This window comes from Schistocerca piceifrons, chromosome 1, assembly GCF_021461385.2.
Source record: "Schistocerca piceifrons isolate TAMUIC-IGC-003096 chromosome 1, iqSchPice1.1, whole genome shotgun sequence".
NCBI classification, from domain to species: Eukaryota; Metazoa; Arthropoda; class Insecta; order Orthoptera; family Acrididae; genus Schistocerca; species Schistocerca piceifrons.
Window position 1 is genome coordinate 863,309,338 of NC_060138.1, and position 264,321 is coordinate 863,573,658.

Below are 264,321 nucleotides of genomic sequence, written 5' to 3' on the forward strand. Positions count from 1 at the left end.
ACGAATCCCTGCGGAAAAAACATTTTTTCTTTCCTTGTGCCGTGTCGCGGCGTCTGTTTCCTCTAATTCTGTAGCAATGTTCACTGTATCAGTTAAATTCTTCGGAAATTCTGCCCTTACACGGCGCGATGTCTCAGGTGGCAATCCTCACAGAAAAGTGTCTAAGGCTCTACTCTCCGCTTCTTGTAGAATATACTTATTGTCTTCATCACTGGCTGACAATTGGTAAGTGTTACTATTAACTTTTCATGTTCTAACCACAAAGTTTTCTATTGTTTCGTTGTGTCTTTGGGACATCGTGTTCAACTGCTCCCTATGAAAACGGCAACTCTTCTAGTTTTTAAACTTTTTGAGCAAACCTTGTTTCAGTTTTTCAAAAGCTAATGCGTTTCGTAACTCCTCGTGATATAGTACGTGCGCCTTCGTTTCCCCCATTAACGGTAACTTTGTCATTTGCAACATCTGTTCATCTGACTAAGAACCAAGTTTAGCGGCTGCTAACAGATCAACAAAAAATGCTTCTATATCCTTGCTTGCCTTGCCTGGGAAGGGAGTCAAACAAAGGTGGCTGCTGATGAATCTAGTACGAGAGGGATTGCACTAGATGTCGACCTATATTCGGATAATCAATTCAACAATTCATTATTGTCGAACCTCAATCGGGTTCCCTGAGTAAGTAGGCTCTGAATCGTCTCGTGGGTTCAAATTCCTTGTGTCTTACTATCTGTCATTGTAACGCATTCCTGTTTAACAAATGGCTATTCCCACAAATACACTTTCTACGACCACAAGAACATAGCTACATAATAAGTAATATTAGAAATTTGATTACAATTACGATCAAATTAACAAGAACATCTAACACCATGTGAAAAGAAATTCGTTAGTGTCAAATTTCTTGAAAGAATGAGAGCTTTACATCGGTTGTTTTTTACACCTTGAAAGAGTTACTTGACAAGGAAAAACATCTGGAACCAATGTGCACTCATCAATGTACTGAAATGCTGTCCGTTGGCTGCAGGTTGTCGTCTACTGTCTGTGGTCTATTCGCGGCCCATCACTGACGATGGCGTCATGAATTTCTTGTACCACAATTCCCTACCATGTACACTTCGAAATAGAGCCAAGGTTATCTGACACCAAATGCAGCATGTCGGGGGTTTAGTGACACTAGATATTGAGTGTCAGTGACAGAGGAGAGTAAAGGCCCTCTTTTTATCAGGGATGACGACATGAAAAGCGACACTTTGTGGGCGGGGGAATGGGCTCTTTCCTTGTCTCAGTGGGTGAGGTGTGAGAGAAACATTGGTGGTTCCACTAACAGTCATTTATTGAGACATAAGACCCTTTAAACAAAACAGAGTTATACAATGTGTTTTAACTCGCTCAGTTCCTCACCGCAGTGGAGCGGCAGCCATAGCACGCAAGTTCCGGTGACAGCTGATGCGGCGACGGCTCGTGTTGGAGTGACGCGCCGGCGGCGTATTCTTCAAAATGTTCAAATGTGTGTGATTTCCTAAGGGACCAAACTGTTGAAGTCATCGGTCCCTAGACTTACACACTACTTAAACTAACTTAAACTAAGAACAATCACACACACCCATGTCCGAGTGAGGACCCGAAACTCTGGCGAGAGCGTCCGCGCAATCCGTGACATGGCGCCTCTGACCGCACCGCGTATTCTTCCCTCAGTACCGTGACCGTGACCCACTGCGGTGCTCGTTGCGTTATTAACAAGTGGCTACAACGTGATGCGGAGTGCTCCGTCCCGGAATCGAAGCAGCGGCCCTCAGGTTCGGCGTCTTCTTGCGGAGTTGATCAACTTCCAGGTTCACAGGTGACCCATTTGGTGAGACCGCAACTCTTCGTCCTCACCAGCCACTCGGGTAAGTACTACACGAACTTATTTCTGGTAAAATCTGGGATGGCATTTTCTGCATTGACCTATTTGCACGGTACTGACATCTTATTCTGCCGAGCAGCGTAGCACCTAAGCGTTGTAGCGAAGTATGACGTTTGCTGACTAACCGTCGATCCGTCCGTTCAGGCGATGTTTCTTCATGTCATCTTTCTACCCTCAAAATACCTCCTCTTGTCCGTTTGTCAGGGATATTTATTCGGTGTTTTCGCCAACGTTGTGAAGGGCAGCGATGTATGCTTCTCACGTTGAGCAGAAACATGATCAATGTCGACACACGTGCTGGCTTTCATTGTTTTACCTCGATGCTGGCGTGGTCGGACGTTGCCCCATCGTCCTCCTCCGCATCGCCAGATATACGTCACGCACGTGAGTTAATATGCTGATATTTCCTGGACCATTGACCACTGTGCTGGTCGCTTCTCTCCTCGGGAGCATTGCCCGTCTGCTCGGTCATTGATCTGTTCAAGTGCTGACTGCTGCTGCACAAACTCCACTGGTCATTGGCCTTCTCACGTTGGGTAGAAACGCGACCAATGTCAACACACGTGCTGTTCTTCCTTGTTTGACTGCTGTTGTTTCCGAATATTGTGGCTGAATGTGTCAAAGTCTCTAAAATGTTCACTTAACCTACAATAAGTCTTTATGTATTTTTCTGCTTTGAGCAACCGTGAATAACACATAATTATTATACATCCTACACTTCTATATTTAGAGTGAGCTAACATAATCTCCTGCACATCACAAGTTGAACTGCTTAACGATACTGATTCAGGAGATGAATGTGGGAGTATCTACATTCTGCACAGGTTACAAGTATTATCCAAAACAAACAGTTTGACCTACCGATATATCTCCCCAACACCCTCAGACATCCACTATGTTATGAGCGACCTTTTTGCAAAGCTCCCTTTATATTTTGCCTTCTCCAAAGACCAATATGCTGACACTTCTGCTCACATGATCATGAGTCGCTTCTGGCCATATATTGAAAATTTGCTTGTAAATGTAGTCGTTCGTTATATACAGAATATACAGTTATTATTATTACTATTATTATTATTATTATGTCCTCTGCAATGCAATGTAATTAGCATTTGAACTTGCTGCAAAAATTCGAATTTGCCACGAGAATTAGAATTTCTAGCCGGTTTTTTTTAATTTCCTGCCGACTTTTGAATTTATCAGGGAGACTTACCATGGTTAGATATCTTGAGAAATGATCTATAATCGAACCTGCGGTCGTCGAACGGTGGCGCTGGCAGCAGTCCAAATACGCAGAGGTGTGTTGGTGCATGTCAGAGTACGGTGAAGCGAGTAAGTGTGCAGACGTTTTCAGACGTGCTAATGGTGACTGTGTGTTGAAAATGGCTCAACGAACACAATTGATGACGTTATGAGGGGTATAATACTAGGGCGACTTGAGGCTGGTCAAACAAGGCAGGTCATAGCATGGGCCCTCCGTGTGCCACAAAGTGTGATCTCAAGATTGTGGCAACGATTCCAGCAGACAGTAAACGTGTCCAGACGCTACAGTATTGGACGTCCACAGTGTTTAACACCACAAGAAGATCGATATCTCACCATCAGTGCACGCAGACGGTCACGGAGTACCGCTGGTAGCCTTGTTCGGGACCTTACCGAAGTCACTGGAACGGTTGTCTCCAGACACACAGTCTACAGGCGACTGAACAGACATGGTTTATTCACCTGGAGACCTGCAAGGTGCATTTCACTGACCCCTGGCCACAGGAGAGCCCATAAAGCCTGGTGTCAAGAACACAGTACATGGTCATTGGAACAGTGGTCCCAGGTTATGTTCACGGATGAGTCCAGATATAGTCTGAATCGTGATTTTTGCCGGGTTTTCATATGGCGTGAACCAGGAGCCAGATACCAAACCCCTAAATGTCCTTGAAAGACATGCGAGTGGCTCGAAGGTTTCGTAAGTAAAAGAACCCAGTCTGTTGTCCTCGACGGAGTGTGTTCATCAGATACAAGGGTATCGTTAGGTGTGCCCAGGGAAGTGCTATAGGACCGATATTAATTTCTATATACATAAATGATCTGGTGGGCAGGATGGGTAGCAATCTGCAGTTATTTGCTGATGGTGCTGTGGTGTACTGGATGGTGTTGTCATTGAGTGACTATAGGAGGATAAAAGATGACTTAGACAAAATTTCTAGTTGTTATGATGAGTGGGAGCTAGCTCCAAATGTAGAGAAAAGTAAGTTAATGTAGATGAGTAGGAAAAACAAACATGTAATATTCGAACATAGCTTGACACAGTCACATCGTTTAAATATCTTGGTGTAACGCTGCAAAGCCATATGAAGTGGAACAAGCATGTGAGAGTTGTGGCAGAGAAGACGAAAGGTCAACTTTTCTTTATTAGCAGAACGTAGGGAAAGTGTGGATCGTCTGTAAAGAAGATCTCACATTGGACGCTAGCGCAACCTATTCTTCGAGTGTTTAGGATTCACATGAGCAACACGAAAGAATTGTGGAGATGCTTTAGGGACTCAAATGGAAATCCCTTCTGGGATTGGCGCTTGAAGCTTGTAACACTTATTTTATTTTACAGTGTCTGTTTCTTCATACATGCATACCTATTTGTGCACATTAAATTTCTGCCGCACTATGACTCGAACCAACATCGCCAACTTATCGTCAGCAATCGCCTTAACCGCTTCCGCTATCCATGCAAGCCCCCTGGACTGTTCCGAACCTCCTCCACCATGTGTACGACCCACAAACCTCGCACATTAAGTGACTCCCATGACAGGGTTCAAATGGTTCATATCGCTCTGAGCACTACGGGACTCAACTGCTGTGGTCATCAGTCCCCTAGAACTTAGAACTACTTAAACTTAACTAACCTAAGGACATCACACACAGCCATGCTCGAGGCAGGATTCGAACCTGCGACCGTAGCAGTCGCACGGTTCTGGACTGCGCGCCTAGAACCGCGAGACCCCATGACAGGGAGAATGGGGTAGTTAGCTGAAGTGGTTGAGGGGACCATTTGTGATAAGTGGGAAATCCGGTTTCGAGTCCTGGTCTGGCACAAACTTTCGTGTGTCACGAATAGGTAGTACATCTGTACCTAAAACAGCTGAGATCAAAGAATTCGCAATCAACGAATAAATTTGGATCCTCAATAATGTTTGTTCCTTCACACATGCATACCTGAAGGAAACAACATTGTAAATTAAAATAAGTATTAGAACCCTGTAGCCTCATCCTTCCCGTTACGGGAATTATGTAATTGTGAACACTAGGGGATATACTTATATGGATATGGTGTCTGTTCTTTCGGACATGTACAGTTTATTCCTTGGTGGAAAATGCTGTTATGAGTTTTATGTTTATTCCATCCTGGTATAAGTAAGTTCAGTCTAGATCTTGTTACATAGTCATAGACAGAGCTGTCTGTGCAACAATTATCAATGTTACTTTTAATGTGAACAGATGATTGATAAATATGCTCATGCTGTGCAGTTACAATCCCCATGGTTATGAATAGATCTTTACAATGAGCTCAGCCACTGCATTTCGTCATTACTTTTATGGCCCTTTACAGCAGTTTGAAAATTGTGTTCATAATTTGCGCATTTGTTCTCCAGAAGAGAATGCTGTACCTAAGAATTGAATGCATACATGAATAGTATGTAACGAAAAGACACTGCTGATGCACAATGATGAAGTCCATAATATGCTGCTGGCATTCTGTTTGGAACCTGTTCACACCACTTCAAATCAGAATTAATATTCATTGCTAGAAATTTTCGTTAGTTAGACAGTCTGTAGCAGTGGCCTGCAAATTTAATTTAACAGTGTCTTTTTCCTTCTTCAAACTGGAATTCATGGCATTATGTTCAGTGTCTCCGCATTGCTTACTGACCAGTTGTTAAATTCTTCCAGGGTTTAACTGCTTGTTTTTTCAGTGACTATAATATTGGTTGTCTTCAGGAAAGAGAATTTTTCCCCATGACTAACACTACTGGGGAAGTCATTGATGTATATCAGGAACAGTATTGACCCTAACATGATACCACATGGAACTCCTATATTAATGTGGCTTGGTCCTGATAAGTGCTTTACTAAAAATTTAGATTTATTTTGGTTATGTGTTATCTCTAGTCTTCATGCCCTATCTGCGTGGTATGAATAGAACAAGTCATTAGCTACCTCTCTTATTCCTAATACTTCTAGCATAATTAGTAGATTCTTATGGTCAGTAGTACCAAAAATCTTAAAAGGATCTAAAAATATATCTGTGACACACTAATATTTTTCAGGAGCATCAATTTTGTGAATTTTACTATGGCTGATTTCGTTTTTTACCACTTCAGAAACCAAACTGTAATTCTCATATGTAATTTTATTTATTCAAGTAAGTCATTACATGTCTTTCATAACTGATTTTTTCTTACTTTTGAGGATGGTGACAGCAGGGAAATAGGCCAGCAATTTTCTTTAGTAGAGGTACAGCTCTTACCTGTTTCAAATACACTGAAAATTGCCTGATGAGAAGAATTCATTTCTTATGTTTGTTACGAGAGTTTATAAATTCTCTATGCATTGTTTCAGTGCACATATTGGTGCTTTATCTAAGCCTACTGATTGTTTATTGTATACATAAGACTGGAACATAGGACATTCACAGCTGAGAGGTATGATAATTAATTTAGAGAGATCCGCTTCAGTCAAAGTAATATTTGTTCAAACCACGACCGGTTTCGAGATTTTAAAATCCCATCTTCAGGAATATGAAACTGTAACATAAAAAGCAATATAATGTAAATATAATGCAAAATATTTGTAAAAAACCAAAAGAGCAGACTTCTGAAACAAGGCAAAATACTAACAATATTTCCTAATACATAACATGTGGACAAGCCAGTCAGTGCAAAAGCATGTTGGCAGAACTACAAAAACGAAAAAGGGGGAGCCCAATAATCAAACTGACCTAAAAATGTAACGTCCGTGCGGGTGTGACGAAATAAACAGAAGAAGAGAACACATACAGTACTCACACTGTCCACCACCAGGCGGCCACACAGTAGGAACGACAACCATTACTGTGTGGAGTGCCACACCAGATGTTTGCAATTGTGGTGTGGCGCAGGTGCTAATGGTGTACAAGCAAGTAAACTGATGTTATCAGCGATGTTATAGGAAATCTGGACTGACTGGCCTGAGCGCTTACAATATTTCATTTAAGGATATAATAGAATATGAAAGAGTTGTGGTACACCAACAAGCTAAATAACTCTCAAGCATGTGAGAATTTGTAACGTTTTTAGGCAACAGTACATAAGTAAAACGAATGAACAAGGGATAAAAACAGTGATAAAATGTAATGGTAATACAAATCATACAGAGTAAATCGTCACATTTATGATACATTATTGGTTTGAATAACAAAAATAAAAATTAGTGTATAAAAACCATTACAAATCTAAAATGTGGGTGTAGTAATGTAAGTATCGAAATAACACACAAAGCTGATTAGGTTGGGCGCTCCATGTACACAAAGGATTTTTTTTATACAGAAAGATGGCCAAATGGAGCAGCAAATAAATGAATGGGAAAAGGTAAGTCTGAACCTCACAGACTAGTAAAAATGTGTGTCTGAATAGGAACAGTGCAATGGCAGAAGGCCAAATGACTGAAGATGGGAGTCTATAGTAAAAGCTGTCATAAAAATAATAGTAAGTTAAACTATACCAAGTGAGTCATCACATATGTAGAACACATTATTGGCTCGTCTGAGGTATATAAAAATGTATAAATATAAAAACCAGCATATTTTTTTCCTCTTATGCTGTATCTATTGATTAAATATGTCTACTGTTTGCATCGAATATCCATTAGTATATGCTGTGTATCTAATAATTTTTAGTTCTTTTTCATAATCTCGTATGCTGAGCGGTACATGGTTGGCCCATTGCAACATAGCCCATAATGCCGCCATCTTATGCTTGTGTGGGAGGCTGGATGAACTCTGAATGATAAAATTAATAGTTACTTCCTTTCTATTAGCGACATAATTTTATTGACTTTTAAAGTAACAAGGACATCCAAATACAGCAAGGAGAAGTGTTGTGGCGTATATTCGGATGCATGTTTTTAGATCCTGTTAAAATTGCTGGGCATGTTCACTGGGACCATTGTACTAGAGCAGTACACCATCAGCATCATGTCAGTAACACACTATGTTGTGTGAAGATTTGGGTGGGACGCAAAGAACTGTATTCAATATGGCTAACGAAAATATTGGCGATTATATTTGCTAAATGGAAGGCTCTAGCCAGTCTGGAACCGCACACCGTGGAATTTGAATCCGCGCCAGACGTCATGGACGTCGAAGACCCGTAGAGATCTCTGCACCATCGCGCCATAAACCGTGGCGGCGCGCGCCTCCTGGTCCACACTTAAGTGTGAGGGCGAAACAGTGGAACACATGGTCCCAGCGGCCAATAGTGGCGCCCCCGATTGTGTATTTAAGCGCCTGCCACTCGCTCAGCCAGCGAATCTAATCGTTGCGTGCGTCTTGACATACCGCCTCGACAACAGACAACGAGTTTACCGTCCTTGTTTTCATTACTAGTGGACGTGTTGGATTCGTTTGGTTGTCTCTGTCACTCCTATGCTTCTTGCGTGTTGTCGTCGTAAGGTCTCTTTCGGTCGTCCGTCGTTGTTTCGTGTCCGTCCTTTCCGTTTGTTTGTTTGTTTGCGGGCCGCTCACCGTTTGGTCCCGCCATGTTTTCTCGGCCACCCCGCGATCGTTCCGGTCGCGGTTACAACAGCCAGCTTCTGGCTCTGAGCACTATGGGACTTAACATCTGATGTCATCAGTCCCCTAGAACTTAGTACTACTTAAACCTAACTAACCTAAGGACATCACACACACCCATGCCCGAGGCAGGATTCGAACCTGCGACCGCAGCAGTCGCGCGGTTCCGGACTGAGGCGCCTAGAACAGCTCGGTCACCAAGGCCGGCAGCCAGCTTCTCAGATTACCTGTAAACAACATTATTAAACTGGAAATAATATGACTCAGTACTAGCTTGAGAAGTGTTGTGATTTCATCAGTAACTTGGCAGTGAAGATAGGCACTATGTTCTAGATTATTCTCAATGATGAGGACCATTTCCTTACTTGGTATATTGGTATACATTTTAGTAATGCCTAAGCTAGCAAGATATGTGTCTTTCATAATGGCAACCTCATCTGGGTGGCCAATGAGCTCATCCCTGTTTTTTTATGATGACCATAGTAGAAAATTGGAAATATTTGCAGAGGAAACTATTCAACTCTTTAACTAGCCAATAATTCGGAGAATCAATGTGTTTTTTTCAAAATCCAATTTAAATTATGCTCAGAATTTAGAGAATTTCACATTTCCATTCGTTTCTCTGTACGCTTGATATCAGTTTTGGTTTGCTATTTCTTTTGAAAAAATCTTATGCTTTCATTTCTGATAAATATCTTTTGTAACTCTGAAATTTAGGGAATTTTTTCATACCCTGTTTTACTGTTATTATTTGGCAGGATTGGTCTGACAATCGAAGATCTTTTACAGTTACATCACATTTTTCCCTGTCCATATTTGTGGCCACCTCAGCAATTACTGAGTAGTCATTATAGTAACACCTGATGCACTATTGATGAACAGGGCCATGTCAAAACTCTGGAGGATATTTATGAGGGTGTTAATGCTTCATCTACGATATTTGTGTTTATATTTATGTTTCCAAACAAAATTGTTTTGACTTACATACTTTAGATTTTATATAGAAGTTCTGTTAATTTATCTGTCACTGGGAGATTGATACACATACAAAATAATTTATTTATTGGCTTTACGAAGCACCTGTTAGTTCAATAACTGATATTTCAAAGTGTTTGCCTTCACTTACTGTACTAAGGTCATGTCTTCATTGGAACTGTGTTCCTTTTTTTATATAAGTGCGTGATCCTCCACACTCTGAAGTAGTTCTGCAACAAGAATCTCACCTTTCATACAGTGATAAAACTATGTTTTGGATTTCTTTGCCTCTATGCCAGTGCTCAGACACAACTACTGTCCACCTCAGAGACAGGAGCTCAACTTCAAACTGTTTCATTTCACAGTTTTCATTTATTGTATGTTTTGATAACGCACTGTCAAGGCTATGAAATGTCTCATGTTGCTTTTCCCAATGGTTTCCTTTCTTTTTACTTATAGCAAGTGTGTTATTTGTTGTTTTAGAACCTATATTGTGAGTGACTCTTTTAGAACTTTTTGAACTACTGTTGAAACTCTCTAGGCAGGGGAAGCTATTGTTTGGATTTATCTTAAAAATATCTACTTCTCCCACATGTGACAACTGATACTTGACCATGTGTGGCCAAGATCTACCACCTATAATTTCATGAATCAGCTGTACCAACCTTCCGTTCCCTGTCCAGTATAGGCGTAGGACATGCCTAGTGAAACCCCATCTATTGGTAGTCCTGACAGGCATCAGAGCAACATGAGCAAAGTCAATTTGCCAGCAGTGCCAGCTCTAATTCCATAATAATTTGCCTCACTACTCCATTAAAGTGTGACGATTCATGACACAGAAATAACTCAACAAAGTATACATATATAGGCAGCAAAGTTACGCTAAATATTATAATCAATAAATACACAAATTCAAAAACATGTTTCCACTTATCTATAGTAGTGTACAAAATAATGTAAGAGCGAAAATACTTTGAATTTAGGATATATTTAAGAAGCCAATAAAGATGAAAAATGTGATAGAGATATTGTAGGTTACACTGTTCTTGACTGGTGGAACACATATGTTTTAAACAGAATTTATAACATAAAATTACTTACAACTAGTTACAAAACAATTATGAGATCAGAAATGACAAAAAAGATGAACAATATATTACACACATTGTAGTTTATACCGCTTATGCATCACAATCATGTTTAAATTAAGTATCCTGATATAATATTAATGGAACCTAGTTTTAAAATAATTGTGAGCTTAGCAGAAATGTTAATTTTCTTTCAGAAATTCATCAAACTGTATAAAAATATTTATTCATTAAGCACTCTTTGAGAATTTGTTTAAATTTGTGCAGCTGTTTATGAAGACATTAAATGTGTGATGAGAGTGCTTTTAACTGCTTCATACCAGAGTAATAAACCCCTTTTGGAAACAGATTAGGACCTTTCAGTTCAAGGTTCAGTTTTAGGTTGATGTGGTGTAGTTGTGACATTTGCTGTTACCTTTGCGGAGAAAAAGATATTATAGACGAAAATGAAGATAGAAAAAGATATACTGTGAAATGGTGGTAAGGATCACCATCCTTCGAAACACATACCTACAAGAACGCCTATGGTAGACAGCACTCATTATTCTAGTGTCTTATTTTTATGGAATGAAATTTTTTGGGAGACATTGTGAACAATGTGGAAGTCATAGGATACTCTTAGTAGTGCCAGTTGTGTTGACAGTTCGAGTGGCACATACTATTGCCCAACGAATTTATAGCAGTTCTGAAACGAATGCCATGAAGTGTTTCCTTCAGTTCACGAATTGAGTTGAACTCATGAGAGCTTAAGTCAGGGAAGTGCTGTAGGTGCTGTAGCATTTAGCAGCCCCATCATTCAAACAAATCAGTAACAGCTTGTACTGTATGTGCTTCAGCATTGTCCTGCAAAATGATGGACAGGTCCTGCAGAAAGTGTCATCACTTCAGTCTCTAAGCTGGTCATAGGCTGTGTTCCAAAAATGAACAAATTCAGAATTTTGAGGAAGTAATATGTGGACATTTGTGTCTATTTGCTTTAAAATTATTATGCATCAATTATAAATTTAATGATCTTTTGACTTTAATAAATGGACATTTTTGGAAATAAGGCACAGCCTAAAAGTCAAGCAATTAATGGACAAATCATAAAAGATGAATTAGAAGCAAAAATCGGAAGCCTAATTAAGCAATTGCATAAAGAGTTTACATGTTATCTTTAAAGTGACTAAGGGATCTATTGATTTAGAAGGTAGAACAATTGCAAATATAAATGATCCAGTAATGGTTAAGATTCTGTTATTAAATAATATTTAGAGAACGAATATGTTGCAATACATGGATACACAAGTATTTTAACGCAGTTGAATAATTATGTCAGAAATCTAATCAACTAATTACTTTACAAAAAGGAAATAGAAAAAGCTTTTGCAACTTATTTCTCAAAAACAGATTTATCTCTATTCTTAAGCAATGAAGTAACCTTAAAAAAATTGTATGATAAACAAATTATTGAATTTACTTTTATGACTGGAGACAAACAAAAAACATAATTTCGAGTATATGTTTATTTTTTAAAAAAGTTGTTATTGGTTTAAAAGTAAATAAAGAAGTATCTTTTAATGATTTTGATATTGCAGTAAGTGTTTACTATAATCTTTATGAAATAGCTCCTACTAATCAGTCAATGATAGTAAATAAATCAAGTTATCTAACTATAAGATTAAAAGATTCTGTTAAAACTGTTCAAATTGATGTAAAGATAATTATATTTGTTGAAATAATTTTAATCTTATTAAAATTTTAGTCTATGTACAGGGAAAACCATATCTACTGTTTGAAATGGAAGACAAAGAATTGAAGGACTTTGTACAGTATGTAAAACTGAAAAGTGCAAATTTTTTAAAAATTTTGTAGGAGAAGGTCTAAATATGCTCCTTGAGGATGTGCTTAGTTCTTCAGGATGTATTTGTGAAAAAATTATTAATGAATTACATAAACCAAAGAGAAAAAATTTAAAAGAAGAAACGTAATTATTTTGGAATAGATGATTTATGTCAAACTGATAAAATCGAAGTGGACTCTGGAAAATTAAAGGAATTTCGAAAATCAATAAAGAATATAAATATTTACTATTACAGATGTTTTTTTTTCAAAATTTTCTGGGGCTATTCCCTTTAAGGATATAACAGGTAAAAATATAGTCCATTGTTTCAAAAAATATTCATCACCAGAATACCAAGAAATATACAAACAAATCATGCCAAAGAATTTAAAATAAACATTTTGTAGAACTGATGAAAAATGTAACATTAATCATAATTGAACTTATAATGAATTAAAAGCTTCTGATGATGGACCATTTAACAGAACACTCAAAGAAAAAATGTGGACGAAAGTTGAAGGGAATTATATATGGGTTTACTTAGTTTCTAAATTAGTTGTCGAATATAATAACACAAAACATTCAACTATAAAAATGAAACCAACAAAAGTTAATGAAAGGAATTATAAACCCACTACCATTGTGTCGAATGAAAAAGTGAAATTTAAAAAAGTTGATAAAGTAGGAATAAGTAAGGAGAAAGAAATTTTTGAAAAGCATAAACTGGCAATCGGTCAAAAGAAATTATTGAAACTGAGTCAGTGATTCATTATAATCCAGTAACATATAAATTAAGAAATTTGAATGGTGATGGAAAATAAATTTTTGTGAGGTTCCATTCCAGAAAACAGAATATCCTAATGATTAACTTGTTGGAAAACTGTTGACAAAGGAACGTAATAAAGTTTAAGTCAACTGGTTAGGTTTCGATAATTCACGTAACTGTTGGGTGTATGAACATAATGTCATCTTTAAAAAGTTAGACCAATGTTTATCTGGATGCAAGTGCAGCTCATGGCTACAATTTAATTCCATATAAATTTAGACCTAGGTCTAACAGCAAAAAAATATTCTTTATTAATAAAAATTTTTATATGTAGATGTAGCAAACAGCACAATAAGAAAATTAACGCCTTCATTCTTCCTAGCCATATTTTATCGAAATGGCAATGAAGATATAGACTCTAAATTCCAAAATCAGTAAACAGATGAAAATGTGTATTATGTGTACAGTATCAAGGAAGAAGAAATTTGTATTGTTTATGAATACTTTGAAAAGCAATTTACCACGTTAAGTTAATTATTAAAATATCTGCTAACTCTTTCCATGTCTTTATCTTCCCATTAATTTTACACTACATTGATTCTATAACTTCTTTGAGTGTTTCTGTAAACACATTATTTTTTCTGTTAATGCCTATTCTTCAAAGATTTCAGAAACAACAGAAGCCAGTTTTTCTTTAGATAAATCATCTAACACAATCTGCAACTGTACAATAATTTCTTGTTCAATAATAATTGGATAGAACTCTATCGGATCTTTATTTTAACTATTTAATTAAATTGTTTCTCTATTACAATGAAATAGATCAACAAATTTCTTACTATATTCACAAAATAAAATAATATTTTAAATCATCAAAATGAATCTGATAAATTTCTTTCTCTTTAGTATCTTTATGTACCAGGACAACTAAAAATTTATCAACTATGTTTTTAACTGGTTTCTAATTATAACATTCTCAAGTGTGTAGAAAATACAAGTTTGTCATCATCTAAATGACCACTTTTAAAAGTCGACATAACAAATGTAATTTTCATTTAACTCCACCAACTTAAAATAATTTTTTCTGGGGTAATGTTTGGTAGTTGCAATATAAATTATTTCTTGCTTTTTCATGTCTACAGTGTAATTTACTGCATTTTTAAATGTGAACATTCTTTCTCTTTTTCTTCTCATTCTAGTTGTAGTCATTTTTCTTGTTCTTTTATTTTTAATTTATTTTCTATTCAGTGGCTAGTTGCTTAGCTTGAATAAGGTTCATACTCTTTTGTGTAGTTAAGATAATCAACTAACATATCCTCAATTTGTATATAATAGTCTTTAATTTCATCAGCTACTTTAGTTCTTAAATTCATTATTAGTTTTTTAAACTTTCTAGCATATAGTAAAATCCAGGTTCCTTTACATATATCATATTTTGTTATATTTTGTATTCCATTTTGAATACAAACATATTCTAAGGCAAGAGGATAGTCATGTTTTATTTCAGTATAATATAATTTATATGTGTTTAAAGATTCAATAAAATTCTTGTTAATTTGATTTAATGTTTCAGGGGTTGGCGTCATGGCCTCTGAAATAACAAGTTTAATAAAACATAAAATATCAATACTTATTAAAATATTTTTAATCAAACATTGCAACACAAATACCTTTAAACCAAGAGCCTCATTTTAATTGCTATTTATGCTTTTGAATTAATTTAAAAAAATATTCATCTTATGTGTTTCTGAACTAGTGAGAACTGCATTAGTGTCAGCTAAAGCAGACTTTTGCCTCAGCAAATAGCTCACTTCAGTCTGCGACTAGATGTTGCTGGAATAGCTGCCATTTATTAATAATAAAATTTACAGATTTATATTTTTTCAATAAAAATCAGTGACTAAAACTTTTTATATATATTCAAGACTATAATTATTTAAAATTATATGAATTGAGTTTTTCTTTGTTTTGTTGTACATTTTTCAATTTCTTTGGATTCAGGATTTATTAAAAACAATTAATTACAAACAATTTTTAAAAAATTATTAATGCTTTCAACAGTATTTTAAAAAATTATTAATCATAAATATATCTATTTTTTTCTTTTTATATTGTTGTCAAAAATCTCAAGCGTTTCTGCATGGATAGAAGGATTATTAGGTTTTTCTTCTGTTGATGTTAATTGTTCATGGAATTCTAGGGCTTTTATTTTTTCAAATTCTTTCATATATATCAAGTAAGTAATAACTATTTCTTCTAATTTTATGTAAAAATTTCTAATCTAACAGGTAATTTTTGTTTTTAAACTCATTCTTGTCATTTAAAAGAATCCACTTTTTAAAAATTAACTGGCGATATTTTCGAAATCTTATCTGTCATGTATTTATATTCTCATACCAATGGTTTATTGTATTTTATTTCTGTATAAGGGAGATTATAATTATTAAAACATTTAATTACTTTTTCTTAACAATTAACTCATTTTCAGTGGCAATTTTCTATAGCTAATTCGTCACTAAAATACGTGTTTTTAGTGTGAAATCTGGCCTATTCGATATAGTTTTTCCTTCTTTTTACTATCACTGTCAACTGTATTTTATAGATATGAATCTGTGTTTTCAGAACTGCTTGATAACTTTTTCTTCATTTATTATGCAACCATAATGAATAAAATATAATATTCATTTGTAATTAAATATTTTTTTCTTAAATAAAGGCACCCAAATGTCTTTTAACCAAGTTCCTAAATTTAATTGATAATTACGTTTTCAATGAATGCAAAACTATTTCAAATCCATCAGTTCTATAAATTACAAATTTTTCAAACATTATATTTTTATTTTTTTATGTATTCAATTAATTTATTTTTAAAGTAATATTTAATTTTTCCATAACTATACTTGAAACCTAATGCATTAAGTATATCTTTAATATTATATATGTTATTTTACAAATACATAACATGATTGCTAAAAACAATTTGATAGGAAGATATGGTAAATTATATCCTTCAATTTTCTAGAGTGTGGGACACCACTCACTGAAATTCCATAATTAATAAAGTTTAAAATATCATTTGTAGTTAAGAAATTTCTTCTTCAAAGAATGGATTAATTTTTTGAATTTTCATTTTTTTACAAATGTAATAAAAATCATTTCTAATAAATGGTGAACCTAAATAGCCTGAAAGTCAAAGGAATGAAAGATAGAGCGAGAGAATTAGGAGTTAGAGGTTACTCTAAAATGAGAAAACAACAAATTATTGAGTTCATTAATAATCAAGAAATGACTAACAATAACAACATTGAAGTGAAAAATGTCGCACTGAAGGAATTAAAAGTTATAGCAAAAGAACTAGGAATGAAAGGTTATTCTAAAATGAATAAAGAAAAAATTAGTGCATTGATTAATTTTAATTTTGGAATTTGACATTTTAAGGAATTATATAGAATGTATATGACAACAATCTAACATATAGATGTAAAATTGTTGAGTACTTAAAAATATTGATTGATATTGAGAATTGTGTGAAATTACATATAAGGACATTGTGAATTATCTGAAAAGTTGAAGCAAAAGAACTAGTAGTTAAAGGATATTCTAAAATGGAAAAAGGAAAACTAAGCACCATCATTAATTGCAATTTTGAACATGTACATGTTAAGGAATTACATAAGATGTGTTTGACAACACTTGAATTATACAGAAATAAAATTGTTGAGTATATTAAAAATAATGATTCATATTGTGAAATTGCATGGAAATACATATCAGTACATTATGAATTATCTGTAGGTTTTATTACTGAATTTCAAGATACTCTTAAATTTGATTGGGACCATGTGTAAACTTTAGGATAAAATTTATATGAAGATTTTATTAGAGAAATTCAAGATAAAATTAATTGAGGTCTTTTGTCAAGATATATAACATTATCTGAAGATTTTATATGAAAATTTCAAGACAAATTAAATTGGACTATAGTATCATATCATATTCAAGAGAAAATTTCAAGACAGATTATATTAGATTTAATAACAGAATTTCAAGATAAAATTGACTGGGATACAATTTCAAATCACAACATAACTAAAAATTTCATAAGAGAATTTCTAGGTAAATTAAACTGGAGTATTATATGATCCACATCTGCTTGTGAAAGAACTTGCTTATGATGAAAAAGCAATAGATTTAATACAAAACAATGATGACAGGTATATTAGTTTTGGTAAGAGAACAGAAAGTTTAAAAATGATATTTATTGACAAATTTGAATTTCAGGCTTCTTCTCTTGATAAACTTTCATCAAATTTGGAGAGAGATAAAATGAAAAACATTAGAAAATTTTTCTCACATGAGTTATTTAATTTAGTGGTCAGAAAAGATGTATATCCATTTGATTACTACATTCTTGGAAAAAAATTTGAAGAGACACTATTACCAGCAAACGAAGAATTTTACAGTAAACTGAATGACTGGGTAGTAAGTGATGAAGATTATAAACATTAAAAATTTATTTGGAAAAAATTAATATTAAAAATTTAGGTGAATACCATGATTTATATCTTAAAACTGATGTAATGTTATTGTCTGATGAATTTGTAAATTTTAGAAAAACTTGTATAAAAGCATATGATTTAGATCCAGCTGGTATTTTACAGCACCAGGATTACCTTGCGATGTAAAGTTGAAAATGACAAAAGTTAAGTTAGAATTATTATATGATTATGATATGATTTTATTTCTTGAAAAAGGAATAACAGGAGGAATAATGAAAGTAAACAATAAATACTTGATGTATTTCGATATCTAGCATATTTAGATGCAAGTAATTTATATGCGTATGGTGTGAGTCAGTATTTACCATGTGGTGCATTTGAATGTGGTAATCCAGATTACTATGATTCTACAAAAATTACTATAATGCTGAACAGTTCTCCAGTTGGATATATTTATGAAGTAGATTTAGAATATCCAAAAGAATTACATGACTTACATAAAGATTTACATTATCTCCTGAAAATAAAATTGTACTAAACAGAGCAAATTGTTAACTACTTCAGAAAACAAAAATACATATGAAGTTCATTATGCAAATCTTAAACAGTAATTATCATTAGGAATGAAAAGATCAAAAATACACAGAATTTTAAAATTTAAGCAATTAGATTGATTGGCGAAATATGTAGTTTTTAATACTAAATTTAGAACTAAAGAGCAAAATAAATTTGAAATGAATGTCTAAAGGCTGAGGAATAAATCAGTATTTGGTAAGACAATGGAAAATATACGAAACAGAGTAGTATCTGATGAAAAAAAATTTGATAAATTAATAGCTAAGCCAAACATTAAAGCAAGAACTATTTTTAATGAAAATCTTGCTGTTAATCATATGAATAAAACGAAAATCACATTTAATGAACCATTCTGTATTGGAATGAGTACACTTGATTTATCTAAAGAACTGATGTATGATTTTCACTACAGACTAACGAAAGTGAAATATGGAGAAAATATTGAATTGTGTTATCAAAATACTGACAGTTATATCTATAGTATATAAGCTGAAGATATGAAATGGATGACTGACAAATTTGATACTAGTGATCATCCTTAAAATAATATTTTTAGTATTCCACAAATTAGCAAGTAAGTTGTAGGAAAAATGAAAGATATATGCAATGGAAGAATTTTGTGGCCTGACAGCAGAAGTGTATGCTCATAAAGTTGGTGATAAAATAGAGAAAGAACCTAAAGGAGTTAAGAAATGCACAGTCGAAATTAGAATCAGGTTAGAAGATAATTAAGATTGTTTGTTTAACAATAGAAAACAATACAGAAGAATTAATTGGATTCAAATGATAACACAAAATAACACAGTTGTAATAAACAAGAAAGCATTTAGTCATCATGATGAGAGAAGATATAGTTTGGAAAATAAAATAGATATATTACCATATGGTCATTCCAAATTATAAAAAAAGCTAATAAAAATTTTTCTGTATAAATAGAGACTAATCAAGAAGCTGAACAATATAAGTGTTTCAAAAGAGATTAAAAAATTAAGTGAGTTAGAGATCCGTATTTTACATAATGTTACTGGATGTGACTATTTATATACTAGACATGGAGAAAAATTTTGTATTGAGCTTAATAATGAGTTTAAGATTATTTTACCAGATAATTAATTACTAATTGGTATTTTCAGTTAATTAGAAATGAACAGATGAAAATGAAATGTATAGCAATGAAGAAACTTAAAAATGGAAATAGTGAATTTCGTGATACTGAATTCATTCTGTGAAAATTTTATGAAAATTTAATTTTTCCTATAAAATTTTATGAGCTTCAAATGGACAATACCAAATGGCTAAAGCAGTGTGGTAACTGTCTAGAGAAAAAGAATATTTATGAATTTCATTAAGATAAGTATCAAAAAGCAGTATTTGTTGGGTTTCCAAAGAATGTGTATCGAGACATCAGAAAATTAAAGTTGCTTGTCAATGTGGTAGAATTGTAGGTAAAAAAACAGTGAAAGATCATGTACAATCGACAGTTCATAAAAATGTTATGGCTGCTCAAGCAGAAAGAATTAAAAAGGAATAGACTTCTTACTGTATAGGGTGGCAGTCAGACATGGAATATTTTGGGGGAACTGATTAAAAAATTTAGTTCAAAGGCCCAGTGAGATCTTTACAAGTTTTCTACCAGGACCTAGTTACGCCCAAGAGAGCCTAGAAACATCATCCAGCTCTGGTTCATTCGACAGCACAGATCTACAACCGTTTGTTTATGTACATGGAAAATTAGCATCATGGCAAATTAAAGGGCTTAATCTTCAAGTAAGTAAATAAATGCTTTCCAAGTGACAAAATATTCTTAAACAGTGCAATAGTAATATCATCCTAGCATTCAGCATCTCCTTATAATCACTTATTTGTAACAGAGTAACACATGTTAACTTATGTTGGTGGCCGGTCGTGAAAAGCAGAGCCAGAGGCTCTGCCTTCCAAAAAGACATCTGTTCTGCTCGAGATCTGGATTACTAGAGAGAGAGAGGCAACTGTGTTCCGCACTGCAGAACACTTCAGTGTCCACAAACGTGACTTGCATCCCACGCATGCTATTGGTTAAAACCAATGGTGTGAGTTTGCTAGCAGTTTCAGCAGAGATCTCAGGGCATCTCTTGTCAGCAGCTTTAACTGGATAGAACTGCCTTGGTTTTGAAAGACAGGCAACTTGTGTCACACAGGCACTAAGCTGTGGTCGTGTGGTTGAAGGTAGTTATGTACGGGCAAGAGCTCAAGTGTGTGTTGTTGTAAGTGATGTTAAATGGTCTTTTTTATGCTGCCACCCCAGAGGTCAGAGTACAACCATTAACCATTATTCACTTTGCCACATAATGAGTTTCCTGTTGCGACAATGTTTTTTTAGTTGTCTAAATTGTGGCCTATGGTCCAAGTGAACGCTTACTATAAGGAGAGACTGCATGGTGCAGACACGTGAACTGGCACAGCTGTCGCCTTGCGATAAGCCAGTCATGCTCCCAAACTCTACCACTTCCCTCCCTCTTCTTTGTGTGGTCTGTCATAAATTAAGTCTAATTTTCATTTGATTTGTAAGTCATTTATTGCATATTTTTGAATGACAGTATACTGAGAGTAATGTATGGAGTGTAAATATGAAGTTCATAGTATTAGGAGATGGATGGCCCAAGTCTATACCTCTTTGTATTATGTGAAAAGTTTAGATATATTTGAAGATTTTGGGGTGTTTAAAGGTACCCTCTCCCAACTACTGTATAAGTATTTGTCATTTGATGATATTAAGCTATTTGCATTATTCAGCTTGGTTGCAGAATTTTTGTATTGTACTGTATTTCACTTTAAGATCTCCTTTATTGACAATGATTTTGTTTTGCATTTCGAAAGAATGCATTTTTATCCAATCAAGTTTTTCTACAATGCTACTTTTTACGAGCATATGTCATGGAACGTTTAGTTTTGTTGTCATACCTAGAATATGGAGTCCCTCCTTGCGGTGTCTATTCTATTTGTCTTTTATTGTTCAATAGATTTTAATACTTTGGATTTTCATCTAACTTATGGAACTAATGCTTCACTACCTTGCAGATGAGCTAAGTCTACTGTCGTTTTGGAAGCATTTATTTCCCTGTTTTCTTTCAAGTTGCCTAAGATTAAAAATTGATTGTGAGTGTTTCATTCTCATGCCTCTGATCAGATTACAATTCTGAGGGGAGTTTGGAAGCAAGCAACCTCCAGCTGATGTAACGTGAAGTGGAAACACATTGCAATAAAGAAACGCTACGTTATGGGGTGTCTTCCCATGCACCACCATTTAGTTTGGTGGCACTTTGTACTTCCGAGCCTCCTCCGAAGTATAGTACAACCATACCACTTCTGTCTAGTCTGATACATCTTAAGAACCGACTACCAGCTCCTTTCCAAATTCTTAAATGGTTCCACCATTACATACCCACCACAGCCCTGTATTATAGATATGTTGTGCTACATCAATAATCCCATTACATAAGATTCCTCTTCAGTCGTGATGCACGATTTCGTGAGTTAGCGATTCCGCAACCCCATTATGCGCCATGTTCGTGCCCAGAGCCGGAGTGGTATGTTAGAAGAAAGTGAAGCACCCGAGTTATCTACACTCATGCTCATAAATTAAGGGTAATTGCAGAATGTCGAGCCACACAATGTGGCACTACATAAAACTGGCGCTAATAGCATAGGCACATAGGGAACACATGACACAGATCTGTAAGTCCACAGTATTGGTGATAAGTTGAGGAAACCATCCCAAAACACGTGCTACAAAACGCCACTGTTTCCTGCACACGTACCTCGACATCAATATGGGATATGATCACCATGCACATGTACACAGGCCGCACAACAGGTTGGCATTCTCTGGATCAGGTGGATGAGCAGCTGCTGGGGTCTCCCATTCTTGCACCAGTGCCTGTCGGTGCTCCTGAAGTGTACTAGGGGCGTGAAGACGTGCAGCGATACATCAACCGAGAGCATTCCAGACGTGCTCGATTGGGTTTAGGTCTGGAGAACAGGCAGGCTACTCCATTCGCCTGATACTTTCTGTTTCAAGGTACTCCTCGACGATGGCAGCTTGGTGGGGCCGTGTGTTATCATCTGTCAGGAGGAAGGTAGGACCCACTGCACCCCTGAAAAGGCGGACATACTGGTGCAAAATGACGTCCTGATACACCTGACCTGTTCCAGTTCCTCTGTCAAAGACATGCAGGGATGTACGTGCACCAATCATAATCCCAACCCACACCATCAAACCATGACCTCAATACAGGTCCCTTTCAAGGACATTGTGGGGTTGGTATCTGGTTCCTGGTTCACGCCAGATGAAAACCCAGTGAGAATCACTGTTCAGACTATATCTGGACTCATCCATGAACATAACCTGGGACCACTGTTCCATTGACCATGTACTGTGTTCTTGACAACAGGCTTTACAGGCTCTCCTGTGACCAGGGGTCAGTGGAATGCACCTTGCAGCTTTCCGGGCGAATAAACCCTGTCTGTTCAGTCGTCTGTAGACTGTGTGTCTGGAGACAACTGTTCCAATGGCTGGAGTAATGTCCCGAGCATGGCTACCTGCAGTACTCCGTGGCCGTCTGTGGGCACTGATGGTGAGATATAGGACTTCTTGTGGTGTTGTACACTGTGGACGTCCTGTGCTGTAGCACCTGGACACGTTTCCTGTCTGCAGGAATTGTTGCCACAATCTTGAGATCATACATTTGCGGAGGGCCCATGCTATGGTCTGCTGTGTTTGACCAGCCTTCAGTCGCCCTAGTATCCTACCCCTCATAACGTCATCAATATGTGTTCTTTGAGCCATTTTCAACACACAGTCACCATTAGCACAACTGAAAACGTCTTCACACTAACTCGCTGCACCGAACTCTGACATGTACCAATACACCTTTGCATGTGTGGACTGCTGCCAGCGCCATCGTGTGACGACCGCAGATCAAATGCACCACATGGTCATACCCGAGGTGATTTAAACCCGCAAACCGACAACCTGAGCGTTGTTTCACCATGTATCAGCGTTATCCTTAATTTATGAGCATGAGTGTAAGATACTCAGTAGAGAAAAGTCGAATGCGCCCCTGAAGTTGAGAAGAAGTGCACTACCCTCTCGCTGCAGAGCGATAAGCGAAATAGATTTGATGATAGGATAAAACTAAATAAGTTTTATCCAAGTAAGTGTAGAATTGTAGTTCACACCCCATGTGCGTCTTGCACATTTAAGAGTTCACCCAGACGAACACAAGTTTCGTTACTGTTCACCCTACTTCTTAAGAAGTAATCTAATGATGAAGTGAAGATGTTACAAGCGAGCACGGAAATCGGCACTGCTACCATTTGCATACAGTGCTCTGCTGTGTGTTTTATGAAGTAAGAGACACCCATTTGTTTATTCAAACAATCACAAAATGGTTCAAATGGCTCTGAGCACTATGGGACTTAACTTCTGAGGTCATCAGTCCCCTAGAACTTAGAACTACTTAAACCTAACTAACCTAAGGACATCACACACATCCATGCCCAAGACAGGTTTCGAACCTGCGACCGTAGCGGTCGCGCGGTTTCAGACTGTAGTGCCTAGAACCGCTCGGCCACTCCGGCCGGCAAACAATCAAACACATGATGTAATAACATTGAGGCACCCCCTGAAATAAGCACTAGATTATTGATGATTAACACCCATGATGTGACGTCATCACCCAAGCGCAGGAAATATAGTTACCAAGAGACTTCCGCCCTAATGAATAAAAGTGTTTATTGTACAGTGTCTCAGTAGTTCGCACCCCCCTTTTTTCGTAGCTCGCACTGTTACTCGTGGATTTTGGGAATTTTGTAGTAGTTAATCCCACGAGACAAAATCGCCGCTACGGGGACAGAGCACAGTTCCTCCCACGCCCATGCATTGCACTGGGTAACTACCATTGCTCTGAGTCGCTCGTCTATTCGTTCCAACATCAACCATTACTTTGTACCTCCCTCTTCCAGAGCTGTGTGCCTTCCACAGTGCAGTTACTGCCCACAGAGTGCCCAGCTGATTGGGTTATTCTTTCAGTTTTCGCTTTCATAAATTGATCGCCTACCTATCTCTTTCATCTGTGCATCATTGACAGATCACGACGAGGCTCGCCTTCATCTGCACGCTGGTTGGTGGCCAAAGCTTTTCACACATATTGCCTCCCCTCCCCCCTCTCGCCTTTCCTCATCCCTTGCGCATACCTCTCCGCTCTTTCCCCTCCCACAAGACGTGCCTTACGCCACAGATAATACCCCCTTCATCAACCTGCTAGAGAGGACGGCCATTTAAGTTTGTCGACGTCACATGCGTATCTCTCCTTCCCCACTGGACAAGCCATGTGCTCTTCTCCCATCAGTCAGAAGTCTGTTTACAAACAATGCGTGCGCACTGTCGCACATAACCACATTCTAGGTGTGAATCTTTTCGTATTTAATGAACTGATTATAAACTCACTGCATTCTTTCTTTTTTTAAGTGAAGTTTTATGAATAGGACGAGGATAATGTTAGCTGTTTTTTCACTATGGACACACATTTTAATTATCTTTTGTAGAGTTTTGCCAGTGTGTCTCCATGCCTACAACTTTGTTTTACAAGCTTATTTAATGCCATATGACAGTACCCTGACAATCCCAAAACTGTCAACTCTAAGAAAAGTTGATTGGACATATATTTTTCTTGAACTTTGTCATTTTAGAGGAGAAAATAAGGCTGTAACCAATCTTCGCTGTCAATTGATAGTCCAAAAAGTGTTGTTTTGGTCCTGTTCTTCAAAATTTCTTGTTATAATTTTAGTTATAGAGAAACGTTTGTTAGTAATTATTGTAACATGTATGCAGAATATTATGGTTGAGTGGCACTGTTGGGAAAAACGTTAAATCTGTGTGTGTCATGTTGAACACTAACTTATGAGAAATATTGATTACAGCTTTCCATTATGAGACCTACTGTATTTGTCGTGCAAACCAGAAACCATTTAGACCACAATGTGGTCACATTTCAACCTTGTTAATTCTTATTTGCCTTACTTTTAACTAATTAATTTATGTGTAAAACTAAGTGATGTATATGAGCAGTATTATCCCATGAGGTAATTTAAAATTGTTTTTAAATGAATTGGTGTGTGTTATCTTTTGCTTTTCTGAGATTTTCACTACTATTTGGTTGTATTGGCCATTTCGAATGATGTATCCAATCTGAGATAGTGACAGCACCTCAGATGCTCTGGCTACTTTATGTTACAATTTTCACAGTTGAAACTACTGAGTAATTTTGACCCAGGTGTAATATTTCACTGTCTTCTTCTCTTACTGTGTGTTCGTATGTATTCCAATATGACATGTTTTGAAGGACGATTGCTCTATGAAGTGATTTAAGGTACTTTAAAGTGAGAAGGTAGCATTTTGGCATTAGATATTCATGGGTTCTGATGTATAGCTTTTGTTATCCCCTAAATTCATCCATAATTCCAGTATTTTACAAGAAAACTTTTGTACATTGTATTTTAACATGAGTTAATGTGGTTAAAGATTTCATGTGATTTATGGAATATCATCCCTTCAGCTTGCTAACTGAATCCTCCATTCTACTGAAATGTGTTAATATTTTGTAGCCTGTGAAACTTTGTGCAACTATTGCCTGTAACTAATATGTGGAGGATATAGCACAATTTTACGTTTGTTATCACTCTTTTTAAATGTACTTCACCCAGTTCTTACCCAAGTCGGATGGTAATGATTGCATTAAGCTAACATATCATGTTTTTTACCCAAATACTTTGATTATCCTAGAACAGAATATTCTGTCATGTTGCTGTTGCATTTTATTTTTATATTAGTTCCACTATCTAGCAATGAGATTAATAGCTGCCAAATAATACAATCAGCGCCTGTAAATCATTAAAAGATTAGTGCTGATTCAGTTCGGCCACCATCTACTCCCTATGAGAACGAGTTTTTACTGCAAAGAGCAGATTAATAACAGATTACTTTTTCCTGAAACTAACAGAATCCATAATAGTTTATTCCTCTTTTGTGAAACTTTCTGGTATGACTTTAACATCGTATGCTTTAAGATCTGATGATATGGACTGTGATGATTTCAACTATTACAGGAGATATTGTTTTGTAGTTTGAATAGTTACTATTTTACTATTTTCTTAACTTATGAAATTTGACTATATGTTAGTCCCCTCCTACTTACAATAAATGAAATGCCCCCCCCCCCCCACATAGTATTAAGGCCCTTACTAGGGCAAATCATCTTTCTGGTGAGTGACTGACGCCGTTTTGTAAACAATGTTTGTCACCACTTCCCTGGAAGGGGCAAGGAATGTACAGGGTGGCAGCCAGTCAAGGAATATTTTAGGGGAATTGATTAAAAAATTTATTTCAAAGGCCCAGTGAAATCTTTACAAGGTTTCTCCCAGAGCAATTACGCTGTGCCTCTGTGACACAAGTTGCCTGTGGCTGTTCTGTCCAGTTAAACCTGCTGACAAGAGACACCCTGAGATGAAACTGCTAGCGAATTCACGCCATTGGTTTTAGTCAATAGCGTGCGTGGGATACAGGTCACGTGTGTGGACGCTGGAGTGTTCTGCGGTGCAGAACACATTTGCCTCTCTCTCCTGTAATCCAGACCTCAAGCAGAACAGACGTCATTTTGGAAAGCAGAGCCTCTGGCTCTGCTTTTCACGACTGGCCACCACCGTAAGCTAACATGAACCACTTCCTCTTCCATTGCCCATTTCAATTAGTTATTCTATCTCCTAGACTGGCCTAAACCTGGTAACTTCCGACCTAAGGCGCGCCCCTTGTACACCATACATTGAAGTATATCCTCTTTATTGTACCTAATTTCTTGTTTTGTCATTTAACGGCAGCCCTGGATGCTCACTCTCAAATCCTGACTACACGACCTCTTGCATACTGGCGCCACGAGGCATATGTTACAATATTCTCCCCCCTTCCCTGCCCGTATATATTAACATTGGTGACCAGAAGTGGGATCACATACTAACATTACATTCACAATAATTCATTTTATTTTCTTACAGTGACCCTGTATAAAAAATACTAAATTTTATTTTCGTATGCTCCCCCTTTATAAAAAAAATTTTAAATTTTATTTTCTTAAATTCAACTTTTGTATCAAAAAAATGAATTATTTTTGAAAATTGGTGAACATGATTCGAAAAAATATTCATTTTTTAAGTGAGTTAGACCTGAAGAACCCATTTTAATAGGATGATTCAGTAGGTTCTGGGTAAGTTTTTGTTTTCTAGTGAAAAGGAATAGTGAAAGGAGTAATTTTCAGTAGAACCTCCCAAAACATCCTACTCCTGTGTATCTCGCAAGGTGGTCATCTTGGCTCGCACCTATTATGTTGCATATTAAGCCAGGTTTCCACAGATATGAATTTCTCATACGTGCATCCCCCGAACACCACCGTTACATGCACAGCGTTAGCGTTTGCAGGGCTTCTTACGCTACTTTCAAGATGGTGGCAAGCGAAATCATTCATACTGGAGTTGTGCAGCTTTCAGCTGAAGGGCTATAGTGATGTTGATGAAGAGAAAACGGACCCACAGACGTTAGATATGGAAATGGGCATGTCGTAGGAGTCGTTTGGGAACACCAAATACGCTAATATTTGTTATCTTTCGAGGATGATGTTTCGTTCGAAAATCATTTTAGAATGAGTAAAATCAATTTTTTCCTTTTGAGCCATATTTATGGCTTTGTACAAACGCCTAATACTCTTATGCGAGATGCTGTGCAAGTTCGCATTAAATTAGAAGTTACACTGAAATATCTGGCAGTTGGAGTCCCTGCAGTACAAGTGTTGAATTCCGAAGACCACTACTTCTATATTTTTGTGTTATCTACATTACACTGAAAGTATACCGGAAAGTAACGTTTTTATCACAACAGTTCAACTTTAGTTTTGTTTTCAGCGTTACTTAAGTTTTGACCGGCGACGGGCTATAAATGTAGGTTTGTTTCAGCAGTATGGTAATTAATTTTTTAAGCAAAATTTATACTACTGTACAGATCAGTCATTACTCAATAACAGTGTCAATACAAAACTGTTATATTTATGTAGGATTTTAATGAGGGTCAAGAGTAGTTTTAAATCTCTAGAGCCACCAATAAATTTCTGTCTCACAGTAATAATTACACCCAAATACCAAAGCAAAAAATTACTATAGCTATACTGAAATAACAATTACTTTTACGGTACTGACAGTTCTGCAGCAGTACGAACCTCAGCAAGTTCACACTCTCAGTTCCAATACTTTTTAATCCATTTCACTACTTCAAATTATGGTGTGTTACTCTGTTACCAATAAGTGATTACAAGGAGTTGCTGAATGCTAGGATGATATTCCTATCGCTCTGTGTAAGAATTTGCCACTTGAAAAGTATTTATTTACTTAATGAAGATTAAGCCCTTTAATCTGGCATGATGCTAATTTTCCATGTAAATAAATAAACGATTCTAGATCTGTACTGTCGAATGAACCAGAGCTGGATGATGTTTCTTGGCTCTCTTGGGCCTAACTAGGTCCTTGCCACCATATCATGTCTGGCTCTCTCCTGACAACTGCAAGTGTCTGGAACTGGACTCCTATAGTACTTACATGCTTATTCCGGTACATGAGGAAAATTTAGACTGTTAATATGTAGGTCCCCCCCATGAACCATGGTGGGGAGGCTTGCATGCCTCAGCGATACAGATAGCCGTACCGTATGTGCAACCACAACGGAGGGGTATCTGTTGAGAGGCCAGACAGAGGTGTGGTTCCTGAAGAGGGGCAGCAGACTTTTCAGTAGTTGCAGGGTCAATTGTCTGGATGATTGACTGATCTAGCCTTGTAACACTAACCAAAATGGTCTTGCTGTGCTGGTACTGCAAACGGCTGGAAGCAACGGGAAACGACAGCCGTAATTTTTCATGAGGGCATTCACCTTTACTGTATAGTTAAAATGATGGCATCCTCTTGGGTAAAATATTCCGGAGGTAAAATATTCCCCCATTCAGATCTCCAGGAGGGCACTACTCAAGAGGACGTCCTTATCAGCAGAAATAAACCTGGCGTTCTACGGATCGGAGCTTGGAATGTCAGATCCCTTAATCAGTCAGGTATGTTACAAAATTTCAAAATGGAAATGGATAGGTTGAAGTTAGATATAGTGGGAATTAGTGAAGTTCGGTGGCAGGAGGAACAAGACTTTTGGTCAGGCGAATACAGGATTATAAATACAAAGTCAAACAGGGGTAATGCAGGAGTAGGTTTAATAATGAATAAAAAAATAGGAGTGCAGGTAAGCTACTACAAACAGCACAGTGAATGCATTATTGTGGCCAAAACAGACACAAAGCCCACTCCCACCACAGTAGTACAAGTTTATATGCCAACTAGATCCGCAGATGACGAAGAGATTGATGAAATGTCTGATGAGATAAAAGAAATTATACAGATAGTGAGATAAAAGAAATTATAAAGATAGCGAAGGGAGACGATAATTTAATAGTCGCAGGTGACTGAAATTCGATTGTAGGAAAAGGAAGAGAAGGAAACGTAGTAGGTGAATATGGAATGGGAGTAAGGAATGAAAGAGGAAGCCACCTGGTAGAATCTTGCACAGATCATAACTTAATCATAGCTAACACTTGGTTCAAGAATCATGAAAGAAGGTTGTATACATGGAAGAGGCCTGGAGATACTGGAAGGTTTCAGATAGATTATATAATGGTAAGACAGAGATTTAGGAACCAGGATTTCAATTGTAAGACATTTCCGGGGGTGGATGTGGACTCTGACCACAATCTATTGGTTATGAACTGTAGATTAAAACTGAAGAAACTGCAAAAAGGTGGGAATTTAAGGAGATAAGACCTGGATAAACTGACTAAATCAGAGGTTATAGAGAGTTACAGGGAGAGCATTAGGGAACGATTGACAAGAATGGAGGAAAGAAGTACAGTAGACGAAGAATGGGTAGCTTTGACGGATGCAATAGTGAAGGCGGCAAAGGATCAAGTACGTAAAAAGACGAGGGCTGGTAGAAATCCTTGGGTAACGGAAGAAATATTGAATTTAATTGATGAAAGGAGAAAATATAAAAATGCAGTAAATGAAGCAGGCAAAAAGGAATATAAACGTCTCAAAAATGATATCGACAAAATAGCTAAGCAGGGATGGCTAGAGGACAAATGTAAGTATGCAGAGGTATATATTACTAGGGATAAGATAGATACTGCCTACAGGAAAATTAGAGAGACCTTTGGAGCAAAGAGAACCACTTGCATGAATATCAAGAGCTCAGATGGAAACCCAGTTCTAAGCAAAGAAGGGAAAGCAGAAAGATGGAAGGAGTATATAGAGGGTCTATATAAGGGCGATGTACTTGAGGACAATATCATGGAAATGGAAGAGGATGTAGATGAAGATGAAACGGGAGATATGATACTACGTGAAGAATTTGACAGAGCACTGAAAGATCTAAGTCGACACAAGGCCCTGGGAGTAGACAACATTCCATTAGAACTACTGATAGCCTTGGGAGAACCAGTCCTCAACCATCTGGTGAGCAAGATGTATGAGACAGGCAAAATACCCTCAGACTTCAAGAAGAATATTATAATTTCAATCCTAAAGAAAACAGGTGTTGACAGATGTGAAAATTAACGAACTATCAGTTTAATAAGTCACAGCTGCAAAATACTAACACGAATTCTTTAGAAACGAATGGAAAAACTGGTAGAAGCCGACCTCGAAGAAGATGAGTTTGGTTCTGTAGAAATGTTGAAACACATGAGGCAATACTGACCCTACGACTTATCTTAGAAGATAGATTAAAGAAAGGCAATCCTACGTTTCTAGCATTTGTTGACTTAGAGAAAGCTTTTGACAATGTTGACTGGAATACTCTCTTTCAAATTCTGAAGGTGGCAGTGGTAAAATACAGGGAGCGAAAGTTTATTTACAATTTGTACATAAACCAGATGGCAGTTATACGAGTCGAGGGGCACGAAAGGGAAGCAGTGGTTGGGAAGGGAGTGAGGCAGGGTTGTAGCCTATCCCCGATGTTACTCACTCTCTGTATTGAACAAGCAATAAAGGAAACAAAAGAAAAATTCGGAGTAGGTATTAAAATCCATGGAAAAGAATGAGGTTCGCCGATGGCATTGTAATTCTGTCAGAGACAGCAAAAGACCTGGAAGAGCAGCTGAACGGAATGGACAGTGTCTTGAAAGGAGGATATAAGATGAACATTTTGCTTTTGCAAAACGAGAATAATGGAATGTAGTCGAATTAAATCAGGTGATGCTGAGGGAATTAGATTAACAAATGACACACTTAAAATAGTAAATGAGTTTTGCTATTTGGGGAGCAAAATAACTGATGATCGTCGAAGTAGAGAGAATATAAAATGTAGACTGGCAATGGTAAGGAAAGTGTTTCTGAAGAAGAGAAATTTGTTAACATCGAGTATAGATTTAAATGTCAGGAAGTCGTTTCTGAAAGTATTTGTATGGAGTGTAATCATGTATGGAAGTGAAACATGGACGATAAATAGTTTACACAAGAAGAGAATAGAAGCTTTCGAAATGTGGTGCTACAGAAGAGTGCTGAAGATTAGATGGGTAGACCACATAACTAATGAAGAGGTATTGAATAGAATTGGGGAGAAGAGAAATTTGTGGCACAACTTGACTAGAAGAAGGGATCGGTTACTAGGACATGTTCTGAGGCATCAAGGGATTGCCAATTTAATATTGGAAGGCAGCATGGGGTGTAAAATTCGTAGAGGGAGACGAAGAGATGAATACACTAAGCAGATTCAGGAGGATGTAAGTTGCAGTAGGTACTGGGAGATGAAGAAGCTTGCACAGGATAGAGTAGCATGGAGAGCTGCATCAAATCAGTCTCTGGACTGAAGACCACAAGTACAACAACAACAATATGAAGGTAATGCAAACTTTCTGCACTAGTGGCATAAGAGGGCGTTTTGATAACTCTGTTAAATTTCTGTGAAATAATAAAACATCTTAGTTGCACCTCCGTGGTAAGCTTGATTATTCCAAGGATTGTGTAAGAAATTTAGACACTGTACAGCGTATAGTTCATTGTTGACAGCCATCTGAATAGGTCAGTTGTCGACTGTGATTGAAAATGGAGAAAACAGAGTTTCTTGCTGCTATTACACATTTTAATTTGAAGGGTTGGACTGCCACATAAATCAAAACAGAATTGGACGAAGGTCACGTGTGCTCTGCATCATCATTGAAGAACATTTACTTTTCGATTAATTAATTTCGATGAAGTCAGACCAGCACAGAAGAGAAAGCATGCTTCAGCCGTCCAGTCGAGATCACCAAAAAGAAAACCATTGACAAAATATGGTAATGCCAGACCGCTGAATAAAATTTGTGAGATTGCTGGGACTGTAGATGTCTCCACTGAGCGAGTGCATAATATCCTACATGGAGAATTGGCTATGAAGAAGCTGTGTACGAGGTGGGTGCCACGATTGCTCACAGTCGCCAAAAGTGCGTCTTGCACAACATTTCAACACAATGACTGGCGAGGTTTACAGCTATTCGTAAGACCTTTTGCGCTGACTTGTGACTGTTGATGAATCCAGGAACCATCATTACGCACCAGAGTCAAAACGGTAGTCAAAACAATGAGCAAAGAATGATGAAAGTCCACCAAAGAAAGCAAAAATCATTTTTTCAGCTGGTAAGGCGATGGCCAATGTGTTTTTGGGATTCCCAAGGAATAATCCTCATAGATTACCTGGAAAAGGCAGAACCATAACTGGAGTCTATTATGTGTCATTGCTGTATCGTTGGAAACTTGCTTTGACTGAAAAAAGACTAAGGTTGGAACGCAAAAAGTGTTCTTTCACCAGGATCATGCACCATCTCACACATCAGCGATAACAATAGCGAAAGTTCACGAATTGGCATCCATTCAGTTCATCAGACTCAGCCCCAAGTGATTTCTCTCCGTCCTGTAACTTGAAACTTTTGACTTTTTGGGGAGAAATTTTCATCAAATGAGGAAGTGATAGTTGCAGCCAACGAGTATTTCGAAGAGTTTGACAGAAATTTTTTCTGGTGGGATGAAAAAGCTGGACAGTAGCTGGACGAAATGTATATTCCTCAAAGGAGACTATGTTGAGAAGCAAGGTGAGTTGTTTGTGAAACAAACTTTTTTCCTTGCTTTTTTGCCAGACTTATCAGACAATCTCGTATGTCAAATAAACTGATAACTAGGTCTGCACTGCCTACGTTAATCAATGTTGTTGTTGTGGTCTTCAGTCCTGAGACTGGTTTGATGCAGCTCTCCATGCTACTCTATCCTGTGCAAGCTTCTTCATCTCCCAGTACCTACTGCAACCTACATCCTTCTGAATCTGCTTAGTGTATTCATCTCTTGGTCTCCCTCTACGATTTTTACCCTCCACGCTGCCCTCCAATGCTAAATTTGTGATCCCTTAATGCCTCAAAACATGTCCTACCAACCGATCCCTTCTTCTAGTCAAGTTGTGCCACAAACTTCTCTTCTCCCCAATCCTATTCAATACCTCCTCATTAGTTACGTGATCTACCCACCTTATCTTCAGCATTCTTCTGTAGCACCACATTTCGAAAGCTTCTATTCTCTTCTTGTCCAAACTAGTTATCGTCCATGTTTCACTTCCATACATGGCTACACTCCATACAAATACTTTCAGAAACGACTTCCTGACACTTAAATCTATACTCGATGTTAACAAATTTCTCTTCTTCAGAAACGCTTTCCTTGCCATTGCCAGTCTACATTTTATATCCTCTCTACTTCGACCATCATCAGTTATTTTACTCCCTAAATAGCAAAACTCCTTTACTACTTTAAGTGTCTCATTTCCTAATCTAATTCCCTCAGCATCACCCGACTTAATTTGACTACATTCCATTATCCTCGTTTTGCTTTTGTTGATGTTCATCTTATATCCTCCTTTCAAGACACTGTCCATTCCGTTCAACTGCTCTTCCAAGTCCTTTGCTGTCTCTGACAAAATTACAATGTCATCGGCGAACCTCAAAGTTTTTACTTCTTCTCCATGAATTTTAATACCTACTCCGATTTTTTCTTTTGTTTCCTTTACTGCTTGCTCAATATAGAGATTGAATAACATCGGGGAGAGGCTACAACCCTGTCTCACTCCTTTCCCAACCACTGCTTCCCTTTCATGCCACTCGACTCGTATAACTGCCATCTGGTTTATGTACAAATTGTAAATAGCCTTTCGCTCCCTGTATTTTACCCCTGCCACCTTCAGAATTTGAAAGAGAGTATTCCAGTCAACATTGTCAAAAGCTTTCTCTAAGTCTACAAATGCTAGAAACGTAGGTTTGCCTTTTCTTAATCTTTCTTCTAAGATAAGTCGTAAGGTCAGTATTGCCTCACGTGTTCCAACATTTCTATGGAATCCAAACTGATCTTCCCCGAGGTCCGCTTCTACCAGTTTTTCCATTCGTCTATAAAGAATTCGCGTTAGTATTTTGCAGCTGTGACTTATTAAACTGATAGTTCGTTAATTTTCACATCTGTCAACACCTGCTTTCTTTGGGATTGGAATTATTATATTCTTCTTGAAGTCTGAGGGTATTTCGCCAGTCTCATACATCGTGCTCACCAGATGGTAGAGTTTTGTCAGGACTGGCTCTCCCGAGGCCATCAGTAGTTCCAATGGAATGTTGTCTACTCCCGGGGCCTTGTTTCGACTCAGGTCTTTCAGTGCTCTGTCAAACTCTTCACGCAGTATCTTATCTCCCATTTCGTCTTCATCTTCCTCCTCTTCCATTTCCATAATATTGTCCTCAAGTACATCGCCCTTGTATAAACCCTCTATATACTCCTTCCACCTTTCTGCCTTCCCTTCTTTGCTTAGAACTGGGTTGCCATCTGAGCTCTTGATATTCATGCAAGTGGTTCTCTTCTCTCCAAAGGTCTCTTTAATTTTCCTGTAGGCAGTATCTATCTTACCCCTAGTGAGACAAGCCTCTACATCCTTACATTTGTCCTCTAGCCATCCCTGCTTAGCCATTTTGCACTTCCTGTCGATGTCATTTTTGAGACGTTTGTATTCCTTTTTGCCTGCTTCATTTACTGCATTTTTATATTTTCTCCTTTCATCAATTAAATTCAATATTTCTTCTGTTACCCAAGGATTTCTATTAGCCCTCATCTTTTTACCTACTTGATCGTCTGCTGCCTTCACTACTTCATCCCTCAGAGCTGCCCATTCTTCTTCTACTGTATTTCTTTCCCCCATTCCTGTTAATTGTTCCCTTATGCTCTCCCTCAAACTCTCTACAACCTCTGGTTCTTTCAGTATATCCAGGTCCCATCTGCTTAACTTCCCACCTTTCTGCAGTTTCTTCAGTTTCAATCTGCAGTTCATAACCAATAGATTGTGGTCAGAATCCACATCTGCCCCAGGAAATGTCTTACAATTTAAAACCTGGTTCCTAAATCTCTGTCTTACCATTATATAATCTATCTGATACCTTTTAGTATCTCCAGGATTCTTCCAGGTATACAACCTTCTTTTATGATTCTTGAACCAAGTGTTAGCTATGATTAAGTCATGCTCTGTGCAAAATTCTACAAGGCGGCTTCCTCTTTCATTCCTTTCCCCCAATCCATATTCACCTACTATGTTTCCTTCTCTCCCTTTTCCTACTGACGAATTCCAGTCACCCATGACTATTAAATTTTCGTCTACCTTCACTACCTGAATAATTTCTTTTATCTCGTCATACATTTCATCTATTTCTTCATCATCTGCAGAGCTAGTTGGCATATAAACTTGTACTACTGTAGTAGGCATGGGCTTTGTATCTATCTTGGCCACAATAATGCGTTCACTATGCTGTTTGTAGTAGCTAACCCGCACTCCTATTTTTTTATTCATTGTTAAACCTGCTCCTGCATTACCCCTATTTGATTTTGTATTTATAACCCTGTAATCACCTGACCAAAAGTCTTGTTCCTCCTGCCACCGAACTTCACTAATTCCCACTATATCTAACTTTAACCTATCCATTTCCCTTTTTAAATTTTCTAACCTACCTGCCCGATTAAGGGATCTGACATTCCACGCTCCGATCCGTAGAACGCCAGTTTTCTTTTTCCTGATAACGACGTCCCCTTGAGTAGTCCCCGCCCGGAGATCCGAATGGGGGACTATTTTACCTACGTTAATCAAACACTACCTAAAACGCATATGTAAATAGTAGTTATTATAAATGCAAGGCCGTAAGACATTTTAATATTGGTTTGTATGCTGCATGAACAATACACTCTAGTAAACAGAAGCTACATACATGTTGCAACGCTCTACAAGAGTCGTACACTGATTCATAGCCAGAGGAACAAGATTCAATACACCTGGTAGTTTGATAGAAATAATAAGATGCTATGCTACTTGAAATCAATATGTATGTGTTCAGTAAAGATAAGAAAGACATTTGTACATATATGTCACTAGAACGTTCACTGTAGAAATAGTCTCTTATGGTTCATTTGAAATACTAAATATTTACCTGTAAGGAATATTTATTTACGCATTTTTCCAGTACTTTTGGAAAGATTGGCACAAGAAAGACGTGCCTTGATTACGAATTATTTGTAAATGCATAATGTGTCACGTCGCTATAAGGTAAAGATGGAAAGGTGACTTATTGTTAGTATTAATATTATTGGAAGCCATGTAAACAGTAACATTATACATGTAACCAGAGTATGAATGGTTACATTTGTTTGGGCACCTCGTTAGTTCTACGTAAATGCTCTGCTCAGATTTGAGCGTGTTTCTTTCTCCCCTTTATGTTTTTTCGGTTTTTCTTGTGTGGTTTTGGCTTAACAGCCTTGCGCAAATGAAAATACAATGTTTCCTGGACTACACAAGTTCTGGAACACTGAGAATGCCAAGGCTTTACGAAATCAGGACAGAGTCGTAAAAGAAAAATATTTTGTAGATTGTAAACTTGGGAATTAAAGCTGTGAGGATGGGTCGTGAGTCGTGCTTGGGTAGCTCAATTGGTAGAGCACTTGCCCGCGGAGGCAAAGGTCCCGAGTTCCAGTCTCGGTACGGTACACAGTTTTAATCTGCCAGGAAGTTTCATATCAGCGCACAATCCGCTGCAGAGCGAAAATCTCATTCTGGAAACAGCCCCCAAGCTGTGGCTAAGCCATGTCTCCACAATATCCTTTCTTCCAGGAGTGCTAGTTCTGCAGGTTCGCGGAAGAGCTTCTGTAAAGTTTGGAAAGCAGGAGACGAGGTACTGGCAAAATTGAAGCTGTGAGGACGGGTCGTGGGCCGTGCTTGGGTAATTCAGTTGGTAGAGTACTTGCCCGCGAAAGGCAAAGGTCACGCGTTCGAGTCTCGGTCCGGCACACAGTTTTAATCTGCCAAAAGTTTCAGATTGTAAACTTATTTCTGTACTGGAGTGTGGGTGTAATTTCTATCGAAGGATGCACACAATTTTTCTATAAACATTTCACCTGTATTTTGCTTTACAAGAACGCTGACATCCGTGGGGGTAACACGAAAGCGTGTATGTTACATAATATTACTGATAAAATGTGATGCAGTGAACTCGCAAGGGAAGATCACGATAGTTGTCACGGAGAGTAGGGAGAAAACTATTTATGTTTTGTTACTGACTAGAAAGAAAAACTTCTTATACAGTTTCAACTGCTATCCTGCAACGGTATTGACAGAAGCTGGAGGAATAGGTAGGAGGTTAGGTTAGGTTTCCTTCTCTGCAAAAGCTATCCACTTACGTATCGCTCTGCAAGCAGCGCAGTGGTCGCATGGGTTTGTGTTTGCTATTAGTTTAGCTTTGTGGTGTGGAAGCATGTCTACAGAGTTATTAACAGCTTCAGACAGCAATTGTGAAACATTTAGTAGAGTACTTTGGCATTGCGGAAGATGTACCTACAGGAGAAGTGCGAGTTATTTATGAACAAATAAAGCAACAGCTACAAAAGAGGATGCTGTAATAGCAGAGGTTACTACACTTTTAATAGATGAAGAGGAATCAGACGAAGAAATTGGCAATTAGGGATGAAACAATGTCTCCAGTGGTGGATTTCCAGGGAAGTAGCGGTTCATCTTATCAGCCATCACCTCCAAGAAAACGAACTAAGTTTCCAGAAAGATATCTGGCTGATGGGTAAAAGATATTCTCAAAACAACCAAGAGAAAAAGGTGGAAATGTTGATCCATACCGTCTGTGTTGCCCTAGATTAGCAACTGATATGACACCGCACCTGAAAGGTACAGCAGTGTTGACACAGAAAACAAAAATAAAGGGCAAGACTGTGTTACAAAACTTTGAAAAAAAGGCTAAAACGATCTCACTCGTCAGACCCAAACATTCTGCAGGATACGATAAATCGTGAATTATGTGATCATTTTATAGCAAAGAGACAGGAAAACACAATAATACGTGAGCGCATATTGAGAGTTCCGGCACTGAAAAAAAAAGGAACGAACTGACCTTCACAATTCACTGTAGTTCAAAGCTTCTATCCCGTAGACAAAGAAATTTAAATGCGAAAATAAAATTGTCTGTCGCAAAATAACCTACGAAGTTAGCAAGCAGTTGGTTGAAGGAGATTCCGATACTCAACAAAAAGCTTATCAATTCTTGAGAGACATCAGTTTTCCCATTGAGGAAAAAGTCTGTCACCAGACCATGTAACTAATTACGACCACCAATGATTTCATAAAGAGTTGCGATCTGGACGGACTCATGCAGTGAAGGGGAGCAAGCATGTCTTTGGTGCGGCTGGATCCATAGCGGCAAACGTATGCTCTTACGTGACAATACCTGGAACCATAGCGGCAACCGCACATTCTTATATGACAATGCTTGGGATTGTGATGGATGGTACGCTGCTACCCATTTGAACGTCCTTGTGTCGATGCCGACTGACCATTTTCCCGCATATATGAATAAAAATTTACTGAACAACAAGGCATTTGTTAGCAAGCCCGCTAATAAGAGGAAGAGGGATTTAAAAGTCTTCCAAGAACAAGTATGTGGCTGGATATGCAAGAGAAAACTAAAGCCCTTCTTTTAGTTGACTCCTGGACAGCCAACAGAGACGAAGTGTCGAATTCATGAAGAAGCTGATTCCAGCAAAGTGCACAAGCATTGTGGAACCTGCCGACCTTTCTCTCCTTCTCTCCATACAACAATTTTCTAAGGTTTATCACACAGAGAAATATGGTATGTTCTGACAATAACATTAACATATGGTGTAAAGACCAGTTCTTATGCCTTTAGTCGTTTGTGTATTTCCAGTTCTCAGTGGCACGATTCTCCAACTTAATCAAATTTGCGTTTTTTGTATGTGGTTACACGAAAGACTCTCCTGGTTTATTTCAAACACCCTTGGAGTACTGCTTTGAAGAGAACTGTGACCAACCGACCTTCATCAATTGTGAACACTGCGAGAACCGTCTATGCACTGACTATGCTGTTATTCCTGACTTGCATATTTTTGCCTCCAATAGTGTAGTCAAGTAAACTGTTAGAGCGTGTCGTCATATTAGTGGCTATTTGTCTCAAATAATCCATTTGTGAACTAAATCACTCATACTTAAAACAGTATTCTTATCAGAACTTTGATGACTGTTATCTCCAGTTATAATAGGCCATATCAGCTACTAATTTTATAGTGTATTAATATTTTATTGCTACATTAACTACGCTATGTACGAATATATTTTGCGCGACAACGTATTGTGACCTTCCCTTGTCAATTTCGAAAATGTTATTGTGTTAGTGAGTAAGCGACGAAAGAATTGGACACTGATGAACACATGGGGTGAAAAGTTAAGGCAAAGACAAACCAGCAAAGTGTTACAATATGCTGAAATGGAAAACCAGAAATAAAAAGCCGATGGTAGAACTATGAAGAATTTTGTGCTCACAAAAGATGAACTCAGCGATCAGTTAACACTTGTGGCATAGTGCAACAATATGAAGTTTTCTTATATGAGACGGGATGATTTTCCTCACACTTGCACACACTAAGAAACTCAGATGATCGATGCGCTACCGATGCAGTGACTCAGTGACGTGGTTTACAAAATTCTGCGTGCCTCATCCCTAATCTGATTGTCAACGTGTAGTACCGTACACACCGTCATTATTGATTTGAACTGTACATTCAAAATAATGAAAAATTGCCGACAGAGACCCTTACACAGTGTATGTTGTGGACATGAATTACAAGACTGATTTTGCCCCTAGAAAGTGGTTCATCACAAACATTGATGACTGAAATCATTGTGTACTGGACACTGAGCGATGCTTCATAGATGAAATATAAAGAAGGTCCTCCCACACTGAACACGGATCCTTTTATTGTATTTAATTTACTCTTTGTTTTTCTATTTATGTAAAAAATTTTACTCGTATATTAACAAAGATTTTCTTTCAGTACAACCTGTACAGATCATACATTATGTAGTAGTAATTCTGTTGTAAAACTGTTGCATATAACCTGATGACTATGGGCTGTATGTTGGCATCATGAGATACAACTAGAGATACGCTGACATGACCTCCCTGCTGTCTGGCTCTCAACCTCTGTCCGTATCCTGGCTACAGAAATGTACCCCCAAAACAACTGAAAATGACGCCAGCTCCTTGTCCTTGGGTCCATTTACTGCAGCACCATCCTACAACCGCCACCATCCACGTCTGACACTTGCTGTTGTGAAACATGAACTGTAATAGTATCTTACTGCACCTATCCTATGTATTATGTTTACTAGTATGGTGCTGTTTGCGAGAAACAGTAAAAAAATAACAAGGGCATAGCTGTAAATATTGGATGATAATTTTGCTGAACGCTACATTCTGACGAATTGTTTTGTCGAGAGCTTGTCCTCATGGAAATAGCACTGTAATCTATTCTGAACTGTTTTCACTACTCAGTGCTTCATAATATCTCTAACTCTGTATGGTATTAGTGTCTGATGGCCCCATCGCAGTTTTCTCAGGTTTTCCGTTGACTGTGCCCATATGGGTGAGGGGGGCAAATATTCACTTAATAGTCTTGAGCTTGGCAATAATTACACACTTTAACACTACGTCACGATACCTAATCCTTTATACAAAACCTTAAGCAATCTGTTACGATCAAACTGCGTTTGTTTCCAGCCACGTCAAGTGATTAAAATTACACGACATTTTGCCTAAGCACTTCTTGGCCATTGTCAAGTGGTATGACTGCCAGTAGGCTGCTGATACGCCCCTTGTATACACTAGCCGCCTGCTGTAACTTAACTGTAAATAAAGAAACGAACTGATCTTCACAATTCACTGCATTTCAAAGCTTCTATCTCGTAGGCAAAGAAATTTAAATGTGAGAATAAAATTGTCTGTCGCAAAATAACCTACGAAGTTAGCAAGCAGTTGGTTGATGGAGATTCCGATACTCAACAAAAAGCTTATCAGTTCTTGAGAGACATCAGTTATCTTATTGAGGAAAAACGTCTGGCACCAGATCATGTAACTAATGACGACTACCAACGATTTCATAAAAAGTTGCGATCTGGACGGTCTCATGCAGTGAAGGGGAGCAAGCATGTCTTTGGTGCGGCTGGACCCATAGCGGCAAACGTATGCTCTTACGTGTCAATGCCTGGATCCATAGCGGCAACCGCACACTCTTACGTGACAATGCTTGGGATTGTGATGGATGGTACACTGCTACCCATTTGAACGTCCTTGTATCGATGCCGACTGACCATTTTCCCGCATATATGAATAAAAATTTACTGAACATCAAGGCATTTGTTAGCAAACCCGCTAATAAGACGAAGAGGAATTTAAAAGTCTTCCAAGAACAAGTATGTGGCCGGATATGCAAGAGAAAACTAAAGCCCTTCTTTTAGTTGACTCCTGGACAGCCAACAGAGAAGTGTCGAATTCATGAAGAAGCTGATTCCAACAAAGTGCACAAGCATTGTGGACCCTGCCGACCTTTCTCTCCTTCTCTCCATACAACAATGTTCAGATATTTATCACAGAGAGAAATATGGTATGTTCTGACAATAACATTAACATATGGTATAAAGACCATTTCTTATGCCTTTAGTCGTTTGTGTATTTCCAGTGCTCAGTGGCACGATTCTCCAACTTAATCAAATTTGCGTTTTTTGTATGTGGTTACACGAAAGACTCTCCTGGTTTATTTCAAACACCCTTGGAGTACTGCTTTGAAGAGAACTGTGACCAACCGACCTTCATCAATTGTGAACACTGCGAGAACCGTCTATGCACTGACTATGCTGTTATTGCTGACTTGCATATTTTTGCCTCCAATAATGTAGTCAAGTAAGTAAACTCTGTTATAGAGTGTGTCGTCATATTAGTGGCTATTTGTCTCAAATAATTCATTTGTGAACTAAATCATTCATACTTGCACTATTCTTATCAGAACTTTGATGATGAAATCTCCAGTTATTATTGGCCATAGCAGCTACTAATTTTATAGTGTATTAATATTTTATTGCTACATTAACTGCGCTATGTACGAATATACAAGATGCGTCAAAAAATGTGTATATACTTTGAAGCGTCATAGAAAATTTATTTCCCGTTCTAAAATGTAAAATTTCTGGAAATGGAAAGCTTAAAGTCCAATTGGAAAAATAAAGTACTTTGCAAATGTGATTAATGTTCAAACTGGTGGCCTTCAGCAGCAATACATTTCTGCGTACGAGTCACCACTGATTCCGTACATCGCACCAAAGTGTCCAATGAGATTTCTGCGCACTCCGCCTGAATCTCATTCTAAAGTGTGTCCAGGTTACGTGGTTTACGTTTGTACACCTCATCTTTTACTGTGCCCCATAAGAAGAAATCCAATGGCGTGAGGTCTGGAAAGCGTGCAAGAAACTCGATTGGTCCCCTGCGTCCTATCCACTGTCCTGGCACATTGTGATCCAGGAATGCTCGTACGTACCTATGATAGTGCGGCGGGGCACCATCTTGTTGGAAATAAAACTCATCATTACCGTATAATGCACGATTGCCAGCGAATATGGAGTCAGCAAGCACTGTTAGGTGCGTTTCTCCAGAAACAGTACCTTCAAAGCGAAAAGGCCCAATGAGTCCCCTTGCAGACAAACCACACCACACATTTACACCAGGCAAATTCACAGCCTTTTCAACTGTAATGTGAGGATTAACTTCAGCACAGCACACACAATTGTGCCTATTGACAGTTCCCATGAGTTTGAATTGGGCTTCATCCGACCAATTTATGCTACCCATAAATCCCAGTTCACGTCTCACCATCTCCTGAACCCATTCACAAAATTCTAACCTTCGATCTGAATCGTCTTCACTTAGCTGTTGCACCAGCCTTGGAATGTACACACGAAACTTGCCTTTCTTCAAAATGCGTAGCACACTACTAGCACTTACATTACTCTCACGTCGCTCTTGCCTTGAAGTTTTTGAAGCGAACGCTGAAACAGTTCCAAGACCGTAGTTGTGGAATCATCATTCGTAGCTGTACGAGGTCGCCGTGATCGACCTTCATGCACATCACACACTTTTCCATGAATTTCGAATTTGTCTCGTAGACGTGTAATTGTTAACCTTAAAGGTGGTTCTGTACCATACTCACTTCTCCACTGTCTTCGAACCGCAGCTACATTCTCAAACTTCCAGTACCACATAATTATCTGCTTCCGCGCTTCAAAGATCAAACGCTCGTCCGCCATGTTGCAGTTACTTCCTTGCCACTGCTGCCACCTGTTGAAGAAACATAACATTACTTTCTCACAGATATATAACTTTGTAGAACGGGAAATAAATTGTCTATGACAGTTCAAAGTGTGTATACATTTCTTCGACGCACCCTGTATTTTGTGCGACAATGTATTGTGACCTTTCCTTGTCAATTTCGAAAGTGTTATTGTGTTAGTGAGTAAGCGACGAAAGAACTGGACGTGATGAACACAAGGGGTGAAAAGTTAAGGCAAAGACAAACTAGCAATGTGTTACAATATGCTGAAATGGAAAACCAAAAATAAAAACCCGATGGTAGAACTATGAAGAATTTTGTGCTCACAAAAATGAACTCAGCGAAACTTCCTGGCAGATTAAAACTGTGTGCCCGACCGAGAGTCGAACTCGAGACCTTTGCCTTTCGCAGACCAGTGCTCTACCATCTGAGCTGCCGAAGCACGACTCAAGCCTCAGCGATCAGTTAACACTTGTGGCATAGTGCAACAATATGAAGTTTTCTTATATGAGACGGGATGATTTTCCTCACACTTGCACACACTAAGAAACTCAGATGATCGATGCGCTACCGATGCAGCGACTCAGTGATGTGGTTTACAAAATTCTGCGTGCCTCATCCCTAATCTGATTGTCAACGTGTAGTACCATACACACCATCATTATTGATTTGAACTGTACATTCAAAATAATGAAAAATTTCCGACAGAGACTCTTACACAGTGTATGTTGTAGACATGAATTACAAGACTGATTTTGCCCCTAGAAAGTGGTTCATCATAAACATTGATGATTGAAATCATTGTGTACTGGACACTGAGCGATGCTTCATAGATGAAATATAAAAAAAAGGTCCTCCCACACTGAACACAGATCCTTTACTCTTTGTTTTTCTATTTATGTGAAAAATTTTACTCGTATATTAACAAAGATTTTCTTTCAGTACAACCTATACAGATCATACATTCCGTAGTAGTAATTCGGTTGTAAAACTGTTGCATGTAACCTGATGAGCCGGTCGGTGTGGCCGAACTGTTCTAGGCACTTCAGTCTGGAACCGCACGACCGCTACGGTCGCAGGTTCGAATCCTGCCTCGGGCATGGATGTATGTGATGTTCTTAGGTTAGTTAGGTTTAAGTAGTTCTAAGTTCTAGGGGACTGATGACCTCAGATGTTAAGTCCCGTAGTGCTCAGAGCCATTTTTTGTAACCTGATGACGATGGGCTGTATGTTGGCATCATGAGATACAACTAGAGATACGCTGACATGGCCTCCCTGCTGTCTGGCTCTCAACCTCTGTCCGTATCCTGGCTACAGAAATGTACCCCCAAAACAACTGAAAATGAAGCCAGCTCCTTGTCCTTGGGTCCATTGCCTGCAGCACCATCCTACAACCGCCACCATCCACTTCTGACACTTGCTGTTGTGAAACATGAACTGTAATAGTATCTTATTGCACCTATCCTATGTATTATGTGTTACTAGTATGGTGCTGTTTGCGAGAAACAGTAAAAAAATAACAAGGGCATAGCTGTACATATTTGATGATAATTTTGCTGAACTCTACATTCTGACGAATTGTTTTGTCGAGAGCTTGTCCTCATGGAAATAGCACTGTAATCTATTCTGAACTGTTTTCACTACTCAGTGCTTCATAATATCTCTAACTCTGTAGGGTATTAGTGTCTGATGGCCCCATCGCAGTTTTCTCAGGTTTTCCATTGACTACGCCCATATAGGGGAAGGGGGGGGGCAAATATCCACTTAATAGTCCTGAGCTTAGCAATAATTACACATTTTAACACTACATCACGATACCTAATCTTTTATTCAAAACTTTAAGCAATCTGTTATGATCAAACTGCGTACATGAATATCATGATAAGGAAATCAACACGCTGATTGAATAAAATTTTCTCATGTTTCCAGCCACGTCAAGTGATTAAAATTACACGACATTTTGCCTGAGCACTTCTTGGCCATTGTCAAGTGGTACGAATTCCAGTAGGCTGTTGGTACGCCCCTTGTATACACTAGCCGCCGGCTGTGACTTCACTGGTGCTAACAGCATCACCGTATATGAGCATACCTTGACTCGGTGTTCAATATGCCTGCATCAACAGCATGATTGTTGGAGTCCATGCCATGCTAAACTGCAGGCCACCATCTCTATTTGAGGTATTATCACAATTTCAGAAGCTGTTAGTGCGAACCACGATGGCTGTTTCATCAAATTTTACCCGATGTACATTTTTAAAGGATGCTCAGCTAAAGCAGACTTCTTGGAGTGGTGCAGACGATAAAACCTCTCAAGTACCTTCCTGCGTTGTTCCAAAGTGCAAATTGTTTGTCTGATGTAGGACTGGCCACACTCGTAACATACACTATGTGATCATAAGTATCCAGGCACCTAGCTGAAAATTACTTACAAGTTCGTGACGCCCTCCATCGGTAATGATGGAATTCAATATGGTGCTGACCCACCCATAGCCTTGAAGACAGCTTCCACTCTCGCAGGCATACATTCAATCATGTGCTGGAAGGTTTCTTGGGGAATGGCAGCCCATTCTTCACGGAGTGCTGCACTGAGGAGAGGTATCGATGTTGGTCGGTGAGGCCTGGCACGAGTCGGCGTTTCCAAGACAACCCAAACGTGTTCTATAGGATTCAGATCAGGACTCTGTGCAGGCCAGTCCATTACAGGGATGTTATTGTCGTGTAACCAGTCCAACACGGGCCGTGCATTATGAACACGTGCTCGATCATATTGAAAGACGCAATCGCCATCCCCGAATTGCTCTTCAACAGTGGGAACAAGGCGGTGCTTAAAACATCAATATAGGCCTGTGCTGTGATAGTGCCACGCGTAACAACAACGGTGCAAGCACCCTCCACGAGAAACTCGACAACGTTATAACACCATCGGCTCCGAATTTTTCTGTTGTCACTGCACACACTGGCAGATGACGTTCACCGGGCATTCACCATACCCACACCCTGCTATCTCATCGCCACATTGTGTACCGTGATTCGTCACTCCACACAACGTCCTTCCACTATTCAGTCGTCCAATGTTTACGCTCCTTACACTAAGCGAGGCGTCGTTTTGCATTAACCGGCGTGAAGTGTTCGACCACGAAATCCAAGTTTTCTCACCTCCCGCCTAACTGTCATAGTACTTGCAGTGGATCCTGATGTAGGTTGGAATTCCCATGTGATGGTCTGGATAGATGTCTGCCTGTTACACATTACAACCCTCTTCAACTGTCGTCAGTCACCGTCAGTCAACAAATGAGGTCAGCCTGTATGCTTTTGCACTGTGTGTGTCCCTTCATGTTTCCACTTCACTATCACATCGAAAACAGTGGACCTAGGGATGTTTAGTAGTGTGGAAATCTGGCATACAGATGTATGACACGAGTGACACCCAGTCACCTGACCTCGTTTGAAGTCCGTGAGTTCTGTGGAGCACCCCATTCTGCTCTCTCACGACGTCTAATGACTGCTGAGGTCACTGATATGGAGTACCTGGCAGAAGGTGGCAGCATAATGCACCTAATAGGAAAAACGTATGTTTTTGGGGGTCTCCGGATACTTTTGATCACATAGTGCATCTTGTAGACCCCAGGTGTTTTGAGGTCTGCTGCATTTTTAACTGGTCTCAGTACTTGCCAGATTTTTGTCGGAGGCCTATAGACCAGTTTGAACTTTTGTCTTTTCAACTGGCGGCTTATGTTGCCTGACACGGAGCCACAGAATGGCAAGAATGCAAGTTTTTTTCTTGCTCCTCTTCGGTGTCTTATTGTGATTCTTGCTTGAAATCACTCCATTTGTTTTATGAACACTATAGCCATTCTTCCCGAAGACATTGCACAGATAACTCGGCGTCTGATACTATTCCTGCATAATGCATGAATGTTTGTAAAACAGTGTGTTTCTGAGCCGAGTGATGATGGTTGATGGGATGCAAGTACACATCAGAGTGGGAGGCGTTTTCTATAGACACTGTGGCCAAGGCATCCATTTCGTTCATGATGTATGAGGACGTCAAGGAAGGGCAATGCATTGTCTTTTTCTACCTCTTTGGTGAATTGGATATTAACATTCATGCTGTTGAAGTGTTCCAAGAACTAGTCAAATTTCTCACGTCTGTGGGATCAAATGGCGAATGTGCCATCAACGTATCAAGAGAAACAAGTAAGATTTAATGGTGTCTTGTCTAAGGCAATGTCCGAAAGAACAGACAGCATATCCATATAAGTATATAGTTCTGACAATACCGGCCATGACCTTCCTCTTCTGTGCGGATGGACACATATTACCCGAAATATTACGGGACTTGGTAACAATGTCTTTCATGAGTAATGAGTGTGTTGTGTAGGGACACTACGAATGTAGTGTGCAGACATACAGGGTTATTACAAATGATTGAAGCGATTTCACAGCTCTACAACCTTATTATTTGAGATATTTTCACAATGCTTTGCACACACATACAAAAACTCAAAACGTTTTTTTGGGCATTCACAAATGTTCGATATGTGCCCCTTTAGTGATTCGGCAGACATCAAGCCGATAATCAAGTTCCTCCCACACTCGGCGCAGCATGTCCCCATCAATGATTCCGAAAGCATCGTTGATGCGAGCTCGCAGTTCTGGTACGTTTCTTGGTAGAGGAGGTTTAAACACTGAATCTTTCACATAACCCCACAGAAAAAAATCGAATGGGGTTAAGTCGGGAGAGTGTGGAGGCCATGACATGAATTGCTGATCATGAACTCCACCGCGACCGATCCATCGGTTTTCCAATCTCCTGTTTAAGAAATGCCGAACATCATGATGGAAGTGCGGCGGAGCACCATCCTGTTGAAAGATGAAGTCGGCGCTGTCGGTCTCCAGTTGCGGCATGAGCCAATTTTCCAGCATGTCCAGATACACGTGTCCTGTAACGTTTTTTTCGCAGAAGGAAAGGGGGCCGTAAACTTTAAACCGTGAGATTGCACAAAACACGTTAACTTTTGGTGAATTGCGAATTTGCTGCACGAATGCTTGAGGATTCTCTACCGCCCAGATTCGCACATTGTGTCTGTTCACTTCACCATTAAGAATAAATGTTGCTTCATTACTGAAAACAAACTTCGCACTGAACGCATCCTCTTCCATGAGCTGTTGCAACCGCGCCGAAAATTCAAAGCGTTTGACTTTGTCATCGGGTATCAGGGCTTGTAGCAATTGTAAACGGTAAGGCTTCTGCTTTAGCCTTTTCCGTAAGATTTTCCAAACCGTCGGCTGTGGTACGTTTAGCTCCTTGCTTGCTTTATTCGTCGACTTCCGCGGGCTACGCATGAAACTTGCCCGCACGCGTTCAACCGTTTCTTCGCTCACTGCAGGCCGACCCGTTGATTTCCCCTTACAGAGGCATCCAGAAGCTTTAAACTGCGCATACCATCGCCGAATGGAGTTAGCAGTTGGTGGATCTTTGTTGAACTTCGTCCTGAAGTGTCGTTGCACTGTTATGACTGACTGATGTGAGTGCCTTTCAAGCACGACATACGCTTTCTCGGCTCCTGTCGCCATTTTGTCTCACTGCGCTCTCGAGCGTTCTTGCGGCAGAAACCTGAAATGCGGTTTCAGCCGAACAAAACTTTATGAGTTTTTCTACGTATCTGTAGTGTGTCGTGACCATATGTCAATGAATGGAGCTACAGTGAATTTATGAAATCGCTTCAATCATTTGTAATAGCCCTGTATATGGTGAGAATGTGGGTCTCGCGGGAGGCGTGCACTCGGTGGCTCAGATGGATAGAGCATCTGCCATGCAAGCAGGAGATGCCGGGTTTGAGTCCCAGTTGGAGCATACATTTTCACCTGTTCCCGTTGATATATATCAATGCCCGTCAGCCGATGAAGGTATTAATATAAAATTCTAATTTCGTTCTAGAAGGCTGCAGGTCATCAATGGTGTCTGTTCTTTCGGACATGTCCGAAAGAACAGACACCATATCCATAGTAAGTATATATTTTCATGGGTTCATTATTCTCTTACTGTCATCATTGTGACACAACCTTGCTTCACGATCTTTTTTTATTTTCCTGTACTGAAACATTTAAGAAATTCACACCAATAAGATCAAGGTAGCATTAAAATGTCCTCCATCACTGTCGTTCTTAATCTAAGTAGAACTAGGGCATTGCCTTGGATCACGATAATGAGCTGCACATCAGGACAGTTTTGAGCATGTGGTGAAACGATTCTACCATTCCGTTGCTCGCTGGATGGTAGCTTGTAGTGCAGAGGAGGTTGCGGCCATACAATAGTGAAAGTTCATCGGAAAATTGCCTTTCAGATTGCCTCTGGTGATCTGTATTTATATCTTAGAGAACACAAAACCTGGAGAACGATGCATGCACTATTGCGCTCATGACTTATTCAGCATGTATAAATAATAGGTAATTATAATCCAATTATATTTCATCTAAAGGTACTACATCTAGTCCTCTGATTCTTTAAACAATGACATCTTTCATGTATTTTTCACCCTTTTAAATTGGTTGGAAGTGGTCGCATTGGTGACACAATGATCATGCGCCATCGTACTGATATCCGTTTTGAAACGAATAGAATTTAGTACAATTATAACGACTTCTAGCCACGTGGTAAAACGATCGACGATTGTGAGAAAATAACATTGTCCTGCAGAGCATGGTAGTGATGACACAATGATGTCCAAATGTATGTGCAAATACCTCGCTGACAGTGAACAATATCTGTGAAGACATGCGTGCTGGTATTATTATGCTCACATGTCACGCAGGTACGTGCCCATGCATGAAAATATTTTTGCACTCCTTGTCACATGACTTTGAAGGCAACTAACTTGGCTCTGGCTTGGATTCTGGGGATTATGCAGTGTATCGAAAATATCAGGACAATATTGCTCTGTTCTGTAAGGTCACTGTTTCCCTTTCACTATGTCACACCAAATTCCATCTGGCATATTCAGGGCTGTTCACAACTGAGCTGTTCACTGCTCCTCCATAAGATGGCACAGGGCGGGATCTTCTGCTGTATGAATGACATTTGCACTGGTCCAGTTTTTAACCTTCCCCTTCCTAATCGGCCTATTGGATTGTGATATAAATGACCATGAAAGCGTGTGCCAAATGAAATTTTGTAATGAGTAAGGCTGTCGTTACCAAAGGAAAACAATACCGGTTAGTAGGAGGAAAAGTGTACTACAGACCCTTCTGGAGGAAGAATCTATTGTATACCTAATCTAAATACTGATAATAATTTTGAAATGGGTGGAATTTAGTTAAATCACTCACGAATCACACAGAGAGGGGGGGGGGGGGGGGGGGAGGGAGGAAGGCACCATATAACATTTAATACAAAGTACTGATTTGCGAAAAAGGATAATTGAATGGTCGCCAGCCCACTACGGCAATGAATATACAAAATCCTAAGAAAAATGGCAAAGAAAATTAAGCAAATAGTCACTGGCGTAGCAACAGAAGGTATTCACGCTTTTCCTCAGCACTACAGTTCACAAGAAAATAAATGAATCAGAAAGTACTGAATTAGAAGTTACATTTTCTGGAACACTAAATTTAAAACTCTGTTACGTAAACAATGACTTTCAGTAACCTCAGTGTAAAGTAAAGTAAAATTTGGAAAAAGGCAAACAATTTACTTTTAATTATTGAATGATTGAATTGAATTTACTTTAAATAAGTGAGCAACTGATTTACATTTAACGTTAGGACAATAAAATACGTACCAAGCCACACTCAACGTTGCCGTTGAAAACGATCTGCCCTCAAACCACCAACCTGTAATACTATACATTGAGGAAACACTGCAGCACATGGAACAACGCAGGATGTTGGACTACGGGCGTGCGAATTGGACATTGTTCAAGGAAACGCTCGATAGCCACATCCCGCCCATACACGAAATTAACGAAACAGCACAAATCGACGAGGCAGGAGAAACCCTTAGTAACGCCGTCCAGGACGCAATGGCGCGCACCATACCTATTCCACCCATACACGAAATTAACGAAACAGCACAAATTGACGAGGCAGTAGAAACGCTCACTAACGCCGTCCAGGACGCAATGGCGCGCACCATACCTGATCGCACCTCACAACAACACAGTGCGGCCCCGTCCCAGGAAATCCTTGGCCTAATCTCCATGAGGCCTCAGGAGACAATGGCAGCGCACCAGGCGTCAGTACTTCAAACGGCACATTAACAGGCTACAGGGCATTATACAGGATAAAATACAAACACATAGAACACAACAGTGGAACCAAAACCTCGAAGGGCTAGACACCGCGCGGCCTGGCGTGTGGCAACTAGCCCAACACTTCACCAGGGAGAAAATATAAACCCCAACGCTTCAAGGGCCTGACGGACCTGCATACTCAGCGGAAGAGAAAGCAGAACTAATGGCCCGCACACTCGCAGCGTCATTCACACCGAACCTGGTACCATCAGATCCAGTGTTCACACTTGCTACTGACCAGGAGGTTACACGCATTTTAGCCCAACCATCGCGCGACGACATTCGACATGCTAGCACAGCCGAAGTCTCCTGGACTATAATGCATTCCGCTGCTAGGAAAGCCCCTGGTCATGATGGCATTCAAAACTGTGTCCTCCAGGAGTTCACGGATAAAGCTACAGAGTACCTAACACACATAACGAACGCCATACTAAAACACCAACACTTCCCCGCCTTTTGGAAGACGGCCCTGATGTTCAGCAAGCCGGGGAAAGACCACAGCCTCACACAAAATTACCGACCCATCAGCCTTCTGAGCTCGCTCAGTAAGAGTGCTGAGAAGGTGATTCTCAAACGCATCACTAGGCTCTGCATAACAAATGACATCCTGAGACCGGAGCAATTCGGCTTCAGGAATCACCACTCCACAACACAACAACTCTTACGGGTCGTTGAACATATAACACATGGCTACAACACAAACAAAGCAACAGGGGCCGTGATCCTGGACATCGAAAAGGCTTTCGACCGTCTATGGCACAACGGCCTCATTCGCAAACTCAGCGACGCGGGATTCCCCGACGGGCTGGTGCGTCTAATACACTCATACCTCACAGACAGGAGTTTCAACACTGACGTGCAGGGAAAACAATCAACACGACATGGTATACACGCGGGAGTACCCCAGGGAAGCATCCTAGGGCCCCTACTGTTTAACCTCTACATAAACCATCTCCCAACCACACACAACACAACGATGGCAATCTACGCGGATGACACAGCCATCCTCGCGCAAGATTGGAAACCATCAAACATTACGTCACGCTTACAGACTGCACTCAGAGTGGCTGAGGCTTGGTTGGAGAAATGGCGTGTTAGAGTAAACGTCGACAAGTGCGGAGCCGTTCTGTTCACTAGAAGACCGAAGCAACTGCGCAAACACCGATACTGCAGACCAATAACTCTACATGCTCGCCCAATACGTTTCCGTGAGAAAATCAAATACCTCGGTGTCTGGCTGGACCGGAAATTACTCTGGGGGGGACCACATACAACACGTGACCAACCGAGCAAGCGCGAGGCTCAAACAGCTCTACCCTATGCTCAACAGGGGTAGCACACTGAACAGAAGGGTGTCGAGGTCCATGTACATGACACTTATTCGACCCCTGATGACCTACGCAGCTCCTGTCTGGGGATACGCTGCGCCTACACACCTGCGCCGTCTGCAGCTCATACAAAACAAAGTACTCAAAATCATAAGCAATGCTCCACAATACACACGCATCGCGGACCTTCACCGGGAATACCGACTTGAGACTCTAACGGAGGTAATCCACAAACTCACCACAAGACTGTACAGAAACTCCAGACATTCGCAGAACCCGTTTATTCTGAATCTGGGGAACTACGACCACAACCATAGATGGAAACATAAAAGACCAAAAGACATACTTGTAAGGACCTAACATCTATGGCCAAGCACACGCAAACACAATGGTACAGGTGAACCCCTGTTAATCAGACGCCATTACTGGATAGCCAGCTGGAACACACTGCTGAATAACTGGCACCACGCAGGAAAGCCGTACCGTACACTGCATGCAGACAAGCTACCCCCCCCCCCTCCCCCCCCACCACAGTGAGATGATCTATGGCCGATCTCCCACTACTATATAACGGTCTTGATTGTTCCAGGAATGTAGCGGCTGCAGCAACTGGGATACATCGCCATCGCTTGCCACGGTGATGATGCATGATACCCATACTAACAAACCCAACCTTGCATGAACTATCACACCTAGTAAGTCACTACTGCTCTTACTACCCATCCCACTGTCGCAGAGGTTTTTTCCCAAGGCACGAGCCTTGGCACTTTTTTCCCTCTGCTCTTCAAATTGCTTCCCTCACTCGCGTTTCGTCCACTATCACCTGATGGACTGTGTTAATGCGTAATCTTACCGTTTTTTCCCAAGGCACGAGCCTTGGCACTTTTTTCCCTCTGCTCTTCAAATTGCTACCCTCACTCGCGTTTCGTCCACTATCACCTGATGGACTGTGTTTTAATGCGTAATATTACCCAGACACACGGATAACACCACAGCCCAGCATCCTGTGATCCACTTACTAGATAACTAACATGTTGACGGAGGTGACAGTAGAACTTTTGGTCTGGTCACTACGTTGTTGCGGCCGTGGAGGGGCCCCATCTCTATACCAAGCCAACAAAAGTCACTTTGTAACGTAGCACGTTATTACAAGATGACAGTTGCAGTAAGGCACGCAGCCGTTTGGTCCGGTGGCTGCAGGATGGCTACGTTGTTTTTTTTCCGCTTTGCTCACAGTGCAGTTGACGCTGCCTGCCGTGAGAACTGCATAGAGTAACATTCAGTCGGTACGAAATTTCATACCCTCTACGAATCTAAATAATGCATATTAGTTGCTATTCGATTTTGTTCAAATTTGGTACACAACCTTTTGTTATTAACAGGATGATTCTGTCAAAATTTCAGATTTTTGTTTATTATAGTTCCGGAGATAACGAAAATTACCTAAAAGCCCTAAAACCAAAGCTTGTTTTTTAAAACCCTGTTAGGAACAAATACAGATTGACTTGCATTATCGTGAGAAGCCATTACAAATTGATCAGTGCATAAAAACAATTAATTACAATTTTCTTTTCAAAACTTTAGTTACTTTACATTGTGTAATACAAAAATCGCTCGAAATTATTATTTGCTTATAATTTTTCTTTGTGAGTGCATGAGAATGATTGAGAGAGTGTATGTGGGACATACGTTAGAACTTAATATGTCATTCTATGTAAAACCTTGTAAAGCGAACCATGGGAAAGTTATGGTGCAACCGTGATTCAGATGACGTATGTCGGTGTGAGCTTGCTTTTGTATAAAAGGAGCCAGAATGAAAGTTAGAGGCGGAATAAGTTTATTTATCAATTTGGAGAATATTTTGAACTTCGCTTATTTTGATGAAACAATATACTAGAAATTGAAGTTTTAATGAACATTAATTACTATCACATTAGTGATTGGATAAGGCAAGTTTTGCTGCCAGATCTGGAAGGAACATTCTCATTGGTCGTTAGGTCAACAGCCAATCAGAATTAAGTTTTCCCGCGCGAATATAGTGAGTTAGGCAGAGACTAGAGGAGCTCGAGATAGTCGCTTGCTAACTGGCCTACGGATAACACCATGTTAGATATCTCCGTAAAAATAGTCTGTAAGATGAGGAACTAGTGAGTTCAATTCGGCTAGAACGTCTTGTGGTGAAATAAATAAAAAAAATTAAATTTATTGCTTTAGGCTTGAATGCGGACAAATTCAGTGCTGCGTGAAATATGCCTATAATATAATTAACCATTCCAATTAATTACATTTTGAATTCTACGTCATTGTTGATTTAATCAGAGTTATCACCTTAGACGTAGAATTAGTCCTTCTGCCACAGTATTAATTCATTAGTCGCCATCGGTGTTCTTCTCTTTTTGACCGTGTGTATCTTCCTGAGTCGGCATCGGTTCACTTCACGAAGACGGTGGAAACCAAGGAATACAATGCTACGTCACTTTAAATAATTCTCGTAAAACTTTGATACTTCTCACTATTTTTTATTCACAACACAATAAGACTTGCTGTGCTCGTCGCACAAACCATAATTACTAACTATATGGCTGCCTTTCCGCACACTCCAAAAATTACGTCCATCCTCCACAAGGCAACAATCGAAAGTGTCCCTTAGCTCCTTCTTGGAGTATGAAACAAAAGAGAATCCAATGTGAACATTACAAAGATTATAATCTACATGCCTCTCAATTTAATCTTTGGCGCAGCCTTTAAGGCATTGTATGTCTCTGCGTCGGAATGTGTCATTACAACTGCCCCCCTACTGTATACTGTCACTAGAAAATTTTATTTGGTTGACAGGATACAGTAGTCGACCTTGCAATTGATAGGTTTGGGGGTCTTTTATTTACAAACTTCATTTTGACTGTCTCATTTTCATGGCACTGTGAATTCTTTGGTATTACTGAGTGTGTGTCAGTTTTTTGGTATACTTATGCTAATATTTACAAACCTTAATCCTAATATACAAAGTTTTGGTTAATACTAAGAAAACGATATCATGTGGTAAAGTCCATATAATAAAATATAGAATGAATACAACGTTATTTACAAATGTTTCCTTCCTCATCAGAGGTGAAAATTAAGTCCTTGTATTTATTCTGGGGCGACGAGCTCTGTTCGCTAGCCCCAGTGTTGAATATGGGCGGGTGATACGCGCGCCAGATTGTTTGGTCGTCCGTTAGCGGGCGACGTTGGTTGAATGCGCGCGCCAGTGCACTGAATACACTCCGACGTGCGGGTACCGTCGAGACTTCCGAACATCAGCATGCGTGTGCTTTTTGTAGTTCCTTCCAGTCCTTAGACTGGATACGACGAGGTACATTGGAATATGTGCCCCGAAGAATACACCACACTATGTGCGAGGCGGAGGACGATCCCGTCGATGCAGCTCCAGGTAAGAAGCGTACCATGTCAAACTTGTTTGGCATTGTCCTTTCTTATTGTGACGCCATGGGTCGTTTGACGATACCAGCTTCAATTTTCGATGTCACTTGATTAAGCTCGCTGACACTTGCAACGTAGCACTACTTTGCACAATTTTAATTTCTACACACACCACTTTAACCGCGAGTATTGCGATCGAAACTTCCTTTTTCACTACACTTTTTTCTTCGCAATAACCCCTTTTACCTATTGTACCTAGATTCATTCCCCTCAATACTTCTGGTCAATGTACATAAGTATTCACAAAGTTGTAAGTCACGGGACTTGGCATGAAATACAAAATACATCACATGCAATGGAATAACATATAACACATACAATACACTGGTTACATTAATTACAGGAAAAAACTATCGACGAAAATTGAAAAATTTTTGACCACTCGTAGTGGCTTCTTCGTCTTGGATTTTACTGACACACACACACCACTTTTCATTTCTGTTAGAAGGAAAAAGTCCTTTGTTCTCATTCCTGAACTCGAGTGTAAGTTAAGGTTTACCTTACGTTACGTATTCTTCATACGCAACGACATGCGTCAGCATGCAGAGAATACACCTGTAGTCGCTCCACTGAAGCTTGGGAAGGGAATTTTCTACCTTCTACATATGGTAATGGCAACGACTACGTGTATGCTACGGTTTTTACGTATAAAATCTGAAAATGCACGAAATAATCATTTATATGTAGCATAACCCTAATATGTACAGTGTTTTGTGTTTAATCACGTTCTGGTGTGCTTGTAAATCATTACCTCTAATAAAACTTCCTACATTAACATGGACATATAAACATAAAATCTTGAAGTTCAGGGTGTAGCTACTATTAGTATGTACAGTGTTTCATAATAGCGGCACGCCCTTGTGTGCGTGTATCATCTTCAACTAAAGTGCACTTATAGGTGTCTTGTGTTATCATGGGAGAAATAATACAGACATTTTAATGCATCGGTTGTCATGAAAATCTATGTACACGAATAATCCGACTTTCATAGCTTCAGTGCGGCATAAATTCTGTATGACGTTTTTGATCATAATTCATTTTATAGACTATTCCTTTGCTTACAGGTCGTCGATCACACAACTTACCTTTTTCTCGTATAGCGGCGATATCATTTTAATTCTTTGTGACTGTAAATCGTGATATGTATGAAAGATATAATTTTGACATGATTATCATTTCATGTTTCAAGTGTGTAAAGTAATTCATACCTTGCTTCCGCATACATAAGTGAAGCATCGCTAATGTTGCACTGTGTATCAGGTTTTTCGTATTTTCTCGTAAACTCATAGAGTCTTACGGTTTTAATTAAGTTATTTCTTGACGTTGGGTATATATGTTTATACGAGGTTGTCTTAGAGTTTAATTTTCCTTATACACTTCTATGTTGTTTAGGTTCCGTACATGTACAGAGCTTCTTTCGCCTTTCACAGATTCTTACATACTTTTATATACACAAAAAATATCTACCACTATAATATACACTTTGCTGGTGGGGCCCTTTTTCGGTACCGTGCACCATTCCTTCAATATTCCAAAATAATTCAGGGTGTGCTGAGCGTCGTCCCCTCACACTAATAATACTTACAACTAAATATTTCTTCTTACATACATACCTTACGGTCCATTAATGCGCAATCATTCCATATTTTCCTCCTTTACACTTTTAGCTTTCGTACATGTACCCTCGTGTATAGCCTAGATATTCTACAAAGTTGTTTGCTGAGTGCTTTAGGTGTTTCCTAACGTTAATGTGTTTCTCTCTATATAAAGCCTAGGTATTTGTTTTGAGGGTGATTCAGTTCATTACTCACGCTGCATAGATTTGTTTATTATTTTCCAATTTTAAGGCTTGTGTCATTCTCTTCCTTAGTCACAAAAATTAACGCGTTAGCCTTGTTGTTCATTCTGAAAATCGCTCGCTACTGTGTAATGTAAATGTATGCATTATCTCTTTGCTTTCCTCTTTGTTGCTTTTTCCCTGTATATAATTGTGTGTTGTTCTCGTGTACATAGCCTTTCTTCCGGTTATATATCTGCATTATTTATTTTTTGTCTATTGGGCTATTTTCTTTCTCCTTCCGTACAAGCCAAGATTTTACTCAATATAATGTAATGTTACAATACCGTCCATGACCAGTATGTACTTGTATGTTCACTTTTATTACGTAGTACCAGCTTATGATTAAATTTTCTAAGCTACTATTTACAAGACTTGTGTACCCTTTTCTTTCTTGTTTTTGAATGACTTTCGTCACTGTGTCTCATAGTAAGCGTGGTCTCAAAACTTTTAAACGTTCCGCGCATCCGCGCTTATGTACCATGACTGGACTGCAAGCGCGGGGAAAACTGCATTGTTGGTGAACATTATTCGTGATAGCCGCCATTGTGTGATATGAGTCACGTGTCGTCTGGACTCGACCGCGCGTGCGCCTACGCGCTTTGTATACACTCAGCTGATCGGACAGGGAAGGGGGAAGATTTCTTCCCAGCTCGCTGCCTACAGCGCGGCCAATGCCCTCGTCTTGCCATGCCGCAATCGCGTGCTCGTCAGCTAAGCGTTGTATTGCAACTTTGACGCGTGGTTTGTTGCTCGTCTCAAGCGAACAAACTCTGACCTTCGCGCTAATTTGTCTTTGTTCCTCTCTCTTAAATAACTGAGTTAAACTACAAAAGTACTGTATGGTTTATTTTATAGTGTTAAGACTCACAGTAACACATGTTTCATTAGGTGTGGTTAACTATGCGTATTTTAAGCTGGCATATGCCCCCAGTTGGTTACTAGTTTCGATGTTTAATTGAAATTTGAGTTATGTTTTCTAAAAATGTCTCGGTATTCATAAATAAGATCTGCTAGTTCATTTTGTTGAGTTTCTGAAAGACAAGTGTATTTTCCTACCTTCTGGTGGGCGGCCTGTTCGTTAATTATTTCCGTTTCTAATTGCTCGGGGTAAGGAATATCTATCAATAACACTTGTGGGTAAACTAGTTTTACTTCAGCTTGTTTCTGTAATTGGCCATTACGCTCTTTTGTTGACTTTACAAGATTGACCTTCACACTACGACTGCCCACTCGGAAATAGCAAAGTCCACTGCCTATGTCGATGTTTAATTTATACTGCCGGAAAACTTCCATACCTAAAATACAATTGACTATTAATTTGTCAACGATTAAGAATGTACAGTTTATCGTGACATCGCTAATGGTAACAGGTATTTGCGTCTGCCACTTAATACTTTTTGACTTGTTACCTACAGCTGTCAAGATTTTACAATTTTCCGTTGGCAACACTGGTACTTTTAATGCTTTCGAAACTTCTTTAAATAAACTGTTAGAAATAACATTCGTAGATGCGCCTGTATCTAAAATTACGTTGGTAATTATAGTTCCTATCTTTGCTGTTATTACAGCCTGCACGAGGTCACTTAACCTTGTTCAGTGCTTCCATTTCTTCTTCACATAGATCTTCTTCTACGGTAACATCCTGATGATATCTTAAAAATAATTCTTTAAGATGTAATGTGTGCTTGTTTGTGCCCCCTGTTGTCAAATCGGTCGGCCGGTGGGGGCTCATTGCGAACGATTGTTGTTTACCGGGGGAAACAACGGCGTTGCTTCATTACTGTCCGTTATCTCTACGAAGTGTACTGAGTGGTTATTCCGTCGCCAATTAGTTTCCGGACCGCTGCGTGCAACATTTTCTTGCGACCGGCCGTCGCTATTTCTTCTTGGTCTGTCATTCCTATTACTGTAACTATCGTAGTTTTCATTTGTGTGCCGCCTTTCATCACGCGGACCTGACCAATCGTTCACGTGATTCTACCATTTCCATACCGGCGTGGACCGTATTCTGTATTATATTTCGGTCTTCACGTCTCTGTGGCGCCGAATTCCTCCGATTTCCGTAATTCCAGTTTCCATTACTTGGCCTTGTCGCATACGGATGCCAACTGTGTTGGTTTTGTCCACTGCCATTAAAATGATTCCCGTTACCGTTGTTTTTATTGGTTACGAAGTGTTCATTCCGATTACTTGTGCTCGGCTATTCTTCATATATTAGATCAATTGAGTCAAGCACGGAAAGAAAGTATTCATGGTCGTTCTCCGGTATGGTTACCAATTTTTCGCGTAAGTTCGCGGGTAGTCTGTTTTTCAGAATTTTGAGAACATCTACGTGCGGTATTGTATCGTTCCAATAGGGCGTCTTATTCAAATACTTTTCGAAATACTTTCTCAACCCGCCGTTTTTTAGGTTGAACGGTTGTGGGTTGAATACTTCACGTCGCAGTCTTTCTTGGGCCCCAGTAGACCAATATTTCTCCAAGAAAGCCCGTTCAGATTGTTCGTAGGTGATGCACTGTTCAGCCATGTCTGTGGCCCACAAAAGTGCGTCGCCTTGTGTGAAGCCTACTACATATCTAATCTTCTGTGCCTCAGTCCAGTTTCTTGGTAAGACATTTTTAGATGCTCTTATGAATACGACTGGATGAGTTTTTCTGGATTCTGTGGAGAAAACTGGAAACTGTCTGTGTTTCAACAGGCTCTCATCGACTAGAATCGTCGAAATGCAAGGCGACACGCCTACTGCTTGTTGCAGTACCGCGTTTGGCGAATAGCCATTGTTTGCCTGCGCCGGTGCGTGCACATACGCCGGACTGGGCGCGTGAAGTTGTGCGTTATTGACATCGTAATCTGGCACGAACGAATAAGTGTCAGGCTGCCTGTTGCTTGACGTAGGCAAATCATTTGAAACCTTCAGTCTACCCGCAATTTCCTTACATATTCTGTCCTCGACTACTTTGATTTCATTACCTAATTTTTCAAAAAGTTTTGTTTCCCGGTCAGTTATTGATTCATTTACATTAACGGTTTCTAAAGTTTCATTTATTTTGATAATGTCCGCCTTGATACGTCCAGTCTCCTGTTTCAGAAGACCAACTTCTTTGTTAACTTTATTAACTTGGTCAGGTATTTCTTCACATGCGGACTGTACTCTGGTTAAATTTAATTGAGTAGCCTGTACGTTTTCATGTATTTCTTTTTGTACCGTTTGTGTTTGATTGTGTGTTTCTACGATTTCTGACAGTTCCTGTTCCTGTTTGTTTGTAAGATCTGACAATTTCTTTTCTAAATCATTTGCCAATACATTGTATAAACTATTGACTGTTTTGATGACTTTGTCTTCGATCTTTTGATCGATTTCATTTGTGAATTTATTGAATCGTTGATCGAAATGTTTGTGCATATTTTCAAATTGCGTGTTTTCACTTGAAAACTGCTGTTGGAAACCAATTTCCATGTTTGACGATTTTGTGTTCGTTGCGTTGTGACTGATCTTTAAATCAGATAATTGCTCGCTCACGTTGGACGTCAGACTATATAATGCCTCAAGCGTAACTGACGAAGCTTGTGTGTTTGTATTTATGCCATTATTTGAAGCCATTGTTTCTCTACCACAGTCTGATTGAATCGAAACCGAGCAATGTTCACTGATTTCACGCGAAATATTTTCATCTGATCCGGTAATCGATGCTTCATCGACTGTGTACAAGGTTTCATTTGCAAGTGGTTCGTTATTGTTAATCCCTGTGGAGTGCAATTGAATTGTATTTACTTCTACATTATGTTGTACTGAAAAACTAATTGCGTCATCATTTACGTCACTATTGTCAGAATTGGTGACGTGTCCATGAATATTTGTCAAATTAAGATTCTCCGATTCCATTGTGAAGCTATTATTTTTATCTGTACTTTACTATCAATGTAAATCTTTAAATTCTCTCGCCGTTGAATTAATAAAAATATCTCGCGATTGCTATTTGTTGTGCGTCGGAAATTTCCAAGATGACGCACTACGTCTTCTAATTCTGCGATTGTTGAACACAAAAAAGTAATTATCAAAGTGTAATTGTGTGTTGCCACAAACACTACCAGGATTTTAATATGGAAATGTTCTGCTTTAAGTGGAGCTAAGCCAAGGTGCAGCCGCTGCATGCGTTTGCGCTTTCCTACCTTAATTCCGGCTGACCTGCGTCACTCACGATTACGTAAGTTTTGTAAATCCTTGTCCTTGTTCCCTCTGGTTATTGTGCCATCCGTTTATACAGTTAATATTGTTCCACCTTATTCGTCATTTTCCATGTGCGTCACGTAACAGAGAAACAGTAATTAGTACAAGTACATTTGTAGTACAACAATCAAGTACTTACTCTTTGTTCCACCAGCACTGTCGTGTCCGGTCGCCAGTATGGCGAAATAAATAAAAAAATTAAATTTATTGGTTTTTTTAAAAGAGGAAAAATTATGGACATGGAACTGTAACTTTAGAATTTTTGAAAGGCCTTTTTTTTTTTTTTTTTTTCCCAGACTGTATTGACCGGCTTGAATGCGGACAAATTCAGTGCTGCGTGAAATATGCCTGTAATATAATTTACCATTCCGATTAATTACATTTTGAATTCTACGTCATTGTTGATTTAATCAGAGTTCTCACCTTAGACGTAGAATTAGTCCTTCTGCCACAGTATTAATTCATTAGTCGTCATCGGTGTTCTTCTCTTTGTTGACCATGTGTATCTTCCTGAGTCGGCATCGGTTCACTTCACAAAGATGGTGGAAACCAAGGAATACAATGCTACGTCACTTTAAATAATTATCATTTGTGGGGATTTCAATGTTGATTCCCTGAAAGAGTGTAATAGGAAGAATGACCTTGTAGTATTACTCAGTTCTTTCAATTTGAGTTCCGTCATTGATTTTCCTACTTGGATAACAAAGAACAGCAGGACATTGATAGATAACTTGTTTATGGACCAAGATAAGTTTAAGGACATAAATGCTTATCCTGTTGAGAATGGTCTTTCAGATCATGGTGCACAGCTAGTTACAGTACATGACATAGCTCCATGCAGTATATGAAATCAGAATTTCAAAGCAGTGCGTTCAATTAACAATATAAATGTTGCAAACTTTAGGGAAAGCCGACAGCAGCTAGACTGGGATGAAGTCTATAAGGAACCCAATGCAAACTTGAAACATAACTTATTTCATGATACATTTTTAAGGGTATTTGAAAATTGTTTTCCCAAGAAAATAGTTAAACATAATTCCAAGAAAACATGTAAAAAACCTTGACTAACTAAAGGAATAAGAATATCTTGCAACGGTAAAAGAGAACTGTATCTAACAGCAAGAGCGAGTACTAACCCCGAAATTGTTCAATATTATAAAAACTATTGTGCGGTACTAAGAAAAGTTATTAAAAAGCCCAGAAGCACGTGTATCATGTCTGAGATCAGTAACTCTGATAAGAAATTAGAGCAATTTGGAATATTATTGAAAGGGAAACAGGGCAACCAAGAGCACAGGAAGACTTTAGTGCCACAAAACTGAATGACAAGTGTACTAACAAACAATCAGAAATTGAAAATATTTTCAATAATCATTTTTTAAATGTTGTGGAGAAAATAGGATCTAGATCTTCACTAGAAGAGGCAAGGCTACTAATAGAAGAGGCCATACCTGTGCAGTTTGAAACAACTGTATTTCCACCAACCTCTCCCTCTGAAATCAGTAAAATAATAAACTCACTGAAAAGTAAAAGCTCTTACGGAATTGATGGCATTTCCAGCAAAGTACTTAAAGCTTGTTCCCCACAGATAAGTAGGATTCTCAGCCATGTATGTAAGGAGCTCTTTGGAGCAGGGTGTTTTCCACAATAGACTGAAATATGCCATTGTAAAACCATTGCATAAACAGGGGGATACATCGGATGTCAACAACTATCGCTCAATCTCTCTTCTGACAGCTCTATCAAAAATTTTTGAGAAAGTAATGCATTCAAGAATAGCCTCGCATTTTTGTAAAAATAAAGTACTAACAAAATGTCAGTTTGGTTTTCAGAAAGGCTTTTCAACAGAAAATGCTATATACGCTTTCACTGATCAAATATGAAATGCTCTGAATAACCGGACATCACCCATTGGTATTTTTTGTGATCTCTCAAAGGCCTTTGATTGTGTAAATCATGGAATTCTTTTAGATAAGCTAAATGATTATGGTTGGGGGGGGGGCAGTGCACAAATGGTTTAATTCATACTTAACTGGAAGAATGCAGAAAGTTGAAATAAGTGGTTCATGTAATGTTAAAACAATAACTGATTCCTCAAACTGGGGGTGGGCTATCAAGTACGGGGTCTCACAGGGTTCGGTCTTAGGTCCTTTACTGTTCTTGATATACATTAATGACTTACCATTCCACATTGATGAAGATGCAAAGTTAGTTCTTTTTGCTGAAGATACAAGTATAGTAATAACATCCAAAAACCAAGAACTAAGTGATGTAATTGTAAATGATGTTTTTCACAAAATTATTAAGTGGTTCTCAGCAAACGGACTCTCTTTAAATTTTGATAAAACGCAGTATATACAGTTCCGTACAGTAAATGGCACAACTCCAGCAATAAATATAGACTTCGAACAGAAGTCTGTAGCTAAGGTAGAATTTTCAAAATTTTTAGGTGTGTCCATTGATGAGAGGTTAAACTGGAAGCAACACATTGATGGTCTGCGGAAACGTCTAAGTTCAGCTACGTATGCTATTAGGGTTATTGCAAATTTTGGTGATAGGAATCTCAGTAAATTAGATTACTATGCCTACTTTCATTCACTGCTTTTGTATGGCATCATATTCTGGGGTAATTCATCGTTGAGTAGAATAGTATTTATTGCTCAAAAACGTGTAATCAGAATAATTGCTGGAGCTCACCCACAGTCATCCTGCTGACATCTATTTAAGGATCTAAAGGATCTAGGGATCCTCACAGTAACCTCACAGTATATATATTCACTTATGAAATTTATTGTTAATAATCCAACCCAGTTCAAAAGTAATAGCAGTGTGCATAGCTTTAACACCAGGAGAAAGGATGATCTTCACTATGCAGGGTTAAATCTGACTTTGGCACAGAAAGGGGTAAATTATGCTGCCACAAAAGTCTTTGGTCACCTACCAAACAGCATCAAAAGCCTGACAGATAGCCAACCAACATTAAAAAATAAATTAAAAGAATTTCTGGATGACAACTCCTTCTACTCATAGGCTGAATTTGTAGATATAAATTAAGGGAGGGGGGAAAAAACTTAAACATTAGTGTCATGCAATATTTTGTGTAATGTAATATCTTGTACAGACATCTTTTATTAACCTGACACGTTCCACATCATTACGAAGTGTCGTATTCATGATCTATGGAACAAGTATTAATCTAATCTAATATAATCTAATCGTAATACTTAGATACTTCTCACTATTTTTTATTCACAACACAATAAGACTTGCTAACTATATGGCTGCCTTTCCGCACACTCCAAAAATTACGTCTATCCTCCACAAGGCATCAATCGAAAGTGTCCCTTAGCTCCTTCTTGAAGTATGAAACAAAAGAGAATTAAATGTGAACATTACAAAGATTATAATCTACATGCTACTCAATTTAATCTTTGTGCGCAGCCTTTAAGGTATTGTATGTCTCTGCGTCGGCAGTCTCGTGACTGAAGCGACTGAAGTTACGAACATTTTAATGAAAGTTTGGTGTTTCTAAATTAAATAGTTTGAAAGCTATGAGCGAGTGAACTTTCAGGTCATAGTAACAATTCCATGTGGCATATTTCGTGCTCTGTATGGAGTACTTTGCCGAGCACTTCTTACTAAGAAGACCACTGAAACGACCGAATGTTTAACTTCCGAAGAGTGATGGGTCTGTGAATGTTAAGACCGTGAAAATTAGTCCAGTCGGGATTGCAAAAATTCTGGCTGCTCTTCGAGTGAAAATTTGTTGTACAGACAGTAAGTTTTGAAGGATAAAGTTTACCATATTAAATACGGACTTGATAGCTATTTCATGTGTTTCCATATGAAAAAAAAATCAGATTCAATATAATTTTTAAATGCTTTCTGCAAGTAGACTGCATCTTCCGAACGCCCGATTTTTTTAAATATGAGCTTGCAGGAACTGACTTTCAACTCGAGTTACGCCGCCTCTGTGTGGTAGGTATTAGGTAGTGGTTTCATCAACGCTGCTTTACACTGCCTAGCACGTATCTGCTACTACAGAGCGAAGGGACGTCGGAAGGAAGGAATATCGAGGTAGATGGACTTTCGAATTCAGAGAAAGAACGAAGATGACCGATCCCGCCCCGCCGCAACTCGCTAAGCTAAATACAGAATAAATGAAAATTTGCACCCTTAATTTGTGCTGTATCTGTGGTTATCACTTTTACTAGTGAAATTTTACGTTATTTTAAGTGAGTTAAGTTAATATTCAAAATTGCTAAGCAGTTAAGCGTCTTTTACGCAATACGAGAATGAAGTTACTGAGGCAGAAAAATTTAGACTGAAACTGGTCATTAGCAAACAACCAAAACTGGCAGTAAATAGTTAATAAGTTTCATATTTTTATGACACTCCGTGATTGCATGGAAAGGAAAGGGACCATGCTTGATAGTAAATGTCTGAGGACAATGACAACACAGGTGCCCTGCAATTTTAACTACTGAAGATTATTATTCAAGAAAGATAGTCATTAAAGTTTATTGAGAAAATGCAGTTGGATAATGCCTGTACAATACTAGTCATACTCTGTTAGTCAACAGTCTTACAATATTGTAGCTGTGCAGACAATGAACAATGTATCTGACGACATTGCTAAGATGCTGCTGGTGCTATTGGTCGAGCACCACGAGTCGTCCCCAGAGCCACAGATAATTATGGGGCAGGCAGTAATAAGAATTGCAGCTTCCTCCACCTGTCCACTCTCAATACTCGTTAGTTAAAGAAGTAGGTGCGCCTACATTGCCGCAATCATCACTGTACACCATGTTTGCAGGAGAACCCAACTAACACTAGCCATTCTTTCAAGACTCACGCTGCTATTTACCCTCTGCTCGCAGCGCAGCAGAGACTCCCCATACACAAAGATAAACAACACTACAGTTACTGCCATTTTGTCGTTGATATTGATATATTTAAGCAAAATTCCCTTGACGATTACCCAGCAATTTACAATATACATTACAATTACATTCAATTATCCATGATCACAAATAAATATACTATTACATCCATTACATATTAAATATAATTTCTGTAATGAAGCTTACAGATTCAGAAATAGCAGTATATTACAAGCTATCAACAGATATTAAACGGCGAAAATTTTTGGATCGTGTAGAAGATTTCTGCATTTTCGGTGCTACAAGATACAAGGTAGGCAATCTGCAACCAGGTTGTCTTTTTCTGATATATGTGATTCACATCAGTTGTGAACTGTGCGATATACTCGATCTACCTGCACTGATATGGTGAACTGATGTCTGTCTCACTGAAAACTAACTACTAACGGCTTGTGGTCTGTAAAAACTGCGAAGTGTTTCCCTTCGACAGATGGGCGGAAATGCTTGATAGATAAGTAAACAGCACTCCATTTTTGCTACTGGTGATTCGGGTTCTTAGAGAAAAATCGAGTGGCTGCCATTTGCCTTCAACTTTTTGTTGCAGAGCAGTTCCCACTCTGCTGTTTGGCTCGCATCTGCTTTAAGCCCCAAAGAGGCACTCCATCCTGGCTGTCCCAGGAGCGTTGCCTATGATAGACGTCCATTTGGGTCACTGAAAGCTGCTTTGGTATTTGGAGTCCACAGTATTTTACGATTTCCTGTCATATTTCTGCCAGTGGATACCGCTGTGAGTGGCTCTTGGATGGCAGCTAGTTTACACGAGTGACACTAGTAATCCTTAAGGACGCCTAGGATTTTTTGAAACTCCTTGTAAGTTGTAGGAAGGTGCATCTGTTGTACTGCTTCGACTCACTTGGGCAGTGGTGACAGGCCTGCCACTGAGATCAAGATCCCGGGAATTTAACCTGAAGTTTTTCCAATGCATGCTTTGTTACATTAATAATTATGCCACACTCTTGAAGATGGGGGAAAAGCTGCCATAGGTGTGCAACATGCTGTTTCACTGAAGTCATCCACATAGCAAAATACAAATGGTGAGTCCTGAAGCACCTTACACATGAACCGTTGCTAAGTTTGGGCAGCATTTCTGAGGCCAAGTGGCATAAAATTGTATTCAAACACGTCTAGTTGTGTGATCTCTGATATTCTGTTTGTGACAGATGGAGCCAAGGAAATCTGGGAAAACGCCCTGGCACAGTCTTTCATACTGAATATTTTGGCATTGCTAATGGCTCTACTAAAATCAGTTACATTGGGCATTTGGTAGTGGTCTGGAACTGTTGCGTCACTAAGAACTCTATAGCCTCCACAGACTTTTCTTATGAACCATGTGGACTGGAAAGGCCTACATACTATTGGATCTGATCACAATACCTGCTTTCAGAAGTCTTTGGAAATTGGTTTGCACCATAAGTAGCTTCTCAGGAGGCAGACGCCATTAGCAGAATGCAATGGGTGGATATTGTGTCATGCAGATGTGGTATTGAGTATTGTCTGAGCATATCCTTCTGGCCAGATGGGTTTGGTGAGTGCTGGAAAGTCTTGAAGCAGATTACGAAAAAGGTGTGCCTCAGATAATGCCATGATATTGCCGAAAGAACTCAAATCGTTACATCATGGTTTTTTATGTAATGTGCAAATGTCTGCCCCACATTAATATGAGTTTAGAATCGCATCAATACACTCTTGTGAAGATAATATGATAGAGGTGCCGGACGTTTTCATGCAGAAAGCCACGAGCACATTGCAATGCACTTGTCCCAATGGAGAAGTTGCAGTAGGCAATGTCTTTTTTTGGGTACTGGCACTGATCTGCAGCTGTCCAGATGAGACACAAGTCGACAGTTATGTAAAACATCCACTGCTGGCACCATCTTTGAAGTTTGGGTAGTTGAAGGGCTGAGTTGGGCAGACTTGCCGAAACACCTATGATAACAGCACCATTGTTCCAGCGAGTTTTATCCATTCTATCAAACTATGACTTCATAGCTACTGTTGGTGTGTAGCTACTTACACACTGTGGTGCTAGCTCCTCTATGGTAGGTCTTGTCGATGAATGTTGCAGGTGCAAATTATTCATGCTTCTTCCAGGATCAGTGATGTCAGCTTCCACAATTATGCCCATTTCAGAGTCTTTGTCATGGCTGTTGTTGATTCTTGCGCATGTGGAAACTTTACTGAAGCTCTTTGCAAAGGCGCCTGTCTTCTCTGTTAAGACTTGCAATGGCAAGTCTGTTTGCACCACAATGACAGCGCAGATTTTCTCTGAAAGTTTACAAAGCCAATACACATAAAGATGCTTCAGGCAGAAGTTCAGGTGCTGCTAATGTCTGCAGAGCTTTGAGCACTTCTGACTGAATCTTGTCATGCATATTTTCGTCTACAACTTTTTTTGGTAATTACAACTCTTGTGACAGTATGTGACGCCTCGATAACTTCTAAATCCAGATGTGAAACCATACTATTAAATCTTCCAGTGTTATTGGACACCCAACGTTTTTGAAATATGCATCCAACCTACATAAACCAGAACTGAGGTTGCATCACCCAGAATGCAGAATGCTTAACATTTCCATGTCGTACATATGTGCAGCCACCTTCTTTATTTTCATGTATCATTCCATTTTGTTGCGAATTAATAGTTGTGGATTGTGATTTTGGTTTGAGTTGTAAGTATTGTTCGTTCTTGATTATGGCTTCTGATGCTTGTGTTAATGAATCCATTATTTCCAACGATACATTCACACTGTTATTCTTTGCCTTGTTTTTTAGGGGTTATGACTGTAGGGACCCATATATTACATTTTATCCACATACAATGATTTCTTCTTCCTGGCTCTACAGCCCTTGATGGGCCTACACGTGCTGTAAAGCATCGTTCCATTCATTTCTGTCCAATGTTTTGGATCTCTATCCTCTGACACCAATAACTGTTAGATCTTCTCGTATGTCATCCAAATATCAAGTCTTGGTCTTCCACTGCTTCTTCATCCCAGCAGGTTTTGTAGCAGCGCTATTTTTATTGGAGTCTCATGTTCCATACGAATAACATGAGCAATCCACTTCAGGAAGTTATTTTAATGAGCTTTATATAGATTGTTCAAAATTACATCGTCTACTCCATAATTCACCTCCATTAGTTTGCCCCATAGGTCTTGCTTAACACCTTCCATTCAAAACATCCTACTAGCTCTTCACACTGTGCAATACTTCCTCGCTTATTTAACAAATAACGTTAGTAAACAACTGCAAGCACGCTGACTGTGACTAATATAAAACATGCCGCCTATTGTAGATCGGGATATGTTAGTTCCGTACAAAAGTCAAAAAATAAAAGGAAAAGTGTTCGATATGTAACAAATTCTGTGTGTGTTATGACAGTACATGTATGCTGTATTATATTATCCCAAAAGTAGTTGCCAAAAAAAACCTGGGAACAGGAAAATGTTACAATCAGGCATCTCATCCAGCAAGTACTTCGACTTTTTTGTGGGAAATGGTGATCTCTGATACAACATGCCACTGCAACAAACGCGTTGTAAAAGGTGTAATGTGCTTATATTGTAAAACAGTTTTTCATTATTCATGTGTTAATGTCAATCCTAAAAGGAAACTATGGTTCTGCAATAGCTGTTTCAAAGGCGACTCAGGCCAAAATACTCATATGAGAAACACCAAAGACGAAGTTATCAATGCTCTGCTGGAAGAGTTTTCAGTTATGAAACATGACGTACACAAACTATTTGAAAAAGAAGCAAATAGGCTTAGCGATTTACCTTACGATACTTCGTGTTGATAACAGTTCTGTTGTTTGCGTTTGTAGAAAGTGCGGGAAAAACACAAACAGTGGTGTTACCTGTAGCAAGTGCGAAACAAAACATCAGTCTAAAACTCCCGACCATGTTCCAAAACTTTACATTTTAGGCTATAGCCACAGCCGCGGTGTTGTCTTACGAATAAATAAAACTTTAGATGTGAAATCGAAGAGCTTTGTAAAGCCTAGGGCGCCCCTCTCAGGAATAAGAAAACTAGTTTTTTCTGAAAAGATGAAAATCTGTCTTCGAAAGATTTTATAGTCCTCTTTGGTGGGTCTAATGACATTTACCAAAATGATACATCTAAAGACTGCTGCAAATTACAGAAGTGTTTATCTGAGCTAAGTCATACAAATGTTATCCTCGTAAATATACCACAAAGGTACGACTTGATGCCCTTGTCGTGAATAAACAAGGAAATTAATGTTGCCAATGAACTTTTTTCCAGGATATGCAAGCACCATAGAAATGTTTTTAATGTTAAAATTAATACCATTGGACGCAGATTCTACACTACTCATGGACTGCACTTAAATGGCCTTGGAAAGCAAATGGTACATTAAAGCTAATGGAAATTATTAAGAGGCTGCAACACTTACCAACAACGTCATCAGGGGTACCTGTATCATCACCAAAGAAAGTATATTGAGGAATGACTAATGCAGAATCAGATACGGTAACAGAAAATGCAGCATAAGTACCTAAAGCAGCAATACTAACAGCAGTAGAATCAACAGCAGCGTCAGAAGAACCACCATCAGTAACAGCAGAAGTAACTCCTCCAGCATTAGAACTAGCTCCTACAGCAGCAGCACCATCTCCCACACTAGCAGTAGAAGAACCAACTCCTTTACCAGTCATAGCAGAAACTACTTCTCCACCAGCAGAAACTAAACCAACTTCTCCACCAGCAGAAACAGAACCAGCTCCTCCTCCATCATCTTCAGTGGTAGAAGAAGCAAATAGATCAGTCACAGTAAATAAAGTATCGTCTTTGTCTCATGATGAAGTGGTCCCAAATGGTTTGGGAAAACATGTTCTTACAAAACTTGTTGACAGTGAACTTCCAACCGTGTTTCAAGCAGGCCCAAAAAATTACCAAAGACAAATGAAGATTTTTTATGGATTATTCCAAGGAAGCCCAACCGCCACCTAACATAGATTCCACAGCTGGAAAAACAATTAAATGTTCTCCACTGCCCCATAAAACTGTACTCCTCCCTTTCTTCACTTAAATGTCAGGTCTTGGAAAAATAAAGCTGATGAGCTTGGTATACTATGAAAAAGTAACAAAAAATGATTTTATGTATAAACGAACATTGGTTAAAGGAAGAAGATATATAACTGTATGTATCATCAGGTTTCAAAGTAGCTACATACTACTGCAGACCCAGTGAATCTTATGGGGGTTCATCCATATATGTTAACAATGATCTAGACTTAAAGTTTTCTGTTCTTGAAGTTAGTGACTTTTGTATTAAAGGTGTTTTTGAAGCAGCTGCTTTGATTATACCTAGTATACAGCTCATAACTGTATCTTTATATTATACTCCTGAAAGTAATGTAGAACAATTTATAGAATGTTTAGAAAAACTTGCAATCAGTATTCAAAATATTAGTTTTTGGGATCTAAAAATAGACATTAAGGAAAATGAGAGCCAGAAATGTTAATTTAGTATATATGTTAAGATCCTGTAATCTCTTTTGTACTAATTGAAAGAGCCTTCATGGAAATATGATCTCGCGATCTTAGGAGATTTAACTAGCCATTTGAATGCTTTGAACATTTCACTACAAGGTAAAGATCTGCTAATTACTCATTTCATAGATCGAATACGAGCTTTTAAAATGAAATTGACACTTTGGGTGAGTCAGCTGGAAACAGGAAATCTAGCTCATTTTCCTAAATTATCATCCATGCAAGATGTACACATAGGCTGTGATCGTTATTCACATAGTTTAGTTGCCCTTAAGGAAGAATTTGATCAACGCTTTCAAGATCTGACAGCACTAGACAGTGATTTTGATCTGTTCTCCTCTCCATATTCAGCGAATATTGAAGAGATTCGTCCTGAGCTGCAACTGGAAATTATTGACCTGCAGTGTGACAGAGAATACAGAGACAAATTTCAGAACAAGAAAAACATTTTGGAATTCTACAGACACTTCCCTTAGGATAGAATTCCTCGTTTGCACAAACTGGCAGCTACAATAATATCAATGTTCGGTTCCACGTTTGTTTGTGAACAACTGTTCTCTGCAATGAAATGTAACAAGACGCGCCTGAGAAATGCATTGACTGATCGAAATTTAAACTACGTGCTGTGCCTACAATACACAAGAACAATTACTCTAAACATAGACGCAATTGTAAACGGCAAAAAGTACAAGATAACCGAGAATCCCACACTTCAGTAACACCTTTTATTGTGTAACAGTTCACAAATTAATACGAATGTAAAGGCATACACAAAGCTAATAAAATTATGTGGCATGTGTACATTCTCCTTTATTTGTTTCATTTGTCACAGTAATAATTCGTGAGCGATATCCCTGCAGGTGGCCGCGGATTTACATTGACTGGCGGCAGCTGTTGTGTGCCCCACGTGACTCTCCCCACTCTCTGCTCTGGTCCAGTAGTGGGGGTAGCGTACTCACGCTGCTCCGTGTTTGCGCCTTGCTGCTCACAGCTTGCTCCGTGAGCACATATGTTGTGAAGCCCTATTTTATGGGGTAACTCCCCCAGAGCCAAAAAAAATTCACTTGGCAGAGAAAAGCAATTAGACATCTTTATGGAATCACTGACTACAAGGCCTCATGTAGACCTTATTTTAAAGACTTAAAAATTACCACAGCCCCCTCTCTTTACATATATTGTTGCCTATTAAACATAAAATGAAACATAAACCACTACATTGTAAGGAAAACTGTTCATCAGCACAATACTCGACAAACAAATATGATTGATATACCCACAACCAGGCTTAAGAAAACCCAATCTAGCTATGAATACATAGGCATAAAATTATTCAACACTCTATCCATACAGGCTCAACTGGTTTCACTGGATATTTTCAAAAATAAAACCAAAGTGTGGATGAAGGAAAATACCTTTTATAGTATAGAAGAATTTCAGAGTAGTTGTAAAGATGACTTAATTTATTGATAAAATAAGGCTTACTGTCATATTAGGAGGTTGTTGGCAACACTGCGCCGACGCGGACACTTCGAGTATTTGCTGCAATAAATAATTATAAAAAGCTATTTTTAAACGTTTACAACTGTTATTTATATAATATACGTGTTGTTAAATTAGTGGAAGTGTTAGTGAAGTATAAAATAAGATTAAACGGGGTTGAGAAGCGTATTTTTCTTCTCGCGCCTGTAGCACGAATCCTAGGCCTAATTTCACGTGCGCGAATCGTAAGTAAACAGTGACTTAAACTTACATGTAATCACCACTCTTTCAATTTATTTGTATATGCCTGAATAGTTTCTAGGGTCCTTTGTTAACGTTTTAGTCAGTACTTAAATCAGTTTATACGATTTCTGTTTTTACCATGAGTGAGAAGTGTGTGACTTGCCGTAGGATCGTTAGTTCTGGGCTGTGGTGTGATGGGTGTTGTAGTTTCTTTCATTGGGGCGAATGTAATGGCGTGGGAAATGGGGACATAAATGAGGCTCACCAGTGGTATTGTAGGATCTGCAGTAGAGATAGGAAAATACTGGAACAGGAAGGGAAAATTGCAGCTCTTCAAGCTGACCTAGACAAGGCAAGGGAGGATCTGGACTGGTTAAAGAGGGAGAAGGGCGAACAGAGGTGGGAAGTCATAAATCTTGAAAATAGATTTGGCTTGTTGCCTCAGTCAGAATCAGATGAGCCTCATGTAGCTGAAGCTGTAGAAAGGGCACAACAAGATTTCAAGGACTTGACAAAGGTAGGGAAATTTGTAAAGAGAAAGAAAGTTCTGTTGTTAGGTAGTTCCCATGGTAGAGGTGTTGGCCAACTACTGCAGGAAAATCTAGGTCGAGAGTACTAGGTCACAAACTTTTACAAGCCTAGTGCAGATCTGGGTCAGGCAACAGAAGATGTAGGTTCTTTATGCAAGGATTTCATGAAGGAGGATGCCTTGGTTATAGTGGGTGGTCCAGGAAATAGCATTGACAGAGACTCTGAGTGTCCATAGAGAGTGGCCTGCTGAAGATAGCATCAGCAACGAAGCATATGAGTGTGGGTTTTGTGACACCATGATCGGCCTCATTTGAACTCTTCCGTCGGGAGCATGAACTTGGAGTTGGAGTGGCTGCTTAGGACGGATATAGGGTCCCATATTGGTTTGATTTCTGTGGATACTATCGATAGGTGAGACTACACTAGGCATGACCTTCACGTCAATAGGAAAGGGTAGGGAAAACTGTCTGGGTTGATTACAGAAAACTTAAGGGTGGACAATGTCACAAGTGGTAAAACACCAGTGGTCACGGGTGTCAGAGGGATGGATGCCTTTTTAGGATAGGGAAGGGGGAAAGAAAACAAGTTTTAAGAGAGATTGGCAGACACACCCAGTTTGAGAAAACAGATGAACAGGAATCAGATTTTAGCATACAGCCTCCATTTAAACAATGTTTAACAGAAAGTAATCAGAAACTGCCAGTTCATCTTCGCCAAAGCAGTTATAATCCCATTAGTATGCAGTATCAGTTATCTTTATTAAACCAGAACATTCTGGGACTCAGAAATAAAGTTGATGAACTACTCATTTGTATAGATGAAATGAATTCATCTAACCAAATTGACATAATCTGCCTCTCTGAACGTCAAGTGATCACTGGTATAGATATGTTAGACATTTCAGGATTTAAGCTAGCTTCCTACTTCTGCAGAGTAGATATGGATGGAGGAGGAGTTGCCACAATTATTAAAAACCGCCATAAATTCAAGAACATTGATATTTATAAATTCTGTTTAGAGCAGCATCTAGAAGCATGTGCAACAGAAGAAGAGTTCCATAACAGATCCTATGTAATAGTAACTATTTACCGAGCACCTGCAGGAAATTATAATCTATTCATAAATCATCTAGAAACTCTTTTGGGTTATTTAACAGGAAGAAACAAAGAAATTATGATTGCTGGTGACTTTAATACAGATTTTCTAATTCAATCTTCCGGTAAACATTTACTGCAGTTAGTAATGTTGTCTTTCAATCTAACTCACACTGTAAACTTTCCAACTAGGATCACTAAAACCTCAAGGACAGCCATTGATAACATTTTTATAGACAAATCAAAGGAACAAAATCTTATCATAAAACCTGTAACGAATGGACTATCAGATCATGACATGCAGGTCCTTGTTTTAGATGTAAATTCTAAGCAGATTATTAAGACTGCTAAATTTGAGTACAGGAGAGTAGTCAATCAACCAAAAATTGAGTGTTTTAGAAAACTGCTCAAAGATATGAACTGGAAGGATGTTTATAGTGCTCATGACATGAATGAAAAATATAACACATCATGAACAATGTCAGTACCATGTTTGAAAACTGTTTTCCTCTAAAAGTTACTCAAATTAAACAGAAGTCTATAATGAAACCATGGATTACACTAGGAATAAAGACTTCCTGTAAGACAAAAAGGAAAATGCATCTGTCGACCAAGAATAGCTCCAATGCTGATGATTTAGCTAAATACAAGGAATACTGTAAAATATTAAAAAAGGTCATTCAGACATCTAAACAAATGCACTATGAGAAGAAGATAGCAACGTCAGGGAACAAAATAAAAACAATATGGGATATAGTGAAAGAGGAGACTGGTAGAACCAGAAAGGAACAGGAGCAAATAGCATTAAGGATAGATGACATGTTAGTAACCGATGGGCATAGTGTGGCAAATCTATTTAACAAGTACTTTATATCTGTTACTGATAGAATAGGATTGTCAGGATCAGTAAATAGTGCCCTTGAATATCTGAAACTAGCCTTTACAAATAGCTTTAGGTACATGAATATGTCCCTCACTTCACCAAAAGAAATAACTTCCATAATAAAATCTTTAAAAACAAAGCATTCCAGTGGTTACGATGAAATATCAACAAAGTTAATTAAGGCATGATCTTGTGAGTTTAGTACAATTCTAAGTTACTTGTGTAACCAGTCAATTATAACCGGGACATTTGCTGACTGGCTAAAATATGCAGATGTTAAGCCTCTATTCAAGTAAGGGAATAAAGAGATACCGTTAAACTACAGACCGATTTCACTTTTGCCAGCATTCTCAAAAAATTTAGAAAAAGTAATGTACAGGCAGCTTCTCAACCATCTGACCACAAATAACATATTATCAAGAATACAGTTTGGATTTCTGAAGGGTTCTGATATCGAGAAGGCTATTTACACCTACAGTGAAAATGTACTTAAGTCATTAAATAACAAGTTACAAGCAGCAGGTATTTTCTGTGATTTGTCAAAGTTATTTGACTGTGTGAACCACAACATCCTTTTAAATAAATTAGATTTCTATGGTGTCACGGGCAGTGCTGCAAAATGGTTCAAGTCATACCTCGCTAACAGGAAACAAAGAGTGTCAGTGCAAGGCACTAGTGAATTAAGTCATCAGTCATCATCAGAATGGTAAGAAATTACATGTGGTGTCCCACAAGGATCCATCTTAAGGCCATTGCATTTTCTTGTATACATTAATGATCTCTCATCAGTTACACTTCCAGAAGCAGAGTTCGTTTTGTTTGCAGATTACACAAGTATTGCAATAAATAGTATGTCGAGTGTAGTTCTTGAAAGATCTGCTAATGATATTTTCATGTATATGAATAAATGGTTTAAAGCCAACTCACTGACATTAAACTTCGAAAAGACTAACTATATGCAGTTCAGAATCTGTAAGAGGTTTCCACCCAGCATATGCATAAAGTATGAAGAAGAGCAGATAGAAGAGCTTGACAGTCTTAAATTCCTGGGTTAACAACTTGATAATAAATTCAGTTGGGAGGAGCACACCACAGAACTGCAGAAACGCCTTAACAAATCTGTATTTGCAATTCGGGTGTTAGCAGACATAGTCGACATAAAAATGAAAAAACTTGCATACTTTGCCTACTTCCATTCCATAATGTCATATGGTATAATATTTTGGGGTAACTCTTCAAGTCAAACAAAAGTTTTCAGAATCCAAAAGCATGTCATATGTATTATTTGCGGAGTAAATTCACGGACGTCCTATAGAAACTTCTTCAAAGAATTGGGTATACTAACTACTGCCTCTCAGTATCTTTACTCCTTAATGAAATTTGTCCAAAATAATATATCTCGTTTTCCAACAAACAGCTCAGTTCATACATACAATACCAGGAACAAAAATGGTCTGCACAAGGACTTAAAAGCACTTACTTTAGTTCAAAAAGGGGTCCACTACTCAGGAAGACTCATCTTCAATAACTTGCCAGCAAACATAAAAAATTTAGTTACAAATAAAGATCAGTTTAAAAGGAGCCTGAAAGACCTACTAGTGGCCAACTCCTTCTGCTCCATTGACGAATTTTTTAATAGAAACAAATGATGTATTGTACATATTCATACTCTTAGTATTGTTATTTCAGCATTAAACAATTGACATGTTCCACATCCAGGAGGATCTCCTCAGCACGGATCTATGGAACGAAAAACTCATCTAATCTAATCTAATCTCGTGTATAGATATGGGTGTAGAGGCAGCTATAAGCTAATAGGATACAACACTGCTATATATTTTACCATGTAATATTTTGTGATATGAAACATAATGTACAAATAGCTGTAATTCTTCTGACAACATAGATTGCATGTTAATGCTGATAAAATAAGTCTTACTGTTATGTTTAGATATGAGTGTAGAGGCAGTTATAAGCTAATAGGGTACAACACTGCTATATTTTTACCATGTAATATCTTTCTATGTAAAATATAAAGTAAAAACAGCTGTAATACTTCTGACGACATCGATGGCATGTTAATGCTGAAAGATGGATAAAAAATAAATAAAGATACTTTTGTATAATCAACGATTCATTTATTAATAAAGTATTCCCGTGTTTAAGCTGTGTCAAATGATTAACTGCCATGAGCTTTCTGCAGAAATCTCATCTACCATTTTCAAGTGGTTGACTGTTGTGAGAATGCCGCTGCCATGCCTATATAGCCGCCCCACCACCAGTGACACCACTGGTGCCAGGTCCCACACTGCATGTGGCAATGTTTTGGTGGCACTACCACTGCGTCTGCTTCCGCTCCCCAATCACAGGATCCCAGGCCGTACTCAGCTGCAATTCACCGTCTTTATTGAGGGTGTTGTCATGTAGTTTGAACTCTATTGCTTCATTTGTAGCGCTATTCCAGAAAGTGTTGGTCTGTCTAATATTTATCCACTTGACAATGGCAGAGGAGAGCTTTACCGAAAACTTGTGAGCAGTTAACCACTTGACATGGCTTGTGACCCAAAGTATTTTATCTGGATATCGCTGTGAGAGAGTGCATTCGTACTTAGCGATTGATTCGCTCAGTTATTGTGGCCATACTTTAAATGGTCAGAAATGTAACATTGCACTCTTCAAAAAAACGAAGAAACGTAGTATTCTATGACTGAAATATCAGTGAGTCACAACTAGAATCAGTCAGTTCACACAAACAGACCTCACTTCATTGGTATTACTACTAGGACAATATAGACTACAGAGGAGGTTTCTAACAAAACACTCATATGGCTCAGCCTATAATATTGTTCAAGTGTGTGAAATCCATACCACCTAGGACTATTAGAGGATATATAACGTACTGGTGCATAAAGAATACCACATGAACGGTGAGGGGTTTGTTTGACCTATGGGCGAACGTCACGCAGTTGCTGAAGAACTTGAACGTTTAGATGCCTGAAGACAAGTGCCAACTATTTGTGAAAGTCTACTTACTAACTTTCAAGAACCAACTTCAAATGAGAAATCTATGAATATATTATATCCATTCACATATTGCTTCTTTAGAAAATGCGAAGAAAAGATTAGACTAACATAAACACACACGCGCGCATTTAAGCAGTGATTTGTATCGCGCTCAATACACAAATGGAAACGAAGAAGCCTAATATGTTATAGAAAATAAGTACGCTCCGCCAAGTACTGTAGAGGCGTTTACAGGTAGGTATGGGCAGAGTTTCCTCCATGTAAGTATAATTTTTAATTGTTTCTTGATCTTGTGTTTTTGTTTATTATAAATATTGGAATGGCGACGCTATCGTAACTTTGCCTCCTATAAAAATCTCTGATTGAGAGTGTTTTAACCATCGGATTCTGGATACTGAAAGCCACTTGAGATCTTACTTGTTACGAAGCATTCGTAATGTGCGTGAATAATGATAGAAATGAACGATTTTAAATATTCTACTACATTTCACTTTTTTCATGAAGTGGCAGTTAATTCTATATTTGATTATAGGCTACCAATTATAGGTTTGTGAAATGGAAAAAAATGGGTATCTATCGTCATCTTTGGATCACTTAATTAAGTTAATCTTGCCGAATCCAGAATCTTTGTTAGAAGTAACTTTGGTTGTGTCAGAATTTGAGCATGGTGGTTGTGTTGTGTATGATGGGGGCGTGATCAAATATTTAATTTAGAACATTATCTAGTATTTTTTTCCAAATTGAGTTTTGTAATTGTGTGCAGTAAAATGCCGTCTATCGATGATATAAAAAATGAATATCCTATACATTGGCTTGTGTGGAATAATGACTACAAGGAATTGGACAGAGTACTGTCAAAAGATGCGGTTAGTAGTGTTTGGAGGGCGTATTATTGCTTCTATCGTCTCGTATTTTAGAGCTGATGTCAATGCAGTGTGATACTCTGATTGTGAGTGTTGTTTGTCATCCTGTACCTTAGATGTTTCTCATTTATTCATTGATGACAGCCGTGAATAATAAGCGAATAAATGATTATACCTTGGCATTTTCGTAATAGTATTTTGATGAGCAATTTCAAACCAGAACGGGTTGTCATGTTCACTTTTGCTTTTGGTGCGAGTGAAGAAGCCTGTGAAGTTATGGGATGAAGCCCCGCAAATGACACTACGTGTGTGTTCGTCACTAGAATTTTGACTTAGTTGTAACGTAATGAAATACGATTCTATTCTGCATAATATTAAATGGATCATTAGACTGTGATATGTTTAGAACTTCGTTCGCTGACAGAGCTACTTGGTAGTAGACAAAAGCACCGTTTCAAATTGCGCTTACATTAAAAAATGTCATTGCTGGTCGTTTCATTCTATTCTCATTCGGTGAAAGATTATTAGCACTGTTAACACCCGAATCGAGTGACGCGCGCTCCAGTTTCTAATCCCTCTCGACATTTTTCGCCCATACACTTTGTGATGTTGCTAGTTGCTGTCTAGCACATTTTGCTTTCGTAGATTATCTCCTACTGTTGTTGAGGAAAAGTACAATAGATATTTATTCAGCTTACCGTCATTTTGATGGCTCTCTTGTGGTCAGCATTGTTTATACTTGGAAAACTAAGATTTACAGAATTAAAAGCAAAAGCGTAGCTTTACACATGGATTGATTTTTTATCAGATACCTACATGTAAATCACAATTACTATATGTCAAGCCAAATAAGTTAAGAATGTAATTAACTCCCTTAGAAGCAAATACTCTCGTCAAGTTGATAATAAGTAAAGAACTAAAAATCTTGTTCTTCACCTGTAAGCAGTCCATCTCTATCACAGGGGATATGCCAGACAGACAGACTGACATGTGCTGTTGCCAGACTGCTTTAAAGGAAGATAGTAATAGGTATTAATAGCTGCCAGCCTCACTAATTACCTCCTCCATGAAGATACTCAAAAGGATTCTGTACACAAGAACCAGAACACACTTCTCTCAAAATAAGATACCCTCAAATTGGACTTAAAAAGGAGCTAACCATGTTGTTGTTGTTGTTGTTGTGGTTGTTGTGGTTGTGGTCTTCAGTGCTGAGACTGGTTTGATGCAGCTCTCTATGCTACTCTATCCTGTGCAAGCTTCTTCATCTCCCAGTACCTACTGCAGCCTACATCCTTCTGAATCTGTTTAGTGTATTCGTCTCTTGGTCTCCCTCTACGATTTTTACCCTCCACACTGCCCTCCAATACTAAATTGGTGATCCCTCGATGTCTCAGAACATGTCCTACCAACCGATCCCTTCCTCTAGTCAAGTTGTGCCACAAGCGGAAATACGGAAGCGTCCGATCCCACCCGTCTGCTTTGACCCATGACGTCACAAATATGGTGGAAACAAAAACAAACACACACACTTTCCACAAGAAGCCTAATGACACTAACGGGACAAGCGCGGGAAATGGGGTGTTTTGGGTGGGGGGCAAACTAAATATAAACAAATTTAGACGCCTTGCATAGCTACAACGTGTAAGTGAAGACAGCCATGCATGAATACCCATCCACCTCCCCAGAGGTCGTAACCCCTGCAACCCATAGAAGATAAAGATGCTTCAGTAGCTAATTAGTGTTTTTTGTCTTTAAAAAAAAAAAAAAAAAATCTCATGGGATAGAACGAACAGATCAGAAAGATAAATATAATAAACTAAAACAGAAATTCGAGGAAACAGATAATTAAAATAAGTAATAAGTGTTTTTAAATTTAAAAAAAAAATCTCACGAGATGGAACGAACAGATCAGAAAAGTAAATAAAATAAGATAAAACGGAACTGGAGACAGCCACACTCAAACCAAACTCCGCGCCGTCATGACGTCACACACGACAACACCCTTACGTCACGGGTCAAAGCCGACGCGTTGGATCGGACGCTTCTGTCGACCCCCACAAGCTCCTCTTCTCCCCGATTCTGTTCAATACCTCCTCATTAGTTATGTGATCTATCCATCTAATCTTCAGCATTCTTCTGTAGCACCATAATCCGAAAGCTTCTATTCTCTTCTTGTCTAAACTATTTATTGTCCATGTTTCACTTCCATACATGGCTACACTCCATACAAATACTTTCAGAAAGAACTTGCTGACATTTAAATCTGTACTCGATGTTAACAAATTTGTCTTCTTCACAAACGCTTTCTTTGCCATTGCCAGTATACATTTTATATCCTCTCTACTTCGACCATCATCAGTTATTTTGCTCCCCAAATAGCAAAACTCCTTTACTACTTCAAGTGTCTCATTTCCTAATCTAAGTCCCTCAGCATCACCCGATTTAAGTCGACTACTTCCATTATCCTCGTTTTGCTTTTGTTGATGTTCATCTTATACCCTCCTTTCAAGACACTATCAATTCCGTTCAACTGCTCTTCCAAGTCCTTTGCTGTCTCTGACAGAATTACGATGTCATCGGCGGACCTCAAAGTTTATATTTCTTCTCCATGTATTTTAATACCTACTCCGAACTTTTATTGAATAATATCGGGGATAGGCTACAAGCCTGTCTCACTCCCTTCCCAAACACTGCTTCCCTTTCATGCCCCTTGACTCATAACTGCCATTTGGTTTCTGTACAAATTGTAAATAGCCTTTCGCTCCCTGTATTTTATCCCTGCCACCATCAGAATTTGAAAGAGAGTATTCCAATCAACATTGTCAAAAGCTTTCTCTAAGTCTACAAATGCTAAATACGTAGGCTTGCCTTTCCTTAATCTTTCTTCTAAGGTAAGTCGTAGGGTCAGTATTGCCTCACATGTTCCAACATTTCTACAGAATCCAAACTGATCTTCCCTGCGGTCGGCTTCTATCAGTTTTTCCATTCGTCTGTGAATTTGCATTAGTATTTTGCAGCTGTGACTTATTATACTGATAGTTCGGTAATTTTCACATCTGTCGACACCTGCTTTCTTTGGGATTGGAATTATAATATTTTTCTTGAAGCCTGGGGGTATTTCGCCTGTCTCATACGTCTTGCTCACCAGATGGTAGAGTTTTGTCAGGACTGGCTCTCCCAAAGCTGTCAGTAGTTCTAATGGAATGTTGTCTACTCCAAGGGCCTTGTTTCGACTCAGGTGTTTCAGTGCTCTGTCAAACTCTTTACGCAGTATCATATCTCCCATTTCATCTTCATCTGCATCCTCTTCCATGTTCATAATATTGACCTCAAGTACATCGCCCGTGGATAGTCCCTCTATATACTCCTTCCACCTTTCTGCTTTCCCCTCTTTGCTTAGAACTGGGTTTCCATCTGAGCTCTTGATATTCATGCAAGTGGTTCTCTTTTCTCCAAAGGTCTCTTTAATTTTCCTGTAGGCAGTATCTATCTTACCCCTAGTGGGATAAGCCTCTACATCCTTACATTTGTCCCCTAGCCATCCCTGCTTAGCCATTTTGCACTTCCTGTTAATTTCGTTTTTGAGACATTTGTATTCCTTTTTGCCTGCTTCATTTACTGCATTTTTATATGTTCTCCTTTCATCAATTACATTCAATATTTCTTCTGTTACCCAAAGGTTTCTACTAGCTCTCGTCGTTTTACGTATTTGATCCTCTGCTGCCTTCACTATTTCATCCCTCAAAGCTACCCATTCTTCTTCTATTGCATTTCTTTCCCCCATTCCTGTCAATTGTTCCCTTATGCTCTCCCTGAAACCCTGTACGATCTCTGGTTCTTTCAGTTTATCCAGGTCCCACCTCCTTAAATTCCCAACTATTTGCAACTTCTTCAGTTTTAATCTACAGTTCATAACCAATAGATTGTGGTCAGAGTCCACGTCTGCCCCTGGATATGTCTTACAATTTAAAACCTGTTTCCTAAATCTCTGTCTTACCATTATGTAATGTATCTGATATCTTCTAGTATCTCCAGGGTTCTTCCATATATACAACCTTCTTTCATGATTCTTGAACCAAGTGTTAGCAATGATTAAGTTATGCTCTGCGCAGAATTCTACCAGGTGGCTTCCTCTTTCATTTCTTAGCCCCAATCCATATTCACCTACTATGTTTCCTTCTCTCCCTTTTCCTACTCTCGAATTCCAGTCACCCATGACTATTAAACTTTTGTCTCCCTTCACTACCTGAATAATTTCTTTTATCTCATCATACATTTCATCAATTTCTTCATCACCTGCAGAACTAGTTGGCATATAAACTTGTACTACTGTAGTAGGCATGGGCTTCGTGTCTATATTGGCCACAATAATGCATTCACTATGCTGTTTGTAGTAGCTTACCTGCACTCCTATTTTTTTATTCATTATTAAACCTACTCCTGCATTACCCCTATTTGATTCTGTATTTATAACCCTGTATTCCCTTGACCAAAAGTCTTGTTCTTCCTGCCACCGAACTTCACTAATTGCCACTATATCTAACTTTAACCTATCCATTTCCCTTTTTAAATTTTCTAACCTACCTGCCCGATTAAGGGATCTGACATTCCACACTCCGATCCGTAGAACGCCAGTTTTCTTTCTCCTGATAACGATGTCCTCTTGAGTAGTCCCCACCCGGAGATCTGAATGGGGGACTATTTTACCTCTGGAATATTTTACCCAAGCGGATGCCATCATCATCATTTAACCATAACAGTACAGCTGCATGCCCTCGGGAAAAATTATGGCCGTAGTTTCCCCTTGGTTTCAGCCGCTCGCAGTACCATAACAGCAAGGCCATTTTGGTTAGTGTTACAAGGCCAGATCAGTCAATCATCCAGACTATTGCCCCTGCAACTACTGAAAAGGCTGCTGCCGATCTTCAGGAACCACACGTTTGTCTAGCCTCTCAACAGGTACCCCTCCATTGTGAATGCACCTACGGTACGGCTATCTGTGTCGTTGAGGCACGCAAGCCTCTCCACCAGCAGCAAGATCCATGGTTCATGGGGGGGGGGGGGGGCTAACCATAGAACATGTGACTTTTAAACTCACAAATCAGATTGTGCAAAATTTAAATGACAAAAATATTGCAAAGTGTTTTCCTAGAGAAGCGTAAATGTTCCTGTATCGTTGATCTGGTTTTAGTTCTGTCAAAATAAAAGGCTGCAAAGTGTTGCATTAAGAAACTTGGGTGGTGTACACGATGAAAGAGCTTCAGAACTGGAAATAATTACTACAGTTATACTGCTGCAGGTTCAATTTTGTGTCCATTCTTGTTATAAATAAATGATCTTATGTCATATAGCCAAGAAACAGAACTAGGCCTAGTTCTCTTTGCTCATGCCGCAAGTATTATAATCAAGCCGAGTGGAGTAAGTTCAACAACGCAAATATTAATTTTTTTTAATTAATAAGTGGTTCTCTGTAAGTGAACTGTCACTGAATTTAAACAAAACACAACACATTCAATTCAGTATTATATTAATGCTGAAGGGTAAATCAGCAAATGAAACAGAATTTTCTATATTGTTATATGCTTATATTCATAAGAACCGAAGGTAGAAGTCACATGTTAATGCATAAGCTCTGCAGGTTTTCTGTTATAGGTAATAATAATAATATCAGATTTTTGAGATGAAAATGTCAAAAGGCTTACCTGTGTTACCTATTTTTTTTTGTTGTATAGAATCTTTCTGGGGGTGTAATCATTAGGGAAGAAAGTGTTTGTTGACGAGAATGTGTAATGTGGATAATTTGTGGTGTCCCTCTAGAACCTCTTGCAGATATTTCTTGTAACAGTTGTGCTACTGACAACCACAGAACAGTACACCTACATACTTCTACAGTTTGTCAACAATCATTCTGAGTTTGGAAGTAACGGTGTGGTATTCATACGGTTGCATACCTAACTCAGTTCTGTGCCATACTAAGGCTGATTGATGGATAGCATAAGTCATTTCCCATTAGTAGTATATCAGTGAATAAGTCTGTGACCACCCACGCCACGAGGTAAGGAAATAAATATATAACAAAATTAATTCCAAACAAAAACCGAAATCATATCAGCTTGACAACCTTTCTACTCAGTAGATAGATTTCCAAGGTGTGTGTGTGTGTGTGTGTGTGTGTGTGTGTGTGTGTGTGTGTGTTTTGATTCATATGACACCATCATGAGAAGTCACAGTTATGATCCATGGAACCTGCAGATACTTGACTTCTTTTGCGTATGTTAAAAAATATGTAATCATCTATGATAATTTCTGGTGCAGTGCGATAAAGAGAAGAGAGACACGAGAGGACGAACACCACTGATGTTAGCTGTTACACTTGGCCACCTAGAATCTGCACGTGTCCTACTGCAGCACACCACCAATGTCAACACAGAAAATTGTGATGGATGGACTGGTAAGTTTACATCATTAATAAATTAATTGAATTATTCTATCTGTTGCATGTACTGTGATATATAGTATAAAATGAGCTTTTCATAGTCTCAGGCAAGTAATAGTGGGAATTTGGTGTCTATATGTAAGTTGTTTATCTTAGTAAGTACAATTTTTACCTCTGTGAATCTTAGCATGAACCTCCTTGGTTGGTTGTTCAAAAGACACAACTGTTTTAGTTTTTCATCCTTTCCCTGTTTCAGATAGGTTCCTTTCATTTTTAAGTGAAAGATTTCTTCTGGATGAACGAGTCACATTTAACTAATTTGTGACTAAGAGATTGCTGCTCATAAGTACAGTAGCAGATAGTTTTTACCCTACTGTTGCGTTTATGTTACTGTGCTATTGTCTAATGTTTCTTACATCCACACCATTTTCCAAGTTATGCTTACAGTCAAGTTTATAAATAATTTAGGATGAAAGACGACCAGTTACCAAATAACAGAAGCATTGCGTCGTTGAAAGCACACAAGAGAGGATGACAGTTGGTTAGTTTTTGGACAGATCCATTAATGAGTTAGATAACACAAGTGCGTGCACCTCTGCAGAGGAGGTGGAGACTGTTGGCTAGAGGGTTAGTGGAGGATTGATGTTAGGAGGATTACGGGAGTGAAGTGTGTTTTCCAAGGGTAACTCCCATCTGTGTAGTTCATAAAAGGTGGTGCTGGGGGGGGGGGGATGGCAGAGTGGGGGGAGGCAGTGGAGGAATCCAGATACCTAAGGACAACTCCCATCTGCATAGATCAGAAAACCTGGTGTTACGAGGAAGGCGCCAGATGGGTGCAGCCATCTGAATTTGCCCCCCCCCCCCCCCAGCACCATCTGTTCTGAATTATGCAGATGGGAGTTGCCTTTGCAAAACATTCATCGTTCCCATAATTCTCCTGGCCTCAGTCTCTGCTAACCATTTGCAACCAACACCCTGTACCCAACAGTCCGCTTCCCCCCTCCCCCTCCTCTTTGCCATTAACACACGCCATTCTATACCTTCTGTGTGTGCGGGGGGGGGGGGGGGGGGGGCAGGTGTTGTAGTTGACATTGGGCATTTATGACTGGGGATCATTTTTCTAACACGCGAATTATTTGCTATATGACTTAATTTTGTCCCCATTACAGGATGTCAAACAGTCTGTTCTGGACGAAACATGGCATTGCGACATGAGACACACACATTGAACCCAGCCTATGGTATATATTTGTGTATATACTCTGCAAGCCACTGTAAAGTCCATAATGGAAGGTACTGCATATCAATTTTAGTTATATTTCGCCCTATTTCATTCACTTGTGGAGCAAGGGGAAAATAACCTTCATTTGCTTCTGAGTGGTATCTAATCACCATTGTGTTGTTCACAGGATGCCTGTACAAAATATATGATGGAGGTGGTAATCTTCCTTAAACAGTTTTCTTAAATACTTTTTCCACCAAATTTACCCTACAGGATTTTGTGAGGAGGAAGTCAACTTTCTTGCAAAGATTTCCGTATATTTTCTGGGCAGCTACTGTATGTTAAACTTTGGTGTGGTGGTGGTGGTGGTGGTGGTGGTGGTGGTGGTGGTGGTGGTAAGTTCTTGTGGGACCAAAATACTGAGGTCATTGGTCCCTCTTTAGTATGGGCTGTACCTATCTGTTGTATATCATGTACACACACACACACACACACACACACACACACACACACACACACACCTCTGGATTAGTTTGAAAGTCAGCTATCATGCCAAAAGTGTTAAGAGACTACAGATGCTGGAACAGTACTCTTAGAATTGTTAAATCTTGTACGGCATTTCCTTTGCAGGTACATCACACCTTCCCCTCCCCCTCTCTGCCCCCCAAATCCTGGCAATGATTTTAATTTTTATTCGTTGATCTTCCCTATGATTTTCAAATGATATGTCGGGCACTAAAACGTTACCACATTTTCCAGTCGGGTATTTTGTATGTTTATAAGTATTTAATTATAGATACATAATTGATCATTATTTTGGCAAGCCGTCACAAATTAGCTTGGGTCGAACACTCAAAGAAATTAAATTCATGGGCTGAGGAAGACTTTTTTTCTTGAAATTGTAGGATTGATATTGAAATCCATTGTGTTTCTCAGCTGTATGAAAGTCCATGTGGAAATTATCTTTCCTACCAGCAAAAGGAGATAAGGTAGTCATAAGAATTCTGACATATGAAAGCTGCATATTTTGGTATGCGACTGTATGCTTGTTACCTAAAACTGTGGATGAATGTTACATTCAAGTAATTTGTTAAACGGTTGGGTACAAAAGTGGTTGCTTGTAGAGGTACTTTGGATGTGAACACATTTGCTCATGGAATAAATACAACAGCAAAAAAAGCAAAATTTCACAATTTAATTGCATATAGTGATTTTCTTAAAGTTCCACTAAATTCTAAAAGGAATATACTGCTTTGTTGGATTTCTTTTAGATAGACCTGGTACTGTACATTCCAGAAGCCACACAGGCCTAAATGTCTAGTAACTTCTGCTGCAGAGTGAAAGATTTATTTAGTTTACTTATAATAAACATGTATGTTGTCTAAAGATACAGATTATAAGGTGAAGCATGCACAGCTGTCTGTATGGCTGAATGTAGTCAAAGACAGTGGTCAGCCTCTACCACTGCCCCCCCCCCCCCTTTCCCCCGATCTTGGCTAGTTGGCATGGGAAAGGGAAATTGAGAAGGACTAACACACATACATTTTTTTTTATTACACTACAAATCCGTGTTGAGGAACAGGTACACACAATTAAAATGAGGGATAGTCCATATCAGTTCAGGCAGGTTAGGGAAAAGTCTTACCTTCATAGTCTTGGATGTTATTGAATTTAGCATGTAGGTAATGAAAACATTTTTTTTCTTTTATTCTCCAAAAAAAATTCTGCTCCAAGATGCAGCCCTTCAAGGATGACATTGCAAACACCATTTTGAAGATGCAGATTTTGGAAAAAAATTTAAAATGCTGTATCTGTGGAACAGTTTTAGATATTTTGTTGTTTTTTTTCTATTTGATAGATAATTGCTTTATGATTACAAAGAAATCCTCCATTTTGACTTATCTTCCAAAATTCTTTTACTATAGCATTCCGAACTTTTTTATAATTTATAGATTTTTTTTTTTTTTTTTCAAAAATACCAATTCATAAAATTTTGTTTTTTTTTTTTTCTTTCTTTCTTGTTGATTAGTACTATATAGTTCTACATTCCCTGAAAAGGTGAGCTTCCACCTTTAGGTTGAACAGATTTTATAAACACCCAATTGAAATTTTTGCCATACATTAAAACCTGTTTTATTATCATATAACAGACTCATAAAAATCAAAACCAAGCCTAATTTAACATGATTTTAGTTTTCAAAGATGAGTAAGAGACTCATGCTTCAAGAATTTTAAATGGTTCCAAAATGTATCTGAAAGATCCAGAGACTTAATGGTTTCAATTTATACAGCTTCTGTGCACTCTGTTTTGTACTAAGATTAGCCAGTCAATGAACTAAAAATGTTTTCCCTTGCTTCAGTATCTTCCTTTGATATAGAATGATACCTTCCTGTTGAACCAATAGGAACTGGAGCACTTACAGTCTTCAGAACATTGTGAAAGGAAGTGAGCACTGATTGTGTTGTTGCTGTCCTTCAGCTGGAAACCTATATCCAGCACCTGCTCCATGTGGTAGCATAAAGTTCACTATGATTTCATTTAACTCATAACGGGTGTCTGTAATCTCTATAGTCCACCAGTCACAGTCATACACACCTCACAAACATCCCCCATCTCAGGTTGTGAATCTGAATGTTATCCTGCTGTTTCTGAGGTGTTGGCCAAACGAACGAAACTTCTTCTTTCTTGCTCTTTAAAGTGCATGCAGTATGAGTTTGTCCATCACTTTGATTTCAACAATGTCTCTTCTGAATTCCTTTCACAACAGTAGTTTGTTTGGACCATTTTTTCTTTTCTCTGCTCACGGACTTCTTCGATTTCCTCTTTGGACAAAACAGTGAGGGCTGTGGATGTGTAAGATTTTATTACCCTCATAAAATCCTCAGCATTCTGAATCACAGCTGTATTTGATCTGGAAAGATTATGCTTTGTTGCATGGTGCTTCAGCAGGCTGCCTACACCATCACAAGGCCACTTCCCATGACCAGTAGCACTGTATACCCTGTCAATTGGCACAAGTGACTTACTCAGTTCAAACAGCTGGTAACGATTTTTAAAATGACTAGGAACACTATCAGAAATAATGATGATCGCCCCTGTTTGCAGTTGAAGAATTATGCGCATTGCTAGCAAAGCATGTGCTAAGTCATGTCCTGTGTCACCCCTTGTAACTGCAACACTTGTGGTCTTGTATTGAAAATTTCACTCCTGTAAAAATTGTAACTTGGTCATTAATCCAATGATACCTTTTTACTACTTATAGGAGAATTACAGACCAGTTGTCAGCAAAATCACAGTGAAGCACTAAACATAGTTCTTCAGCCTGTATACACCCTTTCACTTCTGCAATGTGTTGTAATTTCTTCAGATGCTGGTGTGTTACTGCTTTCACTGACCATTTACCAAGTTCATCAATGAAACTGTCAAAAGCAACAGTTTTCTTAATTAACTTATTGTCTTCCCATGTTGCATATGTATTTTCTGCATAGATATCTGCTATTTTTTCCAGGCCAAGTGTCTCCTTTTCCAGGACAGTTACCACAGTCTTGAAACAATCAAGTTTCTCACTTTGTCACAGACTACTAATGACTTCATACACCCAACCAAAGTGTCATATGTCACATGCTCCAGTAAGTTCTTCAAAGTTACCACACAAAGTTCCAAATTTACACAGTACACACACAAAAGGACAACTCTAGGTGGATGAGGAACTACCCACTTAGGTCATAGTGCATAAAATTTTGATCTTCCGATGTGTGAAGTTAGTTGCTCTTATAAATTGCAAAAGTTTCTTTAATACTGCGAGTCACGTACCTCTTCACTTTCACAATTTTTTGACCTTCAACTGTTACAGTTATAGTTTATTTTTTGTTGGCACTCTGGCAAGAACAGTCCCGTTTGTCTTCCAGATAAAATGACTGCACTATTTGAACTTGAGCTGCTTCTACAGGATGACCGTAAAAGAGATCTGGTTTTCCAAAGACTCCTTATACAGATGTCACATTTTTTTATCTATCTACCATGTGCTATGATACTGATAGAACGTGGTTCAAAATTGTTCTTTCAAAATGTCTCTGGAATAATAGTTAAAACTTGCACCTTTTCACTGTGAGATGCATAATATTCAACAGCTGATATGATATGTGTGAAAAATTCCTGGCCAGAGGTGCAAGACTGTTTTGGTTCATTTTCTTCTGAAGATGAAATTTCTACTTTGAAGAGAGTGGTCAGTTTTGCTGTAGTGTATTCATCCATAGCTTTAGTAATGTCTTTGCGCTTTCTGGATGCATAGAGCTTATGACTCAACTACACTGACCACAGTTTCTTAACCTACCTCTGTAGTTGACTTATTCAGGATATTTAACTCTTCCTCTATTAATGCAAAATCTGCATCACCTGCACCATAGGAGGTGTCACCTTGTTCAGATGCTATCATTGCTGTTATTCTGTCAAAACGTTTAGAACACAAAAAGTTCTCACTGGAAACAACTTCACTTTGAAACAAGAATCTTCAAATGAGAACACTCATTCCCAACCTGAACAAAGTCTGTATTTTTTGTTTTGTTTTCTATGTCACTCTCTTATGGATATGCAGATAGTCAGCACACTTCACACTCCTGTGGCTCCAGTCAGAAGACATTTCAAACAGTCCTTTTCACAAAACACGCTGCAACTGTGTCAACTCGCAAATTCCTCGCAAAAACACAGAACTCACTGCATGGTCTCAGATTTCTTAGAAGCCTCTTCAGTAAACAAATTAGCACTGGACAACTACAATACAGAAACCTGCAATGAACAGCCATGACAAAAAGCCAACAAGAAACAACAATAAAATGTAAGAAATATCTGCAACAATGAAAGTGAAAAGAAATAACTGCAACAAAGACAATAGAAATAAACATTGTAACAAAGAAATTAGTAAAAAACAACTTTAGTGAAGACGTACATTACTCGTGAAAGTTAAAAAAAAAAAGATTTTTAAAAACAAAACCTGTCCCACGGTCGAGGGTAAGTCGTATGATGGAAATGAGTGACAATGTGTTGATACCTGGTGAGGTACCATATGGTCCATAGTTCTCAGTGTGCTTCCTGGAAGTCTGGGCTTGTGCTTGATGTTCAGCGTGTTTGCTACAAAGTGTGCAAGCATCGCCTATTTTTTCCTGCACATCGTAAATGTCATGAAGGTTGCAGATGTTGCCCCTGGTCACCATAGCAGTCCTCTTCCCCACCAGTGTGTCAAGTGCAATGGCACACCCCGGATGCCTCAATGATGTAGGAGTTTTCGTCGTCCTGGGGGTGGGGGGATCTGGATCTACCTCCATTGGCTTGGGATGCGAGTCATGATGACCTGTGTGTGGCTTTGAGAGATATTGGGTTGGCGTGATTGCAGGTGGTGGGAAAAGCACCTCATCCCGGGAATCTGGAACAAAACAAGATGTTTGAGTGTCCCTCAGAGGTTCCAATCGATGTCTTGCTTGGACTTGATAGATTTGTCAGTGGTTGCGATCTCCTCCTAGCAGCTGGGCTTCGACCATCACTTGCGTGATCAAGGGGATGAAGAAGGTGGGCTGCCCCTGCAGATTACATTGTTTGTATGTCGACAACAACACCGGATCATGTGGAGAAAACTGAGGCCATCTATTAGTCTTTGATGGTGAGGCACTGTTCTGGGGGTACAGCAGGGATACTTGTGATCTGCTTTAGTGGCCATGCAGTTTTTTGTTGGTGAGGATCCATCCTGAGGAGATGCACCACAGAACGAAAGGAAAAATGTCAAGTCATTCTCAGTGGAGAGGTGTTGAGTTAATTTTTCCATTTGGGTCTCGAAGATGCATACCAAGTTTGGTTTTACCATTTAGGGCAGGGTCAAATGGACCTAAGTGGATTAATTTGATTCCATTAGAGGTGCAGAATTCCTGGAACTCTGCTGCATTGGAGCTCTTGTCAATGATCAAGGCTTCAGGGAGTGCTTCCAAGGCTAACAAACGTGGCAGCACCTGAATCATTTTTAACAATATTGTGGACAGTGTGCAAAACACTAAAGGAAATCAACTGCCCACATTCACAACCAAGAGCCACATAGAGCCAAGGGAAGGACCTGCAAAATCCAAATGTGGGTGGGACCAAGGAGTTGTCGTGGTGGGCCATGGAAAATAATGCTGGCTGCAGGGGGGGGGGGGGGTGGGGGGTGTGCCGCCCAATCATTTTGACATGTGGAGCACTCCCTCACCAGCTTGGCTACATCTTCATCTATACCCTGCCAGTGGACAGTAAACATGTTGCCCGGAAAGGCACTTCATCAGTCTCTCTCCCCAATGGCTGTTAAGCTCGTGCTGCCTATTCCAGCATGCTTCTAGATCCAGGTATGTCATGAGTTTCTTGACCATGTGCCGTCCCTGTGTTGTATATTGCAAGGCTTCCAGGAGGACAGGGTCATTTGCTGTGTGTTGTCTTATGAAGTGCCTATCAATGGGAAGATTGGAAGTGATATCCGCAGCCTCACCTTCCGAATAAAAACATATTCCTTATCATCATCAAACTCTTTGAGTCTTGACAGACAGGCAGTTGTGATAAGAGGTCCACATTAGCATGGGCAGCATTAGGGTGATAATGGATATCATAGGCATATCCTGAGAGGAAAAGGCCCACAGTTGCAGCATTCATGCCAGTATTGCTGCTGATGACTTGAAGATCGGCAGTAGAGGTTTATTATCTGTGATGAGAGTGAAATGGTGGCCACAGGTATAATCATGGAAGGTTGAGACCAGGAGGGTTACAGGAATGTAGGATAAATTGCCAGGAGAGTTTCCACCTATGCAGTTCAGAGAAGCTGGTGTTGGTAGGAAGGATCCAGATGGCACAGGCTGTGAAGCAGTCATTAAAATGAAGAATCATGTGATGGGCAGCACATGCAACTGGGTGGTCCAGCTGTTTCTTGACCACAGTGTGTCAATTGCCATTAATGTCGGCAGACAGCTGGTTGGTTGTCATGACCACATTAAACGAAGCACAGTGGTTGCAGCTTAGGTCCTAGAAGGCATCGTGTACAGACAAATCCAGGATATGGCAATGGGCACACACATGGCGCTATCCTTTGCCAGTCTGTTCAAGGGCCATCTATAGGAACCCTTCCTAAACATCCAAAATCCCTTGTCTGATTCAGATTCATTGATGACATCTTTGTGATCTGGATTGAAGGTGAGGTCACCATATCCACATTCCTCCAGAACCTCAAGATCATCACCTCCTTTTGCCTTACCTGGTCCTCCTCAACCCAACAAGCCACCTTCCTCGATATTGACCTCTGCCTCAAAGATGGCTGAATCAGTTCCTCCATCCATATCAAACCTACCAACCACCAGCAATACCTCCACTTCGACAGCTTCCATCCATTCCATGTAAAGAAGTCCCTTCCACACAGCCTAGCCACCTGTGGCCGTCACATCTGTAGTGACAAGCAGACAAGGGCCTCGCTGATGCTTTCACAGACTGTAATTACCCTCCCAATCTTGTACAGAAAACAAATCTCCTGTGCTTTATCTCTCCAGACATCCACCACCTCCCAAAATCCCACTGTCCAGCCACAGAGGAGCATACCCCTCATGACTCAGCAGCACACAGGACTGGAGCAACTGAATGACATTCTCCGCCAGCATTTCAACTACTCCACGTTGTACTCTGAAATGGGGAATGTCATACCAACTATCCTCCTCCTCCCTCCTCCTCCCCCCCCCCCCCCCCCCCTCTCGCAGTAGTATTGTGCCACCCACCGAACCTACACAATATCGTCGCCCATCCCTGCACAACCCCCAGTCTTAACACCTTGCCTCATGGCTTATATCCATATAATAGGCCCAGACTTTTCCCATATGTCCTCCCACCACCACCACCACCACCACCACAACCACAACCTGCTGCAGTCCAGTCACAAGCATCACATGTCCTATGAATAGCAGGGCTATCTGTGAAGAATGAAGAAACCAGTTGTGATTTACAAGCTAAGCTGCAACCAATGTACTTCGTTCTGTGTGTGCATGACAACCAACAAACTGTGTGCATGAATGGCCACCCTTCTGTTCCATGAGTGCAGCCACAGACTTTTTACTTCTCTCCTTTCCCATCCCCAATCTGCCTACTGTCTAACCTCCTGACTGCACCTAGCTGCCCTACCCCTCTCTACACCTCGTCCCTATATACTCTCACAAATAGCACTTTACCATCTGCCATCTGTATCATGCTCTCCCTCCCCTCCCCACCCCCCCAGCTTCCTCCTTACCCCCACCACCCAGATTGCTTCTCCCATCATTTGCAGTAGCTCATCAGCCAGAAACAGTGGTCATGTGTGTGTGAGCTGCATTGTGTATGTCGTATATGTCAGAAGAAGCCGTCCTGTGGGAAGAATAGGCCCGAGGTATTCCTGCGTGTTGTGAGAGGTGACTAAAAGGAGTCTCACATGTTTCAGCCTTTATGTGATGGTCCCCTGTAGGGTTTGTCCTCCATATTTCCAAATTTTCGTGAAGGGTGAGCCAGTTGGGGAAGGGCACCTTACATGGTGCATTGTGTCCATAGTGCGTTGAGATCGTTAGCCTACTTTCTCGTCACCGCATTGCAGTCCTGCTCATTCTCCATCTCTTGGGCGAGGATACATTCCTGGGTGCAATTTCCGCCATGAACTATGCAGTGTCGCTTTCTGTGCCTCCGACGACTGTGGACTTCCTTGCACCTGATATCCAGCATGGTAGCCAGTCCGTTGTGGTGGGGCTGCCATGTACCCTGTTGGTTGTAGCCCCCTGACAACACAGGTATCGCTCTGCTGATGCCTGCTCTGTAACTCCCCATGTATGCCAAGAAGTAGATGCTTATCTCCCTGGGGCATCAGGACTCCCGGCAATGGCCACCCTGCCAGGTGGCCCTTGCTGCGGCTGGGTGGCACCCGTGGGGAGGGCCCTTGGTCAGAGTGGGTGGTGTCAGGGCGGATGACATGCGATGAAGTGTGGCACTTCTTCTCTTGCTGGTGGCCAGCTGCCAGCAGTCTCTAAGCTTTCGAGGGCTCACTTCAGTGTGCAGAAGTATGACCCCACATCGTTCCCCTCCCTGGCCACACCATGGAGGAGCGATAGGCTAAGGATGGCAGCGAGATACTTATTCGCCCTGGTACCTAGTTTGTATGAGAGCTGATGGGGAGTCTTTCATGACGATGAAGCTCAGTTCTTTGAAGAGCATTTAGGGGACAAGTTTGGGGAGGTGCAGGTCTTGTCCAAAATGCGCTCTGGGGCAGATTTGATAAAAACAGCATCTCTGCCACCCAGTCACGAGCATTACTTGCTTGTGACAGGTTGGGGGATGTTTCTGTTACCATCACACCCCAAAGAGCTTAAATATGGTCCAGGGCATTATATTCCACAGGGACCTTCTTTTGCAGTCTGATGACGAGCTGCGTGCCAGTTTGGAGCAGCGAGGTGCTCATTTCGTCCGACGTGTTCATCAGTGTCCGAGAGATAATCAGGTAGCCACTGTTGCCTTCATCTTGGCCTTCGAGGGGGTTATGTTGCCTGAGAAGGTCGAGGTGATGGTCTATCACTGTGAAGTCAAGCCCTATATCCCTCCCCCGATGCGGTGCTTTAAGTGCTGGAAGTTCGGCCATATGTCTTCCCGCTGTACTTCCAGCCTCACATGTCGAGATTGCGGACACCCATCACATCCCAATACTCCATATGCTCTGCCGCCCGTCTGTGTCAACTGCGAAGAGCATCATTCACCTTGCTCGCCAGACTGCAGGATTTTACAGAAAGAGAGGAAAATCATGGAATGTAAGTGCTTGGACCAACTGATCTACACTCAGGCTAAGTAAAAATAAAAGAGGCTCCATCCTGTGCGTATGACATCAACCTACGCCACCACTATGACAACGGTTCTACCATCTCCCATTTCGCCGCATGCTGTTGGCTCTCAGAGCTATCAAACTCCACTTTCCCCTTGATGCTGGGGGGTACTTAGCTCCCTGTTGCTCCTGCACCATCTACTTCGGGAGCAACACTCTTCCCCTCAACCATCAGGGACATCAGTCCCCACTTCTCAGCCAGAGAAGTGTAAGTCTTCTTCGGCTCCTCTTGCCAGGAAGGGGTCCCTTGGGTCACTCCTTTCCCAGGGTCTGACCAGTGGAAAAGTGGACACCAGCCAGTGGCTGAAGCACCCACAGGGAGCTGGTCATAGGGCTTCACAGTCCTCCTCTGTCCCTGAGACTGACCCAGTGAAGCCCTCCCAGCCCGAACCACCGAAGGACCAGCGAGAGACACCAAAAAAGAAGGCACCCAAGAATCCAGACCTTGCAGGGGCACCCATACCACTGCTCCCTACAAGCTCTGTATCTGAGGATGAGGTTGAGATTCTGGCGTCTGCTGAGGACCTGGATCTCGCCAGGCCCCCACACACAATGGATATCGATCACGTAGGTACTCAGTCGGTGGCAGCAGGTGACGCAGCGGCGTAATCTGCTTCCTCGGTCCCTTCATGCCTTTTTCGGTGCGGGCAATGTCATTCTCCAGTGGAATTGCAGTGGTTTTTTCCACCACCTTGCTGAGCTTCGACAACTTATCAACCTTCACCCTTTCTTTTGCATTACTCTCCAGGAAACTTGGTTTCCAGCGATGCAAACCCCTGCCCTCCATGGCTATCGAGGTTATTAAAAGGATTGGGCAGCTTATGAGAGGGTATCTGGTGGAGTCTGTGTCTATGTCCTTAACTCTGTTTACAGTGAGTGTGTCCCTCTTCAAACACCTTTAGAGGCTGTCGCTGTTTGGGTGTGAGCGCCTCAGGCTGTTACTGTCTGCAGTCTCTATCTTCCACTGGATGGTGATGTTCCGCAGCACGCATTGGCTGCACTGATAGCCCAACTGCCGCCACCTTTTCTCTTACTGGGCGACTTTAACACCCATAACCCTTTGTGGGATGTATTGGTGGCAACAGGCCGAGGCACTGCCATTGAGCAAGTGTTGGCACAGCTCGACCTTTCTCTTTTAAATAATGGTGCCTCCAAGCATTCCAGTGTGGCACGTGGCCCGTACTCAGCCATCGAATTTTCAGTCTGCAGCCCTGGCCTTCTACCTTTGTCCAGTGGGGTATGCATGATGACTTGTGCGGTAGTGACCACTTTCCGATCCTTCTGTCACGGCCCCAGGGTCACTCTCCTGGGCACCTCCCCAGATGGACCAAGGCTGATTGGGACTCGTTTGCCTCCATTGCCACTGTTGAGCCTCTTTCTCATGATGCCATTGATGTGGTATTTCACACGATAACCACAGGCATCGTTTCTGCAGCGGAATCTGCAATTCCCTGTTCTTCTGGGTCACCTTGGCGGAGGACTGTGCCTTGGTGGTCACCGGAGATCGCCGAGACGATTAGAGATCGCAGCTCCAACATCATAAGTGGCACCCATCACTGGACCACCTCCTTACCTTTAATCGGCTTCGTGCCTGAGCCCGACCGACGCCTTATTCGCCAACGGAAGCAGTAGTACTGGGAAATGTATGTCTCCACCATTGGCATCCGTACCTCTCCATCGCAAGTTTGGGCCAAGATTAGGCGACTCTATGGATATCAGACCCCTGTCAGCATACCTGGGCTTTCCCTGAATGGAGATGTCTGTACTGAATCAGACACAATGCAGAACTCTTAGCAGAGCACTATGCTCAGAGTTCTGCTTCGATGAATTACCCACTGGCCTTCCGCTCCCTGAAAGAGTGGTTGGAATGTCGGAGCCTTTCATTCCATACACACCACCCCAAATCATACAGTGCTCCATTCAGTGAGTGGGAATTCCAAAGTGTCCTAGCCGCTTGCCCTGATACGGCTCCCGGACTGGATTACATCCACTATCAGATGCTCAAACACATCTCGGTGGACTGCCAGCGACACCTCCTAGACATTTTTTACTGTATCTGGGTTGAGGGAGACTTCCCATCTCAGTGGTGGGAAAACATTACCATACAAGTGCTGAAGCCTGGCAAGAACCCACTGGAGGTGGACAGCTACTGCCCCATTAGCCTCACCAACATTCTGTGCAAGTTGCTCAAATGCATGGTGAGCTGGAGCTTGATTTCTCTACTTGAGTGTCGGGGCCTTCTGGCTCCGTCTCAGGGTGGGTTCCGTAAGGGCCGCTCTGCCACCGATAATCTGGTCTGCCTGGAGTCTGCCATCTGTGCGGCATTTGCTTGCCTTCAGCATCTGCTTGCCGTCTTTGTTTTTTACATGCGGAAGGCATATGATACAACAAGGCGACATCACATCCTCACCATGCTTCATGAGTGGGGTCTTAGGGTCCCGTTACTGATTTTTATTCAAAATTTTCTGTCACTTTGTTCCTTCCGCATGCAAGTTGGTCCCTCCCATAGTTCCTCCCGAGTCCAAGAGAATGGGGTCCTGCAAGGCTCTGTCTTGAGTGTCTCCCTGTTTTCAGTTGCTGTCAATGGACTAGCTGCGGCTGTGGGAACATCTGTATCAGCTTCTTTGTTTGCTGGTGGCTTTTGCCTGTGGTTCATTCCATGTCAGTTCAACCAGGGGCTCCAGCTCATAGTCTCAGATTTGACTGAAATTAAGTACACTAAATCTACCTTGTGTGGAACACTCGTGTACAAAGTATTAGTTTCTCCTGTCAATTAGTTCCAGAATTATGACTTGTGAAAGAAGGTGGCATGACCCGGAAATTGCAACCCACATCTGGCAATCTATCTTCAGACCCAACTTCAGGTCTTAATAACTTTGGAACAATTCCACACGGTCCAGTGAAATTTTTACAACCCAGTAACATCCACTTAGAGAACACGCTTCATGAATCAAAACACCAACAACATATTTCTGAGGGAAAATAAAAAATTCCAAAATTAATAATAAAAATGTAATATGTTAAAAGGTACATATTGTAGGTGCCCTCTATGCCAAATATAATTCACTCAAAAAGGGTATAAATTTTTTGTGGTAAGCTTAATGTGGCCTAAACACACACAGAACTCATCATGTCCATATCAGTCACAAAAACTGAGTTACATGCACACGAAAATACAAAAATTTGAAAAATTACCTGAAAAACATGGATTTTCCAAGTGTGGTAGCACAAAAGGGACAAGTGGTAATCCAAGCCAAATTTCACACACTGCATAAGTAGACCATAATGATATATATCTCAAAATTTCAGCTTGTTATTGCAAGACATTTGTGTACAATGGAAGTTGACAGATGTAGTTGGTGATGTGGCCATTGTTCCGCAACACAATTTTGTGAAAACATATCGTAAACTGTTCTGCCTCTTCTTATCCTCTCCCACAACTGTTTAATCACTAAGCAACAACATATAGACAGATTAACACAACCTATCATTAATGTTTACTGCACGTTCTAACAACCCTACCACAACAAAGGTAAAAAATTAATTATGATTGTAGTGTTGCTCACGCTGCTAAATATTGCATTTTTGGGCAACAACAAAGTGATATTATGTGACACGTGTCATTAAAGCACAGTTAATAAAGTAATTTCTTCAAATAATGGATAAACTAGGCACTCATCTTTTCGTGTTTCCCATGCTGGTCTCGTGAACTCATGGCTCAATCGTCGAAAATCTAGGTAGTGATGATTCCAAGCTCAGATGCAAAGAGGCCTAGGTGTTGTTCTGCGATATTCAAAAGTTTTATAGATGTGTTTCATAAACCATTCTTGAAGATTAAACTTTTGCAAGTTAGGACAATGGTGATGTAAAAAAGTAATCAGCACTCCGAATTTAAGTTACACTTCTTTTTTATTTCTTTTGTTGCAACTTCACTTCACTGTATAAAACATACTTGAAAATATCTTCCTCACTGTTAAAGTTCACATTTCTTAAACTGACTACAACTTGCGTCTTTTCAACATGACGACCAAGACTTGACTCCCTAATAACCGCTTACGTGCCCAAAAATCAGAGTTACAAGTATGTCAAAGATCATAGTGATAAAAGAAAGAATACACATAAGAATAATATCATTGCAATATAAACATATCAATGTATCAAAGTACCTTTACATTAGTGAAATCAAATCTGAATGTTGTCACAGAAATATGTTAACTAGTTTACAGAAACAAAGTAGAATATTGCTGGTATCGAGAGGTTGAGGTGAGGTGCCGTAATGGTTACGTAATTCAAGTAACATTACAACCTTAACTACTAAAAACCAGTCGATTGTGCTTCGAACAGAAGTTCTCCCACACTTTAGCTACTGTACTCTGTACATTTAGTGGCAAATTGTACTATCTAGCTACTGTACTCTGTACATTTAGTGGCAAATTGTACTATCTTCCTGACACTGTGGTAGGAACTGGAACTGTCATAAGATTATGTTCAAAAGGAATCCAACACCTGTCTGCCAAACGTGGCCAATGAAATGATCTTGCTGGTCCTGCTGGTGCCATGAAGTTCACAGACACATCACCTTCTGCTTCGCAGCGCTTTGCAACACATCCTAAGTACCATTTGTCATCATAAACAGCAATAACATAGCAACCTGGTTGTATGTTGCTGCCTTTGTTTCTGAATCCTTAGTCAGACGCACCGTGAAGACACATGTTGTGCATGACACACACATCACCTGATTCACCTCTGTAGTAAATCGCAAATGGCTGGAGAGTTGCTTGACTGTTGTCCCAATGATATCCTTGGATGGCATCTTGAACTATGAATGCATAATTTTCAGAAAAGTCTAGTATTACTATAATTTCATCTTGTTTCAAATTATCCTTACAAAACTGGAGATAAGCTGATTGTGCTGTTGCTGTGAAGCTGTGTGTGGTCAGTTTGTCCATTTTTTGACAACACGTTTCAACAAAATCTTCCACTGTACTTTGCTTTGTTTCAAGACTTGTGCAATCCATGTGTGTCCATTGTTTATAAGAAACAAGTTCATCATCCACAAGGAGTTCACCATACAGTTTGTTATTCATGTGTTCTGCAAGATTTGCCTTACCAGGACACTTTTCACACCTGTGTACCATGCACTGGTAGGAACTGATGCCACACACTAGCAGCTTCATTGCACCTTTGTAATCCAGACCAGAATCCTTTATAGCAGCAAACATCAGCTTAGCATTTTGATGGGTCTCACATACACAAACATTGTGTGTGCCCCTTGCACTTACAGGCACAACCCATTTTGGCCGAAGAGTGAAAAAATATGATAAACCTACTTTGGTATTGGGATACTTTTCCTTGAATTCTACATATAGTTCTGATATGTTGCATAGCAACAGTCTGATTTGCATCTGTACACATACATTTCCCATTTTCACTGTTACGTAGTCTTTTTTTCCAGGCATTATTCAGCTGTAGTCATTATTTTCATAAAACTCCGACACTAGCACCTTTATTTCTGAACTCAATTGCTTACCCTGAGCCTGCTGAAGTTGTGGAAGCACTCCTTGGGTTGCTTTTATTTCCCTAGCTTGCTTTAACATATATGTAGAAACATTGAATTCCTTTGCAGTGTAGTCAATAGACCAGCTGGAAGGTGCAAGGGTAAGAATACCTACTTTTTTCTGGCGTGTGGATATGACACATTTTTCTTTCAAATCGTGCACAATTTTGTCCAAATCAGAGCATTTCTGACATGATTTCTGTTCCTTTGGAGCAGATAGTTCTTCCTCTTCCACCATTAGTGTGTCAGCTATTTTTTGTTTTAATTCGATTTGAGCTTCTTGTAGTTTTCGTCTACCATAGCTGGGCCTGTCTCTTTTCTCAACTTTGTGTGTCTTCATGGGAGACAAACTAGGAGCAGTCACTGAAGTATTTAATTGCTCATCCGCTGTGGTTGTAGGTGGCTGATACTCTTCGTCACTGTCACGTAAATTATCAGAATATTCTTCATTTTTTTAGCAGTGTAACACACCTGGAACCTAACCTTTGTCCTGGTTTCATGTTAAGTCCCATGCACTGATTCACTTTCAATCTGATTTTATATCAATTTCTCTGAGGCAACCCTTCACTGTCTTCTTATGAATTCGAAATGGATCAAAACAACCTCTTTGTAGGAGAGAATACTTATCCAGAAACACTTTCATATGATGATAACAAACACTTAAGTTTCCTGGAACTGTACTTCTTGTGCCCACAGGGTATATCCCGGATCTCCATAGCAACAAATCTTGGTCTGATTCATCCAGATCATACAGTACAAAGTGAATGCCACATTTTGTTCCATATGTTGTTTTACGACATTCAGATGCTTGTGCTCTACCAATACTGCAACTTGTTTGAACAAAAGCACCACTAGTACACTCTTCTGCCTCCATACTGACTTTCCATAACAGTACTGACCAGTCTGAACTAGAATCTTAAAAACATGAGTAACCTGTAATTGTTGCTTGTTTCCTTTGTTGTTCCTGCCTAACAATGACTCATTCTGTCCCTGAAAATTACCATTGTTTAACTTTCTGTTGCCTAATGGTTCGCAACAATTGCTGCAGCTTTATCTGGAACAAGCTGTCTGCATCATCACTATTACTTGCTAAATCGTGTTAAAAGAAACGTAACCAAATTCATCTCTGTCAACTTTTATTGTACACAAATGCCCTGAAATAACAAGTTGAAATTTTGCCACATATTATATTATGGTCTACTTATGCAGTGTTTGAAATTTGGCTTGGGTATCACTTGTCCCTTTTGTGCCACCACACTTGGAAAATCCATGTTTTTCAGGTAATTTTTCAAATTTTTGTATTTTTGTGTGCATGTAACTCAGTTTTTGTGACTAATATGGGCAAGATGAGTTCTGTGTGTGTTTAGGCCACATTAAGCTTACCACAAAAAAATTTATACCCTTTTTGAGTGAATTATATTTGGCATAGAGGGCACCTACAATATGTACCTTTTAACATATTATATTTTTATTATTAATTTTGGAATTTTTTATTTTCCCTCAGAAATATGTTGTCGGTGTTTTGATTCATGAAGTGTGTTCTCTAAGTGGATGTTACTGGGTTGTAAAACTTTCACTGGACCATGTGGAATTGTTCCAAAGTTATTAAGATCTGAAGTTGGGTCTGAAGATAGATTGCCAGATGCAGATTGCAATTTTCGGCACGCCGCCGCCTTTCACGAGCCATATTTCTGGAAGTAATTGGCAGGGAAACTTAAAATTTTGTACATGAGTGTTCCACACTTGGTAGCATTGGTGTGCTAAATTTCAGCCAAATCTGAGACTATCAGCTGGAACATTTCCTCAAATTGATTGACTTGACATGGAATGACCCCTGTACTATAGCTCTACTGGCATTGCGGTTGCTGAACGGCAACTACAGGGCACTATCTGCAGGCTGCAGTCTTGGGCCTTCATACACGGCTTCCAGTTCTAGGCTGCCAGGACTTGTGACATGCATTTCTGCCAGTGTCGCACTGTTCATCCTGAGCCACAGCTTTATCTTGACGGCGAATATCTTGCCATGGTGGAGACGCATCGGTTTTTGGGCTGGCTTTTTGATACCCAATTGACTTGGCACCCTCATATTCGGCAGCTTAAACAAACGTGCTGGCACCATTGTAACACTCTTCGTTGCTTGAGTCACACCAGCTGGGGTGCCGATTCGTCTACCCTTCTACGACTGTATCAGGCATTGATTCAGTCTCATCTCAATTATGGGAGCCTGGCTTATGGTTTGGCTTCACCTACCATGTTGTGGTTGCTTGACCCCATACTTCCGACTCGCAACTGTGGCTTTGCACCAACGACTACTAGCCACTTATGCTGCACGTGTTTGTAGCTTTCCCGAGCATCCAAATTACCATCTCCTGTTCCCCAACTGGGTCGTCCATCTTCCCAAATGGCGGCCCCGGTCAGGGTGTCCGATTGTGGTTCATGTCTGGTCTCTTCTCTCTGGGCTTGAGTTTTCCCCTCTCCCACCTCTTTTCTGGGCCCATATGCATATATCCCTGTGGTGTGTGCCTGAAGGACTCAGTCCCTCTTGAGGCCCTCCGCCGATGCTTTCTTTCCATCCTTGCCGCGTTTCCCGGCTCTGCCTACGGGTTGGTGGTTGCTGGTCGCGTTGGTTATGCCTTTATTCTTGGGGAACAATCTGAACAAAGCTCATTGCTTGATGACAGCAGTGTTTTCACTGCAGAGCTTGTAGCCATCTCTCATGCCCTAGAGTATATCCGCTCCTGCTTAGGTGAGTCCTTCATTATCTGTAGTGACTCCCTGAGCGGTGTACGAGCTATCGACCTGTGTTTTCATTGCTCTCATCTGGTGATGACTATCCAGGAGTCCATCCATACTCTTGCATGTTGCGGCCACTCCGTGATGTTTGTGTGGACCCCGGGTCATGTTGGCATCCCGGGTAATGAACATGTTGACAGGCTGGCCAAACAGGCTATCAGTTAACTGGCTCTGTAGATTGGCCTACTGGAATGTGATCTCCAGTCGCTATTGTGGCAAAAAGTCCTTGGTACCTGGGGTGATGAATGGCACACCCTGTCTTCACCCAACAAACTTTGGGTCATCAAGGAGACTACAGGTGTGTGGTGATCTTCCATGCGAGCCCCTCGCAAGGTCTCAGTTATTCTCTGCCGGCTACGCATTGGCCACACCTGGCTGACGCACAGTAGTTTATTGTGCCGCAAGACCCCACCTCTATGTTGCTGCAGATCAGCGTTGACAGTGGTCTGCATCTTGTTGGACTGTCTGCTTTTAAGTGCGCTCAGGCAGACTTTTGCGTTGCCTGATACGCTCCCTGGTCTTTTAGCGGATGACGCTGCAATGGCAGGCTTAGTTTTGAGTTTTATTCGAGCAGGGGGCTTTTATCGCTCAATCTGAGGGTTTGTCTGTCTTGTGTGTTGTGTCTGGTCTTTGGCCTACGTTTTTAGAATGGTGTTTTTAATGTGTCTCTTGGTGGTTGGCTTTACGTTTTTTTGTTTCCATGTTCGTCCAACCACTGTAAATTTCTGTGTGCTTTTAATTCCTTTTTTTTCTTTGTCTGTGTCTTTCTTGTTCTGTGTCGTCCCTTGTCATCTCTGTTGCTTGTTTTTATTCCTTGTGGGTATTTCATGGTACGGGAAAAAGGGACCTATGGCCTTTGTAGTCTGGTCCTTTCGACCCCATAAACCAACCATCAGAAGGAGGCCTTCTGGTAAAAAGTTTGTGTGTTAATAGTCTTTCTGTTGTGCCTGTCTGTGACTCAACTTCTCCGCTGTATTGTGAGTAGCAGTCTTATCTTTTTCATAATATTGTCAGTATTACTACTACTACTACTACTACTACTACTCACTCACTTATGCCAATTTTTAAAAATATGTTTCGTGTACTTCATATTAACCTTGCATAGATGTTCTACACAGTTAAAATTATGCACAACTTTGTGTTGTGTAAATTATATTTTCACATACCAGACTACACTACACTACACTACTCTGCACTGCTTTCCATCAGCACTAGGTTCAGGCAGCCATTTATGTAATTGGACAACACTTTTTTCTCTCTGCAGTAGTGATTAACACATGCTGTGTTCTCTGCAGCTTTATACTCAAGAGCACAGATATTGGCCAGAGCTATCTGACCTACACATCATGTTGCATAGGAGACTGTCATAGCATGAGGTACTCTGCATTGTTTATGAAAGGATGGGTGTAAAGTGCACAGTAATAACTGTCAGTGAGAACAACACACTAGAAGATCAGTTTGTGTCCAGAGAATAGATTACTACTCATTGAGTATACGAGACATTGAGAACAGGCAGGCACAGTGAAAAGTATTATTATGAGTTGTGTTTTCAAATTACATTGTCAGAGAGCTGGTAGCAGCTAAAGCTCACAGACTTTTAAGCCTTGCACTTATAAATTTCCGACTGCTGAGTATGTTCAGGCACAGAGAAGTAAAGCAGCCGGCACCTATGCAGAAAGTCAGGAGGCACGTTGGAGAATGCTAAGAAAATGTATTCTGTAGGACCATTCAAGGATAGAGTAATCTGAAAAAATGTATGGGGAAGTTTGTGAATAGTGTGCCTCAGAGAGGTAGTTTAGAGGTTGAGATACAGATATACAAGGGAAATGCTATCTTTAAATGCATATGTTGCTGTACTTTGTATTTATATTAACTTTTTTACTTTTAGAAAGAGATTTCTTCGGGATTAAGATATTTATTATGCTCAGTAGAACCTAGTCTGTCATTTCTGCATCTCATAGTAGCTATGTTGGATGACTTCTACATGTAGACAATTTAATGTAGGAGTACATTTTTCTGGGGCTGAGTTTGGAAGCAGGGGAATCGGGTTTGAAAAAGGCTGCCTCAACTATTGTTCTGCACATTTCCCTTTGGCCGTATGTGTATGTATGCATTGAAGACTGGTTCTCCTGAGAACAAATAGCTTCTTCATGATAATATAACACTGGTAAATATGATAAAACTCAAGTTCGTTATAGACTTCACATAAGAAGGGTTTGGTTGAATGTTACAACAGTGTAGACAACTTTCAGCTCTTTTATGTGCCATCTTTCAGTTTGGATCAGCTGCTGGGAAAAAACCTGGGCAGATGTGCAAAGAATATTAGTTTTACTTTTCTGTAGATCAAATTGTAACCATTTGTACCAACTTTACAGTATACCTCACTTCCACATGATGAACGCATCTTTTGAGCCTTGCATTTGCAAGACGTTTTATTTGACTTCCACATTTGAGAATATTTAATTTAAACAATAGTATTCTATCAGAGCTTGCAGGGCGAGTATTATATGTGAATTTATATTTTTAATTTTTTTCTTTTTTTCTTTTTTTTTTTGGGGGGGGGGGGGGGGGGGGGGGAGTAAGCAAGCTTCACCGAGTAAATGCATTACTGCAGCACAGGAAATGAGGGATGTAGCTGGGGCAAGCTCTTCCTTCCTGATGCAGAACGACCACCGTACTTGTGTTTTATGCTTTATTATGAGCATATACAAAGTAGAGGAATGAGTGTAGGGGGAACAGATGCAGGAATTCTGAATTACTGCTGTTCATGGCAAGGTCCTAGTGGAGGTGGTTTGCTGTTGCCGTCCTCTGACTTGTTCGGAAGTGTAGAGCGTGTATCTGTGTTGGGTGGATGACTGTGACAAGTGCTTGTACAGTGTAGTGTTGGGTTTACGTTGGTATGGATGAAACTGAAAATTGTGAATTTGTAATTTACTTTTATTGTTTGTTATCTGACTTTGAACTGGAAATTAAAACATTGTTGAAAGATTTGGAATCTCTGGGACTGATACCTTGCCTGTACCAACATCGGTAACAGACAAAATTCCTCAATTCTCAGAACTGATTAACTGTCTATATACATAACTAGCTGTTCCCAGCCAGTCATTGCTGTGGGTCAGTTTGATGACATGGAAAAGAAAGAAAAGAGAAAGCACGTGTGTATGGGAATTGGACATTCATCCTCATCTCCTCCCCACCCACACCCCCCTCTGTCTCTGTCCATCTCTTCCTCCCTCTCTCTCTCTTTCCATCATTGTCCCTTTGTCTGTCCATCTTCTCCTCCCCATTTCTCTGTCCATCTTCTCCTCCCCCTTTCTTTGCCCATCTTCTCCTCCCTCCTCTCCCTCTATCTCCTACTAACTCGTCTTCCTCCGTCTCCTCCTATCTCTTCTATCTCCTCCCCACTCTGCCTCCCCTTTTCTCTGTCCATCTTCTCTTCCCCCCTATCGATGTCCATTTCCTCCCCCCCCCCCCCATACCTCTCTCCATCTCATCCTGCCCCTTCTCTCTATCCATTTCTTTCTTTAAACTTTGTATGTCCATTTCCTCCCACCCTTCCCCCCCATCTCTTGTTCCCCCTCTCCTAATCTTGACCCTTGTTTATTGTTATGGCAAATTCAGATTCTGTGTTAGTATTATAATCCTAAGCTGGTGAGTCATTAATACTACTTTCATGTTTGCCAATGTGTGCCCATACATTTATTTACAGCAACATGTGAAAATTTGAAGTGAATCAGTAGAGTAATTTTTAAGATTTTTAGTAAAAATGTTTCCTCTTGTTCTTCTGAGTATTATGTAAAAATTGGTTGTCTTCAGTCAAGAACTTACTGAGATTTTCGGTAGTAAAGTTTCCCCCATATATCATATATATTAAAAATTGAGTCTATAATAATGTGCATGTATTCTAGTGCCACATAGCATCAAAACTTTGAAGCAGTTGGTGAAGAACTCTCGGAGGTTTAAGAGTTTGAAGAAATGAAAATTTTATGTTTTTGTTTATATACACTCCTGGAAATGGAAAAAAGAACACATTGACACCGGTGTGTCAGACCCACCATACTTGCTCCGGACACTGCGAGAGGGCTGTACAAGCAATGATCACACGCAAGGCACAGCGGACACACCAGGAACCGCGGTGTTGGCCGTCGAATGGCGCTAGCTGCGCAGCTTTTGTGTACCGCCGCCGTCAGTGTCAGCCAGTTTGCCGTGGCATACGGAGCTCCATCGCAGTCTTTAACACTGGTAGCATGCCGCGACAGCGTGGACGTGAACCGTATGTGCAGTTGACGGACTTTGAGCGAGGGCGTATAGTGGGCATGCGGGAGGCCGGGTGGATGTACCGCCGAATTGCTCAACACGTGGGGCGTGAGGTCTCCATAGTACATCGATGTTGTCGCCAGTGGTCGGCGGAAGGTGCACGTGCCCGTCGACCTGGGACCGGACCGCAGCGACGCACGGATGCACGCCAAGACCGTAGGATCCTACGCAGTGCCGTAGGGGACCGCACCGCCACTTCCCAGCAAATTAGGGACACTGTTGCTCCTGGGGTATCAGCGAGGACCATTCGCAACCGTCTCCATGAAGCTGGGCTACGGTCCCGCACACCGTTAGGCCGTCTTCCGCTCACGCCCCCAACATTGTGCAGCCCGCCTCCAGTGGTGTCGCGACAGGCGTGAATGGAGGGACGAATGGAGACGTGTCGTCTTCAGCGATGAGAGTCGCTTCTGCCTTGGTGCCAATGATGGTCGTATGCGTGTTTGGCGCCGTGCAGGTGAGCGCCACAATCAGGACTGCATACGACCGAGGCACACAGGGCCAACACCCGGCATCATGGTGTGGGGAGCGATCTCCTACACTGGCCGTACACCACTGGTGATCGTCGAGGGGACACTGAATAGTGCACGGTACATCCAAACCGTCATCGAACCCATCGTTCTACCATTCCTAGACCGGCAAGGGAACTTGCTGTTCCAACAGGACAATGCACGTCCGCATGTATCCCGTGCCACCCAACGTGCTCTAGAAGGTTTAAGTCAACTACCCTGGCCAGCAAGATCTCCGGATCTGTCCCCCATTGAGCATGTTTGGGACTGGATGAAGCGTCGTCTCACGCGGTCTGCACGTCCAGCATGAACGCTGGTCCAACTGAGGCGCCAGGTGGAAATGGCATGGCAAGCCGTTCCACAGGACTACATCCAGCATCTCTACGATCGTCTCCATGGGAGAATAGCAGCCTGCATTGCTGCGAAAGGTGGATATACACTGTACTAGTGCCGACATTGTGCATGCTCTGTTGCCTGTGTCTATGTGCCTGTGGTTCTGTCAGTGTGATCATGTGATGTATCTGACCCCAGGAATGTGTCAATAAAGTTTCCCCTTCCTGGGACAATGAATTCACGGTGTTCTTATTTCAATTTCCAGGAGTGTAGATGTAAATATTTGTTTGTTCAAAATCTTAAACCTCTGAAGGTTCCTCGCCACTTCCTTTGAAATTTTGATACAGCATTGCATTTGAATAAAAGTGTGCTTTTATATACCTACAGGAGCATCATATATATGTTTATATATTTCATTTTTATTTATTTTATTTATAACATATATATTTATAAACTATATGGTACTCCATGCACATATTCGAATGAAACGGTATCAAAATTTGAAAGGAATCAATGAATAACTTTTGGAGATTTAAGATTCTGAACAAAAGAACATGAGGTTCTTGCTGACAACATATCTCCTTTATTATATTGTGAATTATATATATAATAAATTATATATATAATAAAAACCTTCAGAGGAAGATTCTGAAGAAACAAATATTTACATCTATACAAACAAAAACATAAAATTTTCATTTGTTCAAAATCTTAAATCTCTGAGAGTTCTTCACCAATTAAGTTTATATACCATATGGGGCTCCAGTAGGTATTTAAAAACATGCTCGCATTTGAATGCAGTGTTGTCAGAATTTCAAAGCAATCAGTGAATAACTTTTGGAGAGGTATAATTTTGAAGAAATCAACATTTACATTTTTATTTATATATAGGATGCGTTAAGTTTGTACAGAACTGTGTGTGCATGAGTCCAACTCTCAAATGGACAATTTTTTTAGGGCAGTACATATTTACTTACAGAACAAGAGGTAACACAAGCTCTCATTAGAATGACAGGAGAGTTAATAAATGAATCAGATCATTCAGATGGTAGGTGGAATTTGCTGCCACTGGCTCAGAGCCCACCAAGATTGTACAGTACTCTTAAATACACAGAGAAAGCGTACAACCGAGACCCATCCATTAGCTCTCCAACATACAGATTGCACAAATATATAACTGAATTAACAGCATTGTTTTGCCTCATTATAAATTCCCAAATGTTCGTCGACATTATCAAAAATACAAAATTGTTAAGGCTTTCGTGGCCACTTGTTAACAAACTGCCTATTGGCTTCTGTCTCGGGTTCTTCGGCCGACGTTCATCTAATGATTTTTCTGACGTTTCGCCAGCACGAGTGGCTGGCATTGTCAAAGCTTCACCCTCCATTGCCAGGGGTGAACTGGAGCCGAGCTCGCAGCCGCAGACTATATGTACCTGGCGCGTTTGTTTAGAGAAGCTGTAGAAATACAAAAAACACGCGAACAGTTTTAGCAAGAAAGAGGAAAGCCTTAAGGTAAATGGATCCTGGCTTCCCGTACTGCAGCAAACGACCGTCGCAGGTAGCAAGAGGAGAACCGCACCGGAAATGACCGCGGAGAAGCCCTCGGACATTGGCGCGCCAGGTACATATAGTCTGCGGCCGCGAGCTCGGCTCCAGTTCACCACTGGCAATGGAGGGTGAAGCTTTGACAATGCCAGCCACTCGTGCTGGCGAAACGTCAGAAAAATCATTAGATGAACGTCGGCCGAAGAACCCGAGACAGAAGCCAATAGGCAGTTTATTATCAAAAATGATAGGTACTGACAAAGTTATGAAAGTGCCTAATGAATATCCACCAAGTTTGCTCAACACTTTTCTTCATAATTTGCCAGATTACTCCATTATACATTGAACACAAATTACATAATTGTATAGTGGCAAATTTGGTGAAAAGATCAGTGGAGTTGTCACATGTCCGCCTTTGTCCCTGGCTGTAGCTAGTTTCATCGTGGAGAATTTTTGATGGTCATGCCTTAAACGTTGCTCATCTTCACCCATCCTGTTCTGTCACCATGTTGATACCTTTTTGAGTAGGCCACATTTAAAGGGAACATTGCATGTAAACAGCATACTTCCCAACTAAGTTTACTACGGAAATAAGAGAAGGAAAGCTGACCTCTTTAGATATTATTGTTGACCACAGTCTAGCCGGCCGCGGTGGCCATGCGGTTCTAGGCGCTGTAGTCCGGAACCACGCAACTGCTACGGTCGCAGGTTCGAATCCTGCCTCGGGCATGGATGTGTGTGATGTCCTTAGGTTAGTTAGGTTTAAGTAGTTCTGAGTTCTAGGGGACTGATGACCTCAGATGTTAAGTCCCATAGTGCTCAGAGCCATTTTGAACCACAGTCTACTTGACCACTCATTCTTTTGTAAGCTAACCAGCACAGACTAATGCTTCAGTGGTTACAGTGTCCATTGCCCTGTCCAAAAGACACTCTGATATATAGAGCTGAAAGCATATCGGATGAGACACTGAAATAAACCATCTAACTTGAGTGTTCAGACAAAATGGCTGTCGGGGACATGCCAGCCCTCTGTAAAATAAATCTCACAGCCAGTCAGTTAACACAAGTAGTTCAGCATAAAACCTAATTTTTGTTCTGTGAAGCAGTGTCGAGTAAAATTTGGTAAGTCTTAAACGGATGTGGGATTAAAACTGGTCTTTGGTTACCTAAGAAAAGCTGAGAGATGGTGTGCTCTGTGAAAGAGAGTTATGATCTCAATGCCGGAGGTGTTCACAATGTTCCAGGCAAATTCCAGCTATGTGAGATAGTCAGCTTGAAACATTTGTCAGTGCTGTAATGAACATTAATGGCATCTCGAGTTCAGAAATCTAGAAAAATCTGCTGTTGCTGAACATGACTTAATATATTAGGAAAAAGATCTCTTTTGAGCAAACATGGATTCCAGTCCACTATTCAAACTTCTTGGAATCAATCATATAAGAGGCTATTTAAATTAGAGTAGGTGTCAACATTAATAGAGCTATGAGAACACATACAGCATTGTGTAGAAGTGGACATTTTACATTGGGAGATTGTGTAGGAGTATGCCTTGTATTATACATCATAAGAGAAACAGACTTAATCTCTGGATGCAGTGGGAACTGCATCATTTGGAGCCACATGATTCTGTTACTTGTTCAGCAGTTAGTTGCTTTACTCATAAGGCAATAGTGGATATTGTTAAGAGGTCATATCTTGGATTGGTGTGATAAGTGCACTGAGAACATTTGATGCAACAAATCTCTCATGGAAACAGTCATGGTTATAATAGTGCTTATTGTTATAAATCACACACTAAGCTCTGAAAAATATGGCATTCAGTAACAATGGCTACTACAGCCCTATTACATATCCCATTATCTGATGATAAGATTGATAGGTTTTTTGTATAAAAGATTATTAGTGCAAAGTTTCTTGAGGAAGGAGGTGAGCACTCAAGAAGATGTTTGCAGTTAGCCTCTGTGCTGAGGATGGAGAGCTGACGTAATGAATGAACAGGGTGTATACGACCCGGGACAACCGGGAGATCCAGATAAAACCCAGGAATCTTTTCATCCGGGAGAAAACTGAGAAAACTCGGGAATTTTTTATAATTATGGGTATTTTTCATTGTTTTTGTTTTCAGTTAAATTTTTGTAATTTTGACTGGTAAGAACCGATACTCTAACAAAGGATATTACTGTATCCCACTACTGCAGAATAATAATGCAGCAATAAAACATGAACGAGAGAAAAAACGAAAATAAAACTTAGGTTGCAAAGGAAATGCGCCATATACAGCAACAAAACATAGTGCTCATACAATCATCTACCAACAGCAGAATGTGTCAAAGGCTTTAGGGAGACTATGCAATGCTTCATAATAACAAACTGCCTCCAATGAGCATGATGTCACAACTGTTCACATTAGATTCGTTTTAGTCGTTACGAGCGGGATCATGCACATGCGCAGTTGAATAGTACTGTATCCCGCTTCTAGAGCTACAGAAATGTGGCTGTTGGCTATGTAAGCAGTCGCAGCAAGCAGCTAAATGCTACCGGGAAAAATTTTACTGGAGTGCCCAAGCTGCCAGACTCATGCATGCACAGCAGGCCCAGACCTGGGGGGAGGGGGGGGGGGGCAATTCATATTCTTGAGGGGGGAAAAAACTTTGTTTCACAATGTGCCTAGCATCCAACGAACTTTAGTGTATCGATTATTCATATGACTTTGAATCGCATTCCTGTCGGTTTTTGAACACATTCTAAGTTGATTTCTGAATGAATCATAAGTTGATTTGTGAAAGCGTGCATAGTGTACATGATGTCTGTCAGGGAATCCTCGTCGTATGTAGAAACAAACTTTCTTACAGACGAAAGGGGCTATACGAGCTGAGCGGAGTAAGGCCGAACGGATGAATGTCAACCGCTGTGTGATTGTGTGGTTGACTGGGTTTGCGAATGATGAGCGTTTTTATAATTACTAGTGAAATCCGTAGATTCAGACTACCAGAGTGGAAATAAATGAATAACAGGTAAGAAAGATTACACATTACATTCTCGGTGTATCCAAGGAAATGAAATTTTGACAGAAAATTCTTGGCCAGATCGCTATACTAGTAAGGGCCACTTGTACAGTCCCCGGCTAGCAGCTGCTTTAAGTTCTATTCTGGAAGTAACAAGGAAAACGTGTTGTACGAACATGTAACAACGCTTAACCAGATAATAATTGCGGGACAACTAAACCAGTGATTCTGGCAGAGGTAGTGAAGTTAACCGGCGAATAAGCTTTGACATTGGCAGGAATAGTTACAGAATTAGTGATAACGAGACTGTTTGTTTGAACGAAGAAGGGGAACAAACAGGGATATCACACAAATAATGGAACAATATGGTGATTCAAAGTTTGTATAAAAATTTCCTACTACTTCTTTTTGATCTCATGATTGAGTAACTGGATCATATGAATGAAGTGTGAAACTGTTTCCTAACGTAAAGTGTTTTGCTTGTAGTAGGCCTAATAGGCATTTGATATTGGTACTTTGTGAATTATATTCTGTCGTTATAAAAATGACCGTTTGTGCCAAAACAGTCTCGTTTATTTGGTGTATGTTGCAATTGTTGCAGTATTAGAAAGGCCTACCGACAGTGACAAAATAGACATAATCAGATCAAGAAACCACATCAGTCTTGGGTCCTTTTATTTTAACAGCTTTTTCAGTATTAGACAACAACATTTTGATTTTTCATGTAGCAAAACGTTTGACGAACTTTGATGAGGTAAGAGATTCTTTCCCAGAAAGGAAAGGACGCCTTGTAAAGCTGTAGCAAGATTAGAGAGAAAAAAATGTAGGAGCTAAGGATTGAAGAAATGTGTATTGTCTTGCTTGTCTCATGTCTTTACTGGTTTTATGTATCCCATATTTAATTTTATGTCACACAAAGCAGCAAGTTGTTAGCTGACAGGGAACAGGGAATAAAGAGTGCAAAGTGCAAATTTTCTGAAGAGGTTTTTTTTTTTTTTAAAAAAAAGGAGACAGAGGGGGGGGGGGGGGGGGACACAGGATGTCAAACTGGCCGACTGTGAGCAGGAGAGGCACCACAAGACATTTTAATTTCGACTGTCCTGAATATAGTTTGATGGCATCCAATACAAAATATGTCCTGTGGGGCCTCTGCATCTTAGCTGCATTACGCTGTAAAATTGTAAAATTTTTGGCTGAATTATGCTACCTTATGTAAATACTGCACTGCACTTTGGCGCAAACAGCTTTTCTTACATTTCCTAGAACACATGTTTTATGCATCAGACTCTTCAGAAACAATACCAGAGAAGGAAAGTTGCTACTCAGCATATAGCGGAGATGCTGATTCACAATAGGCACAATAAAAAGATTCACACAGTTAAAGCTTTCGGCAATTAAGGCCTTTGTGTATGCACACACACACGCACACACACACACACACACACACACACACACACACACACACACACACACACACACACATGCAACTTGCAGCTGAGACCACACTGCGAGCAGCAGCACCAGTGCATGATGGGAGTGGCGACTGGGTGGGGATAAGGAGGAGGTTGGGGCAGGGCGGGGAGGGGGAGGGATAGTATGGTGGGAGTGGCGGTCAGTGAAGTGTTGCAGTTTAGATGGAGGGCAGGAGAGAAGGTGCGGAGGGGGGAGTGGGGTACGTAGCGGAAAGGAGAGAAATAAAATAAGTTAAAAGACTGGGTGTGGCGGTGAAATGACGGGTGTGTAGTGCTGTAATGGGAACAGGGAGGGGGTTGGATGGGTGAGGACAGTGACTAACGAAGGTTGAGGCCAGGAGGGTTACGGGAATGTAGGATGTATTGCAGGGAAAGTTCCCACCTGCGCAATTGAGAAAATCTGGTGTTGGTGGGAAGGATCCATATGGCACAGGCTGTGAAGCAGTCACTAAGATGAGGGATATCATGTTTGGCAGTGTGTTCAGCAACAGGGTGGTCCACTTGTTTCTTGGCCACAGTTTGTCGGTGGCCGTTCATGCGGGCAGACAGCTTGTTGGTTGTCATGCCTACATAGAATGCATCACAGAGGTTGCAGCTTAGCTTGTAAATCACTTGACTGGTTTCACAGGTAGGCCTACCTTTGATGGGATAGTGACCGGACTGGAGTAGGTGGTGGTAGGAGGATGTATGGGACAGGTCTTGCATCTAGGTCTATTACAGGGGTATGAGCCATGAGTTAAGGGATTGGAGGTTGTGAAGGATGGACGAGTATATTGTGTAGGTTCGGTGGACGGTGGAATACCACGGTAGAAGGGGTGGGAAGGATAGTGGGCAGGACATTTCTCATTTCAGGTCATGACAAGAGGTAATCGAAACCCTGGCGAAGAATGTAATTCAGTTGCTCCAGTTCCAGATGGTACTGAGTTAAAAGTTACTGTACATCAAAGATCTTTCGAAAACATGTTGTTTTCCCATGTTTCATTTTCTAAAGTGCCGGGAAATTCTACGCCCGTGTATAAAACCATAACCATTCAAAGGACTGATAAGCTAAACAGTTCACAGAGAACATATACTCTCAGTTAACAGGGAAAAAGTATGTTTTCACCTGGGAGAAAGTGTGTTTTTAATCAGGAAATCTGGGAATTTTTTTCCTTGTCTGCGTATACATCCTGAATGAACCACTGCTCTCTCACGATGGCAAGCATATGAGTCTCAATCAGTAATGCTGTATTAAGGCATGTGCCTGGCTATGTAGTGCTCATTTTTCTTATGATTTAAGGTTTGGTCTCTGGTGTGTACTGCATACAGGTAACAGTTAGTTCCACTGCACACTGAAAAAATTAAGTTCCATGTAAGATAGTTGTAACAGAAATGAATTTCTTGATTGGGAGTAAGTTCAAAAACAAATTTCAAAGAATGCACAGCCCAAAAATCATTATAGTGCAATTACACTGTAGCACTGGGGCCCAGGAAGAGTGCTAGTGTCTCCTGGACAGCATAGTGGAGCGATGCCGATTTGGCTGTGGTTCCAACAGATGGGGCACTGTAGGCGACTGCCGTGAGTGTCCTGGAGAGGAGCTGCAATCGCAACTAACTGCTGGAAGTTGGGCCACAGCTTATTATACTGTGGTGGAGAAATATCCACGTGCTCTTGAGAAACATGGCTCGCAGACGCGAGCTAGTCCTTAATAGCAGTGCTGCCATTGTTGCCACATGTGCTGCCTGTGGACGATGGTAGCAGTCCCTGGAGGTGCATGCTAGTATGAAGTCTGTTAAGAGGGTGTTTATTACCAGCACACACTATGTACTGGTGAGATGCATAAACCATCTCCATAGGGTGAGTGCCTGCAGGGCAAGGTCCGGCAACTCGCAGGGGCATACATGTTGTGCTGGAAACATGTGGCCAGGTATGCAAGAGTCGAGCCCTGCATATACTACTATTTCTAATGCACTGTAATACATGAGAGTATCACACACAATACTCTGTTAGTCTTATTGTTGAACTTCAAGGAAGGAGCGTCAGTAGGAAATCCAGTTTTTTATTTTGTGAGGCACTTGCAGTTCTAAATGATAAGTTGAGGATGGTTGTAATGTCTTTGACCTATAAAAACATTTGATAGGTGGACAGTGCTTTACTTCTGCATACCTTAGGTCAGAACGTAATTCGAGAAAAGCTCGCAAATTGGTTCATTTCGTATGTAACAAATTGGAGCCATATGGTTGCCCTTCAGTGCCATGAAACGAAATATATCTGCTCTTACATTGTTTATGGAAAATTGGCAGTACATCAGGTTTTGATTCTAGTTCCACTGCTTTCCTTAATACATGTTAATGATTTGCCACTAAGTGTGATTTTTAGGAACGACACAAATTAATGTAATTTTGAAAGGTGTGGATTACAATTACTCCCTTTGAAATTCGAAGGGTATTAGGGGTGAAATACAGAGCCCGAAAGGCTATTTGACATTGTACAGAAACCGGCCGGCTGTTATAACGAGTCAAGGGGCATGAAAGGGAAGCAGTGGTTGAGAAGGAAGTGAGACAGAGTTGTAGCCTATCCCCAATGTTATTCAATCTGTACATTGAGGAAGCAGTAAAAGAAACCAAAGAAAACTTATGAGTAGCAATTAAAGTCCAGGGAGAAGAAATAAAAACCTTGAGGTTTGCCAGTGACATTAATTCTCTGAGACAGCAAAGGACTTGGAAGAGCAGTTGAACAGAATAAACAGTGTCTTGAAAGGAGGATATAAGACAGCCATCAGCAAAAGCAAAACAAGGATAATGAAATGTAATCAAATTAAATCAGACGGTGCCGAGGGAATGAGACAAAGTAGTAGATGATTTTTGCCATTTGATTAGCAAACTAACTGATAATGGACAAAATAGAGAGGATATAAAATGTTGACTGGCAATGGTAAGAAGAGCATTTCTTCAGAAATTTGTTAACATCGAGTATAGATTTAAGTATCAGGAAGTCTTTTCTGAAAGCATTTGTATGGAGTGTAGTCATGGATGTGAATCATGGATGGTAAACAGTGTAGACATGAAGAGAACATAAGCTTTTGAAATGTGGTCCTTCAGAAGGATACTGAAGATTAGATGTATAGATCATGTAACTAATGAGGAAGTACTGAACAGAATTGAGGAGCAAAGAAATTTGTGACACAACCTGACTAGAAGAACGGATTGGTTGGGGGGACATATTCTGAGACATCGAGGAATCATGAATTTAGTATTGGAGGGAAATGTGTGGGGTAAAAATTGTAGAGGGAGACCAACTCCCATAAAACCGAAATTTCATTATCACATAGTGTACAGATAACAATGAAACTTGTTACTTATGTTTCGTAGTACTGAGGATAGATGAAAAAAAACTTTTTAACATATGACATTTGGAATCTTGTGCAAGGACTAAATGCATCTATCTTCACTGTAAAAATAATCTCTGCTGTCACTGACACTGAAATGCAAAAGCTTATGTACTTTGCTCATTTTCAATCTGTTTTCTCCTATGATATCGTATTTTGGGCGGTGAACATCTTAGCTCAAGAAACAGTGCTCAGAATCTCAGGACTCCATGCAAGTCACTGTGAAAATATCTCTGAATTCTAACTGTGCTTTATCTGTATGTATACTTCTTCACGGGATTCACAGTTAATAATATAGATCATTCTGTAAGAAACTGCAGCATTCACTCTCTGAACACTAGCCAGAAAATAGATTTGCTCTTGGCATCCTTTCTTTAATTATTGTTCAGAACAATGTGGACTAATCTGCTCTTTCCATTTGTTTTCACCAATTTTCCAGCAAAACTGAATGAATTGGGTAACAAACCCCTTGATTTTCAAAAGTTGGAAGGCTGCCATGTGTTATTTATTTGCACATTCCAAAACTGTTTCTTCATTTCTCAGCATTTAGCAGTGACCTTTGCTAACATATAGTTTCTTTGGCACAAATTGTGGAATAGCTGTTGTGCTCAAATAATGCTCACAACTGAGAGCTGAGTGAAACCTGAAGTATTTAACGAGCTGTGGAACATGTAGCGAAAAGACAGATTGGACGTCATAGGAGGGTGAGTGTTCATTGCAACTGACAATAATATTATGTCTATTGAGATCGAAATTGTGCTCAACTGTGATATTATCTGGAGGCAAGTAACCATCCTAAGTGAAATCATGTCAATCATTGTGTGTTTTTTGCCACTGGATTCCTCCATAACAGCTGTAGCTCAGTAGCACAGAAATGCCCCACTCAAGCAATGTTAGTTGGATGTGACTTGAACCTACCACGTATAGACCAGGATGTATATGGAATCATTGCATGTGGCACAGACTGAGTCTTGTGAAGTAATTCTGAACATGTTCCGCAGCTAGTACGACAACCCATACTCAATGGAAATATTTCAGACCTTTTAGCTACAAACAGGCCTAATCTTATCAACATAGTTACTATTAGTGATCATGACGTCACATAGTGACAATGGCTACTAAACTTAATAAGTCCATCAAGAAAGGTAGGAGAGTTTCTATGCTAGAAAGAGCAGATAAACAGTTGTTAGCAGATTATTATGTAGAGAATGTATGGACATAACTTAATCCCAAAATGGTGACCATAGAGGAATTACTTCAGAAGTTTAAACTGATTGTAAATCTTCCTTTGGAAAAGAATGTGTGTGGAGTAAGAGGATTAAGGACAGGAAAGACCCTCAAAAGTTTAACAAAAAAATGCTGAGGAAACCAATTGTTGGCCCTCACGAGGGGGAGCGGATGCAAAAATGTCAACAAGCAAAAATAGTAGAATTTTGGGCCTCCAAACAAAGATCTACAAGAGAATCATATAACAACTTCTGCTGTCATACTTTAGCGAAAGATCATGCCAAGAACAGCGAGTTGAAGGCTTCTATTCAGTCATGCATTCACCAACGTGATGTGGCAATAGAAGACAGCTAAAGGAAATCTTAAGTTTTAAACTCCGCATTTAAAAAATCTTCAAGCAAGTGGATCATACGGACATACCATTGTTTGACTGCCACACAGACTTGCGTATGGAGGACATAGAACTAGGCATTCTTGGTGCTGAGAAGCAGCTGACAGATTTGAAAACAAATAAGTCAAGAGTTCCTTGGAATCCCAGTTTGGCTTTACAGAAAGTATGCTCATTATCATGGATGGCAAGTGTTCATCGGAGATAAGAGTATCATCAGGACTGCCCCATAGAAGTGTGATAGGTGGAGATAACATTTTTATGGAACCATTCCATGGTCCCATTGTCACAGATGGTAGGTTTTCATTTGACTGTCCCTTATAGTACTTCACTACATTCTGAATGATACTTTTAAATGAAAGTGGTTCTTTCCAGTCTTGCATTGGTGCCAACAAATTATAATCATAGTTGAAAAATTCAACTCAAGCTCAACTCTAGATGACCTTAAAAAAAGTGATTATGAATATATAAATCCATAGCAACTGGAATACCAAGACATAAAATGAACACTTATTTCTGTAAACATTAAAATTTGGATACTACAATCTCCTAGAATATTTAATTTCCATCATGAGAAAGCATGTATAATCTGAACACTGTCATTGAGTTGGCTGACTGACTTGATAGTTACATAGTTACCTCTATGAATATTTTCACTTGTACGTGTTACTGCTTCTTTTTATAGTTTTAATTTTGAATCATCAACACACTAAACCTGTTTTGATTTATCTTAAAAAATATGCATGAGACAAGGAGGAATGATCTTTTTCAGAAGTTTGTCGTGAAAACAGTGAATTGAAAGAAGGAGAATGAAAATTACAAGTGAACACTGTGTGACAAGTGTATTAGTGTGTCACAGAGTTTCTGATGAAATTTTAGATGCGTTTAGAAACAATTGCCAACTCAACATCACCAAAATTTTCTTCTGAAACCTCAGAAGTAAACTGCATTTAGAGGGTAACATCAATCAGATTTGAAACTGCCAATAGTTCTTTCATACAACCATTATATGAAATTTATGATTCTGTTATGTTCCCTGCAATCTCGGCCCATTATGAAAAGGTAGTTCAACGCTCATGACAGCATTACTAAGGAACAAACAAAATGTGCAATATTCACATCTCACATTATACACATTCTTCTTCCTTTGATTGTTTGCATCACATTCTTCTACTATAAAGTGGAATGTGATTTAAGTCACTATTTTAATTGGGTTTGCTGAAGGGCAGGTTGTATTCATCCTTAGGATCCTTATTGTACTAGATGACTTGCTCCTCACATTGAGGCAGCTTGAGTGTCCAGTTAAAGTTACTGCTGCCATGAGAAACAAACCACAGGGTCGGCTCTTCAAGTAATTAGCCCATACTTGGGATCAGTGTGTCTGATTTGGGCAACTTCACATGTCAAATTTCAGGGTTTAAAGTAGCAACACATACATCCAAAGTGTGTCTCAAAAGTCATGAAATACTTCTCTTTTTTTTAAAATAACTTATCATCAATATCTGTACAAATGGTCAATATTCTTCGAAGTACTTTCCACAAGCATCTACATATTTTTTTCCACACACTCTCCTATGCCTGATATGCCTCCTGGAAGGCTTTGAAGAGAATCTCTTTTAAATTGGAGGTCACAGCTGCATGGATAGCCTCAGTGCTGTCAAACTGGGATCCGTTGATTATGTTCTTGATCTTAGAGAACAAAAAGAAGTCTGCCAGAGTGAGTTCAGTGCTGTAGGATGGCTGCGGCACCATTATCAATTTATGCTTTGCCAGGAACTCTCAGATGCAGTGAGACACATTGCTGGGTGCATTGCCATGACAGTAGCTAAGTTTCTGCAGCTTTTTTTAAACATCAAGTTTTGGCAGAAACTGGTCACAAAACATTTTGGAAAGTTCTGTCATGACATTGTGTCGAAACAGTTGTGCACAAAATCACCAGTCCCGACTGACCGAGGGTGAGTTACAAATCTGAGGGTTCACCCCACCACCCCCTCACCATCACCACCTGACTTGGATAACTGTTAACATAACACTAGATTGCTACGTAGCAGTAAATTGATTTTAATTGAAGAACACATTGTGTTGTTGAAGGATATGTTCCTGCAGCCAAACGCTTTTTATTATTGTTATAATAAGCAAACAAGTTGATGGGAGAATTGTTCGTTATTATGATAAAGATAAAATAAAGATAATCTGTGATAGTTTTATCGAACGAGAATAAAAAGTTAAAATGTTTTAGTGAGGCTGTCCTGATTCTTTTAGATTCCAAAATTACTGAAAAAATCACACATCCTCAAACTGCTCATAAGAAAACGAGTTCCAATAATCAAACTAAAGACCAGAGCTCTACTGGCTAAAATGATATTTGTTTAACTGCTAACTTTCACCAGAAATGTAAGCCACTTCAACTACGGAACTGAATTTAATTAAAATTTGTGAGACAGATCAATCCAATTTCAGACCAATTGGATATGTACATTGATAAAATAAACACAAATTATATATAAACATTGTATTCATCATATTGCACTTGTATGTCAGGAGTGTAGGAGCTCACCAGTAAGTTGTAGGAGTTAAATTTTTGATCTTCACTAATCTTCATATGTACTTTGTAAAATTTATAACATAGTTATACATATTCTAGACTAGCTGACAAACCTGGGATTGTCCAGGTATTTATTGATAGCTGTGGTCGAGACTTCGTACATTTGGAATTTATTTTTGACTTACAAAGCTTCTCTATATCTGACGATTGGAGAAGTGTGATTGGGGACATGGACGAAGAACTTGTGTGCTTCATAGCACTGGAGAGAACTATGTGCAGCTGGCCATGTGAAAAGCAGCTAACAGTAAGGTCCAAGACTATAACATGCAGCATCTCTGTTTGTTCACGGTCACTTCACAACATAGGCTAATTGGGAATTATACACATTTAAAGTGAAATGGTGTATGGTTAGAAATAAGCAGGATTTGCCCACATGTGCCTGTTCGCATAAAAATTTCCACTTGTGTGTTGTTAACGCATGACACTCTCGATCAGAGTTACGTCACATATCCTTTTTGGAAGGAGTTTCCAAAGAATGATTTAAAACCTGATGTTTTTGAGCCGCAGCGTGTCTTGCCTCATGATCTTCATTCTATTCTTGAGACTGCATAGTCCTCAGTCTATTAGCCATTCTGGTGTATTCAGAAAGCCTCGACTGTTTGTAGGCATTTTGATTTGTAAACAAAAGAAAGTCAAAATGTAATGAGTGATTAGTCAGATCACAAAGCAAAACTAAATAAATTCCTATTTCTCAGTAAAGAATGCAAATAAGACCTATCAAAACATGCAAAGCAATGTTGTTCAGTATTTAATACCTATGAACTAACAGCTTAATACCTGTGAACTAACAGCATCATCTGTTGAGTCTTTGGTGTACTGTACCACAATGATTAAACATTTGAACTACTAAACTGAGCAGACAATTTTCGATAACATTTTAAATTATGAATTTATTTATTTGTGTGTGTGTGTGTGTGTGTGTGTGTGTGTGTGTGTTTTCTGACTGATGAAATAAAGCCTAAACGTTGCCTCAAGCTGTGCTCAAGTTACCAGTAAAAATCCCATGATCATTCATCTAGTGGTTTTTTATATCAGCGTGTTAAAAACACACACAGTAGTTTTGGCGAAACTTTTAAATCATGTCATCTTTTGTTTTTTTTCCATAATCGGATTTTGATTGAATAAAGCCCATTCGTTGCCCCAAGCTACATTAAAATTACCAGTGAAAACCCTATGAAAATTCGTTACTGACATGTATTCATTTAGTTAAGTATGATATGGTAAATACTGGTGTTAATAAATTTTAATTGACCTTGTGGTTGTGTTGATGGCTTACAATCTATAAATAACTTAAAAATGCATCAAATACTTGCAACGATTGAACATGAACATTGTCGATGACTGTAGCCTCTGATGTCCTTAGGCTGGTAGTGAGAAATTTTACTTTGACATAACTTCTTAATTATGTAGCAGTATTATAATAGGAGGTACAGTTTGTATGCAGTTCACTGGAATTTCGTTCTCGGTAGGAATATAGCTTGAAACTGTTTTTGTAAGTTGTTATTGCTTTTGGGACATCACGTGATGTTCAATTACTCATGACTCCAGCTCAGTGTTTTAATATGCCATCTGCAGATTGATTTTGCCATAGTCTCAGTTCAATAAGAGTTAATTATTGCTGTTCCACAGTGGTTTCAGCAAAAATTTGATTCTCACCATGTTTGACATTTATGTTACTGGTTTCAAGTACTTTGTAAGAGGAGGATTCTTATGACTTTTATCATATACTGAAATCTTGATTCCTGAGTGAACATTTTCAGTACACTTTATAATGTTATCCAGTATGTCTAAAGGATGGCAAGGAGAAACAAAATGCCCAAGGTTGTTGCCTGTATAAAAAATGTGCCATCTTTATAGTTGTCCAAGAAGCAGTGGCCACTGGTGACCCCGAGATGCTACAGTTAGTCCTAGAAAGAAGAGACTTCCAACGATACTCAAGTCGAGTTGGTGGTATACCTGAACTGCTACAGAAACTGAAAGAGGTATGTTGGATTAACATTTATTTAATATAAAGCTCCTACTTCTGCGCAAGGCTTGTAATAATGAAATGCAACTGAAATTTGAAAATGTGCAAATTATGCTTAACAAGTTAGAGTTGGTAGATTTTTTATTCCATGGATCAATAGTGAAAAGGTCCTCAAGAATGTAGACAATGTCGTGCTCTCACAGTCTGTCTATAGTATTTGCATGTCATATTATACCTGCTGCATTTCATTCCGATAAGAATGATCACCTTCAGAAAAATTGTACCTTTTCGTTCTCACTTCCCAGACCATTACATATTTTGAATGTTTACACAGATCTTAAGTATTGTTACATATATTTTAAGTAACAACATGCTTACAAAATACTGTCCTTCTTGTGCCATGAGAAGGATTTCTAAATTAATTTATATTATGAGATTTCAGGTTCAAAAAATTCTATTTTGTCTGTAATATGCCCTCATAGGGTATCTAGTCTTACCAATCTTAGAAGGAGCCAGCCATTTAATTTCCATATCCCCTTTGTTACTTGAGACCATAACAAACCACATTTCCAAAGTAAAAAAGAAGATTGACTAATCTGGTCCCTCTTTCTACATTGCAAGAAGGTATTTGTCAGGTTAAGAAACATATTCTGAACTGAAACACAAAAAGCTTGGCAAATCGAATGTTCATAAACATATCTCTGAAACTTATTGAGAGGACAGTCATTATGATCAGACAATGACAATAAAACCATTACATTTAAGAAATGAAATAAACTAAGCTCATTTCATTTCCCCCTGTCGTGCATGTATTAGTATTCTGTCTGTGCAATATCCTTCTTTCTGTTTTTCTACTGCACTCTCTTTCATTTGACCAGTTTTTTTCTGTACCTTCTTTTCTAGATTATCCAATTCTGCTGTCTTATTTTTTTTCACTCCTGTATTTCTTTATAGTTATAGTCCTCAGTGTGTGTCAATGATGACAACTCCTCTTTCTGTTTTCACCTCCGTTATTACAGTTGCTCATATTTTGTGATTTTCGAATTTAACTGTTGACCTTGAGTGTTGATATCCTTTTAAAGAAAACCAAAATGTAGCTTTTGTAGGCTGTTTATTCTCTTTACACATATTTAACTGTACTGCCCAAATTTGTGTGACACTTAACTGTCAAACTGGAATTCAGGAAATTTCAGTATACAAAAAAAAAAAAAAGTGGTAGGGAAGGAATTTTGTGTATGTTTCTATGGTAATGCCTCATTGTTGTTGCAGCTCTGTAGATGACTATTGTTTTACCTGCAGCCATTAGCACTTGACAGTTGAAAGCTGGCAATAGCACTAATAGTTGTCAGTTATCTTCTTATGCCACTCAAACATCACCAGAGATGTGCAAGCATGGCTGATCACCAAAGACACCTGCTAAACACAGAAGGTGTTACAGCAATATTTTGAAGGCAGAGAAGCATGTGAGAAGAGCCAAGAATGGGAAAGAGCATCCTCTGAAAGAGTAATGACAAAATTCTTTGCAGGCATTGACACTTTCCCAACCAAGTCTTGCCATGTTTGTAAATGCCAAATGTTTCCACATCATTTATCTAAAGTAGGAAATAAACTACATCAAAGAAACATTTGATTTTCCTTTGAATGAAGATCGAAATCATTTACAGAAAATGAGGTGCAGATTGAAAAGTTAATGTCCAGTGTTTAATTTATAAATTTAGAATTTTAAAGAGTACTAGATGATACTTGTATGGTGCATAAAGCAGACTGCGCCGTCTAGTGTTGTGTGGCCTTGACATATTTTTATCATTTATGCTTGAAGATGTAAAAATGTTACAACAATTTTTTATCTCAAAAATGTGTCAATAGAGAACCCTTCAAATATCAGAAAAGAGAATGTGTGTGGTACAAAAAAAAAAGTCTCTCTTAAAAGTGCTGTTGTCATCATTGGTCTTGTTCACTCACTTTTCTGACTAATGGACGATGCACAATTTTGAGCATAATTCCGATGTATTTAAAGCATTTCTCTAATCTGTTTTATTTCTTGCTTTTGTACAAATAATTTCATAAAACATTTAACCTTATTCAAAAGTTTTTTGAAGTGTTATGATGAAGACAAAAATATAGCTCAATTACGTTGTATTCATTGTGTATTACACATCACCTTTGTTTCCATTATTGGAAAAAAAGAGACATTTACATTGAACCCATTGAATCTAATTTCTTAAAGAAAAAATAACATTGCAGTTAAACATTGCTTAAAGTTTCTCTAAAGAATGCATTGGTATAACAGCAGAGTTATTGTCAGAGACATTATGCCACTGACCCATCAACACTTTGCTATACTTTGAAAATAGCAACTTGGATTCTGTATGAGAACATGGAAACTGAACTACCTTCAATGCAACAGTAGCAAATTGTGGGTTATATATTGACAGCAAACATTGGCAAAGCTCACACTGCAGAGACCTTCCATCTCAGGTATAGATAAGTCTGACATGTCATCACTGATAGTCCAATTATCTTCCTACTGTCGAAACAAGAACCCAGGGCTGAGACCACAAGACTTTCATGGCTTTGTGACCATAATAGCAGGCATCCTGGATTGAAGGTGCAGCCTGATATGATTCACTGTTTCCTTCACCACAGTCTGAAGTATTCGTCACTTCATGTCTTTGAGAGATAGCCAATCTCATCACCAAAAATTCCTTCTCCGACACTAATGCGTCCATCTCCAGGCTGTTTAAACTTGTAATAGAGTTAAGTTTTCTTTGCCGATGTCACATAGCTTGCTACTTTCGCACTGTAAGTTGTACCAAAAAGATGTGTTTTTGAGAATTCTTTAATGTGATTCATCAGTTTAACTGCTTATGTTCATAGCATGCAACTATACATGTGAAAACTGTGAAATGCTTCTCCTAGTGTCACAAATACGTAAATGAACATGAAAGTCAGCATATATAAACCAATCACATCATATGTCACACTAACATGTTGCAGATGATACAACAGAACATTGAGAATTTTTATTTACTTGTTTACTCAGATCTTTTTACTTTCATGAAATGAAGTTTGTGGTGCCAACCTGATCAGTTCTGGCTCTAGGTTAGGTTAAAAGGTAATAATTTGGTTGTTTGTTGGTGAAATCAGTGAACGTGGTTGCATTAGAAGCTGTCATACTATTCGTACAGTATGATATAAATTATTCCCTCTGTCATGTTTGTGTTTGCATGACGTCATGTATCCTGAGGTGTGATGAGCAATCTGAGCAGACACTATATTTATTTACATATCTGCAAACATAAAGTGCTGTATTGATGGTTTTATATTTATAATTGCATACTGCAAAAATATGAAATTCATCTGAGACACCAAATTGAAAATGTCTCCAAACTGTGTTTTTGATACGACTAGTTGTGCATAAGTGTCGGGATATGTGACTCTGCCAGATAAAACTGTTAACACTTATCGTGCGGCTGCCGTAATATTACGTCGTGGGCGGAAACGGAGAAAATGCAGCTGCCGTAATATTACGTCCTGCCGCATTCCACATTGTTTTAGTGTTTCAAACGCTTTGTTAGCGTTCACGCTACAACCTGTAGATCCTGTAATGCTTGTAGTTCATCATATTAGCGCTAGATCGCAGCACCTAGTGAGGTAATGCGATATATCCGTATAGATTTCCGAACGAATTCACGTGTGTTTTTCACGCGTATGTTACGTGTTCTGTGGTGTCCTGTCGATTGTTTACCGTTGATTTTGGCGCTAGTATTTTGGTTTTAGCTTGTTTATCTTCTTTTTACTCACAATGGTGAGTGATGAGGGTGCAAAACTTCGCAAAATGATTGAAGAAGTACTTGCTGAACCTACTGATGATGATTTTTTGGATTTCGATAGTGATAGTGATCACGAAATGCCGGAAAATAACGATAGTCCAGGTAAGTCTAACATCTTACTAAATCGATGCAGAACAAGACAGTTCATGTTGCGATTTGTTCTGTTACGTTCTGTATTATTTCAGACACAGATTTGTCATCGGATGAAGGTGAGCCTCTGCCTGTGTTCCCCCCCCACTCATCATCAAAAGAGGCCAAGATTGAGTGACATTTCACAGGATGACTGGACTATAGTGGATCAAACACCAAACATTTTGTTATTTACAGGGTCTCATGGTGTGCTAAATAATGTAGGACTCGGTCAGTATAGTGAATATTTAGATTTTTTTTCTCATTTTATAAATGACAGGGTTATTTCAATTAAACAAACCTATATGCTAGACAAAAGCTGGCCACACTGAGAGCACAAAACAAATTAGGGCCCAATTCTAGATTCAGGCAGTGGAGGACGCTAACAATTGCTGAAACAAAGACGTTTCTGGCTATTATTCTCCACATGTCAATCAGTGAGAGGCCAAGTATGGCCAGTCACTGGTGTAGTGATCCAGTGGTTAGCTGCAATTTTTGCCCCAATATTATGCCAAGGGACAGATTTCTAAATATTTTGTCTATGTTCCACATAAATGACAATTCAAAGCAAAAAAAGAAAGGTGAAGTAGACTTTGATGCCCTTCATAAGGTCAGGCCTCATCTGGATGATTTGGTAAGGAATTTCAAAGAAAGTTATCAGCCAGGTGAAGCGCTAACCATTGATGAAGGTATGTGTCCTTTCAGAGGGCATGTAGGTTTCAGAATTTATATGGCTAATAAGCCAAGCAAATATGGCATGAAGCTATACATTCTTGCAGAATCCAAATATGGGTACATATACAACTTTGAAGTTTACCATGGAAAGGACAATAAACTGGACAACACTGCTTCTGCAGTGGTAAAGCGATTGCTCGGCTCACTCCAAGGTAAGGGCCACACTGTATATGTTGACAGATTTTACACCAGTGTTCAGCTAGCCAAAGAACTGGCTAGAGCCAACACTGGTCTTGTAGGGACTGTAATGCCAAACAGAAAAGGATTGCCCAAGGCTCTCAAAGAGGGTAAACTCAAAAAGGGTGAACAATTATTTCGCCGCAAGAACGATGTGCTAGCATTGCAATGGAAAGACAAGAGGGATTTGTGGATCATAAGTACCAGGCACACATCCTCAATGTTGCCTGTTGCTACAAGAGAAGGCAATGAGAAGTTGAAACCAGTGGCAGTGCTGGATTACAACAAACATAAAGCTGGTGTAGACCTTTTTGATCAGCGTCTTTCATATGGAGCACTTGATCACAAAACAGTGAAATGGTGGAGAAAGCTTGCCTTCCACTGTATAATTATGGCAGTTTCCAATGGTTGTATTTTGCACAATTGCATCAATGAGAAGAAACTGAGCACTCCTAAGTTTATACAGGAGGTCGGCACTGCGTTAGTGTTGCAGAGAGGAGAGAGAATTGAGGATTCTCATGGATCTGCAACGATTGCTCGATTGTCACAGAAACATTTTCCGAACCGTGTGGAAATGGCAGAAGGGAAGAAGAAAGCACAAAGACATTGTGTAGTGTGTAGTGGAAAACAAAAGAACATTACTGGGAAAGCTGGGAGGAAAGATACTTCTTATGAGTGCAGTGATTGTAATGTAGGTTTGTGTGTCACACCGTGCTTCAAGCTTTATCACACTGTGTTTCACTATGCAAAATAGCTATGTGTATGTAGCTATGCTTTATGTGCAAATGGTATAACAAATGTCTTTTCAGTGTCAAATGATCACTTTCCAAAATTTATTTCTTCTTTAAATTGAATAAAGTAGTAAAAATAAATTTTTGACAAAAATTTATTTTCGCAAAATCTAGGAGAAATCCGCATCACTTCTTGGAAACAGTATATGCCCCATACACATGACTGTTAACCCATGTAAAGTTGAAACCTTAAAGTTTTAAACCATACCTGTAGTTTTTATGTATCTCTAACTAAACGTCCTTGACAGCTATTGAAAGTCTGTTGAAAATAGAAAAAATCAGCCAGCACACAGGGACTGGCATGCAGTTAAGGGCTTAGCATGCTAAGTGTTAACAGAATGGAGATCGTTGGCATAGGTTATTTTTGTTTGCTATGTCAAAGGCATAGTTCTTTGCATGGGAAAGGAGTGGTCATTTTAAGGTTATCCAAAAAGCTTGGTCTTGGGAACAGAGGTCAAGATTCAATTCCAATGTTAAATAATTATCTGTTGGGGCAGATCCAGGATAAGGTAGTGGGGGAAGGGGTTTACAGATTGTAACAATCTCTCTTACCCCCCCCCCCCCCCCCCCCAAAAAAAAAAAAAAAAAAAAAAAAAAAAACCACTCTGAATGTGCTACCGACATCTAGAATTTTAATTATAACAGCCATTTCTTTACGTTAGTACTTAATACATTGTTTACAATTGAGAGAAATACATCATCTCAACAGCAGTCAATCAAAAATTTTAGAGCTACATGTACCATACAGTTGAATTAAGAACAATAATAGCAACAAGCTTTTACAACTCTGAAAATTGTGGGAATTTTGCAGATTACTTGCAAATGATACACATGAAGTGCATGTCTGTCATGGTGCCTTATATTGATTTTGTTGACAGCATTGACAACAATGATGACAAAAGACGAATGTCTTCCAATGATGAACTTAAATGTATATATATAAAAAAAAGAATTATACCAAACTAAGTGTTTGTCCTGATCATAGTCCTTTTCTGACATTTTGTACAGTATAATTATAACAGGAAATCATCAGTCAATTTTGTACCAAGTTCCCAATGACAATCCATGCAACTCATAAAATCAAGATTCGGCAGTAAATGATATTACCAACAGAAATGTAAACCACTTTCCACAGCACACAATTGGAATTAACTCCTGCCGGGTAAGAATTACTCCTGCAATTAACTCCTGCCGGGTAGTGCACTGGCTTCACTCTACCCTAGAACTCTACTGACAAGGTTCACCATTAGCTGGCTGCAAAGACTTACAAAACATGTAAGATGTGTCGTGGCAGCAGATATGGTCATCTTGTGAACTGTTGCCATTTTCTAACAAAGTTCTCTACAGGGAGTCAGGCTGGCAGCCCATACATTTGGGAAAGTCCTCAGGCAAGCAGCTGATAAAGATCCTGTGTTGAACATGGCTAGTAATATTATAGAATTTCTTGTTGCTGTTGAGACATTGGGTTCTAATTTTACAGTATCCTCCAAAAGTTAGTACAAAATTTCAAAATTGTTACATGCAATAATATAAATGCTTCCAGTAAAATCTTTGTGGTGAAGGCAGGAGGAGAGGGGGTTATCATGACCCTGCCCCTCAGGCTTGGATCTGCACCTGCTATTAGTTAACAATATTCGTAAACTGCTGCCTCCAGATTCATGACAATTTTACAAGAGGTGGGAAAAAAGGCAAATTTTGTGACATTTCATGAAAACTGCCAATTTAACGCTATTATTCACATCATCGTTTATGCCAAATTTTGATGTGTGTATCCATGAGTAATTTACTTCTTGTAAATGGAACACATGCTGAAAAGTGCAATTATCTTTATTTGCGTGGAGCTATTCTGTAAATTTGTCAATACTTGTTCTTGTCATAGACTTCCCTGCTCCAAAGCAGATATATTGTAGTTCTACTTTTATAACCTGTCTATATCTATGTGCAGGAGATATCTCATAAACAAAACTATCTTCTCCATTTCCTTTTCCTCAGGCTGTTACATTTTCCCTTTCTTCCCATCATCACACTTCCCCTCAAAATAGGTCTTTTTATGCAAGAACTGAATTACAAAAATTGCTCTGGTCTTAATGATATCCTATGTTTTTTCCTGTTTTTCTGTAAAGTTTATTATTTATTTATTTGTATGGAACTTATTACAATTTCTTTGTTTTTTCTAGGCGCCTGACTTCTATGTTGAAATGAAATGGGAATTCACTAGCTGGGGTAAGTAAAACTCTTATTTTCCACTCTTATTTCAATGTTCTTAAAGATTGTTCCTTCACTTGGGCTACTTGACTTGGTCTTAAGTTCTTCAGCACTGTTAGTAAATCCTATCCAACATGTGGTGTTTCTGTTTTAAGGGCAGTAGGCCATGGTGTAAGGTATGTTACATTGCTTAACATTTCATCTCCTAATGTACAAGCCATTCTCAGTGGCTATGAAGGTATCTGTATAGCCTCTGAGGATGCCTGCAACATTATGGGATGGAATGTTAGGCAGTGATGTTAGGCAGTGAAACTAGCCTTCATGCATGGCATAATGCCCATAAAACACAAATCACTATGAATGTAAATACTGGCCATGAAACCTTTTTCGTACGATTCATTTGACATTGTTTGTGGGGTTGGTTTAGCTGTTCTGCAGTAAGTGGTGTACTCATGAATTAAAGCCAGTACTTTTGTTGCACTTAAAAACCAATTATTTCGTTCTTCCTTCAAACTTACACTTAATTTGTGTTTATCATATGTATTTGCATGCTCCTTAAGTGGTTTAGTTAGTAATTGCTTGTTGTTGGTTAAATTGAATCTTTATTTTAAGAAATTATTTGAACCTCTGAGAAGCTGACCTGTGTTTTACAGAACATACTCAGTAGTTGCTTAGAGAGACAAGAGATACAAATTGAATCTCTGTGCTGGTTAAAAAAAATTGTAGTAACACTGGCCAGTTTGAAGTTAGTTTTTTTGTTGATGGTAATTTCCTGCTTAAGTGAGTGGTGGAGAGTAGGTGTGACTGATGGGGATAGGAACCACAGCAGACTGTGGTTACAATGGTAATCATCTTCTATGGAACAGTGTCATCACAGTTTTCACATTAAAGGCCCCTGGTTTTAAAAGCTCAAAATTGTTTATTTGACTTTAGTCTAATTTTGAAGAGTGTTTTGATTGGTTTTCAGAGAAAGGGCAATGAGCGATGAAGATATCAGACATTGCACTGAGTTGTGTAGAAACCAGCATACCACCTGAAAAGTTTTGATAGAATATTAACAGATATATCAGGATCTACATCTACATCTACATACATAATCCGCAATCCACCATATGGTGCGTGGTGGAGGGCACCTCGTACGACAACTGGTATCTTGTCTCCCTGTTCCACTCCCAAACAGAATGAGGGAAAAATGACTGCCTATATGCCTCTGTACGAGCCCTAATCTCTCTTATTTTATCTTTGTGGTCTTTCCGCGGAATGTAAGTTGGTGCCAGTAAAATTGTACTGCAGTCAGCCTCAAATGCTGGTTCTCTAAATTTCCTCAGTAGCGATTCACGAAAAGAACACCTCCTTTCCTCTAGAGACTCCCACCCGCGTTCCTGAAGCATTTCTGTAACACTCGTGTGATGATCAAACCTACCAATAACAAACCTAGCAGCCCGCCTCTGAATTGCTTCTATGTCCTCCCTCTGTCCGACCTGATAGGGATCCCAAATGCTCGAGCAGTCCTCAAGAATAGGTCGTATTAGTGTTTTATAAGCGGTCTCCTTTACAGATGTACCACATCTTCCCAAAATTCTACCAATGAACTGAAGACGACTATCCGCCTTCCCCACAACTGCCATTGCGTGCTTGTCCCACTTCATATCTCTCTGCAATGTTACTCCCAAATATTTAATTGACATGACTGTGTCAAGTGCTACACTACTAATGGAGTATTCAAACATTACAGGATTCTTTTTCCTATTCATCTGCATTAATTTACATTTATCTATATTTAGAGTTAGCTGCCATTCTTTACACCAATCACAAATCCTGTCCAAGTCATCTTGTATCCTCCTACAGTCACTCAACGATGACACCTTCCCGTACACCACAGCATCATCAGCAAACAGCCACACATTGCTATCCACCCTATCCAAAAGATCATTTATGTAGATAGAAAACAACAGCGGACCTACCACACTTCCCTGGGGCACTCCGGATGATACCATCACCTCCGATGAACACTCACCATCAAGGACAACGTACTGGGTTCTATTACTTAAGAAGTCTTCGAGCCACTCACATACTTGGGAACCAATCCCATATGCTCGTACCTTAGTTAGGAGTCTGTAGTGGGGCACCGAGTCAAACGCTTTCTGGAAGTCAAGGAATATGGCATCCATCTGATACCCTTCATCCATGGCTCGTAAGATATCATGTGAAAAAATGGCAAGTAACGTTTCGCAGGAGCGATGCTTTCTAAAGCCGTGCTGATGCATGGACAGCAACTTCTCTGTCTCAAGGAAATTCATTATATTCGAACTGAGAATATGTTCGAGAATCCTGCAATAAACCGATGGTAAGGATATTGGTCTGTAATTTTGAGGATCCGTCCTTCTACCCTTCTTATATACAGGCGTTACCTGTGCTTTTTTCCAGTCGCTCGGGACTTTACGTTGGGCAAGAGATTCGCGATAAATGCAAGCTAAGTAAGGAGCCAATGCAGTAGAGTACTCTCTGTAAAACTGAATTGAAATCCCATCAGGACCTGGCGATTCATTTATTTTCAACCCATTCAGCTGCTTCACAGCCCCAGGGATGTCTATCACTATGTCCTCCATACGGGAATCTGTACGAGACTCAAACGGCGGTATGTTTGTACGATCCTCCTGTGTGAAAGATTTCTCAAATGCTCAATTTAAAATTTCAGCTTTCGTTTTGCTGTCTTCCGTTGCCAGGCCAGACTGATCAGTGAGTGAGTGGATGGAAGCCTTCGACCCGCTTACTGATTTTATGTACGGCCAGAATTTCCTTGGGTTTTCAGCAAGATCTTTTGCTAAGGTATGACGGTGGTAGTGGTTGAATGCTTCGTGCATCGCTCATTTTACAGCAGCACGAATCTCTACTAACTTTTGCCTGTCTCCATTCTCCCGATCTTTCTTGTACCGCGAGTGCAACTGCTTTTGCTTCCCGAGCATTCCCCGAATTGCGCTGTTAAACCACCGTGGGTCTTTTCCACCCGTAACCCACTTTTTCGGCACATACTTGTCCAATGCGTGATTTACAATGTGTTTAAAATTTGCCCATAATTCTTCCACTTCCATCGTACCAGAAGTAAATGAAGTCAATTCATTTACTAAGAGGGATGCTAACAACTGCTTATCTGCTCTTTCTAGTAAGAATACTCTCCTAGCGTTCTTGACCGACTTTTTAACTTTCGTAACCATAGTCGTAATGACAACATCATGATCACTAATCCCTGTCTCAACACTGACACCGTTGATGAGGTCTGGTCTGTTTGTGGCTACCAGATCTAAAATATTTCCATTACACGTTGGCTGTCGATTTAGCTGCTCAAGACAGTTTTCGGATAATGTGTTCAAAAGTAATTCACATGCCGGCTTGTCTGTACCACCTGTAATGAATCCATAGACATCCCAGTCTATACTAGGTAGGTTGAAGTCGCCTCCGAATGACATATACCTGATTCCTCAGTGGACACATATTGCCCAATGCGGTTTCCGAAAGCATCGTTCTGCAGTTGACCATCTTTTTGCTCTCTCCACTTAAATCATAACAATTTTCTCAGAAAACTCCAAATGGTAGCAATAGTTTTTGACCTGGAGAGGGCATACGATACCTGTTCAAGGACAGGCATCCTCCGCACACTGTTCTCTTGGGGCTTTTGATGTCGACTACCCCTTTTTATTCGTGAATTTATGACAGAGTACACATTTAAGGTGTGGGTGAACACTACTCTCTCCCGTACTTTCTCCCAAGAAAATGGGGTGCCCCAGGGCTCCGTGCTTAGTGTTGTACTGTTTGCCATCACCATAAATCCAATTATGGATTGTCTCCTTCCCAGCTTCTCGGGCTCCCTTTTTGTCTAACATTTTGCAGTCTGTTACTGCTCTCAGCGGACCAGCCTTCTTGAACAACATCTTTAAAAATGTCTCAATCACCTCCACTCATGGAGAATCGAAACCGGCTTCCGCTTTTCTGCCAGTAAGACCGTCTGTGTAAGTTTTTGGCATTGTACAGAGTTTCCTCTGCCTTCCCTACATCAAGGCGCTGTCGACCTTCCATTTGCGGATGTCGCTAAATTCTTGGGCCTTGTGTATCACAGTAAACTGTGCTGGTCTTCCCACATTTCATATCTTTTGGCTTGCTGTCTGCGACCCCTAAACGCCCTCTGTGTTCTGAGTGGTACCTCCTGGGGAGTGGACTGACTGGTCCTCCTCCTGCCTATATCGTGCCTTAGTGTGCTCAAAATTGGACTATGGAAGCATAGTTTACTCCTCTTCACGACCGTCTATTCTTCGGCATTTCGACTAGCCCCATCAACAGCCTTTACGCTGAGACTGCTGAGCCTATGCTGTCCAATCAGCAAGCTGTCCTACTGAGTTGTTACGCTAGTCGTCTGTCTTCCCTGCCTACTCATCCGACCCACACCCTTTTTTTCGATGCCTCCTTGGATTTAGGGTATGCAGGCCGCCTTTCCTCTCTACAGTCACCAGGAGTCCACTTCCGCCAACTGCTATGTTCTCTTTCGTTCCACTTTCGTAAAACTTTGTGGACAAATGGGGGTACGGTGCCACCTAGGCTCTGTCGCCGGACCAGCCTGCTCTGTGACCTTTGTCAGCTTCCCAACGGTAGTTAACCCCCTCCCCCCCCCCCCCCCCAATAGTTTATATTCGGTCATTTGCTGCTCTATGCGCACAAATGGAGGATGCCACATTTATTTGCACTGATGGGCTCAAAAACCACATTTGGTGTTGGGAGTGCCTATATTGTTGGCAACACCCCTAATAGATTTTGGCTTCCCGACCAGTGTTCAGTTTTTACTGCGGAGCTTTAAGCTGTTCTCCAGGCTACCTAATACATCCTTCGCCATAAGCAGCTACAGTATATTATATGCTCGGATTTGCTCAGCTCTCTCCTCAACCTCCAAGCTCTTTATCCCGTCCACCCTCTGGTCCACCGTATTCAGGACTTGCTCCACTTGGGAGGCATCTGTGGCATTCCTCTGGATCCCAGGGCATGTTGGAATCCGTGGAAACGAGGCAGCCGATATAGCGGCCAAGGCTGCAGTCTCTCTTCCTCGGCCCACTGTTCGCATGGTTCCCATAGCCAACGTACATAGCGTTTTATGTCGCCATATTGCTCTTTTATGGCATACACAGTGGTCTACGCTACCCGATAATAAATTACGGGATGTAAAACCTCTTCCCTGTGCTTTGACCTCTTCCTCCCAGCCTTGTCGTTGGGAGGAGGTAATTTTAGCTAAACTTCGGATAGAGCACTGTCTTTTTAGCCATCGACATTTTTTTAAGTGGCGATCCTCCCCCGCTCTGTCCCCACTGCTCTCAACTGTGGGTGGTGTAAAGCTTTTTGAGTAGAGTGTGAGGGATTGTAAATAAGTGTTCTTGTCAGAGCCGTAGCAAAGTGGTCTAGTGCAACACTTGCCAATTCACTGAGTTGAGTTCCATTCTTGCTTCTCGCTGCTTTCTTCTTCTTCTTCGTCTTTTAATGAGATATGTTTTTGCTGATTCGGATTTTGACTATTTTCCAACATATAATGGTGGTCTCTTTAGTTGTGAACGGCATCTCAACACATGCCTGTGGTGATTTTTTAATAAAAAGTATTGTATTTTTGGAAAACAGAAATGCTAGAAGAATTATCACAAGTAAAGTGTATCATGAAAATATCAAAACTGCAACTTTAGATGAAGATTTAAAAAAAAAATTTCACCAACACTTTTCATTACACTTTTTCAGTTAAAAAGGCATGATCACCAAAAGTCCTGTTTGGAGGTCCTGTAGCAATAGCTATGAGTCAAACAATTGCAGAGCAGGTTATTGAAATTATTCATATTAATTTCAAACAATGGAAAGTCCATGTTAGAACATCAACAATTACGTGAAGGATAAATTGCTACTGACCATGAAGATGACGCATGAGTTGCAGATAGACACAATGAAAATACTGTTACCCATTTTGATTTTGGCCAAAGTCTAAATCAGAAGGTGGGAAAACACACACACACACACACACACACACACACACACACACACACACATATTCTCCCAAGGAAGCACACCTCACACACACGACAGTTATATCTCTGGCTGTTTAGGCTAGACATAAACTGAAACATGTAAAACGGGAGCAACAATCCATAGTGGAGTGCAGAAGGGGGAGGGGGATAGCAGGATATGGGTGAGGGAAGAGGAAACAGTGCTGCCTGGCAGAGCATGCAGGGTTTAGAGGTGGCAGATGGGGATACTGGTGCAGTGTGGGAGGCTGTTGGGGAGGGTGGGAAGGGAAAAAAGGGAGCAGAAAGGAGAGAAGCAGAGAAGGGGAAAGGATTGATGGCTGCATTGATGGAGAACAGTGTGCACTGAGAGTGAGGGAATGTGAGTTGGGAGGAGGTGATGGCACAGAAGGGAGATGTGGAACTAGGTTAGGGGTGTGGAGACAGTAAGTTACCATAGGTTGAGGCAGAGATAATTTTGGGAGTGGAGAATGTGTTGTGTAAGGATAACTTCCATCTGTTCCATTAAGAAAAGCTGGTGGTGAAGGGGAGAATCCAGAAAGTCTGGGTTGTGAAACAGCCATTAAAATAAAGCATGCTATGTCCAGCTACATATTGTGCAACAGGATGGTCCAATTTGCTCTTGGCTACAGTTTAGCAATGGCCATTTGTCATGGTGGATAGCAAGTTAGTAGTCTACCAGTAGGAAAATCTGAGCAGTGATTCAAGCAGAGCTGGTATGTGACATGGCTGCTTTCACAGGTGGCCCAGACATGGGGTAGGCTAAGCCTGTGACAGGACTGGAATAGGAAGTGTTGGGTGGATGGATTGTGCAGGCCTTGCACCTGGGGCTTCCACAGGGATATGATTATTGTGGGAAGGGGTTGGGCGTGGAAGTGGTATAAAGATGTGCTGGGATGTTGTGGAGATTGGTTGGATGATGGAACACTACTTCCAGAGGGGTATGAAGGATCTTGGGTAGGCTGTCCCTAATTTCAGGGCATCTTGATAGCTAATCAAAGCCCTGGGGAAGAATGTGGTTCAGTTGCTACAGTCCAGAGTGGTATTGGGTGATTTTTTTGGGGGGGGTGGGGGGGGGGGGTTGCACTCATTTTGTAGATGGTTCTTGGGAGTGGTAGGAGGATTTGGGGTGTGTGAGGATATGGCACAGGGAATGTTCCATGGGGATAGTGACGGTGGAGCCATCAGAGAGGATGTGGTCATTGTCCAGGAAAATTCTCGGAAACAACATTAAAATAATAACAAATTCCTTCTATTTTGGAGTGGCCAAGCATATTTGACATTTTATGATGAGATATTCATTAATTTGGAAGTCGAAGAAATTTACTACAGCGATCATTTCACCCAATGTACTCCTTTTGTTCAACCTTGTGATGTATATTTCTGTTGTAAAGTCAGAAGTCTGATTAAAAGACTACAAAGTGCTCCCGAATTGCTACAAAAAGTGAGAATTATCATCAGGAGAAGATGCAGTTAAAATACATTGAGTTGTGTAGCATCAGTTCTGTGGTCATCTTTTCACCTCATTGATTCAGTATGCTTGGTATGCATCAAAATTGACAGAGAAAATACCTTCATTTAAAAACTTGCATGAAGTTTGCTTTCCACCTAAATACTTTGGAATAAACATTGTAACTAAAAGAAATAGTTTCATAAAATGTGCATGGTGTGAACACTATGTATGTTTCAAATGTTTTTCTTCAATCTTTATCACCATAAAAATATTATGTAACTTTTAATAATAAATAAAAAGCAGATAATTAACTGCTACAATTTTCACAATGTTTACTTTCATTTAAAACTTTGCCCAGTTATGTAAATTGACTTTTTAAATATATTAATTAATTAAGTATTGTAACGAAATTGAATATACTAATTTTACATATATAAACTGAGTGCTCTAAATACATTTAAATTTTTTAAGTTACAGACTAACAGTGCAAGAATTAATATAAAATAGGGGGGGGGGGGAGGAGGAAGCAACCACAATTGAACACAAGCCTGTGAATTGACATTCGATGCTCTTGACCATTGTTGCACCACAGCACTAACAGAAACATTGTTGCTTAAAATCCCTTACATTGTACTTGAATATCTTCAGAGAGCGTTTTCTCTTTTCCTGTGACCCACTGAAGTGAGATACTCTTTTGGAAGGGTTGTCTGCCTGGTTCTATCCACAGTTTGAACCAAATTGGTGAGATCTGCCCCAAGCCCTCCCCTTGTTAGTAAAACATTTTTATGATATTTCTGTGTGTGTATGTGAAGGATAACAAACTGAAACCTTGCCTAAATAACCCCTACGTGTATTCCACAAATACTGTACTTCACTGAGTAGCTGCTTCCTTTGTGTAGTGCACCCCCTGACCTATGAAGCAGCTTTTGTAGTATATATTAATGGAGATACAAGTGGCACTGTGTTCACCAGTTATATTACTCAGCACCGACTATCAACACAAGTATTGGTTTTGTTTAAAATTAGTTCATTTCAATGAGTACTTGAATAAAAAAGTTTTTTTTTTTTTTTGCAGTACCACTGGTATCTCGGATGTGCCCAAGTGATACCTATAAAGTGTATAAACAAGGCTCAAATGTACGGATTGATACTACTCTTCTTGGATTTGACCAGACTAACTGGCAGAGAGGAAATAGGAGCTATATATTTAAAGGACAAAGTAAGTTGTCCACATTTGACTTATGACAATAGTTTATGCATTTTGTAGCTTTGTTAAATGTAGTAATTGTGTAATAAATTTGTTGTTGAACTTGTTAATTTTACTGCATTATATAATAATGTTTTGGTTTCAATAAAACTTAGTTTTTCTGCTTAGAAGACTAAATGTCACTTCTTTTTTTTAATTTGTTTAGAACCAGCTACACATCGTGCTCTTATGTTTCATTAATACTTGCTACATCATTACTGGCTGAAGTTAAAAGAAAAAAGTACAGTGTTGTGAATGAGCAGGTTATCAAGGAGTTGGATTTTTATTCCACTCTCTGTCTCCATACAACTTTATTTCTTACAGCTCTGTTATCTGTAAAAGAATTTGTAGATATTTCCACAAGCTTCTGATTATGTTATCATCATTGACAAGAATCCAGCTAAATAGGAGTTTACTGAAAATATTTCACGTCTGCAAACTAATCCCATTTTACATGTGATCTCATTCGTTTTGTTCTGTAAAAGGGAAAGCAGGGAGAAAATGTCCAATAAGTAGTGACTTATCTTTGTTATGGTAATGCAATGAATAGAAATATAACACTTTTCACACATCATGTTTTTCTTCTACTTGGACTTCCTGATCAGTTATTTCAGTTGCTGAAAAAAGGGAAGTATAAAATGAATAGCTAAATTGTTGACATGTATTTGGATGCTGGATAGACTTACTGTATGTGTTATTTCTTAATTTCAACAGACATAGCAACTCCCACAGTGATCCGCTGTGATAGAAGCTATATTTTCAAACTGCAGACAGCTGAAACAGGTGATGAGAATTTCGGCCAAATACATTTTTCTTTTATTTTTGCATTGAGTTGCTTCTTGTACTCTTTGTAGCACTCTAGCTGTAAAGCACTTTCCTGCAGAAGTTGTTGAAATGTCTTAGAAAGTAAATTTAATTCAGTTTGGTTCTCTGGCACTGGAAGTTTAATTTCAAGTATTAATCCCTGTAGATTGTATGGAATTTCAAGATGTGATCAAAGTTTTGGTTCATTACAGGTATTACCAAAGTAGCCTCATCAAACGTAAATGTTTGCTTGATTTTCCTTGCATTTCTCATTTGTGCTTCTTTGGTGGTTTGATGGGCATGTTTCAATGAAGTACATGTGATATTCGTTTGTTCTTTTAACTGTGAAATGGTTTGTAATGCAGACTGAAGTATCACCAGTCTCTGCATACAAGAAACAAATTGTAAGAAGAATTTTTAAAAATTACATTTAACACATCAGAAGTTTAGGTCTGTTCATGTATTGGGTTTCTGTAATCACTGTTGAAAAGTGTTGTATTTTGTGTGTTCTTTGCAGGTAATTAATTGGTTCTGATTCTGTCCAAGTTGACCATTGTTTTGGATATGGCTTTTCTTCCATTTCTTATTGAGTATAATTTTTACACAAAATCTTTGTTGGTCATTTACTCGGTCATTGCCCAGGGTTTCAAGTAGTTTTTAAATCTAAAAGACAAAATACATTTTGAAGTGCATGAAACTGCAGGTTTGCACAGGTGTTTAAGTTGTTTTATACAGTAAAGATAATTCGATGAAATGTTCAGGAACTAAAAGCCATGAAAGAAAGTAAATGTTGACACATGATGTAAATAGATATTGCTTATGATTTTTGAGAGTTTCAGCATATTAAATCTGTGTTGATGAATTTATTTTCATTTGTATCTTCAAAAACTGGAAATTACGGGAGCAAAGATTTCATAAGTATTTTCTTTAGATTTTATTTGTCCTCAAACTTACATATAACTGTTTTCATATACTAAATGCAGTTTGCTGAACTGTATCTATTGTGGGATTGAAAAAGAGGAAGGGGATGCAGTACACATTGGTTCTAGTGACATTAATTCTACAGGTACATCATGACTGGCTGAAATTAGCATTATAACTCTATAAATTTGGCTCTCTGAGCAACATCAATTCAGTCTGCTTTCAGTTCAGCCTTCTCTATTCTAGTTATTGATGAGGAGACCGGAGATCCTGTACATGGTGTCAGATTGTGCGTGTGCGTGTGTGTGTGTGTGTGTGTGTGTGTGTGTGTGTGTGTGTGTGTGTGTGTGTTCAGTTGTTCCCAGAGTGGTCTTCTTCTCAAGCATAGAATTAGTGAATTTTTCAAAGATATAACTCTACTACAAACAAGTGTAGGTAGTGGAATTCATTAGGAAGTAGTAGTATTTTCAGTTCCTTTAGTGGAGGTCCAATAATATCTCAGCCTTCATCAAATTTCCTTGTTTACCTTTTGTTTTCATATTAGTATAATGTTTACAATTTAACATTATCACTGTTGCATAGAGTAAAAATGTTGCATTAATGTAATTTATAGGCTGCCCCTTTTATGAAGAGTGGTTGTATTCGTATATTTGCAGAATGTTGCATCATTGAAATGTATGATAAACTTCTCTTCATTGTGTTGTATTAGCTTTCCTATGATTCAGTGCAGAAATTGTTGATATCTACAATAATCAATTTTTGCTTGTATAACTGCTTGTATCAAATTATTAAAGTTACGTTTGTGTGTGTGTGTGTGTGTGTGTGTGTGTGTGTGTGTGTAGACTAATACCCCAAATTGAAGAAAATCCATGTTACTCTAAGGCTCATATGCAAGGATCAGTCGGTGCCCAGTGAACCACTGGCATGAATGTAATTTGAGACACTTTTAGGGAGAAAGGGATTGAACTCTCCAACATTATTATCAAAATATATAATAGTGATGTGATGTGGTCCTTTGTAAGGTTTAATTGCTCTTAAAATCTCATTCTACATATCTAGACATGTTTGGTTTGGTTTTTAGTTGGCTTAAGCCTTTGTAAGAAGGAAGATGTATGCTCTGACATCTTGGTTAATGGGAATATGTTCAGATGATTTTCCCCTCCCTCATAATAAAATAATAGTTTTCCCTTTCATGTTTTTCCTTATATTCTATCCACACAATTATAAATAGTGTTCCACATTTTGATAAGGTCCTTTTTACACCCTAGAACTAATATTTCTGCCACTCACTGTTAGATAATAGGATATATTTTGACATTTGTTATGGGCATAAATTAAGGCATGTACAGTAATAAATGATTTTTTAAAAATCGTTGCACCATGGAATTACTAAGCAAAATGATGATGTGTATGGACAAATAGTTCTGAGATGGACTTTTTCTGTTTGACTGGTTAGGTCAGCAATTAGGTGCTTCTTATGTACAGCACTAAAGAAGTACTATGCTGCTAGACAATGAGTTGAGTGTGCATACCTTGTAAAATTTACTTCGATGATTTGTTCTGAATATTGAAAGTAGCATAGTTTTTGGTGCTACAATGCTTCAACTGTGTGTTAAATACATGTGATATTGGATTGCACATATTTCATAGTGGTAGGAGCAAGTTTATGTTTGAGAGTTTACACTGACTTTACAGTGCTGCAAAACTGATATTTGTGCCCCTTGATTCTAATCCGCAAGTAAGCAAATGCAAAACAATAGGATATAAAGTTCAATTGATTTAGTCCATCGTCAAGTTAAACCTGATGAAAAAAATTTTGCAATGATATATTTGTTTTGTGAGATACTTTTGCGTATGCTACCGCTAATTACATAAATCCATCATTTGTCTCTAATACATTAAGTTTCTTGATGAAATGTTAAGTGTTTTTTCTGTGCTATGTACAGTGTAATTACTTGCAGTGCTGCGAAAAAGGATATGCAAAAATATGCGGTATTTATAAAGTAGGTCTTCGATTATCCTCAACCCTTCCAGATTCAACTACAGATTTCCTTTTTGCTATGATGATATGAAGTGTTCCTTGAATCATACATAAATTTAGTATCTAATTTATTCCCAGGTATTCAGAATCTTGATTCCTTGTTAGGCATTAAGAGGAGGAGAAAGACAAATTACTATTGATCGTGGAAGAGTAGTTATAACATGTTGGACTTAAATAACTCTATCAGTATTGGAGTTTACATTACCTTTATTTACAACATTTCACACACACACACACACACACACACACTCTTCTGTATTCCATCTCCTTCACTCTTTTTCATCTCCTCCTCCTCCTATGGTTCCTGAAAAATAGATGTCAAACTTCATAGCTTCTTGTGCACTAGTGCAAACAAAGTGATCACAGGCTCTGTCTTTGAATATTTTATCAGGTGATTCTGCTGTTATGATGGAAGTGGATCATGAGACAAAACAAGTCTATGTTGAGCAGATGCGTATGATATCTCCAGAAGAACTTCAGTTCCTACAACCGTCAGAAGAAGCAATTTCGTCACGTCTTACAACACCTATTGTTACAACTTATATAGATACGGATAAAATTAGTTTTGAAAGGTAGGTGATAGTAATGCACACTATCAGATAATAACTTTTATTATCAGTAAATGTTAATACAAGATCAACAGATAGAATAGATATTGCAGGAAATGCCAGTAAAAGAACATCAAATGTTTCAAACTGCCGCCTCATCTGGCTGCTCGAGTCCCGAGGTCACCTAAGCCGCTCCCAGTGCGGATTCAGGTGTTACCATTCCACTCTTGACAACTTAATTCACTGGAGATGGCGATACAGGAGTCCTTCTTATTCACTGGAGATGGTGATACAGGAGTCCTTCTTATGCTGAAACCATTTAGTTTGTGTGTATTTTGACCTTGAAAAGGCGTATGACACTACTTGGAGGTACAACGTCCTTTGCCAACTTCAAGAATGGGAACTACGTGGACGCCTACTGCTTCTGATCCAATCCTTTCTCGAGGACCGGAGTTTTCGTTATCACATTGGCGATGCCATGTCTGATTGCTTTGTTCAGGAGAATGGTGTGCCCCAGGGCAGTGTCCTCAGTGTACAATTGTTTGCCATCGCTATCAATGGCATTTCCTCTGCAGTCATAAACCCTGTCAGATGCTGCTTGTTTGTGAATGACTTTGCAATCTTTACTCTTCCTCTGATCTTATGGCGATGATGAGGCAGCTACAGCTGACCATTAGGAGGCTGGAAACTTGGGCCCAGACAACTGGTTTTCAGTTTTCACCTGAGAAGACTATGTGTGTCAATTTTAATCATGCTCGTTGGAGTTTTAACCAACCAGAGCTTACAATGGGAGACCGTATTTTACATTTTCAAGACACTGTGCGCTTTTTGGGTTTATTATTTGACTCGAAATTAACATGGCTCACACACCTGAAAGACCTACGAACAAAGGGCTTCCAGTTGTTGAACATAAGGCAGAAAAACATGGGGAGCTTATAGATTCCGGCTCTTGCAGTTTTATAGGGCATTTGTTCAATCACACCTAGACTATGGCAGCATGGTCTATGGATCGGCCTGACCTCCTACATCAGGATGTTAGATGCTGTCCACCATGAGGGCATTTGGATATCGACTGGAGCCTTTCGGACCAGCCCAGTTCAGAGTCTGTGTCAAAGGCTGGTGAACCACCCCCTGGATTCGGCAACATATCCTTTTGGCTTAACAGGCACTGAAAATCTCAGCGTCACATCAGTCATTGGCATTAGTTCAGTGGTCCAACCCACCTTCAAATGTCTGTTCAGGAATCGGCCCCAAGCGACCCAGCCATTTGATATACGTGCTACGTACTGTCTCAAGGATCTGGATCTCATGGGCATGAAAATACACACCCAGGGATGGCATGCACTGCTGCCTTGGTGTCTTCAGAGGCCCAAAGTGATTTTAAGCTTGACACAGTACACGAAAAGTTGTACTCCAGATGTGGTTTTTACAACTTTGTTTTCGTCTGTTTTAAGTATGTACCACAGTTTTATCATTGTTTATACAAATGGATCCCAGCAGGAGAATGCTCTCGGTTGTTCTGTGGTTTTCCCTGTTGGGATTTTTAAAGTGCGTCTTCCAGAACAATTTACAAATTATGATGCGGAGTTGCATGGCATTCTGCCGGCACTGGAGAAGGTTCACAGACATCACCGTACGAGTTTCTTGTCTGTTCCGACTCTCTTAGTGCACTGCAAACACTTCACCAAATGTATCTGATAGATCCACTGATTCAGCTCATCCATGACTCCTTACAGTGGCTCCAACGCTGTGGCAAGGAGGTGATCTTTTGCTGGGTACCTGGCCACGTTGGGATATAGGGTAACGACGTGGCTGACAAAGCTGCCAAGGAGGCACGTTGGGATGGTGCTGTCCATCAGTGTCCCATCCCGTTGCAATCTCATTTTCTGACAGACGCATCGTGCGTCAGTGGGAGACTTATTGGTTGCAGGTGTCAGACACAAACTGTGGTCGCTCAAGTTGACCACAAACGCTTGGTGGACTTCCGTGTCAGCCTCGCCACCGGAAGGAGGTTTTGCTTACCAGACTGCGCATTGGGCATAGCCCTTTCACACATGGCTTCCTTCTCTGGCAGGAGGATCCACCATTCTATGAAATTTGTGGCGTGCCGCTTTCAGTTCAGCATATTGTGGCTACATGTGTCCTGTATACTTATATTAGGGCAGCCCTCGGTCTCGCTGGAGATCTGCCCACCATCCTTGCAGATACTGATACCAGTGGTAACAGAGTGGTGAAATTTTGTGAACTGTCAGGCCTCATTCCTAAACTGGTAAGGAAGGGCAGCAGACTGTAGTACATTATAAACTGCTCCGCAAGTGGGGACAGACCCATGAGATTTCATGTTGACTTTTCGTCAGAACGCTGATGGCCATGATGTTGAGCACTCCCTCAACCCAAATAATCATAACCATCATTCTGTGGATGACTGCTTTCTTTCTGATGTTCTTAGGTCCTGTTGGAATTTATCTTATTAACACGCTAAGGCACTTCTAATAGATTTTGGCCAGATTATGTTGTTTTATGTACTTTAACAACTATTTTAATGTGCAGGATTGAATTAATAACCATTTAATTATTGCTCATTCTTTGATTATTATTGTTCATCTGCGATTGGAGGATGCAAGTATTTGTTAGCGAAAATAAAGGAAATTTTTGCAATACATCGTAGAGTGCTGGTGGAGAAAATTGTGCATCTTAGTTGTTCATATTTCCTCTGTTTAATACTGTTTAACTTAAAATCTGTTCTCAGGAATAAGTCAGGTATTTGGGGATGGCGATCTGACAAAAGTGAACCAATCAATGGGCACGAATGCAAGGTCTTTGGAGCTAGCAATGTAGAACTCGTTACCAAAACTCGGACAGAACACCTTACAGAAACAGATAAAGCAAAAGCGAGATCGCCAAAGACACCATTGCAGTCATTCCTTGGAATAGCGGAAGTGGAAGAAAAACAAGTGGTACCAGAAGCAAATAATGTAAGTAGCCCCATGAGATTTATGTAAAGACATTATCTTATAAAACTACTACATAAATTTAAAAAAATTAAATGTAGAAAGAAGGAATAGATAATTCATGATTGTCTTGTAGCTGAGGATGACTCTTGCTTGTCTCTTGTATTTAATGTTGTTTTTCTTTATAACCGACATTTAGGCATCTTCAGTGGTCTACAAAGGAAACAGCTTATAATAATTATTTGCTTAATTATTTTGTTTTGAATTGTGTGATTTACTGTTGCCATGTTTTTCTTCATTCATTGCGCTGGTTGTGTTTAATTGAATGAAGATACCACAAAAGAAATAATGGAAGGAGTGACTGTAGCCATTCAGAGTGTTGAGTAGTCAACGAGTATATAAAAAAGACTGAAAAATTTGTAAAATGACGTTTCTTGCCTAACACCTATTCAGCCACCAGACAACTTATAATTAGACACATGTACTAAGTAAACAAAAGACTCTAAGGCTAGGCATATACTGGGCTGTAGTGCAGCACAGTGAAGGAGAGGCAGTTTGGCTAAAATAAGGCAGGGTAGCAGAGTGCAAGTCAGGTACGGCAGCTACAGTAGTCATAATTCCCTACTGGAACCTGGTGGTGGTGGCGGTACTGTTCCTTTGTTGGTGCAATAAATTAAAAATGATTGACTACAAATAAACCTTCTAAATCAGCAGGGCTTAAAACAAAAGTCAACTGTACTAACAGCAACATTTGATGTGAATCACAGATTTACTGCATTTGATATAGGGCTAATGACTGTTTATTGATGGGAATGTAAATGTAAATACATTGTTAGATGCAAATAGAAGGAGTGGAACAGCTGAATTGTCTGTCCAGATCAAATAAACTACTAAGGGGTAATAATGCTGTGTGTTCTAAAGGTGGTTGAAGTATTTCCGTTGCTTGAAAATCTGATGTGACCTGCAGTGGCCAAGTTTCTGGTAATTGTGGCAACAAAGTGTTCATTACAGACAGGTGTAACCACTACAAACAGTAGAAACTGCCAACAATCCAAATGCACATTGGTTTGGAATATTCAGGAAACTTCTTGAAATTAGTCGGTAAATGATGTGGTAAAGTTTGGATATGTAGTTCACAACTACACATCAGTAAATATGCTGTTGTAGGAAGGTGACAGAGGCACTGAAGAGTGACAAAAAAAACCTAAAAACTAACTTTATCCATTGCAGCAAAAATGCAAGTCAGAACTGCAATGTAAGCTTTTATAATAAGAAACAGCTGTAAAATTTACTTGTAATGTCAGGCTCAAATTTCACCAAAGGCTGGTACTATGTTTATTTTGTTGGCTGGTACTAATTTATTTTTAAGGTAATTTTCTGTAGCAGTACTTCACTTATTTCTTCAGCTATCCTCTCACACACTGAATTTTTAAGAGTTTTGTCCGTACAATTGGGATAAGACATGTGGTACAGAAGACGATTTCCGCACAATAGTTCTATCAAATCTTCTGAAATCATAACAGTCAGTTGTAGAATGAATTCACTGTACAGCACGTTGCCACTGCCACAAGCTCTATGCAGGAGTTGAAGTAGGTGGCAGGCATGCTTGACAGTGCATGCTGCTCCTATTAAAAAGCACATGACACAGAAAACAGCTTGCCCTACCTATATTGACTGCGTCCCAGTACACAACCAGCCTAAAAGTAGTAACTGAAAAGGGAATGTTGCCCAGTCAGTGTGAGTCAGTTGACATACAATAAGCAGTCATAGCACCATCTAACAGGTATCTTGCCACATGCATCAGTAGTTGTGTATGGCACATAGAGTGGAGTTGGAGGTTTGGGAGCGGGAGGGGGGGGGGGGGGGGGGAGATAGGTGGCTCAGGAGAGAAATATGTGGTTGGAGACTAATGAATTGAAGTCAGAGGCATGAGAAAAGGTATAGAGATCAGAATAGAATGGGGGCTAGTTGATATTGATGCCATGAGGAATGCGGGATTGAAGGATGTGTTGTAAGGACAATTTCCATCTCTCTAATTCAGAGGTGCTGATATTGAGAGAGGGGATTGAGATTTTGAAGCAGGCACTGAAACTGAGCTTTTGGTGCTCCAAAACTTTGTTCTGCAGTTTCCTAGCCCAATGCCTCAAATAACTTTTCACGTGTCTTTTTACAGTCATCTCACATCAATTTTTCTATTTTCCTCTGATATGTTTCTCACTTTTTCCTGTTCACATTGACATCCCAGCTTTATCTCTGTTGTTAGTCTACAGTGTTTTCCTCCCGATATCACTTGCTGATGTCTTTTGCATTTTTTCCCCTCCTTATAGCTAAATCCCATTACTAACTGACCCCTTCACTAAAAACCACCCCACATCATGATTCTGAAATACTCTCTTTATCCATGGAATCCCCTCTCAATGTCCTAACGATAAAGATTCCATTCTTCAGATGTCAGCCTCTTTCTTTAACAACATCTTGCAAGTCTTCAGTTCATTCCAGTCCCTGTCCTCATAAACCTAATACTAGAAAAACAAATTTTCATAGTACAGACATCCCTGACCTGACTCTGCTCTCTTCTTAAGATATACTTCCTGTTATGTGTCTCAAATACTTACCAACAATGTAAGGAAGAGATAGATTTCTACCTACCAGAAAGATGACGTATTAAGTTGCAGCAGGCGCAACTAAAAGACAGTTACACATTAACTTTGGCCACACCTTGCATCAGAAAAGGAAACACATGTTCATTTACACAAGCAAGCACACCTTAAGCACATATGATCGCCTTCTCCGGCAGTTCAGACCCTAATGCTTCATGTAAAATGGAAGCAGCAATCTGGAGAGGTTGGGGAAGGGAAAGGGATAGCAGTGTACAGTTGGTGGGAAAGAAGAGCGCCATATGGAGGAGTGTGCAGGGACTATACTAGGAACAGGTGCAATGATTGGAGGCTGTTGGGGGTGGGAGGGGGGGGGGGGGCTGGCAAGGAGGCAGGGATGGAGAGAAAGGACAGGAATGAGTGAAGATGGGCAGGTGCATTGGCAGTAGGCTGCACACAAAAAGTGGGAGAGACAAGCAGAGGTAGGAGGTGATAGGATAGAGGGGGTGGAAACGGGGACAGAATGTCACTGTAGCTTTAGGCCAGGATAATTTCAGAAGCAGAGAATGTGTTGTTGTAAGGATAACTCACATCTGCTCGGTTCAAGGAACCTGGTGGCAGTGGAGGAGGAGCCAGATGTAGTGTAGCAGCCGTTGAAATCAAGGATGTTATTTTCAGCTGCATGGTGTGCTACACGGTGATCTACTTCTCTCGTTTTTTGACTACCAACTAGCTGTCCACCATGACGATTATCCACTGCTAAACTGTGGCAAAGATGAAAGTAGATCATCTTGTGGCACGACACGCAGCATGAACAAACATGCTTTATTTCAATGGCTGCTTCACTGCCCAAGCTATCTGGATCCTCCTTTCCACCACCAGCTTTCCTGAACAATGCAGATCTGAGTTATCCTTACCAACACATTCTGTGCTCCTGAAATAATCCCGGCTTCAACCTACGGTTGACATACTGTCCCCACACCCTCCACCCAACAGTTTCTATCCCCTCTGTCCTATCATCTCCTTCCTATTCTTGACTCACACCCTCTTTGTGTGCTGCCCTCTGTCAGTGCAACTGCCCATATTTCTCCACCCCTCTTATTTTTTGCTCTGTTTCCCCCCTCCCTGCCCCATAGCCTCCTGACACCATGTCTGTTGGCAGTCTAGTCCCTGCATATTCCTCCAGACAGTGCTCTTCTCTCCCTCAATCCATACACTGCTGTCCCTTCCCCTTCCTTGCCCTCTTCAAATTGCTGCTTCCATTCTACAGGACAGTTGCATTCTGGTCAGAGCTGCCACAGATGGCAGTTGTGTGTGCATAAGGTGTGCTTGCTTGTTTGAATGAACGTGTGTTCCTTTCCTGACAAAGGCCGTGGCCAGAAGTTAATGTGTAAGTGTCTTTTAGTTGTGCATGTCTGAAACTTAATGTGTCATCGTTACGGAAAGTAGCAGTCTATATTTTCCTTCCATTGTTTGAATTTCCATTGTTCAAATACTTACACCCCATTTTCCAAATTGAAGTCCTTGCTGTATGATTGGAAGAGCACTGCAAACACTATCTCCAAAAGGATATCTGTTGTACTTCTACCTTAGAAAAACACTACCCACAAAGGCCTATCATGTCCTTAGCCAAATCTCTGTCAGCCTCCGTTTGTCCTCTGAACCTGGCTTGCTGACATCTGCCACGCCCCCCAAAACTCACTCCCAGTTTCACACAAAATTCAAACCTCAGACAAGCCCAGAACACTGTTGACAGCCTATCCACTTCAGTCCCATGGAATATTAAGTCCCTACAAAGGGTCTCACCTGCAGCTCAACAAGTAAGTTGAATCATTCTCGGCCTTTTTGTTACTAACATGTTTGACCAAAACTGCTGAAATCTAACACTAAACATTGCCTTTCCCATTGCATAGCTCTGTGCAATGGTGAACCTCCTACACTTCTGCCGAACCAGCCTTAGGTTGCTGTTCAAGAATTCTGTACCTTTGACTTGATATCACCTTTCTTTCCCAGGTCCCTTTCCAAGATCACAAACCTCTTGGCAGAAGAAAGAGCTGCATCCATCGTCATAAAACAGATTCTTATTTGATCATCTTCCAGTGGATAAAGGCTCCATCACCTGATGGAAGGTATCTGTCAACTTGACTGAATCTTACATTTACAAGCCCTGCCAAAGTGACCCCATAGCAAAAGTCCAGCATTACCTCAAATCCCTTTTCAAACTTCCTCCCCAAGGGCCCAGGGGTTAGAATAGGCCTGAGGTATTCCTGCCTGTCAAAGAGGTGACTAAAAGGAGTCATACATGTTTCGGCCTTATGTGATGGTCCCCTGTCCATGAACCATGGACCTTGCCGTTGGTGGGGAGGCTTGTGTGCCTCAGCGATACAGATAGCCATACCGTAGGTGCAACCACAACGGAGGGGTATCTGTTGAGAGGCCAGACAAATGTGTGGTTCCTGAAGAGGGGCAGCAGCCTTTTCAGTAGTTGCAAGGGCAACAGTCTGGATGATTGACTGATCTGGCCTTGTAACAATAACCAAAACGGCCTTGCTGTGCTGGTACTGCGAACGGCTGAAAGCAAGGGGAAACTACAGCCGTAATTTTTCCCGAGGGCATGCAGCTTTATTGTATGATTACATGATGATGGCGTCCTCTTGGGTAAAATATTCCGGAGGTAAAATAGTCCCCCATTCGGATCTCCGGGCGGGGACTACTCAAGAGGATGTCGTTATCAGGAGAAAGAAAACTGGCGTTCTACGGATCGGAGCGTGGAATGTCAGATCCCTTAATCGGGCAGGTAGGTTAGAAAATTTAAAAAGGGAAATGGATAGGTTGAAGTTAGATATAGTTGGAATTAGTGAAGTTCGGTGGCAGGAGGAACAAGACTTCTGGTCAGGTGACTACAGGGTTATAAACACAAAATCAAATAGGGGTAATGCAGGAGTAGGTTTAATAATGAATAGGAAAATAGGAATGCGGGTAAGCTACTACAAACAGCATAGTGAACGCATTATTGTGGCCAAGATAGACACAAAGCCCACGCCTACTACAGTAGTACAAGTTTATATGCCAACTAGCTCTGCAGATGATGAAGAAATTGAAGAAATGTATGATGAAATAAAAGAAATTATTCAGATTGTGAAGGGAGACGAAAATTTAATAGTCATGGGTGATTGGAATTCGAGTGTAGGAAAAGGGAGAGAAGGAAACATAGTAGGTGAATATGGATTGGGGGACAGAAATGAAAGAGGAAGCTGCCTGGTCGAATTTTGCACAGAGCACAACATAATCATAACTAACACTTGGTTTAAGAATCATGAAAGAAGGTTGTATACATGGAAGAACCCTGGAGATACTAAAAGGTTTCAGATAGATTATATAATGGTAAGACAGATTTAGGAACCAGGTTTTAAATTGTAAGACATTTCCAGGGGCAGATGTGGACTCTGACCACAATCTATTGGTTATGACCTGTAGATTAAAACTGAAGAAACTGCAAAAAGGTGGGAATTTAAGGAGATAGGACCTGGATAAACTAAAAGAACCAGAGGTTGTACAGAGATTCAGGGAGAGCATAAGGGAGCAATTGACAGGAATGGGGGAAATAAATACAGTAGAAGAAGAATGGGTAGCTTTGAGGGATGAAGTAGTGAAGGCAGCAGAGGATCAAGTAGGTAAAAAGACGAGGGCTGCTAGAAATCCTTGGGTAACAGAAGAAATATTGAACTTAATTGATGAAAGGAGAAAATATAAAAATGCAGTAAGTGAAACAGGCAAAAAGGAATACAAACGTCTCAAAAATGAGATCGACAGGAAGTGCAAAATGGCTAAGCAGGGATGGCTAGAGGACAAATGTAAGGATGTAGATGCCTATCTCACTAGGGGTAAGATAGATACCGCCTACAGGAAAATTAAAGAGACCTTTGGAGATAAGAGAACAACTTGTATGAATATCAAGAGCTCAGATGGAAACCCATTTCTAAGCAAAGAAGGGAAAGCAGAAAGGTGGAAGGAGTATATAGAGGGTCTATACAAGGGCGATGTACTTGAGGACAATATTATGGAAATGGAAGAGGATGTAGATGAAGATGAAATGGGAGATATGATACTGCGTGAAGAGTTTGACAGAGCACTGAAAGACCTGAGTCGAAACAAGGCCCCCGGAGTAGACAATATTCCATTGGAAATACTGACGGCCGTGGGAGAGCCAGTCCTGACAAAACTCTACCATCTGGTGAGCAAGATGTATGAAACAGGCGAAATACCCTCAGACTTCAAGAAGAATATAATAATTCCAATCCCAAAGAAAGCAGGTGTTGACAGATGTGAAAATTACCGAACTATCAGCTTAATAAGTCACAGCTGCAAAATACTAACACGAATTCTTTACAGACGAATGGAAAAACTAGTAGAAGCCAACCTCGGGGAAGATCAGTTTGGATTTCATAGAAACACTGGAACACGTGAGGCAATACTGACCTTACGACTTATCTTAGAAGAAAGATTAAGGAAAGGCAAACCTACGTTTCTAGCATTTTTAGACTTAGAGAAAGCTTTTGACAATGTTGACTGGAATACTCTCTTTCAAATTCTAAAGGTGGCAGGGGTAAAATACAGGGAGCGAAAGGCTATTTACAATTTGTACAGAAACCAGATGGCAGTTATAAGAGTTAAGGGACATGAAAGGGAAGCAGTGGTTGGGAAGGGAGTAAGACAGGGTTGTAGCCTCTCCCCGATGTTGTTCAATCTGTATATTGAGCAAGCAGTAAAGGAAACAAAAGAAAAATTCGGAGTAGGTATTAAAATTCATGGAGAAGAAATAAAAACTTTGAGGTTCGCCAATGACATTGTAATTCTGTCAGAGACAGCAAAGGACTTGCAAGAGCAGTTGAATGGAATGGACAGTGTCTTGAAAGGAGGATATAAGATGAACATCAACAAAAGCGAAACAAGGATAATGGAATGTAGTCAAATTAAGTCGGGTGATGCTGAGGGAATTAGATTAGGAAATGAGGCACTTAAAGTAGTAAAGGAGTTTTGCTATTTGGGGAGCAAAATAACTGATGATGGTCGAAGTAGAGAGGATATAAAATGTAGGCTGGCAATGGCAAGGAAAGCGTTTCTGAAGAAGAGAAATTTGTTAACATCCAGTATTGATTTAAGTGTCAGGAAGTTGTTTCTGAAAGTATTTGTGTGGAGTGTAGTTATGTATGGAAGTGAAACATGGACGATAAATAGTTTGGACAAGAAGAGAATAGAAGCTTTCGAAATGTGGTGCTACAGAAGAATGCTGAAGATTAGATGGGAGAAGAGAAGTTTGTGCCACAACTTGACCAGAAGAAGGGATCGGTTGGTAGGACATGTTCTGAGGCATCAAGGGATCACCAATTTAGTATTGGAGGGCAGCATAGAGGGTAAAAATCATAGAGGGAGACCAAGAGATGAATACACTAAGCAGATTCAGAAGGATGTAAGTTGCAGTAGGTACTGGGAGATGAAAAACCTGCACAGGATAGAGTAGCATGGAGAGCTGCATCAAACCAGTCTCAGTACTGAAGACCACAACAACAACAACAACAACAACTTTCTAAATTTTCCCGAAGAGCAAGCCAATTGGGGAATGGCGCTTTACATGGTGCATTGTGTCCATTGTGCACGGAGATCTTTAGCCCACTTTCTCGTCACCGCATTGCAGTCCCGCTCATTCTCCATCTCTTGGGCGAGGACACCGTCCTGGGTGCATTTTCCACCATGCACTATGCAGTATCGCTTTGTGCGTTGACGATGACCATGGACTTCTTAGCACCTCACATCCAGCATGGTAGCTGGTCCATTGTGGTGGGGCTACCACGTACACTGTTTGTTGTAGCCCCATGACAACACAGGGGTTGCTCTGATGATGATTGCACCGTTAACTCCCCACGTGTGCCGTGGAGTAAATGCTCATCTCCCTGGGGCATCGGGACTACTGGCAATGGCAATCCTACTAGGTGGCCCTTGCTGAACTGGGGGGCACCCATGGGGAGGGCCCCTGGTCAGAGTGGGTGGCATCAGGGCGGATGACACACCATGAAGTGTAGTATGTCATCTCTTGCTGGTGGTCCGCCGCCAGTAGTCTCTAAGTGGGCAAAGTCTAACTTCAATGCTAAGAAATATGACCCCAAATTGTTGTACAGGTGGTGACTCAGTAGCAGCAGGGGCCCCGGAGGCGTAATCTGCCTCCCCAGTCCCTTCACGCCTTTCCCATCCATGGCCCATACCATCCTTCAGTGGAACTGCAGCGGTTTCTTCCACCATCTAGCTGAGCTCCGCCAACTTACCAGCCTTCATCCTTTCCTTTGCATTGCTCTGCAGGAAACTTGGTTTCCAGCAATGCGAACCCCCACCCTCCGTGGCTATCGGGGCTATTTTAAGAACCGGGCAGCTTATGAAAGGGTGTCTGGTGGCGTCTGCATATATGTCCTTAACTCTCTTCACAGCGAGTTTCTACCTCTACAAACAGCTTTAGAGGCTGTCGCTGTTCGGGTGTGGACGCCACAGGCTCTTACCGTCTGCAGTATTTACCTTCCACCGGATGGTGCTGTCGCGCAGCATGTCCTGGCTGCTCTGATAGCCCAACTGCTGCCACCTTTCTTGTTGCTGGGCGATTTCAATGCCCAAAACCCTCTATGGGGTGGGACTGTCTCCGATGACCGCGGTCGTGCCGTGGAGCATTTGTTGGCTCAGCTCGACCTTAGCCTCTTGAACACCGGTGCTCCCACGCATTTCAGTGTGGCCCATGGCTCGTTCTCGGCCATCGATCTCTCTCTTTGCAGCCCCGGACTTGTCCCATCCCTCCACTGGAGAGTGCATCCTGACCTGTGTGGTAGTGACCATTTTCCCATCTATTTGTCACTGCCCCAGTGTCATTCTTCTGGGCGCCTGCCCCGCTGGGCTCTCCACAGGGCTGACTGGCCGGCTTTTACTTCCGCTGCAACCATTGAGCCTCCCCCACAGGGTGACATTGACGAGGTGGTCCGTCTCTTAACCACGTCAATCATTTCGGCGGCCGAGGCTGCCATCCCCCGCTCTTCTGGACTCCCTCGGAGGAAGGCTGTACCCTGGTGGTCGCCGGAGATTGCCGAGGCTATTCGCGACCATAGGCGGGCCCTCCAGCATCATAGGTGGCACCCGTCTCTCGAGACCCTCATCGCCTTTAAGAGGCTCCGTTGTCTTATTACACGGCGTAAGCAGGAGTGCTGGGAGCGGTATGTCTCATCCTTGGGCTCCTGTGTCTCCCCCTCGCTCGTGTGGTCCCGGATACGGCGGATTTATGGACACCAGACCCCTATGGGTGTCCCTGGGATCTCCTTGGACGGCGCTGTCTGCACTGACGCTGCCGCCATTGCTGAACACCTTGCCGCGCACTTTGCTCAGAGCTCTGCGACTGCAACTTATCCCCCCGCCTTTCGCTCTCTCTAGGAGCGAGCCAAGCAGACGCCGTTATCGTTCCACACGCGTCGTTCTGAAAAATACAATGCTCCTTTCAGCGAGAGGGAATTCCTCACTGCCCTCGCCGATTGCCCTGATACAGCACCAGGACCGGACTGCATCCATGCGCAGATGCTGAAGCATCTCTCCAGGGACTGCCAGAGACACATCCTCACCATCTTTAACCGCATTTGGAGCGAGGGCGTGTTCCCGTCGCAATGGCGAGAGGGTCTTATTGTCCCCATCTTGCAGCCCGGTGCGGACCCACTGGCGGTGGACAGCTATCGTCCCATTACCCTCACCAACGTTTTGTGCAAATTGCTCGAACGTATGGTGGGGCGGCGTTTGTGTTGGGTCCTTGAGTCGCGCGGTCTCCTCGCTCCATCCCAGGGTGGCTTCCGTCGGGGCTGGTCTGCCACGGACAATTTGGTGCAGCTGGAATCTGCTATTCGTACGGCCTTTGCCCGCCGTCAGCATCTCGTTGCTGTATTTTTCGATCTGCAGAAGGCGTATGACACCACATGGAGGCATCACATCCTCGCCACGTTGCATGAGTGGGGTCTTTGTGGTCGGCTCCCGGCTTTTCTTCAAACATTTTTATTGGGCCGCTCTTTCCGGGTGCAAGTCGGTGCCGCCTCTAGTTCATCTTATATACAGGAAAATGGGGTCCCTCAGGGCTCGGTGTTGAGCGTCTCCTTATTTCTAGTGGCCATTAATGGTCTGGCTGCAGCCGTGGGGTCGTCGGTGTCTCCTTCTTTGTATGCCGATGACTTCTACATCTCATTTAGCTCCACGACTACGGGAGTCGCCGAACGCAGGCTGCAAGTCGCCATTCGCAAGGCAGCATCATGGGCTCTGACTCATGGTTTTCAGTTCTCTGTAGCCAAGACTCGAGTTATGCACTTCTGCAGGCGTCGGACGGTCCACCCTCATCCTGAACTTTACCTCGACGGCCACCTGCTTTGAGTGGTGGACACTTGCCGCTTCTTGGGACTCGTGTTTGATGCCCGGCTCACATGGGTTCCTCATATTACTCAGCTAAAGCAAAAATGCTGGCGGCACCTCAATGCCCTCCGCTGCCATAGCCACACGTCTTGGGGTGCAGATCGCTACACGCTGCTGCGATTGTACAGAGCCCTTGTGCAGTCCCGGCTTGATTATGGGAGCCTGGCCTATGGGTCTGCATCACCCTCAGTGTTGAAGTTGTTAGACCCCATACACCACTGTGGGGTTCGGCTTGCAACTGGCGCTTTCTGTACGAGCCCCGTGGATAGTCTACTGGTGGAGGCCGGGGTTCCCCCGTTGCGGATTCGCCGCCATCGACTGCTTGCCGACTATGCTGTCCACGTGCATTGCTCGCCTGGCCATCCCAATCATCGCCTGCTTTTCCCTGCCGTGGTCCTCCATCTGCCCGAACGGCGACCTAGGTCTGGGCTTTCCATAGCTGTCCGCGTCCAGTCCCTGCTGTCGGAACTGGGCTCATTCCCTCTTCTGCCTCCCTTCCGGGTCCGTGCACCTACGCCTCCCTGGTGTTTGCCCCGGCCGTCCGTCCGTCTGGACTTGGCACAGGGACCCAAGGACTCGGTTCCGCCTGTGGCCCTCCGTCGCCGTTTTCTTGCGCTCCTCGCCTCATTTCCGGGCTGTGAGCCTGTCTACACTGATGGTTCCCTGGTTGATGGTCGCACTGCCTACGCTTTTGCTCATGCTGCCCATGTTGAACAGCGCTCCTTGCCGGCTGGCTGCAGTATTTTTACTGCAGAGCTGGTGGCCATATTGCGCGCTCTTGAGCATATGCGTTCCTGCTCAGGTACGTCCATCGTCATCTGCAGTGACTCCCTGAGCAGCCTCCAGGCCATCGACCGCTGCTATACCTCTTCTCCTCTGGTGTCCTCTATTCAGGAGTCTGTTTCCGCCATTACCCGCTCTGGTCGTTCGGTGGTCTTTATTTGGACGCCAGGTCACGTTGGCATCCCAGGGAACGAACGTGTCGACAGGCTGGCCAAAGGGGCGATCGACGCCCCAGCTTTGGAAATCGGCCTCACGGCTCGCGATCAGCAGCTGGTGTTGCGCCGTAAGGTGCTTGGGATGTGGACTGCTGAGTGGCGTGGCATGACATCCCCGAATAAACTGCGGGCTGTTAAGGAGACGACCGATGTGTGGCGCTCCTCCCTGCGGGCTTCTCGCAGGGACTCTGTTATCCTGTGTCGGCTCCGCATCGACCATACATACCTGACGCACGGCCATCTTTTGCGTCAGGAGGATCCCCCCCTGTGTCGGTGTGGGTCCCGGCTGACGGTCGCCCACATTTTATTGGAGTGTCCCCGACTGCGCACCCTCCGGCAGTCTTTTAATCTCCCGGGCACTTTGCCTTTGGTTTTAAGCGACAATGCCTCCATGGCTGATGACGTTTTAAATTTTATCCGTGGAAGTCCTTTTTATGGTTCCATTTAGGGAGGTCCTGCTCCTTTCCCTTTGTGTGTCTCTTGCCCTCGAGTCTCTCATATTTGGTTGCAGATTTTAGTGTGTAATCGGTTGGTTGACTCTTTCCCTTTTTTGTTGTCGTGGTCAGTCAACCAGTCTCCGGCCATCTTCTTTTCTTCTGTTTCCTTTTGTCTGGTGTTCATCTGTACTCTTCGTGTCTGTAGTGTTCGTTGCCGCTTTTGTGTTCTTTTAGGGCCTGGGGGGGAGTCTCCTTCCCCTTGGGGTTTTACCTGCTTTGTGCATTTATGTCTTGCCTGTTTTTGGAATGGGGGACTGATGACCTTAGCTGTTTAGTCCCCCTTAAACATCCCAACAACCACCACCACCATGGGAGGAACGCCAGACTAAGGATGGCAGTGAAGCTTATTCGCCCTGGTAGCTCATATGTATGAGAGTTAACAGGGAATCTTTCATGTCCATAAAGCCTCAGTTTTTTGTGAAGGATTTGGAGGACAAGTTTGGGGAGGTGGAGGGCTTGTCCAAAATGTGCTCTGGGTCACTCTTGATAAAAACAGCATCCTCTGCCGAGTCACAGGCATTAATCGCTTGTGACAAGTTTGGGGATGTTTCTGTTACCATCACGCCCCATAAGCGCTTAAATTGGTCCAGGATATTATATTCCACAGGGACCTTCTTTTGCAATCAGATGACGAGCTGCGTGCCAATTTAGTGCAGTGAGGTGTTCATTTCATCTGGCGGGTCCATTGGGGTCTGAGGGATAATCAGATTGCCACCGGTGCCTTCATCTTGGCTTCGAGGGTGACACATTGTCAGAGAAGGTCAAGGTGATGGCCTACCGCTGTTACGTTGAGCCATATATCCCTCCCCTGATACGGTGCTTTAAGTGCTGGAAGTTCGGCCATATGTCTTTCTGCTGTACTTCCAGTGTCACATGACGAGATTGCGTATGTCCATCACATCCCAATACTCTGTGTGCCCCATCTCCCATCTGTGTCAGATGTGGAGTGCATCATTCACCTTGCTCGCTAGACTGCAGGATGTTACAAAAAGAGAGGAAGATCATGGAATATAAGACCCTGGACCGACTGACCTACACTGAAGCTAAGAGAAAATTTTAGCGCCTACATCCTGTGGCTATGACCACTATTACGGCAACTGTGGTCTAGGGGTAGCATCTTTGATTCATAACCAAAACGTCTTTGGTCCCGGGTTTGATCCCCGCCACTGCCTAAATTTTTATAAATAATCAGCATTGGCGGCCGAAGACTTCGGCATAAGAAGCCACCCTCATTCTGCCAACAGCCTTGTCAAAGAGGGCGGAGGAGCAGATAGAGGTTCAGGGCATTCACTTGTCCTAGGGGTGGGAAATTGCCCCTAAAGGCGGAAGAATCAGCAATGATCAACGACATGAGGATGCAGAAGGCAATGGAAACCACTGCATTAAAGTCACTGAAATATGGTATCCCGGTTGAGACACAAAGTTGAAATATGCTCACTATTTTTTATTTACTTAAATTTGGCATATTTCGTGGCAGTACCTTTTCCATTAGATGTTTACAAGGCAATATTGGTCTTGGCTTCAGTTGTCTAGTGAAAGTATGATTCCACAATTGCAGTTTTGTCGGCTGCAGAAATGACCTGGTTCAATGTGTTTGCCTCATTTTTGGTGCTTCAAATACCATTTCTTCGAATGTAGTTTCTTGTTAAAGTTTATATAAAAAAATAGTAACATAATTCAAAATTATTTATGACGGCGACCTGCACATTGTTCTACCGTCAACACACACCAAGAGTTAACTGCCGACTGACTACGGTCAAAAACAGCTCCAGCGCCAAAGACATTTTACACAACACACAAGCTTCCACTTGTAATCAGTCTCTTTGCTATTCTTTGACACATTTACTAATAGTAATCAACATGCTTTCACTCTCAAAAATATAAGTAAATTAAGATATAATAAGGCAAATTATAATAAAAACATTCTGACAAAAAATATAAGAAAACATTCACAATTTGGTATCGACAAATCTGGTAAAAAAATAACACATCTCCCAGATCCATTACAACACGTAATGAGTATCCACAGGACATGTGGCCTGTAATTGAAGAAGTGTCATGATGATCTCTCCATTGGCAAAAGATTCCGGAATAGTCCCCCATTCGGATCTCCTGGAGGGGACTGCCAAGGGGGAGGTTACCATGAGAAAAAGATTGAATAATCTACGAAAGGATAACGTTCTACGAGTCGGGGCGTGGAATGTCAGAAACTTGAACTTGGTAGGGAAACTAGAAAATCTGAAAAGGGAAATGCAAAGGCTCAATCTAGATATAGTAGGGGTCAGTGAAGTGAAGTGGAAGGAAGACAAGGATTTCTGGTCAGATGAGTATCAGGTAATATCAACAGCAGCAGAAAATGGTATAACAGGTGTAGAATTCGTTATGAATAGGAAGGTAGGGCAGAGGGTGTGTTACTGTGAACAGTTCAGTGACCGGGTTGTTCTAATCAGAATCGACAGCAGACCAACACCGACAACAATAGTTCAGGTATACATACCAACGTCGCAGCCTGAAGATGAACAGATAGAGAAAGTGTATGAGGATATTGAAAGGGTAATGCAGTGTGTAAAGGGGGACGAAAATCTAATAGTCATTGGCGACTGGAATGCAGTTGTAGGGGAAGGAGTAGAAGAAAAGGTTACAGGAGAATATGGGCTTGGGACAAGGAATGAAAGAGGAGAAAGACTAATTGAGTTCTGTAACAAGTTTCAGCTAGTAATAGCGAATACCCTGTACAAGAATCACAAGAGGAGGAGTTATACTTGGAAAAGGCCGGGAGATACGGGAAGATTTCAATTGGATTACTTCATGGTCAGACAGAGATTCCGAAATCAGATACTGGATTGTAAGGCGTACCCAGGAGCAGATATAGACTCAGATCACAATATAGTAGTGATGAAGAGTAGGCTGAAGTTCAAGACATTAGTCAGGAAGAATCAATACACAAAGAAGTGGGATAATGAAGTACTAAGGAATGACGAGATACGTTTGAAGTTCTCTAGTGCAGTAGGCAGTACAGTTGAAGAGGAATGGACATCTCTAAAAAGGGCCATGACAGAAGTTGGGAAGGAAAACATAGGTACAAAGAAGGTAGCTGTGAAGAAGCCATGGGTAACAGAAGAAATACTTCAGTTGATTGATGAAAGGAGGAAGTACAAACATGTTCCGGGAAAATCAGGAATACAGAAATACAAGTCGCTGAGGAATGAAATAAATAGGAAGTGCAGGGAAGCTAAGACGAAATGGCTGCAGGAAAAGTGTGAAGACATCGAAAAAGATATGATTGTCGGAAGGACAGACTCAGCGTACAGGAAAGTCAAAACAACCTTTGGTGACATTAAAAGCAACAGTGGTAACATTAAGAGTGCAACGGGAATTCCACTGTTAAATGCAGAGGAGAGAGCAGATAGGTGGAAAGAATACATTGAAAGCCTCTATGAGGATGAAGATTTGTCTGATGTGATAGAAAAAGAAACAGGAGTCGATTTAGAAGAGATAGGGGATCCAGTATTAGAATCGGAATTTAAAAGAGCTTTGGAGGACTTACGGTCAAATAAGACAGAAGGGATAGATAACATTCCATCAGAATATCTAAAATCATTGGGGGAAGTGGCAACAAAACGACTATTCACGTTGGTGTGTAGAATATATGAGTCTGGCGATATACCATCTGACTTTCGGAAAAGCATCATCCACACAATTCCGAAGACGGCAAGAGTTGACAAGTGCGAATTATCGCACAATCAGCTTAACAGCTCATGCATCGAAGCTGCTTACAAGAATAATATACAGAAGAATGGAAAAGAAAATTGAGAATGCGCTAGGTGACGATCAGTTTGGCTTTAGGAAAAGTAAAGGGACGAGAGAGGCAATTCTGACGTTACAGCTAATAATGGAAGCAAGGCTAAAGAAAAATCAACACACTTTCATAGGATTTGTTGACCTGGAAAAAGCGTTCGACAATATAAAATGGTGCAAGCTGTTCGAGATTCTGAAAAAAGTAGGGGTAAGCTATAGGGAGAGACGGGTCATATAGAATGTGTGCAACAACCAAGAGGGAATAATAAGAGTGGACGATCAAGAACGAAGTGCTCGTATTAAGAAGGGTGTAAGACAAGGCTGTAGCCTTTCGCCCCTACTCCTCAATCTGTACATCGAGGAAGCAATGATGGAAATAAAAGAAAGGTTCAGGAGTGGAATTAAAATACAAGGTGAAAGGATATCAATGATACGATTCGCTGATGACATTGCTATCCTGAGTGAAAGTGAAGAAGAATTAAATGATCTGCTGAACGGAATGAACAGTCTAATGAGTACACAGTATGGTTTGAGAGTAAATCGGAGAAAGACGAAGGTAATGAGAAGTAGTAGAAATGAGAACAGCGAGAAACTTTAACATCAGGATTGATGGTCACGAAGTCAATGAAGTTAAGGAATTCTGCTACCTAGGCAATAAAATAACCAATGACGGACGGAGCAAGGAGGACATCAAAAGCAGACTTGCTATGGCAAAAAAGGCATTTCTGGCCAAGAGAAGTCTACTAATATCAAATACTGGCCTTAATTTGAGGAAGAAATTTCTGAGGATGTACGTCTGGAGTACAGCATTGTATGGTAGTGAAACATGGACTGTGGGAAAACCGGAACAGAAGAGAATCGAAGCATTTGAAATGTGGTGCTATAGACGAATGTTGAAAATTAGGTGGACTGATAAGGTAAGGAATGAGGAGGTTCTACGCAGAATCGGAGAGGAAAGGAATATGTGGAAAACACTGATAAGGAGAAGGGACAGGATGATAGGACATCTGCTAAGACATGAGGGAATGACTTCCATGGTACTAGAGGGAGCTGTAGAGGGCAAAAACTGTAGAGGAAGACAGAGATTGGAATACGTCAAGCAAATAATTGAGGACGTAGGTTGCAAGTGCTACTCTGAGATGAAGAGGTTAGCACAGGAAAGGAATTCGTGACGGGCTGCATCAAACCAGTCAGTAGACTGGTGACAAAAAGAGGCATCTCTATGAGAACAATTGTCACCCCATCAGTTCCTCGCATTCCTGTTGCCTCACAGTACCAGAAGACTACACCTGCCCCCTTGACAGTGGAGGCACTTCCTTCCTGTTGCTCCCACACCACCTACTTCAGGAGCAACACCCTCCAACCATCGGCGATATCAGTTGCCACTTCTGATCCAGAGATGCATAAGTCTTCTTCGGCTCCTCTCACAAGGTAAGGGACCCTTGGGTCACTCCCTTCCTAGGTTTCTGCTAGTGGGAAAGATGACACCCACCAGTGCAGAAGAGCCCAAAAGCAGCTGGTCATAGGGCTTCATGCTCATCCTCAGTCCCGGAGACTGAATCAGTGAAGTCCTCTCAGCCAGGGAAACCCAAGGAGCAGCGAGAGAAATCCAAAAAGAAGGTCCCCAAGACCTATGGAATTGTGGTGGCACCCACACCACTGCTACCTAAAAGCTATGCGTCTGCAGATGAGGTGGAGATTCTGGCATACACTGAGGACCTAGATCTCGCCGGACCCTCAAACACAACTGATATAGACTGCTTAAGTAAAGAGTCAGTGGCAGCCGGTGACCCTGAGACATGAACTGCCTCGTTGAATGTTCAATGCCTTCCCAATCTGACAATGACGTCATCTGCCAGTGGAATTGCAGCAGTTTTTTCCACCGCCTGACTGAGCTATGGAAACTTTTAAGCTGTACACCTGCTTTTAGCATAGCCCTCCAGGAAACATGGTTCCTGGCAATGCGGACCCCTGCCCTCTGCAGCTATAAGGGATACTACAGTAACTGTAGTGACTATAATCGAGTGTCAGGTGGAGTTTACCTTTATGTCCTAAACTCAGTCTGTAGTGAAACTGTGTCCCTTCACCCTCTTGAAGCTGTGGCTGTCAGAATAAGGACGACACAGGAAATAACTGTGTGCAATGTATATCTTCCTCCAGATGGTGCAGTACCCCTGAATGTATCAGCTGCACTGATTGATCAACTCCCTAAACCTTTCCTACTTCTGGGAGATTTTAATGCCCAGAACCCCGTGCGGGGTGGCACCGTGCTTACTGGCTGAGGCAGAGATGTTGAAACTTTACTGTCTCAGTTCCACCTCTGCCTCTTAAATATTGGGGCTGCCACACATTTCAGTGTGGCTCATGGTAGTTACTTGGCCATTGATTTATCAATTTGCAGCCCAGGACTTCTCCCATCTATCCACTGGAGAGCACATGACATGTGTGGTAGTGACCACTTCCCCATCTTCCTGTCACTGCCCTGGCGTCAGGCACACAGACCCCTGCCTAGATGGGCTTTAAACAAGGCTGACTGGGGAACTTTCACACGGTAACATTGATGTGATGGTTGAGCAGGTGACTACAACAATCGTTTCTGTGGCAGAAAACACAATCTCTCGCTCTTTACAGTGCCTCTGGCGAAAGGCAGTCCCTTGGTGGTCCCCGGAAGTCACCGAAGCAATTAAGGAGCGTCGTCGGAGAGCTCTACAGCGGCATAAGCAGCACCCTTGCATGGAGCACCTCATAGCTTTTAAACGGCTCCGTGCCCGCGTTCGCAAACTTATCAGACGATGGAAGCAGGAGTGTTGGGAGAGATATGTTTCGACCATTGGGTGCCATACATCACCTTCCCAAGTCTGGACAAAGATCAAATATGTTTTCGGGTACCAGACCCCAACAGGTGCTCCCGGTGTTAACATGCTTGAACATCTGTGTCAGAAAATTACCCCCCGGCCTTTCGCGGCTGGAAGGGAAACTCTACTCGTTCACTACACACCACAGTGAACCCTATAAAGCCCTATTTACACAGTGGGAGTTCCTCAGTGCCCTTGCACATTGCCCCGACACAGATCCTGGGCCAGATCGGATCCACAGTCAGATGATTGAACATCTCTCGTCTTACTACAAGCGACATCTCTTCGTCATCTTCAATGGGATCTAGTGTAATGGTGTCTTTCATCACAATGGCAGAAGAGTACCACCATTCCAGTGCTCAAACCTGGTAAAAACCCACTTGATGTGGATAGCTATCGGCCCATCAGCCTCACCAGTGTTTTTTGTAAGCTGCTGGAATGTATGGTGTGTCAGCGGTTGGGTTGGGTCCTGGAGTCAATGTTGCCTACTGGCTCCATGTCTGGGTGGCTTCCGCCTGGGTCGCTCCACCACCGATGATCTTGTGTCCATCAGTTTGTCAACACACGGTGTCGGCTTTTTTGATTTACAAAAAGCATATGACATGACCTGGCGACATCGTATCCTTGCCACATTGTACAAGTGAGGTCTTTGAGGCCCACTTCCAATTTTTATCCAAAATTTCCTGTTGGTTTGTACTTTTCGTGCCCAAGTTGGTGCCTCCCATAGTTCCCCCCATAGTGCCCCCCATGTCCAGGAAAATTGGGTCCTGCAGGGCTCTGTATTGAGTGTCTTTCTATTTTTAGTGGCCATCAATGGTCTGTCAGCAGCTATAGGGTCGTCTGTCTTACCTTCTCTGTATTCAGACGACTTCCGCATTTCGTACTGCTCCACCAGTACTGTTGTTGCTGAGCGGTGCCTACAGGGAGCCATACACAAGGTACAGTCATGGGCTCTAGCCCATGGTTTCCAGTTTTTGGCCGCAAAGTCGTGTGTTATGAACGTCTGTCAGCATTATACCATTCATCCCGAACCAGAACTTTATATTAATGACAATCCACTCACTGTAGTGGAGACATCTCAGTTCCTACTGGTTTTCGACGCCTGATTGACTTGGCTTCCTCACCTTTGTCAGCTTAAGCGGAAGTACTGGCAACACCTCAATGCCCTCTGCTGCCTGAGCAACGAAAACTGGAGTGCAGATTGCCCTACGTTGCTGCAGCTCTACAGAGCCCTTGTTCAATCCTGCCTAGACCATGGGAGTCTGGTTTATGGTGCAGAGGTGCCCTCAGCGTTGCGTTTACTCGGCCCAGTGCACTACTGTGGCGTTCGCCTAGAGACAGGAGCTTTTAGGACGAGTCCGGTGACCAGCATCCTTGTGGAGGCCAGAGTCTCTCCATTGCAGGTTAGGCATGCACACCTGCTGGCCAGTCACGTTGCACACGTTTGTAGTTCTCCTGCGCATATCCAAATCACTGTCTCCTTTTCCCACCCACGGCGGTTCGTCTCCCACATCGGCGGCCCAGGTCAGGGCTGCCAATTGCATTTGGTGTCCGATCCTTTCTTTCTGAACTGGAGTCCTTGCCTTTACCATCTTTACTTGAGGTCCGTTCACATAGAGCGCCATGGTGTACATCTAGGCCGCGGCTTCGCCTGGACCTTTCACATGGCCCTAAGGACTCGGTTAACCCTGGGGCTCTCCGCTGCCACTTCCTCTTGATTCTTGACATGTACCAAGGCCAAAAAGTAGTTTACACTGATGGCTTGATGGCTGATGGTCATGTTGACTTCGAGTATATCCATGGAGGACATATTGAACAGCATTCCTTGCCCGATTGCCGCAGTCTTATCACTGCCAAGCTGTTGGCTATATCTCCTGCTCATGAGCAGACTTGTTCATGCCCTGGGGAGTCGTTTCTTCTGTGTACTGACTCCTTGAGCAGCCTACAAGCTATCGACCAGTACTACCCTTGTCATTCTTTGGTAGAGACCATCCAGGAGTCCATATATGACCTGGAATGGTCCAGTCGTTCATTGGTGTTTGTCTGGACCCCAGGTCATGTTGGAATCATGGGCAACAAACTTGCCGACAGGCTGACCAAACAGGCTACACGGAAACCACGTATGGAGATCGGCTTCTCTGCAACTGACCTGCATTCAGTATCACGCTGGAAGGTTTTTCAGCTTTGGGAGATGGAATGGCTTAACCCCAGCACACACAACAAACTGCGTGCTATTGAGGAGACAACGAATGTGTGGCAGTCCTCAATGCAGGCCTCTTGCAGGGACTCTGTGGTTCTATGACAGCTCTGCATTGGCCACGCTTGGGTGACACACGGCTACCTCCTGCGCCGTGATGACCCACCTCAGTGTCGTTGCAGCACCTGGCTGATAGTGGCCCATCTCTTGGTGAGCTGCGAAGGACTCATCAGCTACCGGACTCGTTGCCACTAATTTTATCTGACAATGCCTCATCGTCTGATTTAGTTTCATGTTTTATTTGTGAGGATGGGTTTTATCCTTTGATCTAAGTTTTAGTGCATGTCCTTTGTCCCTCTGTGTCCTCCACTCTATTGCTTTTAGGGTGGAGGTTTTAATGTGTTGCAGGGTGGCTGGCTTCTCCTTTTTATTGTCATGGTCAGCCAGCCATGGTAATCTGTTTTGTTGTTTTAATCTCTTCTACCTGTTTCTTATATTTCTTCTCTCCTTTTGTGTATTTAAGTGTTTGTTGCTCTTCCGTTGTTGTTGTGGTTTTTCTTTTCTCTCTGTTTTGTGTTGTCAGTCTCACTTGTTTTATTCTTACCCTTGTGGCATTGTTTTATTCGGAACAAGGGACCGATGACCTACCAGTTTGGTCCCTCCCCCCCCCCCCCCCTTTCTTTTAAACCAACCAACCTCTCTCTCTCTCTCTCTCTCTCTCTCTCTCTCTCTCTCTCTCTTCGCAACACCAAGGCCCTTCTCAAACTTGTAAGCCCATTCCAGAATTTCTACGCTGAATCTATCTTACCTTTTTGCCTCCTCTCCACACCTTTCAAACACACCTTTTACATCCTTACAAAATCCATAAACTGGACTGTTCGGGACACCTTATTGAAGAAAATAATTGTAGAAAGTAACTGTGCTCCCATGAAAAGAATCTCAATTCTTCTTGACCCACGCCGCCAACTCATTTTATGCTGCCAAACATCCAATATCAAGGAAATGAACAATTTGCTTCATTACTTCTCAAACATCTGCACCATATTACCAGTTGGATCCTTGTCTGTCAGTGTTGACACCACCTCCAATACACCAAAATCCCCCTATGCACATAACCTAACCACAGTCAAGCACTGCCTCTCTCAGTACCCTTCTGACTCAAAATTCACCACTTCATTTGTTATATACCTGACCTAAACTAATCCTTAGAGTTATACAAACAGATCTGTGGCATGGGGTATCAAATGATATTTTCATATGCCAACCTGTTTAAGGGCCATCTAGATTGAACCTTCCTAACCACTTAATAACCTAATCTTGGTAAAATTCATTAATGTTATTTCTGTGCTCTGGACCCAGGGCCAAGACACCCTTTTCTCATTCCCCCACAGCCTTAACACCTTCTCTTGCATCTGTTTCACAGTATTTCTTTGCTCAGTGTGCTGGGATGGCTAATGCAATTCAATAATAACAGTAGATTTCTGCAACCAGGACAAGGATCATTGCCATACCGAAACATAGTAAGCCAGCTTGCAATGCCAAGAACTTTAATCTTTTATCTCTTTTGTGATATCTTTATAAAATCCTTGAATAGTGTAGCTAAATCATTTCAGCCTTGCCATTGAGCCACATTTGATCCCATGATGAGCTCTATTTAGGCCAAATAAAAATTGTACAGCCCAAATCCTCAATCTGACACAGAGTATTGAGGATAGTTTTGAGTGGGGTTCGGTTACAGGAGCAGTGTAAGTGGATATTGTGTTGCACAGACTATATCAATTAAGGAGAAACTATGACATGACCAGCTTCATAGGAACTCTTTTTCAGAACCATAGATTGTGTGTGTCGAACTAGATGGCAAGAAAAGTAAGACAAAAGGCTTCATCTATGCTGATGATATGGCACTAATATCTCAAGCCAAAGGTTTTGAAACAGTAGGGAGGCATCTAACAGTTTCACACTTTTCATCTATGAAACAAAGATTTCAACAGAAAAATTAGTCATATAGGATGTCATGGAGCTGGATCTCTGTTATAATCTAAAATATCTGGTGCTCACACTGGACCCTGTGCTGACATTAAGGAAGCACTGCCTAAACACAAAATAAAAAGTATTCACCCACAATGTCATCATCAGGAAGCTCACAAGTAGCGGATGGGGTGTCCAACTGACAGTATTCAGGACATCGGCACTTTCATTATGTTACCCTGCTGCTGATTACACTTGCCCTGTTTGGTACAGTTCTGTTCACACCAGGCATGTGGATGTTGCCCCTCAATGAGACATATAGAACATCAGGATGCTTGAGAGCAACACCTACCTTCAAACTTTCCAGCCTGGCAGGGATAGCCCCAGTAGATATAAGGCAGAAAGCTGCTGCAAACACTGTGAGAGGCAAAGTGGAACCAAACTCTGCTCATCTGTTTCATGGACACAGCCTTCTCTGAGCAGCGTGAAATCTAGGGGACCTTTCTAAAAACTTCCATCAATGATAGTGCATCACCGTCAGTGGCATGACAAAACCTGTGGACAAACAGGAATGCAGATATCACATCATGGATCCTACCTTCAGAGTCCACGGAGAGTGTCTTTCATTGTTGGAAAAAGCCAAAAGTCACTAGGAGCCAGGTCAGGTGAGTAGCGAGCATGAGGAATCACTTCAAAGTTATCACGAAGAATCTGTTCCGTAACGTTAGCTCGATGTGCGGGTGCGTTGTCTTGGTGAAACAGCACACGTGCAGCCCTTCCCGGACGTTTTTGTTGCAGTGCAGGAAGGAATTTGTTCTTCAAAACATTTTCGTAGGATGCACCAGTTACCGTAGTGCCCTTTGGAACGCAATGGGTAAGGATTACGCCCTCGCTGTCCCAGAACATGGACACCATCATTTTTTCAGCACTGGCGGTTACCCTAAATTTTTTTGGTGGTGGTGAATCTGTGTGCTTCCATTGAGCTGACTGGCGTTTTGTTTCTGGATTGAAAAATGGCATCCACGTCTCATCCATTGTCACAACCGACGAAAAGGAAGTCCCATTCATGCTGTCGTTGCGTGTCAACATTGCTTCACAACATGCCACATGGGCAGCCATGTGGTCGTCTGTCAGCATTCGTGGCACCCACCTGGATGACACTTTTCGCATTTTCAGGTCGTCATGCAGGGTTGTGTGCACAGAACCCACAGAAATGCCAACTCTGGAGGCGATCTGTTCAACAGTCATTCGGCGATCCCCCGAAACAATTCTCTCCACTTTCTCGATCATGTCGTCAGACCGGCTTGTGCAAATCCGAGGTTGTTTCGGTTTGTTGTCACACGATGTTATGCCTTCATTAAACTGTCGCACCCACGAACGTACTTTCGACACATCCATAACTCCATCACCACATGTCTCCTTCAACTGTCGATGAATTTCAATTGGTTTCACACCACGCAAATTCAGAAAACGAATGATTGCACGCTGTTCAAGTAAGGAAAACGTCACCATTTTAAGTATTCAAAACAGTTCTCATTCTCACCGCTGGCGGTAAAATTCCATCTGCTGTACGGTGCTGCCATCTCTGGGACGTATTGACAATGAACGCGGCCTCATTTGAAACAATGCGCATGTTTCTATCTCTTTCCAGTCCGGAGAAAAAAAATCGGAGGCCTTACAACTTGAATGCACCTCGTATTTAGAATTTTTAATCTGTTGATATATAACTATTATTGTATGCCACTAACTGCCTCACATTGTATGCATATTTCCTTTGCGTGTATTAATTTTATGTATTTAGTCTGTTTTTTCTCTTTTCTCTGCTTTGTATTCAGCACTTTTGATATGAATAAATAAAGTGTGCTAACCCCCTGAACATTGAACTCCACCTGTCCAGTGGCTCCACAGAAACCTTTGTCCCACACCATGCCCACCAAGTGTCACGTAGTATTTCCTCTTAAATAATTGCCAACCCTTCCATGCTAAAAAGTCTTTCTCATATGGTGTGGTCATCCATGGCATGGACAATACATTTACTGAGACGAGCAACCTTTGGCCAATATGTTGAAGGTCTTTAAATAGTGCCTTACCATACAGGCAGTAAACTATAAACCAAGTCCACCAAAATATCTTCCGTGCCATATTCTCACATGCCCTAACTATCCAACCACTCTCGTGAGCCAGTTACAAAGGAGCACATCTCTCATTACCCAATATCATTTTGGACTGGAACAACAAAGCCACCTACTGTGCCAGGACTTCGACTACCTTTCGTTGTGCCTTGAAATAAGGAACAACCATCCCAACTTTCTCAAATTGCTGTTGTGTCACCCATGTAACCTACGAAATACCCTTCTCCATCCTTGTATAACACTGAATTCGCACCATTTGTTACATACAAACTTTTCCATAACCTCTGCATAGCCTGTTATGTGGGCTTACGTAACCATCCACCAGCTGTTCCCCCAAAAGAATCATCACTATGGCCGAGACCAAAGTTAAGCAACATGCAGAATATGCTCCTGAGCACTATATGCTCACCTCAAAAGCTACTTCACATGTGGTGAGATCTGGATCCCTCTCAAGTACCAGCTTATGTGAATTATCAGGGTGGTAACTGTTCTTACTTACACACTATGCAATCTTGGAATCCTTCTGACATCAATCTTTTTCTTGTACCTCATACCATTCTTTACCACTGTTCATACACTTTCCACTACTCTGCTTTAATCTACACCCACACTTTTCCGTCATTGGTTTCCCTAGTCCCGTGTACCCCGTCCTCTGTATACCTTGACCCACTTCTCCAATTCATTGGATGCTTCAGGCAACTTCTCGTGCTGTACCAAGACAGAATCTCTGGTGCCACATAACTACCACATTTCTTTGCTGCCTGTCTCTCCCATTCATCACCCTCCCCTCCCTGAAATTGGTCAATTGGCTGGGAGACAGTGCAGGTGTATGTGTCTGGGTATGTGTGCTCACGTATGTGCAGGTATTTCTGAAGGAGGAGATTGAAACCTCAGCAATATTGTTTGTATTATCTTCTTTTTGGCTATCTTGCATTACTTGTAACCCACCCAAGAATTTCAAATATGATGCTGGTATCACGAAAGAGTTGTTGTGTCAGAAGAGTGTGTAACCTACTCAGAAATATGAGCCTGCAGATTTACTCATTACTTGAATTCAAACCAATCTATCAAAGATAGTTTGGAGCCTGGTTGCATTTTGGTTTGAGCCCAGACAAAAATAATATTTAAGTGTATCATTTGCAGCATCTGAGAGAATCATTATATGAGTGATTTTTTTAAAAAAGTTTCAGTATCTTTCAGTGCAAGGTGCATCCTTACCACGGTATTATTTTTATTTAGACCAGATGCTCCAGTCTGAGAACAGGTGTACTTCTGTAACATTCTTCCATACATAGCTTTCAGTGTAGTGGTACAGGAATGGACAGACCTCATTTTATCCGTTTTTCACTTCACCTTCATGATACTAGCACACCATGGAATGCCTAGAATTTGTGTCATAAATGCAGAAAAGATTAACTCACAGCTGACATAGATAGAATGTTTCCTGCACTGGGAGGTTTGGCAGAGGAGAGTTTTGCATGGAGTTGAAAGTTAGTCCAACCGTGTCATCCCTGCCCGTGCATTCTTGCTTAGTTATATTAATGAATTTATAAAATGTCCTGCTGCGCCATTTGTGAATATCCAGTTCAAGTTGTGTAGCTCTTTTACTACTGCAGTTCTTGCCTCATGTTTGCCAGATATATCAATTTGGGGATGACTGAAAGGGAAATTGTAAATTTCATGAAAATGTTTCCTATAGAAGTCTGTTTCACATTTACTTCTGGGTACTTTATAAGGAATATTGCCTGCATAGTTTTCAGATCCAAGTGCGTATCTAGGTATTTCATTTCCTTCCCAGCATAATGAGTGTCTTTGATTGGGAAAGATGCGATGTGGCTATCTATCAAATTTATTACATTTTCTGAAATTTTGGTTGTGCATGGATTTGTCCTACCCATGTCCCGTGAAATTTGATCGTTAACTAGTAACTGGCAAATACGAAAAACACATTTCTGTGATACAGCATGAAGACTGAGAAAAGCATGTTTGCAGACACAAACTCTTCTACTACAGACAATGGCATGGTAAACAAAGGAATGTTGTTTGTTGATGCTATCCATGTTATTGACGACATTTCGTGGCCTTCTTTTCGTAAAGTCACCTGCCATAATTAACCCTAGTAGATAAATATCCTGACTATTTTTTTCCATGTTTAAAAAGTTTGAAAGCATCTCAGTGCAATCATCCTCACTGATATGTTGGAAACATTCCATTCGGCACCTGTAATTTATTAAGTAATCGCAAAGCATGTAGTACATTCTATGGAATTTAATTACACTTAATTTGTTGAATGGTTAACTATCAATACTGATACCTTACCAGCAATCAGCACTGGCAGATTTTCCAAAAACTGCTTTCCCACTATAGTCATTATATGGCAACCTGTAAACTCTGACTCCTTGATTCCCTTCTTCTTGTGTTCACTTTCATTTCGCTTTCATTTGGGAGACATCTTGAAAGATGGCATTCTATAACTTACAACAACAATCAACAATAACCATGACTCATCACTAAGTTGGCACCAAGTTAGTGTTTTGTTACACTTTCTGCACCTGCCTGGTACAAGCCAACACTACGTAGTTTGAAGGTGGCGTAGTGCAAGCTCATTGGCAGGACGCAACATGCGGCGGAGAAAGGAACTAATTCACTGACTTGATTACTTTCTCCTCAGCATATAACAAATTGAACTCGTGTTATTCCCACAGGAAGAAGCCAAACATAGTTCATTTCGTAACAGTAAGGTGCGGCTTGGTCTGTTTAATACATGTATGTAAAAAAAGTGAAAATCGCTAAAAAGTGTCTTAGTTCTTTTCCCCACTGACCGATTTCATTAAATGTAAGTACCTCTGCCAATAACAGCAGGACATAAAGGATGTATTCAAATTCAATGTAAGCATATCACAGCTTTGTATTTCAATCTTGTCCAGTTTTTATAGGTATCAACTTTTATCGCTTAAACCTCTCTATACTGATTACGCATTCGCCAATGCACAGTGAGTACTATGTGCTTAAGTCGGCATTGTGCCTTTTGTATTTAATACCGATGCAATTTCTGTGTTTCATCATCAATGTGAGGGTCCAAGGGATACAGTAAACCTGCAGTTGTGCATCGGAATCTAAAACTGGTGACACAGGAAAGGCTCAAAGCATGGACAGTAAGAAGACTGTCTTCTTGTACTTAAGTCGGCATTGTGTCTTTGTATTCAATTCCGATGCTATTTCAGAGTTTCATCGTCAAAGTGAAGGTCCAAGGGATACAGTAAACATGAAGTGAAGCATTGGAATCTAAAACTGGTCTCACAGGAAAGGCTCAAAACATAGACGGTAAGAAGACTCAGTCTTCTTGTACTTAAGTCGGCATTGTGCCTTTTGTATTTAATACCGATGCAATTTTTGTGTTTCATCTTCAAAGTGAAGGTCCAAGGGATACAGTAAACCTGAAGTGAAGCATCAAAATCTAAAACTGGTCTCACAGGAAAGGCTCAAAACAAAGACGGTAAGAAGACTCAGTCTTCTGGTACTTCAGTCGGCATTGTGCCTTATGTATTTAATTCCGATGCAATTTCAGTGTTGCATTGTCAATGTGAAAATCCGAGGTATACAGTAAACCTCAAGAGAAGCATCGGAATCTAAAACTGGTCTCACAGGAAAGACTCAAAGCATAGAGGGTGAGAAGACGAAGTCTTCTTGTACTTAAGTTGGCATTGTGTCTTTTGTATTTAATTCCGATGCAATTTCTGTGTTTCATAGTCAATGTGAAGGTCCAAGGGATACAGTAAAACTGCAGTTGTGCATCGGAATCTAAAACTGGTGATACAGGATAGGCTCACAACATAGACACTAAGAAAAGTCAGTCTTCTTGTACTTAAGTCGGCATTGTGTCTTTTCTATTTAATTCCGATGCAATTTTTGTGTTTCATCGTCAAAGTGAAGGTCCAAGGGATACAGTAAACCTGAAGTGAAGCATCGGAATCTAAAACTGGTCTCACAGGATCAAAACATAGACGGTAAGATGACTCAGTCTTCTTGTACTTAATTCTGCATTGTGCCTTTTGTATTTGATTCCGATGCACATGACTCCCTATGTGTCAATAGTTGAGGGGTAGCTTGTCCAATACAGAGCTATAAACTCTGTGAGAATTTCATCAGTGAAAGACTGCTAGATTGTAACAAAAGAAACAAACAGAGAAATGGTAGAGGGTCTGAACATACCAGAAAGTATAAATTATTAAACATGGCTTCATTTTTAGCATGCAGATATAGAAACTGTCTGAGCCAGCACAGTAAAACTGAATGTCAGGCTTTGCGTTTCTCACTGGTTTTAGAAAAAGTTAGCACTGTAAATGTTACAGAGATGTAGTTTAAAAAAATCCTACACTTCAGGCGTTACAGATTTTTTTTAACATAAGGAAATCATTTATGACAGAAAAAGCAAGAGGTTCCTCCCCCTGCCCCCCACCCCCCACCCACCTCCCCCTTCTCCTTGTTTGAGGAGAAAATATTTTGTTATTGTAAGAGGGTGGTGTAAAAAACATTGACTTTTAGGATAAGCTGGTGAAGTAACAAGTTATATGTTATATAGTGGTATAACTGTATAACTATGATTTGTTAGTATGAGCACTAACAAGTTTTTAGTCAGTAACAGAACTGCCCCCTGCGGGTCCAGGGCTAATTATAGGCCCGAGGTATTCCTGCCTGTCGTAAGAGGCTACTAAAAGGAGTCTCAAACGTTTCGGCCTGTGTGTGTTGCAAATTTCTGTTGCTAGTGCGTGCCATTTGGGGAAGGATACCTTATGTGGTGTTTTTTGTTTGTCCATCATGCGCGAAGATCTTGCATGCCACTTTTGTCATGTAGCGGGCTTTGCACCCAACTTCTTACAGGTTGCCTACTTCTTGTCTCCTGCACTGTCCCATCCTTTGTGCCAAGATAAGGTATCTCTATGGGTATCAGATCCCTGTCAGCGTACCTGGGCTTTCCCTGAATGGAGCAGTTTGTACTGAATCAGACACGATTGCAGAGAATTATGCTCAGAGTTCTGCTGCTATGACTTACCCACTGGCCTTCTGCTCCCTGAAACAGCAGTTGGAACATTGGAGCGGTTCATTCCATATGCACAACCCCGAATCATACAATGCTCCATTCAGTGAGTGGAAATTCCAAAGTTCCCTAGCCGCTTGCCCTGATACGGCTTCTGAGCCAGATCGCATCCACTATCAAATGCTCAAACACCTCTTGGTGGCCTGCCAGCGACGCCTCCTAGACCTTTTGAACCGTATGTGGGTTGAGGGTGAGTTCCCATCTCAATGGCAGAAAGCATTATCATATCAGTGCTGAAGCCTGGCAAGAACTCACTGGAGGTAGGCAGCTACCACCCCATTTGCATCACCAACGTTCTGTGAAATTTGCTCGAACGCATGGTGAGCTGGAGGTTGAGTTGGCTACTTGACCGATAATCTGGTCTGCCATCCGTATGGCATTTGCCTGCCGTCAGCATCTGGTTGCCGTCTTTTTTGACATACGGAAGGCATACGATACAACATGGCAACATCACATCCTCACCACACTTCATGGGTAGGGTTTTAGGGGCCCGCTCCCGATTTTTATTCAAAATTTTCTGTTGCTTTGTTCCTTCTGCATGCAAGTTTGTCCCTCCCATAGTTCCACTCGAGTCCAGGAGAATGAGGTCCTGCAAGGCTCTGTCTTGAGTGTCTCCCTATTTTTGGTTGCTATCAATGGGCTAGCTGCGGCTGTGGGAACATCCGTATCAGCTTCTTTGTATGCTGATGACTTTTGCCTGTACTATAGCTCCACTGGTATTGCGGTTGCTGAATGGCAACTACAGGGCACTATCCGCAGGGCGCAGTCTTGGGCCATCACGCACGGCTTCCAGTTCTCGGTCGCCAAGACTTGCGTCATGCATTGCTGCTGGCATCGCACTGTTCACCCTGAGCCGCAGCTTTATCTTGACGGCGAACCTCTTGCCGTGGTGGAGACCCATCGGTTTTTGGGCTTGCTATTTGCTACCCGGTTCACTTGGCTCCCTCATATTTTACAACTTCAACAAACCTGCTGGTGTCATCTTAATGCTCTTCATTGCTTGAGTCACCCCAGCTGGGATGCCAATCGGTCTACCCTTCTCCAACTGTATCATGCGTTGACTCAGTCCCGTCTTGATTATGGGAGCCTGGCTTATGGTTTGGCTTCACCTACCATGTTGTGGTTGCTTGACCCCATACTTCCGACTCGCAACTGTGGCTTTCCGCTTAAGCCCTGTAAACAGAATACTTGTGGAGGCCGGTGGCCCTCCATTGCGGATCTGGCACCAATGACTGCTGGCTACTTATGCTGCACGTGTTTGTAGCTTGCCCGGGCATCCAAATGCCTTCAGCATTGCCGTTGCTTGACCCCCATCCTTCACTGCGGGATCCGACTCGCAACTGGGGCTTTCTGCACGAGCCCTGTCGACAGTCTACTTGTGGAGGCTTGTGTCCCTCCGTTGCGGATCCGGCGCCAACGACTGCTGGCCCCTTAAGCTGCGCATGTTTGTAATTGCCCGGGCATCCCAATTACCATCTCCTGTTCACGAACTCAGTCGTCCATCTTCCGGAACGGCGGCCCTGTTCAGGGTGTCCGATTGCGGTTCGTGTCCGGTCTCTTCTCTCTGGACTTGAGTTTTTCCCTCTCCCACCTCTTTTCCAGGCCCATATGCGCATACCCCCTTGGTGTGTGCCCCGCCCATACCTTCAACTGGATTTAGCACAGGGCCCGAAAGACTCAGTCCCTCCTGAGGCCCTCCGCTGATGCTTTCTTTCCATCCTTGCTGCGTTTCCTGGCTCTATCGTAGTCTATACCGACGGTTCAATGGTTGCTGGTTGAGTTGGTTATGCCATTACTCTTGGGAAACACTCTGAACAACACTCATTGCTGGATGGCTGCAGTGTATTCACTGCAGAGCTTGTAGCCATCTCTCGCGCCCTGGAGTATATCCGCTCCTGCTCAGGTGAGTCCTTTGTTAACTGTAGTGACTCCCTGAGTGGTTTATGAGCTATCGACCAGTGTTTTCCACACTTGTCTGGCTATCCAGGAGTCCATCCATACTCTTGCCTGTTGCGGCCTCTCTGTGGTTTTTGTGTGGACCGCAAGTCATGTCGGCATTCCGGGTAATGAATGTGTTGACATGCTGGCCAAACAGGCTATCAGTGGACCAGCACTGGAGATTGGCCTTCCGGAATGACATCTCCAGTCAGTATTGCGGCAAAAAGTCCTTGGTACTTGGGGTGATGAATGGCGCACCCTGCCTTTCCCCAACAAACTTCAGGTCATCAAGGAGAATACAGGTTTGTGGCGCTTCCTCTTGCCATCCTCTCGGAAGGACTCAATTTTTCTCTACTGGCTACGCATTGGCCCTCCTGGCTGACACACGGTCATTTATTGCAGTGCGAAAACCCACCTCTATGTTGCTGTGGATCAGCATTGACAGTGGTCCACATCTTGTTGGCCTATCCGCTTTTAACTGCACTCATGCAGACGTTTTCACTGCCTGATACGCTCCCTGCTGCAATGGCAGGCTTAGTTTTGAGTTTTCTTCAAGCAGGGGGCTTTTATCGCGCGATCTAAGGGGTAGTTTTTTTGCTTTTTTGGGCCTATGGTTTTCTTTTTTCCACCCACCCCTCCCATGATTGGCCAGCCACTGTAACACACTGTGTGCTTTTAATTCTTTTCTGGTCTTTGTCTGTCTTCCTTGTTCTTTGTTGTCCCTTGTCCTCTCCATTGCTTGTTTTTCTTCCTTATGGGTGTTTCATGTTAATGGAAAAAGGTACCAATGGCCTTTCTAGTCTGGTCCCTTCAAACCCCAGAAATCAACCAACGAGTAACAGAACTAAAGAACTAACCAGTTAGTCACTGCTTCTGCCCTCGCCAGCCCATCATATCTTTTTTGTGTATTATTGTCTTTACTTTCCATGTTATGACCTTACTTAGATGATGATGTGGTGTTCTTATATTCGTTAATCAAATAACAAAACTTATTTGCATGTGATAAAAATAGAGGCAATTTTCACCATGTTGTGTTGCTTGCATACAGGGTGACAATTATTGAACTGTAGGGAAAAAAAAGAAAAGAAAAAAAAAGCGGAAATTAGTTATGAACTACTACATGTACATACATTATTCAACATGTAAAGGTCACTAAAGATATTCAGTTTAGGTTATGACATGTTCGATATGCCTGCCATCATTGACAATGATGTGGTGCTGATGAATAGCGATATTCTGCTTGACCCACTGAAGTGTCAGAATGTCAGTTCTGTTGATGAGCTCCTGAATGGCTGTTTGCAGCTCAACATTGGTGCTGGGTTTATTGCTGTACACCTTGTATTTAATATAGCCCCACAAAAAGGAGTTGCATGTGTTCAGGTCCAGACAATATGGTGGCCAATCGAGGCCCATGCCAGTGGTCTCTGAGTACCCCAGAGCCGGAATGCGGTCCCCAGAGCACTCTTCCAGGACATCAAACACACTCCTGCTTCAGTGGGGTCAATCTCTTTCATGCCCGAATCACATCTTGTCAAAATCAATGTCACTTTGGGTGATGGGGATGAAATCATCTTCCAAAACCTTCATGTACCTTTCAGTAGACACCGTGCCATCCAGGAGAACTCACCCGTTGAGGGTGAAGAGACTACTTGATTGCAGAATGCGGATTCTCTGTCACCCAAACGCACCAACTTTGATTGTTGGCAAACACATCCAAGTGAAAATGGGCTTTGTCGCTAAACCAAACCATGCATACACATACTAATTCCCATCATGCCCTGTGGCCAACTGTGCAGTTTAAACATTATAATGCAAACTGTTCAGAAGTCATGACAGTTTTATTTCATATAGTTTAGGAATTGTGACCCTGTAATTTCCAATCAATTTTGTTTGGAAATGAGACACTGGAACAATAAATAAAGCACTTGTAGGTACTAATGTGATGATTTAATGGGTGTCACAAAATAATTTCCCATTTTAGAATGATAAGCAGGTAGTAATTCTTCACAATTGATAAAATTACTCATGTAGTTTAGATCTAACTTATGTTTTGCTGCATATAATCTGCCAGTGACTGTATTTACTTAACTTCGTTTTCCAGGAGGAATACTGTCATGTGGGGAACCCATGTAACATAAGCCCTGAGGAGTACTTCGACAGTGAAGATCTTCATGGAAGGGATATAGGACGTCCTAAAGAAATAAACACAAAAATACAAAAGTTCAAAGTAAGTGCATGAAAAGTCATCTCAACTATTGCACTTTCTCTTCATAAAAACAACCTGATTTGCTGCACAGGAGAAATTAATAACCAACTGCTTCACTTTCGTTTGCTCTTTATATGTAAATGTAATAGGGTCGATTGGTTGTTTTGCTTGCATTAATTTGTTTCATTATGCAGTATGCACCATATCCCGATTTGAATGTTTCACTATAGACCGTGGCTTCGCTTTGATGTACTTAAAAACGTGCAGTATTAAATGTGATGTGTTACTACAGCGAAAGGAACCTGTGACCAATGGAGACAGTGCCACAAGTTCCTCCAAAAAATCTTGACACAACATACACACACAAATGTCATACTAACTAATGTAAATCCACCCAATGATGGAGGTTTAAGCCTTTGAAATGCGTCTTGGAGATAAGTAAAACGGAGACTGGTAACAGTAAACTTGTTTCATTTAATGTCAATAACAGTCACGGTAAAGCCTAACCTAAAATGTTCGCATTTAAAGTTAATGTGCAGTATTGTTGCATCCTTTTTGTAGAAATTGTATGTAACACACATTAATTATCAATCAAAATGATTTCTGTATTAGTTTCAACAGAAGAAATGTTTCAATATTATTTATTGCAATTTTAAAATTTTGTGGATGATATGTTTAAAGGTCAAAAGTTATTGACATATAGGGAACTTTGTCAAAACTCTCATCTTCATTTTGTACATTAGACAGAGTTTGTTAATGAACAGCAGCAGCAACTGTACTTTTCTAGTTGCCCATAGCCCAGTCTTGTTTCATTCCCAGTAAAAATAAGAAAACTTGTCAGTTTGGTAGATAGATTCTAAATTTCAGTTTGTAGTTTCTGTATTTGTGGAAATTTTGTTGCAACAAAATAATAAAGAAGGGTTCATATTTTTAGCTGCTGGCTGTATGAAAGAAATCAGTAACTGCTTTGTAAACATTTGATGACAGTCATATCCTTATTCATCACCACATTTTATTTGGTAGCAGCAGCAGCACTGTGACAAACACAAACTGATAATTAAACTATCTAGATCTCTCTTTCAGACTTGTTCATGAAGACAGAATTAGAAACATCTTTGTATTTGTTGACACACACAGCCTGTGACTTCTTCACATTTTTGGATTAACAGAAGGAAAGTTTGTTAAAAGGCTTGCCCCTCTATGAGGATGTTGGTGACTTCTGCTGACATGAAAACAAACTCATCCAGTTGTAACACACCTGGGGGTACAAATGGTGGTGGGGGGGGGGGGGGGGGTGGGGGTGTCTCTCTAACTGTTTTTGCTTGCCGCTTCTTGCGCCCTATCCGCACCACGTACCTGATAATCCCGCAACGGTCGTACTGTTCTGCTCCACACTGCTGCTGGCTTGCCTGAAATTACGTATCTAAATATGCAAGCGGGTTTAAGGGAGCCATTCAACGTTAAGCACAACACTGTCCTATGTCTGGTATGAACATCTATATTCTTAGTCGATATGAAAATCACAGGTTGCACTATTTACACTCTATAAGTCATAAGTGACTATGCCAATTAAGTACTTGGTGATTATCTGTCCACAATATCACTTGGACGAGCATACGCGCAACTGGCACGAAGCGGGTGATTGTTGATGATGCGGAAGCGAACGATCAAACGAAAGTTCTTATGCTCATCACGCATAGACAGATATCTGGTACCAGTCCTCCTTGACACTAGTAATAATATAACACTGTTCATAAAGTTAATTTTTCAGTTTTCGGTTCTCACTTGTACGAGCGTGCCCGTAACCGTCGCGGTGCGGCTGATTGTTGATGATGCAAAAACGCGATGACTGAACGCACGTTCTCACGCTCACTACAAGACACTGGCACTTGAATACTCTCTTTTGTGGTAAACTATATTGCTGATCGACATTAGTTCATTCTGAGCGGCCGAACACAGCGCGGATTATTGATGTACAGTGCGACACGCAACGAAAGATACACAAATACGTTATCAGTGGCACTGCTCATTTTTAATTACATCATTACGCACTTCCCTCTGAATCACTTTCATATTTCATCACTTTACTGTAATAGCACTTGCTGTAACACTTGAACTTCCATAGTAACAAAGCCTCTCGCATGCAGAACTACCACAACACAACATAACAGTTCAGTGTCCCATGCTCAACTCTGCAAACACACTGCCTGCAAAGATACTCCGCAACTAAGCCAGCAATATGACAATACGCTTACACAGTTTGTTATGGTGAAATGGAGAGAGATGGTGCAGTGGCACTCTGATCTTGCATTCAGGATGGTGACGATCCAAATATGTGCTTAGCCATCCTGATTTCAATTTTCCGAGATTTTGATAAATCACCCCAGGCAAATGCTGTTATAGTTGTTTTGAAATGTAGGAGGTGAGCGGATGGCAAGCCAATGGGTTGCTGCCATGAAGCAGGAGGTCCAACAATTGAGAAAGGTGGTTAAGGACTGCAGTGCTACTTTATTTACGGGTATACATTGATTCCACAGGGCTGGATGCATTGGACCTGACTGCTGACCAGACGCTTGCAGCAGCTGCTATTGCTGTGTCGTGGGAAGGCCCATAGTGCTGGCTCACACCACTGCAGGCTGTAATGATGGAGGCTCTGGCAGTGTCATGCTCTGAGCCCAAGAGTTCCGGAGATCCATGTTATATTTCCAGTGAGGGCAGGGCAGGTTGCAACTCCTCGTTTCGTCCCCTCATCTGGTGGCACGGTGGTTCGCAGCTGCCTGAGCAGGCACTCAGGTGGTAAGCAGGGATTTGGGGCCAGCAGTGGCAGTGACAACTGCGTTATGTCCATGGGGCTGAGCATCAAGGACTGACCATACATCACAGTCCACGATCGCTGATGAATGATGGTGGGATAGGACTTAAATGCGATGTCATCTGCCGAATGCGCGAAGGCAGCATTATTAGCGCATCATGCCAAAGCCTCTTGTTGTGACCGTATTTGTTAAGGTGTTGATATCTTCCCAAAGGCAGCCAGGTGTCGTAACTGGCAATAGGTCATTTATAGTAACTGTTCTGGCTGGCTGGATGCGCAGTATGATGTAGCAGTGTACTCGGCAGGGTGACGGCTGTTGTGATGTGTACTCATTACCTCGCCCAGTGGCGTCCTCGGCTCCACCCTATGTTCTGAGTCTTGGGTTTCTATATTTTCCTCCCTTCTATGGAAATCTGCTCCCTAGATCTGGAAAAACTGGGACACAGTCACTGTTGTTTTCAGTGACTTGCAGTACATTTTTTCAGTCACAGTCTCTGCTGAATTATGCCTGCTTACACTAGGTGTCCTGTTCAATTACATTTTATGCTTGGTTTTCTTGTTGGGTTGTTGCTTAAGTGTTATTCTGTCCATTGCCTTGGATCCTGCTTGGAATCTGCAGGCTAAAGGTGTGCAGTGTCAGGATTTGGGTGACCTTTCATTTGAACTGGTAGTCTACAGTGCCAATAACAGCAATAATTACACAAATATCTGAGGTAAAAGTCCTTGTCATTATGAGTTAGCGGTGGTTCTCTATCCTGTATTTTGTCACATGATCCAGATGATGATCTGTGTTATGTGGCCATTCTGAATAGCTATCATTTCGTCTAGAGAGGCAAGCAGGGTCGGATCTGTCATATTGTTGAAGTATGTAAGGTTCTGGAAAGGTAGGATTTCTAGATTTTGGTCGGATAAATAAATTGAGGTGTGGGTAAGATTCAGAATAGAGGTTCCTGTATAGTAGTGGATAGCCAGAAAGTGGGTCCAGAAATGTTTCACTGGGTGCCATCAATTAACACTCCCTGTCTTTGTAATTCCATACTTTGTGTGCCTCCCCATTGTTTGTAGCAGGTGATGATTATAACTACAGGTTGTGCAACTGAGTACATCCAGTGTAAACGTTCTTCATAGTAGAATTTCGTTTTTCCTACAGTTATTTCCAATGGGCACATTGTCGGGACATCCTGGTGGTGGAATAATGAAAGTTTGCGTGACATGGGTACGGTGTGTATCTGGTGTGTTGGGGTGGGTGCAGATAGCAACTGGCCCAGCTCAGCAAAACAACAATTTTTGTGCTAAGAGCAGGGTTGGAACTGACAGTTCAAAGTTACTGACAATGTCTTATGTACTTTTTTTTTTAAATTGTACAAGACTCCTCAGAGCTTCCCAATACACAGGATAGGTGTGCAGGGCCTAACATTAGAATCTGCAATCGTTGCATGAGATCTCAAGGGTAAGTTAAGATGTAAGTTGACAATCTGTCTTTGCAGATATGGTACAAGAAACAATAGTTCAAACGAGGAAATGTCTAAATAAAACTTGCAAGCAGATGACGCTACCTGACGTGAGCAAAAATCTTAAGTACTAACTTTACATCTTTTGTAGTGAATGTTTTTTAGATGGAGATAGCAAGCCAAATGATATATGTGTTTTATTAAGACCAATGATGTTATTTTATTTCAGTAAAACGAAACACGTTTGGTGACAAAAATACGTATTTTCTTGGAGTCGCAGGATAGATTTAAAATACCTTCACTGATTTCAGAAATAATCTCAGAAAAAAGTAGGCCTCTTGAAAGACGAGTAAAAGGTGGAGGAGATGATGATGATATTTGGTTAGTGGGGCACTTAACTGCGCAGTTATCAGCACCCATACAAAGTCCCTATCTTTACACAGTTCAGTCTCACCATGTTCATTAATGATGGTGAAATGAGGACGACAACACAAACACCCAGTTGCCGGGTGGAGGCAGTTCTCGACCTGGCCAGGAATCGAACCCAGGATCCGGAGACAGCAACGCTAGCCACTAGACCACGAGCTGTGGACAAGATGGGGAAGAACCGTGTAAACCAACACTGTAGATGACCACCAATAAAAATGTTGGTTCTACTATGTTCATTACTGTCAGTTATTACACACTGTGGCATCTCTATTATTTTCCAGGTATTTTTTGATTTTTCTTTTGAGAAATATATGAGTACATAGTGTACAAACTGCCAATGGCTGACAATTTTATTCTTCTTACCATTCATACTTTTTAACATATAAACGCCTTTTGAAGTGCCAGAATATACTAGAACAAATAAAATGTCTATCAAACACCACTCTGTACAATGTACTTGCCACAAGAGAGTCACAATTCCTGAAATCCATTGCCTGTGGCGTCTGGCCTGCTGAGGAGCATCACAGTCCTGGGTCCAAGGATAAAGTATGAAAATCCAATGCATTACACCACAAATAAACAGACCCAGTCTGCAGGCAGATCGGGGGGGGGGGGGGGGGGGGCTAGAGCCAATTGGAAGAGCCTGCACATTAGTAAGAACTGAAGGGCTTCAGTTCGACAGATCCGATCCATTACAGATACCCGCAGGTTTGGCCCGTCGCAGAAATCCATGCATTTGGCAAGCTATTCATGAACCACAGACATGTTGATGAAACGAGACCACGGTGATCAATCCATGCAACGGAATAAATAATAATGAGGATAGATAGCAACTCACTGTAAAGATGATTGCGGAGCCATTGACAGGCACATAGAAAAGACAATCACAACCTCACAACTAAATTTTCAGCCATAGTTTTTGTCAGAAAATGAGAGCACACACATACACATTTGCACAATCACTCAGACACAACTCATGCACACGACTGTCATCTCCCAGCAACTGTGTCTACAGTCTCGGAGAATCAGTTCCAAACAAATCACTCCTCATGCTTCCCTGCCTCTCAAAAATTTGTCAGGGAAAAATGCTAAAACTTGTCTGGAAATCGGGGAAATATCAGAGAATTTCACTTGGGAAACTTGTGACAACCCTGATTCTGTGTTGTCTGGCTTTGCTCTGTGTGTGTGTGTGTGTGTGTGTGTGTGTGTGTGTGTGTGTGTGTGTGTGTGAACTCCACTGTGTCTTGCTTTGCTGTGTATGCGAATGTCACAAAGGCAGTATTGTATCATAATCTCTCTGATCAACTTGAACGTACATTGAGAACATATCTGCCAGCATGTTATTAAAGTATTCTCTGAGGCCACACATTTTTGGATGTTAGGCAGTTGTCATCCTTTGGGTATGTTGGAATGTGAGATTACCTCTGATATTTGTACTGGAGTGGAAAACGTTTTCACGATCAGAGATCATCACACAAGGTGCTCCTTGCTTCAAAATTATGTCCTCTACAAGGAACTTTGCAATTTCCAGGGCTTCAGCAGTTCTCACAGCTTTAGCGACAGCATAGTGGGTGAGGTAGTGCTAACTATTACTATCCGTCAATTCTCATTCTTTAACTTCAGGAACTTCCCCAAGAGGTTGATTCCGGGAATGGCACTGCTGCAAGTGGAACTGTCGTTTATTGACTAATAAAGTCATCAGAAGATCGAAACAAACTGCAAAAGGATTTAGAAAAGATCTCTGAATGGTGCGAAAATTGGCAGTTGGCCCTAAATAATGAAAAGTGTGAGGCCATCCACATGAATGCTAAAAGAAATCCATTAAACTTCGGTTACATGATAAATCAGTGAAATATAAAGGCCATAAATTCAACTAACTGCCTAGGAATTACAAATATGAACAACTTAAATTGGAAGGAGCACATAGAAAATGTTGTGGCGAAGGATAACCAAAGACTGCGTTTGATTTGCAGGACACTTAGAAAATGTAACAGATCTACTAAGGAGACTGCCTACACTATGCTTGTCCATCCTCTTTTAGAATACTGCTACGTGGTGTGGGATACTTACCTGATACAACTGACAGAGTACATCAAAAAAGTTCTAAGAAGGGCAGCATGTTTTGCATTATCACAAAATATGGGAGAGAGTGTCACTGAAATGGTATAGGATTTGAGCTGGACATCATTAAAAGAAATGCGTTTTTCATTGCGATGGAATCTTCTCACGAAATTCCAATCACCAACTTTCTCATCCGAATGCGAAAATATTTTGTTGAGACCGACCTACGTAGGGAGAAACTATCACCACGATAAAATAAGGGAAATCAGAGCTCGTATGGAAAGATATAGGAGTTTGTTTTTTCCTCGCACTATATGAGATTGGGATAATAGAGAACTGTGAAGGTGGTTCGATGAACCCTCTACCAAGCACTTAAATGTGATTCGCAGAGTATCCAAGTAGATGTAGGTACAGATCCCATAGGGGTAATTGTGGCATATGCTTCATTGTTGGTTTTCCTAACAGTGGCTTGCAAAATACCTAATGGTTTGATAGTGACTTGGCCAGTAATGCCTGTGTCTGATTCCAGCTAGAGTCTTCTTGAATCCCACATGACCAGATGTTGGAACATTGCGGAAATACTTCTGGATAGCTGGCTGTAGATGAGCTGGGGTGACGAGCAACGATCCATGACCAATTGGATCATAGCTCCTCTTATACAAAGTTCTGTTTATTAATTGGAATTCTCCTTTGGCGAGTTTCTTCTCCAAGACTTCTGTGGTTTTGAGCAGTTTCTCTGTTCAGCAACAGTGTCATTTAATGCAGCAGTGACCAAAGATTCATCCATGCTGTTATGGTCCCCCAAAGGATTACTTGAAACACAGTCAAAATCATTGTGTTTGCATCAATGTGTGTACAGCATTGTGATGTCATACTCCTGAAACCTCAGTGCCCATCTTGCCAGTTTACATGAGTCTGCCAGCATAGAGAATGGTAGTCTGTCACAGTGGTGAATTGTTTGCTAAATAAATCGGCCAGAACTTGTTGATGGACCAATCTAGTGCAAGGGGCTCCTTCACAATTGTAAAGTAGTTTATCTCGTACTTGGAGTGTACTCTGGAAGCATAAGCTATCTTCTTTTCTGCCCATTCCAAATTGGCACTAGGATTGCTTCTGTCTCATAACTGCTAACATTGGTGTGAAGCTCCATCTCAACATAAGGACAAGGAAGGAGCTTTCTTCCATCTCATTTCAGGAAAATTTGGCGTCTCCCTGCAGTATTTCTTGCAAGGGACGTGCCATGGTACTGAAGTCTTAGAAATTGTCTGTGTATGAACACAGTCTGAGAAAACTTCTCACAACACGAATATGCTGAGAATGGCTCTTGTTTTCTCTGAATTGGGACAGAATCCGTTGCCATACACTAAATACCCCAATATTTTTAATTCTTACTGAGTGAGGGGGCACAGTGGTTAGCACACTGGACTCGCTTTCTGGACAATGGCAGTTCAAATCCACGTCCAGCAATCCAGATTTAGGTTTTCCGTGATTTCCCTAAGTCACTCCAGGCAAATGGCAGAATAGTTCCTTTAAAAGGCACGGCCGATTTTGTTCCCTATCCTTGACACAATCCAAGCTTGTGTTCCATTTCTAATTACCTAGATGTCAATGAGGTGTTACTCCCAATCTTCCAATTTTTATTTCTTGGGTGGCAAAGAGACACTTTATGGATTCAGGTGGAGGCCTGCAGCCTTTCAGTTGGCTTAAATAATCTTCAGATGTCTCTAAAAAATGAGCGTGTCATGCAGATAGCAACGATTGTCATGCAGATAGCAACGACATGTCATCAGTTTAAGGTGTAAAAGTGTGTTGCCCCATCATATGAGGGGCAGTCAAATGAAAACCAAACACTTTCCACAATGGGACCATGGAATGGCACCATTCAAAGTAATCACTACTCACATTAAGACATTTATCCCACTGGGAGACGAGACAATCAATTCCTGTTTCATAGAACACAGTCGGCTGCTGATGGATACACAACTACACCCACTTTTGCACTTCCTCATCCAACTGAAACCAATGTCTTCCTTCAGGTCACCAAAGATGTGAAAATCACACTGTGAATGATCTGGGCTGTATGGAAGATACTGCAGTATTTCCCGACAAAATTGCTGAAATGTAGTCTTTGTCTCATTGGCAGTGTGGGAACGAGCATTAGTGTGGACAGGATAATTCCATCGGACAACATTCCTGGGCATTTTGCCTTGTGACTCTTGGCACGTCGTAGTTTCTGAAAAGTGTCTCCACACTTGAGGAACATCTACACCTATGTCTACATCAACATCTACACTCTGCAAACCACCCTGAGGTGCACGGCAGAGGGTATGTCCCATAGTACCAGTTATTAGGGTTTCTTCCCATTCCATTCACATATGGAGTGCGGGAAGAGTGATTCTTTGAATGCCTCTGTGCATGCAGTAATTATTGTAATCTTATCCTCACGATTCCTATGTGAGCGATACTTAGGAAGTTGTAAATTCCCAGAGTCATCATTTAAAACCAGTTCTTGAAACTTTCTTATTAGACTTTCTCGGGATAGTCTACGTCTATCTTCAAGAGTCTTCCAGTTCAGTATCTCTGTGACACTCTGCTACAGATCAAAAAAACCTGTGACCATTTGTGGTGCCTTTCTCTGTATACTTTCAGTATCCCGTGTTAGTCCTATTTGGTACAGGTCCCACACATTTGAGCAGTAATCTAGGATGGATCACTTGAGTGATTTGTAAGCAATCTCCGTTGTAGATTGATTGCGCTTCCCCAGTATTCTACCAGTAAATCGAAGTCTACCAACTGCTGTACCCATGACTTTGAGTCTATATGATCATTCCCTTTCCTATTCCTATGAAGTGAAGTGTCACACCAAGGTATTTTTATAAGTAGGCCAATTTCAACAGCTGATATTGTCGTAGGTTGCTATGTTTCTTGTTTTGTGCAGTGCACAATTTTACATTTCTGAACATGTAACGCAAGTTGCCAGTCTTTGCACCACTTTGAAATCTTATCAAGTTTTGACTGAATATTTATGCAGCTTCTTCCAGATAGTACTGCAACATGTACAAAAAGTTTGGTGTTACTATTAGTATTGTCTGCAAGGTCATTAATATATGAGAAGAACTGCAAGGGCCCCAACACACTTCCCTGGGGTACACATGCAGTTAGTTCTACGTCTACTCTCCATACAAGATACATGCTCTGTCCTACCTAGCAGAAGTCCTCAATCCAGTCACAAATTTTGCTTGATACTCAATATGGTTGTACGTTTGACAGTAAGTGTAAGTGTAGTACTGAGTAAAATGCTTTTCAGAAATCAGGAAATACTGCATCTATTTGATTGCCTTGATCCCAAGCTTTCAGTATTTCATGAGAAAAATGTGAGTTGGGTTTCACATGATTGATGTTTGCTCAATCATTCTGGTTGGCATTGAGAAGTTCATTCTGTTCAAGTTCACTCATTATGTTTGAGCTCATAATATGTTCTAAGAGTCTACAACAAATCAATATCAAGGACATTGGACAGTATCTTTGTGGATCACTTGTACTGCCATTTTTGTAGATTGGTGTGACCTGTGCTTTTTTTCCGAGAACTGGCCACAGCTCTTTATTCAAGGAATCTACAATAGATTATAGTTAGAAGAGGGGCTAACTCAGCTGCAAATTCAGTACAGAGTTTCCATTTGGAGCTTTGTTCAATTTTAATGATTTCAGCTATTTCTCAACTCCATTGACATTAATACATACTTCATTCATCTTTTCAGTGGTACGAGGATTAAATTGGGGTAAATATCCTGGGTTTTGCTTTGTAAAGGAACATCTGAAAATGTATAACACATTTCCACTTTTGCTTTGCTTTCCTCAGTTTCAGTTCCTGTCTTATTTGCTAGGGACTAGACACCAACTTTGGTGCCACTGACATCCCTTACTTATGACCAGAATTTCTTTGGGTTCTGTGAAAGATTATTTCACAATATTCTGCTATGGTAGTCACTGAAGGCATCATGCACTGCTCTCTTGACATCCAAACGTGCTTTATTCAGTATCTCTCTATCTGTAATTTTCCCAATTGACTGTTGGATGATTGAAGTCTCCACCGATGATTATGGTATGATTGGGTAACTTACATACAAGCGAACTGACGTTTTCTCTAAAGTTTTTGGTTGCAGCAGGAGATGAGTCTAGTGGGCAGCAGAAGGATCCAATTATTTTATGCCCACCCTTGATACTGAGTCTTGCCCAAACAATCTCACAAGCAGCTTCAGTTTCTATCTCGGTGGATTTGACAGTGACCAACACACTGGATGTTGGTTCAAACCCACATCCAGCCATACTGATTCAGGTTTTCAGTGATTTCCCTAAATCGCTTTAGATGAATACTGGGATGTTTCCTTTGGAAATGGCACTGCCGGCTTCCTTCCCCCATCCTTTCTTAATCCGATAGGACAGACGATCTCACATCTTGGTCCCCCCCCCCCCCCCCCCAACAAACCAATCGGTGGATTTGAGTTTCTTGCCTACTGTGACAAATACTGCACCTCCATTTCCCATTTGCCTATCCTTTAAATTTCCCCAAAAATCTCATTACTATCAATTTCAGTTTTCAACCAACATTCTGTATACAGTATTATGTGAGCTTCACTGCTTTTCAGGAGTTCTTCAAACTCTGGTACTTTGTTATGAATGCTTCACCAGTTTGCCTTTAGGATTTTAATACTCTCACCTGTTGGAGGCATTTGTTTCGATCTTACGCTGATACTTCTGCATTTCCTACAGCTAACATTATCTGGACTCGATGGAGAGTCACCTAAACTGCGAAACCCTCCTGTGCATTCCACACAGAGTCAACTACCTGAGTAGCAATAATTGCTAAAGTAACTAAATCACAAATGCTGATTTACTACCCTTTGTTTGTAGATTATGCAAAGGACAAAGGCAGCTTCCAATAATTCTCAAAAACGCACATTTATTTGCACTGGTATGAGTTCAGTTCAAAAAATTTGGAATATTAATAATTTCATGTCAATGGTGTGTTGGAGTGAAACACAGTTGGATCCCTGCACATACTTGTGTTTAATGTGTAAGTGCTAGAACTTTCATTGTTATATGCCTTTTAGTTATTATTCAGTGCTGTATTGAGTAGAACAATTTGCGAATTTCAAACTGGCATAGTTAGAGAAGCAACCCGTCTGTATTAAATTTTGCATGAATCTCAAGAAAACCTTTACAGGCGCACACCAAATGTTGCAGAAAGCCTATAGTAATGAGCACTTAAGCCATACTCAGTGTTAATATTGGTTCACATGGTTTAAAAATGGCAGGTCGGAAGTTAAAGATGACCCTCATTCAGGAAGTCCTTCGATGTCTACCGACTACACTAATCTCAGCAACATCAATGAAATTGTGTGTGCCAACCAAAGACTGACTGTCCGAGAGATTGCAGAAGATAGTAACATTTCAGTTGGATCATGTTGTGAAATCCTGACATAGCATCTTACAATGCTTCGTGTTGTCGCCAAGTTCATCCCACGGCTCATGAGTCATGACCAGAAAGACCTTCGCCTCACAATCTGTGTAGAACTTTTGGATCGCACAAATGAGGAAGAGATGTTCCTTAAGAGAATCATAACTGGTGATGAGGCGTAGGTCTGTGGTTATGGTGTTGAGACCAAGATTCAGTCTTCACAATGGGTGGGGAAAGATTCTCCAAGACCAAAAAAAGCTCATCAGTTGAGGTCAAATGTCAAAGCCATGCTGATAGTTTTCTTCGACTTTGGAGGATTAGTTCACTGTTAATCAATGGTAATATCAGGACGTATTGTGAAGCCTGCGAGAAAATTTAAGAAGGAAATGGCCTGAAATGTGGCGAGGCAGTTTGTGGCTCTTGCATCACCATAATGAACCTGCACATTCTTCCCTAGTAGTGTGTGATTATTACATGAAACACGAAATCACTGTGCTATCTCGTCCTCTGTAATGTTCAGACTTGGCCCCTGCGGACTTTTTTTTTCCCACAGTCCAGCAAAGGGTGCACCAAGACTGCTTCCAGAAGTGGAAACAATGTTGGGAGCAGTGTATCAATTGTGGAGGAGAGTATTTCAAAGGAGATAACACAAATGATGGGGAAGTTCTGTGAATATGATATAGATTTGAATTTCCTGTTCACCAACTCCTTCGAACGAGTCTTTGACAGCATAAACTGGCAAGAACTATACAGAGTACTGGAATAAGTTGGTTGTTGTTGTTGTTGTTGTTGTTGTTCTTGTCTTCAGTCCTGAGACTGTTTCGATGCAGCTCTCCATTCTACTCTGTCCTGTGCAAGCTTTATCATCTCCCAGTACTTATTGCAACCTACATCCTTCTGAATCTGCTTAGTGTATTGATCTCTTGGTCTCCCTCTATGATTTTTACCCTCCACACTACCCTCCAATGCTAAATTTGTGATCCCTTGATGCCTCAGAACATGTCCTACCAACCGGTTCCTTCTTCTTGTCAAGTTGTGCCACAAACTCCTCTCCTCCCCAATTCTGTTCAATACCTTCTCATTAGTTATGTGATCTACCCATCTACTCTTCAGCATTCTTCTGTAGCACCACATTTCGAAAGCTTCTATTGTCTTCTTGTCCAAACTATTTATCGTCCATGTTTCACTTCCATACATGGCTACACTCCATACAAATACTTTAAGAAACGACTTCCTGACACTTAAATCTATACTCGATGCTAACACATTGCCAGTATACATTTTATATCCTCTCTACTTCGACCATCATGTTTCCTTTGCTGCTTGCTCAATATACAGATTGAATAACATCGGGGAGAGGCTACAACCCTGTCTCAATCCCTTCCCAACCACTGCTTCCCTTCCGTGTCCCTTGACACTTATAACTGCCATCTGGTTTCTGTACAAATTGTAAATAGTCTTTCGCTCCCTGTATTTTACCCCTGCCACCTTTAGAATTTGAAAGAGAGTATTCCAGTCAACATAGTCAAAAGCTTTCTCTAAGTCTACAAATGCTAGAAACATAGGTTTGCCTTTCCTTAATCTTTCTGCTAAGTAAGTCGTTAAGGTTAGTATTGCCTCACGTGTTCCAACATTTCTACGGAATCCAAACTGATCTTCCCCGAGGTTGGCTTCTACCAGTTTTGCCATTCGTCTGTAAACAATTCGCGTTAGTATTTTGCAGCTGTGGCTTATTAAACTGATGGTTCGGTAATTTTCACATCTGTCAACATCTGCTTTCTTTGGGATTGGAATTATTATATTCTTCTTGAAGTCTGAGGGTATTTCCCTGTCTTATACGTCTTGCTCACCAGATGGCGTAATTTTGTCATAACTGGCTCTCCAAGGGCTGTCAGTAGTTCTAAAGGAATGTTGTCTACTCCCGGAACCTTGTTTCGCCTCAGGTCTTTCAGTGCTCTATCAAACTCTTTGCACTGCATCGTATCTCCCATTTCATCTTCATCTACATCCTCTTCCATTTCCATAGTAATGTCCTCAAGTACATCACCCTTGTATAGACCCTCTATATACTCCTTCCACCTTTCTGCTTTCCCTTCTTTGCTTAGAATTGGGTTTCCATCTGAGCTCTTGATATTCGTACAAGTGGTTCTCTTTTCTCCAAAGGCCTCTTTAATTTTCCTGTAGGCAGTATCTATCTTATCCTTTGTGAGATAAGTCTCTGTATCCTTACATTTGACCTATAGCCATCCCTGCTTAGCCATTTTGCACTTCCTGTCGATCTCATTTTTGAGACGTTTGTATTTCTTTTTGCCTGCTTCATTTACTGCATTTTTATATTTTTTTCCTTTCATCAATTAAATTCAATATTTCTTCTGTTACCCAAGGATTTATACTAGCCCTCGTCTTTTTACTGCCTGCTTCATTTACTGCATTTTTATATTTTCTCCTTTCATCAGTTAAATTATATATTTCTTCTGTTACCCATGGATTTCTACTAACCCTTGTTTTCTTACCTACTTTATCGTCTGCTGCCTTCCTTCACTACTTCATCCCTCAGAGCTACCCATTCTTCTTCTACTGCATTTATTTCCCCCATTCCTGTCAATTGTTCCCTTATTTTCTCCATGAAACTCTCTACAACCTCTGGTTTAGTCAGTTTATCCAGGTCCTATCTCCTTAAATTCCCACCTTTTTGGAGTTTCTTCAGTTTTAATGTATAGTTCATAAACAGTAGATTGTGGTCAGAGTAGACATCTGCCCCTGGAAATGTCTTACAATTTAAAACCTGGTTCCTAAATCTCTGTCTTACCATTGTATAATCTATCTGATACCTTCTAGTATCTCCAGAATTCTTCCATGTACACAACCTTCTTTCATGATTCTTGAACCAAGTGTTAGGCATCATTAAGTTACACTCTGTGCAAAATTCTACCAGACGGCTTCCTCTTTCATTTCTTACCCCCAATCCACATTCACCAACTATGTTTCCTTCTCTCCCTTTTCCTACTCTCGAATTCCGGTCACCCATGACTATTAAATTTTTGTCTCCCTTCACTACCTTAATAATTTCTTTTATCTCATCATCCATTTCGTCAATTTCTTCATCACCTGCGGAACTAGTTGGCATATAAACTTGTGCTACTGTAGTAGGCATGGGCTTTTGTGTATCTTGGCCACAATAATGCGTTCACTATGCTGTTTGTAGTAGCTTACCCGCACTCCGATTTTTTTCTCATTATTAAACCTAATCCTGCATTACCCCTATTTGATTTTGTATTTATAACCCTGTATTCATCTGAGCAAAAGTCTTATTCCTCCTGCCATCGAACTTCACTAATTCCTACTATATCTAAATTTAACCTATCCATTTCCCTTGTTAAATTTTCTAACCTACCTGCCCGATTAAGGGATCTGACATTCCACACTCCGATCCGTAGAACACCAGTTTTCTTTCTCCTGGTAACGACGTCCTCTTGAGTAGTCCCTGCACAGAGATCCGAATGTGGGACTATTTTACCTCCAGAATATTTTACCCACCCCCCATGAACCATGGACCTTGCCGTTGGTGGGGAGGCTTGCGCGCCTCAGCAATACAGATAGCCGTACCGTAGGTGCAACCACAACGGAGGGGTATCTGTTGAGAGGCCAGACAAACGTGTGGTTTCTGAAGAGGGGCAGCAGCCTTTTCAGTAGTTGCAAGGGCAACAGTCTGGATGATTGACTGATCTGGCCTTGTAACACTAACCAAAACGGCCTTATTGTGCTGGTCCTGTGAACGGCTGAAAGCAAGGGGAAACTACAGCCGTAATTTTTCCCGAGGGCATGCAGCTTTACTGTATGTTTAAATGATGATGGCGTCCTCTTGGGTAAAATATTTCGGAGGTAAAATAGTCCCCCATTCGGATCTCCGGGCGGGGACTACTCAGGAGAATGTCGTTATCAGGAGAAAGAAAACTGGCGTTCTACAGATCGGAGCGTGGAATGTCAGATCCCTTAATCGGGCCGGTAGGATAGACAATTTAAAAAGGGAAGTGGATAGGTTAAAGTTAGATATAGTGGGAATTAGTGAAGTTCGGTGGCAGGAGGAACAAGACTTTTGGTCAGGCGAATACAGGGTTATAAATACAAAATCAAATAGGGGTAATGCAGGAGTAGGTTTAATAATGAATAAAAAAAATAGGGGTGCAGGTAAGCTACTACAAACAGCATTGTGAACGCATTATTGTGGCCAAGATAGACATGGAGCCCATGCCTACTACAGTAGTACAAGTTAATGTGCCAACTAGTTCTGCAGGTGATGAAGAAATTGACGAAATGGATGATGAGATAAAAGAAATTATTCAGGTAGTGAAGGGAGACAAAAATTTAATAGTCATGGGTGCCTGGAATTCGGTAGTAGGAAAAGGGAGAGAAGGAACCGTAGTAGGTGAATATGGATTGGGGGTAAGAAATGAAAGAGGAAGCCGCCTGGTAGAATTCTGCGCAGAGCACAACTTAATCATAGCTAACACTTGGTTCAAGAATCATAAAAGAAGGTTGTATACATGGAAGAACCCTGGAGATACTAAAAGGTATCAGATAGATTATATAATGGTAAGACAGAGATTTAGGAACCAGGTTTTAAATTGTAAGACATTTCTAGGGGCAGATGGTGACTCTGACCACAAACTATTGGTTATGAACTGTAGATTAAAACTGAAGAAACTGCAAAAAGGTGGGAATTTAAGGAGATGGGGACCTGGATAAACTGAAAGAACCAGAGGTTGTACAGAGTTTCAAGGAGAGCATAAGGGAACAATTGACAGGAATGGGGGAAAGAAATACAGTAGAAGAAGAATGGGTAGCTTTGAGGGATGAAGTAGTGAAGGCAGCAGAGGATCAAGTAGGTAAAAAGACGAGGGCTGCTAGAAATCCTTGGGTAACAGAAGAAATATTGAACTTAATTGATGAAAGGAGAAAATATAAAAATGCAGTAAGTGAAGCAGGCAAAAAGGAGTACAAACTTCTCAAAAATGAGATCGACAGGAAGTGCAAAATGGTTAAGCAGGGATGGCTGGAGGACAAATGTAAGGATGTAGAGGCTTGTCTCACCAGGGGTCAGATAGATACTGCCTAAAGGAAAATTAGAGAGACCTTTGGAGAAAAGAGAACCACTTGTATGAATATCAAGAGCTCAGATGGAAACCCATTTCTAAGCAAAGAAGGGAAAGCAGAAAGGTGGAAGGAGTATATAGAGGGTCTATACAAGGGCGATGTACTTGAGGACAATATTATGGAAATGGAAAAGGATGTATATGAAGATGAAATGGGAGGTATGATACTGCGTGAAGAGTTTGACAGAGCACTGAAAGACCTGAGTCGAAACAAGGCCCCAGGGTTAGACAACATTCCATTAGAACTACTGACAGCCTTGGGAGAGCCAGTCCTGACAAAACTCTACCATCTGGTGAGCAAGATATATGAGACAGGCGAAATACCCTCAGACTTCAAGAAGAATGTAATAATTCCAATCGCAAAGAAAGCAGGTGTTGACAGATGTGAAAATTACCGAACTATCAGTTTAATAAGTCACAGCTGCAAAATACTAACGCGAATTCTTTACAGACGAATGGAAAAACTAGTAGAAGCCGATCTTGGGGGAGATCAGTTTGGATTCCGTAGAAATATTGGAACACGTGAGGCAATACTCACCCTACGACTTATCTTAGAAGCTAGATTAAGGAAAGGCAAACCTACATTTCTAGCATTTGTAGACTTAGAGAAAGCTTTTGACAATGTTGACTGGAATACTCTCTTTCAAATTCTGAAGATCGCAGGGGTAAAATACAGAGAGCGAAAGGCTATTTACAATTTGTACAGAAACCAGATGGCAGTTATAAGAGTCGAGGGGCATGAAAGGGGAGCAGTGGTTGGGAAGGGAGTGAGACAGGGTTGTAGCCTATCCCCGATGTTATTCAATCTGTATATTGAGCAAGCAGTAAAGGAAACGAAAGAAAAATTCGGAGTAGGTATTAAAATCCATGGAGAAGAAATAAAAACTTTGAGGTTTGCTGATGACATTGTAATTCTGTCAGAGACATCAAAGGACTTGGAAGAACAGTTGAATGGAATGGACAGTGTCTTGAAAGGAGGGTATAAGATGAACATCAACAAAAGCAAAACGAGGATAATGGAATGTAGTCAAATTAAGTCAGGTGATGCTGAGGGAATTAGATTAGGAAATGAGACACTTAAAGTAGTAAAGGAGTTTTGCTCTTTGGGGAGCAAAATAACTGATGATGGTCGAAGTAGAGAGGACATAAAATGTAGACTGGCAATGGCAAGGAAAGCATTTCTGAAGAAGACAAATTTGTTAACATCGAGTATAGATTTAAGTGTCAGGAAGTCGTTTCTGAAAGTATTTGTATGGAGTGTAGGCATGTATGGAAGTGAAACATGGACGATAAATAGGTTGGACAAGAATAGAATAGAAGCTTTTGAAATGTGGTGCTACAGAAGAATGCTGAAGATTAGACGGGTAGACCACATAACTAATGAGGAGGTATTGAATAGGATTGGGGAGAAGAGGAGCTTGTGGCACAACTTGACTAGAAGGAATCGGTTGGTAGGACATGTTCTGAGACATCGAGGGATCACCAATTTAGTATTGGATGGCAGCGTGGAGGGTAAAAATCGTAGAGGGAGACCAAGAGATGAATACACTAAGCAGATTCAGAAGGATGTAGGTTGCAGTAGTTACTGGGAGATGAAGAAGCTTGCACAGGATAGAGTAGCATGGAGAGCTGCATCAAACCAGTCTCAGGACTGAAGACACACTAACAACAACATATTTTACCCAAGAGGACGCCATCATCATTTAACCATACAGTACAGTTGCATGCCCTCTTGAAAAATTTACTGCTGTAGTTTCCCCTTGCTTTTAGCCGTTCGCAGTACCAGCACAGCAAGGCCGTTTTGCTTAGTGTTACAAGGCCAGATCAGTCAATCATCCAGACCGTTGCCCCTGCTACTACTGAAAAGGCTGCTGCCCCTCTTCAGGAATCACACGTTTGTGTTGGTATATATGCTAAATTAATAAGATGACCAGAATGACAATTAGAGAGACAAGAGCAAAATTAAAGGTCCTTACTAGAACAAGTGAAAGCTTTGACTTTGATAAGATCGTGAAGCTAGGTGATAAGTCTCTCCCCTATCCTATTCAATGTAGCCCTGCATAGTGTAGTGAATAAAATCAACAAAACAGGCTATAGTAGGGAGAAGTATCAAATGCACTCCAAGAAACATAACGGGCAGTAGAAACAGAAGCCTTAAAAATTGGCCTGTCAGTAATTGAAAACAATATAAAACAAAATATATGGTAATGTTACAAGCTGAGGCCTGAACACCACCTATAGAGGTAAACATCAATGGGAAGTGTGTTCTCTTTTAACTACTTGGGAGCCATAATGACAAATAACAGTGTTAGAAAGGCTGTAAAGGAAAGAATACAAGCAGGAAACAACTTACTTTGCAAATATGCAATTTTTCAGAAATAGCCTTGTTACAAGAAAAACAGAACTGCTAAAATATAACTCCATAGACTGTCCAGTTATCGCGTATGGGTCAGAGGTATTGACATTGACAGAATACACTAAGACTCTTTGAGCAGAAAACACGAGGTATGTCAATTATTATCCTCAAAGTAGGTATAAAATTTTATTGTAATCAAATAGAAAACTTACAAGAACATCATTTTTTGACATAGTCTCCTTGCGTTTCAACGCACTTGGTCCATCATTGTAAAAGCTTCCTGATGCCCTTATAATAGGTTATCGGTTGAGCTGCAAGCCAGCAATGCATCGCTTGTTTCACTGCTTCGTCCGACGCAAATCGACTGCCCCTTAATGCCTGTTCCCGAGTCGACCAAACAAGTGATAGAAGGGACAGAATCGGGACACTATGGAGAATGATCCAGTACTTCAAATTTGAGTTTCTGGAGCGTTTCACCAGTACGCGCAGCAGTATGCGGACGGGCATTGTCATGCAGCAACACAACACCTTTTGACAGCAATCTTCAGCGTTTGCTTCGAATTGCAGGCCTAGCAGTAAGCATCTCACTGTAATGTACACTGTTTATTGTTGTGTCCCTTTCCCCATAATGTTCTAAATCAGTTTTTCCTGTGGATGGTTGGGTCTTGAACTTTTTCTTGCCCGTTGAATTTGGATGTTTCCATTCCATGCTCTGTCGTTTACTCCCTGGCTCCTAATGATGGATCCGTGTTTCATTACCAGTAATGACCCTGTCTAAGATGATGTCCCTTTCATTACCATAGCAATCCAAATGTTTTTTGCAGATGACCAAGCACATTTGTTTATGCAACTGTGTGAGTTGTTTTGGGATCCATTTGGCGCAAACTTTATGATACCCAAGGATGATTTCGTAGGCAGAACCATGACTAATTTGCAGACGATGTGCCACTTCGTCGATAGTTAACTATCTGTCTAAGGGAATCATTTCACGTGAACGCTCAATGGCTTCTTCATTTGTGGCGGTAAACGGTTGTCTGGCTCCTTGATTGTGTGTAACACTTTTACGACTATTTCAGAATTTTTCAATCTGTTTGTAGACACTCCATTGTGGCAAAACACTGTTCCCATACTGTACCGAAAGTCTTCGATGAATTTCAATCCCTGATACGCCTTCTTACCACAAAAAACAGATCACAGAACGTTGCCCTTCTTTGGTGGAAATAGACAGCGGAGCAGCCATGATTAACAGCTCGGCAGTGTGAGTCGAAACAAGGCCCCCGGAGTAGACAATATTCCATTGGAACTACTGACGGCCGTGGGAGAGCCAGTCCTGACAAAACTCTACCATCTGGTGAGCAAGATGTATGAAACAGGCGAAATACCCTCAGACTTTAAGAAGAATATAATAATTCCAATCCCAAAGAAAGCAGGTGTTGACAGATGTGAAAATTACCGAACTATCAGCTTAATAAGTCACAGCTGCAAAATACTAACACGAATTCTTTACAGACGAATGGAAAAAGTAGTAGAAGCCAACCTCGGGGAAGATCAGTTTGGATTCCGTAGAAACACTGGAACACGTGAGGCAATACTGACCTTACGACTTATCTTAGAAGAAAGATTAAGGAAAGGCAAACCTACGTTTCTAGCATTTGTAGACTTAGAGAAAGCTTTTGACAATGTTGACTGGAATACTCTCTTTCAAATTCTAAAGGTGGCAGGCGTAAAATACCGGGAGCGAAAGGCTATTTACAATTTGTACAGAAACCAGATGGCAGTTATAAGAGTCGAGGGACATGAAAGGGAAGCAGTGGTCGGGAAGGGAGTAAGACAGGGTTGTAGCCTCTCCCCGATGTTGTTCAATCTGTATATTGAGCAAGCAGTAAAGGAAACAAAAGAAAAATTAGGAGTAGGTATTAAAATTCATGGAGAAGAAATAAAAACTTTGAGGTTCGCCGATGACATTGTAATTCTGTCAGAGACAGCAAAGGACTTGGAAGAGCAGTTGAATGGAATGGACAGTGTCTTGAAAGGAGGATATAAGATGAACATCAACAAAAGCAAAACAAGGATAATGGAATGTAGTCTAATTAAGTCGGGTGATGCTGAGGGAATTAGATTAGGAAATGAGGCACTTAAAGTAGTAAAGGAGTTTTGCTATTTGGGGAGCAAAATAACTGATGATGGTCGAAGTAGAGAGGATATAAAATGTAGGCTGGCAATGGCAAGGAAAGCGTTTCTGAAGAAGAGAAATTTGTTAACATCCAGTATTGATTTAAGTGTCAGGAAGTCATTTCTGAAAGTATTCGTATGGAGTGTAGCCATGTATGGAAGTGAAACATGGACGATAAATAGTTTGGACAAGAAGAGAATAGAAGCTTTCGAAATGTGGTGCTACAGAAGAATGCTGAAGATTAGATGGGTAGATCACATAACTAATGAGGAAGTATTGAATAGGACTGGGGAGAAGAGAAGTTTGTGGCACAACTTGACCAGAAGAAGGGATCGGTTGGTAGGACATGTTCTGAGGCATCAAGGGATCACCAAGTTAGTATTGGAGGGCAGCGTGGAGGGTAAAAATCGCAGAGGGAGACCAAGAGATGAATACACTAAGCAGATTCAGAAGGATGTAGGTTGCAGTAGGTACTGGGAGATGAAAAAGCTTGCACAGGATAGAGTAGCATGGAGAGCTGCATCAAACCAGTCTCAGGACTGAAGACCACAACAACAACAACAACAGTGATAACGAAACTAACCTAGCAGCTTGCAAATTGCAAATATATAACAACAAATAAACAAAGCATGTATCATCAACATAAAACAGCAGTACTACCAAAATAAACAAAAATATAACGAAATTGCAGATAATAATTGACTTACCCTCGTACTATGCAAAATCTATGGTCCACTAAGGGAGGAACAAGGCTGGAGAACATGCTACAGTGCCAAATTAAAAGTGCCAATACAAGGTAGGGACATGTAAAATTTGTGAAATCACAGCAAATACGAAGGCTAGGACACATGGAAAGAATAACAGAGGATAGAATTCCAAAGAAATTATGGAAAGAATAACAGAGGATAGAATTCCAAAGAAATGATGAAAGGTGTGATCCATTCAGCTAGGCGAAAAGGGAGACCTGGAAGAAGATGGATTGATGTCATGAGAGTGGATCTCACCAGTTTGGGAGTCCGGGGGTGAGAAGAGCAGCAAGCAACTCAGAAATGTGGAGGAACAGTGTTGAAGAAGCCAAGGCTCACAATAGAGCTGTAGCACTACTGAAAAAGATTTCAGAGGAGACAATGTACAATAAGTAAAAAGTAAGCATACAAAAATTTTGTTAGCAAAGTTCTGGATGTTTTGAACAGACCTCACACAATGAGAGTCAGAGTTGATGTAGTCTTTGACAGAACTGTGAACCACAAATGCTAATTTCCTACAAAATAAATTACGCATCCAAAACATTCATGCTGGTAACTTACAAAAATATAGTTTTGTATATGTCCAAAAATCCTCCAAAATAACCCGATTCTCACATAATTGTACAATGAAATTAGAGGAGTATTGTTTTGAATGACGATAGGCCTACTGTTCTCAAAAATTTTAATATAGCACAATTGAATTTAAGCTTATAATTGACGATAACAGTGTGAGTTTATCGCGGCACTCGTAAATGTTTGAAATTGCACAGTATATAATGATACAAACAGTTATTGATACGTTCAATGAAAGATTATACAGAAGTGACACGATCAGTAAAAAATGTGAATCTAGATCTTCAAATCGGCATATGCGTATCTTTTACAAGTTGTCCTACACAAAGGAAAATTCCGAAGTTGGCTTTGATATTTAAATAAATTTACATATTGCATGTAGCTGATTCTATGCACACTTCTACACTGGCATGTTGGAGGAGAACACTGCAGAATGAGTTTATCTTAGTCAAAATTGCTAAAGCACATCTTCTGCCTGTTGTAGCTAACAATGCTAGCTCCTCGAGAAGACGAAGCATCCCGTTGCACTATTAACACCTGCTCCCACACTGACAATCAAACGAAGGCTATGCTTCAGAGATTGGGTTGGGAAACAATGCAATGTTCTCTGTACAGCCTGGATCTTCACCATGTGATTTTCACACCCTTGGTGACATGAAGAAAGACGTGTGGACACAGATTTCAGTGGGAGGTAGAAGTGCACACATGGTTGCAGATCCGTTAGCAGCCGACCGTATTATACGAAACAGGAATTGACCGTCCCATCTCCCAGTGGGATAAATGTCTTAATGCTTGTGGTGATTAATTTTGAATGGTCCCATTGTGGCGGGTGTTGGATTTTCATTTGACTACCACTTATACATACAAAGGCAGCTGGAGTGTTACACAATCCAAATATTTCTTTAAAATTAGTACCGCCATTAGACTGTTGTTTATTTATAGTGTTACATTTACACATACACAATCATGATTTTGGCTTCAAAGTGCTATTATCAAGTGTTTTCTGAAAGCAGATTAGACAATAACAGTGAAATACATAACAAGTGATATAACCATATAAGAATCCATATTTATAATGCTTACTTACAAGTGTTATACATTCCCTAAGATTGCATACTGTCGTATTAAAATACACTATTAGACACATTGTCTAAGAGTCACTATTTCTGGCAGAGGCTACTGCTTTGTTTCATCACCGAGTATACCATCTTGACTGAATGACAGTTTCCCCCCCCCCCCCCCCCCCCCTCAGTGTTCGGTAGGATAGGAAAGATTAGGAACAATTTATTTTGTTTGGTAGTTGCCTGCTCATAAACAGTAACAAATCTCTCAATAATATTCGCTGCATCCATAAATATAACAGTCCAGCTAATCATTGACATTGTTTAAAGTACATTTTAGTAGGTAAATATTCAGCTTTGTACATGAAATTAACACATGGCCAACTAAGTTATGTAATTTTGCCTCAATTCAAAATTAATACATACAGTGCAATTACTAATTCTACTCACTCATTAATTAACTGGTGAGGTTTGAAGCAATATTTATGATGTACGTATCATCAGGCATGTAAATCCTGTTATATTTGGTAGAACATTACTTAGGAATAAGTGCAAATAACACAGGTATGTGAAACTTGTCTTGTGCGTAAAAGCATTTAAACAAATAAAAGAATCAAACAATTTCATGTTAAACAGCACATTTAACATAATTCAAAATATGAATTAACCCACTTGGGGCACTCATATGTAGTAGCTGATTAAGTTGTTAACATTACTATGTCATCTTTACATCATATAAGTAAGATGTCACTACTATAACATGTAAATGTAATTTATAGCACCAAGGTTGCAGCCATATGTATCAATACCATGGTGCACTCATGTTTGTAATTGTATCTCATCAACCATTAACAAATACTAGGATATCCCTACTCCTTGTATTATGTTAAATTTAAATGTGCTGTTTAATCTGAAATCATTTGATTCTTTTTTTAGCTTAAATGTTTCTCACTATCCTCGTATAACCTAACATGTGGCAGAGGAGAGGTCATGATGGTCTTCCACAATCACATAGAGACCACATTCGGGAGTTGATCATACCCCTTTCATTTGACAGTTTCCTGTTGAATTGTCCTTGATGCGCTGGTACCACCAGATGAATTCTTTTGTTGTGACATCCTTCTGTGATTCATTTCACCAAATGTGAAATTTTGTCAACTTCAGTCATGCTTGGATTCACAATGTTGCAAAGGGCCAAAACATGCTGTATGCATGTCTGTGTCATTGGGCCCTGTTCTTCAGTTCTTCTGCTAAGTGGACTTGCTGTTAATTGTCAGCAGATGCTTCCTTCGGCTCTGTGTGGAATTTTTCCCAGCTATTGGGCTTCTCTTCATTGTTCTGAACTGTTGCTGGGCTTGCTGACCAAGTAAAAGCATGTATTTCCCAAACACCTCATGTAATTACACCTGTTGTATTTGATGACTGTCCTGACCAGCATTTTCAAAAAACTTTGATGGATATCTGATGTGCAGCTAGCTTTCTGCTGTCTTGGAGTCCATTGATCTCCTGAATATATGGATTGTCAGGTACAGCTCAATTTGGGCTGTCCGACTTTTGCAAAACGTGAACACTCTGAGACTGGAGGTTTATTGGAGCAAAATACTTTAGCACGACAACTGTATTTAGCGAACACAATGAACAAGGAGCACAGCAATTATTACTGTCCATCACACACTAATCAGACTGTAACCTCTAAAGTAAATAATTCTTGAATTTATGGATGCTCGAGAGGATGTCCGTAAGCAATTACTACTGTAACCTGGAGTGACAGTGTCGAGAATGGAACACAAAACACAGAACATACAAAGCATATACAAGTTCACAGCAAGGAATAAACAGTACACAGAGATATAAAAACCTAGTAGAAAACACAGTGCTCTTGACACACGACACTACACCATTGAACACACGAGCTTCACTGGTATGACACGAACTTGAAATTCAGCTGCAACATAAACATGCAGATGCTACAGGACCTCTGGAGTGATGTACCTGTCTGATCTGTGTGTTAGCTGATCACACATATCTGTGACTCCTGCAGTTTTGGAATGTGCAATGTTGGAATGTACGGACACTGTAACTTGAGGTGATCGACATATCACAAACAAACACCTTGCAGCACAACTAGACATGTCTGTTGATATTACTGACACACTTGTCCACCTGTTGGGGTACTCAAATGTGTGTAGTGCAGGTTCCTCGCTGCTTAACAGAAGATGATAAAGAACAATAGGACCATCTGTGCAGAGTTGCTGCCATGTTACGAGGCAGATTGAACATTGACAAAGGTGATCAAATGTAGGTTCGTCACTTCAAACCAGAAACGAAGTCGTGATCCATGAAATGGCGCCACACCACCTCTCCTTTGAAGAGAAAGTTCAAAGCTGCATGCTCAGCTGATAAAGTCTTAGCGACTGTTTTCTGGGACTTTGAAGGGCGTATTCTGTTTGATTTCCTCCCACATCATGCAACAATCAACTCTGAAGTGAAGTGTATTGTACTACACTCAGGAAATCGAAGAAATGACTTCAGCACGTTTGTCACCACAAAAATGCAAACAAACTTCTCCTTCTACTCTACAATGGAAGGCCTCTCACAAGTCTGTGCATTGAAGAGGAGCTCACGGAACTTCATTAGACTGTTCTTCCTCATTCACCTACAGCCCAGATCTCAGACCTTCTGACTTCCATCTTTTTGGCCCAATGAAGGATGCACTCTGCTGGATGCAGTACTTGTATGAGGGGAACTTATTGATGCAGTAAAACATAGACTCCAGACATTGACTAGTAGAGTGGTACCATGCCCTCCCACTAAGGTGGCCTAATGCTGTTGCATTGAATGTAGATTATGTTGAAAATTATTGTTTTGTAGCTGAGAGAGTGGGAAATAATGCTGTGCATTGCAGTCCTGAATAAAATCCAACCTGTTTTCAGAAAAAAGTGTTGCATACTTACTATTTGCCCCTCACATTAATGTTGGATGCTATTTACATGTAACAGTGATTTTTCGATGTTATTAGGTTTCATCTTTATCTCTGATTGCTTCAAATTTATGCTAAGTTGATTATTCATTTTTGGCATTGTTCTATTGTCTTCCGTAGTTCATCTTTTGTATCTACCAGCATATTGCAGATGGTTTAATTCCTTTCCTACAATTTTAATTCTTGTATCTCCCTCAGTCTTGTTTTCTAAAGGCATGTTCCAAAGTTGTTACAGAAAATTTTGGTGATTAGACTTTCAACTTCTCCCATTGTCTGTGTAATTCAAGTACAAATTACCAGATAACAGAAACAGTTCGGAAGAGATCATTTGTTTAGGCAATGCTTTTTTTTTTTCCAAGTATGTGCTATACTTCTGAAACAGTCTGTCAACTTGTTTTAGACACTTTAGTCTCATTTTGGAGAGTTTGTATTAAAAATATTTAGATTTTCTGAGGCTTGCATAGAAGAAGGCAAATGCCAGGTGGTACCTAGGAAAAGAACAGTTGATTTCCTTCTTCGATATTGTGTGATTCTTGAATTATGCCACCATGATGTGTAATAACGACCAATTCCAGCTGGCAGTTCTGCACTTTTGCTACTCAGAGAGAGGTTATACAAGCATCTCTTGTCCCATCAGGCAGACAGATTCTTGCTTTCCTCCTGATGCTTTATTTCTGTACAACAGTGTACATACACCACATATAACATCTTGAAACATTAGGCTATCATATCCATACAATTTCCTTACACGTGACTGTAATTCTATCCGTAATGGGCTGAGGCGACACAAGACCCTTAACATGCTGTGTAATATTATTTTGGCATGTCACAACTACAACAAAAACAACTCATTTGGGAACCTTACATTTGAGTTGAGTCAGATAATATTTTTGCTGTTAATATAAATCACCTCAAAATGCATGGTCCACGGGATAGTTTCAATACTGCTCTGATATTTATTACATGAATCTCTGCTGAATACAAAATCTAAAATATGGATGCGTTAAGTGTTACTATGTGGGTGAATTTTCTAGGCTACATTGTGGCTTTGTGAAGACTATCCTCTCAGCTTGCAAGAACAGATCATGCCAATAGTTGACCTGATGGCAATTTCCAGTTCACATTTTGCCAAGCTGAAGGATTTCATACAGATGCAGCTTCCTGCTGGATTTCCAGTTAAAATAGGTATTTTGTGACCTCAGACTAATGATGATTCATCTTAATATGGATTTTTGTTTATTATATTTATGTACAGTTTTATTTCTTCCTAGAAATTCCGTTGTTCCATGTTCTGAATGCAAGAATTACTTTTGGTAACATATTCGGAATGGATGAAGAAGTTGGGGGAGTATCGATCGTACGCGAAGAGGATAGAATAAGTTGTGTTGTGGAGGACAATTGTTTTGTACCACCACCATCATATACAAAAATGGGTGAGTCCTCTCAGAATTTTGTTAATGATTATCTGAATAAGTTGAGTTTGGTTCAGTGTTTCATTATTAATTTTATGAGGGTGGTTTTTTGTATCACTAATATAATATTCTTGCCTGTGCTTAGTGCATTGGTGTATTTCAAAGAACTTCGATTAGAGATTGAATGGAAATTTGGCAATGTGTAATGTAAATTGTATAGAATATGCTTAAAGAAAATTCTGTGTGGAATACAAATATTCGAAGGAGTGAAGATAATAAGTCAACAAACAGTTAAGGTGCTGAGTGGTTGAGAGGTACTTACACAAGATCAAAAATGGGCAAAGTTTCTGGATGACCTCCTCCTCCTCCTGGCCAGCTACATTATATGGGTGCTATAGCTCAACAGGGATCAAGGAAACATCATTAACAATGAAAAAAAAACAGAGGTTTAAAGTGTAATGAGCAACATTTATGCAAATTATGATAAGGCAGTTACTGAAACAGCATTTAGTCTTTATCGCCCATTGCCAGGTTAAGCCGAAAAATGTGCTGTTAATTGAGTTACATGAGCAAGAAAATTGAGCAGGAGGGACTAACTTTGAGATAGAAACTGTTTGTTTTCTAGGTAATAATACACAAGCAGATGAAAACATTAAAATGAGTAGAGATCAGTAATACAACAAATAAAGAATTTCACAAATGAGTCCTACATACTAGATTATCAACATACCACCGCTCAGCAAAGAAAGTCAACATGTGACACGAGATTAGACTGAAAGTGTTCATAAATACTGAACTTTGAATGAAAATGACAGAAAAGGTTGGTGAAAAGATTGTGCATTTCACCATTGATTAATTAACAGCAACTCTTTCCCAAAGCATTTCCAGGAGATTTGCTAAGACAGATTACAAAAGTGGAAAATTATTTGATGAAGTCAGGTTGTTGTTTTGTTCTTATCTGTATAAGAGTTAAAAGATATTTTTTAAAAATTGTGATAAAATCTTCTAAAAAATTAGTTTCCACTTGTGGCTGTTAAGCCTCATTTATTGTGAGTTCTAGGTACAACTGGTTTTTTCGATATCTTTTAACTATGCATAGATTAAGCAGTGTTTACCCACATAGAGACTTGTATGTGTAGAACTGACATCCTTTTGGACTGTGCTCAGTCAAGAAGCTGCAACTCAGAGCCTTCCTCTACCGGGAGATACATCCCGTTTGCATAGATTATGGAGCTGAAGCATGTGTTTGCCCTTGTGGCACTGCATTAAGAGAGCTGTCACATCAGAAAATTTGTCATATGCACTGATTCTGCACTCTTAAAGCAATAGATTAACTCTTTCCCAAAGGCGCAATGTATAATGCCACTACATGTACACATTTTTAAAACAACCAAGTAGCATGCAGTCTGATGTGATTTTAAGAATGTGTGGTACTGAGAACAAGAAGACTGAAATTGATTGAATGGAGAACAGGGATGGGGTAGAGGATGGTGGATAACTAGGAAGACATGTTGTGAGACTAAAAAACATCCATTTGAGAAAAGCTGGTCTATAAGTTGGATTTGGAGAGGACATAATCTGAAATGAAATGCCCAGGATGGAAACACTTGAAGATGTGCAAAGGACAATGAGCTACATGCTCTTCAGCTGAGTTTCATGTTAACCTTTTGAGTACAAGTTGGTAATAAAGCCAATAGAAGTGGGGAGTTTATTTATGATCATGCCCACACTGAATGATGTGCTATGGTTGCGCTGAAGTTGATAGTTGAGAGTAGATGCTTACAGGTTACATTTTCCTGTCTTGACTTATGTTTCACCAGTGAGGGAATATGTGGATGGGTCATTTCTAGATCCAGGCGTAGACAATGTTAGTGTTTATCATGTCTTTGAAACAAAACAAAAATCTGCTGTCCTAATTTATGTCAAATTGAAGGACTGTCATGGGATTATTTAAAACATTTGAATGAATTCAAAAATGAGTGTACGTAAAAAATTTCTGATAAACGGCTTGTGTTGAGATTCATGATAAATGCATGTAAATTGCCATCAAGTGCAAATAATGTATTTCAGTGATGTGTCTATTTCCAGGTGCTGAGGTACGCAGACAGTTCAGTATGGAAGAAGAAGATGAACTGCTGCAGTTTGCAATTCAGCAGTCTCTTATTGAAGCAGGCAGTGAAAAAGATGAGGTACATTTAAAGAAATATAAAACCTTTTGCAGGAATCAATTTCTGTGCATGCAAACACTTGAAGACACTGTATGAGGAAAAGTTAAAATCTTTTTTTGACTGGCATGTAAATTTTATTATGATGAGACATGGTAACATAAGTAAAATTTCAGTTTAATCTCCTTAATAGTTATATTTACTTAACTTTTTAAAAGTAGTCATATTCTTTCAGGTTTACTTAGTTTATCACATTGAGATGAGATGGCTCCAGATTTTCTTGTCTAAGGGTCTGATTCTCGAAGCTGAAAATCTAACATCAGCTCCTCATGGTTGGTTTGAACTAAATAAATTGGGAGATAGTTGTTGCAGAAGTTTTTGATGTAAATATATTTTTCACTGAATTTTCTCACATGTTAGGATATCATACAGTAGTTTGATTTTTCACATTAACAAAGCCGAAGTTACATTGTTCGCACCTGTTATACAAAAATATGGCCGATCACGTCAGAGGCAAGCTAACCACTCCATCACTCTGCAAAAATAACAGTATTCCAAAGGAATTAAAATTTTTATTATCAAATGAATTCCTACTACTTTTTGTTATCTTATTAATTTTTATTATTATTTCATAAATGATTTCAGAAATAAACATAGTAAACAATAGAGAATTGTGTAATTAATAAAAGAAATTTTAAGTGTGCAAATAATTCATAATTTCAAATGTTTAGAAAAAAGATTTTAGCTGTATATTCACATCAAAACTAAAATATTTTATAAAGTAATTCCTTTTCATAAATTTTAGCTGGAAATATACCGTACTGTGTATAAAAGTATATGAAAGTTTTCAGAAAAGCTGTTGAGATGATATTAACCTGTCCAAAATTCGAAAAATTATACTGGAATCGACAACTACTGCTGAGGAAAAGTAATGCTAGAGGAGAATGTCCTGTTACAATACTATACTGTGCCATCATAAAATTTTATTGAAATTCATTCAAACCAGGTGGAAATTTATGAGTTAAATACCTCATTTTCAACAGTTAACAAATTCTTGCTGACTTCTTACATGCAATAATATCTTTAGGAGGATGAGCCACATTAAGGAAATTGTAAAGTCAAGCTATAGCCATTTCAGTAGGAGCAGCATGGTACATCTTACATACAGAATAAACCATGAGATAGCTTTGTACAGGACAATATGTTGAATGTTGATGAAGCCAAATGTAAACACAAATTTCTCAGTAGTGTTAAAAGAATTAACTGATTTTATTTGCCTGCACAAAAAATGTGCCTGTCAAATTAAAGGTTACAGTCAGTACTTTCTGGGATGCAAAAGTGATACTTGAGACTGATCTTTCCAAGGATAAAACATAGTCAGTGAATACTACACAACACCTCTGGTTGTTTCAGATTGAAAAATACATGCGAACAGGCCTCCGTTGCAAGTTAGCTCTGTAAAATATTTTACTTTCACTAACATCCGCCCCCCCGCGCAGAGACTTTATTTGTGAAACTATCATCAAACAACTGTGTACCTGTAAAATCACGCCGACCGGAGTGGCCGAGCGGTTAAAGGCGTTACAGTCTGGAACCGCATGACCGCTACGGTCGCAGGTTTGAATCCTGCCTCGGGCATGGATGTGTGTGATGTCCTTAGGTTAGTTAGGTTTAAGTAGTTCTAAGTTCTAGGGGACTTATGACCACAGCAGTTGAGCCCCATAGTGCTCAGAGCCTTTCTCTTTTTTTTTTAAAAAAAAAAAAAATCACAACAGTCCTGTATGGAGTATAACAACCTGTTTTGGCCAAGACAACTTCCCAAATTATGTTCAGTACTTTACTGTAATTGAAGATCAACTTATGAAATATCCCATGAAACCTCAATTCTTTCTTAAAATCAATAATACCAATGATTCACTCATACCATCAAGCCTGGCTACATCTGGAATGTTTAAGAATTATGGTCATATAACCATTCTCAACTTCAACTAAAACAGTACTATTATTAAAACTACATTTCAGAACCATTAAAATGAATAAATGAACAACTTTACCACCAATTTTAATAATGATTTCATTGTTTTCCTTGGCTGTCGGGATGCTGCTTGCAGCCAGCTGCAGTGTGATATACAATCTTTGCCACTTGGTAGACTTCTGATGCTTGCAACTCAATCGCCTGTAGCTATAATGCCCCCCCTTCCTCTGTCTCACTACAACAGTTAACAAACAACAACCTACAAAATTATTAAATAACTCATAATAATCATATTTTAGCCAAATATTCTTCCAATTATGAGGTAAACCAATACCTTGGTACATGACGTTCAACACAGCACAATTTGACACAGTACAGTTCTTCCCAAGTGGACAGGCTGTCAGCCCATTCACTTTGGCAGGTCTTCATGCAAGCAGGTGAAAAGTATCCTGTGTTATACATATTTTGTAATTTCTAGAATCCTTGCCATTTTTCGAGATTCATAGTTCTCTGAAAGTTAGCTGAGAAATTTGGAAACTGACATATGTAAAAATACAAAAACTCTAACTGAAAGAGGTTCTTTTTTTTCCCTAGTGAAATGGACTTACTTTCTAACTTTCTGATCCCCATTAGCCTCTCCTACCCACATTACAAGGCTTCATAACTGCTCACTCCTCCACAGAAAGTAGTATTTGAACATTTGACCATTCTTTCTGATTACTTGCCACCAACTTAGCACCTGATTACTTGCCACCAACTTGGCACCTTATCATCAGTGTGAGTAGTGGTCTGACTTCATAATTGTGTATTTTCTATTTTGGGTATTTAATTCCCTTCGCCATGTTATTGGCTTAAAACACATTGATGCATATGTAATGATAATGATCTAATTCTTTTTTAATTTTGTTAAGTAGGCATGGGCCCTAATTTTTAGTTTTCTAAATCACCAGTTTCCTTATGTTTTGAATATTGTTAACAGGTGGATATCTGGGAGGCCTTAAGAGCACAGCGTCCATCCCGGCCTACCACTCCAAATGTACAAGCTGAGGAGGAGCGCCAGTTACAGAGGTAAGACAATATCCACCCAAATACTTTCAGTACGTGTGAAGAAAGTTTTATTTTCCTGGCGGTTCTACATTTGCAGTGCCTACGAGGGTGTCCAGAATGGATTACTGAATCCTTGTAATCTCCCACACTGATCCTGCTTGGAAATTGTGATAAGAGACCTATTTGTATTACCTTTACTGTAAATGAAAGATTGTTGTGATCTCAGAAAGTCTTTCCATGCTCACCTAAACAATAATAGTGTTGCAGAATAAAATCTGTAAAAGCATATGTAAGGATGTCCCAGAATCAGTAGCATTAATAGACTCTTAGTATCTATCAGTGCAAAAATATTTCTAAGCTTAACAGAAAACCTGATGAGCTGGCCATAACTTAGCTTCAGGAGGGACAATTCCCAGTACTACCAATATAAACACGAAAATAACAAAAAGCAGAAAATTAAAAAAAATTGGAAGAACTAATCCTATCTTTTAAAACTGTATGTTTTGTGTTCAGAGAGGTTGTTTGAGGAAGGTTGTAAAAAAGGGGGTGGAGGTTAGTTCACTCTGATGCTAATAAGTTGAGAGGAAACCCCTCTGTGTTTGCTAATGTGCTTAACTACTGCTCTCCGGCCTAAATTCCTTCATCTTTGCATTCTTCGCTCCTTACAACACCTGGGTCTGTTTCGAACTACGGTGTGCACACCCCCCCCCCCCCCCCCCCAATCCTTTTCCAACCCTCCACCACAACGAATACCTCTTTCCTTCTGAAGAAGGCACTTGTAGTTGCAAAAGGTAGGAGTGCTACTTTCTGTTTTAAGTGTTTGTTGGCAATACTGGGAGTTGGACCACCTTCTGAAGATAAGTATGGCCAATTTTTCCTTTGTCTATAAACTGAAATTTCTATTTTGTACAGAGTATTTCTGTATGCATTTGTACCACACCTTAACAGTTAATAGCAGCTATCCTGCCAGAGACTGCATCATGTGTTGAAAAGCGACAAATCTTTCTTTCTATTCCTCTTGTATTTTATTTCCTGTCGAAAATTTTACATGCCCCACTTCCAACTTGAAACTACAAAATTTCACTGAAGGAAGTTAATGCATAAGTTCCATTTTCACATAAGATTTTTTTTCCTTTTTGTCCACGTTTGAAATTGCATATTCTATATCCATAAAGAGTGAAATGTACAGTAGCTCCTTCTACAAATTTAGGGTTTGAAAATAGTACATTGATTTTTCTTATTGCAGGTTGTTGTTCCTGTTAATGTAACTGAGATACACTTAATCACAGTACAATTTACATCTGCCTTGCTAGGAACTAGTAGTAGTTTTGTTGCTTCTGCAGTAGATGCTTTGCTTTGTAGGGCGATCCAGGCCAGCTTAGCATTGTATCAGCACAACCTATCAAGCCCCAGTCCTGAGGAATCATCACCCACTGTGGAGTGGACACCACCTGCCAATGTGACAGAGAGGGGGCCTGATGGACGAGTGGAGCGTGAACTGCAGATCGCCTTGGCCTTGTCTCAGCGCGAATCTGAAGAAGAGCAGCGGCAGAGGCAACAAGAAGAGGAAACACTGAAACGTGTGCTAGAATTATCACTTACTGATAAGTGACACCTGTTGGTGTTTGTTCTCCACACTGTTGGCCAAGTTCCACAGATTAACAAATTATTTTCAGCTGTCTGACTTCTACATTACTGACACGTTTTATGTGTGAGACCTTGCTGAGACCTGTGTAGCATATGTGCTTCGAAAATGGTAATCTTTTCGTGGTTATGTTAACCTTTTCAGTTGTCAGTTGCATCAGTTTCTTCTTCCTTGAGGAATGATAATGAAACTGCAGAATGGTGTCAACAGTTTATGCAGGATATGTGCTTACTCTCAGTAAAGCTCTTGTACTGAAAGAAACTGCAATTCACTTACAGAATAGCCATCAAGGCAAGTGGAAAATTTTAATTGCAGATGTGGCACAAACTAATGAAGATTTGCTAAGCAAACTCTCAGAATTTTTTTTTTTTCTGCGAAGTGCTATCTGCCACAGAACTAATTGTACATGTATTATTTAGCACCATTAAAGTATTTACTGCCTGTACAAACAAGAAAGAGATGTATTTTATCTTTACTTTGTTATGTCTAGCCAGAAATAAAAGCTGACTATGGCATATTTATGTTTTTTAAATAAGTTACCCGTCAGTGAGTATTTACCCTACAGCAACATATTTCAATTGAAAGTTAGTTTCAGGTGTGCTTCTCAGTGCATCAGATACTTCTGGCATATTTAAACATTGAAATTTCATGTAAAAGTGGACTAAATACACGGTATGTTTGCTCTTATCTTTTTCACCCATTGCGTAGTGGGTGATTCACAGTGACAATATCTGAAAGGAAAGCTGCTTTGCAGAAAATCCTATATTCCTTCTCATAACAAACCACAACATTTGAGCTATGTTAGAAGATATGCTGGTAAACTTACATCATAGGAGGATGCATTCATAACATATAGTCACCACAATATAAAAAGACAAATATTAAAGTGAAAGATATTCACAAAGATTTATGTATGTATCATATGGCTTTTTGACATGCTGAAAAAATAATACATCGAATGTAAAGCATAACATATATAACATAACACCTTGCAAGTATACATCTTCGTTATTTATGTATAATCTATCGACTTTGTAGTTGTCAGCAGAAAATCTTCTGGTCTGCTATTGTATATGGGGCATTCTTCTTTGATGTGTCAGTGGTTTTCTGCAGGCACAAAGTAGGGATGGTTGGTATCCTATTTGTGTGTGTGTGTGTGTGTGTGTGTGTGTGTGTGTGTGTGTGTGTGTGTAACAATAAATAAAAATGGCACACACCAGCCACACTGGATTCTAATTCAGTTTTGCATTGACCACGTTTTGCCTGTCAGGTCGAATCCTGTCGATTTTGGGCACTGCATATGATTGTCCAGTCCATTCTCCAGTTCCTGTGCTCTGTGTTGGCAAGCTTGAACTCCTCTCCCACAGTGACCTTTGCCTCCCCCCCCCCCCCCCCCCCTTTCACAGAGGGAATTTGGTTACTGTTTGTGGCATCAGTATCTTGGTAGACTGATTTGGTTTTATTATCCATGCTCAAAATGTTTGTACTCATTAGTGAAAGCATTTACGCAATGCAGTTGAAGAAGATGGAGTGTGGAGTGCAGCTTTTTACTGGCAGTCATTGCGTAAAGACTAATTTGATAACACCAGCAATAATTCTCGTGGTGTTATTCAACTGGACATTTTTTTTTTCCATGTGGGCTGTTAAGCCAAATGTATTATATAGTACAGTCAGACTGGTTAGTTTTTTTCTTTTCATTGCTAAATCATTCACAGGCCTTGATTGGACTGTATCAAGATTAGTTCGTGTAAGAGTTTTCTGAGTATTGTACTGCATCATAATGTAAAAAACTGTAGTGGACAAACCAACATTTCAGTCGCTACTCAGTAGACCCAGCAGAAGGACACTGTAACTGTGGCCAAAACATTGGGTTCTCGTTTTTTTACATTATGACACAGTATGATACTTAGAAAACTCTTATGTCAACTAACTCTGGCCATGGAAGCCTATGCAGTTATATACATCAAGATTAGTCATGTAACTATGTCTAGAATATAGCTATAAGAAGTAAAAATTAATAAATAATAAACATTTCAAATTTCATTCTGCAGATGTAGCAGTTCAAGCAATAACAAGGTTGCCACAAGTTCTGGAAATGAAGGAATTTCAGATGTATGAGGGAAATTTGAAAAAACCACTGGAAAAATCTCATTTTTGTCTCTGTAGATAAAATGGTTTGCTTGCTGAGATATCATGCATAGTCACTGGCTGTGCGCAACTGAGTACGTGCGCCATTTCCCTACTCCTTCATTCTTACTGATTCTCCCCTTCCTACCACTCCCCTCAGCTTGCAGTCAGTGCTGCCACCACTTCTTGCCACTAGCCTAGCAGCTGCTGGCAAGAGGCAGGGAGGCGGGAGGAGTGATTTGTTTGGATCTAATTCTCAGAGATTGTTGATGCCACGGCTGGAGATGGCGGTTTTGTATGCATGAGTTGTGTCTGAGTGACTGTGTGAATGTGTGTATGCTCTTGTTTTCTGACAGAGGCTATGACCAAAAATTTAGTTGTGAGAGTGTGATTCGTTTCTACATGCCTGCCTGCGGCTCAACAATCACCTTTACGGTGAGCACCGATTATCAGAGTATTTACGCAAGTTATCTGTTGCATGGATTGATGAACGTGGTCTCATTTTATCAACATGGTGTCTGTGACACGTGAATAGCTGGCCAAACGAGTGGACTTCCACGATGGCCCAAAACCACAGGCCATTTCTGTGGCTTTCTCTAACAGATCGAGCCTGCCTATCTGAAGCTCATCATTTCCCACTAATATACAAGCCCTGCCCATCAGATTTAGTCTTACCGATGTGCCTGCAGTTCGAGTCTGTCTGTGTGTGGTATAATGCGCAGGATTTTTGTGGTTTATCCAAGGACCCAGGATGGCAGTGTTTATCAAAGGACCCAGGATGGCAGTGTTTATCCAAGGACCCAAGACGGCAGTTCTCCTCAAGAGGCCACAGGCAATGGATTTCAGGAATTGCAACTGTCTCACCATAGGTACATTGTGCAGTGTGGCGTTTTGTAGACACTTCATTTACTCTAGTACATTTTGGCACGTGGAAGATAATTTATATATTCAAAATTATGGACGACAAGAAGAAGAAAATTGTGGCAGTTGGTGGCGGTTTGTTCGGTATGTACTCTTATATGTCTCAAGAGAAAAATCACACAATACCTGTAAAATAATAGACATTACACAGTGAATAATAACTGACAGTAACGGACATAGTAGAACCAACATGTTATTGGTGGTCACCTATAGTGTTGGCACAATTCTTCCCTGCCTTATACACTTCTTTCAAGAGGCCTGCTTTTTTCTGAGGTTATTTCTGAAATCAGTGAAGGTATTTTAAATCTCTAAGGACACACATTTTTATCACAAATGCGTTTTGTTTTATTGAAATAAAATAACAACAGTGGGCTTAATAATACACACACAACATTTGCCTTGCTTTTTCCGTCTAAAAACAGCTCATTAAAAAAGATGTTGATGTTAGCAGTTAAGTTTTTTGCTCACATGGGGGAGAAATCTACCACGGGACCCCAGGCTTCACAGCATCTTTTCCCTTCCGTGCTGCATCTCTATCCTCTTGCTATTCTTTTTCCCATCCCTTGGGGAATATGTCGGGTGTTTTTGGGAATGTTCCGCACAGTCTGTAACTGACATAAGAACAGTCTCACCACTGTTTTTCATTCCTTTTTCCTTTCTTCGTTCACCTTCTCCTATCCTTCCTCTGCTTCGGCATTTGAGGCAATCGTGGGGGATTTTCTTGCAATGTGTCAATCGTCTTCACAATCAACGTCTACAAAACAGAATGAGCCTAACGATTGAAAGACCCTTCCAGCTGCACCACATTCCCTCGTGGTTTCACGTACTGAAGACGGTCAGTTTTTCGCAATGGTAACTCTGTTTATTATTCAGAAAGGTGTTGATGCAGTTGCCGGCCCTGTGAAATACTGCTCTTGTTTACATAATGGTACTTTGCTATTGGAGACTACTTCCGATTCTCAAGGACAACTGCATGCCGCTTCACTTCTCCATGGCTATCCTATTTGTATTGAGACCCATAAAACTCTGAATGCTTCCTGTGGTGTTATTTACACTAAACTGTTCAACAGTCTGTTTGAGGCCAAAATCCAAACACACCTCTCTGATCAGGGTGTCACTGCCGTCCATCGGGTGATGAAAAAGGTAAGTGCCTCTTTAGTGCCCACATGCACTGTTTTTCGCACCTTTGATAGAGAGGTGCTTCCATCCAAGACCAAATCAGGCTATGAGACTCTCACAGTCCGACAATATTCTGAACCTGATGTGCTGTTACCAATGTCATCCTTTCAACCACACTCTAATGTCTTGTCGGCACCCAGCCAAATGTGTAATGATGGTAGGGATGTGCATGAGGGTGATTGTCCATCTCTTCCTCTCTGCTGTATCAGCTGCATTGGCGACCATGCCACCTCCTCTTGCGATTGTCCCATATATCTCAATGACCAGGCTGTCCAGGTAAATGAAAAAGTTCTTTACCCAGTCGCTCGCAAGTTATTGGCTAGTTGCAAATCCTGCATTCTACTGTCTGGCACTTACAGTACTGTTCTTATTACATCTTGCTCCATGAATGACATGGCCACGCAGACATGAGACTTCAGATTCAGCTCTGAGGTTGTGAAATCACCCAGTGTTATGGTAGCATTGCAGTCCCCTCGTCCAGCTGTGCAACAAGCCCTCAAACTCTTGCATCATGGGGTGAAGTCACCAGCTACACAACTGGCAGGCCAGAAAGGAAAGAAGGAATACTCCTGTGAAGACTTTCTACATTCCTCCAGCCAACCAACACCTGAATCTTCCTCTGCTAATCAGAAAGGCTTGAAGAAGTCCAACAAAGGCAAATGGTCTTTACTTCACCGACACAAAGATCCTCTTTGACGGTGTCGCAACAAGGTACCTTCTCCTGGCCAGCCTCTGTGTCACCAACCATTTTTCCTTGCTGGACTCTGCAGACCGACAGCAGAAGAAAGCCGACACGTCTGTGGAATTTTTAGAGCAGAATCCTCCTGCCTCTGTGCCTTATAGCAGCGAGTCTTTGCAGACCGGGAGTTGGCAGCTGCCGAGATGATACCCCTTCATTTTTTCCTCATCATGACTCTCCTCCAATGGAACATTCGTGGCCTTCGATTCAACATTAAGGATTTACTGCTGCTTTTAAAATCACAACGTCCACTTGTACTCTGCCTTCAGGAAATGAAATTGTGTCCTCATGATTGTCTTGAGCTTTTGAATTTCTTCCTAATCCGTTTTGATCTTCTGCCCAAGTTCAGCATTCCATCTCATGGGGGAGTCATGTTGCTCACACAGGATGACATTCATAGTCAACCCATCTCCCTGACTACACGTCGTCGAGCTGTTGCAGTTTGCCTTTTCCTTCCTCACTTGACCTTTTCCCTTTGTACCATTTACATCCTCTGTCGTTCGATGTCACTGGGACCAACTTCCTCCAGCTTATTGGGCAGCTACCTCCCCCATTTCTGCTGCTCGGTGACTTTAATGCTCACCATCCTATTTGGGGTTCTCCCAGAACCTGTCTGAGAGATGCCCTCTTGGCAGCCTTTCTTAATCAACTTAACCTCTTCTGCCTTAACACAGAAGCACCCACGTTCCTTTCAGACTCGTTGCACACCTTTTCCCATTTGGATGTATCCTTCTGCACTGCACATCTTGCCAACTGTCTTGAGTGGTCCATTCTTCCTGACACCTACTTGAGCAATCGTTTCCCATGTGCTATCCATTTGCTGACTCCTGCCCCACCTCTGCGCATACGCAAATGGTTGCTTACTAAGACCGACTGGAGGCTTTACTTTTCCCTGGCGACCTTTGACGAACATGATTTCGCCAGCTGTGATGACTAGGTGGAATACCTTACAAACGTTATCCTTACCGCCGCAGAACGTTCCATTCCTGGCACTTCCTCTTTACCACGCTGTGTCCCGGTCCCTTGATGGACTGAGGAGTGGCACGACACAATTTGCGCTCAGAGATGGGCTCTCCGCATTTTTAACTGTCATCCTATGATGGCAAACTGCATTCATTATAAACAGATGGGTGCACAGTGTCGCGTTCTTCGGGATAACAGAAAAGCTAGCTGGATTTCATTCACTAATGGTTTTTAACAGTTCCACCCCCTCTTCCACTCAGACGGCTCTCTGGGACCAAGATCCATTTCCATTTTCCAGCCTGGCAGTAGCACACGGTATCATCGTGGACCATATTGCTATCTCCAACACCTTGGGCTGCTATTTGGCGGAAATTTCAAGCTTCTCCCACTATCACCCTGCCTTCCTTCATTGGAAACGAGTGGAGCAGCCTCGGATGATACCCTTCTCTTCTCAGAATTGTGAGTGGTACAATGCCACCATTACTATAAGGGAGCTAGATCATGCTCTCACTTCATCGTGATCCTCTGCCCCGGGGCCAAACACTGTTCACATTCAGATTTTGCAGCACGTTTCTCTTGCGGGCAAGCAATTTCTCCTTGAGACGTACAACCACATCTGAGCAGAGGGCACGTTTCCCAGATGCAGGCGTGAAGCCTCTGTCAGACCCATACCTAAGCTGGGTAAGGACAAACATCTTCCTTCTAGCTACTGCCCCATCTCTCTCACCAGCTGTGTTTGCAAGGTGATGCAACGTATGACTCATGTCCAGCTGGTGTGGTGGCTCAAGTCTCATAATTTACCAACCACTGCACAGCGTGGATTTCGACTGCGCCGTGCTGCAGTTGACCATTAATGAATGGTTTTGTGTGGAAATCCCAGACTGTGGCCGTGTTTTTCGGTTTGGAGAAAGCTACAACAACTGCGGGAGGACTAGTGCTCTCCGTACTCTCTACACATGGGTCTTCCGTAGCTGCCTGACCTCTTTCCTTGAGGTATTTTTAAAAGACTTGAGTTTTCAAGGTACTTATGGGTTCTATCTTGTCGGACACCTTTATCCAGGAAAACGGTATGTCTCAGTGTTCCGCCTTGTCTGTTATCCCTTTTGCTATCGCCCTCCCGCCGGGCATCTCTGGCTCTCTTTTTGCCACATATTGCAGTTCTTCATGGACATGTTTCATTGAGCGGCATCTTCAGTGATGTCTCGATTGTCTTTACTCATGGAACGTTGACGATGGGTTTCGTTTCTCCACTGACAAAACTGTTTGTATGAATTTCTTTTGCAACAATTGGTTTCACCCAACACCTTTATATCTTGGGCCTGTTACTCTTCCATTCATTGAAACTATGAAATTCCTGGCTTCCTGCTCGATAGGAAACTCTCTTGGTCTTCCCACGTCTTACCTGGCAGCGTACTGTACGCAGCCTCTTAATGTTCTACGAGTCCTCAATGGTACTTCTTGGGGTACAGATCGAACCATTCTCCTCCGGTCGTAATGGTCCCTTGACAGTTCGAAAATGGACTATGGGTGCTTTGTTTATGCATCTGCATGTCTGTCCTTCTTACACCATCTCAATACCATCCACAGTCATAGCCTCCATTTGGCCACTGGCACCTTTTACACTAGCCTGGTTGAGTGTCTGTATGTAGAAGCTGGCGAACTACTGCTGTGATCTTCTCCTCAACATGTATGCATGCCTTTTGTCTGCCATTCGTGGCCACCCAACGTATGCCTCCTTCGATGTCTCCTTTGATCGCCAGTACAGGGCGTATCCCTCTTCTCCATTACCTCCTGGAGTTCGCTATCCGTTCTTGCCACGGCAGATTAACTTCACGTTCACTGCAACTTTCCCGGTGGATGTGAGCCATTCACCACCTTGGCTTTGTGCGGTGGCCCATGTTCACCTTGGCCTTCATTTGCTTCCTAAGGACACTACACCACCCTCATTCTATCACCTTCAGTTTCACGACCTTCCCACAGAATTTTGCAGTAGTACCCTTGTGTACACTGATGGCTTCAGACTGACAGTGGGGTCGGTAGTGCCTTCGTCATTGGCGCCGATGTCTTTCGGTATTGGCTTCTGGCACACTGCTCGTTATTTACAGCAGAGCTCTTTGCCCTGTATCAGGCCACAGAATACATCCAGCGACACAGGTGTTTCTGTTGTATCATCTGCTCACTCTCTCTCAGCGCCCTTCAAAGCCTCTGTGCACTGTACAGTGTCCATCATTTAGGGAAACGGGTCCAGGGAAGCTTTCACTTGCTCACCCTTGATGGAGCCACTGTGATGATTGTCGGTTCCTGGTCATTTCCGTCTGACAGGAAACGAGGCTGCTGATGCTGCAGTTCTCATACTCCAGCCCACTAGTTCTTACATTCCCTCTGATGATCTCGGTGTTACCATCTGTCAGGAAGCGGTGTCACTTTGGCATCGCCATTGGTTCTGCCTTCATGGGAATAAGCTCCATGTTATTAAGCCTCTCCCAGCAGCTTGAACGACCTCCCCTCGGCCCTCCCACTGTGAGTAGGTCATTTTAACTAGGTTGCGTATTGGGCACTGCCTTTTTAGCCAGTGCGATTTCTTAAGTGGCGCTCCCACACCACTTTGTGAACAATGCACCCAACTTTTAACTCTCTGCCAGAATGCCCTTTTCTTGACCGTTTATGTTCCTGTTTGGGTTTGTCGTCTGAGTTATCAGCTGTTAGCAAATGACATGCAGGCTGTTGACTGTGTTTTACTTTTTATCCGTCATAACAATATGGCGAAGGCCATTTAATTTTTTGTTCTGGACATCCATTCCTCTATTGCGTGTTTCACAAACCTTTCTCCATGTCCTGTTTTTAGCTGTCTTCTGTTGTTGGTGATTGACATTTAGTCGTTTTTAACTCCTCTTTTTGTCTTTGTGTTTCACAGTTTTGACATGGTCGTGTATGATCCTGGTTGTTTTTGTGCCGTAAAACAAAACAAAATAAAACGGAGGAGAGATAAAGAAGTCCTTACATTTTTCTGTCACCTTATGTCTTTACTTACCCTTGAGATCTCAAAATTTGTCAGGGAAAACCGCTAAAACTTGTCTGGAAATCAGGGAAATATCAGGGAATTTCACTTGGGGAAACTTGTAGCAACCCTGAAAACATCCTGTAGTGTTTAGAGAATTTCCGCATAAATTCTAGAACCACTCGGCCTTCCACCATCTTGAACACACAATATTTTAGATGTGAGTGAGAGAAAGGAACTCTATCTACTGTGCGTCACCTGTCTGTGTGTGCAGGTGTGAAATCAGTCGCAAGCAAAAGGTTGACACGGCGGTTGAATGGCGCCGGCAAGTACTTGTCTGGCGATCCATGGAAGTTGTAATGAAAGCACATAGAAGAACCAAGGAACTTCTGTGTTATTCTGTGCTGTTTGTAATTGTGACTATTGTTAGTGACAAAAGAACAATTGAGATTCTGAATTGTGAAAAAACTCTGTATCTTGGGCTTGCTGGAGGCAAGACGTATTTTACGATTTGTTTGTAATAGAGTTATGGTTGTTAAGCCAACTCTTTGCTAAATGTACTTAAATATGTTTCTAATGTGAGACAATACGAGTGACTTACAAGAAGTCTAATGTTTATGTGCGAAATGTGAATTTTGTTCTTTATGAAACTCAAATATACTGTTAGTTGTTGAAAAGTATTCTTCGAGTACCTAATTATTTCGCAAGTAGGGAGAGAGTCTTTAAGGTTCCTGTAACTAGCACCATTCTTCGGAGAAGAAGTTTATAGAGATTCCAGGAGCCGGCTATCCACAGAAGAAGATCGGCTGTGTACATCAGGTAAGTCAACTCGTACAAGAGGAGTGGGAAGTTTGCACATACACTTCACCACTCTTAGTCATCAAAAACATTATAACATGGCGACAGGTGTGAAAGGACAGAAGAAAATGGTAATCTTGAGACAAAAACGAGATAAGATACCAAATGTTGCCATAGCAACTGAGCATAATGAGACAAAAGAATCATTTCAAGAAATTGAATTAAGCCCAAAATATCAGATGGAGAAAATTTGTGAATGTAAAAAAAGGATAAGATGCAAGAAAGTCACAATGTTGAAAACCAGAGAGAAGATCTTACATTTTGGACTAAGAAGAGATACGCCTAGTACGATAAGACTAAGAAGACCTGGTGCAGGGATTATACAGCTTTCACACACATCACGGGGATGCAGGCATGGAAACCAGCCTACATCCGATGTCGCCGGCACCAGCTGCTGTTCACTGGTGCTGACCTACCATCACATCCGCTTACCTACACTGCGAGAATTCTACGCCGTTTGAGCGCAAAACAGAACTTTAGTGCAAGAAGTGATACAAACTATTTAATGAACTTCATTAACCCATTACTGGCCGAAACTCTTATCGGATCATTTTTTGCAAACTTTTATACATGAATATGTTACATTGAGTGATTAATTGAATAAAAAGTTGTTTTGAAAATTTTCAGTTTATTAGAACAAAAACTACAGACCGTCCCATTTTTGGGACATTGGCCAAATGCGCTATCAAAACTTACAACCTTATTCTCCATGCATAATATTGTAAGAAACAACACAAACAATAAATAAAGAATGTTTTAATATTATTGAATGTTTATTCAGTATGAAATGAAGCAAAACACTTGTCGTGTACACCAACATTGCACCTATCACAAATTTTTGTTGTTTTTTTCTTGCAGTAAGCACATCTCTTCTGTGTTTTACTTGGCACACTGAACTGATTTCCTGGATCTAGTCGTACATATGTGCTCACCTGTCCTCCCATCAATTTGCTTCCTTGTGGTCCTCTGCATTTTGGTACTGATCCTGTTTTCTTTGATAGGTAAAGCATCACTATTCTCCTTCGGACATCCAAAAGTGAGAGCTTCTCATTAGAGTTAGCAATTTGGTATGCACGCCATGTGTTTACTACACCGATATCTATCATTTGTGTGAATAATGGCCGCCACCATTTCTTTGACCTTATCCTGGTCCTATAAAGTGATATCTGCTTGTCCAGTAGATCTACGCCACTCATATGGGCATTGTATTCTTCAATGAGACGTGGCATTGTAACAGATATTTCCTTTTTCTTTGCCCGTGAGTATCTTTTAGTAGAACTCAGAGGAGTAATAGTACTGTAATTTGTCGCTGAACATATTGGTTTGCTGTCAATCCATGTCACAACCAGAACTTGGTTCTCTTTGTCAAACATGTAGTCATAGAGTCCTCGTTCCTTTTCTTTTGTCATTCTTTTCGAGTCAATCAAAGGACATGCATTAGTTCGGATCTCTCTTATTGTTCCTGCAGCTTTCATTTTACTCTTTCTGAGTGTGATCAGTGTGTCAACACTGGTGAAAAAGTTGTCAAAGAAAAGCTTATAATTTGGATACTCTGATTCTGGAATCATGCTGGTTAGTTCATTTATTACCCTTGCACCTAAAGGCTCCTGTTTGTTGTTAGTCTTGCCACAGTTTGGCGAAAAATTATAAAGAAAGCCATTGGAACTTGTAAGACACCAAATTTTATATCCAAATTTGATAGGCTTTCCCCTCGGAGACATTTTAGCTGAATGTTTGCCATAATAACATTCCATCATTCCATCAATTGAGAGTTCTGAATGAAATACGCCAAATTTACCAAATTTCTTTTTCAGCATTTCAAAGTACAACCTCAGTTTGTACATCTTGTCGCTTCTGTCTGTTTTGGAGTTGTCGTTGAGATGAATGAATCTCTTTATTTCCCGAAACCTATTTCTTGACATGGAGTTGAAGACTAAAGGAACACTGACATCAGGGGCCTGTTCCCAGTACATATTCTCATGGGGAAGCTTATGATAACCACTCAGAAGTAGTATGCCAATAAATGATTTTAGTTCTTCTTTGGTTAGCAGAAAATTTATTTTGTTATGTTGGCAAGCATAGATTTGCTTTGTTCAATAATAGTATCCATTAGTTTCTCAGAAGAAAAAAACCTCAAACACCTGGGGCACTGTCTTATTTGCTAGACATTCTGCAACATAATGTTCGTTGCTCTTCCCTGGTTCACTAGTGTTTGTGTACGTTGGTTAACATTTATACCACTTACATTTATATTTTTTGTAGATAATGTACCACTTTCTGCTCCATCTCCTAACACTTTCCTTCTTTTGGCTTTTGGAGGTACAGCTGTAGCATTAGCTTCATCTCGGATGGTTATGAGCTGTAAAGTACCGGCTACATCTTGTACAACAGACTCATTGTTCAGTACATTTTCGTCAATGCCTTCTTCATCTGTTATTACATCTGCATTGGGTGGAATAATCGCCAATTCTACGTCATCATCTTCATCGTCACTCTCTTGATGGTTCTCTAGTTTTGCTAGAATTTCTTCAAGTGTAAGTCCACGCGGCATGTTTTTAACTGTTGGAATCGAAAAATTTGAATAGAATATGTAAAAAAGCAGATAAAAAGAACGTAAAATGCAATTCTTCTCTGTATAATACGTGTATACAAGAATAGGGCACATCAACAATAAATGAGAGTGTAACATTCCATTGTCCCATTATTGGGACGCATAAAATATATCGATATTGCACTTACTTGAAAAAATCTGAAGTATACTTAATCTTACACAGACGTCCATATGTTCATAACAAACACGCCAAGACAACTAAATCACAGCTCATTGTTGTCGAGGAACTACCAGCAGACACAGTTCTGCCAAGTGCGAGAACAAAAAATCGCCAAGTTTATAATTTTCCTGAAGTGAAGTACTTAAAAAAAGTTATTTATTTTACATTTACAGGCATTATAGCAGTTAGTTGAACCTACAGGTGCAACAATAAAGGCTAAAAGCTCCATTGCTTACGTAGAAATAAGTAAAATATACGCGTCCCAAAAAAGGGACGATGGCCAGTAATGGGTTAATGTAGTTATTATACTTAAAGATAATTTTTAAATGCTCACAAGGTCTAAAGCATGTAAAATCATGGATCCCATTCAGCAAGTTGGTTGGGGAGACGTCAGAACCAGCCATGGCTATGAGAATTACTAAAGAAGGGCCTGGCTGGTCTGAGTTAGTAAATCTAATCAAAGCTCAGAATCTTAAGTTAGACTCAGTAAATGCGCAATTAAATGAAGCCTTAAATGCTCAGAGTCTGCAGTTCAATGCTATATTAGATGCACAGAGTACAACTTTAAATGCTAAATTAGATACTCAGTGAGGAACTTTAAATGCTAAATTGGATGTTCGGAATGAAACTTTAGGATTGTTAAGTGCCAAGGTAGATTCACAAAGGAAAGAATTTAGTAGTCTGTGTGAAGGCATGGGAGATTTGAAGACTGAAATCGATGCTTTAAATACTAAAGTATAAGATAGATTTAAAGGATGAATTGACTACTCCCCTGCACATTCATGTAAACCACATGTTCACTGACCTTAGCAGTAAACAGAAAGATAATTTCCAGTAGATATCAAACAAGTTAGAATTTGAGATTGAGAGCAGATGCAATAATGTAGAATCAGAAATCAATGAAAAATCGGGATATTTCGAAGATGTGTGTAACGTTAAATTTAATGCTGAAAAGCAGGGACTGAGTACTATAGAAGAAAGTGTTGATAAGCAGAGCGAGGTAATGCCGGTCATTCAGTCGCAAATTACAAGTGTAAGTACACGAGTGGATAATGTAGAAAGAAACTTTAAAGAGAAAATAGCAAACTCTGATATCGTAAATGTAAGTAGTTTGGAAGACCAAGTCAAAGAAATTATAGAAAGAAAAGTTACCGAGTGAATACCTTTCCGGAACGTGTCGCCTATGGCTTCTTCCAAACTTACTGATACCAGGAAGGCAGTAGACAAACTCAGGAGAGCATTCAAACTTATCCAGGACAAAGTGGAAAAACGGACAACTTCACCCTATGTAGTGTTAACTAGTGAGATAGTTACTGACTTACAATGGGGAGCGAATTCGGGGTTATTGAGATAATTCCCTAAGTTTAGGCTGGATGGGGATGTACATCCGACTCATTTTTTGAAAAGATTCAACCAAGCTTTGCCAAAGAACTGGGAGGATTTTAAAAGATTGAATTTGCTATGGGTTACCTTCTAGGAGAAGCCTCCAAATGGGGCACAGTAAATATTGAGAACTTTTCCTCTTGGGAAGATTTTTAAAAGAAATTCTTAGAAGTATTCATCTGCAAGTGCCCAGGAGACGTTAGTATCAAATTTGTGGGACCCAAAATATTACAATAATACTTGGGGTACAATGAGGAAGTATTTTGATTGGCATCTAACGCATGCAAAGTACTTAGATAAGCCGATGGAGGAAGAAGATTTACCCATATATGCGAGAAAAGATATGTAATGGATGGAAGACGGTAGAAGAGTTGTTGTCCTTTGTAGACGCACTTGATGCCTTAAATAAGGATGGCAATGAAAACTTGCACCAAAGTGAAAATCCGAACTACAAAAGGTACAGTGGTAACAATTTTAAAAAACAAGGCTAGCGAGAGTACACCAGTGCAACGGGGAAAATGGTAACGACAATTATCAGAAAAAGCACCCACCTTCGAATTTAGGTCCCGTAACTTCACAGGAATTTATACTGAGTAAGAATACAGAGTGATAACGTAGTATATCGATTCGATAACCAACCTGTGATTACTAATAATGAGGAAAACAAAGTGTGATCTGGATCCAGGGCCGGGGCCAAGGTCATGGAAATTCCGTACAAGTATGTTAATTTTGCCCACAAAATACCTACAAAGGAATGGTAGATACTGGAAGAACCAAGCTTGACTACCAGTAATCCACAACCTGTAGTAACAGGGACCATGGAAAATTCCAAGGTTAACATATTTATAGGTTCAGGCAGTGAGGTATCATTCATCTCGAACACATTCATTAGTTCATTACAGACTAAACATCATATACCGTTATTACCAGTGACCAGAGTTTACGTAGTTGGAATAACAGGAACAAACATTAAGGTTGTGAAGTACGAAACTCAAGTGAACTGCAGTATTTGAAATATATTATGTCGTCAAACACTGTTAATAGCAGAGGATATCATTAGAGATGTATTGTTTGGTTTAGATTGGCTATTAGAGTTTAAAGTTATTTTGAACTTTGACGATAATCTTCTATGTTTTGGTAAAGGGGACAGTAGATGTTGGGTTTCCTTTGTGACAGATAACTACATTGGAAAACAAACAACTGAGTTTCAGTGTTTGCGATTAACAGCTACAACACAATTGTCACCAAAGATCGATAATGTAAATCCAGGAACACATCGAACTGATATACAAGACAAAGTCAATGAATCCCAAATTTTAACCGAACAAGAAAGAGGAGATTTATATAAAATTCTAATGGAATATGAAATAGTGTTTTCTGATCGTCCAGATAATATCAGCGACTACATATGTAAGTCCAAAATCAAAGATGACACTCCATTTTTTTTGTAAGTTTGAAAGAAGAAGTTAGGGATGAAATCAACAAAATTATTGTCAATAATTTTATAGAGCAGAGTTCTAGTGTAATGAATAATCCTTTGGTTGTGGTAAAGAAAGCTACAGGAGGAGTACGATTAGTGTTAGACGCCCGCACACTGAATAGACACATAGAGGCAGAAAGAGAGAGACTGACTAACATCAACGAATTGTTATCCAGATTTGAAAAGGCGAGGTTCTTGAGCACGAGGGATCTGACTGCAGGATATTGGCAAATAAAATTACACCCGGAATCCAAAAAAATATACAGCATTTTTGTTTGATGGTAAACCATATCATTTTGATATGTTACCGTTTGGACTAAATATCTCCGTCTGTATTTATACATGCACTATAGTTCAATTCTTTTATCTTGGCGACTCGCGCATGCCCGCCCAGACGCGGGAGATTGCTGCGTTGCCAGTTGCACACGACGCACGCGCCAATAGAAGCAGCGCCATAGTATAGCATAGTTCGCAAGCTTACGTGTAGGGGGCAGCGCGCACTTCATGAAGTAAAGCCACCATGGCCGCATTAACCCTTTCGCTGCTACAAAGACGTGCTCCCTGCATTACGCGCTGTGGGCGATTTTGTCATTGCACTGCTCGCCTGTGCAGACACATGGTGTTCCGACTGCTTTGACACTCTTTATCATTCAATTCCACAAAAACTATTTGGCCCAAAAATTAGATTTTTACACATCTTCTTGACTGATACCTTCCCCCCATAAATGACTTAATTTTGTTTCGATGTTCAACGCAGTTATTATGCAGCATTAAATATAGTAAACCTCTGCACGAAATTTTGAAGAGTTGGCAGAGGTAAAAGTCCATAGAGTACACTTTCCGTATGGTCGATTTTAGTTGCCACAATGTTGAGAATGAAATGTGGACAAGATACCTATATATTTAATTTAATTTAAGTACCACATAAGTGTCATATGTAATATTGAGAAATATTCCACCTTTCGCGACTGTAACAAAAGTTTTACTTACACTGGGCACGTTTGGCTTTATTTTAAAGCACTTCAATCAATCAAAAGGAAGTAGACAAAATACATTAAACAAAACTGTGGACTTACAAAAACATTAGGACTTGAATATACCGTCTGTCAGTGAAGTACTCAGAGCTATGTGGCACACACAAACAGCATTCATTTGCTAAAACACTGATGAGCCAACACAAACGTTGAATATTGTGCTACCGCAGAACAAAACTACGAAAGGTGACTTGGCAATGGAGGACACAAAATACAGTCCTCTTATGATGCTTCAAAAGAGAGAAACGCGTCTGGTCTAAATAAGTCGCTTATTACAGTTGCAGAAGAGGGATATACTGTATTTCAATACCATTGGTAAAACTGCGACTGTGGAACAAAAACAAGAAATAGAACATGAATACCATTGTGTATGTGACATACCTTTCACCGATGGAAGTGCTTTAAAATAAAGCCAAACGCGCTGTGTGTATATAAAACTTTTATTACAGTCGCGAAAGACGGAATATTTCTCAATATTACATACGACACCTATGTGGTACTTAAATTAAATGAGATATTGTTATACAGTAAAAATTATATGAAATTTAGGTATCTTGCCCACATTTCATTCTCAACATTGTGGCAACTAAAATCGACCATACGGAAAGTATACGCTATGGACTTTTACCTCTGCAAACTCTTCAAACTTTTGTGCAATGGTTTACTACATTTAATGCTGCACATTAAAACAAAATTAAGTCATTTATGGGGGGAAGGTATCAGGCAAGAAGACGTGTAAAAATCAAATTTTTTGGCCAAATAGTTTTTGTGAAATCGAATGATAAGTGTGTCAAAGCAGTGGGAACACCATGTGTCTGCACAGGCGAGAAGTGCAGTGATGACAAAATCGCGCACAGCGCGGAATGCGGGGAGCACGTGTCTGCAGCAGCGAAAAAGTTAATGAAGAGGCAAAGCACTAGAAATTTAATTCAAACGAATAAAATTCGTGAAGTAAGGCACTCCAATATTGTTTTTAAATAAAGAAAATATTAAGCACCGCACAAGGTTTGAACTTTTAACCTTTCACTTATTGCGAAAAAGCAGTTCGTGAGATTGAAACAAACACCTTTCCTTGCTATCGCCTGAATTAGGAGTCTTCTTGCTTGTTTGGTTTAATTAACTAATAGAATATGAAGCAATTGGTATAAAGAATGCTTTTTCCAAACTTTCTGTAAAAGAAAGTCTGCTATCAAGACATTGCTTTTGTTCTATTACTTTATTTATGACTGAACGTTTCTGAAACTGAAGACACTCGTCTGTGTTCTGCACTGCTGTCGAGATCTGGCAACGTCATTCTCTGTTCATTGGCTGACTGTGTTTTGTGACGTCAGATGCGCAGAACGAACCTAAACTCGGCCGCCAAGATATATGACGCGCACTTTAGATGAAGCACTAGGGAGAGATCTGCTAAAGGGGTTGACAATACATGTAGATGATATCCTAATAATATCAACCACTTGGGAAGAACATTGTCGAGCCTTGAGTAAGACACTGAAAAGATTTAAAGAGAAAGGCATTACGATAAAGCTATCTAAATCATATTTCGCGCACAAAGAGGTTAAGCTTTTAGGCCACGTTGTAGGGGTGCAGGGAATTAGACCAGACCCTGAATGCATCAAAGCTATTAAAGAATGTCCACACCCTAGAAATGTAAGACAATTAAAGAGATTGTAGATTGTATTTTATTGGTCCTGTTGTCTGCATAGCAGCTTATGCATAAGACATTGGACAAGTCAAGTTATAAATATACAGTCTGAAAGTAATTTCAAGGCATACATATTTAAGCTTACAATAATACACTTTACACGTAAGTATTTATATAACACATTTCATAAATATAAATATTCTTCAATGGAGTAAAAGTAGTGATGCTGTAAATATGACTTTAGAGATTTTCCAAATGTATTGACCTCAGTGATAGCTTTTATGTTTTCAGGAAGTTTGTTATAAAGCTTAACTCCCATGTGAAAAGTACCTTTTTGGCACAGTGCTGTGCTGATTTGAGTCATATGTAAGTTTCTGTTTTGTCTGGTAAAGTGCTCATGTATATCACAGTTTTTTTGTAGTCTCTGGTCCTTGCCTATTACATTTAATTTAAAGAACAAAAGGGTTTCCATAATGTATACACATGGTAATGGGGGAATACCAGATTTCTTAAACAGGGGTTTACATGAGTCTCTAGGCTTGCACCCAAACAAGATTCTAATGGCCCTTTTTTGTAGTTTAAAAGTGCTATTAACTATTTTAGAGTTTCCCCAGAAGGTGACCCCATATCTAAGACGAGAATGAAAGTACGCATGATATGCATTCAATACTGTTTTCTCACTACAGCATGATTTTAATGAACAAAGAAGATAACATGTTTTGCTCAGTTCTGCATTGAGATATTCAATATGCTTATTCCATCTGATGTTACTCTGCAGCCAAAGTCCTAAGAATTTGGTTTCAGTACTGTTACCAACTGGTTCATCATTGATAGAGACTGATGGGATAAACATGTCCTTGTTAGGAACATTGTGGAATTTTAGAGCAACGGTTTTCTTACTGTTTATTACAAGCTGATTACTCTGTACCCAGCTGCTAAGTTGTTTCGTGACCGTGTTTACTGTCTGCTGTAACTGTTCATCGTTGTCTCCTTTTAGTAGAATCGTCGTGTCATCTGCAAATATGATTGATTTGTGTGCATCAACATTTAAGCTTAGATCATTTATGTACAGAAGAAACAGAAGGGGTCCCAATACGGATCCTTGGGGTACACCACATTTTATTTGTTTATAGTCAGATAAGTGATTAGATACAATTTTTAGTTCAATATTTGTGTGCTTGACGCATACTGCCTGCATACGATTTGTCAGGAAGGACCTGATCCACTTGTTGGACAGACCTCGAATACCATATCTTTCTAGCTTTGATAGCAGAATTTTATGGTCCACCATGTCAAAAGCTTTTGACAAGTCAATAAAGACTCCTATTGTTTCCTGTTTTTTGTCCATCAGGTTTAGGATGGAATTGATGCACTCATAGACAGCAGTTGTCGTTGACCTCTTATTTCTGAATCCATGTTGTTCATGACATAGGATGCTGTTTTTATTTATAAATTTCATAAGTTTCTCATACATAACTTTTTCCAGTACTTTAGAGATGCAGGAGGAAATTGTGATGGGTCTGTAGTTATTTACATTGTCTTTATCCCCTTTTTTATATACAGGAATAACTTTTGATGTTTTTAACACATCAGGGAAAGTGCCTGCCTGAAGTGAGCAGTTGCATAAATGTGTGAGTACTTCAATTAGGTTTGATGCGCTCTTCTTTAACATTGTTGCAGGTATACCATCAATACCTGCCGATTTGGAATTTTTTAGTCCTTTTATTGCTTTAGCTACTTCATCTTGTGAAACAGAACTGATGTACATTGATCCTCTACAAGCACTTATTTTATAATCATTTGCCTGGATGCTCTTAAAGTTTGATTGTAACATATTTTCAGCAACACCTGTGAAAAAGTTGTTAAATGTGTTGGCTACTTCTAAGGGGTTTGTTACGTTTTTATTTTTATGTGATAGTGTTATATTTTTCCAAGGTTGTCTGTATTCTCCACATTCTTTTTTTATAACACTCCACATAGCCTTTGATTTATTAGCTGAATTATAAATGATTTCATCATTATGCATTATTTTGCTGCTTTTATTACTTTTCTTAATATTTTGGAATATTTTTTATAGTATGCGCGTACTACAGGTGAGGAATTTTTTGAGTTACATATTTCATGAAGTAATCTTTTCTTCTGGCATGAAACCCTTATTCCCTTTGTGATCCAGCTGTTTGTTCTAGAGTTTCCCCATATGGTTAATGTTTTCAGTGGGAATGCAAGTTCAAGGAAATGGGTTAATGTATCAATGAAAGTGTTGAATTTTTCATTTATATCGTTCATTTTGTGCACTCCTAGCCATTTTTCTTTCTGTAATAAGTTGTTGAAGTAGTTCACATTATGCTGATTATAGCTTCGATATGCTGTTCTAAAAGACATGTTGTTAATAATACTACCTTGTACTTTTATGCTTAATATTTGAGCAAGATGATCACTAAAACCTGCATTGAAAATTTTTAGTGAGGTGTTGTGTAAACTCTTCTTTACTAGAAACTGATCAAGAGCTGTTTGACAAGTTTCTGATACTCGGGTAGCTGCTTTTACTTCAGCCTTTAAATTGTAGGACGTTGCAAGGTTAAAAATGGTCTCCCTATTTCCACTATTCGTGAGGAAGTCAATACTGAAGTCACCACAGATTATCAATTCACAATCCATTTTATTTACTTTATTTAGCAATGACTCCATTTTGTTTAAGAAAAGTTCAAAATTCCCGGACGGTGATCGGTAAACTGTAGCAATAACCAGGTTGAACTGAGTAATTTTTATAGCTGCAATTTCATAATCCTTTTCAACATTTGCCCTAGTTAAGTCAGGTAGTGTAATAAAATCTACATTATCCTTTGTGTAAATTGCTACCCCAACCTGCTTGCTGTTTTTCCTGCAGTAGTAAGCAGCCAAGACAAATTTGTTTATTTTCGTATTCTGGATTAATTCTGGGTTAAGCCAGTGCTCAGAAATGCGTAACACTGAGATATCATTAAGTTCATGTGTTAATAGAATGTTAATTTCATCAATCTTATTACGCAGGGATTGCACATTATGGTGATAAATTTTTAGCTCAGGCGTATTCACGATTTGGTAATTGGGAATCATATTTACAGCATCACATACCTCTAGTTTAAATTAGGAACGTCAGCAGTGTTGTATTTTCTTTCTTCTTTATTTTGTTTTCCTCGCTGTTGGAAGGATGTTCAGGAAGCTGATAAATTGTTCTATCCATTACAAGTCTTTCTTTGATTATTTCACTAACACGATCACAAACAAATCTTTTCCCTTCATAGTTCAAATGCATTCCATGCTTCGTGTGCAGATTTCCATGCAGCTTGCTTATATCCAGTACATCACACTTAGTGTATTGAGAACACAGTTTCCTTATTTTAATGTTTGTTTTCCGAATTTCTTTGTTTACACACGAACTATAAATCAGATCATGCCTATGAGGAAGTGTGGCAACTACTGTGTTTCTGCATTTATTAGCTTGTAAAAAATTCTGTAGCGTTTTCACGCAAACCTCTGCTTCATTTTTTGTCACATCGTTTGAACCCATTATACAGACGATAAAGTCATTTTCTTGCATTAATTTCGTCTGAGAGTTAATGTCTACAACATTTTTACATCCCGCTCCCGGTTTCACTACACTAGTCACTGCTATGTCGCGGAGTTATAGGTATGGCCAGATATTACAGATGGTATGTACGAGGGCAAGAACTAAATGACCCAAGAATTTTACGTTTATTAAGAAAGGGAATACTGTGGGTTTGGGATCAGGAGGCAAATGATGCATTTGAAACCATCAAAGAGCTTGCTGAATCACCCATATTACATCATCCGGTTATGGGTGAACCATTTAAATTGTCAACAATGCATCTGATTACGGTATTGCTGTAGAACTGTTCCAAGGAGAGTTGGATCTAAATAATTTAGATCACCAAACCATAGTTTTTGCTAGCTGTAGTCTAAATAATCATGAATTAAATTATATCTACCAAAAAAGAACTGTTAGCAAATGTATGGACCAAAAAATTTGAACTCTAGTATGGGGATCAGAAATCTATGTTTATACCGATCATCAACCTCTATCCTTTCTAATGAGTAGTTCCGTGTTGCACAGTAGGTTAACGCGATGGATGCTTTTCCTACAGGGATATGATATTAGAATACAATATGTAAAAGGTTCCAAGAATATTGTACCTGATGCTTTGTCTAGGCTACCCACAGGAATGGAAGAATTAAAACGTATGGAAGGACCCGGCGTTATTTTTGCCATTAATTTTATGTCAGTAGAATGTCCGAACATCAGAGTAAAGGAAATGGCGCAAAGAACAACTGAAAATATCCATCATGGTCCCTACTTTGCGGAAATATTCTCTATGTGTATCCAGAACTCCTTACCTCCAAATTAAGTGGGAAGATGGAAAATTATAGGTCATAATTTGTTTTGGAGAGACAGCGTAACATCGCAATGTTGGCGCTTATGCATTCCAAAGGTAATGGAAGACGCACTTGTGTAGCATGTTCATGTAGGATATGGACACTTCAGAATAAAAAAGTGTATAGTCCATATGAATAAGTTTTATTCTTTTAAGAAGCTAGGGTATAACGTAGCATCTTTGATGAGAACTTCTGAAATTTGCCAGAAAATGAAAGCGAATAATACTCATATGTAGTACAAAATGTATCCAATTATCCCTAAGTCGTTGCACGATTTCACAGCAGCAGATTTTTTTGGACCAGTTCCAAAAGGAAAGGGAGGAGTGTCATACATTTTGGTCATCATAAAGAGTTGGTCAAAATATGTTGCACTATATCCAGTCAAAAGAGCCAATACACAGACAGTTATACACTGCTTACAACAATACTTTCCAGAAGTAGGTAAACCAAAACAGTTCCTTATGTATAATGGACCACAATTTGTGAGTAACGAATTTAAAGAATTTTTAGCATGGGAAGGTATTTGTTAAGTGTAAATATCCAACTATAACCCATCCTTGAATCCATGTGAACGAGTAATGAAGGAAATTGGAAAACTATGCCGTACCTACTGCCATGAAAAACTTATTGGGCAACGAAAATTAAAGATTTTGAACTTATTCTAAATGAATTACCACATTTATCGATTGGGTTGACACCATTAGAAGTAATAGGCAAACCCATTGTAGGAGAACCTCTGATTAAATGTTTTAGTTGGCCCGAACAACCTATTGCCGATTACGAACTGAATCAGGAAATAATTTCTAAGAACTTAGTTGAAAATGCACAACAAAGAGCAAGTAAACATAATGAAAAGGCTGTGGAACATCAATACCAAGTTGATGACCTCGTTATCATAAAACAACATCTTCAAAGCTCGACACTAAAGAAAGAAACTCATAAATTTTTCCAAAAATATGAAGGACCAGTCCCAGCACAAACAGTAAACTATCCCAAGACATTATTTTTAGTGGACCCTACAAGTGGATCAGAAAAGGGAAAGTACAATGTAAAGGACATAAAGTTATTTATTCCCCCAGGGATGTTAACATTATGAGTTGACGGGCGGAGTGACGACCGTTGAATCCTGAGTTGTTTTCAGTGTTTCTTCCAAAATAGTTTTCTTACACTGAATTCCCTTACAGTCTTAAACTATTTGTCATCTACTCCTAAAACCTTAAACTATCCTGCAATCTTAGTACTTAGAAAACTGGATATGGCAACAAAATAAAAAAAATCCAAGAGAATCGCAGAATGCAAAAGTGATATTCTCACAAAACAAAATGAATAGAGTATTTTATGTGAGTATAAAAACATAAAGCGACTAACTAGATAACTATTATGCCGTAGTGTATAATTTTCTACTTTGTATAGAATATTTTATACCTTTCATGAAATGAGATGTAGATGAGAGGGTTGGTATCAGTTTTGAAAGGGGTGGGTATTGTGGATAAAAACATGGCTTACGAAAACACACAAACCGTGACTAACACAAAACACATACCACACCTTTCAAACAACCCTCACAAATAAGTATGCCTCATTCTTCGTCATTTGCTGATTCCATAGGGTTCGGCGACCTCACGGGTGAAGGTGGGAATGTCCATTCTGTAGGAGAACAATTTAACACCAAACCTCCTCTGGCGTCTCACTCAAGTACCTGGGGAAGGGGGGTGGGAAGGGTTTCCTGTCTTTGGGGCTGTCTTCTTTCTCTTCTTCGATCTTAGCAACTATTTCTATTTATTTCCTTTCTTACTTTTCATTTGAGGACCTATCTATTTTCTCCCTGTTTCTGTACTCACATAATTCTATTGCAGAAGTCCTTCCTAGTTTCCGTGGTTTCGAATAACCTACACTGTATCTTTCAATAAGAAGGCTGAAGAATCAGACTACATGAACTCACATCCGCATACACACAAAAATACATTTAAACACAAACATTAAAATTACAGAATGAGATTTTCACTCTGCAGTGGAGTGTGCGCTGACATGAAACTTCCTGGCAGATTAAAACTGTGTGCCCGACCGAGACTCGAACTCGGGACCTTTGCCTTTCATGGGCAAGTGCTGTACCATCTGAGCTACCGAAGCACGACTCACGCCCGGTACTCACAGCTTTACATCTGCCAGTATCTCGTCTCCTACCTTCCAAACTTTACAGAAGCTCTCCTGCAAAACTTGCAGAACTAGCACTCCTGAAAGAAAGGATACAGCGGAGACACGGCTTAGCTCAGATGGTAGAGCACTTGCCCGCGAAAGGCAAAGGTCCCGAGTTCGAGTCTCAGTCGGGCACACAGTTTTAATCTGCCAGGAAGTTTCATTAAAATTACAGATTGGAAACCTGTCACGATGTGAGAACCACCAGGTGTGGTAGGGGAAACGTAGGCAAACGTACACATACATACGAGGGTAAGTCAAATGAAAACCTTAAATGTTATTTATTGTGCGGAAGTGGTACCAAATTGTATCACTTTTCAACATAATCTCCCCCACACTCAATGCAAGTCCTCCAGCGCTTACAAAGCGCATAAATTCCTTTAGAGAAAAATTCTTTTGGTAGTCCGCGCAACCGCTCATGCACCGCATGGCGTACCTCTTCATCAGAACGGAACTTCTTTCCTCCAATTGCGTCTTTGAGTGGTCTAAACATATGGAAATCACTTGGGGCAACGTCTGGTGAGTATGATGGATGAGGCAGACACTCAAAATGCAGGTCTGTGATTGTTGCAACTGTTGTACGAGCAGTGTGGGGCCTTGCATTGTCATGTTGCAAAAGGACACCTGCTGACAGCAATCCACGTCACTTTGATTTGATTGCAGGCCGCAGATGATTTTTTAGGAGATCTGTGTTTGATGCACTGGTGACAGTGGTCGCTCTAGGCATGTAATACTCCAAAATGATGCCTTTTTTGTCCCAAAAGAGAGTCAGCATAACCTTCCTTGCTGATGGTTCTGTTCGAAACTTCTTTGGTTTTGTTGATGAGAAATGGCGCCATTCCTTGCTCGCTCTCTTCATTTCTGGTTGGAGGAACTGAACCCAGGTTTCATCCCCAGTAATGATTCTTGCATTCTTCTCATTCAAAGCGCTGAAGAAGTTCACAAGCATCAACATGTCGTTCTCTCATTTCAGGAGTCAGCTGCCGTTGCACCCATCTTGCAGACACTTTGCGAAACTGGAGCACATCATGCACAATGTGGTGTGCTGACCAATGACTAACTTATAAACATGCTGCAATGTCTTTCATTGTCACTCGGTGGTTTTCCTTCACTATGGTCTTAACTGCTGCAATGTTCTGTGGAGTCACAACTTGTTGTGCCTGACCTGGACGAGGAGCATCTTCTGCTGAAGTGACACCATTTGCAAACTTCCCACTCCATTCGTAGACTTGATGCTGTGACAAACATGGATCACCATACTGAACCTTCATTCGTTGATGTATTTCAATAGGTTTCACACCTTCACTAAGCAAAAACCGAATAACAGAATGCTGTTCTTCCCTGGTGCAAGTCGCAAGTGGAGCAGCCATCTTTATACTGATACTGTCATGGTATGTGTGCATCTGCACTATGCTGCTACCTAAAGGCCATTCTGCATAAGCCAGAGAGGAACTGATTGTTATAATCATTAAGTAATGTCAGTTTAACTGTAGTGGTTAATAAAAAAATAAATGGAGGAGAGAGACCGTGAAAAAGGGAAAGAATGAAAAGCAAATCGGAATTCGTATTACAGAAAAGCTATAGTTGGGGTGGTCCTTGTGGCGTTTTTGAGCAAAAGTTAAACCAATTTCCACTACAAAACTTACTGAAAAGAAACAGAGAATAACAAAATGTAACTGACAGGGGGAAGTGGCGTAGATAAATCATCCTTTACCAGGTTAACTTGTCTTCTTTCGTGCGGCGCCCAGGTCTTCAAAAATCTCCTTCTTTTCTGCGTGAAAAGTCGGCTCCGAAATCTTGCAATAAGTTTCATTGTCCAGGAATTTCTAATGTACACAAAACCATCTTGATATTAAATGCAATTTATTTTACGTTGCTTCCCTCCTCCAAATTTCATAACAACTTCCTCAATGTGTCTACACATTAAAATCAGATCAAGACTAGCTATTAAGTTTTTTGTCAGCATCAGGTCATGTCTGCCTTAAGCTTCGGCTATCAAGAGACAATCGAAAATGGATAGAAAACAAAAAAAGTTACAATTTTGGTATTTTCTCTGCCGTCGAGCGCTCATACCGCTGCGACGGGATATTTTTATCTGAGGGAACGAGTGTAGCGCAGCGAAATTCAAAGTCCCGCTACATAACAATTACTCTGATGAATTGTAGTATAGTGGGACTCGAATAGACTAAGTGAACATAATATTTACTGAATAGTATATATAGACATAGTATCTATTAAGAGTATAGAATTGAGTAGTAGAGGAGGACTCTAGGGATTAAATGATGTATTAAGAAGTGAATGCAAAGTGTAGAGTAGATTTGTAATTTTACCAGAAAATACTTAATTATAGTATACATAGAAAAGTATACCAGGGTAATGAACCATCAGGCCTACTCAGAAATGATAAGGAGGGGCGTACCCTGGCATTTGCTAACAAGGGAACCTCCCCATTGCACCCCCCTCAGATTTACTTATAAGTTGGCCCAGTGGATAGGCCTTGAAAAACTGAACACATATCAATCGAGAAAACAGGAAGAAGTTGTGTGGAATTATGAAAAAAATAAGCAAAATATACAAAGTGAGTAGTCCATGTGCAACATAGGCAACATCAAGGATAATGTGAGCTCAGGACCACCGTGGTCCCGTGGTTAGCATGAGCAGCTTGGGTACGAGAGGTCCTTGGTTCAAGTCCTTCCTCGAGTAAAAATTTAATTTTTTTATTTTCAGACAATTATCAAAGTTCAGGCACTCACATATAATCAACTTCACTCTCCAAAATTCCAGGACATATTCAGATTCGCTTGGACATATGCAGGATTTGACGGTCTACACACGGAAAAATTTTAAAAAGGTTAAAAACATATGTTTTGACAGAGCACAGAGAAAACTGTGCGACTATGAAACTGTTGCATTCATTTGTTGCAGTTTATGTGACAAACTCTTATGTTTTCATCACTTTTTGGGAGTGATTATCACATCCACAAGAAAACCTAAACTGGGCAAGGTAGAATAATCTTTTTACCCATTCGCCAAGTGTACAAGTTAGGTGGGTCGACAACATATTCCTATCATGTGACACACATGCCGTCACCAGTGTCGTATAGAATATATGAGATGTGTTTTCCTGTGGAGGAATCGGTTGACCTATGACCTTGCGATCAAATGTTTTCGGTTCCCATTGGGGAGGCACGTCCTTTCCTCTACTAATCGCATGGTTTTGCGGTGCGATCACAAAACACAGACACTAAACTTATTACAGTGAACAGAGACGTCAATTAATGAACAGACAGATCATAACTTTGCAAAAATAAAAAAGTAAATTTTTCACTCGGGGGAGGAGTTGAACCTAGTACCTCCCGTCCCGCAGCTGCTCATGCTAACCACAGGACCACAGCACTCCTGTGCTCAAATTATCCATATGTTGCACATGGACTACTCAGTTTTTATATTTTCCTTATTTTTTTCATAGTTCCACACAACTTCTTCCAGTTTTTTCGATTGATCTGTGTTCAGTTTTTCAAGGCCTATCCACTGTGCCAACTTATAGGTAAATCTGAGGGGGGTGCGATGTGGAGGTTCCCTTGTAAGTATAGGGGGCAGGCATACCTACTTGGAGATAGGACGACCTGTGGCCTGAAAAATAGGAATGTTTAATAAAGGGGCATACCTACCAAAATGGAAAGAGGAAGTGCTCTCATATGGTCTACCCACAGGCAAAGTATAGGTACTGATCCTAGGCAAAAGGGACTGTACTGTGACAAAAGTCACAAAATTTTGTAGGGACTATTCTGGAAAGTTTGCGTTCTATGCACAACGAGCATTATTACATTTTATGTAAGTTTATGAGTGTCAAAAAGAACACTTTCACTTTGTCCAGAGTTCCTCCAAACTACAACAGATAATGAAGCTAGTACATACTAAAGAAAAGGCAGTACAAGGGATAGAAATAATAGAATACTCAACGAACACCTGCAGTTTATGATTGGAAATAAGGAAAGAGTCCTCAAAATTCTTAAATATTATAAAAGATGACTAAAAATATGAAAAAAATGTTCAGGTCTTGATGTCAAGGTGAAATAAGAACAGAATAAAGAAACGCTCAGCTAAAGATTGTTCTAGAGACAAAAATGATTGTTGTTGAAGTGAAACATGTGTGTAGAAACAGGTTTGAGAAAAGTATATTGTCATGATATGAAATGTTGTTGTGAGTGATGTTATGTACATTGCGATTATGTATAAAATATTGTGTGTCCGATCTGAGGTGGGGATACATAGTGTTTCGAGAATTTCCGTGTAAATTGTAGAACCATTCAGCCTTCCACCATATCAAACACATGATATTTTAGATGTGAGTGGGAGAAAGGAACCCTATCTACTGCGCATCACCTGTCTGTATGTGTGTGTGTGGAGGCGTGAAATCAGTCACGAGCAAAAGGTCGACACAGCGGTTGAACGGCACCAGCAAGTACTTGTTGGACGATCCATAGCAATTGTAGTGAAAGCACACGAAAGAACCAAGGAACTTCTGTGTTATTCTGTGCTGTTTGTATTTGTGACTATTGTTAATGACAAAAGAACAACTGAGATTCTGAATTGTGAAAAAACTCTTTATCTTGGGCTTGCTGGAGGCAAGATGTATTTTACAATTTGTTTGTAATAGAGTTATGGTTGTTAAGCCAACTCTTTGCTAAATGTACTTAAATATATTTCTAATGTGAGACAGTACGAGTGACTTACAAGAAGTCTAATGTTTATGTGCGAAATGTGAATTTTGTTCTTTATGAAGCTCAAATATACCGGTAGTTGTTGAAAAGTATTCTTTGAGTTCCTAATTATTTCACAAGTACAGAGAGAGTCTTTAAGGTTCCTGTAACTAGCATCATTCTTCGGAGAAGTAGTTTATAGAGATCCAGAAGCCGTCTATACAGAGAAGAAGGTCGGCTGTGTACACCAAGTAATTCGACTCGTATAAGAGGGGTGGGAAGTTTGCACATACACTTCACACTTTCTTAGTCATCAAAAATGTTTGAACCTCCACCTTTTTTTCATCCATTAATCACTATATTTTGTCTAACACCACTGTGATACATTCCACAAATAATTGTAAAATGTCCATAGGCAGTACACTGGGTCTTCAGTAATAAACATCTTGGCCTTCCTATGCTCTCCTTACTCAGAATATTGCATACAGATCTGTTGTGGGAGATTTCTTTATTAGGTTTACATGAAAGAGACAGTTGAGGACACAGTAACATAAAACTGCCATTTGAAAACATAGATTGCGGTCTTATGACTTAATTTTTGAAAAAGCAGCATAGTACTGCAGCCTTCAGAAGTAGTCAACAAACCGCAACTATGGGGCAAATTTCTGTGGACTAAAGCATAATGTAGTGTTAACATTTGAGTTTTCCTAGGAAGCAGACATCTGAGAGTTCGCTACACAGTATAGTGTGTTGTTCTTTTTCTAATCTACTGTTGAGACAGTACCCCTTTGTCCATTGTTGTCGAGACTGCATACCATTTCCTCTGAGTTGTACTCATTTCATGTTTTTCCTTCAAAATCAAGTGTTATTTTTTCCAGATAGGATATCAGTCTCTTAGGCAATGATGTTTGTATGAGAAACAGTGTAACCTTCAGAGACGAAATTAGTATCAAATATAAGATCCCCCCCTCCTCCCCCTGAGCTGGAACTTATGGTCATATGAGAACGTGACATGTTTGTTGTTGTTGTTGTTGTTGTTGTTGTGGTCTTCAGTCCTGAGACTGGTTTGATGCAGCTCTCCATGCTAATCTATCCTGTGCAAGCTTCTTCATCTCCCAGTAACTACTGCAACCTACAGCCTTCTGAATCTGCTTAGTGTATTCATCTCTTGGTCTCCTTCTACGATTTTTACCATCCACGCTGCCCTCCAATACTAAATTAGTGATCCTTTGATGCCTCAGAACATGTCCTACCAACCGATCCCTTCTTCTAGTCAAGTTGTGCCACAAATTTCTCTTCTCCCCAATCCTATTCAATACCTGCTCATTAGTTATGTGATCTACCCATCTAATCTTCAGCATTCTTCTGTAGCACCACATTTCAAAAGCTTCTATTCTCTTCTTGTCCAAACTATTTATCGTCCATGTTTCACTTCCATACATGGCTACACTCCATACAAATACTTTCAGAAACGACTTCCTGACACTGAAATCTATACTCGATGTTAACAAATTTGTCTTCTTCAGAAACGCTTTTCTTGCCATTGCCAGTCTACATTTTATATCCTCCCTGCTCCGACCATCATCAGTTATTTTTCTCCCCAAATAGCAAAACTCCTTTACTACTTTAAGTGTCTCATTTCCTAATCTAATTCCCTCAGCATCACCCGACTTAATTCACTACATTCCATTATCCTCGTTTTGCTTTTTTAGATTAGATTAGATTTACTTTCATTCCAATTGATCCGTAGTGAGGAGGTCCTCCAGGATGTGGAACATGTCAGAAGAACAACAATACATGACAAATATTTACAACTAAAACAAATAAGCTAATGTACCATTCCACAGGTCCCAAGTGGAATGATCGTCATTTTTTAATGAACACTAAGAGTCATTTTATAAATACTATTGCACTGAATTTAAAATAAAAAAGTTTTTTATTTATTTATAAGGTAAGAAACATGTAATACAACTACTGTAATACTTATTTACAATGAACACATTACTGCACTGAAATGGTGCAGAAGTTAGATTATACTTACACACTTACACACACCCAAGCACACACACACACACACACACACACACACACAAATTTTCAGTGAACACATTACTGCACTGAAATTGTGAAGAAGTTATGTTGTACTTATATACAAATCAGTTGGTTTTCCTAAGAAATTCATCAATGGAGTAGAAGGAGTTGGCCACCAATAAATCCTTTAGGCTTCTCTTAAACTGAATTTCATTGGTTGTTAAGCTTTTTATGGCTGCTGGCAAGTTATTGAAAATGTGTGTTCCTGAATAATGCACACCTTTTTGTACAAGACTAAGTGACTTTAAATCCTTGTGAAGATTATTCTTATTTCTAGTATTGATTCCATGAATTGAGCTGTTGGTTTGAAAAAGTGATATATTTTTAATGACAAATTTCATTAAGGAATAAATATATTGGGAAGCTGTAGTTAGTATCCCTAGTTCCCTAAACAGGCTTCTGCAGGATGTTCTTGAGTTCACACCACATATAATTCTTACTGCACGTTTTTGTGCCCGGAAAACTTTAGCTTGGCTTGATGAATTACCCCAGAAAATAATCCCATATGACATTATGGAATGAAAGTAAGCATAGTATGCCAGCTTTTTCATTTTTATATCCCCTATGTCTGACAAAATTCGCATTGCAAACAGAGATTTGTTAAGACGCTTCAGCAGTTCTGTGGTGTGCTCCTCCCAGTTGAATTTATTATCAAGCTGTAATCCCAAGAATTTAACACCGTCCACTTCTTCTATCTTCTTGTCATCATATGTTAGACATATACTCTTGGGACACCCCTTACAAGTTCTGAACTGCATGTAGTGTGTTTTTTCAAAGTTTAGTGACAAAGAATTGGCTAGGAACCAGTGATTAATGTCCACAAATATTTTATTGGCTGATCTTTCTAAGACTACACTTGATTTGCTATTTATTGCAATGTTTGTATCATCAGCAAACAAAACAAACTTGGCATCTGGTAATGTTACTGATGAAAGGTCATTGATATACACAAGAAAAAGTAAGGGCCCCAAAATGGAACCTTGTGGGACCCCACATGTAATTAGTTCCCAGTTGGATGATGCCTGATAGCTTGATACATGTCTCTTTCCTAATAACACCCTTTGTTTCCTGCCAGAGATATAAGATTTGAACCATTTTGCAGCATTTCCTGTTACACTATAATATTCTAGTTTACTTAAAAGGATATTGTGATTTACACAGTCAAATGCCTTTGACAGATCACAAAATATACCAGTTGCCTGCAATTTTTTGTCTAATGAATTAAGTACATTTTCACTGTAAGTGTAGATAGCCTTCTCAATATCAGAACCTTTTAGAAATCCAAACTGTGACTTTGACAGTATGTTATTTGAGATAAGATGGTTATGAAGACGACTGTACATTACTTTTTCGAAAATTTTTGAGAATGCTGGCAACTGTGAAATTGGACGGAAATTTGATGCTATTTCTTTATCTCCCTTCTTAAACAGTGGCTTAACTTCAGCATATTTCAGCCATTCGGGAAATATTCCACTGATAAACGACTGGTTACACAGATAGCTTAATATGTTACTTAGCTCAGAATCACATTCTTTAATTAACTTTGTTGATATTTCATCATACCCACTAGATGTTTTTGATTTTAAAGATTTTATGATGGACGTTATTTCTGTTGGGGTAGTGAGGGTCAAATTCATATTATGGAAGTTACTTGAAATGTCTGGTCTAAGGTAATCCATAGCAGCATCTACCGAACCTGACAACCCCATCTTTTCAGTAACAGTTATAAAATGTTTGTTAAAAAGTTCTGCAACACTATACACATCTGTCACCAATGCATCATTTACTCTTAATTCTATTTGTTCCTCTTCATGTCTGGTTCTACCGGTCTCCTCCTTCACTATATCCCATATTGTCTTTATTTTGTTATCTGATATGACTATCTTTTCCTTGTAATATATTTGCTTTGACATCCGTATTACAATCTTTAATATTTTGCAGTATTTCTTATAATGTGCTATAGCATCAACATTGGAAATGTTTCGGATTGACAGATACAGTTTTCTTTTTGTTTTACAAGATACCCCTATTCCTCGAGTAATCCATGGCTTCTTTGTAGACTTTGCTCTAACCTTGGTAAGTTTTGGGGGAAAGCAGTGTTCAAATAAGGTAAGCACTTTATTAGCAAAAATGTTATATTTTTCATTCATGCCATGAGCACTGTAAACATCAGTCCAGTGAATGTCTCTGAGGAGTGTCCTAAAATAATCAATTTTTGGCTTACTGATTACCCTCTTGAGCTCAGATTTAACAGATTTTATATCCTGTTCAGTATTAACATTTAACAGAAGGAACTGCATGTCATGGTCTTTTGTTAATGTTCATCTTATATCCTCCTTTCAAGACACTATCCATTCCGTTCAACTGCTCTTCCAAGTCCTTTGCTGTCTCTGACAGAATTACAATGTCATCGGCAAACCTCAAAGTTTTTATTTCTTCTCCATGGATCTTAATACCTACTCCGAATTTTTCTTTTGTTTCCTTTACTTCTTGCTCAATGTACAGATTGAATAACATTAGGGAGAGACTACAACCCTGTCTCACTCCCTTCCCAACCACTGCTTCCCTTTCATGTCCCTCGACTCTTATAACTGCCATCTGGTTTCTGTACAAATTGTAAATAGCCTTTCGCTCCCGGTATTTTGCCCCTGCCTGCCACCTTCAGAATTTGAAAGAGAGTATTCCAGTCAACATTGTCAAAAGCTTTCTCTAAGTCTACAAATGCTAGAAACGTAGGTTTGCCTTTCCTTAATCTAGCTTCTAAGATAAGTCATAGGGTCAGTATTGCCTCACGCGTTCCAATATTTCTACGGAATCCAAACTGATCTTCCCTGAGGTCAGCTTCTACTAGTTTTTCCATTCGTCTGTAAAGAATTCGCGTTAGTATTGTGCAGCCATGACTTATTAAACTGATAGTTCGGTAATTTTCACATCTGTCATCACCTGCTTTCTTTGGGATTGGAATTATTATATTCTTCTTGAAGTCTGAGGGTATTTCGCCTGTCTCATATATCTTGCTCACCAGATGGTAGAGTTTTGTCAGGACTAGCTCTTCCAAGGCTGTCAGTAGTTCTAATAGAATGTTGTCTACTCACGGGGCCTTGTTTCGACGCAGGTCTTTGTGCTCTGTCAAACTCTTCACGCAGTATCATATCTCCCATTTCATCTTCATCTACATCCTCTTCCATTTCCATAATATTTTCCTCAAGTACATCGCCCTTGTATAGACCATCTATATACTCCTTCCACCTTTCTGCTTTCCCTTCTTTGCTTCGAACTGGGTTTCCATCTGAGCTTTTGATATTCATACAAGTGGTTCTCTTTTCTCCAAAGGTCTCTTTAATTTTCCTGTAGGCAGTATCTATCTTACCCCTAGTGAGATAAGCCTCTACATCCTTACATTTGTCCTCTAGCCATCCCTGCTTAGCCATTTTGCACTTCCTGTCGATCTCATTTTTGAGACGTTTGTATTATTTTTTGCCTGCTTCATTTACTGCATTTTTGTATTTTCTCCTTTCATCAATTAAATTCATTATCTCTTTTGTTTCCCAAGGATTTCTACTAGCCCTCATCTTTTTACCTACTTGATCCTCTGCTGCCTTCACTACTTCATTCCTCAAAGCTACCCATTCTTCTTCTACTGTATTTATTTCCCCCATTCCTGTCAATTGTTCCCTTATGCTCTCCTTGAAACTCTGTACAACGCCTGGTTCTTTCAGTTTATCCAGGTCCCATCTCCTTAAATTCCCACCTTTTTGCAGTTTCTTCAGTTTTAATCTACAGTTCATAACCAATAGATTGTGGTTAGAGTCCACATCTGTCCCTGGAAATGTCTTACAATTTAAAACCTGGTTCCTAAATCTCTGTCTTACCATTATATAATCTATCTGATACCTTTTAGTATCTCCAGGGATCTTCCATGTATACAACCTTCTTTTATGATTCTTGAACCAAGTGTTAGCTATGGTTAAGTTGTGCTCTGTGCAAAATTCTACCAGACAGCTTCCTCTTTCATTTCTTACCCCCAATCCATATTCACCTACTACGTTTCCTTCTCTCCCTTTTCCTACTACCAAATTCCAGTCATCCATGAGTATTAAATTTTCGTCTCCCTTCACTATCTGAATAATTTCTTTTATTTCATCATATATTTCTTCAAATTCTTCGTCATCTGCAGAGCTAGTTGGCATATAAACTTGTACTACTGTGGTAGGTGTGGGCTTCGTGTCTATCTTGGCCACAATAATGCGTTCACTATGCTGTTTGTAGTAGCTTACCTGCACTCCTATTTTTTTATTCATTATTAAACCTACTCCTGCATTACCCCTATTTGATTTTGTATTTATAACCCTGTATTCGCCTGACCAAAAGTCTTGTTCCTCCTGCCACTGAACTTCACTAATTCCCACTATATCTAACTTTAACCTATCCATTTCCCTTTTTAAATTTTCTAACCTACCTGCCCGATTAAGGGATCTGACATTCCATGCTCCGATCCGTAGAACGCCAGTTTTCTTTCTCCTGATAACAACGTCCTCCTGAGTAGTCCCCGCCCGGAGATCTGAATGGGGGACTATTTTACCTCCGGAATATTTTACATAGAGGACACTATCATCATTAAACCATAGAGTAAAGCTGCATGCCCTCGGGAAAAATTACGGCCATAGGTTCCCCTTGCTTTCAGCCGTTCACAGTACCAGCACAGCAATGCTGTTTTGGTTAGTGTACAAGGCCAGATCAGTCAATCATCCAGACTGTTGCCCCTGCAACTACTGAAAAGGCTGCTGCCCCTCTTCAGGAACCACACGTTTGTCTGGCCTCTCAACACATACCCCTCCGTTGTGGTTGCACCTACGGTACGGCTATCTGTATCGCTGAGGCACGCAACCTCCCCACCGACGGCAAGGTCCATGGTTCATGGGGGGATGGAACATGACATAGTGCTGTCTATTACACTGACCAAAGTCATATAATGTATAGACTCCTCAGCTGAACCAGTGACACATGAAACTTTTTGTTAACCTGCAAAAACAACATTTTAGAGCAATTTTCAAATTAAAGGCCTTCCGTATTAAAGGTTTATTATTTAATTATATGAAAGTTGACCATACAGTTTTTGGTTTAATGAATGAGTTTTAAAAGAATAATATTGAAATATAATGAAAATAATTGAATCAGTCAACACAATTTATTGACACTATGACCAACTATTTCTTTTTAAATAACAAAAAATTAAAAATATGTAAAATAAGGGAAAGGCAATCACTCACCTGTAGCAGATCAATGTGTGGAGCACAGAAACATGTAACAGAGAACAGCATTCAACTAGCTTTTGAGCACTCTCACTTTTTCAAGTAGATGTACACTCATGCATACGACAGCCAAACATACACTATGATTTGCTGTCTGTGTGAATATGTGTACTTCTGCTAGGAAAAGAGCCATTGCTCGAAAGCTATTGTGAATACTGTTTTGAGTCCTTGCCTTTCCCTTATTATACTTATTGATCCATCCAGGAATTTCCATTATTGTTAAAAATTTGATATTCAGGTACAATTGAAAATAAGCAAACATGTTTTTAGACAAATGCAAAAGGGATGTAACCAATTTTACTTATGTTTAATTAAAAACCATACTTCCCCAAACAGCAGCCTGAAAATGAAAGTTTCAGGTAATCTTATTGGTCATTGGTTTGCACCTACACTTTGTACTAATTTATAATTTCTTCATAAGTTACATCACTTTCAATAACAAGCAAAGTAAAACTTTGAGCCTAAAGCATTGAGGCTCGAAGCCTGTTTTTGATCAAATTCAATTTTGAAACTGAACTCTTCCATCATATTTTTGTGACCATAAGTGACAAGCATATTCTTCAGGTGACCTCAGTGGAAGGAAAATCTGAAAACCATATTGCTCTCCTTGTATCATGCCCTTGGGTACAAACAGTGTTAAAGAATGAAAACAGTTCAACGTTCATCCAAGATAAGATTAAAGATGACATTATTACACAACAGAAAGAAGTGGATTTTCTACTCTCTAGAGATGCATGAAAGCACATTATTACTTCATGGAAATGCAAACTGGTTACACCATGACACCATGAATTGCTCTTCTATCTGCAAATACACCCCCCCCCTTTTTTCCCTGTCCTCTTGAACCATGGACCTTGCCATAGATGGCTGTACCACACAAGATGGCGGCGTGTGTAGATATCCGCGATTTTACTCCAAAAATAAGTTACAGTGAAGCCGTTAAAAATTCGTGTGTAAGGTGCAAAAGTGAATTATTAAAGTATAATGAGCGTATTGCTAGTTTACAATGTGTAATCAGCAGTCTAAGAATAGAAATCGACAGCCTGAAGTCCGAAAATATGGAACTGAAGTCGAAGCGAAACATGGATCCATTGCTTCAAGACTGACAGAAGGACAAAAACTTTTGCCAGAACATGGCTACATTGGTGCAAAATGACGCTGGTAAATCATCAGAATGGAAGGTAGTACACAACAAGCGTCAAACAATCGGCACTAAAACTTCATCTACAGCAAATGTTTCGAGGTTCGAGAATGTAAACAATTTTGATGTACTTTGTTCTAGTAATAGTCCCACAGAAAGTGAAAACCATCGTAAGAAGAGTGTACCGATAAACTATTGGAAAAAAGTTAGGTTTGATCTTCCAAAGCCACAACGTTCAGTTAACAGCAATGAAAGTGGCAGTGGTGTGATCCAGTCTGCTGTGAGTGAAACATCAACAAATCGTTTTCACATTTTCGCTGATAGTCATGGTAGGGGCATGGCTGATATGGTGAAAAGCAGTTTTAATGCTGCCGACGTTTGTGGAATTGTGAAGCCAGGTGCTAAACTTCAAGAAGTTGTAGCGGGGTGTGATCCTGAAAAAGTAAAAAACGAGTGTGTGATCTTAATAGGTGGCTCAAGCAACGTTGCCTGCAACGAAGGGAATGATGTCATACAGTCGCTCAGGAAGAAAATATCGGTGCTTCCTCAGTCTAAGGTATTTGTTGTGAACATTCCAGAGAGACATGACTTAATTCCACAGTCCTGTGTAAATGAGGCTATCGCACAAACGAACTCTAAGTTAGCAAAGTTGTGTAAGCGTTTTAAAAATACTTGTGTTCTAGATATAAGCAGTTTTGGACGAGAATTATTTACAAGACACGATATGCACCTGAACAGATCAAGAAAAAAGCATTAGGTACCCTCTTAAAAACAAAAATATTGGAAGAAGTCCACAAATGTACCCCAAAGTTGGAACCAATCGCACTTAAATGGCTCCAGCCATCAAGTCAGACTCGGCTTCAAACTCAAATGTTTCAGGAAATTGTTAGTAATGAACGTACTGTGTCTGTAGCTACAGATAATTTTTTAGGCAAAAGTTTACATCTGTCTCTAATTCCAAGGAAATGACGATTTTTCACCAAAATGTGGGAGGACTTGGTAATAAAGTAAATGACATTACTGTTCTGTTAGAGGAACCACAAGGAATAAAAGATACTGATGTATTATGTTTTAGTGAACATCATGTGAAAGATATTGAAAGGTTACAGCTAAGTGGTTACTGTCAGGCAGCGCATTACTCGGAAATACGGAAGTGTCCGATCCCGCCCGTCTGCTTTGACCCATGACGTCACACATATGGCTGAAACGACCATAAACCAAAATTCCAATATGGCGCATATGAAGTCGGTACGTACACATTATGAGGACGAAAATACATCGAGAAACAAACACACACACTTTCCACAAAAAGCCTAATGACACTAACGGGACAAGTGTGGGAAATGGGGTGTTTTTCGGTGTGGGCAAACTTAATATAAACAAATTTAGACACCAACCTCCATACAAAACGACGAAAAAAACCGACATCACAAAACTCCCCAAATACCACTAAACACAATATCATCTGGAATCGGACACTTCCCTTGACCTATATAGTTCAACAGCAGCTCCCGATCGCATAAATTAGGGTCAAACACTTCCCTTGACCGAGCGAGGTGGTGTAGTGGTTAAACACTGGACTCAAATTCGGGAGGACCACGGTTCAATCCCGCGTCTGGCCATCCTGATTTAGGTTTTCCGTGATTTCCCTAAATCGCTCCAGGCAAATGCCGGGATGGTACCTTTGAAAGGGCACAGCCGACTTCCATCCTAGTCCTTCCCTAATCCGATGAGACCGATGATCTCGCTGTCTGGTCTCCTTCCCAAACAACCCAACCCAACTTCCCTTGGCCTGTATAGCTCAAAAACATCTCTCGATACCAATATCAACATACACAGCCCCACATTGGGATCGAACACTTCCCTTGACCTGCGCACTGTTAATTTTATCCGTCATATCCATTCCTGAAAAAAAACTACAACCGATTAATTTGACTAAAATTACCACACGATGTACAGCGAACAACACTAAATTAACCTTCACACAAAATCGTTAACTCACTGAAATGAATTCCACTACAAAACAGACCCGACACTCAAACAGAGCCCATTACACCACACAAACGAAAACCCTGAACATACCACCAGAGAGCACAATGAACCACAACACAACAACATCTACAAACATGCCACACTCACAAACCAAACTCCGCGCCGTCATGACGTCACACACGACAACACCCTTACGTCACGGGTCAAAGCCGACGCGTGGGATCGGACTCTACTGTCGACCCCATTACTCTAGAACCATCATGGAAAAAGGTGGAGTGGTAATTTATGTAAAAAACAACATATCTTACAATGCATTAGATTTAAAGAGCCATTGTATAGAGCAACAAATTGAAGTATGTGGTGTTGAGATTACTGTAAATGACTTCACGGCTGTAGTGTTAGCACTGTATAGATCTCCCCCGGGGAATTTGAATATATTTGTTAAGCACTTAGATTCTTTATTATCCATACTCTACTCAAAGTCCAAGGACTTGATAATTACTGGTGACTTTAATGTTGATTTCCTAAATGAGAGCAATAGTAAAGCTGATTTAGTACATTTAATGGAGTCTTATAATCTGATGGCAATAGTAGATTTCCCAACTAGGGTTCCTGTTAACAGTAAAAGTCTGATAGATAATATATTTATAGACAAGTCTAAATGCAATGAGATCACTGTGCATCCAATCCTTGGCCTTTCTGATCATGGTGGTCAATTGCTTAGGCTCAATTACATCAGTGTGTGCAACAGTTCCGAGGATTCTTGGAAATCTTTTAGGACAATAAATGAACAGGGCCTTAAAAAATTCAATGATAGCCTAAAAGAGATAGATTGGACCCCAGTTTATAGGGAAACAGGTGTAAACAAAAAGTACAATTCATTTTTAAATGAATTCATGTCTGTATTTGAGTCCATCTTTCCCAAAAAAAGTAGTTAGAAATAGTCATATAGGCAATGCCAAGAAGTCTTGGATCACTACAGGGATAATAACATCTTGTAGAACAAAGAGGATGTTATACTGTTCTCTCAGGACTTTTAATGATCCAAAGAAACGACAAGACTACAAACTGTACTGTAGCATTCTCAAGAAGGTTATAAATAAATCTAAAAGGATGTGCATAAAATTAGAAATTGAAAGCACAGAAAATAAAATTAAAACTATATGGAATGTAATAAAGAGGGAAACTGGCAGGACAACAGGGAACATGTCTCAGGTAGAGATTAAAACAGGGGACAGTATCATTAAGACTGTAAAGCTAAATGGCTCTTCTGGAGAACCTGCCTCATCTGAATGGGGCACGATAACATGTGGTGTGCCTCAAGGCTCAGTTTTGGGCCCACTGCTTTTCCTCATCTTTATTAATGATCTTCCTCTTTGTTCTGAGACAAACAGCAAACTTACCCTGTTTGCCGATGATACCACAATTCTAATTGATGATTTGATTGATCATGATCTTGAACAAACTACAAATACTGTTTTTAATGACAGCTTAAATTGGTTCTCCTCAAATGGTCTCTCACTCAATG

The 264,321-nt window shown here is 40.3% G+C and overlaps 1 protein-coding gene across 2 annotated transcripts; it reads left to right on the forward strand.

The window, feature by feature from the left end:
• The first annotated feature begins 81,842 nt into the window (after positions 1-81,842).
• Positions 81,843-223,343, forward strand: LOC124716086 (ankyrin repeat domain-containing protein 13D). Of its 2 annotated transcripts, XM_047243144.1 has the most exons (14): positions 81,843-82,071; positions 88,384-88,519; positions 128,584-128,708; positions 136,535-136,580; positions 145,135-145,278; positions 146,020-146,088; positions 149,463-149,643; positions 152,369-152,594; positions 187,225-187,350; positions 215,617-215,767; positions 215,854-216,015; positions 218,083-218,183; positions 221,114-221,202; positions 222,544-223,343. In XM_047243144.1, exons 1-14 carry the CDS (start codon positions 81,973-81,975, stop codon positions 222,791-222,793), a joined length of 1,905 nt encoding a protein of 634 aa, XP_047099100.1. In that variant the 5' UTR covers positions 81,843-81,972; the 3' UTR covers positions 222,794-223,343. The 2 variants fall into 2 exon arrangements, with proteins under 2 accessions (XP_047099100.1, XP_047099101.1); XM_047243145.1 differs by lacking the exon at positions 146,020-146,088.
• The last annotated feature ends 40,978 nt before the right edge of the window (positions 223,344-264,321 follow it).

What these genes read in the sequence shown, in the direction of transcription:
- LOC124716086 (XM_047243144.1), top strand. Translation starts at nt 81,973, where the DNA reads ATGCCGTCTATCGATGATATAAAAAATGAATATCCTATACATTGGCTT. An exon ending in ATGGGAATTCACTAGCTGGG is followed by an intron (nt 136,581 to 145,134) that starts GTAAGTAAAACT and finishes TTTTTTTTGCAG; the next exon opens with TACCACTGGTATCTCGGATG. An exon ending in GAGGAGCGCCAGTTACAGAG is followed by an intron (nt 221,203 to 222,543) that starts GTAAGACAATAT and finishes TTTGCTTTGTAG; the next exon opens with GGCGATCCAGGCCAGCTTAG.